Below are 288,358 nucleotides of genomic sequence, written 5' to 3'. Positions count from 1 at the left end.
AAAATAGCGTGAGTGTACATAAGCATGTGTATGTCAGCGAGGGATGGGAGGGGGAGCTTTGAAGTTTGACTTAATATCCCACACTGCCCATGTATTATTTCAATGCAAGACAGTTTGTTTTATTGTTGATACATCCTCCATTTGGAGGATACAAATTTATGTGTCAGAGTTTGTGCATGTGTGCTAAAGATGAAGAGATTGAAAAAAATAGCAGATGGGCAGCATGGTAAGTACCGTGCTGCTTACGAATCCCAAAGAAAAGGTTTTTATGTAAATGTATGTGAATGTGTACACATACTGTATTTTCTTACCTTAGCCTCAGTCTCTCCTCTGTGAAGTGTGTACAAATGATGAACCGCACTTTGGGAAGATGCCCATGGGTGAGTCACGATTTGAAAAACGTGGAAGTCATGGCCAAGTGTGTCTGCAGTCACCAACAACATACCTGTAGATCAGAGATAAACTTCCAATCATTTATCAATTCACCAAATGGGTTTTGATTGAAACTAAATAAAATAAAATAAAAAAGCAACTCTTCCCATATTTTTGTAACCCAGGAAGGAGCCTTATCCTTGCACAAGTAGACATAGCCAAACAAGTAACAGAACACAGGTGTCACAAGACAAATTTGTAAAAGTTGTAGTTCTTTTAAACAAAAAATGTGGCACTCATGCATGAGATTCTGAAAAAACAGCAAGACACGGCACAACGGTCAAGGATGTTTGTCTAGCACGTTTGTATAGAAAAACAATAGAAAATAGACAGTGTGAACAGAAAAATCCTGTTTGCTACAAAACAATGTTTCACATGCTTGATGAGAAAATATTCTGGGCTTAAACTTGACTGAGAAGAACATCTAAGTAAAAAAAGATGGCACCCAGGCTGCATTCAAGGACTGAACATTTCATGAAACACGTTTACATGGTTGTAAAGGGCAATCATGTTTCATAGGCCTTCCACTGCAATTTATGTTCTAGAATAAACTGCATGCCAAGATCTTCCCTCAGCTGGAAGGGCTGAGAGTATGTGGATCTGTTTTAAACAACCACAGAAGAACCCAAGTGGAACCTCTAATGACGGAGACTCTCATTTTCCCACTTTTATTTGAAGTTATTGAAACTACAGAAATTATAAGGTCTTACTGTAAACAACACACTTACTAAACCACGGCAGTATAAAACAAAATCTAACCTTCCAGAAAATGCAAATCCGCATACAACTCATTCTTAAAAGCAGTGTGACAGCTCTACAGGCTATTTTTGCACAGAGACATCAAAGTCAGGTCACCACAGCTTTGGAAACTTTCTCCAAGACTAAGATTTAAAGGGATAATTCACCCAAACATGAAAGTTCTGTCATCATTTTCTCACCATCTTGGAAGTTCCAAACTTGCAGGACTTGCGTTCTTTCTTTTATCTTCTGATAAGACGCAAGGCAGAATGTTAGCTTCAGTCACCGGTCATTTACTTGTATAGAACGTTTTTTAAAATGAACGGTGACTGAGACTAACGTGCCGAATATCTCCTCTTCCATTCCACAGATGAAATAAAGTAATTTGGATTTGGAACAACATGAGGTTAATAAAATGGATAAAAGGATTTCATTTTTGGGTTAACCATTCCTTTAAGAAGGATTTAGACTCTCTCAAACTGACTGCTGCTTTAACATGTCAATAACTAACAATTTTCCAATGCTGAATCTTTAATGCCAAGATCACAGAGGGGATTCATTTGTGGCAAGTTGGGTGGTCAGAAAAATAAAAAAAGAAGGTTATTGTTGGAAGTTTAGAAGAACTTGCATAAAAAAAAAGGGCAACAATGGAATCAAGGAAGTTGTAGATGAGCTCATCCACCCTATTTTTGCCCAAATGGTATTTTAGTTTTCACACTTAGAAATATCATCTGCTCGAGGTGTGGCTTTGCCATCTTATCCAGCAGTAAGACAGGAAGCAAAGGGGGAGCAAAAGGAAGGCAGAAAAAGGAAGGGTCACGCTGAGATTGCACCTATGAAAAGAAAAACAGCGAATCGGCCAGCAAATTAGACAGTGGTTAGCTATTTATGCAGTATCAGAAGACTAAACCAAGTTACAGCCTGGCCATAAACTAACCCACGCCCAAAATGAGGTGCCAAGCCACAAGATGCCTTTGTGTCAACTGGGAATACATGGAAAAGAGTGGCTTCTAATTATAGAGGCTACAAACGGAAGTGCAGAGTGATTAGGAATTTAGGCGCTGCGGTATGTTTATCTGGGAGCTTCCTCTCCCTCACCCTGCCACCCTGCAGCTCGCTCACGCTCACCCTGGCTTTGACAAATGATGCTCGCCAGCTTGTAGGGACACAAGTTTGCTGATGGTACAATCTGTTCTCCAAAAGCCAATGGAGACTGGAAACTCAGCGCTGGGGCTTTTGTGGCCTTGTTGAAATACAGAGCCTCATGGAGAGGCGTCAGTTGGTTAGCCTGTGGGAAACTAAATTAAAAAGGAGCACTTCTCCATGCTGGTAAGCTGCCATAAAATTTCAGCAACCTGAGATGTTTACGCAATCTCTGAAACATCCTATTTATATCACCCTAACCTCAAGGCAAAAGTGTGATTTATGACTTTTAGAGAGAAACATCAAGCGTAAGAACTACTCATTTGCTGTGTGTGTGCACGCAATATAAATCTGTCTCCCAGTGGGGTTGGGAATCGAGAACCAGTTCTTATTCGGAACAGGGTCAATTAAAAAAATATATTGAAATCGTATGACTTTAATGACCATCATGCATTTTTCTGATGATGCCAATGGAACATCGTACTAAAATACTGTTAAAATAAGTGCTATACAGCAGTAGTGATGTGCTTCTACCAAATCTACAGCACAAAACACAGTCATTCTATTAAACTGAATGGGAAAACGGATGGGTCAACAGATTAAGTCCCACCTTACAGGTAAAAGAGCCAATCAACTTTTAGATACAATGCATCTACTGTCAATCAACTTGAGAATGTCCATGAGCATTAGCTCTACAAGCTGTAAAAATTTAGTTTTTTAGTATATTAAGAGGTAAAAAGTACAATTTATGTCCTTTGTAATCTTGATTAACTTTTTGAGATTTTGGTCTTTCCCCATTCAAGCAGACAGGAGCTGCACTAGCATGACTGGAAATAGCCTCCCAAGAGCATTCCAAAGATGGCTAACAGTGGACTAACTTGCTAAAAAGACATTGACACAGCGCAACAAATATAATCCAATTCCCGAACCAATGACTCTAGTGAGCCGGTTCATTGGAATCAAGAGCACAAAACAAAGAGTGTGAACAGTGTAGTCTTAAACTGATGACTATTAAGAGCCGGTACTTTTGAATCTACAGTACGAGACACAAAACATGGCCAGTGAAGTGTGGTATCCTATTTAATTATTCAGTTTTTAAATTAAAAACTATATGAATCTCACTGAGCTGGAATAGAACTTCCGTCAGGTCCATCTTAAAATGAAGCAAGACTGTTACAGTGTTATGTTGTGATTTTTCTTGTAATTTCTTGTATGTCTTAAGGCTCTTGAGACATAAATCGGCAGTTACTGATTGGTGATTCATCTGACAATACGTAGTTACAGTTAGGCCTAATATATATATATATATATATATATATATATATATATATATATATATATATACATACACACACACACACACACACACACAGTATCTCACAAAAGTGTGAACCCCTCAAATTTTTGTAAATATTTGATTATATCTTTTCATGTGACAATACTGAAGAAATGACACTTTGCTACAAGGTAAAGTAGTGAGTGTACAGCTTGTATAACAGTGTAAATTTGCTGTCCCCTCAAAATAACTCAACACACAGCCATTAGTGTCTAAACTGCTGGCAACAAAAGTGAGTACACCCATAAGTGAAAATTTCCAAATTTGCAAGTCATTTTGTTAACAATTGTGTACAGATAGATTGTTTCACTTTTAATTGACTACATCACAATTCCAGTGGGTCAAAAGTTTACATACACTAAGTTAAATGTGCCTTCAAGCAGCTTGGAAAATTCCATAAAATTATGTAAAGGCTTTAGACAATTAGCTTTTGATAGGATGTGTACTCAATTGGAGGTGTACCTGTGGATGTATTTTAAGGCCTACCTTCAAACTCTGTGCCTCTTTGCTTGACATCAAGGGAAATCTAAATAAATCAGCCAAGACCACAGAAAACAATTGTGGACCTCCACAAGTCTGGTTCATTATTGGGAGCAATTTCCAAGCACCTGAAGATACCACATTCATCTATACATACAACAGTACGCAAGTATAAACACCATGGGTCCACGCCGCCATCATACTGCTCAGGAAGGAGACACATTCTGTCTCCTAGAGATGAACATAATTTGGTGCAAAACTTGTAAATCAGTCACAGGTAGGAAACAGGGAGACAAGAACCTATATCCACAGTAAAACGAGTCCTACATCGACATAACCTGAAAGGTTGCTCAGCAAGGAAGAAGTCAATGCTCCAAAACCACCATAAAAAGACAGAATACAAGTTTGCAAGTGCACATGGTGACAAAGATCTTAATTTTTGGAAAAAATTTCCTCTGGTCTGATTAATAAAAATGAAACTTTTTGGCCACAATGACGATCATTAAGTTTGGAAGATAAAGGGTGAGGCTTGCAAGCCGAAGAACACCATCCAAACTGTTAAGCAGCATCATGCTGTGGGGGTGCTTAGCTGCAAAAGGGACTGGTGCACTTCACAAAATAAATGGCATCATGAGGAAGGACAGTTATGTGGATACATTGAAGCAACATCTCAAGACATCAACCAGGAAGATCGGTCGCAAATGGGTCTCACAAATGGACAATGAGCTCAAGCATACCTCCAAAGTTGTGGCAAAATTGCTTAAGGACAACAAAGTCAAGGTATTGGAGTGGCAATCACAAAGCCCTGACCTCAATCTGATAGAACATATGTGGGCAGAACTGAAAAAGTGTGTACGAGCAAGAAGGCCTACAAACCTGACTCGGTTACACCAGTTCTGTCTGGAGGAATGGACCAAAATTCATTGTTAGAAGCTCATGGAAGGCTACCCAAAATGTCGGACCCAAGTTAAACACTTTAAAAGGCAATGCTACCAAATACTAAACAAGTGTATATAAAGTTCTGACCCACTGGGAATGTGATGAAAGAAATAAAAGCTAAAATAAATCATAAATCAATCACTATTATTACATTTCACATTCTTAAAATGAAGTAGTGATCCTAACTGAACTAAGTTAGGTCCAATTATTGGATAGCATTTATGGTTATACATATTATTTGACAAGTCATTAAAACATTTGTGCAAATATTATTTTTGCCATAATTGTAATAATTTTTTATCTCTGATTTGTTACATCTGCTTTGTTGAAATCTGAAATGATCTCATCATTTGGCAACAGACTGCAGAAGGCATTAAATGCCTTTTTTCCAAACATTTCTTCATCAAAAGTAAGAATTGATAAATGGAAATGTTAAGGTGTCATAATTGTTCAAATGGAAACATTAAGGAATCGGAATCGTTATGAGGAATCGGAATCATTAAATTACTTACGATTCCCATTTCTATTCATGAGCCTTAAAAAGTGGTGACCAAGGCTTCCCTTTTCATGCTCTCTTGCTGTGTTTTGTTTTTTTCAACTAAATAAGTCTTTAAAAATAAAACATCTGCTAAATCCCACCAAAGCAGCAATGTTTTATTTCAAAAGTGTCCGAGTCATTCTGCCTGACCAACTCCAATGATCTCAGCAGCCCAACAAGGGCTGAGGCCTCCAACCTGGCAAAATCGGATAACTGAAACAAAAGTATCCCATTCAAATTAACAACACCTTTGAAAAAAAGGAAATCTCAAATTATAAACATGTGGATAAACCTTAAAGGGTGAGCACTGGGAATCAATGCACTCCAATAGCAGAGGCACAAACTCTGCTCAATTTGCAAAGAAAAATGAACAAATAAACATATCAATCACTGAGCTTTGTCCTTGAGGTTGCCTGTATCAGTTGTAAAAGCACAACCCCACGAATGAGTGCCTGCATGTATGCTTGTGTTTGTGGTACTTTATGATTCCATTGGACACCCACTCTAGTCACAGGGCATTTTTGGATGTGTTTGTTAAAGCTATAACACACACACACAGGGTTACACATCTCACATCAAAGCCACCCACTCAACCCTAGAGCAAGCAACACTCACTTAGTCCAGAGGCCACCATCACTCCAGAAATCAGATAACAGTACTAGGGAGAGGAGGAGACTGGCATGGGTCAACATGCAGTCAATAACTTGTTAATCTTTTACAGACTAAGTGAGAACTTCAAAATGCTAGGCTGTTTGATCCCAACCTGGAGGCAGCTTTAGCGTGTACATGTGTGGAGCAGAGGATGGGGTGACGAATTGGGGCCTGGCACAGTGACTGCACAGTGTTTCGCGGTGAGCCAGGCAGATGTAATTCCGTCTCCAGTTTCCATTCCTCTGGGCTGCAAGGATGACTGCTATGGATTCCAGAAGGGGCTCGCGAGCACATAACGCAGTGTCGTGTGGCTACAGATACTGTTTATCTAGGCACGATGGTACCACGGATATGCGCTTTAAACATTGTACACTGCTCCTGTGGGCATGCTGGCTTTGAGACGCACTCAGCGCTCTTGACTATGAAACCACATCCACAATTCATTTGAGAGCTTTGTGGAAGGGAGGGGGAAAAAACAAAGTGGGAGGAGGAAAAAAGGTGCCCACGGTTCATTTGATCCACATTCAAGTGTAAAGAAGGAAAATGTTTATGTATTTGCTTTACAGCCAAACCACCTGTAAGCACTTGAATATTAATTGATCATAAAAGGCCTTTTTTCAGTAGGAGGCAATCATTAGTTTCATACAACACTTCAGCGAAATTTGGCATCTAGAGAATCAGAGGAACTAAGGTGACAATGAGGTCATGTTCATGAAGGATGGCAGGGTAGGTTATTGCTAGGTCCATTTAGAATTTTCATACTTTTTCAAATTTTCCTTGATTACTTGGGGGGTAAAATCTGCAGCATGAATTTAAATATAGTAAAATGTGTTGAACAGAAAAAATATTGTTGAACAGAGTACCTAAATCGCATTGATACTTGAATAGAATTGGAAATCTTCTGCAGATTCTGTACAAGTCTTGTTAGGGGTACTTGCAATCATCACAATTATTATTGCTCATACATAAAATTAAGGGGTTTTAAAAAAAATGTAAGCTATAAATCAAACAGCAAGTTGAGGAGGGGTGCGCCTTATCAGCATAGCAACCACCTAGCAACATCCTAGCAATGCACTAAAAACCCCTCAGAACCACCAACTCCCAATCTTGTTATCACCCACAGTTTTCTATGAAATTCTATACAGGCCCGAAATTATTCCAATACGTTCTCAATGTTGATTTGACTAAGTACACAAAATGCAACTGATGCTGGACAGCAGTACAAATCTGTTTCACGTTCAGTGGTGGAAAAGCGCAGTCTCTTTGAAAGCTTAGTCAGTCTAAACAGGCCTTTGTTGGATTTTTTTTAAAAGCATAAAATAAATGAGCTAAACCCCAATCTCTAGATAGGAGTCTGACTGTAGAAAATAGGAGTACAGAAAGAGAGTAATCCTTTCCCAGGAAACAGACATTCGCTATAATCTCTTTCCATTTCAGTGTTCACTTTTATTTTACTAAGTTCTGTTAGCTTATTAATTCTCTGAAACATTCACTACAGCAAAAAAGATTTCCCAATTTTTCATGCTGTGCTTCAGTGTTCATGATGTTGATTCGAGAGATGAGCTCACGATTTATTTAGGACAATGGATGATTCATCGTAGCTGAGGTGTTTGGAAACAAACGTTGGATGGAGGCTAGAGCCAACCGGCTAAGCAACCTAACACAACTGCTTAAAAGCCTAGGAGTGTTAAGGCATAAAACTGTCAGCAAAAATATAGTCCACATAAGCAAATTTCCTACAAAAACAAGCTAGAAACTTGTGGTGAACAAAAGAAGGAACTCTAGTCAGGTCAAGAGTCTGTGGAGAGGAATGGGATGGGGGGAGGGGGACGAGGGAGGATGTTTCCATTGAAGCCTTAAAACCAAAGTGTCTGACCAAGGTTTTACAGCTACAAACTGAGGTACTAACGTCCCAAGACACTGGTTTTATCACCTTTTGGAAACATAAAAAAAGGCCCAGAGCAGGCATTTTGTTTTCTTGCAATAACAGTTAATATGTCTGGAATTTTATATTTTCAACACACTCTGCAGATTCCTTGGTTGTTGAAACAAGGGCAAGTCATACATATTTATACAGATATACACATTTACGGACAAATGCATTCCTACAATAAATTATTGTCTGTTAGTTATCATGCTACTACCTACACTGTAGGTCTTGGTCACACCCTCTACTAAATGTCAACTCTTAATTTTAGCTCAAGGAAAATGTGACTGTTACGAGAGAAATCAATTACAAAAACAAATGTGCAAACACATACTTTTAAAAATAAATAAATACATACATAATTATACTGTACATGAACATCAAATTATTTTTTTTTTAAAAAGAATGACAAAATTTACTAGAGCAGGGATTTTAACAGCTTTTGTGTAATATTTCTCTAGCTGGAAAAAGGTACTGGGGGGGGGGGGGGGGGTATATGCACATTATCAGATTTCATAATGTCATTATAAAAGGGCTTATGCTCCAGGCAAATTCCACTATAATGTCCCGCTTTTCGCTTGCAATGTGCATTAGCAGGCGACATCTCAGCCCAGACCCTTAATCCCTGCTGATTGTCCAACTGTGCTCTCAGGCACGGTGCAGAATGGAATCTGATACACAGTCAAAGCCCCATTTAAAACACACACACCAAAAGTCTGAGAACACTAGTAAAAATGTGTGTTGTGCTTTTCTAATTTAATACAAAACATTTTATTACAAATGTACATATCGGTTATGTGACTTTGTCAGTTCGAACCAATCTGGCCATTCTCAGTTGACCTCTCTCATCAACTAGGTGTTTCCATCCACAGAACTGACGCTCACTGGATGTTTTTTTGTTTTTGGCACCATTCTGAGTACATTCTAGGGACGGTTGTGTGTGAAAATCCCAGGAGATCAGCAGTTACAGAAATACTGTAATGACTCCACAAGTTTATATAACCTGATGATCCATGTTATCCCAACATGGTTTGATTATGTTCCAAAGAGATTCTTGTGTAAAAATCTGACCTTTTCTAAAAAAAAAAAAAATATATATATATATATATAATTTCCGGACTATATAATAACTTTTTTCCCACGCTTTGAACCTCGCGGCTTATACAATGACGCGGCTAATATATGGATTTTTCCCGCTTTCAAATTTTATTAAAAAAAATATATATATAAAAAATAAAAAAAAAAACATTCTGTGACGTGCTCAGTTTTTTGGCGCCGTGAAGCTTTCATTAGACCAATGAAATTGCCGAACGGGTTAAGGTCAAAACAACTTTTTTTGTTTACTGTTTAGATTAAATCGATCGCGCTCAAACTTCCCATCATTCTGATTACGGTAGTAATTTTGTCACCCTCACCATGGCAAAGACATGGAGAAATGCATATGATGCCGCTTTCAAGTTGAAGGCGACTGATCTGGCTGTTGGAAAATAAGCTGCTGCACGGGAGCTTGGTCTTAATGAGTTGATGACAAGGCGCTGGAAACAGCAGCGTGAGGAATTGACTCAGTGCAAAAAGACAACTAAATCTGAGGCTATTCAACTCCGACACCGAAGGAGATGACTTCAGTGGTTTCAGTGCACAGGACGAGGAAGATAGTGACCAATGACTTTCTTGGTAGGCTACGGTTTACTGCAAATGTTTTATTACAAGCGTGTCAGCGGGAGCGTGGTCAAGCGCCTGTCCGGGAGAGAAAAGCTGTAAGGGCGCTTACACCTGCGCTAAATTATGTCTAACACCGGTGTCTAATTTCAAGTGCCCTGCTTCACGTGTCCTTCTTGGGAAAACTGTCACACGGGCACCAGTGTGACAGTTTTCAGCAGGGCACTTGACGTTCCAGGTAAGGCTTTTAATGGCCACAGCAATGTTTACAATCAATTTTATAAAGTTTCTCAATTCTTCTATGCGCCAACACTTCTATACGCTCTCCCCATGCTTTCTGAAATTAGACACCGGTGTTAGACATAATTTAGCTCAGGTGTAAGCGCCCTTACCGCTTTTCTCTCCCGGACGGTCGCTTGACTACGCCCCCGCTGCCACACCGTGTTTCGTTAAAGCCTGAGTAAAGTTAATTTGTTTCAATGTACCGGTAGGCACCTGCGGCTTATAGACAGGTGCGGCTTATTTATGTTCAAAATAATATTTTATTTAAAAATCAGTGGGTGCGGCTTATATTCAGGTGCCCTCAATAGTCCGGAAATTTAGATAGATAGATAGATAGTAGATATATATATATATATATATATATATATATAAATAAATAAAAAAGAGAGTTATCTGGTTTAGATCTTAGTAACTTGGTGTCTATTAAATATGAACAAAATCTATTTTTCAAAATCCTTATTTCAAAGTTCTATAACCTATTTTTTCATAGATCTTGTTCTTGCTATTCTAAATTATTTTTTCTTTTCTTTCAGTCTTTCTTAATAACAATAACTAATTGAATACACTCCAGATGCTGACTGTTTGTTTGTGAGTGACTCACAATAATCACAGGATTGGTTGTTGGTTCCAAATCCGCAACACACAGCCAGACTCTTCAGGTCAACCATCCCCTTAAGAAGCCCGCTAGCAAACACTAGCCAAAATTAACTGGAATAAACTAAGCTGCCTTACGAGATCAGATACCTTGATGCTTATCAGTTCCGTGATTGAGTGGAATTACAGTAATTCTCATGGGCCATAAATCCTGTCCACCCTCACACTGCAAGAAACTGTATCCTTACATCAATTTCTCACTCTGTTATCAAATTAGGTTTGGAAACAGTAAGTGTTTAAAAAGCTAAAGTGTGTACATTTTCAATGTAAAACACTTGCTCCTATCCAAGCTTAAAGGTAAAGCTCAGTTAACAGCATTTGTGGCATAGTATTAATTACCAGAACAAAATAATTTTGTTTTTCCTCCTCTTCTTTACAAAAATAAAAAAACCTGCATTTCACAGAGGCACTTGCAATGGAAATGAATGGGGGCAGTCTGGAATTGTTAAAGTAGTTAGTTTTACAACATATATTCAATTTTACAACATTGTTGCCATGACAACATAACACTGTAAAACCTTTAGCCAATGAACGACTGTAAAAATTACAATTTAAATAATTTCACAGCTCAAATAATCCAATAATACAAGTTAACGGAACAATTAAAGTACTTTTATTAAATTATAAGCTTCAAAACTTCTAAAATTGGACCAATTCACTTCATTGCAAGTGCCTCTGTGTAACTTGTATTGAACCCGTAATATTAATTTAATACACAGTGACAACTATAGTTAAACCAATCGAAGGCTGATTTCCCCAAGAAGTGTAAACATTGTGGCTCTGTGGCACTATCAAAACATTGTTCTGTTTGTTTAAGCATTCTGACCAAACACAGCAACACTGGCTCGACCAGTTGCATTAGTTTGGGGTGGGAATTTTTGTTTAATGTCACCTTTAATGTTTTACGGGAATGACAAGGAGACTGTGAGGGATAGACTTAAGGCCTGTTCACACCAAGAATGATAACTATAATCATAAAATGTAAAAAATAAGTCTAGCTGTAAGAGAATAGCAGTGTACACACCACAACTATAACGATAACGACACAGAGGAACGATATTGTTGGAATCATTTTCAGAACAATCTTTTTCCAGAAAACATTGACAGCAATATTTTTTCTGCAATTTTCTTCAGTATTAGCTGAGATGAATAAAAGACATTAAGGGCATAAATTTACCTCAGGTATTCAGTGCTAATGTCGATCAAAATTGTCTTGTCTCCTTTGAAGTTGTATGCATTTGTTGTTATTTTGGTTTCTTTGCAAAACGTAGAGCAGAAGCAGGTCATCTAAACCCATTTTTTATTTGACTCTGAACATAACTGCAGTGCGCAAAACAAAGTTATCATCTGTTGGGTGTGGACGCTAATATATTTATCTTTATAATTATCGTTATAGTTATCACTCTTGGTGTGAAAGGGCCTTTAACAGTCTCTTCAATGGGCTGTACTATAACTGAAAGTGTTTTGTATTGTTCCACTGATGAAACATTGAAAACAAATGTTCCCAAGACAACATCTTTCCAGTCAAAAATCTAATATAGCACTGCTTTGACTGGGAATAAGATCTATTCAGGAATTTTTCAATTCCGTTTTAGACGCTAGTAGCACAAAAATTACACACTTCAGCAGTAACATCCTCAGAGGAGAGGAAAGAGCAGAGCAGGACAGACAAAAACAGATACTCTGGATAAAGTGAGTACTGTACACCGCTTCTCAGAGCAGCATCCTTTAATTATGCGTCTATGAATAGAACCTCCAACACCACAGCACAAGCGCCAGCTACTAGACTGGCTGCCATTTTCCACTCACCCTTTAGTTGTCCATCCAACACACACTATTGAGATGTATTTCTTGCATAACTGCTTTATGATTTTTTTTGGTCTGTACATTCCAGTCAATGTTGAGTCGCCACATTGTTTCTTTTCAAGTCGGCCTTTACCCTCTATGAAATCAAAACACTCCAGATGGAGCTGTGGTTGGCCCTGTGGCTGGAGTGACACTTTCCACTGTGTCTTCAAATATTTCATTTCGGACAATTCCGGCAAAGCAGCAGAGGCTAAACATCTCACTAGTTAAAAATCACACCGCATTTCACACTGCTGAATGGGCATTTCTAGCAAATCTAAAAGAGCTGTTTTTGATCATGTGTCTAATGATGTCAGGAACGTAAATTACAGCATAGATGCAAACGCAGCTCTTGGGGAAGGCTCGGCTTGACCTCGTTAGTCAGCATCTAGGGGCTCTTTTCTGAATCAAGGACTAGGGGGATTTTTTTCCAGCCTTTTTGGTGCCAAACAATTTCAGAACTCAAAACAATTATTCGAGCCCTTTCGATTCATGACTGAGCAAATAAGGTGATAACAGACACATTCCATTATTTCTGAATAAAGCTGACAGGTGGAAGGTTAAACTGTTTGAAGTTTACAGCACCCCGCTGTTATCTAAATCAAGCCGTCCAGAGCACTCTCCACATGAGGGCAGAGGATGTCTGACAAAGGGCCGCGCTGGGGGTTAGCACTCTAGGGACCTAGGCTGGGGCCTCCCTGGGCTGGGACAACAATCTTCAGTGAAAGAGAATCCAAAAACCTTCAACCAATCCTCCAAATGAGAGAGCAACCACAATTTGTGATTCTCACACACACACACACATACACGTTGTATCACCATAATAAGGATTTCTTCTGTTGGCCAAGTTGGGATGGTAGTTCAGATTTGTATTTAACCTGACAATATTTTCACTAGCCCCACCTAAAAAAAAATGAAATATAGGATAGTTCACCCAAAAATGAAAAATCTCTCTTCATTTACTCACACTCATGCCATCCCAGATGTGTATGACTTTCTTTCTTCAGCAGAACACCAACTAAGACTTTTAGAAAAATATCTCAGCTCTGTAGGTCCATACAATGCAAGTAAAGGGTGATCAGACCTTTGTAGCTCCAAAAATCACAAAAGAAACTTAAAAGTAATCCATGAGACTCCAGTGTTTAAATCTATATTTTCAGATTCAATCCTTTTTTACTCTAGATTTCAACTTTAATTTTCACATTCAGATGTGAATGTGAAACTTAACAGGCAACAAATGTTAAGATGTAAAAGTGAAAGTGGAGATTTAGAGTAAAAAAGGACTTCAATATTTTTCTGTTCCTCACCCACACCTATTACATTGCATCTGAAGATATGGATTTAAACACTGGAGTCTCATGAATTACTTTTTTGATTCTTTAATGAGATTCTTGGAGCTACAAAAGGTCTAATCACCATTCACTTGCGATGAATGGACCAACAGAGCTGAGATATTCTTCTAAAAAGCTCTGTTTGTATACTGGCTAGGAAAGAAAGTCATACACATCTGGGATGGCATGAAAGTGAATAAATTAAGATAGAATATTTATTTTTGGGTGAATTATTCCTTTAATATTTTACATTTAGCAACATATTTTCATATTAGTCAGAAAGAAAGAAATTAATCATTTCTTCAACTTTGATTCTTTACCAAAATTCACAATCATTTATTAGGTTTTAAATCAATATTCAAAATTTTACAGCTATACAGCTATAAGGGTAGCTATAGATTTATAAATGCATGTTTGTTGGGAAATGATGGCATAGAATTATGAACAAATCATTCTATCACAAATCATTTTCGTAATTTCGACCGCATGTATCTAGAGCTAGAAAACTTTACTTTGGTGACAAAATTAAATGTTCAATCCATCACAGAAAACCAAATGTTTACAATTGCAAGGCATGAAAACACAATGGCCACTAGTCATTGGGCCATCATTTTTGTTGAGCCCTGCACGTGATTCTCTATTTGATCGATCGGATAGTTATTTGCTCAAATCTGTTGTTCTGGAAACCTTCAACTCTTTATTAGATCAAAGAAACGATTTTCACTAATATTTGTCAAAGTAATGTCCCTGAGCTCTTGTTAAGTGTTAGGCCTTGATTGCTCACAGTATGTTTGTCTTGTTCTACATTCCAAAGCAGATTTCTGTAACTGACATGTACAGATAAAATGACAGCAGGGTTGACAGTCACTGTGCGGTTAACCAACTGTTAGTCTGTGCCACACGCTAATGGGGCAAAAGTTGCTTGCAGCTCTGAGGTTTAAAGGTTAACCAATAGCACCACCTAGAGAAAAATATGTTCTGTCCAAAGCCAGGACAATTTAATTAGTCTAATTCAATGCCTTTTTTTGCAATTATCTCATACAGGATTTTGCAAGTGCTTTAATCAAAAGCACTGGAATGTAACAGTTTGCACAGAAATCTTGTAATCTAATGCTCATAAGCAATATAAGAGCATGCTACTTCCTAACTGAGAGGGATGGCTAAAGAGTGTTTAGTACATTAGCCCAAAAACAGTGATTTTCCCATAGGTATACTGTCATCACAACTACCTAACATAAAACCATTCATTTATTCAAGAATCACAATTCACAGCATTTTTGGCCCTTTCTTAAAGCAAGCAATCATCCACTAGAATTAATCACATTCAATTAAACAATTAAACACACTAACAACTAAACAGTCAATTCTGGATATGTGTCCTTTCTCTGAAGAAAGATCTAGCTGTAGCTTTCAGATATTTGTTTGATTTAGTTTTTTAAAACGATTCTTTGCATAAATCCTCTTTATAAATTACTACACCTCAGCTTCATCATGGCTCACAGGCATGAGTTTTGTTTCTTGTTGGCATCAGTTCAATACTATGTGGTTAAGGTAAAACATCCATTAGTAATGTTTTGATTTAGTAAGACATGCAACATTTCCTTATGTTTTAATAACAACATGCAAAAAACATCCAAACCTGGAGGTGCATGTATACAATAGTATATCCTCAAAGAAGTCTCCCATAGTGTGCCTTATGCCGAGTTTACACTACACGATTTTAGGGCCAATTTTTACTTGCTGACAGTTTTGTATGTGTATGTAGCAATGTATGAATTATCAAAGACGCGATCTGAGAGAAGCGCCGACGCATCGCCGATGTCAGAGAGATATCTAGCATGTTAAATATCTGGACCGGTCTCAGATTCCAAACTGCGCAATGTGAAATGTGTTTTGACTGAATACATCTGCAGCATTGACCTACAGCCAATGAGAGAGCAAGAAACGGGGCACGGGAATTTTCAGTGGGAGGAGACCTAATGTACCTGCAACAGAACATCAACTATCATGGCTGCGGAATCAAGAAAGTCTCATTGGACCGAAGAAATGGAGGAAAAATTTGTGGAACATTGTCAGGAGCACCAGTGCCTATTTGATGTTTCATCTGAACTGTACCACAACTGGGTGGAGAAAGAGAAGAGTTGGAGAGAAATAGCCAGTTCTCTTAGAAAGTCAGGTAAGCAAATATCATATGTCCATATCATATTCTGAAATGCATAACATATGATAATGTATTTGTTTTCATATCCCGTATCACTTTTCATGTGTACTCCGTTGTGAAACGTAATTTGGAGTACAAGCAGAGTTGTCGGGGGATTCATCAATAGTGAAACGTTTTGTAATTTGTTCACCCCTGTCGCTGATTCCTCGTGTCATTTGAAAAGCCTACTTCCATGACAAGACAGACAGTTGTGTAATACGAACAATCCGACGTCTATGAAAGTTGTGTAGTGTGTAAGAGACATTAGGTATTTGAAGGATTTCACTTAGGTCAATGGCTATCAGCTGCTTTCAGCACCATCTTATTATGAGGGCCCTCAATCTGCGACACACACCTCACAATGAGCTATTGTGACTGAACTGGATATCCGGAGAAACAAACATATCTATACATAAAATTGAAAAGTGATCAGATAATTGCTATCAAAATGAGCCAGGGCACTCGTTCAAGGTCAGGTTGAGGACATATTGGTTTTATTATATTCATCCATAAAATCAAATGGTCGGAACCATGGGCTAGCAGTTAGCACACATGTTCTAGACACACCAAGTCATTGTGCTCAAGCGAAAGATACACAGGTTCGAATCCAGCCCACGTCTCTATTAAAATAAAAAGTTATAAAAAGCCTAACTATAAAATTATGTCTCTGATGAGGACTAGAGCATGTTGTGACATGGCTGACAAAGTGATCGATTAAATACCAAGCGGTCTCACACTTTCTAAATGGAGCGAGCACTTCTCGGGTCTTCTCTTCTTTGTGGGTTGAAACTGTACCTGTTCAGTGCTTGGGGTATTTAATCTAATAGAGATGGAGGGCTTTGTTGAAGTCAATACATTTCAGGAGAGACTGACATGAACAAGATCTATGACCACTAAAGTTCCTTCAGAGTGTTAAGTCTTTAAAGAGGGAAGAAAGAAAGAAGGATGGGTAGAGAGGAAAATGACAGTGACTGATGACCAAGCATGTCAAAGGAGGACCAAACCCTTGTGCTTGAGGGCAGGTTCACCAGCTGATGACTTACCATGGCTGCTTCTCTGAACAACAGATCTCAACACAATCAAGGGCCAAGCAGACAGTGACTCTTGAGGAACAAAATAAGCTGACATGCAAAAGGGTGACATGACTGACACATTCACCTCATCCTTAAATTAGCCATATTTCTAAATTTCTGTAGCATTTATTGTCTAAAATCCACTTTTAATGTTACACCACTTGTAATTTTTTTCTTGTAACTAAAATAAAAATAAACTAATTGTTTTAAATGACCATTTTCCACCCTTTCCCTAGCCATTAGAATTAGTCAGCCTGTTTTTGCTACTTCACCTAGAACACTTGTTTATTGACACTACAATGTCAATCTGACCTCTAGGTGCCGGTATGTAAATGCCAGTGGACATATGATAATGTGCACATGGTTTAGACATTAATACTGTGAAGACTTCTAAATGACCAATTTTTGCAGCTTGGTTTACATAAAAAACTGGGTGGACTAGTGTGGAGCTTTGCACTGTGAATATTAGTGCATTTCTAAAAATACACCAAACTTTTTTTTATTTAAAAAGAGCATGAATTATCCATAATAGAGTGCAGTACAGTTTTTGAGAAAACTAGTGGAAAAGCTTTCATTTGCCTCAATTTCTTGCTTTAATGAAAGCATGCACTTGAACTGGCATGTACAACAGTTGATTTTTGTTATCCCAGCATGATCTGACAACATTCCAAAGAGCATCTTGTGTGCTTCAATGGAAGTGCCCAAGTGTCTGGGAGCTTTGTGCTTTGGTAGGATCCAGTGAGGCATTACAGTGAGGTGTTCACTTACCGCTTGGATTAAACGCCATACAGGATATAGGCTTATCATGTGCTGGAAAATGTGCAATCACTCCTTCTCCGTCTGAATCCTCGCTAACTAGAACCTGAAACATAAACACACACAAAAACATAGTACAACTACAGTAAGTTGATGGAGTCAAACAAATACAGACTGACTTCTTGTTTACCTCACGTCTCAGTGTTATAGACACATAGTTGGTGATTGGCGCTATAATGGCCTGTGCAATCTGATCTTCACAGTTATGTAAGATGCAATCACTTTAACAAAGATGTGGTTTGGCATTTTGTTTAAACAAAGTGTGTTCCAAGTTATGTTCCATTGTACTGACCAAAACTATGATGCACGTTTTTCATGTCATTTTCAGGATTGACATCTATTCGCCCTATTATATTATAAAGCCCTAAACATGTCGTCATCTTGGAAGTGCTTGACATATATTTTTAAGTTTTTATGAAATGTAATGTACAAAGGTAGATTTTAGCTTAATAGTTGTATATGAAATCCACACAAAAATTCTTTAAAAGATGTTTGAGAATATGTTAGTGGTTTATTAACACAGCTTCAACCCAAAACTCAAACCCAAATGACTATTCTGATCAATGTGTAAATTCTGCTAAATCCCACAGTGCAACAGCTCTGCATCTGAAAGAAAAAGTGATGTGTTCAAGGAGTTTAAACACACAGACACACACACACACAAAGCAGGAGGAAACAAATATAGTGTCACTACAAGATTTGATATCCAGAAGAGATTAATAGCTTCCAGCTAAAAGAGTTGGAACAATGACCAGTAAGTAATTCATCCATTTATGTTACAACAGGAAACTTCCATGAAGATACTGAGAAATTAATTTCTTCAGAATAAGCTTCATAGCTTTTTCTATGTTATTATTATTATTAATTATTATTATTATTATTATTATTATTATTATAAGAAAGAAAGAAGGAAAGAAAGAAAATTGCTCCACAAGGGGCTATTCTCTGGTCATTGGCCCTCTGTTAAGTTTGCTCATGAAAGAGATTATAACTAAGCCCATGAGACAGCCAGAGAGAAGAGTGATAAATCAAAGAAGTGTTGCATTAAGGAGCAAGGCAGCTTTTAATAAGATCCAGTCCAAACAGAAAACAGCCTTGCTCTAAAACCCAGACATTTATTTCAGACTGCAAAAAAAATGCCACCGTGACACAAACCAGATCACTTTTATTGGGGGCAAAAACAGACAATGTTGTTCTGTACAAGAATATACTATTGCTTTGGAAAAGTATTAATGTAAGGATAGCTCCAAAGAGCAAATAAACATCTTGCAGGAAATAAAGAGTTGTGAGGAGAGGATGATGATCATGAAGGGCATGGGGGGGGTGTAGAAAACACCAGAGATCATTTCTTGTGTCATGGGAGAATGGCATAGACAGTAAATTCAATAAAGCTGTTTTATATGAATGCCAAATACTGGAATAATCTGCTTTGGGAGGAGCCTAGCTTCTTGTGAGGTTGGCTCTGGTGTGATGGGCCATTGTCGATGGAGATCTAAATGCAGGAAACCTCTTTTAGAGAGGGATTTTAAAAAGTGTTGACTCTGGCGAATCAGAGCAGTAGAGGTGAATAAATAAGCAGAATAAATCACACCTCTGAATGAAGGTAACATGTAGGTCGGTCCAAAGTAGACTCTCTGGGGAATGCATAATTTAACTATCATATTTTTTAGAGCCCACAAAATGGAAGGATCTATTTACATGGGTCAGAATCAACAATGGAAAAAAGGATAGCGAAACCTGTTCCAACTTAACCTCTCTCTGTGAAAAAATCCTTGAACAGGAGAACTGCACATTTTAAAGCTAGCCTTTAACCCGACTACTCTATTAATGTGAGCATGTGCCAGAAGAACACCTAGAAGTGCAGGACAGCAGGAATAAAAAGCTCATCCGGTTTATAGGACTGTCAATTTAACACATTAATTTGGTTAATTATTAATTATTTGAATACATACATATATGCACACACTTGGACAGACCAACAATTAAAAAATAGTGCAGATGGAATGTGTATTGTGTGAACAGACCCTATGGGCCAGTAAGTCTACTGTTCAGTAATTTGAATATAAAACAAATATATTTGACTTGTAAAGACACTTTTTGTCTTCAATACATTACCCATCTGTAATAATAATGTAAGATCTTTGAATTACAAGCAATTATATCTGATTATTTGTAATTAAGATTTTATTCAAATTCAGGCCTTGGTAGGCATGAAAACAAAGAGTAGACCTTTCTGCTACTTCAATGACCTGCCTATGATCTCACACTAAAAGGATACGGTCATGCCAGCAAAGCGGGAAACAGCCACAGGAAGTGGCTAAATCATGAACTTAGGAGACCAAGGCACGTAACAGAGTCTGTGAACATACGGTGGAGCATGTGCTCTTACGACAAGGTGATGACAAACCTCTTTGGGCTATAAGTAGCTCTAATAGTGAATGAGTTATGAATGGAATTAATGGATTATTTATCTCAGAGAAAAGGGGAATGACTCTGGGTTTTTTGGGATCAAGATCAGATGGGTGAAGAGCGTACTGTAAACAGAGCAAACATAGGTGTTGTTGCCAATGATTCGCCAGGAATTGTGTCATTCACAGGCCTTTGTTAATAACATTCCTTGCCCTTATAATACTGAACAAACCCTGAACTATACAGAATATAATGTATAAGTGAGCGTTTTATACCTGCCCCTCTCCCACAGTGTGCATGTCTATGATAGTGACCACGCCAGGCTGGTGAGGGCTGCGGCGCGTGCTGCAACTGTGGGCAGTGCCCTCTTCGTCAGGCATCCCTGATGGTAGTGTTCCAGCGAGCTGGGTCACGACCTTACCCACCATGGTCAGGCCTGTCTTCAACGTCTGACAGAAAGCAAATGAAACAAAAATTAAACAACTTAAGAACCTTTGTACTTTGTTTTAATCCACTACAGCAATCAGATCTTTAAAAGCTAATTCAGGGTGTTTTTTTCAAAGGGTTGAAAGAAAAACTACTTTAATTCTCTGAAAAATAGATGCCAACCAATCCTAAGTATTATTGCAACACTAAAATCAATATTGCAAATAAAGATTCCCACATCCAGAGATTCTGTTGAGCAATTACCAGAAAACATGTGAAAGGTGTGTGAAAGCCGGTAAGTGTTTGTACGAGTGTGTTTCTGTTTGCTAAATGACACGAAATGAGAAGAGATGTGCCATGCCATGGCTCAGCAGCAGTCTGGAATCAGACTCATCTGGTACAGTGTCTGCCACAAGCCGGCCGCCCCTCCCCTCACCTCCCCTGATCAATGGGGACTGTTTGGATTAGCACTAAAAACTCTAACTGCAGTGATTAGAAAACACATTAGTGTTGATCAATTAGGAGGCAAACTGTTCTCTTAATAATTGATGGGGCAAGGCAATTTACACACAGTCAGTTAGTGGGCTTGTCAGAGCCTTCTCCAAAGGGCCCAACAAACACAGGCGCCACAAGGTATTGACGTTGCCGCTTGGCCTGAATACCTGATTATGCTCTCCGGGCCTTGGCAGACAGACACACACATACAGAACACATACAAACACTTACCCACACACACTTACACGGCACAGCTCACTCCATTAAGTGAGAACTAGAGGAGACTCTACTTAAGCTGTGCTATCCACTTTCCCTAAACACAGTTTACAACTGCATAGGTCCGAAAACAGAACCCTGAGGCACCCCGCTCACGCAGACTTGTCTCTTGATCTCTTTTTTTTGCCCACATCCCACTCATTTACACAATTTAAACCTTGCAAGAATTCAATTTTCCAAAAGCCCCCCCCCCCCCTCCCCTTTGTGATTGGGTTACAGGATTGATGGGAGATGGCCCCGCTGGCCCCCAGACGGCCGCACTCAGAGCCACTCAGCACAGCGACCATGTGTCAGAGCAGAGGAGATGGTTATAAATCACAGCCCCGTCTGCAGACGGCCTGTCTACGTATCAAGGCTTTTTTAACCTTGTTTTCCTCCCTGCTAACCTTTGCTGTGTTCTTTTTTATGTATACCATTAAGGCTAATGGCACTTCTCTCACGTAAGCCGTTAGCGCTCATTAGGCGGTGATCAGGCCGGCGGCCAGGGAATACAGATGTGGGCTTAATAAATCAATTAAGTAAGCAGGAGAAAAGACTGGAACCATATGAAAGGTTAAGCACCAAGGTTCTGGCACCACTAAATGAACTCTAGTGGGTCTTAGAAGCACTCCGGACAATGTTGAGGCTACTCTAGGACTCTGATGCTATATGCTGAATAAAATAGAAGACCCCACATTATGAGCTTCAATTCAAGCAGAGCAAACAGGATAGAAAGCATGGCAGAATGTACACAAATAAATGCACAAAGCCAGCAAACATTAGGTCCAACATCATTTCTTACACTTAACAGCACAAAGCTCTGTTAAGCTGCAGTTAAAGCTCTTGCCAACACAAAGGTTTTGAAAAGATACTATGCATAAATTAATGACAGAAGACTTGCAAGATTTATAGACCACTTGGCCAATAATTGCTGGATATAAAAATCTGAACATTCTGAATTTCCTTGAAGTTCTGTATTTTTAAAAAAAGTGCATTACAAAGTTTGGCTAGTGAAAACTTTAGAACACGTATGAGATGCTAAAATGAATCGATCATTTCATTGGCATGTAGAAAGTCAGCATTCACATGATGGTGTGTTATACAGTGGCCATAAAGGTATTTTAGATACTTAAGCTACATTTAAAATGTATGAATTTCATTGCATACAATAACAAAATATCAAAAGTAGTATCTGCAGTGGAGTCTGACATACATAAGTTGTCCAAAAACTTTGCCTTCATTTTGAGTTTTTATTCTGCAAAACTTACTTTTGCATTCTATCTTTAAAATAAATATAAATGTATTAATTTTTCATATTTAAAAATGTTAATACTTATAATATTTACTTATCTAATCCTACAACATTCCCACATTTGATTTATTTTTGTTCTCCATAGCCATATGACTTAACTTTCTTCCAAGAAACACCAAAGATGTTAGGTAGAATGATTCACTTTCATTGTATGGGAAACAGATGCAGTTAAATTGAATGGTGACTAACAAACTGCCTTTTTTCTCCACAGAACAACACAAGGGTAAGTACATTTTTTAGTAAATTATCCCGGAAAGTGTTCAAATAATCTTGGATCTACTGTACATGAGTTCATTGGTGATGTGGTGGCAGTGAGGAGAGTGTACTCACTTTAGCAGCACTGATGACAGTGGCAGTGTAGGACTGGGCATTATCTCCACAGGCCCCACCACGGGACTGATGACACCGGATCAGCTGCACACACAGACACACACACACACACACACACACACACACACACACACACACAGACACACACACACACACACAGAGAGAGAGCGAGAGAGACAAAACAGAGACACATTATCAACCAGAACCTTTCAGCTCCCCAGCACTCATTAACCCACAGAGGACTGTCACAGCCCGCGCCAGGACGTCTGCAGGCGGGCACGGTGAGTAAGAGGAGGAGGAGGTTGCCATTAGGACAGCAAATAGTTCTTAAAACCCATTCTACGATACACTCTCTCTAGGGTCTCCATCCCAGACCTATTCAACACTTCAGCTGCCATTGGCCAGAAACTCATTACCTTTGCCCAGACACACTGTCCCATCTGTCCATTATTAGGCAGCAACTGGTCTCTCGAAGGCAAACAAACTGCACCCATTACATGAATGACAATGAATCAAGGGTCTACTTAATAATAATATGTCACATTAGATTGTTAGTTCCTGTCCATTTGATGTAGATTGTCTAAATAATGATCTGCACAACAATTTGTGACAAATTTTTAAAAACATTTTGGAAACAACAACATTTCAGTTGTTTAAGTTTTTTCAGAAAACTCTGTTCAACTTGCCAGTGTGCATCTGGATCTGTTTAAAATGTTACCTTGTTCTCGGCATAGGCCAACCACCGACTTCCTAGAGCAATAGGGTTAAAGTTGGGCCCAGGACATGGGTAGCAGCCTATAACACAAAGGCAAATACACAAATGTAGCAAGAGATGAACTAAATGACAGCACAAAAGTAATCCATCATCATGTCAGCATCTTCCTATGGACAGTATGGATGTTGTTTCACAGTCTAGTGTTTTAGCAGAGCTTAGGGTTAAAGTAATACCAGAGGTTAAAAAAGGGTTATGGCATTTTGTGATGATAGGATCGCTCCTCAGCTTATTAACTGGCAGACAGATTGACCCATAAGAGCAATAAAGCCATAGTAACTATAGAATACACATGCCATCCTTATGTAACTATACATCACATGTGGAACACTTACAGGCAGGGCAAATATGCAAGCAAATGCTCATCAGATAAGGTCCTAATACACTAAAACGCATTTAATAAGCACTGAAATGCCAAACCTCTTTCTCTATCCTCACAGGCAAACACAGAAAGTTAACACAAGTGCATATCACTGTGTGAAGTGTGCTGACAGTAATTTATAGCATAGAGTTCACTTAAAATACAGGCAGACAGTAATTTAAGGTGTAGATTCAGGATCTGAAACTCGGGTGAATGGGGCTTGAGGTAAACCACAAGCACAAAAAAGAAAAAGCCTTTTGTGCCTTTCCAAGGCAGAGGGAGCCAATGTAGTGAGATAATGTATGTTTAGCACATCCTGTGTGCTGGGCTGGGGTATTTTCACCATTGCTCTGTGATTTCACATTAATGTCCAGTCAGAGAGAAGACCTCACTCAACACTTTCAAAATACATAAAATTGATCAGAAATAATAAACAAGCAGCTACTTAAAATCCCAGTGGAGTGCCAGGATTAATATAGTTTTTCATTTAGTTTTTATTTCAATCTCAACATTAATTTGTCTATTTAGTTTTGTTTAATTTCATTCGTTTTTCAATCTATGAATGTCCATTTTAGCTAAGCAATTGTTTTCAAGTTTTTGTTATTCATTATATTTATTTATTTCAGTTTTAGTATTTAAGGGCTGCATTAACTCATTACAAATAGTAGCGCAACATTTCTCACAGCCAAATAGTGTTATTGCAATCAAGTAGCATTTTCATGATTAACAAAAGGCAGGTTGTAAAGGTCTGAAATATTATTATATAATGTGGATCAAAAACAAAACAATATGTTAATTTTATTTAATTAAATAAAAAACTAAAATTAATGAACATTCATTAAAATATGTTAGTGTTTAATTTTATTTCAGTTAACGAAAATATTTCAAATGTATTCATTACCGCTGAAAGAAACTGGTGCATGCTGTATTTACTACCTCTTTGAAGACCAACTTCCTAGCTAATATTGTTAGATGCCTTCTGACTGTCACTTTAAAAAAATCAGTCTAGTCTTAGTCTTTTTATGTTGAGGATGCTTTAGGGATGCGATTAATGATGTAAGGGGTAATTGGCCGCGCCCGTTTCCTGTGCCACAGATATTGACGGGGAAGTCAAATAGACAATGAGAGCCATAAAAACTAAACTAATGGCAATTTGCAACAGACGATTGCTTAAGTAGACAGCAGATGCCTGGTTTCACATAGTGACATGGGCAGTTTATTCAACTAAAACTCACAGAAATTATCCATGGAGATCATTCGTGAAAAGGAGATCTGGGACAAAAGTCCCTTTAAGGCATGTAAGTCCAATTGATGGCCATATTGACAACACCCCCAAGCAGCTATTTTCTGTGATACAAGTACAGCTCCTGCAGTATATTGAATGGGGAAAGACCGAAATCTCCAAAATGGTTTGCCAAGGTTATGTTAAAAAAAAAAACATATTTAAAATCTGACAAAATTATATCTCAAATTGTGCTTACTTTGCTCAAATCATGCAAAAAATTGTATTGTATAGGTTAACTGTAAGGCAGGACTTCCAGTGCTTCAGTTGCCATATTGAGCATTGCAATTTATCCCATTTGTTTTATAACAAGTAGTAAACTTCAGCATCTCATAATGTCTCTGGCTTGGCACAAAAGAGACCTCTGGACTGAGGTACTGCTGAGAGACGTGGTCTGGCCTGGAGGAGAGGAAGTGATTCTTCTTTGTGTGCTAGAGCTGAGTGATATTATGCATGGGTTTGTAATTGTTTGGCCTGTTTGATGGAAGTTTGAAACAGAGGGTTTTGGGTAATGTGTAGTTTTGATGCATTGTAAAACAAAGGCCATTTGTATAAACAAGCAGGCCTGTGGACTTGCAGATGAGCTTTGATATCGATAGCCCTGCAGAGTGACGCAGGGAAAAACAGCTCCATTGGTGTGACAGCACGCATTGAGATAACTCGTACAAGGGTGTGCGGGTGAGCGGGGTTTTAATTAAGTCAGTGTGTGAAAGGGATTAATCGAGACTGAATTTCCTGTTTGCAAGGCTGCAGATCAAAGAGGCTGAGAAAAGTTGCATTGGAGACTAGAGAAGGTCAAGAAGGGTCAAGTTCAGCAGACACATCTATAATCTAAAGTACTTACTTGTGACAAAGAACTTCTTCATAAAGGTACAGCTGTCAAAGGCAGCAATCTTTTCTTGAAGACTAACAACAAGGATCCTGTGGTCATCCAGGGATGTAGATCGAGATGAGAATGGAAAAACGAGACAAAGAAACTCCTTATTACACACTGCCATTCACGTGTATTCTAATTTAAAACACATTTACAAGAGAACAAAAACGTAACGCTCTGTTTAATAACAAGGAGATAACATGTATAAATGCACCTTTTGTTGCAGTGTAGGTCATAGATGGGTGTTTTAAACTGAATGGACTTGACCATCTCTCCTGTTCTCAGGGAATAAAGGTCCACACAACAATAAGGTGGACTTGTCCTGCAAAACACACAAATTTGATTAGATCGACTACTAAACAGTAGTCTGTGCCATGTCTCGAACCCATTCACTCTTTGTACTATTTCTTTCAACAAAAAGTTGCAAAAAGCCCAAAACCCAATAAAAAAAAAAATAAAGATATGTTGAATGAGAGTGGAACCAAATGAAAATGACCAAAATGTTAAGAATTTCCACAGAGCCGCTGCAGCCATTCCTTCATTCCATTCCTCAACAATGCAATTCAAAGAGTTTTGGGGAGCATTATACTGAATTGCACAGGGAGATTGGAGCTAAGTGAAAGTGTTGGCAGCTGCTGGTAAGAAACACAGACATTAATTGTCATTAGATGTTCCTCATTCGGCTGGTACAGCCTGATCTGCCATATAAACCATCTTAATGGAATGTTTCTGGAAAGATGCTGTGCTGCTTTCCACAGGATATTACTCTGTACAGCTATATGTATGGCATCAATACTGTCCAGTTCAAGGAAGCAAGATCAGAATACCAATCTCAAGAGTCAAGCATTCTGTCTGAGCCATGGCTTAGAGTACTGTACATACTGTAATACTTTGATGCTAATGCGGATGAAGCATACTCAAGTTCAAGTCAAGTTTTCAACATATTAATAAAATGTGAGTGGTGCTTGCCAGTGCAAAACTTGCTGACCTGATGCCAGGGTGTTGCTATGTGATTGCTAAGGTGTTCCGAATGTTTTTTTACCATGTTGCTATTCAGTTCCTAGGATGTTCTGGGTGGTTGTGTACTGGCCCAAATTAAAACATCCCACCCAAGTCTACTCTGGTCCCTCATTGACTGAAAGTTGGTTATGTTGCCCGTTTTGGTCCACAAGCTAAAAATCGTCCAATAAGGTAAAATAATAGTAGCACAACTCTTAAGAAATGTTATGATGAATTACACTCCAAAGATTCATACTTGAGGTTAGGAGTTTATTCAAAGTGGTGGGTTTGCTTAGTGGTGCTTACTAGTCAGGTATCCTACAGAGAGGATGTTATGGGTCTAACTAAAGAGAAAGCTGGAACTGATAAGGCCAGGCTAAAGACACTGGCTCTGAGTTGATCGAGCACTCATTGTAATTGAAGATGATCAATAAACTGTGCTTTATTGACAAAACAATTGCCTTTGGAAGCACCCACTAATGATTTCACTCTGTCTGACTCTTAATTCGACCGACTGTCTGACGCTTCAAAAGGAGTGATTATATCGTGCATCATGGATTCTCATTATTATACAGTTTAGCAATAAAATTTGCAACATTATAGTGTTGTTGCAGTATTGGCTATGCAGCTAATGTATCCCAGCTCTAGAGAAAACAAGCGATTCAGTCTTCTGACTTATGTTCTGATGTCAAAATTGTCCATTATAAAATTGATAGTTCCGACTTTCTGACTGGTCAATTCAGCATTCCAGCCATACTAAAATACATGCTATAGAGACGCAAAACACTTGTTCACCTAGCTAGTTTGAATCACACTGCATAGCACACATATGGGCCAACTATTAACCCAAGTCTACATTTCAAGGACTACATCTTCAAGCAGAAGGATGACACTAACTGTACCTATAGAATTTGCTTAATGCAATAAAGTTTTAATGAAAAATTGTGTTCACTGACTTTGTTTTATTATGTACTAACTAACCATTTTATGAAAGCAATAAGGAGCCATTCACACAGAGACTCAAGAGAGTCAAGGCTTTCTTGTATAAAAAAAATAAATAAAAAAAAGCAGGTGTCTCAAGATGCATTTTTAAAAGCTGACGTTCTTTTTTGTACTTTTTTTTTAAACCTGTATTGGCAAATAAAACATATGGCGATACTGCATGAGTTGCAAGACATGGTGCAATTGTCAAAGACGTCTATCTAGCACATTTTTCATAGAAAAACAACTGAAAAAACAGTGTAGACAGATGAAAAACACATCAGGTGTGAACAGCCCCAAAGGCACTCAATTTCTCTCAACACTGTAAATAGCATTTCCTCTTGTATTGCTTGTTTCCTCTTATTGCTTAAAATTCTCCCTTTTCTTTCCTATCTTTTTGTTGATTTTGGAAAATATAATTCTATTCCTCATTCATAATTCACATGCATGCAAACACTAATGGTAAATGGTCTGCACTTATATAGCGCCTTTTTAACCTTAACGATATTCAAAGCGTTTTGCACTGACTCATTCACCCATTCACACACACATTCATACACCAATGGCAGCAGAGCTGCCATGCAAGGCGCTAGCTTGCCATTGGGTAAATAAATCAGTGTGAGCAGTGTGTTGAGGAAACAACTCTTTTAAAAACATGCACATATCATCCGAGACATCAAATCACAAAGTGTGGAACATTAAACCATATATGAAAAAATATGAGATCTGATTCTGAGTAATGAAGAGCTAGAGAGGTTTTAAATTTGTCATTACTTTCTCAGACAGTGATTGATCTCTGAGTGAAACCGTGACAATAGCGATTCCAGCCTGTACTTTGAGTTGGTTCCCAAACAGCTGCCATTTGAGCCACTTCTTCTCAGTGCTGAGGCTCAAAGTCAGGATGGACAGATTGAGCATAATGTTTTTAAGATAGCATGATAATGTCTTGGAGCAGGAGGCTTGCTGTGTGTGTGGTAGATGTCCCATGACCCTCACACAGCAGTAAATTTAAAGCATTCTTAATGTTTGGATGGAGGCCTGGGGTCAAGACTGCAGCTGCGGTTCAGTGCCTGAGATCAATCAGTGATGGAATCATCACACAAGTAAAAGTCCTGCTGTGGCCATTTGGCAGCCCGTATTGCCAAAGCAGAGGTAGCACTCTGTACCAAAGCTGACCCATGGTTCATAGTATTCTAGGGATGTACAAACCTATATCTTTCATAATTGACAAGGTGGTGGGTTGTCTAAACAAATAGTCAGCTAGCCTGTCTTAAAAGGTGTTCACACAAAAACAAAAACTGTCATCATTTAAATCACCCTCATGTCTTTCCAAACTTTTATAACCAATATTCTTTTTTCTATTTTTTTCTAACATTGTGCTTCATCTCCTTTAGTGTTCCAAGAAAGAAAGTCATAAAAGTTTGGGACAGCGTGAGGTTGAGTAAATGATGACAGAATTTTATTTTTTATGTGAACTATCCCTTTAAAATTGCCATTATCTTAAAAAAAAACAATGCTTGTGGGGAGAGATGTTGACATAAATTAATATTTAAAGAATAACGCAGACTGAATCAAAGATTGTGCAGTGCTTTAATAAAATAACAGATAATATTTTAAAAGCATAAATAAATACCGTATATAATCCTTTTCCAGCAAGAAAAATGTATATGTTAACCCTAACCCTAACACACACACACACACACACACACACACTCACCTAAAGGATTATTAGGAACACCTGTTCAATTTCTCATTAATGCAATTATCTAATCAACCAATCACATGGCAGTTGCTTCAATGCATTTAGGGGTGTGGTCCTGGTCAAGACAATCTCCTGAACTCCAAACTGAATGTCAGAATGGGAAAGAAAGGTGATTTAAGCAATTTTGAGCGTGGCATGGTTGCTGGTGCCAGACGGGCCAGTCTGAGTATTTCACAATCTGCTCAGTTACTGGGATTTTCACGCACAACCATTTCTAGGGTTTACAAAGAATGGTGTGAAAAGGGAAAAACATCCAGTATGTGGCAGTCCTGTGGGCTGAAAATGCCTTGTTGATGCTAGAGGTCAGAGGAGAATGGGCCGACTGATTCAAGCTGATAGAAGAGCAACTTTGCCTGAAATAACCACTCGTTACAACCGAGGTATGCAGCAAAGCATTAGTGAAGCCACAACACGCACAACCTTGAGGGGATGGGCTACAACAGCAGAAGACCCCACCGGGTACCACTCATCTCCACTACAAATAGGAAAAAGAGGCTACAATTTGCAAGAGCTCACCAAAATTGGACAGTTGAAGACTGGAAAAATGTTGCCTGGTCTGATGAGTCTCGATTTCTGTTGAGACATTCAGATGGTAGAGTCAGAATTTGGCGTAAACAGAATGAGAACATGGATCCATCATGCCTTGTTACCACTGTGCAGGCTGGTGGTGGTGGTGTAATGGTGTGGGGGATGTTTTCTTGGCACACTTTAGGCCCCTTAGTGCCAATTGGGCATCGCTTAAATGCCACGGCCTACCTGAGCATTGTTTCTGACCATGTCCATCCCTTTATGGCCACCATGTACCCATCCTCTGATGGCTACTTCCAGCAGGATAATGCACCATGTCACAAAGCTCGAATCATTTCAAATTGGTTTCTTGAACATGACAATGAGTTCACTGTACTAAAATGGCCCCCACAGTCACCAGATCTCAACCCAATAGAGCATCTTTGGGATGTGGTGGAACGGGAGCTTTGTGCCCTGGATGTGCATCCCACAAATCTCCATCAACTGCAAGATGCCATCCTATCAATATTGGCCAACATTTCTAAAGAATGCTTTCAGCGCCTTGTTGAATCAATGCCACGTAGAATTAAGGCAGTTCTGAAGGCGAAAGGGGTCAAACACAGTATTAGTATGGTGTTCCTAATAATCCTTTAGGTGAGAGTGTGTATATATATATATATATATATATATATATATATATATATATATATATACACACACACACACACACACACACACACACACACACACACACACATATATACACATATATATATACATATATATATATATATATATATATATATATATACACACATACAGGGCCAGACTGGGACACAATTTCAGGCCGGGAAATCCTACACCCATCCAGGCCATCCTATGCACCCAAATAAAATTTAGAAACACGGACAACCTTGTTTTTTTTTCCCCCTAAATTACATTTATTTCACAGTATGACCATAACATAAAAACATAAACAACCAACCTAGAAGTAAAGCAGTCCTAATATCAAATGGGTCTGCACATAACGTCCTGTGCACTGCAATTACAACTGCAATAGATAATGTTATGAGATTGATGTTTTAAATAAATGTTTGAATATAAAAAAATGCAATACTTAAACATTAAACTAAACCGCCAATAGGTGGCGGCAAGTGACCGTCTTAATTAGTGAGTCATTCATACAAAAGATTCGTTCAAAACGCTGAATCATTCAGTAACAAAACACCGCGCTGCTGTAGCTTTCCTTTGGAACTATTTTAGTCGGTGAAATAAAACAAAGAGTTAATATGGTTTGTGTCTAAAATGTAAGTAACTTAATAATAAATATGAACTACGCTACTTGTTTATTGAACAATAAATTCAATGTAACATTTTCAATCGTGATATTATTCAGCAAAACATCTCCCTTATCTGTGTTATGTTAAACTAAATCATATGTTATAAATAAAAAAACAACAATTAGAATTTTTACCTCAGTACATTTCTTCTGTGAGTTTTCTGTGTGCACTCATTTGTTTGGATTTCTCCACGAATGTAACGTTAGACGGGCGCTACCGCTTACATTTGCTAGCAGTTCAATACTAAGTTAACGAAGAAAAAAAGTACAGTATTTACAGATGAAACTGACCTGCACTTGAAGCCCTGAACAGGTCAGTAATTTTGCAACATTTTGCTGCTTCTTCTTGGAGTGCTTTCTTTTTTTTTTGTCCTTTCCCTCTCTGCTCCACCTGGCCGTTTTCTCTCCATCATTGGGTGCTGCTCGCATTTTCTGTTTAACCGTTTGTCTGAGGCGTAAAGTTGAATCGTAGCCTTGCCAGTCAAGACTAACAGATTCATTATTTTTTTTTATTGTTATTAATAATAATTTTATTGAATGACGAATTCAAAAATAATCACTGGTAAAGGTAGTAATATCAAATAATAATAATTAAAAAAATGACAAAAAATATATATTTTTTTTAAAAAAAAACGCTGGCTGGCAGCAGGCCAACTTAGTCGCCAGGCCAGTGAGAATTGTCCCGGTGCTCCCGATGGCCAGTCCGGGCCTGTATGTATGTATGTATGTACACACACACACACACACACACACACACACACACACACACACACACACACACACACACACACACACACACACACACACACACGCTATATATTTTTTATATATAAGATAATGGATTTCTTACAAAAGCAGTGCTTTGATGACTAAAGTAGTGCTGCTTTTAAGCAGATGAATTTAGAGAAACATCTCAGGGATAGTAAAATGTCATGATAGTCTAACCAAATTCTAAAGCACATCATGCTGACTAGGGATGTCCCGATACACTCAGAAACCAAAAACAACACCGTCTGACATACTTACTGTATGTCACTGTGTAAAAATTTAGCACATATATTTAAATCATGACATGAAATAATGTGATTTTTAAACATCAAAGGCTGTGATTTTAAGGAAATAAATATATAGTGTGCATGTGATACGCACTTGAATGAAAATGTGTGAAGCCTACTGCTTATACACTGAAAAAAATACATAATAAGAATCAAATGTGCTCTTTCGTGTAGAAGCTTACTAACAGCAGAGCATGCATTCACTGTGCACAGCGCATACAGAATACCCATTTATTTATTACTTTATTTTATGATTCTTCTATGAACATCCCAACCTTGTGGGAGATTGTGTCTGCAGTTTTAGCCAGAGCTGGATTACATTGTGCATGTAAACGACACAATCCAGTAAGCTGTTGCAGCCACCGCAGACATGAGCCTCTGCCCAGAGCTGCATCTCTAAATCAGCCAGCTGCCAGCAACAACCCTGTCTCAGAGCCACATCACGAAAACAAACACAAATACAGAATCGTAAGCCAGAATACTGGACAGTCCAATGCCTTGTGGCTTACATAGGAGAAGGAAATAAAACAGTGAGACTGTGTGTATGAAGCCCTTCAGTCACGGCCTGCAAGTGTATCAAAAGGAGTCTGCAAAAACTATTAGTCTGCATTTCTATTCTCCATTGTTGTCTCAGGAGAGACATGGCTATCTACAAAGAGATCATCATCACAGCTTAAAACCCCTCTGGATTCAAGAACTGAGATTAATAGGGGCATTTAACTTCTCAAACTTGTCCTAGAGGCACTATTCATTGATTTCAATATAATCTGGGTCAGATCAATCCAATTTAAAGTGTTTTAGAGCAAATGTGACACAAATGATATGCTTCCAGATTGATTAATGGGACAATGATAGTCTTGAAAAAAGAATCATCAAATTGGTCACTTCAATTGTTTGCCTTTTTGCATTGTAACTAATGGCTTGGTTCTAATGGACGCAGTGCACAGTCAACATAATAGAATTTCCTCTCACTGAGAATCGAGAGTTCAATTTGAAAGCGTCTGTAAATTTCAATTATCATTATGAAATCATATCAGAGTTTCAGTGCAGCACACTTTTAGGTGATATTGAGCACAGATATTATGACCTCTCACTCTCCCTACTTTATCTATGTCACTTTCATCCTGAACATTTCTTTAGCAAAGGGCAAGTTGGTACATATCAGATTTGATTAAGATAAGGTCATAAAAGTTATTGTGTTATCAGGATTTTAAGAACAAACTGCAGAGAATGGGAATGAGCAAAAAGAAACAAAGACAGAAAGAAAGAAAGAAAGAAAGAAAGAAACAAAGGATAAACAACCAGGTTTTCCCACCCATTTGTCTCAAAATCAACCATGATATTTCTAACTGAAACACACTCTTATTTGTAACTAACTTTTTTTTTAATTCGGCCCGTAAAGATAACGTGGAAAGAAGTCCATATTCTGAATTTGAAAGTCAAGCTACTATGCATAATGGAAGGGTTTGTGACCTACAAACACGAGCTCACGTCTGCTAAATCCAACACTCTTCATTTGGAGTGACATAACTTCACTATGCTTCAAACCATGAATATCCACAATCCCAATTATGCATCTAATAGCAGGGTACAATCTCACAAAATTTTCATAAGTCACACCTGCAAAATTCATCTCTACTCATCATGGTAAGACAATAAAAAAAACTGATATTTCTGAAATCAGCCTCTTCCATCCGACATGGTGACCAGATCGGAAAAGTCACTCCTGAGTAGAACATTACCAATTATTTTTGGTTAAGGTTTCATCTTAATTTTAGCAATGCACATGATTACAATTGTTATTACCCACTTTACGGCATTGTGTCACGAGCTGACCAACTCATCACTTTTATAATCTCATAAACTTTTTAATGTCTGTATTTCAGCATGACTCCAAACCCTGTTAAGTTCCCTATTTGGTGCTTTTTACATTGCAAGGCTTTAATCATTTCACCAAACTGAACGGAAACTGACAAGGGGAAGCAAATATAAAATAGGAAGTCTGGAATGATGTGCGAGGGAGTAAATCTATTTACAAGGCAACATCATAACATTTTGGCTGCAGCCACTTTATAAGTTTCTGAATATGAATTTAAAAATTACATGCTCTGGAAAAGCAAAACAAATACTGTGTTAACTTAAAATACCATCTGTCCTTCTGAGAACCCCAAAAGAAAACATAATGAGGAGCTTAACTCACCAACAAAACTCAATAAACGTACCATAAATAAAGTAACAGGACAATGTTTGAGTCTGCTCAAAAGTTTAAGCGCTTAAAACTGTGATAAACCCATCCTGTGAGACATTTGTTTTGAGACGAGGCAATATATGGACATTTTTATTTTCCTCTTAGGATTTTTTATATCATTTGAGATACATGGAAAACAGATGCTTTAAATGTGAGATGTTCCTTTTCAAAAGGTGTTGGAGGAAAATAAAGCAACAGACAACTCACAACTCTGATCTCTAAACCATGATAAGTCCCTTGAGCCAGCCCAGTATTGATTTATAACATCTATTTCCAAGTATGACAATGTAAAAACACAGATGAAAACAATTACTCTATTTGTATAGACAACAAGTGAGGTGGGTGGTAACAGGCATTTTCAAAAAGGAAAAAAAATGGTCACAATTTTGCACCCTCTCTCTCTCTGCCCCTGTCTTTCTCAAGCCGAGCTTCAACACACAACAAACGCTGGCCACATCACAGGCTTCTTGAGGCCTGAGGGGGCCCTTTGATTCCAGCACGTCGTGGGCATTAGCGGGAAAGTAATTAGGGTAAAAAGTTCAACCGCAGCTTCATGTCTGCAGCACTGCCAGAAATATATTTCCTCCCCTTTCACTGGGCTCTCCACAGATTCACATGCATATTGGAAACACATTGAAATGAGAAGCCTGTTGAAGGGGCCATGGTGCTCTTGCACTGGTGTTTACAATGTTTAATTACTGAAGGATAGAACAGACGCTGGGAAGCGAGATGGACAGCGCAGGTCGGATTAATTAACAAACAGCTTTTCTTAACTCACTTTTAAATTTCATTATATAGTAAAGCTCCGTCAGTGGGTTATGGATTTAATTGCGGTAAAATTAAAACAAAAGCATTTTTTTCTTAAATGAGAATATCCCTTTATCTACTGTGAGTTTAGAAAAGCAGTATTACAGATTTTAAAGGTAAAGTGTGCAATTTTTAAATGTAAAAATACTTTCTAAAATCCCAGTTCAGTATGCAGAAATAACTAAAAGAATGGCATTTTTGAGGTAGATTTCCCAGAAAAGTGGAAACTATGTAGTTCTGGCACTATTAAAAAATTGCTTGGAGCATACCAACCACCCCAAAACAACTACATTGGCTCGACCAAAGGCATGAGTGTGGGGGCCGGATAATCTCTTTGTCTTTCCAATGGTAGATGGGAGGAGTTTTCTGAAAACCTGTTTATTTTTTTTATTCTGTGGTAACGCTAGTTGTGCAGAAATTATTCATCTTCAATTAGTGGTTTAAAACATAAATGTGACGTACAACCTTTACAGCTCAAGAAACATTATAATATTCAGTTTTGGTATAAAGAAAACAATAAGAATTTTCAAAAACGTCATGTATTTAAAAGCATGAGAAACAAAGGCTTATAAATATCACTTAAAAAGTTGTTTCGCAACAAAGCAAAGACTGAGTCTTTCTTTCTAAGATAAGCAATAGGCCCATTAGTCCTAAATTTGCCCAATCATGAAAAAGATGATGTTACATGTCCATGTGCCTCCTCTGCAATTAATCGGAAAGATAAGGAGACGTACACTCATGGAAAACCGATCTGAGACAAGTGCCCTTGAAAAACAGGGAAAACTTCAAAGCCACAAGGTTCCCATCCTCAGAGAACTTGAGTTATGTGGCCATCGAGTCGGCATGAAAGAGCTTACTGGGATGATCTGAAACCAAACGATGCACCTGGCCTGAACTTTCCAAATAACTTGAAGGGTGGAGGATCCATCATGAGAAGGAAATACATTTATCTTTAACATGACTGTAAGAGTAAGGATTGTGTCTGTCAGATCTATCAGCAGATCATAACGCCTACCTCAAATTACACTGAAACATGAGGCAAAAGATAGATATGGTAAAAAGGGCAAATGTCTGTGAAGAAAGAGAATGAGGGAGTGAGTGAATGTGTGTGTGTGTGTGTGGTGGAGCGCTAACCTTTTAATATTGCATTTTCACCCCCCGAGCTTCCAGAATAAAGAACAGAACATCTCTGATGATACATGACCATAAAGAGGTTTTATTTCATCTAATCTTTTTTAATGTCTACATAAGAACCCAAAAGTAAACACTGGTTTTAAAGCAGACTCATGTATCAAATGCAACAGCAGAGGAAGGAGACAAATGGACCTTTATATCTTGTGTGTGGGCCAAAAAAACAGACAATTGAGTCAGAGGCATGAGAGATGGCAAATGCACTGCAAGATTATGAAATGTTACCAACACCCTGGGAGTGTACACACAAGTTAAAAATCTAGAAAAATGCAAACAAACATTTCAGCCACTAAATATTAAAACATCCCTCGTACCTTTTGTGAAAAGAACTGTTCACCCCAAAAAAAAAAAAAAAACCTGTTCATTCATTTACTCACCCTCATATGGTTCCAACCTAGCATTATTATATTTATTCCATGAAACACAAAAGGAGATGTTAGAGCTGATTTATTACATACAAAACAAGTAGGTCTTCTGAATGCAAAAGAGATATAAGAGCTACGGCAGGTGGGAAGAACATCACTGAATAATGAGCTTAATTTTGATTGGTTTTTAAAACAAAGCTAAACAACTTCAGAAGCTTTGGAACATAGTGCACAAGTTGTACTGATAAATGTATGCTTTTTAGTCCTACATAATAGAGCTTGGCTGTAAAAAAACAAATATATATATATATATATATATATATATATATATATATATATATATATATATATATATATACACACACACACACACACACACACACACACACACACACACACACACACACAAAACAAAACAATGACCATCCACGTTTGTTGTATGGAAAAGGGCAGCTGGAACATTATGCCTATCCTTTTGTGTTTTATGGAAGAAAATAACTTGATGGATATATTTATAACAGAGGAAAAAATATAATAATGGATATTAAAAGACATAAATAATGACAAAATGTAGATACTGAGATGTGCACCAAACCACCACTAGACGATATCAGTGCACCTCCTCTGATCACAACACAACTGCATTCATGAGCCAAGAGATCTCACAATTCAGGGTGTGATGGCAAGAGAGTAACAGCCTCATGGGCTCTAAAAGCATCTTTACCAATCCCCTTTAATCCAGAGTCTAATACAAACGTACAGAGATTTATCATTTAATACATTTAAGAGGGATCACTCACATCTCAATAAAAATGCAATGAAAAAGCTGAAACAGCTTAATAGCACAGTAGGCTTTAGGTAAGTTGCTTTTAAAAATAGTCAGTGGAGAACTCTGTTTCCGTCCCACCAAGCTATTGTGTAATTAATAAGCAGGCAGTGGGTGCCAGCAGGACTTTACAAGGATTCAGCTTTGGGTTTTGACAATTAGGGCCATGGTAACAGATCTAGGTGATAACACTTGGCTTTCTGTGGTGCTGAATGTGAACAGAGGGGGAGGTGTCCTGGGGCTCTTCAAATCAAAGCATACAGTGGAGCTCTTCCACTATCCTAGAGCCAGGCACTGGATGGCTGATGTGAAAAAATATGCTCTACACTTGTAAGACGTGGATCAGGAGGGACCTGGTGATCTGAGATTATATCAATATCCGAGTCATATGTTAATAATGCAATTCAGTATTTCTTTTTTTATTACTATTGGAAACGGTGATAAAATGCAATCTGAATCGATTGTTTCTCATTCTTCTTCATTTGCACAACAAGTGCCGGGCTTCTTAGATGCAATGTGGTAAGATTCCAGCGGCAAGCTATCTCTCTGTGCAAACTGAATGCAAAAGCGATGCATGATGCAGCAAAAAAATTACAGAACATATTTGAAATCACTGAGATCATATTTTTTCCCCATTCTGATGGTTGATGTGGCTGATTAGATAATCGCATGAATGAGTAAGTGTCCCTAATAAAGTGGTCACTGAGTATATAAGTGGTGCTGAATTTGTTTTTTATAATTTTTTTGTTTGTTGCAAAATTATTTAAAAAAAAAAATGTGTGTGTGTATATATATATATATATATATATATATATATATATATATATATATATATATATATATATATATATATATATATATATATATATATATATATATATATATATATATATACACAATTTTTTTTTTCTTGCCATTATAATATCAACACAGCATTATTGATTATCCCCCCACCTCTACGCCCAGGAGGACCAGACCATCATCCAAACCTCCACGTGCTCTTGCCCCTGTCAGCTGTCCAGCTCTAATCTCCACAATGACAGAGAATTGCAAAAACCAAAATACATCCACATCCTCTCCATGGTGATCTGGAAATTTGAGGGGAAGGGAGAGAAGGCACTGTTTTCTGCCTGTCCAATGACTTAATTTCTCCACAATCCAGAGAACAAAACAGGCCTGTGGAGGTCTGAACTTTTACCCTTAGAAAACATAATCTCTGAAGCAGCCACAAATGGTTAAATAACACACTTCGATATTTATTTGGTTAGAGAGAGAATAGGCACAGGAATCTAGTGGTTTTAATACTTGTAGCCTTGATTAAAAACAGAAACAGAAAATAATAAGATGGTGGATTGAATAGCACATGCATTCCTTGCTAATTTGCAATGCCTACCGGCACTGTAACAGCACAATTGGTGGCATATTTGCTTTGCTGTCAGGATATTCAGCAGATCCATACATTGTTTGGACTTAAGACATAAACCTTTCCATTGATAAAATGATGTCAAGTGTGTCTGGCTAGGAATCTGCAATGAAGGATTTAGCACACATGCCGTTTTCCTCTTTCTGGTTTTCCTTTAATTTGCAAATCTTGTAATCTAAACTTAAAGCTGAATGAACTGACTTCGAAACCAGCAGTGCCGTATCGGCCAAGACAGCAATCTGTTTTCCATTTGAGTGTCAAGACAGCATCCACACTAGCGGTTGACAAAAGCTATTATTTCAAAACGATTATATACTAAAAATCATGTGAGGACTTTGGTAAGTTTATGAACTATTTCAGTAAGTGGAAAGAACTGAGCATGGTACAGCCTTTCATAAAAAAAAAGATAAAGGAGAAAAAAAAATAGAAAGCTAGGCTTATTTACCAAACACTTCTACTGGAACACAGCAGCGGCAACACGATTCACCCGGAGGGAGAGGGTTATGGTTTTCAACACGAGGCATGTTTTCAGCATTATAACAACCATTGCTGGAGTACAAAGCCAAACCGTCAGAGCCTGTCTCCATGTCGGGACGGACACAGCGCGTTTGGCTGCATAAGCGCCGGCAGAGCAAAGAGCTCCAGTCTTGGAACGGCTGGGACAGTGGTCTCCATCAAAGTGTGCTGAAGACAGACTTGCTAACTCTTTTTCCTCTGGAGGAAATACTGAGTTAAGATTTTCAACAGCATAGAAGAGTTGGGGTTAAGAAGTGGCAAAAGCAGCTGAGGGGAGGAGAGGAGCCAATAACTGATGTGCCCTGTTCTTTCATTTTTCTCCCTAAGGGGGCACATTTCTGACAGAATGCAGTCAGTCTCTGTCAGGGGTTCAAGGTTGCAAGTCGCCCTGTGGAGCCAGCTGGGTCCCTTTCTAGGCCAGTCCCTGGCCCCATCACAAGGTGGCAAGAGGGCTTTGATGCAGGTTATAATGTATAACAAATTACAAGTTTTAAAATGTACTTAAGATTTGTACCTCATAAGGTCTAATTGTTACATACACACACTGAGGGCTATGGTTTGGGTTCAACCGCTCTTAAAAATGGGAAAATGTCATAAACCGGAAAATGAACGAAAAATTCCATTAGCACATGGACTTTACCTCATGAAGAGTTTTACATGTCTCCTCTCGTGTTGTGCATGCCAGGAAACGGATACAAGCTTGTTATAGCCATGAAACTATCACTTGTGGAAAAATGCAAAGATTTTAAAGCTTTTGAACTGTATACAACCTCAACTGGCCTTTCTCAAATGAAAGATACAAAAACCAGGCTGACCAATCGTTTTAACCCTATAAAGCTAAAGTTATACTGTAAATACTTTGTTGAAAAACCTGTATGCAATGTGCTAGATGTCTTCTGCAAGAAGACCTAATATAATTTCCAAAGTGTCACTGGGATGCAAGTATTTTTGCTGTAAAATCTTTGCTGATTTTGACCAAGTAAAATAAAAAATAATGTTTATATTATTACTGTTTATTTCAAAAGGAGTTTTTCTGAATCTAAGCAACATGCGCTTGGTTAAAAGTACATTATTTTATAGAATAATCTGGTTGAAATGCATCCATCAAATATGAAACAGGCTTTTAAGGTATCTCTCTCAACCATAATATCTTTCCATTCATGCCCACTACAATAAAAAACAGAGAGCTTTGTGTAAATACTGATATATTTTCAAAATATATTTAAGATATTTTTAAAGTGGGGACTGGAATGTATATGTATATTTATATATTCTGCTCTGTTGTTATAAAGATTGTTTTACATTGAAAAAAAATTATTACAAAAATCAACTACTTACAGAATGAATTAACCACTAAAGATGACTTCATGGACTTTAACACAAAACTTAGTTCATACAAAATAATTTTGTTTAACCACTGACCCATAACACTTAGTTTACATGTTTTAAACATTATAGTTCTAAACATATATAACTAATATTGGAATTGTATTAATTATTTTCTGTTATAGCATAATTTAATGTACAGCTGCTTTAAAACAATGCCTGTTATGAAAAGCGCTATACAAATAAATTTCACTTACATTACAAGCTATTATGAAGTCATCTCACTATAACCTCCAAAGACACAGAAAATAATAACTTTTTATAAGTCAATATAGGGTTTGGTGCATAAAATCATACAATAAATGTATTTTGAAACAAGAAAAATTATATTGATGTGCTGAACTGTAATGTCATACAGTTCTATAGACCAAGGAGAGAAGTTGACATAGCCAAACTCCCAAACATTTTGGTATCTCTGAAAAGCCCAGGGTGTCCTCTTAAGATAACCCAAGATTTACTACTGTGGGATGTATAGGCAAAGATCAAATTAAATAATAAAAAAGACCTTCAAATCCTGAGGTATAAAATATGGTTAAAAAAAATTATATCATATTGACTTTGTCTACAGGTTTAAAAAAAAAAAAAAAAAAAAGCTCTCCTTTATAAAAAAAAAAGAAGATATATATATATATATATATATATATAGATATATATATATACTGACTATTATCTCATGTCAGGCTTTATACATGAGTAAAAATTTTAAAATAGACAACACCTAAATACCTAACTTTACTTTTCCAAGAAAAAAGTGCACCTTCAAATCAGGTTTCAAGATGTACACAATTCTTTCACAGCTGATGACAGCTAATTACTCTTCAAACAAACTGTACAAACTGTCTATTGGGTTAAAAAGAAAAGAAACAAAAAAAAAAAAAAAAATCTGCTTTTGATTCATCTATTCTGTTAGTGTCATGAGCCCAGTCTTATGTTGAAACACGTGTGTAGCTTGAAAATAACCAGAAAAGAACATGACCCATGAAAATGAAAGCTAAAACACCATTTGAGGCACTAGGCCCAGAACAGTGGAAATGACGTTGTTGCTGTGCACTCACCCCGAAGAGCCTGTGCTCTTGCACACACCGAGGAGGGGCCGTTTCTCAGCAAAGCTGTCAGTATTGAGGGAACCTGCAGCCAGAGGGACAGAAAGGCGAACGTTAACCACTGACCCACATAAAAAGGGACATTCATTAGCCACCCGCAAGTGAGGCCTGTTGTCTCTCCACCAGAGCCACCCACCAAAAAAGCATCTACCGCAATAGGAAGCGTGTTGATTGCATTGCAACTGATGCTCTTTAATCAAATTATGCCTAGAAAATGTCCTCAAAAATTAAAACAATGCGGGAACTCCTTTCCTGTCAGCTTTGACATGCGCACACCCTCGCTGACCATAGAATAATGCTCTGGTCCACAAGGAGATTTGTGGCGATCAAATTAAATTAAAACACCAGCATGCAAGACATTAAATGGAGACAGAGAACAGAAACACCACCCAGTGCAATGTGTTAAAAACAAACCTTCTCCACTCTGACTCTAATGGAGAAAGCCTTCAAAGCTTTAGGAGGAGTCTTTTGTCTGAATGGCTTTAATTTCAGGCGTTCTGAGGAATTAGAGAATGGCAAAAGGCTGGTAGGCATATTTTGGGTGGAGAAAACATGCTGCATTAAGTTTACGGATCCCATATTTATCTAATTCTCTTGATTTTCAAGAGAAGGGGGAAACTTGCATTCATGCCCAGAGAGATGTTATTTGGGTGGCAATGCCATGACACTAATCAGCTCCAGGAACATACGGCCCCTGTGGCATGGCTTGTGAGTGCAAATGTGTCATTCTCAAACCCTTAACACTTTAAAAGGCCTCTTCTCAGTCTTCACTTCTCTGTCATCAGACATTGCGACTGGGCACGATATCCAGTCATAATGCAAATATGATGGGCCTCTAAAAGACAACAGATGCCTTCTATTTGAAACTACAGTTAAGACAAGAATCCCACCCCGCTATTCTCTGCCTGTAGTTGCGAGCGGCAGCTTCGAAAGCAACTGGACTTCGAGACGAGTGGTTTTCATTTGTATTTTGCTAAAGTTTGCCTGCTTTCAATTTATGCTGAGAAATATTGAGGGAATTGTTTTCTGGAAGACATAACTAATTTCCTATACTTCAGTAAACAGTACATTTATAGCAGGGTCATTTACGAGTATGCTTTCATCAGAGGGAGAAATTTAAGCGGAAAGGAAGGGATTGCAGATTTTAGTCAGCTCTAGATATAATCATCCGTAGTTGTCACCTGGAAATAAATCACTACGAAAACAGCGGCAGAAGTCAGAAACAGAACGGATACAAAAAAAACAACTTCCTACTTTATTCTGGGAAAGACCTTGCCTTATTAGAATTGACACCTATTTTCAGGACTTTCCAAATCCGCCCACCCAGCTAAAACAATTACTCTTTTTAAATCCCACTACAGTATGACACTGTTTGCGCCAAACAGATCTCAATCAGTTTCCCCACTGGTGCAACTCATTTGATTTAACAGAGAATCGTTCTCCTCATGTGTCGGCTGTCTGCTGCTTCTCATTAAGACAATTCTCTTTTATCCAAATCCAGCCCGCGTTCAATGACTTTATTGTGCAATGTTGAAATCTGCCGAAAGGACAGAACACAAATTCTGAACATAAATGTCACACAACAATACCACACAGTGCATTTCTTACTCGGTAGTATTTGTCCTTTTGTTTTTACATTTGAATATTACCATGCTACTTATTTAGTTAGGGATAAACAAAGTTGCTGCACTGAAGATTTGAATGATTCTGACTGAATTTCATTATTCTTTTAGAAATAATAAATCCTAATTGATTAAGTCAAAGAAACCATGCAATACCACAAAAACGGAAAATACAAATTAAAGGTAAAGCATGCAATTTGTTCAATGTTAAAACCCTTTTTCCATAGGTGTAGGTTCAGGCAACGTTCAGAAACTGGAAATGTCCCGATTAGGGATGGGGGAATATGGTCATCTCATGATTCGGCTTGATATACGATATGAGGTTTACGGTTCGATATCATCTCGATTCGATATAACACTTAAATGACAAAGTATGGCAGAAAATTGTGTTTATTTTTTTTTTTTATCTTTGGGCAAAAAACATATTATAATTTCTCATCAAAATAAAGTTCTTTATATCACAATATAAATCATACAAATTTAAGTAATAAGAGTTTCTCCTCCCTTTCACTATACGAAAAGATCACAAACAAGTAAGCCTTCAAAATAGTGGGCTTAATTCAGGCTGATCAGGTTCAGAACAAGCAATAGAAATGAACAGAACCTGTCCCCAAAAAGTATGTGAAAGTGTATATTTATTTATTTTATAATTTGTTGGTCTTGATTACTATAAAATCACATTGTATCTTTTAAAAAATATAAAGATTCTACTTTCTATGAATTAATATTATTTCTTGAAATTATACTGTATATACAATATAAATATTATATGAGCTGTCAACGTTTGAATAATGTGTACATTTACAAGTAATAACGTTCAGTTTACATTCATTTGTATGACAAAAGCTTTTTAAGTCATTTCAAGAGTTTAAAGACTCGCACAAGTGTTGCAGTTAATTTAATAATGAGAGAAAAGTAAAAAAATTTAAGCGCATCCATGCTTTCTGTGAACAAAATTAATATACATTTTTACTTTTTTATCTGACTGTAAAGAACAAAAAGGATGTTAAAAGACACATTATGACCTTTAAAAAATTGCTTGAATACAGGCATGCAATTGCCAATGAGTGAGAAGTGATAAAAGAGAAGGGAAATAAAACTCAGAGGTCTGCAGTTCCACTCTGCCAGAGTGCTGGTAAAAGTCCAGCCAGCCAGCTAACAGCTTACCAACATAATTGTGAAGGACTGATTTTAATATTAGGATGGGAAAACAGCAGGGATCTGGCAAGCTCTCATCACTATTAAGAAACAGAAGGTAGTCTTTAATTTAAATATGATATATGGAAAAGCCATAAAAGAAGAAAGACATGGAACTTTATATATTGTGCCACATCTTTGTCTAACGTAATCCGAAAAAGCATGAAACTGCAGAAAACTGATTTTACTTACAAATTTCTGGACAAATGGCAGTGCAAACTTGACATGTAAAATAATGTGCTGTGTATGTAACGTATGACAAGTGAAATAAATCTAAGCATAGCGGAAGCTCACGCTCTGTCAACACATATTTCAATTTGGGGGTGTACAGTTACTCTTGACAAGCTGAAAATTAAGATGTCACTGGAATCGTGAATTTGCAATAATAATTCAGAGCACCACAATTTTACTTACAGTACAGAACACTGACGTAGAAGACTATAAGGTACAAGTCAAAGTTTGGACAGTTGAATGTGAAATATTTGAAATTAGTTTTGTAGACAAATACAAGTAGTTTAGTAACATGGGATTTATTTATTCATGAGATTGGAAGGTCTGTGTGAATTGTACAGAGATGTAATCCAGTCAAAGGGTCCCTACTTTGAATAATTTAAAATATTCAGATTGTTTGATAGTTTTTATCAAATTGATGACTTCCATCTTTTAATATTTACTTTTCAGAAATGTGGAAAAAGTAATAACACAGATTGAGTAGAAGTGGGTGTGTCCAAAAGTTTGACTGGTACTTGTATATAATTTTTGGCTCTGACAGAGGAGGGAAACAGAGAGTGGGAAAGAGCTCTTCCTACTGGGTGACTGACACTCACTGATTTGAGGGGCAGGCAGAATCCTGGCCGTTCGCACGGGCCCGTGCCGCACAGAGAACAGCTCCTGCGCCTCCCCGTTCAGCTGTAGAGAGCAAAAACAAACAGGATCACTTAAGACAACTGAAAGTTATGTGGAGAGAGATGAATGCACTTCAAATAAAATTGACTGAGTGGTGTCACAGCAGTGACCCAGCCATGATGATTTATCTTTTATTTGTACATCGTCTAACACATTCAGTTTGAAAGTGTTCACATAGAGAGTCATATGAGTCAGATCAACAGCCATGACGAATGTCCTAAATACTGTGGCATCCCATTGAGCATTAACAGACATGAAAGTACTTGTGTGTGAATAACACAATGCACTATTTGGTCAGCAGTAGCTGTGATGTGGTTTGATAATGAGTCACCCAATAACTAAAAGATAAACACAGGCATCTGTGGGCAAACCAATGTGAGCCACTACAAAAAAAAACAAAAAAAAAAACACACAGCCGTGAAATTTTATCTGATCTTTGGATATAAACGTAAAAAGGACACAAGCCACACAACTCAATTCTGACACATTGACTAATGAGTTCTTAAATGACATTCAAGTCTCCAGAAATTACAATTCTGTCATTTACTCACCCTTATGTTGTTCCAAACCTGCATGACTTGAAAGTGTATGGTGACTGAGGCTGATCACTGTGCCTAATATCTGCTTTATCTAATATCCCACGGGGGTAAACTCTCCCTTTAAGCTTTTCTTAACACCAGTGCATATCCTGTTCCTGCCCAATGCTGTGATACTTGTGTAAAACAATGTAACTTTGCAAGAATAATCAGAATTGCTGATTAACTTGATGCCACTTGGGGGCAAAAACATGGTTGTGGGAAGTGAAAGAACAACAGGGACACAAAAAAGAGAGATATGTTCACACTGTATGACAACTAATCAATTCTAACTGTCTTCACATGAATGGGGTGGCTTCAACCAACAGCTATATAAAATTGCCAGCAGCCATATCACCCTGTAGCTCAAGAACGGTTGCCCACTGAAGCTAAGCAGGGTTGAGCCTGGTCAGTACCTGGATAGTAGACCTACTGGTGAAAACCAAGTTTGCTGCTGGAAGATGTATTAAGGAGGCCAACAGGGAGTGTTCACCCAGTGCTCTGTGTGGGTCCCAATGCCCCAGAACAGTGATGGGAATACTATACTGTAAAAAGGAACCATCCTTCAGATGAGACGTTAAACCGAGGTCCTGAATCTCTGCTGTCATTAAAAATCCCAGGGCACTTCTCTGGGTGTAACCCTGGTGTCATGGCCAAATTCCCACCATTGGCCCTTCTCAATCATGGCCTCCAAATAATCCCCATCCATTAATTGGCTCTATAACGGTACCCTCTCCTCTCCACCAATAGCTGGTGTGTGGTGAGCATATTGGCTGCTTCCCATAATCCAGGTAGGTGCTGCACACTGGTGGTGGTTACTGGGTAAAGCACATTGAGTGTAGTGTCAGAAAAGCACTATATAAATGTAACGTTCATTTATTAATTCATACCATGCACCCAATAAAATTGCCCCCCCAAAAAACACAGCTTGTTTATGGCTAACTGGTCAAGGCCAATATCCAGGACCAGTACTGACCAGCTACATTTTATTGAGCTGTAGCCCCAATACAAACACAAGTCAAATTAGCCTTAATAACGTAATTTCCATACCGATATTTTAATAAACATGTGAAAAGCATATTTTAATTAGCTCTTTATCCAAGCTATTGTTTTAAGAATTAAGCCCTGATTTTGAAGTGTCTGTATGTGTGTTAAAATACAGAAGACATCCTTTATCACATTACTGGACATAATCTATGTGTCTTAAGCAGATAAGCTCACAGAGGATGATCGCTCTTTTGCACATTTAGTAGTTTTTAAAAACTAAGAATCAAAGTCATGTTTTTATTAAAAGTGCTCAGTGTAGTCTTTGAAGCTGCCAAGTGGGAGATTAACATGGCATCTACAACAGTGTACATTTGAGGTGAGGGTGAGAGAGAGAGACAGAAGGATAGAAATGAGAGAGAGAGAGAGAGAGAGAGAGAGAGATGAAATGCACATGGGCCACCACGTACAAAGGCTACAAAGCAAAATCCCCAGCTGGCAAATGGTACAGAGGAATAATGGAATTTAGCGGATTGTGAGGTTTACATTAATGCAACTGTCATTGTGCATTACCAGACTGTTCATCCTCGCTTTACACAGCTTTAGTGATGGCATCCATCACCAGCCTCTGAGCTATTACATTACTATATATCACAGCAATATGCAAAAGTGAAGCTTCTTTTTTTTTCCCTGTTTGTTTGTTTGTTTGTGGTCTCTTTCTAATTTCATTCATATGGATACTGTGTAGATGCTAGAGAGAAAATGAGTTTTGTTAATCTCCAGACACTCGGTGGAATCTGATGGAATTCAACAGATCAGACTGAATCAACACCATCTGGACCGGAAAGAGAAGTGAGCACTGTTTGTAATTCTTAGTAAGCAGACAGCATCTGAAAGCACAATGTTTCATTAGCAGAGCAGACAAAGCACAAGGGCAATGACAAATCATTACATGAAATATAAAGCATTGTAAAAAGCGAAGGCATAAATTAAAATAAAACCAGTCCATAAATTATGCTATTTAGCTTTCAAAGATTCAGAATACTTAAATCACAGCTTTTATGGCACGAGACGATGAAACACGATGCAACCAAATTGAGACGCTCCAAGAGCATCCATCTGACGCATGTGTATACACTAGACAAACATTTTAAATGCCGCAGACAGAAATCAATCATCCTGTGAGAGATTGACAAAGTCAATTAAAAAAGTAATTGCTGAATCTAGTGATCTAGACAAGGCCAATGTTTTCTTCTGTTCAATTACATGGAAATAAAACAACAATATATTGACTTTTAAAGCCACTTTTTGTATTATTACTCATCTGACAAAATATAATAAATGTGAATTATCTGAACTAATACATATTTTATATGCTTCATCATTTTGTCACATAGATCCAAAAATATATGAAGTATAATCATTTAAATGGTTTCCTTTTTGCTTTAGTGTAGACAACGCAATGTGTTCCTAGGACAAAGTGAAAAATATAGCATATACACATACATACATTAAATTATTTATAATTTTATTTAAATTTCTCTTTATTTGGGGGCCTGTCTTAGCAAATACTTAAATGTCGGAGTGATTCTATTAATGAATCATCACACCACATAATAAATTATTAAAAACTCTTTGATTGACAACCCTAATAAAAAAGTAATGAGATCTATACAAAATTAAACTATTCTAAATCAAAAATATTAAATTAAAAATACTAATATATTTTACATAACATTAAGCCTACACAAAATACTCAATAATATTTGAAAACAGAATAGTTAACATTGAAGCTATCTTCTGTTATTTAGCCATATACCAGTGTGATAAATGTCTAAATATCAGCCAATTAATAGGGCTTCCACAGCTACTCATTTTTACAAGTTGACTCGTCATCCAGAAAAAGTCAACTATACAGCTATTTAATGTTTACCTTATTTAACGGCACACTGTGCCACATCAGCTGTCTAATGACCAACTGGACTGTGTGTCCCACGCAGCTAACTATCCAAATGAACGCAGACCATTGCAGAAGTCCACCAAGCGGTTAGTTTATAATATGATGTGAACGAAAATGTTTCCATTTTCACTTAATTTTCAAATTATCATAATTCCAAACACATTTGGTCATAAAAGGTCACCATACAAAGAAATAACAGGCAAATAATCCAGAGCTTAGTTTGTTGAGAGGTATTTACTTCCTGTTGTTGTCAAGTTAAGTTTTTTATTAGTCAGTACAACCCCTTTCGTTTAATCCACCAGGCCAATATATATGTCTATCACTGTTTGGTATGAAAAAACAAACCATTCAAAACACATCCACAGTAAACATAGGGGCTGTTTTATTAATAACAGGCAACAGAGACACCTCCAATGGACTACTTGTCATCCCTCTACTCCAACACCGCTTCAATTAGCCCCATCTAATCTGCTTGCTATCTCCCGCCAGCCAGCAACACCTCCATCAAAGATCTTGCTCTACTGAGGTGTTAATGCACAGGAACACACACATGTTCTATGGTAACACCTACTACATCTACTCTTCCTCCTCCCTCCAATGCCATTATGGAGGGTGTCAGCTTAACAACTGTCACAAACACTTTGGACGCAACTCATGGCCAAAAACTGTAATGCTTTGAACACATAACAAAAACAGTGGGAATGTTCCTCCGCAGAATATCAACCTCATGTCTGTGCTCATGCTCATGTGCATCTAAAGTTATGATGTCTTACATACATTTATTCTTTTAAAGTTACACAACTCAAGTGACCTGTCATGCCCCGACACATATCCCTCCTCTGAACTGTGTTAGGGCTTGAGATAACATTTTAAAATAAATCTTGAAAAATAGAATGTTACAACTTGCATATCTTAATTAATGTAGGATTAATACAGCCTTTAAAATCTAAATTCTACTCATTACAAGACATTAGGTCCAGGTTTTTTATTAGAAATAATAGGCCTTTGCAAATATATCATAATTTGTTACATTTTATTTGACATTACACAGAGCTTAACATTTGTATTCACACCATGTCACCAACATTTAAAAATATATTCTTGGACAATGTTTTTCCTTTGTCTGTGGTGACACCAAGTGGTAAAAGAAACTAAAGCAACCAAATGACAGAGCAAGTCAGCAACAAACCAATAGGGAGACAAGACACCTATGACAAAAAAAAATAAAAACGTGTCCCGACTGTAACTCTGTCGGAACGCCGGACACTGCTTGTAAATCTGGACTGTCCTGATTTTAATCGGGACGTCTGGTCACCCTACAAACCAATGGTAATTTTGTCAAGGAGTACAGAATGGGCAGTTCCAGCTAAATTCTCCTGTTTAGCTCCAGCTCTGAACCAACATATCTGAACCAACTAAAATCTTCAACTTGAAAATCAGAGCAGGACTTCAAGTGAAGTCTACAATAAGCCAGGTGGATCATCTTTAAAACTGACAGGCAGGATAGAAAACTGATGGACAACAACAGTTTTATGATTTGCCCTGTAAAGAAATAAACAGTCATTTAACTATTTTCAAGATTTGTTCAACACATCAAGTAAATTAAGAATGGCATACTACATAGGCTCAACTTGACCTTCCATTTCAAGGCTTATGAATGAACCACAACAGAGCCCAATAATGCAGATTCACTTTTTCAGCCTTCTCGGTTCCGGAAGTATATTTTGCATTCATTTATTTTCCATAGGCATTTCATAATCTCCTCCATAAAAGAGTTCTACGACAGGAACTAAACCAACAAGCTCTAAGGTGAATCACAACATTACAAACTTTGATTTGAAGCAGATAAGTATTTGAAAAATACACAAAAAGTCAAAAGGCACAAAATTGTTGTCTTGAAGTAACGCAGACTGATGGCTTTAACAGAAGCATATACCGGTACCATTGATTAACAAACATGAAGCTCACAGTAGGTCTGTCTTTAAAGGAATATTCCGGGTTCAATATAAGTTAAGCTCATTCGACAGCATTTGTAGCATAATGTTGATTACAACTAAAATAAATTGACTCGTCCATCCTTTTCTATATTAAAAAAAAAAAGCAACAATCAAGGTTAGAGTGAGGCACTTTCAATGCAAGTGAATGTGGCCAATTTTGGAGGACAGAAATGTGAAGCTTATCATTTTATAAATGCATGCACATTAATTCTTCTGTTCAAACTCATGCATTATTTGAGCTGTAAAGTTGTTTAAATCATAATTTTTAGTCATTTTAGGCTTTGTTGACATTATATCCCAGCAGTGAAGTTGCAAAATTGGCCAACTTTACACAGAAAAGATAGGTAGATTGTTGCGAATCGGTCATGTCAGTAATTTTTCTGGGCTTCTTCCAGACAGCATGTACTCCTGAGCCTTTTAAATATCACTATATCTCCAGTTCTCCAAGAGTCTGAAGTGGATGTTGTTCAATGGAAAAACACCAGAAAACGTAAGACTCACTTCAAAACTTCAGATAATGCTGGCTGTTGCATAGGAACTGATGCATGTTTTTCTCAAGCATTTCATGCTGTCGTGTGTTTATTGACCGTCTAAAAGAGAATCAAACAAACAAAAGGTACACAAACACTTAATTTTGTGATTTGAGCAGAGTGAAGAAATTGTGTCGAGCCCCGAGTTTCAGAACATATCTTCCTTCAATTCAAGAGTGTAATATTAAGAGTGTACTTAGCCATATATTCCAATCCACTGCTTCTAATAATCACAGATACAGTATATGAGCATGTTTAATATTTGGTGCATCATTAATCAGCATTATGCTAATCCCGTGCAAATCAATTAAAAATTGAAGAGCACATTTACTTACATGAGCCCATAATTATCCCGTTTGTTACCTAATATTACATATTTATACACATATTACACAGAAGGAAAGGTTCCTCATTACCATGGTTAGGTCAGTGTGCTAGTCTTAAATAATAGTAATAATAATAATAATAATAAATTAATGTATTTATGAAAAATAAATACTAGCTGAAACATCTTGAAACTTTAACTAAAACTGCCACTGTAGATATAAAATGAGGTCTAACAGATTCTACCTTTAGATTATTTCATATGAAACTATAACATTTTGTCAAAATATAACAGTTTCTTTTACTCATGTAAAATCCTAAAACAAATTTGTAAAGGTGATGTGTGTAATTATTAATATTTGTAACTATTTTGGTAAAGGGGCCACATCGGGCTGTAAGTAGTGCATAGGGGGCCAAATTGTATTCCTTTTGAGATACAATGTTCTGCATTGATTTGGTTTTTGTATCTTTTAAGCCCAGAAATAGTTGTGTACTCCATTTTCTGAAGTGTATCTGTGACTACTGTGACTAATCTGCAATTGCCTAAAGTATTATATTGCTCTACAAAGATAGATACTTTTCTATCAGGCATTAAAAAACTGAAAAGGCAGAGATTATAAATTTATTTTGCATCTCTACTTCCCTGTTAATTTCTTATTCAGTTTTAATAATAATTAAAACAACTTTTTTTTAAATTATAGAACTTTTAATGTTTGTCGCAAAGCGGGCGAGTTTACTTATTCTTTTTCTAAAACATTACATGCTAAGAGTCACGATGCAGGTCTCCATGATGGATTGACTTTCAGCACACAACTGAATAACACAACTGCATGAATATGATAAATTAATACTGTTAGAGTTAGATTAACATACAGGCGCGAAGGGACTTCAACGTTTCTAAATTGCACAAATAAAAAATACATTTACATATTTGTCTCTCGCTTGCTTTTGCTCGCATGTCAATGATTGCCCCTCCGTGTGTCAATGATGCAGAGATCTACTTTTATATTTAATTTAATCACTGAGAAGGTTTACCTGCAAAATTAGTAGCACCAAACATCACAAGCAGCCTCAAGAATGGACACAGAGTAGCTGTATAACACTTTTCCTTGAGCAGAATATTGCACTACAGATCGCTAAGTTTGTTCAAAGGAGAAAGCGAGACTTGCATGGTTTTACCATAAATGAGCCGCGGGCCCCATTAAACCATGTGGAGGGCCTGATCCAGCCCGAGGGCTGTAAATTGCCCATGTCTGCTTTAGCTTTTTGCGAGATTATCATTAAATCTGCCTCAGCAGTCTTAAATAGTAGATCACTTGACGGCCGCCGAAATATCTTCAATGGGAGAACCATGGCATTGCTCTTTCCCTGCTGTTGAGAAACACTGCTTTAACACACACACACACACACACACACACACACTCACGTCAGACCCCCTCGCTTCTCTCAGACATTTTCTCCGCTGCGCGCGCGTGCGTGTGTCGCAAGTTGACGAGTCTGACAGACAGACAATGAATAAAGGAGATGCGCACGCATTCTCTGTCCGGTTGCATTTCTTTCTCAATAGATAATCAGATAAGCAAATGTACATGGTATGATAACAGTCAATTTTCTAACCGTGGTATACCGTGAAACCAGTATACCGCTGCAACCCTAGTCAGCAGTATTAATTACTTTACAGACATATATCTGGAAAACTAATCCCAAACAAATAGGGCTATAGAGAGAGAGAGAGGCAGAGGGACAAACAGGGTGTGGTGCAGGCAGAGAGACTGATTAAAATGAACTCACTGATATGCTCCAAATCTGCATTCCATCAGTATAGCCAATCATCAGGCAGAGAGGTGGGTCAGTGCTGTTGCCGTGCATCTCTTGGAACTCAGGTAAACGGGCCACATCTAGACACATAGAAAGATAGGGTAAAGCAACAGGCATTGTCAAATTAACAGAAGTAGCACAATTTCATCACATGCAACACAATAACGGTCAACACTACCTGGCTCTTAACGAAAGCTCCAAAAAAACAATCAGAAAAACCCAATTTGGTGTGTGTAATGCAACCAAGCCTCGCTATTAGAGGTCGACCGATTAATCGGATGATTTTTTGCATTTTTTTACATCATCGGCAAATATCCAAGTATATCAAGCCGATTATTAGGCAGGCACATCTGTGGGCAGCCTAGTGTTGTTGTGGAACACGTGTTCGACGCACACTGCCCCTAGAGTCATTTTCCAGCAGAGTGAGCAGACCTCATCCAGTGCCTAAGGAAGGAGCTAAGTTCCTTGGCAGGGGCGGGTCTACGTGGTGGCCAGGGGGGGCACCCCCACCCCCTGAAATTCGATTGGCCACCCCAGGTGCCCCCCCATAAGACGTCTTGTGATTGGTTCATTTTACGGCCAATCAGTTTATAGACTCTACTGAAGTTTGTGATTCAAATAAGTTTTTTTTTTTTTTTTTAAAGCTTAATAAAGTCATCTTTATTGCCAAAAAAAAGGATACAAATCACAAGTGACTTATCAAAATACACATAACAATTTTCTCAAATAACTACTGTTATCCTTCAACAACACAAACAAACAAGGTACATCAACAAATCTCTGAATATAACCTCAATGGTTCGGCCATAGTTTGAGCATAGCTAGTACAAAGAACAGAAAACACACTATGAACAAACCAATAATTAAATAGAAAAAAAAAAATAAATAAATAAAATGAAAAAATAAATAAAAAGGGACTTTTTAAATTAATTTAAACGTATCCAAAAGAGAAATCAGTTTAAGGGCTTCCTGATTTTTAACAAATTTTAAAGATTTGCACAAGAGTTTAACCTCATTCATCCAGTGATTAAAGTTGGGTTTAGAATTAAACCATCTGCATTTATGAATGAAAAACCTTTCCAAAACATAACAAAAAATTAATAACAAAATCACAATCTTTGTTTTCCAGACAAACACCAAACCTAATTAACTTCCACGTGAGAGGTAGGAGTTCAACCCTCCTAGACCTTAACCAATTCTGCACCTCACTCCAAAAGGGTTGCACCAGATCACAATCAAAGAAGACATGTTCTAGATTTTCAATATTTGTTTCACAAAAAAACACAATTATTCACATCAAAATTAAACTTCAATCTTAAAAATTCTTTAGTAGGATAAATCTCATCTAAAATTTTGAAGTTCACCTCCTTAGCTTTAGGAGGGAGAGGAAAAGACAAATAAGTTTTCCTAATTTTTTTTATTTTTTATTTCAACCTTATCAAAATTTTTAAGCACGTATTCCCGTCTAATTGGGTTTGGGTAATAAGCCTATAAAAAATAAATTCTAATGACTCTATTTGTAAATTTTTTACCTTAAAAATCATAACCTTCTAAGGAGAGCTGTCTCAGTACTGGGGAGATTTTGGAGTACAACATGTCTTCTTTAACCATTAATCTTAAAGGAATTGGTATAGCTCTAATCATTCTATTAAACATATTAACGGTACACTGTACTTGGAATTTCTCACAAAACTCTCTATACAGTAACAAATTTCCATTATCATCCAAGAAATGGGCAATAGCCCAAATCCCTTTAGATATCCATTCCTCAAGATATACAGATTTTCTGCCAAACTTTATATATCTACTATTCCAAACTGGAGTGTTGTGAGGAGTGAAGTTATGTTTGAACAACAGTTTCCAATAGAGCACCACTTGCTGATGGAAGGCTGAATGTTTAACTGGTAACGAGGTGCACGCAAAGTCACAACATAACAGAAAGTGTATTCCCCCCAGTTTGTTAAAGATAGCATTGGGGACAATAAACCAAAAGGAGTGGCTATTTTGAATGAAGGATATTAACCATTTCAATTTCAAAACACCATTCATAATGTCAAAATCGATAGCATTCACCCCACCGTCTTCATATTTTTTTAATCATGTCCTCCTTTCTAATGTACTGACACTTATTTCTCCAAATAAATTTAAAATTCTCCTTATTTATTAATTTAATCATTCGTGTCGATATGGGCAAGGAGAAGGCTGGATAGATGAGTCTGGACAAACTATCCATTTTAGATAAAAGAACCCTTCCAAAAATTGTAAGATCCCTCTGCAGCCATCTATTCAATATGGACTTACATTTATCTATGTTATTCAACACATTTTTATTCTCCATAACATCTTTATCTTTAGAAATAATAATCCCCAAATATTTAACTTCCCTTTTAATTTGTATATTAGATAATGACTGCAAAGGAAACTCATGCAGTGTTAACATTACACATTTGTTTAGGTTTAAATGTGCCCCGAAGCTTTAGAAAACTGGTTAATAGAATGTAAAGCTAATGGAATTTGATATTCATTCTTTAGAAACAATGTTGTATCGTCAGCAAACTGACTTAAAAGTATATGTCTATCCAACACTGAAAGACCTTCAATACCATTATTTTTAATCAATATAGATAATAACTCTGCAACCATTATAAATAATAATGTTGAGCTTGCCAGTCACCACCGAAACAGAAGAATCCAGCTGTTTTAGTTGAGGTCTGCCTTCTTTATTTTTCGACTGTTTCCCTCTCTTTCTGCTACTGTTTTTATTGTTTCTAAACTAAAGACTGTTCTTTAATATATTAGCAGAGCACAATGTAATGGTTCCATATTTTATTTTTAAACTGTGGTGTTTTCATTTTAACTGTTACAGTGCTAAAACTTTAACTCTGTGTTACTCAGATTTTTTGTAAATTAATCTGAAAGAAATGTTGAATGAAACACTGTGATGTTTTGGCCAAACCATTTGAATTATTACGGGGGGGGGGGTAAATTATTATTATTTGAAAGAGATTGTGAATAAAACTACTGTATATTGTAATGGCCAAACTAATTAAAAGAAAATAGTTGACATCGTTTCTGCTTCTGGGTTTTTAAAATGGCTCATTATTAAAATTGCTTTTATTTTATAAACTTGTTAGTTTTATGAAAACACAAGAAATAATAAACACTGGCTCTCAAATTTAACTTAATGGATATATACAGGGATGACAAAAAACTAAATTAATCAAAAATGTGCTTTATTACTACATTTGTTTACAAGTAACTTTATGCAAGTTAAAAAAAACAATAAAATCAATAGGATTTGCGTAATATACTGTAGAATTTAGCTTCTTTTTTTTTGGTCACTGGCGGCCACCCCGTTTGGAGGCAGTGCCCCAGCATGGTCCCCCCACTGAAAATGCTCTAGACACGCCCCTGTTCCTTGGAGAAAACAGTAAGGATTAAATTTGTATAACTTCTTTATATTTAATTAAAAACTTTTGATATGTTACTGCCAACTTCGAGAAAAAACGCGACATGACATTCGGCTACTTTAGATATTGATAGCGTAGTTGAAGTTGCATTATCATAGCAGAAGGGTTGCTATCATGTCACAATAAGCAAGCAAGAATTTTGCAATTACAGACAGTGAATCTGAGACTTTTATTTGTTCTGTTTGTGTGTCTTATATTTGAGAGGGTTGTCACTCAATGCAGAGAAGTAAGTAATAAAAAAAGATACCAACGCGCTATAGGCTAGTGAAGGACTGGCTTTGGTAAGCTCGGACGTTATCGGTTCTGCCGTCGGTAGGCCTACTGGAGAAATTAAGAAAATACATTTATTATTGCTATAAAGAGAAAGTTATTTTATCTCGCCAGCCATTTCTATGTATAATAATATGAAACCATTTGTCTGTGATGCAATTTAGCTATTCGCAGTCAGAGAGAGAGATCTCGCGCACAGCGAGCACAAGAGCCCTGCTTAATGAGTGACAGAACGAATCATTCAAACGTAGCCTGGTTTAGATCTGTGATATTAGTCTGATTTTATTTTAGATTTTGCCTTCCAAAGATTATAAAAAGAATATTTATACATAAGCCACATTCTGTCTAGCACAACTTCCTTCCCTTTACAGCGGTGCACTGACATTTCTCCCTAAAACTCAAACTTAGCGTCAGAATCAGCACGATCTGTGTATCTTTGTTTAATAATATATATATATATATATATATATATATATATATATATATATATATAACAAAAAGAACCGTTAAGAATACCGTTGAAGTACCGGATCGATAAGCAGTATCGGTAAGATAGTAATACCATTAAAACCTTAACGATACCCATCCCTAGTTATGCCTGTGCTTCTCTTGGATGCTCTGAATATTGGATTACGTGTCTGGATTGCCCCTTAATTAAAGCTGCATTTGGATCTCAACCTTCGTGTCTCGGAGCAGTTCGTAACACCTGCTTTGTTTATTTAATATATTTGTTATACATTATTTATACAACATGTTTTTACATTATACATTTTTAATTTAAGTCTACAAGTGCAGATTGGGCAAGTGTTCAATAAATGTATTTGTTGAGAAATTTTGTCTATCTTAATTATTTGTGTTACATTTTATCTTTCAAATAAAAGGTTCAAATAAGATTGAGGTTAAAAACAAGCACATATCGGCCAAAATAAATCGGCAGCATTAATCGGCCATCGGCCGACCCGGATTTTAAAAAAATCGGCATCGGCATCAGCCTGAAAAAAACAAAATCGGTCGACCTCTACTCGCTATAGAGCCAAACTGAAGAAGTCAGATGGGAGTTTGATGTGTTAAATTGTGTATGTGTGTGGATGTTTGAATAAAGTGAATATAGACTTTGTTCACCCAATATGAGAAGATAAATATGTACAACAGCAGGATCTGCAAACTGATCAGTTTAGAATGCGTTACATCCCATCTCACTGCATGTTTCTACTTCTAATAGTGGGATCTTTTTTCATGTTTCCCTATGTATAATTGAATGAGAGAGCTATTTTTATAGCTAAAAGGAGCATCTCAATCACGTTGCTTTTTTTTCCACTTATAAACCACTTCAAAACACTGAGTATCAAGCCCTCAAAGGCATCTATGAAGACAATTACTTAGATTTCACACAAGTCACAAATAAGGTATGTACTGAACAATACTAAAGAATTACATGTAGTTGCTGTGTAAGTATTGTGTACAATTGCTTGTAATAATTACACAGTATTGTTATGATTGTTAATGGCATGTTTTACAACGCATCTCTTATCCCTTTGTGATGAGTATTAATCTACAACTTATCCAACATGTTATGCCCTTAAGCTGCAAAACTCAATATCAATCTTTGGTGGCTTGTCTTAAAATGATCACAAAATGGGCTGTGTGACAAAGCATATAGCCATGACGCCTGCATTAAGCCATTTAAAATAAAAGAATAATTATTTTCCAAATAAAATTAACCTACCATTGATGTCTGTTTTTTCAAAACGGACCCAAACGATCTTTTCTTTTTCATCATTTGGTGGTGTCCCAGTGTATGCCTGCAATTTCAGCAAAAGAGACAGATTTGCATTCAGACTAAACATTTAAGTGCTATATTTTCAGTTGTTCTTACTTTTACAGACAATCACTTATAAATCCAATGTATCTCAATTATGAGAAAAGAGCATGACCTGAAATAAGGTGTTGAGAAAGTTTGTTAACTGTAATCAATTTGTTGACAGGTGCTCAATAAACAAAAATACAAGTTTAATAAGAGTTTTTATTAGTATTATTATTGTGAATTTTCACAAAAGTGACAAATATAAACTCTGCTATATTAAAATAGTTTTAAAACAGCAATACATTAACATCATGCATTATCCAGAGGTCAACATTAAAATACATTTTATTTATGTTTAAACTAAAATCCAAGCTAACAATAACAGAAAATAATAACATATATTTACCTGAGGGACTACATCCTGTAAAAATGTAACTACACTTTCCATGTAAGACTGCTCTCTGCAAAATAGCAAGATTGGTTCTCATCAACAAAACCATAGAAAAGAAACATCCAGTTGTATCTAAATGTTTGCTCAGTACTTGTAGTGTTTCTGATGGTGATTGATATATATTTATTTAGTACAATACTGAACATGGGATTGGCTTTTTAAATGTGAAAACGTTAACATTTCATTCAACAAAACAAATAAGTAATTTTGCTCTTACGTCGCAGCCTGTGCTCGAACCACAACCCCACCAGCACAGCGGCTCGGTCTGCGCGGGGAGTCAGACGCCATTACAAACTACTCAGAATACTGTTCGGAAGAAAAAAAACATGAGCAGATACAGAGGTCATTTTTGTCTGATCATCAATAAACAGCACTGCAGAGATGCCTCACTATATGTGATTTTCTCATTACTCCAAATTTAACAAGTGACAGGTGTTTCAAGAAAAGGAGATGTTAGGCTGAATGTTAGGAGCTGGGAGCTTCAGTCAACATTCACTTTCATTCCATCTTTTTTTTAATACACAATTCAAGTGAAGAACAGTCACCCTAACATCTTTGGTGATGAGCAGCAGAAAGGTAGTAATGCTGGTTTGAAACAACATATGGGTGAGGGAATGATGACAGAATTGTCATTTCTTGGTGAACTATCCAATGTAAACAAATGATTGGTTACACGTGTGCGCACGTGTGCGCACATATGCGCGTGGTTCAGTTCAATCTGCATTATAGGCGCATTCCTATTAATTATTGATCCTGTAAACAATCTATACCACAGACATGATTTTGACAGCAGGAATGAGGAAAACAAAACATTTTGTGATTTTAAACCAACTCAAGCTAGATGGGCTAGTGAACTGAACTGTATGCTGCAAATACCATCACTCCCACCAAAACAATGCCAGTAGTTCTGGAGTCTGTTACATTTTAACATAAATTTAACCATATTTAATGTGAAGTACTGTCGAAAGATATGTCTAGAGTATCATAGAACAGACTGGCTCTTTTAGTCATCTTATAAACATAACTATCTCAACCGTATGTCTGTTAGCTTAGCCAATACTGCTATCTGCCATCATAACGCTTTAAAGGCAAATACCTAAGCAATGCCAATAACTTAAATTACTTTATGATAAAATAGGTAACATATGACAGAAATATACAGATAAATGTTTACTGAAGCAACATTTATACAAACCCAAGGCTTTTTGTTTTGAATTCGGATCAACAGAGGTCCTCACAAATCGTTACAGTACACAGTGCGGCTGACATACTGCTGAACAACAGATGCATTGACCAATCAGAGGTAAGCGACTGAAACGACTAGCCAATAAGATTACGATAAAGGTGGTTACTTTGAAAATTCTGGCCAATCGAAGTTGAAGAGCGTTGTTTGGGGTTTATTGCTCAATTAAACTAATTTCACGTGTCATCAAAATGGACATTCACATCATGGTGGAGTTTCATATGAAGCGAGATTTGTTTGTTTGGCGCTCATATTCGCATGTTTATATCCTAAAATGAGGGCTGTTAGAGACAGCAGTCTGGATAACCTGCATGTTACGTCACGTCACGCTGATGTGTTTATTTACATCGAAGCATCGCGTGATCACAAGCCGAGTTACTTCGCTTAATCTCGGCTTCATTCGGAAAAGCGAAGCGGACATTAATGGATAAGTGGATAGAGGGGTGGGATTCTTGGCAGATTGGAGTAATATTGAGAATAAACATGAGGGTAAGTTTTACAAAGTCATACGGCAACTGACTAAAAAGATCCCAAGTCCTATTTCAAGCGATTCAACCAAGTAGAGAAGCAATTTTCCACAGAACTGGGGGCCCCATACCCTCAGCAAACACAGGGACTACCCAGGGACTTAAAGCCAGATCATCATAAAAAGCCAGATCATCTTGTTAACACTATAATACATTTCAAAACAACTTTATCATTATTCATGTAAAAGGGTGAGTTCACCCAAAAATGAAAATTCCATCACTCTCATGCAGAACATAAATTAAGGTTTTTAGAAGAATGTCTCAGCTCTGTAGGTCCATACAGTGGACATGAATGCAAGTGAATGGTGACCAGGCTTTTGAAGCTCCATAAAGCAGATCAAGTGAGCATAAACATAATCCATCTCCAGTGGTAAAATGAATGTTACTCATTTATCTCGGTTTCATCTTGACAGCAGTCTCAAAGCACGATCATGATTTCAAGCTTTATTACACTTATAGCGCCATCTGTGCGCATGAGTCAGGCACTAGGAAGTGTAGTCGAGCTTGAAATCATACCTAGAAAGTGCATTGGCAATTTGTACAGTGAAAAATTAGTTTTTTTTTTTGGTCTCATCCAAACCACTGTCTTATGGGTTAACTTTATGCTGACTGTATTTTCTTTTTGGAGCTTAAAAGGCATGACCACCATCCACTTGCACTGAATTGACCTGCAGAGCTGAGATAGTCTTCTAAAAATCTTCATTTGTGCTGAGAACTTCCATTTTTGGGTGAACTATTAATTTAAAGTTCAAATAAATTAATGATCATTAAAGTAAATCAGTCTAAATTTCTCATTGTAAGAGTTATTTTATTGACCTTTTTAAGCATGGCAGCACCTTCAGTTTAGAATGATAATTTATTTTATTATGGAAAAAAGTAAAACATCAAAAACATTCAAATCCATGAAAACAGTCAAACAACTGTATGTTTAAAATCCAAAATGCATAACTCATAAAGATCATGCTTACATTTAACATTACACTTTATGACACAGGGTTTAGATTTGATAACAGTATCCACTATGATTAATTATTCTCTTTGTTAGGTAAAACAATGTACAAAAATACATATATCATTGCTCCCAGCCAAATCTCTTGAGTTTAACCATTTTTGAAACAGGTGACATGTAAAATGCATGGAATTATCTTCTCAGAAGAAACATTTTCTTTTTGGTATTTTTTCATTTTAATTATTAATTTTTTTTAAGTGCAAAAATACCTATTTGATCAATCATGTCTACCCGAATGAACTGACGCATAACAACATCGAAATACTTTTTTGAAACCAATTTGGAATAAGCAGTAAACACACATTAGAAGAAAACTAAAACCAATTTAAAGTTTCATTAAACAACACATTGTCTTTTCATTATTTTACCAAAATATAAAGTATAAAAGCTTAAAATAACATACACTTAAAACATGGGTGTTTTGAATGGAAGAGAGTATTTTTAACATGGTTACTTGCTTCAGGATTTGGTTTCTCAGTAGCTTATATGTACTATAATCAAGTCTGACTGTCCATTGTGAGTGTAAGATTGTACTGTAATAGGAACACAAATGTCAACAAACACATACAGTAGTTTTTCCGTGCTGCTGAAGAAGAGCTTGGACAGTTTCAGATTGTTTTTGACCCTTGCCGCTGCTCTTCGGTGAGGGCTGCTGGCTCTGTTTTTGTGGGGATATACATGAGGACTCTATATAAGTGGAATGGGACAAACTACAACGAAGCTTCTTCCCTACTGGTCTGGATGAATCCTCTAGCAACCGTTTGCCTGTAGGCACTCGGACACAACTGGCCTCATTATCCAAGGCGTTATTACTGAGGCCTTTGCAAGGCAGGTCATCAGAGTTTGTAAGGCTATCAGGAGGTGATTCGGATATTACACAACTGCTTGTCTCACAGCTGTTGTTTTGCTGCTCCACGGTTGACTGGAGTTCACTTGGAGGTGAAGGTGCATCTTGCAGTTGAATCTAAATCAAAAGAGGAAACTATATGAAGCTTGATGCAATGCAATACAATAGCCTTGTAAAATAAAGCAGGCTGGAATTATTTTGACCATTTTTGAATGGACATTGCCTTTATGCAGATCGTCCCTTTATCAGGAATTGTATTGTTAAAGACAAACAGCAAATTTTAAGCTGTCCTAACCTGAGTGGACACAGTGTTGGGGCAAGATATAGGAATGGAGTCACACTTTGGTCCCTGCTGATTATACACAACCTCATAAGGTGGCAAGCTCTCTGAAGATGTCCTGAATGACTCCAAACAGATAACTATGATGCTGGTATTATCAGCCCGGAGCATGCGTTGACGCCATCTCAGTAAGGCATGATTTACCAGCAGAACGGCATTAGAAACATGTTCTTTTTGGTTTATTGCCTGTGGGAAAATACATTTATATAAGAAAACTTTTTTCAAAAACATAATCACAACCTATCTTTAAATCTTAATATCAAACGTTCCAGACAAGTTGTGCTCACCTTGGCCTTGTCATTGTCCTGACAAATAGACACAGCCTCCTGTGCTGACACCATGTTCCATAACCCATCACTACCTATAATGACATACCGGTGCTTCTTCAAATCCAGCTTGATAACAGCAGTATCAGGCTCTGGAGAAACAACAAACTCTCCACTGTAGAAGTCGTAACTCCACAGATCCCCTAAACGCACATGGATTGAGGTTAAAGTGCATTAATACATCTGAAAACATAACAAAAATGTTTTTACATTGGTTACAACAGATCCGTGCATACATAATAGGACATTATTTCTCCATTAACTAACCAGCACACAACATATTAAACTGGACACTTTTGTTAGGTTTTGGAATGATATGGTCTATTAAACCTGGTGCTGCTATCACCTACAGGAATTGCCTGACATTCATCTTTATCTAAAACTTTGCTCAACTCTATTTTTAACCTTTAAAAAGCCTATGTTGCAATTTCATGTTTTGTTTGTTGTTGCTAAAGAACAGAGTTTATCATGGTGTCATGTTGCAATTTGCAACCCTGCAGACCTGGTTGCATTATCTGTCCATCAAGTGTAGCAAGACAATAGACAATCTCCGCTGATCTGTCTGATGATTTGAAACTAACACAACATGCTAACAATACGTTTTTATTTTTAGTTTAACCTGATTTGTATGATGACATTAAACTCAAACAACATCCCAAACACTGTTAAGTTAATAAACAAAGCTTTTATCCAAGTTCAAAAAATCTGTAGTGTCTGATGTTTTGAAACTCACTTTCTAAACTTCACTCCCTGTTGTTTATTTATACGCAATTATCCAGGTAAAAAAAAATCTGAATTGTCTGTTTTAAAACGCAACAATCAGTTTAAGTTTAAAAAACAAAGAATTAACAGGTTAAAATAATGTGATGCAGGTACATCTTAGCCATCTTTCACACCTTACCAAGAGCTCGGGCCACAGCAAGGAAAGGGATCTTATCAATAACAGTGCTCCTCCTCACTGGTCCATTGTGGGTGAGTCTGGGTCTCTTCCACACCACCCTATTGACTCCAGACTTTTTAATTACACTGGAGGAGAGATGTAAAAATGATCTGTAAAGTCTCAGCATAGTAACTGTTTTATATAAAAACCTACTGACCAAAGATACCTGTAAACTTGTATCCTTCACTAAAACTATAGGCCAAAGTATACTGCAGTTGTGCTCGTGTCTCCTGACCTCTTGGAATCACTATGCAATTTGTATGTTTTTAAAAGAAAATGAAACTCACCATTGATGCTAAAATAAGAAAAATAAGAAATACAGTAGACATTTATTATGCTACAAATGACTATTTATGTTTAAAGAAATGCTATTTTTCAAACTTTGTACATTAAATAATCGACTACTTAAGCAATGACACCTCAAGTATTCTTGCAGTCAGTTTCTCAATCTTTTGAGTTTGTTTGCCCATTCTACCCCTTTCTTCTTGCCAGTTTCAGATGTAGTTTTTTCCTTGAAAGCCATCTAAATGCCAACTTCAACTCACTGTTGAAGATGAAACTGGCATGCACTGGTCATTGAAGCTGCAGGTTCAGGACCTGTGAGGAGTCTGTTTCTCAAACTAGAGACTCTTATGGACTTGTTGTGTATCTGGGACGTCTGCCTCTTTCTTTGTCCTGGTTTGATCCAGTTTGTTTTTTCAATCAGCACTGTATGGAATAGCCTTCATCTCTCAAAATAACAATATTCTGTTGAGTTTCTTGTGAAATGTGTTTCAAACGAGCGATACTGAAAGCAATACAACACCACATTACTTGATGTTTTACCTTGATAATTTAATTATTTCTTTGAAAATATACACTCATTTCAATATCAGATGATTGCAACACATTACAAATAAGTTGAGACAAGGGCATTTTAGGGCTAATAACAAAATGATGAGCTGAAATAACAAGGTGATGTGAAACATGAGATGTTAAACGGGTGAAGCAATCGTATTGTAGTATATATGGAGCCTCTAAAAAAAACAAAAACTAGTCCTTCAAGACCAAGGAAGGTTCGAGACTCACCAAATTACCAACAGATGCGTCTGCACATAATCCAGCGCTTTGAGAACAAAGTTCCCCAAAGACAAATTAGAAGGATTTTGGGCATTTCCCCCTCTACAGTGCACAATATAGTTCAAGGATTCAAGGAATAGTCAAATCTCAATGTGTAAAGGGCAAGACGAAAACCACTTCTGAATGTGTGTGATTTCCAATCCCTCAGATGTCACCATCTTAAAAACCAACATAACATTGGCACGGGAATACTTAAGTAAACTGATCAGTCAACACCATTCACCATTTAAAATGTATTATTTCCTATGCAAAGCAGAAGCCATACATCAACACTGTCCAGAAGCGCCACAGAATTCTCTGGGCTCGGGTTAATTTGAGATGGAAAGTAGAACAGTGGAGTTGTGTTTTGTGGTCCTATGAGTCGACATTTCAAATAGTTCTTGTAAAAAACAGTCATCCAATTCCACTGCCATCCAGTCTTTTCCAGGGACATCCCTGCATTTTCCAGCAGGACAACACCAAACCACATACTGCCCGGATTACAAGTGCATGCTGCATAAGCAGAGAATGTGGGTGCTAGATTGTCTGCAGTCCTGACCTGTCTCCAATTGACGTACGTGGCATATTAAAATGCAAAAACATGAAACGTAGGCCCCGTACAATTTTGCAGACCTGCAAACCTGCATAATGGATGATTGGGGGGAATTTTTGCTTGCTAAACTTAACAAATTTGTGTCTTCGGTGCCCAAAGTGTTATCAGAAGAAGAATTGTAATGTTCCACAGTGGTAAACAAAGTATAACTCCCCCAACCTTTTTGGAGCATGCTGCAATCATCTGATTTGAAATGGGTATTTATTCTCAAAAAAACAACAACAATTCAATTCAAAAGGTAAAACATAAAATGATGTGTTGTAGTGCTTTCAATTTAGCACAGGGTGAATAGAATTTACAAGAACACTCCTTTTTATTTGAATGATTATTTTCAATACTGTCCCAATTTTTGGGGAATTAGGGTTGTAATTTGCAAAATTACAAATGTTTTTGGCAGAATTTCTGATCAACTGAATGTATCCTTGGTGAACAGAAGCATCAAAAATGTCTCTGTGATGTATAACTTTCAAATGGTAGTATATATACACTACTCATATCCTCAACATTACCCAAAACTATCATAAAACAAATCTATAGAGGAAAAACAGTGCAACAGGCACTTGCAGAGGGGGCCACGTTGTATTACTTTTGTGATACAATGTTCCGTGTTGATTTGGTTTTTGTATCTTTTGAGCCAGGAACTAGTTGTGTACTCAATTTTCTGAAGTGTATCTGTGACTAATGAGACTATTCTGCAATTGCCTAAAGTATTATATTGCTCTACAAAAGGTAGATACTTTTCTATCAGGCATTAAAAACTGAATAAAGGCTGAGCTTGTTATAAATTATTTATTTTACCATCTCTACTTCACTGTTAATTTATTATTCAATTTAATACTCTCTACATAAGGGTGTTTTAATAAAATAAAAAAAAATTATAGAACTTTTAAAGTTTGTTGCAAAAAGTAAATTGATTTATTTTATTCTCAAAGCATTATCCGTTTACACTCTAAAAGTGTCATGATGTGGGTCTAGCCAGTGGTTTGACTTTCAATTCAGCACACAACTGAGAACAGGCTGCATGACTATGATAAATGATTACTGCAAGAATTAGATTAACATACAGGTGTGAGGGGACTTCAACATTTCTAAATTGCACAAATACAAAATACATACACACTGGTGGCCAAAGGTTTGGAATAATGTACAGATTTTGCTCTTATGGAAAGAAATTGGTACTTTTATTCACCAAAGTGGCATTCAACTGATCACAGTGTATAATCAGGACATTAGTAACGTGAAAAAGGACTATTACAATTTGAAAAAAATTATTAGAACTTCTTAAACTACATCAAAGATTTCTCATCAAAAAAATCCTCCATGAGCAGCAATGACAGCTTTGCAGATCCAAAACATAGCTGTCAGTTTTTCCATATACTCAGGTGACATTTCACCCCACGCTTCCTGTAGCACTTGCCATAGACGTGGCTCGTCTTGTTGGGCACTTCTCACGCACCTTACAGTCTACCTGATCCCACAAAAGCTCAATGGGTTTAAGATCATAACACTCTTTTCCAATTATCTGTTGGCCAATGTATATCTTTGACCAATCTAACCTTTTCTTTTAGCTTTCAAAAGTGGCTTTTTCTTTACATTTAATCCAATAAGTCCTGCACCACTGAGTCTTCTCTTAACTGTTGTACATGAAACAGCTGTTGAGTGGGAAGAATTCAATGAAGCTGTCAGCTGAGGACATGTAAGGCGTCTATTTCTCAAACTAGAGACTGATGTACTTACCCTCTTGTTTAGTTTAAAACTGGCCTTCCACATCTCTTTCTGTCCTTGTTAGAGCCAGTTATGCGTTGTCTTTGAAGACTGTAGTGTACACCTTTGTATGAAATCTCAGTTTTTTTAGCCATTTTAAGGATTGTATAGCCTTCATTCTTCAAATTTTTGACCTAATATTGACCTTAAAACATGCCAGTCTATTGCATACTGTGGCAACTCAAAAACAAACACAAAGACAATGTTAAGCTTCATTTAACAAACCAAATAGCTTTCAACTGTGTTTGATATAATGGTAAGTGATCTCCTAGTACCAAATTTGCAATTTAGGATGATTACTCAAGGATAATGTGTTGGAGTGATGGCTGCTAGAAATGGGGCCTGTCTAGATTTGATCAAAAATTACTTTTTTCAAATAGTGATGGTGCTGTTTTTTACATAAGTAATAATGTCCCAACTATACTTTGTGATCAGTTGAATGCCACTTTGGTGAATTAAAGTACCAATTTCCTTTCGAAACAGCATAATCTGAACAAATGTGTACATATTCATCTCTCGCTTGCTTTTGCTCACGTCAGTGATTACCCCATGTCAATGATGCCAAGATCTACTTTTATATTTCATTTCATCACTGAGAGGGTTCACCTGCAAACTTAGTAGCACCAAACATCACATGCAGCCTTAAGAATGGACACAGAGTGGCCGTATGCTTACTATGTGCAAGCACACTTGGCAATAAAGCTGATTCTGATAACACTTCTCCTTGAGCGGAATATTGCACTAGAGATCACTACGTTTTTTCAAAAGGGAAAGCGAGATCTAGAAAGAGCACACAATATACAAGTGCATGGTTGCCAGATTGAACAAAATAAGTATAATAACTTTAGGCAGAATATTTCCAATTTGCACAAGTATCAATCTGAAACTGGTGTTGCGTCTCTTATCTGGCAACACAGAGCATGTTAAACGCTTGTGGAGGCGCGATAGGTCCCAATGCAAGATAACTGAAATATCCAATGAAAATTAGGATAAATGAGCCGTGGGCCACTTTAGTATTAATTATTTAATAATAGTATTTAGGGATGTAAAAATGAGTATACATATTATTCTGAAATTTTGATGCATTGATTATGGAATTTAATAATCAATTACAATGACTATAATAATACCCAATGTAATAAAGAGGCCGCCTCAGATTACATGTGCACTCTCACAACAGACGAGAAGCACGTGACTGAGGAAACTAATGCACATTTTAAATTAAGAAAGTTTAGTTCAGATTTCTGTTGCATTGTTCATAACTGCGTCTACATAAGCAAATATAAACAAGTTCATTGTTGTTCCTTTCATCCCCAATTGTGATACATTATGCATATTGTAGAATATTTAAAGAATACACTTGGAAAGGTAGGCAATACTGTACTGCACCTTTACTCACTATTTTTTCCTTAATTTTTTACTCATTATTTGTCCTTAAAAGTGCACAACTTAAAATGTTTAATTCTGTGAGCCTGCTTGATTTAAAGATCTGATTTATTTGCCTGTATAGGCCTAAAGACATTTGATTTATGTTTGAATTACTGGTTCAGTATGTGTTCCTGTGATTATATGCAAAACTATTATGAATAATCAGCAGTCTTACCGTCTGTTTGTGTTAGTTTGCATAAAGTCAGACATAATAGGCTATTAACCTTTTTTATATTGGCTCAATTAATATAACTATTTTAATTTTTTTATTATTACGAACCAAACCTCCCTGTTGTCCATAAAAACAAAGAATGTTCTGAATAGATTTTGAATCTTCTTACAGTTGTGCATTCTTGTTCAACACAATGCATTGCAAATTTATGTTCTTAAATTTTTGAAACCCAGGTATTTATTTACTTTTTGTCAATTTTACTGACTAGTGCAAATTATCCCACAATTTACATATTTGTCTTTAGCATATTTTGGAAAACCGAATTATTAAGCACAATATTTTCATTAACAGACCTACCTACTCCATTGATAAAAGTGTCATTAATTTGTTTAGTAAAATTTTGAAGTAACACCAGGTTAAAAAATGATTATGGTGAAAAGGAAATTGTCAGGTGGAGATTGTATTCCCCTAACACCCTCCACCGTACAATTTTGAAGTGACTGCCCCTCAAAAAAATTGAGCCCCTGCCCCTCAAAATGTCTGTGCATGTCCCTGGTGATAGGTCAATGAATGGTGCCTTAAGATATATCATCACGTTGGCATGCTTGTTATGCTCTCTTTTTTAGGCTAAAAGACAAAGAAACACCCTAGCTAGAGATTAGATTATGTAAATGAGGACAAATGTTTCTGCTTATGCTGTCCCACTTTCAAGGCTCTGTGTGCATAAACAAAAACCAGTCAGACCATGGTGAATACTGTTGGTGTTATATGTAACTATAATGACTGTGATGTGTATTATGATTATGAACTATTAATCCAAAAAAATCCAGAGAGCTACGTGAAAGTCTACCATCAAATTGCAGAATAATTTCTTCCAGCTATGTAGCAAGCAAATAACATTCATGTCTTGCACAGATTCAAAACAGACTCCCGCACAGTGTACACATTATTTATTCAGACTAGTTGTGTTTTAAACAACTCACCTGCCACCAAGTCCCTCTATTCTCTCCCTTTCTTTGGGGAGTTCAGGTTTATGATCCTGTGTAATTTCCACTGCTCGGATGAACCCATCAGAGGGATCATCCTGCACCCCCAACACCACAGCTGAGTCCCCAACATGGGCCACATACATACGGTCATGTCGGATCACAACAATACTGGCAGTTGTGCCTGATGTGCTGGGAAGTCCTGTAACGGTCTTAGGCCATTCCGCTGCATTCACAAAACATAAGTCAGACACGAAAGATTAAGGTAAACATCAAAACATCTATTTGAGTTTGAACCCAAAAGAATAAATTGGTCAGTTTTGCCCAGTGTTACTTAAAACTTTACAGCTTTCAGGAGGAGGGGCTGAGATTTCTATTTGTACAGTCTCATTCAGTTATCCTTCCTGAGCAGTATGATGGCCGCATGGCCCCATGGTGTTTATACTTGCATAATATTGTTTGTATAGATGAACTTGGTACATTCAGGTGTTTGGAGATTGCTCCCAAGTATGAACCAGACTTGTGGAGGTCCACAATTTATTTTTTTCTGATATCTTGGCTGATTTATTTTGATTTTCCCATGATGTCAAGCATAGAGGCACTGAGTTTGAAAGTAGGCCTTAAAATACATCCACAGGTACACCTCCAATTCAGTACACCTCCTATCAGAAGCTAATTGGCCAATTGTCTCAAGGCTTGACATAATTTTCTGGAATTTTCCAAGCTGCTTAAAGGCACAGTTATCTTGGTGTCTGTAAACTTAAGACCCACTGGAATTGTGGTATAGTAAATTAAAAGTTATACAATCTGTCTGTAAACGATTGTTGGAAAAAATTACTCAAGTCATGCACAACGTAGATGTGCAAAACGACTTGCCAAAACTAGTTTTCTAATATGAAATCTGTGTAGTGGTTTAAGTTTTTTAATGACTTCAACCAAAGTGTATGTTAATTTCTGACTTCAACTGTATGTTGCAACCATACATACATCAGCTAGTAGAATTATCTGCCTTGCACCTTCTTTACATGATTCCATTCCTGGTCTAACCTGTGACATGAGGCTGCACAATGCAGTTTGTCAATTACATAACTTACGTAATTTCTTCCACATGGCATGGTGACAAGAGATGAAACCCTTTCGCAAAGCCGCACAAACCTCGTCGTCGTCCTTTAACCAAAAGCCTCTTTGTTTTTTGATGTGATCCCACAGATGGTCGCGGGCGAAGCGCGCCGCGTCCGGACCCCCGTGGCCGTCGAACACCGCAAACAGAGCCATATCCCGCGGCCGACGGATGTTTTTGGACGGGCGTGCCGAGCGCATGGATGCTTGCTGAAGACCTGAGCCAGCATTATCGTCCTGAACATAAGTAACAGTTATGGATCCAGGGATAGAGTCTTGGATCGAAGCGTCAGGGTTTTTCCCCGCGCGAATGTCTTCTGATGGTGACGCGACCTCGTCACGTTCGGCGGCGTTCAGTTCATCCTCACTCGGCTCATCCTCCTGCTTCATCGTCACCATGTCCTCCATGTATTTCCTACCGCCTTGGTCATAATAAATACTTGCTCGGCATGAAAATATTCCATCCATTGTTTGTTTGGACAGAAAGACCGGTTGAGAAGCAGAAGTGTTTAGGCAAAAGCACGACTCAGGCCGGGTGCGGGTTTCCCTCTTTGTTTACCTTCGATGTTGTGGGCATGCAATCCCATGACGAATTCACATAACTTTCAGTTATTTGACCCTTTGATGGAGAAGAGCAAAAACATTTTGAGAATGTCCTAACACTATAGAAACGTACATCAGAAACATAAATAAATGCATCTTGGTTGTAAATGCATTTGAGTTTCAGAATGTTTTGAAGTTTTAATTTTTAACTTGTACAAGCATAACACACATGCTGAATGAGATGATTCACCCAAAATGAAAACTCCCACTTACACCATCCCAGATGTGTATGACTTTATTTCTTCTGCTGAACACAAAGGAAGATTTTTGGAAGAATATCTAAGCTCTGTAGGTCCATACAATGCAAGTCAACAGGGTTCAAAACTTTGAAGCTCAAAAAACACATAAAGGCAGGAGAAAAGTAATCCAGACGACTCCAGTGATTAAACCCATGTCTTAAGCAACAATATGATAGGTATGGATGGGAAACAGATCAATATTTAATTCCTTTTTAACTTTAAATTCTCCTCTCTGCCCAGCAGGTTGCGATATGCATGAAGAATGGGAATCGTCAAAAACAAAAGAACTCTTTGGAGAGAAGAGTTGTCCCTCAAAACAAGCCCAGAATGTATGTATGTACAATTTAAAGAATTATTCCAAGTTCAATACAAGTTAAGTTTAATCGAAAGCATTCATAGCAAGGATCAGTGTTGATTACCACAAATATATATGTATATTACAATTAAATCGAGGTTACAGAGAGGTTCGTACCATGGAAGTGAATGGTGCCAATTTTTGGAGAATTCAAAGGCATAAATGTGTTGCTCAGTTTTATAAAAACACTTGCATTAATTCTCCTGTTTAAACTCGTGTATTATTTGAGCTGCAAAATAGTTAACATTGTTTTATAGTCATTTTTGTGTTTTATGGTTTACATTGTTACACTGTAAAAAATTGCTGTAAATTATGGCCAAATTCTTACAGCAATCTACTGTGATTCTTAAATACAATAGTTTGCTGTTAAAGATTTTACATTCTGGGAGATCAAGAGCAGGCTCACTGTTAAATAAACATAAGACTTCTTATGAGAAGTCAAATAAAAAAATAAAAAATAAACCTTTGAAACAATGTACATATTAAATGTACAATGTTGCCAGGATTGAACAGTGTATTTTTTATGAAAAACAACAACCTGTTCACATTAAAATAACACCCCTAAGATAAATATCCATAAGCCTTTGTGCTTGAAAAAGTAGCCTATGTATGCTTTGGCAATGTATTGGGGCTACAAAATTGTTAAAAATAAAATAAAGAAATAAAAAACAAACCAAACTTGTACAAAAGTTTTTATTCAGACTTAATAGAAGTCTTAGTTTAATTAGTGTTGTTGTTTTGTTTTCAATATTGTTTGAAGTCACCGTCATGTTGATTAGTGTTCTCTTGAGCTGGCACATTAGACCTTTTATATTACGATATGTGTTTTACCAACAAGTCAATTTAAATGTTCAATAAAACTTAAGTTGTGCTCTGTGATACAAGGAAGACAAGTCTAAAATCAGCCTGAATTTCTGATCCTATCTTATAAATGGAACTATACGGGTCAACAGTGATGCATTTTACATAACAACATAGAAGCAAAAACAGTAAAGGTTAACTAGGGATGGGCGGATCCATCCTAAAAGTATCGATACATCTGATTCTGATTCTGACGTTGTATCAAAAATATCGATTCTAAATAATGTATTTATTTTTTAACCAGGGATATAATTCTTTGGTTACTACGAACAATAATCTTAAAATTCAAAGTGAAATAAAATGGAGAACTTTTTCAATCTAATAAAGCGATGCCGCAGCACCGTTGAGTGAATTGTGTTTTATTATTTTTATTATTTAAAAAAAAATGTACAGAGATTCTCTCTAAACGTGCACGGAGATGCACTGAGGAGCACTGGCAAGACAGACAGTCGGACTATGCTGTCCACCAATCAGAACGTTCGTTTCAGATGAGATTGAATATTTGTTAACCAATCATATTTTCCGTTTCAGTAAGAGGCAGGACATTTCCGGCGTCTGACACACGTTTTTTTTATTTATTTTTTTTATTGCTTGAACAACAGTTACAAAACTTGAACAAATAAAATTAAATAAATAATAATAATAATGAAATAAAAATAAAAAGGCCAGGGTCAAGTATACAAAAATATATAAGATACAAAAAACGGTATAATAAACCAAACAGACGTTAAAAGGCTTTGACAATTCACAAAATCATAAATGTATTCAATAAATAAATGGTTTTAACAGCTTTTTTGTTTGTACTGTCCTTAATAGAAACCATATAATGTTCTAATTCTTTCAATACCACAGAAAAAAGAGGTTTCTGATTGCTAAATTTACACCGAATATGGAACTTAACAAATATAATCACCAAATTAATAATATATGCTACATTTTCCATACTTTTTTCATATTTGACAAAACCAATTATTACATGTTCATATAACAAAAGGAAGTTGCAATCCAATTTGTCATTAATAAATTTAGAAACTTCCCACCATAACCTCTTTGTATACTGACAATGCCAAAAAATATGAGGTACAGTTTCTGGTTGCAAAAAACAAAATGAACAATTTACATCTATATCTTTGTTAAATTTGGATAGAAAATGTTTAGTGGGGTAAAATTTGTGCAATATCTTAAATGAAATTTCCTTGACCATAAATGATATATTTATTAGGCAACAGCCATATCTTACTCCAATTCCTAGTTCCAATAAACCTTGACCAATAGGAAATGGCATGTGGTTTACTAACTAGTTCTTTCTGAAAAAGTGAACGTATAACCTTATTGTTTTTGCTTGTCGAAAAACAAACTTTACCACAAAACGTATCAGCTAGATGCAGTACAGGCACACTTTTAGAGTATGTAATACCTCTACATAAAGAGACAACACCTGGAGAAATAGCACCAATTACAGAGGCAAATTCTTTAGGTGAAACAGGGAAATTGAAGTATGAAATGAATTCATCATAAGTCATCAAATACCCTTGACAATTCAACAACTGTCCCACCAAAAGGATACCCCTGTCAAACCAAGTTTTCAAAAATATGCTCTTATGTTTGTACAAAATATTACAATTATTCCATATGTAATAATGATGTGGTGAAAAATTATGCTTGTAAATTAACTTCCAAGCCAAAAGTGCTTGCCTGTGAAAAGCTGACAGCTTAACTGGGAGTTTTTCAGTTTTATAATCACACATAAGCAAAAACGGAAGGCCACCAAGTTTGTCAAAAACCGAATTAGAAATCATATTCCACATAGAATTAGTGTTTTTTAGAAAATATTTCAACCAGTTAATTTTAAAGGTGTTATTTAAGATAGAAAAATCCAAATTAACAATTACAGATTTTCTAATATAATGTATACGGTTTTTCCACAAAAAGTTCAGCATAATTTGATCAATTATCTTAGTTAAATTATTATCCGTATGTATCGAGGTAGCTACATAAGTAAGCCTAGAAATACCTTCCGCTTTAGCCAAAAAACACGACCTTTGAGTGACAAGTCTCTCTGTAACCAAATATTAAATCTGTTCTGTACTTTTTTAATCACTTGATCAAAATTTTGTGAGATTCTCTCCTTCTCATTTTTAATAATAACCATACCCAAATAAGTTGGAGCATCCTTAACAGGAATATTACAAGTTGTTCTGTCTTGGCAGCTTTTTAAGGCAAACAGTTCACATTTATGTAGATTAAGGCATAGACCTGAGGCACTGGAAAAAATTCCAATGAGCTCGACAGCTGACTGGATTTGATCAACATTTTTCAGGAAAAGAGCTGTGTCATCAGCCAACTGACTTATCAGGACACTTCTCTCTTCAACTTGAATTCCCTTTGCGTCTGACACACGAGCGTCCCTGGAGAAACTATAATTTGCACTGCATATTTATTTCCCTGCTAAACATAAATATATGTATATCAATTTAAATGTAACTTATGCAAGTAAACTTTGTGAAAATACTTAATGTTATTGCGCCCCTGATTTTTATGCTCTTTTGTTCTTCTTTTTTATGCCCTTTACTGCTGTCCGTGGTGACTTTCTCGTGATATCAAATGTTACATTTATTTTTCTAAGTAGGAAAAAAATTCACTATACACAGAAAAGCACATAATAGTACTGAACCCATTGTTTTACAACAGTTATATTGTAGTAGTAACCATGGTTAATTGTGTGGTAACTATGGTTTAACTAAATATCATGGTTAAACTACAGTTACGGTAGTTAAATTGTTAATTTTTGTAAAGTTAAACAAAACAGAAATTTTTGATATAGAATCAAAGAGAAAAATAAGTGGTATCGCTCATCCCTATAAAACATGTTGTCAAGACACACACAGATATCAACACTCATCATACAAAATGCAACAATTGTAACAATTAACAAACTTAGACTTCAACAAAAACAACGTCAAAATAAACCAGTAAATAGTCAAAAAAAATCTAAGTAATGCTGCAGTGCATGCTGGGAACATAGCTGTTAATTTCAACAACAGTAGATATTATGTAATTTGACAGCTACATACAGCTAAATTACAGTTGTATGCTAAAGCTGTAAAAACAGTATCTAGCTGTTAATTTGTTTTCTTTACTGTTGACGAGAACATTTTTAACAGTGTACTTAGTCCATGCAAGGAGGTTGTAAAACTGGATATAAGTTTACACAGAAAAGGTTAGTAAGGGATTTTCACAGTAAAATATTGTTGAAATGCATATTGTTTACATTTTGTAATGTACAAATCTTTTATCTTTCACGGATTGGCACCCATTCATTCTTCTTTTTTTTTTTTTTTTTTTAAAAAGAGGGACAAGTCAAAATGACCTTTTGTGGTAATCAACATTGTGCCACAGACCCTGTCAATTGAACTAAACTTGGAATATTCCTTTGAGCTTTGTTTTAATGCGTTTATTTGAAAGCACGTGGAAATTATTTGAAACTTACATTTTATGACAGTTTAGTAGCAAATTTTATGATGTCTACAAAGCTGTATTATTCCACATTAAATGACCTGTATTTTGAAATGACGCCCAATTTGAAGCTCAAACCCCAAGCGGAAGTGAATGCTAGAGGTAACGAAAGTCGTTGATTGTCGGCAACTCACAAGCCACTTTCAGAGGCGCCGGGCTGCCCAGAGGTAAAACAACGTAAAGTTGTAATGCCTTGAAGCATTTATATTTATATATGCATGTTTTTGATTGTATTTCCAATTGCCTATTGTATTAATCTGTTTCACTTTACATCAAATCAATCTGAGCTCGACAGCTGAATTGGATAGATTGACACTTGGCAGCTCCTTTGATACCGATACGTTGTGTATAACCATAGCATGTCACACTCCCGCTGTTGAGACGTTATTCACACACTGTTAATGTTTTCAGATATCTTCTCTGGCTTATTCATAGTGCTGTGGTCTAATTATTAAGTTGATACAGAGCTTTGTACTGTCTCATAAGAGGGCTTATGATGATGGGCTTATGATGGCAATGCCAACCACTCTCCTATTATTTTTTTATTTGCCCTGTTAAGGTCATAATTAGTAAGGTGAATAATTAGTTTAAACATTTGCCCAATAGAGTTTAAGTTTTTATTTTTTGTTTTATTTTGATATATATAATACTTGGGTATTATCGTACTCTAATATAAATTACAAGTCTTTAGTAATGTCATGTCATTGGTTGATTTGTCTCCTTATCGTTTACATTTGACTCTTCTCGTTTAGGTTACGGGGCAGAGTTTCTTCAACTCTCCACTGCTTCTATTTTAAAACAGGCTTCCAGCTATGGTGAGGCTTACTATTATTGTATCTGTATTGTAGACAGGATAAAGAGGTCCTATAAAGTTATTGTTATTTGAGATATAATACAATAGCCAAAAGTATGTGGGGACTTTTCTAATGAACAGATTTGGCTATTTCAGCTACACCTCGTACTAGCAAGTGCATAACATCAAGCATACAATCATGTGCCTCCTTTGGCAAACATTTTCAATAGAGTGGGGCATGTGTTTTCTTTTCCATCATGACATTGCCCCTATGCACAAAGCAAGGTCCATAAAGAAAAGTTTTTTTCTATTAATGGTTTTAACCTTAAAGGAGTCATGACATGCCTTTTCAATTATTTTAATTTATTCCTTGAGGTTCACTAATTAGTCATATTTCTTCACATAACTAAAAAAAAAAAAAAAACAGTTAAATATTTTATTTCCACCCTCATTGTCCCTCTGTCAGAAATGATCGGTTTTGGTGCTGCTTCTCCTTTGAGACTTGACAGTAAACGGCCAATTTAGTGATCGGCTCTTTGTTCTTGACTGACTTTCACTCTCATTGCCATCTCACTGCTCACCACTACTGGGCAGGGCTACGGAAGTGATAAGGTAAAGTAGGCATTGATGTGTTATTGTGGAGGTGGTTAAATGCAAATGTTTACCACAGTGTGACATCACAATGTGGAGGAAGTAGAGAAAAGTAGTTTAGGCAGCTTGGTTTCAATAAATGCTCTTTTTGCAGTGAGTAGGAAGTTTTGAGTTCCGAAACTTACAGCACGTTTTTATTGTACAAAGACCTCTTATACGTTAAAAGATAAAGGAAAATTCGATTCATGTCATGACCCCTTTAATGAGTCCTGCACACCAGTTAGATCATTAATGTTTTTTCCCTTGTCTCTGATTAGTGTTCTGGAATTTTTTACCCATGTGTCATCTCTCTCTCTCTCTGTTAGTCTGCTGTGGTGGATCTAAAGACGAAAGAGGAGAAGGATGCTGAGTTGGACAGAAGGATCGAAGCTTTACGGAAGAAGAATGAGGCTTTGGTCAAGAGATATCAGGTGAATTTGAGTGCTGATATTTGATACACTGCCACAACCTTGCACGTTTGTTTATTTTCATATGTTTGCTTTGATGTGACATGCATTCTTTGTTAAATCAGGCCGTGAGATGATCCGATTCAAGGCTTTTAACTCAATCTGATTTTATTAATTTAGCTTGATTGTCTTTCCCTTGTGTCACCAGGAAATACAGGAAGATAAGATAAAGGCAGAGCAAGAGGGCATCGCCGTGACAACGACTCGCAAACCCCGCCCTCATGAGCCTGATTCAGAACGGAGAAAGGTGGAGAAAGAGAACTTCACTGTGACCGTCGACATTTCCAAACCGACTGGGGTGAGACAGATTATATCAGTATATTTTCACAGCATGGCCATTTAACATTATGCCCTGTCGTACAATTAAATTATTTGCTTTTTAAGGATGCTGCCAATTAAACATCCAATTCCTCTTAAATCTTTTCTGCCATTTCCATTCAAGTCAGGAAAATAAAGAGCTCTGCTTGACTGACCATTCGCTAAGCCCCGCCTTCAGGTCTTTCTGGACAATCCTGTCTTAGTGACTGTTGCCCCGCTGCCATTTCTCTGACAAGCGTTTGCCTTTTTAAAATGAGAGCCTATGGGAGTAATGTGTGTTTGAGTAGTTGTGAGCTGGATTTTATCGTAATGATTAAAACAATTTTAAAACGTGTTTGCTGGGTCACTTCTAAAGTTCGAACCAGTCTGACCATTCTCTGTTGACCTCTCTCATCGACATGGCATTTCCGTCCACAGAACTGCCGCTCACTGGATATTTTTTGTTTTTGGCACCATTCTGAGTAAATTCTAGAGACTGTTGTTTGTGAAAATCCCAGGAGATCAGCCGTTACAGAAATACTCAAAACCAGTCCGTCTGGCACCAACAAACATGCCACGGTCCAAATCATTGGGATCACATTTTTACCCCATTCTGATGGTGGATGTGAACATTAACTGAAGCTCCTGACCCTTATCTGCATTATTTATGCACTGCACTGCTGAGATTTGTCCTCCGCCAACCGGATTGAGATGAGTCACTACGCGACCACAAGGATTTATAACAACATTGGGAATTGGGCATTCCAACTTGGGTGAAAAAAGAAAAAAACATTTTTTTATAATAATTGATGTGGCTTATTTAGATGACCTGCTCCTTTATTAATTGTACAGCGTTAAATGCACACATCAAGTTTGCTATTGAATAACCTCAGATCCCCAATGATTAGCGTCAGCTCAAATATAGAGAGCAAGAGCCTGTAGAACTCCTATCCTAATTGCCACTGCCATTCCTCACAGCTCTGAGGATTTTAATTTCCCACCTGCGGAAGGCTGAGATGAGCTGTAGGGTATTTTAATCAATACCTGTAGAGATTCTGTGGTTGACAGATGGGCAATGCAGCTGTTATTGGGCCTCCTATCGTAGTCTGTGAAGGTCATACTTTCAATGTCTGGAAAGTGAGATCTTAGTGATTTTCCCAGAAATTAAGTTGTTGAACCAGACTTGAAGACAGACAGCCATGAGGGTTGTCCCCTTTTAAAGAGGCTGGTTTCCAATTATTAAATGGTTCTGTGTCTCATGACGTGAACTGAATGGAAATGTGTTCGTTTCAGTTCCCATGCAGGTGTCCAGAATGCCAGGTAGAGACATTCAGTAGAGATTTTCAGATTTCAAGTTGTCATATTCAGTATATATTACATTTAGATTCCGAGCACATGTTCATAAGGCAACAAGTTTCAGTTTTTAAATGAGTTCAAATGAGACATCAAGTGGCCATCAATAGACAAGTTCTAGTTTGTCATTTAGAGCAGTGGTTCTCAACTGGTTTTGCTTCAGAATACAGATTTGTAAGTGGTGAGCTGACTCTAGAATTGTTTATCAATTAAAAGTAAAAAAAAAATAAAACAATTGGACCTCGATTCAAATTTGCTGAATTAATTTTAATTTAATTTAAAGCTGTTCTAATGTAAGTTCTCGGATTCATAAAATTTTCCATATTTTAAAAATTTGACTGAGTACGAACAAAATTTACAGCTTCTTCCGAGTCTGGACTATGCATAAATCGCTTGTAAGACATCCGAAGGTTTTGTGTTCTTTCAGACAAACTGTCTTGACTACATTTTGACTACACCGAAGTGAAATGAAATAAGTAATAGAAAATGAACCTTAATAAATAACAAATTATGTTAACTGAAAGTTTTTACACTAGTTTCATGTCAAACGTTTTATTGACCTCTTGGACTGTTTGGTTCATAAAAGAGCCTCCAATGACAGCAAAAACATGCATGATAGTAAGTTCTTCACTTTCTTTGAGATGCTATTGTGTTTTCTAAATCTAAATTTACATTGTGAATGCACTTCATTCATAAAAAGTATTTAATTACTGTTCCATAAAGATGTGAAAAGCATACTAGAGAGGCTAATTCTTATTTTTTTGGCATTCTCATGGGCGAAGAATGTGATAATTGTGAACAAAACTCCCTTATTTAAGAGTGTTTGGAATTCACTCTCATACACACATTTAACAACCAAATCTGGGGTGTACACGTTTGTGAATACAGATGAAGATTTTCTGTAATGTCCATTTTATGCATAAATTACTACCAATTTACTCATATTTATGAAAGTTTCATGAATGAGGCCCAGTGTCCTTTAAATCAAACTTTGAAAATTTTTAACATATATATTGAGCTGCATAGGCCAAACAATATGCAAAAATTATAGCAAAACGTACAGTTTAAAAAAAATAAATGCGTAAACAACAGCAAAAATGTGATTAACCAGACTGATACAAGGAACAAACACTAGGCAAGATATTGTAGTTTTAGTAAATATTGTAGAATATACATTAGAATTTGATTGGATGTGCAGCCCTTGACATTAGCCACAAGTGTTACTTTTTTTCTTGTAAACATTGTCAAACCTATTTATTTTACTAACTATGCATGATTTTGTGGTCAGGTGCATTTTATTATTTGCATGTAGTATTGTTTCTCCTGCTGACCCTACCCCATCAGATCTTGGACCCACCAGTTGAGAACCACTGTTCTAGAGATCCTTTTAGGCATGTAGATAACACCACTAAACCAGACCTCACTCTTTCTCTCTAGGAAAAGCATGTGGTGAATGACGGAAAACCAGCTGCTCATTATGGTGATAATGGCCTAGAAGAAGAGGAATCTGGTCGGCCTCTCGGCGAGGGCCCCTCCTATAGAACAGGGTCAGGCCGGATGAGCAGAGGTGGCCAACGCGGCGGAAGAAGAGAACCTAGGCCAAACAAAGGTGAACCACGGGTGGACAGGCCACCTCAGGATGGAGAAGGTGAAGAAGGCCCTGCTCATACTGAACGGCCCTGTAGAGGAGGACGCAGAGGAGGGAGAGGTGGAGGAGGAACACAAGGAGGATCTGGCTCTGATAGGAAATCAAAGGTGATTTTCAGTTACCACTGAACCACTGGGTTTGTACAATACATTAACGCAGAGCGATTTGCAGTGACAAAGCAATTTTGAAGTTTATTTTCAGTGATGGTTGCCGTTTTGTGGACGTTGGTGATGCAACAGTTAATGAGTGATGTGATGCAGCGACTACCACTAGGAGTGAAGATAGTGGACCTTTTAGAGTTCCAAATTGATAACTGTATTATTGAAGGACAGCCTACAGTACAACCACTTGGTGACCTCCAATGACGTTTTTCATCACTATCAGTGTGAATATTCCATTATTATAAATCTATTGTGGTTTAATTTTTCAAAAGATGAGGCTATTATTATAATATATTGGATATATACAGTATGTAACTATATATTAATCCAATAAATATAAAGGCTGAAAAAGTTTAATTTGTTAAATACTTACATATAGGCTTAGTGCATTGTAACAGAGCCAAGTCTGTCTTTTCAAAATAAAAGTACCTGGTGTATGTCCCCTTGTTAATAGTTAAAAGTCCCGTGTTATGCACCAAATTAAAATTATTCTCTTTATTATTATTGGGATTTTGGTGCACAAAAATGTTATACATTTTGGACTGTTGTAGCCTCAATGTCTGTGCCAGTCATACTAAGGAAAGACTAATATATATATATATATATATATATATATTTTATTTTTTTATTTTTTTTGCATTCTAAAAATTTATTTTAAAAGAGATATCAGACGATTAATCAGTTATCTGCCTTTTCCACCACCTTAGTTGTAGGTATCTACAAAATTCTATTTTCAGTCAACCTCTAGTTTTCACATACATTAACTGTATCTTAAAATATACTATAGCCTACCTTGACAATATGTCATACAAAGTAAAAATGTATCTTAGGATGCCATAAACATCGAAGGTGTTTTTGTGACCATCTGCATGTAGCTCAGGAGCAGCACGATTTTTAGAGGCTGTGTCAAGTTAAAAGAACATTAACTTTTAAAAACGATTCTTTGGACTCCTGCCTTGTGTTCTATTTGTTGTGCTGTGTCTAATGTTTTGCGCACATGCGTTTGGTCTAACAGCCTTTTTAACCTGCTGTCCATTTTCTTTAGGAGTGGGAAGAGAAGAGAAGGCAGAACATAGAGAAGATGAATGAAGAGATGGAACAGATTGCTGAATATGAGAGAGGTCAAAAGGTAAGTTGGTTTGACTCTCTATTTGTTTGGGGGAGTGTTCATGAAATCTGTTTGGAAAAAAATACAATTGTTTTTGCAGTTCCATTTGGTGAGTCTAGTTGTGCAGAAATTACACACTTCAGCTGTTAACATTTCATGTGCAGGCTGAAAGAGAGAAGAACCCCACACGGCACTTCCTGGATGATCCACGGCGCAGTGGACCGATACCAGACACTGACCGCAAGGAGGGCAGCAGACGACATGTGCGCAACTGGGGTGGTGTCGACTTTGACAATGTGAAGACTGGGCCTGAGGTTGAGAAAGAATGGACGGTACAGATTTTGTGTTGTCACTGCTAAAACCAAATACCTTCAAACGATTATTTAAGTATACTTTATATAAACTTATATTGGATTATATGTTATGTTGAATTACTGCCTTATTCCTTTTTTACACTCACTCTCCCTCATTTCATCTCATAAAAGAATCGTAGGCCAAGTAGTAAAGGATCAGTAGATATGACACTGTCCATGACGGGTCGAGAGAGAGCCGAGTATCTCCGCTGGAAGAAGGAACGTGAGCAGATTGATGAGGAACGATTGGCTCGACATCGTAATGCCACCGGCCAATGGAGACGAGAGTGGGATGCCCAGAAAACAGACACAATGTTAGTGTCAAAGACATAATTGCTCACTATAAAAATTATAAATATGCTGCTATAGAGCTACTATATGCTGTAGACGATACTAGAGAGGATCTTGAATAATTAATGAACGATTGTCATTAATAATTTCTTTGATTTAACTTTGTCGATTTGTCATTGCCGATTTGTCAATTTCAGCAGAAATGCGTTCTGTTATTATTCGAACAGAAGGCAAAAACAGTCCTTCTCATGTTAATGTTATTGACAGTCGATTATGAAAATTCCCAAGTAGTTACCAATCAATGTATTGCACAGTGTAAATGGGCTGTTTTCGATTATAATTAGATCAAAACCTGGCAGAACTTGAAATGTGAAAGATGTAGAATAGGACCCCATAAAATCAGGTCTTATGGCTTTATATCTGTTAAAAGTGTTAATGAAATGGAAAAAGATTGAGAGGCTTGGTGGATAAATATAGGAGTATTGCATGCTGACACGGTGAGAATGAGACAACCAGTGACCCTGTGGTGTTTTCACAGGTTTAAGGAGGGCTCAGCTGTGGCCGGAGAGGGCACACCAGATCAAAGTATTAAGAGAGGTATATAAAAAACACCTACGACCACCTAAGCTGACATACATGCTTCTACACTGTGGTTTTCACACTGAGCACGTTTGCTTCGGTCCGAATCCGGCGCCCCCCGCAGCGTTGGTTTTGAACTTGTGAATGATTCTGTCAACACCTCATCAACTTGCATCATCACAAACGCGCACATGATGGAATGCACACCACAGGTCGCTATATTTGTGTGTTTATTAATTTTGTGACATTATGCACACCATTGCGAACGACACTTGCGCCTCTGTGCTTCACATGCTGTAATTCAGCAGTTGTACATGTCCAGGTGAAGGATACTAAATCTGATGCTCACAAACAATCTTTTTTAAGGACACAGTTGGTTGCACACTCACATATATAAAAGGCACCTCACCTTTTCTGTGTCCTGCAACATTTATTTTCCACTCATGGTCCCCATGTTTGTTTTTGTGCAACGGCAGAAATGCACGTACAAGTCATTTTACTTCGGACCTGATTACAGGTTTCTTTCTCATTCATGCAAACCGCCCCACAGTCCCAGTGCAACCGAACTCAGACCACCTCCTACAGGTAGTCTCTGGTTTGGCACCATGGTGTGCTTTCCGGTCCGCATGACGGCTTTCACATTACCAACTTTTCATGCAAGTTAGTTTCGGACTAAACTGCCAGTGTGAAAGCACAATAAGTGTCTCAAATTTTATAAAGCCATTAATTGGTTTTGTCAGACTCCATATACCAAAACTAGTCAGCAGAGAACATTCATAAATATTTCTTATTACAGTCCTGCCTCTTTTTTTTTGACTATTTTGGTGATGTTCTGTGCTGTGGTCTCTCAGCAGCTAGAGGGTGCAATGCCCATGTAAAGCAACGCAGTGGATCTTCAGGTCAGCTTATGTCATGGGACTGTGTATGTGTGTGGCGAGTGCGTCTTTACACTGCTTCTCATTAGCCCTTGCATGAGTTTAAAGCAACAGCTGTTCATGCACTAATAGTTTCCAATTGCTTTCCACTTCTTCATTGTAAATGACAGTGGGTTTGCATTTGGCTGATTGGATTATCTATTGTCTGATGCAGTTCCCTGGATAGCTGAGAGAATATTTTCCTGTAATATTCCCTCATCATAGCTTCCAGTCATCAATTGAGAGTTGATTCTCAGTCATTTCGCTGAGCAGAAAACATGAACCCAGCCACTCCCTCTGTTCTCCTTAATTGACCCTTGTCTTTAAAAAAATGAATAATGAATGAATCTCACAGTAATAGATGGGGCTGTTCTGTCAATAATAATTATTTCTGCTTCAAAAATGTATGTGCCATTAGCAGAGCTGCAAAAATGTAATAATAAAATAATTTGTCTTTTTTTTTTTTTATGTAATGTGACGTCTTTAGTCTGACTGAACTCGTATCTGAACAGTTTTTGTGAAGTTGGACTGACAGACCTAGATAATGTGATTGTAGATTGTCTTCGCCCAGCATGTATATACAGGTGAAACTCGAAAAATTAGAATATCGTGCAAAAGTAATTTCAGTAATTCAACTTAAAAGGTGAAACTAATATATTATATAGACTCATTACAAGCAAAGTAAGATATTTCAAGCCTTTATTTGATATAATTTTGATGATTATGGCTTACAGCTTATGAAAACCCCAAATTCAGAATCTCAGAAAATTAGAATATTGTGAAAAGGTTCAGTATTGTAGGCTCAAAGTGTCACACTCTAATCAGCTAAACACCTGCAAAGGGTTCCTGAGCCTTTAAATGGTCTCTCAGTCTGGTTCAGTTGAATTCACAATCATGGGGAAGACTGCTGACCTGACAGTTGTGCAGAAAACCATCATTGACACCCTCCACAAGGAGAGAAAGCCTCAAAGGGTAATTGCAAAAGAAGTTGGATGTTCTCAAAGTGCTGTATCAAAGCACATTAATATAAAGTTAAGTGGAAGGGAAAAGTGTGGAAGAAAAAGGTGCACAAGCAGCAGGGATGACCGTAGCCTGGAGAGGATTGTCAGGAAAAGGCCATTCAAATGTGTGGGGAGCTTCACAAGGAATGGACTGAGGCTGGAGTTACTGCATCAAGAGCCACCACACACAGACGGGTCCTGGACATGGGCTTCAAATGTCAAACGTCTTACCTGGGCTAAAGAAAAAAAGAACTGGTCTGTTGCTCAGTGGTCCAAAATCCTCTTTTCTGATGAGAGCAAATTTTGCATCTCATTTGGAAACCAAGGTCCCAGAGTCTGGAGGAAGAATGGAGAGGCACACAATCCAAGATGCTTGAAGTCCAGTGTGAAGTTTCCACAGTCTGTGTTGGTTTGGGGAGCCATGTCATCAGCTGGTGTTGGTCCACTGTGCTTTATTAAGTCCAGAGTCAACGCAACCGTCTACCGGGACATTTTAGAGCACTTCATGCTTCCTTCAGCAGACAAGCTTTATGGAGATGCTGACTTCATTTTCCAGCAGGACTTGGCACCTGCCCACACTGCCAAAAGTACCAAAACCTGGTTCAGTGACCATGGTATTACTGTGCTTGATTGGCCAGCAAACTCGCCTGACCTGAACCCCATAGAGAATCTATGGGGCATTGCCAAGAGAAAGATGAGACATGAGACCAAACAATGCAGAAGAGCTGAAGGCCGCTATTGAAGCATCTTGGTCTTCCATAACACCTCAGCAGTGCCACAGGCTGATAGCATCCATGCCACGCCGCATTGAGGCAGTAATTAATGCAAAAGGGGCCCAAACCAAGTACTGAGTACATATGCATGATTATACTTTTCAGAGGGCTGACATTTCTGTATTTAAAATCCTTTTTTTAATTGATTTCATGTAATATTCTAATTTTCTGAGATTCTGAATTTGGGGTTTTCATAAGCTGTAAGCCATAATCATCAAAATTATATAAAATAAAGGCTTGAAATATCTTACTTTGCTTGTAATGAGTCTATATAATATATTAGTTTCACCTTTTAAGTTGAATTACTGAAATTAATGAACTTTTGCACGATATTCTAATTTTTCGAGTTTCACCTGTACAATAATCGGACCAGAATTGGTCTTGGCAGTGTGTGCATGCTCTTAAAGGCATGTATTTAAAGCTGCACTTTGGTCTCTCTAGCGACATTTGTGTTTAAAACCTAAAATGGCAAGCAACTTGCAGAGAAACATTTATGCCAGTTGTGATTCAGCACTGCTCTTCTGGCAATTGAGTCTGATTGTTTTTGGTTACCAGCTTTGCCTGTGATCAGGCAGAGATTCTGCAGAGCAGGAGTCATGACATCCTTTTTTCACGTTGATATGTTCTATTTTTGAAACATTTGTACAGAGATATGAATTACTCTTAATTACATATTATATTTTATTACACAAATAAATGTAAGAGGTGAAATAGCTGATATGAGTTCAATTGAAGACAATACATTTATACATTACAATCTTCAGCTTCATTGGACAATGCAAGTGACCTGTAAAACTGCAATAGTAGGTCTATGCAATGCAAACAATAAGACTAGTATAAAATGAAAAACAAGGATTCAGTAATGATGTGGATGAAATTTACTTTATTGAACATAAAATAATATGCAGAAATATGCAATATAACAATTAAAATAATACAAGTTTAATTGTTTCTTTGGAAGTAAATTTATAATAGAGAGATGGTTGCATGCTTAAATTCATATGTACATTACTGTGCTATGAAATTGGTACATTATAAACAACTTGAGATGAGTATATTCAATGGGATCTACCTGTAGTGGCTTTTAGATGCAAATTTAAATAGTCTTTTGTGTTTAAACAGACTATCTGCTGAGAGAGAGCAATGGAAAGTGACAAAGAATACACACTTAGAGACACACTAAGGGAATCTAAAAATTGCAGCAATGTTAATAAATACTCAGAAGTCATGAATATTAGTAAACATGTTACAATAACTTCACCGGAAAAAAACGAAACTTATAAACCCATCGCTATCGGTAAACACATGAGTAATGTTCAATTAATTAAATCATGACAACCAATATAAGCTTCAGCAACCCTACAAGAAAACATATTCAAGGATTATAGCAGGTAAACAACTTTGCCAAACACTTCAAAATGGTTAAAGCATTCTAGCAGGTAAAGTGTGAAACGAGTGCAATAGCAGCGGCATTAAATCACTCTCTTAATGTGATTTACCACCACTGCTATCACACTCGCTTCTCCGACACTCACGCAACATAACTGGACCTTCTTTTTTGAGCTTACTGATATGACGTAAACGTGCAAGGATGAAAGAGTATGCCTGCGATTCTGCGCTAAATCCGACTGTAATTCTGTAGTGAATCGGGGTATGACATGGACAGGGTTTTGAACGTGAATTTGCATGTGAGTGTTGGGACTGTTAACAGGTTGTATTGCCATTCAGTTTTATGTCCCGCATCCTATGGAATTCTTTCAAATAATAACATCAGTACAACACCTAAAATAATATCCAGAACTAATGCAGCATTTTGTGCATTATGCACACTTTTCAATTTTTTTTTTCTATTCAAAAGCTTTGTGGAAATATGTGGAAGCCCATAGACTTTAGCTGTTGTAAGTAGCCAAGTTTGAATCGGGTTACAAATACAGATTAATAGTGTAAAACTGTAAAATACTGCCAAATTGGCTAATACTGAAGCTGCCCTAAGATTGTCATTCTTCACCATTTTGTCACCAGAATCTTGACATTTTGAGGATCTCTCAAACCAATTTATCTCTGTAGCATTAAAGAGACGGTTGCCTCTTCTGACACATTAGCTCATGTCTTACACATTTGCTAATCTCTTGGCTGTGAGTGTTTAAAAAAACCCATCTTCCTCACAACCTTCAAGTTAAGTCTCATCACAGTGCTGTCCTATCAAGAGCACATTTGCATGCTTTTTCTCATCTGTTTCCCTCCTCCCATCCTGAAGGGTGATACATTGAGGAGCAATCCATCATAAAAACAGAGGGCCATCTGTTATTGTGAGCCCAGGGTCATCATTCTCCTCTACAGATTTCATACACAGAATTGTTTTCCAAGATCTTGCTCAGCCCCATGACACTGTTCAAGGATAAATATTGCTCTAATCTCTTTTATGCAGAAGACGGTAAGAGGCCGCCTAAAGCCCAAACCTTCGGGGACTTCTTGGGGCAGAGCAAACCCAGACAAGGAGGCCGTGAGAGAGGGAAGGGTCGGGGGCAAGGCAAGAACTACAGGTATGAAATAATTCACCTGGCAGCTGAAAATTATCCATCTTTCTTGACTGCACTAGCATTGGTCATGCGATATCTGACATCATTGCAGAATATGAAAAGAGATAATCAAACTTTTTCATATATCTTCCAAGGGTGGGCAGTATTTCAAATATTATATCTGTGTAGGGTAATTACATATATTACATATATATATATATATATATATATATATATATATACAGTGAGGAAAATAAGTATTTGAACACCCTGCTATTTTGCAAGTTCTCCCACTTGGAAATCATGGAGGGGTCTGAAATTGTCATCGTAGGTGCATGTCCACTGTGAGAGACATAATCTAAAAAAAAATCCAGAAATCACAATATATGATTTTTTTAACTATTTATTTGTATGATACAGCTGCAAATAAGTATTTGAACACCTGTCTATCAGCTAGAATTCTGACCCTCAAAGACCTGTTAGTCTGCCTTTAAAATGTCCACCTCCACTCCATTTATTATCCTAAATTAGATGCACCTGTTTGAGGTCGTTAGCTGCATAAAGACACCTGTCCACCCCATACAATCAGTAAGAATCTAACTACTAACATGGCCAAGACCAAAGAGCTGTCCAAAGACACTAGAGACAAAATTGTACACCTCCACAAGGCTGGAAAGGGCTACGGGGAAATTGCCAAGCAGCTTGGTGAAAAAAGGTCCACTGTTGGAGCAATCATTAGAAAATGTAAGAAGCTAAACATGACTGTCAATCTCCCTCGGACTGGGGCTCCATGCAAGATCTCACCTCGTGGGGTCTCAATGATCCTAAGAAAGGTGAGAAATCAGCCCAGAACTACACGGGAGGAGCTGGTCAATGACCTGAAAAGAGCTGGGACCACCGTTTCCAAGGTTACTGTTGGTAATACACTAAGGCGTCATGGTTTGAAATCATGCATGGCGGAAGGTTCCCTGCTTAAACCAGCACATGTCAAGGCCCGTCTTAAGTTTGCCAATGACCATTTGGATGATCCAGAGGAGTCATGGGAGAAAGTCATGTGGTCAGATGAGACCAAAATAGAACTTTTTGGTCATAATTCCACTAACCGTGTTTGGAGGAAGAAGAATGATGAGTACCATCCCAAGAACACCATCCCTACTGTGAAGCATGGGGGTGGTAGCATCATGCTTTGGGGGTGTTTTCCTGCACATGGGACAGGGCGACTGCACTGTATTAAGGAGAGGATGACCGGGGCCATGTATTGCGAGATTTTGGGGAACAACCTCCTTCCCTCAGTTAGAGCATTGAAGATGGGTCGAGGCTGGGTCTTCCAACATGACAATGACCCAAAGCACACAGCCAGGATAACCAAGGAGTGGCTCTGTAAGAACCATATCAAGGTTCTGGCGTGGCCTAGCCAGTCTCCAGACCTAAACCCAATAGAGAATCTTTGGAGGGAGCTCAAACTCCGTGTTTCTCAGCGACAGCCCAGAAACCTGACTGATCTAGAGAAGATCTGTGTGGAGGAGTGGGCCAAAATCCCACCTGCAGTGTGTGCAATCCTGGTGAAAAACTACAGGAAACGTTTGACCTCTGTAATTGCAAACAAAGGCTACTGTACCAAATATTAACATTGATCTTCTCAGGTGTTCAAATACTTATTTGCAGCTGTATCATACAAATAAATAGTTAAAAAATCATACATTGTGATTTCTGGATTTTTTTTTAGATTATGTCTCTCACAGTGGACATGCACCTCACGATGACAATTTCAGACCCCTCCATGATTTCTAAGTGGGAGAACTTGCAAAATAGCAGGGTGTTCAAATACTTATTTTCCTCACTGTATATATATATATATATATATATATATATGACAAAATTCCACTCACTTTTGGCGCCCCCCGCTGGACGTTAATCCGGGAAACTGCAGGAAAATGTGTTAAGCACATACTTGTAATTCTGTTTTGCAAAAATGTTGCCATGGTCACATAATGTTCATGAGATCAGGCTGTTAAAATCTAAAATGGTAAAAGTAATTTTATGCCATGGTGATGATCACAGTGTAGTTTTTTTTGCTAGAAATTCTATTAAAACTTTTTATATTACATGTCATAATAATATAAGCCATGTTATTACATAATAATAATGTGATAATTCCTATTTTTTTAAGAGATTAACTTAGGGGTCTCCAGGGGTTGGCTGTAGTACTGCACGATTAATCATATCGCAATCGCGATTTCAGCCTGTGCGATTATATGGCGGCAAAATGCTGCGATTTATATTAAATAAATAAGTGCATGTGTGAACGTGACAGCCCATTCTCTCTGAGAGTTGTTTGCCCATATTCTACACCGCTAATAAAAAGATGACCTACCGGTATATAAAAATATATAAAACCTATATATATATATATATATATATATATATATATATATATATATATATATATATATATATATATATATATATACACTCACCTAAAGGATTATTAGGAACACCTGTTCAATTTCTCATTAATGCAATTATCTAATCAACCAATCACATGGCAGTTGCTTCAATGCATTTAGGGGTGTGGTCCTGGTCAAGACAATCTCCTGAACTCCAAACTGAATGTCAGAATGGGAAAGAAAGGTGATTTAAGCAATTTTGAGCGTGGCATGATTGTTGGTGCCAGACGGGCCGGTCTGAGTATTTCACAATCTGCTCAGTTACTGGGATTTTCATGCACAACCATTTCTAGGGTTTACAAAGAATGGTGTGAAAAGGGAAAAACATCCAGTATGTGGCAGTCCTGTGGGCGAAAAGGATGCTAGAGGTCAGAGGAGAATGGGCCAACTGATTCAAGCTGATAGAAGAGCAACTTTGCCTGAAATAACCACTCGTTACAACCGAGGTATGCAGCAAAGCATTTGTGAAGCCACAACATGCACAACCTTGAGGCGGATGGGCTACAACAGCAGAAGACCCCACCGGGTACCACTCATCTCCACTACAAATAGGACAAAGAGGCTACAATTTGCAAGAGCTCACCAAAATTGGACAGTTGAAGACTGGAAAAATGTTGCCTGGTCTGATGAGTCTCGATTTCTGTTGAGACATTCAGATGGTAGAGTCAGAATTTGGCGTAAACAGAATGAGAACATGCATCCATCATGCCTTGTTACCACTGTGCAGGCTGGTGGTGGTGGTGTAATGGTGTGGGGGATGTTTTCTTGGCACACTTTAGGCCCCTTAGTGCCAATTGGGCATCGTTTAAATGCCACGGCCTACCTGAGCATTGTTTCTGACCATGTCCATCCCATGGCCACCATGTACCCATCCTCTGATGGCTACTTCCAGCAGGATAATGCACCATGTCACAAAGCTCGAATCATTTCAAATTGGTTGACAATGAGTTCACTGTACTAAAATGGCCCCCACAGTCACCAGATCTCAACCCAATAGAGCATCTTTGGGATGTGGTGGAACGGGAGCTTCGTGCCCTGGATGTGCATCCCACAAATCTCCATCAACTGCAAGATGCTATCCTATCAATATGGGCCAACATTTCTAAAGAATGCTTTCAGCACCTTGTTGAATCAATGCCACGTAGAATTAAGGCAGTTCTGAAGGCGAAAGGGGGTCAAACACAGTATTAGTATGGTGTTCCTAATAATCCTTTAGGTGTGTATATGTGTGTATGTATATGTATATATATATATATGTTTTGGATAGACAAGATTGACAAATGCTTATCAATAATACTCTTATGGCTAAAATGTTTACAGTGTTCAGTGGCTAAAATATCAATATGACTAAATGTTACTAAAATATGACTAAAATGTCAACAGTTTTCATTGACTAAAACTACATTAAAAAGCCCAGTAAGCCAAACAAATCACAATTACAGATGTGTTTGCGAGTGTCACACCATATGACAAGTCCTCACAGAGATATAAAGAGACATGATGCACCGTTAGCAAAGAGGGATTTCAGAAAATGATCCACACACTGGACAAGAGGTACCAGCGATAAGTAGAACTTTTTAGAAAGAGGATTTGGAAATACCAGTTGGTCATTTTAAAAAAAAAACAACAACAGTTTTAGTGGTTTTTTACATCCTGCTTAAATGTCCCGGTTTGTTTGGACAATCTTATTTTCATGAAAATTTGTTCTTATTTATTGTTCCATTTTATTTAGGTGTAATATTGAGAAAATAACAAGTTTGCAGTAATGCAAAGATATTGAATTTTGTAAAAATATTTTAATTTGAAAACACTGCATTTATAGTTGTTGCTAGTTTGTATGTTTGAGTTGAGAAATACACATTTCAGCATTATCAGTTATCTATTTGTGTCATTTTCCTTGATAACCAAGCAAGTTGACTCATGTTACCATTTGTTTATTATATCGCAATATTAGCCTCAATAATCGCAACATGGCATTTTCCCAAATCGTGCAGCCCTAGTTGGCAATATTGCCAAAACCTTATATCACAGTTTCAGTAATTCTATATCACAATAACGGTATACATCACAATATTGTTATGTTTGCTTAAATTTCAATAAGAATTTTTTTGTATTAAACATCCATTTGGTAGTGCATTTTCAGTGAATAAAATACTAAACTTTATTTCATTTAGACAATTTTCTCTTTCATTTGGAACTTGATGGACAAAAACCAAATAGCAAAGCAATCCTACTTATAGCTGTGCAAATATATGTCTACCATGGTATAAACAGTATAGCAAAATCTCTATCAGTTGTTGCATGATAAATACAGTCATACAGCCCAGCCCTACTAGTTTTTCCTGCTATTTTGGCAGTATACAGTGTTGCTTTGACACCTGTTACAACAGATGATTCGTAGTTCATTAAATAATATTTTTTGTTCTCAGTCCACTTCATTAAGCAAAACAATACTTTTGTCCTTGAAGCATGCATGATAACCGGTGGGAAGGAGAAAATGAAGAGGAGAAAGGGAGAAAGGAGGAGCAAGAGACAGAAAAGGAAAAGGACACGGAGCAGGACAATGAGAAAGAAGATCAGCCCAAAGCTCCATTATCAGAGAAGGTAAGAAGCCAGCTAGTTATGGAGTACTTCTTTTTAAGATCCATGTTAATGAGAATTGATTTAATTAGTGTATGCATTTTTTTTCTTCTGCTTTGGAGAAGACAGTTGATGGAGGACTTACTGCAGAAGAAGACGATGAGTGGGAGGATGCCAGTGATGGAGAGGAAGGCTATGAGGAAGAGGATGAAAAAGCAGAGCATGGAGCAGACAAAGAATCCCTAAAAGATGTTAAAACAACAAAAAAGACCCCTACCTCTTCTGCACCCTCTACTCCAAGCCCGAGAGAGCAGCGAACTCCCAGACCCAAAGTCCCCTCACCAAAGGAAACGCTTAGTATGCCTGAAGGGCCCAAGCCCCTCAGCCCCTTCTCCCAACTGGAGGGCCACCAGCCAGTGTCAGACTGGGGTGAGGAAATGGAGACACTTTCTCCTAGGAGTAGCCTGGGTGAGAGCCCTCTGAGGCCCAGCAGCAATGAAAGCAGCCCCGCCCAGCTGAAGAGCAACGAGGCTGATCGTGACACTACTACCACCCCTAACCAGCCAGAAGAACCAGATAAAAAGGAAAGCACGTCTACAGGTAGGGTAATGGTGGGCTTTATTCTGTACATCATTGTTTCATAGATTTCTGGTATTAATGTGATTTATGGCTTTAAATTGTTTTAAGGTGAAGTATGTATTTTCCATGTTAAAATACTGTCTCATATACTAATTCCATGTGCAGAGACAACTGTAAGTTATGTTGAGTTCCAGAAGATTGAAAATTAGGACTGTCACGATAATTAAATTTGGCTGACATTATATTGTCTAACAAATAATTGTGATTATGACGATTTTAGGGCTCTTTTAGGGCTTTCTCGATTTATTGTTACATAAGTTGACATTTCTTAGGTGTATTTGTGTTTCATACACCTTAAGAAGTATTTTTTACATATTTAAAGGAATATTTGAGGTTCAATACAAGTTAAGATCAATCGACAGCATTTTTTGCATAATGCAGATAACCACAAAAATGTATTTGAGCTGTTGTGTAAATTGTCATTTTTACAGTCATTAGGGTTTTTTAGTGTTGGTTGAAATTACATCGTCATGGCAACAAGGTTGCAAAATTGGCTTTAACTTTACATAGAAAAGGTTAGTAAGTGATTTTATCACACTAATATCATGCTAACACATTGTTTGTCTTGTGGCTATACTTTTGAAAAAGTGAGTTTCTTAATGTCAAAAAAATTGGACCCATTCACTTCCATTGTAAGTGCCTCACTGTTACCTCAATTTTTGCTTTTTTTAAAGAAAAGGATGGACGAGTCAAAATTAGTTTTTATGGTAATCAATATTATGCCACATATGCTGTTGACTTAAGCTTAACTGGTCTTGAACCCATAATATTCATATATATATATATATATATATATATATTTCGTCACTTTCACATGTTATTTTTATGCTCTTTGATTAAGCCCTTATTTCTCATGAAGCAAAATCTTTGAGATTTCCTTGGATTATTTTATCACCCCATAGAAATAGTAAATAGAGTAAGTATTATGTGGATGAACCCGATATGACCAGGAAAATTTTCCACCATACGATCGTTAAATTTAAGTGAAATCGGAGCACTTTGCATTCACTATCAAAGTTTATATTTTCGCAGGAGTTTGGCACATGCTTCTGCTTACTATGCACACATTCTGGACAGGAGCTGCTCTGGTTGACAACTGTTGTGCAGCTCAGTGATGCTTGGAGTTCAACTGAATGACACAAATGCGCAGTTCATAGCATTTATATTGTATATTTGCTTAAAATTACCTTATTTGGGCATTCAAATGTGATTGGACTTCAAAGTGCACAAGAATCACGGTTGGATAAAATAACTGCTATCAGACGGTTATTTAATAATCGCAACAGGCCTAGTGAAATTACTGTGGCTCTGTATCGCTTTTAAAACATTGATCTTTTTTTTCAGCAGTCTAAGTGGCTGTACACGTGATATGCATTGTATCCATCTGTGCTGTTTTTTTTTTTTTATGAAAAACATGCGCCAGACTGACATAATTGTCCGTTTTACTGCGTCTCACTGTTTTTCAGTGTCAGGAGATTTTTATAGACTGCGTCTCAAGTTAAAAAGTCAGTATATTGCCTTTGGGTTTAGCTTTGTCAGAATGGCTTTAATATCTCTGATATAAAACAATAGCATTCTTTCACATTCAGTGGTGGAGTCTGATATCTGTGAAACCCCAAAAGAGGCTGTACCAGCTGAATCTAATAACACTGCCTCAAGCAGCCAAGATACAGCTGATCCCGTAGTGCCGCCCACCCCAGACCACACCAGACAGAGTGGTAAGTTGAAAATGTCTATTAATTTATGCATTCCCTCAGAAAAGTACAAAAATAAAACAAAATAATATCTGATATTCTCAAAATGAAGTGTTGTTTGCATTTCATATCCTAATTAACCTCTGATACAGAGGACAGCGAAGCCCTCACTGTACAGTCAGATGAGAGTCAGCCTGAAGCAAAGGCTGTGGAGGACACAGCAGTGGATTCATCAGAACAACCATCCTCAGGTGCTGTTCTTATTACCAGCTTTGAGACTGTGGCTTTTCGAAAGAATCCCTTACTTCAGCTGACTTCTAACAACTAACTAACACCCTCCCCCTTTTTATACACACTTACATTTTTCATGTGATCGCTCTCTCTTTCTCTGACCCCTGCACCACCTGTTTACACTGGGTCCGAAACATTTTGTAATGTACTTTATTAGGTACACCTTATTTGTGTGATTTATCTAATCAGTTATTTGTGTGGCAGCAGTGTAATGTATAAAATCATTCAGATATGGGTCAGGAGCTTCAGTTAATGTTCACATCAACCATCAGAATGGGGACAAATTTGATCTCAGTGATTTGGACCATGGCATTATTGATGATGCCAGGCAGGCTGGTTTGAGTATTTCTGTAACCGCTGATATCCTGGGATTTTTACACACAACAGTTTCTAGAGTGTATAGAGAATGATTGAAAAACAAAAAAAACAACCAGTGAGCAGCAGTTCTGTGGACGAAAACGTCTTGTTGATGAGAGAGGTCAACGGAGAATCGGCAGACTGGTTCGAGCTGACACAAATTCTGTGGTAACTCTGATAACCCCTCTGTACAATTGTCGTGAGTAGAATAGCATCTCAGAATGCACAACGTGGCAGATTTGCTACAACAGCAGAAGACCATGTTGGGTTCCTCTTCTGTCAACCAAGAACGGAAAACTGAGGCTGCAGTGGGTCTACCATTTGTGTACCTTAGCAGAAATCCAGATTTGGTCAGACCATGCGTGTTTTTTTTTTTTTTTTCCTCAATTGTCTACTGTCCAGTTTTGGTGAGCCTGGATGTTTTTTATTTTTCACACCATTCTCTTTACAGTCTAGAGCCTTTTGTGTGTGAAAATCCAAGGAGATCAGCAGTTACAGAAATATTCAAACCAGCCCATCTGGCACCAACAATTATTCCACGGTTCAAATCACTGAAATCAAATTTTTTTCCCCATCCTGATGGTTAATGTGTGGCATTGCATATCTGCAAGATTTTCTACATTACACTGCTGCCACACGATTGGCTGATTAGATAATTGGATGAATAAGTAGATGTACAGGTGTACATAAAAAAGTGGCCGGTGAGTGTATATCACGATATTAAAAATGTTAACACACAAAAATCAATGAAAATAGGTTTATATATGAAATAACCATATTGTAATGCCTATTTTTTGAATAATCCAGTCAGTGAATTAAATACTTTATAAATGAAAACTACTTCCTCTTATATAGTTTTCTCTTTATTCGGACTTGACAAACATAGTGTGAAAGTAAAACAATAAATGGTTTTAAATAAACTTTACCCTTGTGCTAAATTTCACATTATGCAACATTTCAGTCTGAAGTTGTGAACTAGTATTATTGTTATTATAAATCTTCCTCAAGAAACTTAACATCTTCTGAAAGCAATGCAGCAAAGAAAAAAATACATAGAAAAATATATATATATATTAAAAAAAGTTAATTAGTCTCTTAATGATTTAAGAGGGCAGTGGTGGCTCAGCAGTTAAGGCTCTGGGTTACTGACCAGAAGGTCAGGGGTTCAAGCCCCAACACCACCAATACACCACTGTTGGGCCCTTGAGCAAGGCCCATGAACCTATCTGCTCCAGGGGCACCGTATCATGGCTGACCCTGCACTCTGACCCCAGCTTAGCTGGGATATGTGAAAAATAAATAATTTCACCATGTATATGCAGAAATGTATGTAAAATGTGTGACAATTGATCAATTTATTATTTTTATTTTAATCCCTATAGAGAATATTTGAATACATGAAGGCAAACATGGCCAGTGTGTTGCCTAATAGCTAACATCATTCGAACTGAATTATATCAAGGGTGATGTCTGGTTTAAAAATCCTGCATTACATAATTGTTGGTGCAAGACCCATTAAATGAGCATGTTTACATGCTCAACAATATGCTGATTACTTTCTAAAATCAGCTTATTTAAACAAATATGACATGGAAAGAAATTCACTGTTACTTGACATTTTAAATAATTGCTTTATTCTCTGCTTTTGATGGTAAACCATAAAGAGGCATGCGCTCAACACGTGCGCACATTGGATGAGCCAGTAAGAACTCTGGTTAAGGTGCTTACATGCAACGCGAAATCGGCGTAATGGGTAATAATCGTTTTTTTCTTACGCTTGGTATGATCTTGAAGGCGCCCCGCCTTTTTCCTCCATTTCTCCTACAGAATGTGTACCGCGGATGTGTAATATTACTAGAATGAGGAGCACATTTCTTGCCACATGGTGGCGATTTTGTATAAACGTGATGCGATAATCCAAAATGTATACCGGTTGGCGAATTTCTACCGGTATTTTGTGTCTACCGATATATCGCCCACCTCTATGGAGTAACCACGTCGCATTTGAAGTGCTTATGCTGATCTGTCTCTGGACCACAGTGAAGGACCGCCTACTCACCTGTTAGTCATCCATTGCAATATAACAACAGTTTTAAATTTGGAAAAGCATATACATGCACAAGATGTCCATTTGATCTGGAAAATTTGGAAAAGCACATGCAAAAGATTTCATAGAACTTTTTCAGTGTGTCTGATTTCAACATATTTCAACACAAATCGTGTAAATCACATCCTGAAAAAGACTCCACTAAAAGACCTTTTTTGTTTGCGCTTATACAACATTGCAAGTGACACGCTTTTTGTAGTCACAAAATCAGAGACCTTCCACTCTGATTGCTATGCTCACAGAAGACTCATTTGAGACACGGTACTACCAGGTGTAAACAGGGCTTCTCACTCTCCCTCTCTCTCTCTCCACTATGTTCCCTGCACTCATGTCTCCTTTATGTCCCTGTGTCTATCTGTCTCACGGCATGAGATGGCATCTGCTTATGGCCTTGTCTCTATCGTCTTTAACAAATGGGAATGCAGCACTTCAACTCCTCAAGCTGTGACTTTCCTCCCCTCCTCTGGGACTGACTGCTCCTGTCTGCAGCTTCACACTGGCTGTCAATCTCCACTGTGAATCCTGCACAAATAAATCCCTCACTTGCTGTGTTCCTGGATCCCTTTCTTTGTTGTCCATGTACCTTTTTGATTTTGCACCTCTCCCTGACACATTTGGATATGGGTTCTTTTTTCCCCTTTCATGCATGTTTCAAACTGCTTGAGCAAATAAATGTGTCCTCTCTTGATTTTATTCCATGTTTGCAATGGCACATGTGATGTGTATAAAAAGACTGTGAAAGAGAATAAAGTCATCATTTACTCACAACTTTAGTCACCATTCACATTGTATGGAATAAAGTTGCAATGAAAGTGAATGGTGACTGAAGGCCCCTGCACACTTCAAACAAAATCGAAGAATGAATGGGTGTGATGTTATATAGAACCAAATCCCACAAATGACACTAAAGTTAATCACATTCTGAATTGCTGAGCATGACTTTTTGTCAAGCTATACAAAAATGACAACAATACTAGCCTAAAAAATAATAATGAGTTTCAGTAACATATGTATGTCATTGTAATGTGTGAATCACTCACTCATTGTAATGTGTGAATCACTCAATTCTATTCCCAATTAATCCGGCCCCTTTTCTTGTTGAACGAGATGCAGCTCCTCCTCTCATTCAGCCGGTCAGCCAAATATTCATGAATGAGATTGATTTATTCAATTCATTTGCGAACGAGTTTACCAGTACATTAAGTTAATTAATGAACTACATGACTGACTGGTTCAGTCGCGTAGGCGTTTAGTGGTTCAAACCAATTGGATGGTCCTTCACAGCCCGCTATTGGCTAGTCATTATTTAAATGCTTGACAAATTTACACAAATTAAATTGGCATGTCTACAAATGTACAAAGACACTTTAAAAGGAGTTTAAACACAATGACCTTTTCACCACAAATGGCAGGTCTTATTTTCCCTAGATTTTACCAAATGCTTGGCTTCATTTTTACCCAGACAGAGAAAATGTTCTTTAGTTAGTCTACTAAAGGAATCAAATCTACTTAAATAATCTTAAATGCCCATTCATGCTATTGTTTGATATGCTTTTTCACTCATGTGCTGTCTGCAGCTGAAAGCCATTCACATCTGCCCAAACTAAGTTATGCCTATCATCATTCTTTTGTCTGTATTTTGCCTATAATATTTTGTAAACCCATCTTTGCAGTAGTGTTGGCGTCACCATAAATTACAGTAAGAGTGTAATTGGCTCATATTATGACTTTGTTTAGCATGTTAGCACCATTATTGCAAAATGTAAACATGACAAATTACACATTAACTTCTGCATATAAATTACTTTAAATCATCATTGAATGGTTAAAACTGCCTCTTTTACTGATCTTTTGTGAATTCTTCTCATAGAATGAGGCATGAAATCCTTGAAAGCACATTTTAATGTCATAGTAGTTGATGTTGTACCTGTAGTGTTGAGTGTTTTCATATTTAGATGTTCCTCTACGCCTCCCCCAGCGGTGTGGTCGGTGTCTGAATGTTCACAAACAGCATGTCATTGCTCAGCTGTTTCAAACCTCTTTGGCTCTGAGCAAAGAATTACGCACTTTTGCGTTAGTGTACCAGGGCCTTGAGGCTAACATGCTACCTAATATCCCCTTTTGAGTTCCACAGAATAAAAGTTATATGGATTTGGAACAACATGATTATGAGTAAATGAGGACATTATTTTCATTTTTGGGTGAACTATCATTTAATTAGCATCCACCCAACAGGATCCCATTTGATTGCTACTTAGCATCATTATCATAGAGGAAAAACTGCTTGGCTTTCCTCCAGTAGCAGTTTGCAGGGTAGATACTGTGTAGCAGATAGTTGTATTACACAGGGTAAACCAAATTTGGTTCCAGAATCCAGATACTGTATGGTGTCTAATTAGATTTTCATTTTAATGTTCTTTTATATTCCTGACATTGTGTCTAGATGTCCACCAAGCCATGCAAAATGAATGTACTGACTAAGTTAACCAAGGTGCAATTAGAGTAAAAAAAAAAAAAATCCAGAAATATTGTATTCCTTATTATTACACTGTAAATGAATCAGCAATTTTTGGGAACTTGTGAGATATCCCTAATCAAATAATCCTAAAAGAATGTTTCCTATTGGAATAATTTAGAACCAATTCTCAAGGATCCTAATAGGAATTTTAAAACCTGAACTCTTTAGAAAAGAAAATGCCACTGTAGTACATTAAAAATAATTTTAAAAAGAGCTGGTTCTCTTTTACTGTCTAGTAGCAATTCTGATTAAGATTATACAATATCCACAAAGAAACATTTTCATATTTAAATAAGAATCAAAATCCTTTAGGAATTGCAGTTTGAGTCGGATCTTGGAGGATTATTATTTGATCTAATTAGGATGTGTCAGGATCGGTTCCAAATTATGATAGAAATTCCATTTGGAATATTATTGCCTACTCATTTTGAAAGGTTTTTTTTAAGTTTGTTTTATTTTTTTTATTGCTGGTAATAATTATCCATGATGATTCATGTGGTCCATTTTTCTGTTCTAAAATTTGTGCTACACATGAATATAATCATGCTTGGGCTAAAACCATTATTAACAATTGTGGTGGCATTAACCACAATCATCAGTTTCATTCATTTGAAGTTTGAAATTTTAATTATCTCCCCTTTTACTGCCCCTTTAACCTGTAACCTGTACCCAGTGTTTGTAGGAGTGTTTACACATGTCTGCGATATGGCAAGTGATGAAATTGTAGTTTTACTTCTCATTTGGCAAGATGCTCAAATGACGAATAAACGCTGTGCTGCTTGTGATTGTACGTGTCCCTTTCGCTTAAAAGCATTTTGAGTTGAGGAACCACATGCTCAACCTTGATAATCATTTGGGATCACTGTCCTTTTCCACCCACCTGCTACAGATTTTTATTATTGCATCATACCAGTAATTTATTATGTGAATTATTCCTCATTTGCAACTAATGGGTGGATTTGATTTAAATTGAGTTTCCTAGCCATTTTCCTGATTTTAATTTCAAGAAAGTATCTCATTGAAACTACCGTCCACATGCCCCTTAGAAATCAACACAGAGGCTAATGGCTTGGCAGTATGCCGGCCTCAGTAACAAGATTCTTGTATTCCTTTAAATTTGATTACTGTGCTGCATTAAGCCTGTTTAGCAGCAGGAAATCTTCAGGAATTATTTTTTCATAATTTTCTTTTTTTTTTTTTCTAAAAGCTTTTCTGAGGAAAGTGGCAGTGGACATGCAGATCATAGAGTGCTAATGAAACCCCCTTGGAAATTGAATGTACTCATTGTCTGATGGGTTCCACATTAGGAACACATTGATTCCCATTTAAAGAGGCATTATAATGAAACATTACAGCGTACACTTTTGGGCTTTTATTGTTAACCCAGGGGCATTCCAAACCCTGGGTTAATGCTATATTGTTCCATGTTTCTTCATATTTTACACTGAGTTAGTAATAATTTGCAGTATCTACATTTCAAGATTACACTCTGTATGTATGTAACCCTGGGTTAACTTATTTGCATATTGCTGTTAAGTTTCTTATCAGTTTTCTGTTGCAACAACTGGCCGTTACATTCCAGGGGGCTGTTCAGACAGAATTCGTTCTAGGGGAAAAAATAAGCTAGATGCAGAACAATTTATGGAACAGAATGCTGGTGTTTTGATGGATTTTTTAAATGGTGAAGTTCTTTTAAATTTACAATGCATCTTAAAAAATGTGGCCTATTGAAAAACAATGCATAATTGGTGCAGAAACTGATATAAAAACACATATCCCCTAACAATACATTGTTTTATGTATGCCTTTGGAAACACAGTTTAGTGTTAGCCCCACAAAAGCCTCTAGAGCAGGGTTTCAGAATGTTGGAGTAAATTTGGAGTCAACCCCCTTTTATATTTACAAGTGTGAAACAAGGCCTTAACCCAGGTTATTTTCAGTTGCAAAAGTCCTTTATTTGTGGTACTGCTTTGGCAACCGAACCAACCAGTCATGGTTTATCAGTCATTTATTTGTAAGGTATAATGCAACGCAAAAATTATCAAGCAGCCAATAATATTGCTTTACTCTCCTTCCCTTGCTTTATATTTATGTTAACAGGATGAGGACTAAATGCAGTAAATGAAAATTTCAGTGGTCCACAGACCAGGACAGGAGGTAAGCTGAGGCAAGAGAAGACATCAGGTGTAAAGGACGACTGTTGACTAAATTAAAGAGACTATTGGGGACACATTTGGAGCCCTGCCTCAAATTCATTCAAACAGCCTGCTATATTGTTCAATTATTCCTCATTGGTTGGGACTATCTGCTGTTGTCAAGCTGTGCTGATGCTGCTTTTATTAGATCAGTATCCAGAACATATATTTTACCTGGGATTAATCAGTAAAGCATGCTATGCTCAAACCATGAGATAAAAGTTTTTAAGACCGAGGGAGAAGTGCCTGTTCCCTATTAGCCTCATTATAAATGTGTTTTTATCCAACCTACCTATAGACCACAATAATACTATCCCCTTGTAAGTGACATTTGTCACAACTGCATGCAGATACATGATATCTGAGGACAAGGTTTGTGTTTTAGATTCTCTAATGTTCATAAGCCTAAGCATGGATTGAACTGGAGCCTATTTGCTGCTGAGAAAGTCGGAGAACAGGCATGCTTCACAACATTTGTAAACTAAGGCATTACACTTTTTTCAGGGCTATGTCTTGAAGCAATTATGTGATCAACAGTCTGATATTACCTACATGAAGACAAGCAACATAAATGATTATTGCCCTATACATTATGGTCGGATAGACCAATGAAAATCATGGTAAAAATTCCAGGAATTTTAATAAGGAAGATTGAACAACCGAAAAAAAAGAATTGTGTATCTCAAAACAAATATAAAGCTGGTTTATGTACTTTGTTTTTTTTTTTTAAATAGTTTGTTCGTGCATCAGATATGTTTAGTATTTTTATGCAGCAGGGTATTGGTATATTTGTTAAAGTGTATCCCTGAGTTTGAATGAATTGAGCTGGAGCTTGAAAACTTGCAATATCTGTAAATGGTTAAAAATGACAGACATTCCAATGCTTTGTATGAGTGCGTATTACTCTCTTCACAATGTGCATTGTGTATCCTTGTTATTTATTCAGCTTGTGGAGTAGAAAGAATCATGACATTTGTGATTGTATTGTCCCTACTGTATTTCCCTGCAGATGAAATGGCTTCCTGTTTGTTTGGGGTAGAAAATGTAAATGTAGGGCTTTTAATTTGGTTTGCCTCTTGTAGGAGGTTTGGTTTTTTCAGCTGTGCACGTTGCATGATACCGAAGTGTTTTTCATCTTCGACTACTTGCTGTCAAGTCTTTCTAAGGTTACTAAAGATATTTTGGTTGCTATTATCTACTTATAATTATGTGTGACCAGTAAGCAAGTGCAACTATTTCTGTACTTTGTAATCTGTCATATCAAATATATGACATATTTACCTTATGTCTTAGGTATTTATAATTTATAAGTATAAACCAGCCTATTGTATAAACTCAAAATGTCCAGTGTTTTCTTTGAGATGATTCATGCATGTCTCACTTCAAGCAATAACTCAAGACAAGTGATTTTTTTGTGTTATTTAAATGATTTCAACTTGTTTAAAAAGGTTGCTTTTTATATATCCCATAAGAATTAAGGCCTAACAGACTAATGTTAAAAATGTCCTTTTGTTAAAATGAATGCTGTATCATGAACAAACAATGAATTAATCTTTGTTAATGTTAGTTAATAGAAATACAATTGTTTATTGTTAGTATAAAGGGCATTAACTACACTGTAAACCCGGATAAGTTCTACTAACTCAAAAATTGAGGCAACTGATTGCCTCTTCTTTTGTAAGTTTGAAAACTTAAGTCTTAAGTTTTCATAACTTGTTTTTCTGATTAACTATGAATTTAAAAAAAAATTATATTCAACTTAAAATAAGTATTTACTAATTAACCACAACTCAAAGTTTAAAGTCATACAAACTTAATATATTTATACAACATGAAAAATATTAGCTTTTTAAACCATGAATGTGCTTTAAATTAACTTAATTTTTTTAAGTTGTAAGAATTGCACTATTTAATTTTTTGTGACTTAAAAGTTGGTAGTAATGTTACTTAATGTTTTTATGGCAACTGATTGCCTTGTTTTTTCTAAGTTTTCTTAACTTAAAAATTAAGATTTTACAACTTAAAGGTTTCTACAACAAATATAATAAAGAACCAAACTACATGAAGTAATGTAGTTTAAACAAAGTCTATTTAATATAAAGACCAAATGACAAGAGTTACATCATTACAGATGAGGGACAAAAAATAAAAAAATGTCATAAAGACCTGGGGAGATAAGAGAATTCATAAAAAAAAACTTGGCACCAGAAAAGCTACCAATCAAGGTAAAATGTGTACCACTGTTGCATCTCCTTCAATTTCAAATTCTTTGAAAAACATTTGTCTTTACAATGTCTGAACAAGATTTCGGCCTTTGAGACTATTGCGAGTCTATAACATTTTACAATGGTCCTCACAACAGCAACTGTTCAAAAGAAAACTCAGAAATAACTTTCACATGTCTGTGTGCTTTAACATAGTAAGCTGCCAGTAGTTATGCCTCAAATCAAAACATGAACAGAACAATTGGCATTTTTTTTTACCATTTAACGCAGCAAATCATTCTTCAGAGCAAGCACTCTTGGCTTGAGTTTCCCATCATCAAGGCCCAAAAGGACCTTCTGAATGAATTCAAAAGTGTTGGACATCTCTTTTGGATAACTAAGATTCAATGCATAGATTAGTCCAAAAGTAAAAATAAATGCATCGGAAAGCCTGGGCAGGTGGGTGATGACTTCATTTTCAAGAACAACAGAAACTCTGACCAGATTGTAGTGCATTACAGCATCTGGGAGTTCTCTGACTGCTGTCAAGATGGCAACTGGTGAATCACCAACATCAGGCTCTTCAGAATCTTCAGCCTGAAATGCAAAAATGGCAACACAGAGTAATAAATATTGTGCCAATAATCATAGATTTGCAATCCACATAGTCTTTTTTTTATTGATGTCAGTTTGTAAAATTGTTTTTATTATGAAATAGCCGACATAATAAAAGGTAGTTTTAATCAACCAGTGAAGAGTGCATTGTGACCAGTTTCTTAAAGATTTAAAATTGTGTGGAATAAGTCATTTACCCTGCATGTTTTGAAAAATCCTGAGGTATCTTCTCTCAGCAATACAGGAAGTCCATGCAGCACAATGGTTCGCTTTGTATGGACATCATGCTGATCCAATACAGATTCAATCTTATGTTAAAGACTGAACATATTGAAAATGAAAACATGAATTCTAAATTCAGTTACCCAAATTCATAATTTTTACAACCTTCATAATGGTCAGAAAATAGGAGTGCTTGCATGTAACAATCTATAGCACACTATTCTTTGGTGTCAACGTGTTAAGTAGGGCTAAGACATGACATGGTGTTGCATGTAATAAGAACATGTCCATAAAAAATATTTGCTGAATGCAGAAATCTTAAAAAGACACTGAAAAAGCTAGTTTCTATGCTGCGGACAGAGAGATACTGTGATTTATCTCTACAATAAGACATTAGATTAAGCACCAATCAGAAGGGAAAAATATTAAATTATTCTATATAAAGTCAAGCCATGTTCTGTTAAACACAGAACAACACTGAACTACCAAGACCAAAATACCTTTATGTCATGAATCCGGAGAATCTCATTAAGTGCATCTGACACTTTTCCTGTCTTTGATGCCTTCTGACGAAATAAAGTCATCAGATGAAGACTGTGGCGGTCAAGTTCTGCATAGAAGGTGTTTGGTAGATTCTGGTTTGTAATGCGTTGAAATTCAGCATACACCTGAAACAGAGGCAAAAACTAATTATAATTCACAATGGATTAAAATGACAATTCAAAATTTAAAGACTACAGTTTTATACATATATTAATATATACCTGTGATTCCATACGAAGAGCTGGCCAGCGCCCAAGGATCTCTTTCACGGGTGCCTCAGTGGTAATGACTGCTTGCCTCCTTAATGCAAATGTCATTTGCATCTTCTTGTCAATAAGTGGTAGATTTTTTTCTGTTTTCTGAACTTCTTCAATGATTTCAAGGCTCTGCTGTTCAAGACTTACTGCATCATGTCCTTGGGGAAAGTCTGGTAAAAAATTTACCTCGGCACGTCTTGGTCTTTTTATGTTTGAATGTGATGGTACATTTTCAGGATTGTTTTTGCTTCGTTTTCCAGCATTGACAGCAACTTCCATGCAACCTGCCCTTCTCAATTTGTTTCGGTAGTTTCCCATCTTAAATTTGATACTGGTTTTCCATCCATACCATCCATTGTCTGAGCCAAGCTCTCTCAGACATGGGTGTTTAGTGACAAGAGCTTCTGCTGCTTTGGACATGTCTTTATCGCTTGGGTAGGCTTTGAAATTGTAAATCGCAGCCGCAAGTTTTTCAAGTATGTCATGTTTCTGATCTCTGGTTAGCTGCAGCACTTTCCCAGTTTTTTCAAATGCAGAATTTCCTTCTTTAAGCTTATGCTCTACTTCATAGGCAAATATGGGCACTGGAAAGTTACCTTGAGGCCACCTTGAAAGGCGTTCAGGTGAGGAAATGTCTGATAATAACTCTGTGTCTGTGGTTGAAGTTGAACTCGTTCCTCCCTCAAAAAAAGTTTAAGGGTAGCTTTTGGGGCAACTCTTCAATGTGCACTAAAGATACGAGTTGCCCATCAAAATCAGGGTCTTCATACTGTATGCTGAAGTTCCCATCCAAATCCAGCTTTTCTTTCAAAACCCCTTTAAGGTCTTCTATGGATTCAGGACGAGTAGTGAGAGTGACCTTCCGTGTAGTTGTGGCATCAACAATGACACGAAGTATAATCATCACTGATGAGGAAGAGGCTGCCATGTTTCTATGGAATGAAATGGTGATAAAATACTGAAGTTTAGTTACATCGTGTACTACATGTATTAAAAAATAGTTTGGTTTTTTTCCCATATAAAAACAAAACAAAAACAATTTAATTTCACTTAAGTACTCACGTTCAGAAAACTCAGCACTGCTTCAGCAGAATGTATCTCTTGGGGGTCAGCAGTAATTGGCCATCAATGAGGTAACCAACAAACGTAATGGTGTCATTCAAATCCGAAAGCTGAAAAACAGCAAGTCTCTCTGATGTTGGTGAAAGTTCATAAGAACGTAGATGTTCAACATACCATGATTCATATGAACTACAGAGTAATGAAACCATGTCATTCACAAGATAGATTTGTGCAATCCTCCAGAACTGAGGCAGTCCAACACAAGCTCCTGCAGATACAAACATTCCAGGGACATAGTCAGTGCCATCTACAGTGACCCTAGATGTAGTATAGATCATGCTACTAGTTGTCTGTCTTTGAATTAATGCTTTTGCACTCTCCGGAAGTGTTGAGACAAACACTGATGTGACACTTGATGCTTGTGTGTGTGGCTTGAAATATGATGGTGCACTGAGATGATATGCCATCATGTGCTGGTGTCTATTAGCGAGTGTAAGTGTAATGTTCTTGAAGTTCTGGGTGTCATGTACTACTCTTTTGAAGAATCTATGTTTACCCTCAAACCGCATTGTCCAGAGATGCACTAAGGGCCCAAAACACCTTATAAGGTTTGGGTAGTGCTCAACATAATGATGTTTAGGCCGGAAACGCAATTCAGGGAAAACCTCGGATAAAACCTGTCTGTGGTCACCAATCTTACACTGTAAATGCTGTATTGTTTCATCTGTAAATGCAGGGGATATTGACAACTCAACAATCTCTTTTAAATCCATTAAGACAGCCCATGTCTTATCTCCTTCTGGAACTTTGTTGCCCACCATCAAAGGAAGCAGTCTAAGCAAAGTAGCATTCTCATGCCCATTTCCTCCAACAGTTCCTTTTGTGGCAAAATTTTTGGGTATAGGGTGTGGTTTGTCAGTTTTGTCTGTGCGTTCGTATGGAAATGATTCAATCTTGCAGTTTAAGAACTGTAAAGTGAAATACTTCAGACGAACCAACTCTTGAAGGCAAATGCACAACTCAAGTGGTACAATACCTTCCAAAAGGTCGTGGAGGATATCTGGAGGGAAGCCTGTGATGGGGTGGAAATTTTGTAGTGATTCACGCAGAACACAGTCGCCTTTCACACCAAACTCACTGCTTGTTGAACTCTGTAATACATCATGCACATGAATGTCATGACTTTCCTTTGTCCTCAAGGGAAAATCCCCCTCCATTACACTTTTAAGCTGCATCTCATTTCTAGTGGCTAAACAGAACCTGCAAACATACTCTGCTCTGAAAGACTCTGTCAATCCAGCTAAACCATGTGCTGCAAGATTGTCAGCAGACACACAAAATACAGTGCCTCGGACATTCTGTCCTAATGACTCAATGAAAACACCATCTTCCTCAAGAATTTGTAGGTCTTTTAACAGTGGCGAAAAGATGGCCTTAAAGCCATGCTTCCTAAGGTCCACCACTTTGCACAACAGAGCTAACTGAATTGTGTGCAAGGCTGAGCGATACTTACTAGGAAGGTTGGCAAGGACCCAGTAAACAGCGCAAAGTTTGTGAATTTTTTTTGATGTTCCAAGTGGGTTTGCTATTTCTAGATCATCAATATATAGTTGGAGTGGCAGTCTAAACTCTCCCGATGAAAGCAATGTATTGTTTTGGAAATATGAACCATCAGCACAGGAGCTGTATTGAGCAGGCACACTAACAGACTCCTGTAGTTTGCAAAGAATGTCTGTGTTTTTGAAAAGCTCTTGAATCATTTTAAGAACAGGCACATACACCATTGTTTTTCCTGAGAGTCTTAAGTCATACTGTATAGGCATTACCAAAGGATAATTTTTCTCAATGAAGGTCTTTCTGCGCTTTGCAGTGGACAAATCAGAGCCTGAAGATGTGGCATTAACTAGAACATTGCAGTCCATAACAGCCTCCGCTAGTTCATCAAGAACAGAACTAGAAACAACTATGTCATGTTTCTGAAGAGTGCCTTGTAGTGTCTCTTTTACAATTGGTTTTGATAAAGAAAATATCTGAATCATTTGTTCAATGATTTCCTGTGAAGCGGAGTCTGAGACATGAAGGATGCTTTGCATCTTCAAAAATAAAGAGGACAAATTCCATTTTAACTGACCTCTTAACTGGTCAACATCACACTCAGACTCTCGAACTTCAGGGCTGTCATTACACAGACTAGACTCCTCTTCAGGGGTGTCAGGTCCTACAGCTAAAGATTATTGCAGTAAATCTGATTCTCTAATGTAAACTAGTCATCTTTATAATCTGAGAAAGTGTCAAATTTGTGGGTCTTACACTTATGGGCATTGAATGAGGAATACACATTTGTTCTAAAAGGGCAATCCATGAAAGGACATTCAACCACCTCATGTTTTTTTAAATGTCCCCTCAAGTGTCTGAAGAGAGCAGTGTCTGAGAATGGCTGCTTCAAAGAACAAATGGGACAGGTGAAAACTTTATGCTCACAAGGCTGAACCTGGTGTGTAGAATTACTAGTGTATTCTGTATGTAACGAGACAAATGGGTTTTCAGGCCATTAAATTAATTAAATGAACACACACAGTCTTTGTATAAACATGGCAACGGACTAATTTTTGAATAATGACTATGTTGCAAACGACAGTGTGTTAGTAACTGTGTTCTGGATGGAAATGAAGCTGTACACAGTTTACAGTCCCATGCCATCTCATTAAATAATCAAGCTTGTCATGCACATGACAGTATAGTTACCATGCACTTGTGAAATTTGTATTTCTTTTCAACATGCTCTGCAGTCAAACAACGTTTAAGTCCTAAAAACAAAGAGGGAAACCAATTAATTCCAATGCTGACCATATTTTAGCATGTATACAATAAATGGCTTTATTACATTAAAATGTGTTACATTTATAATTGTTTCTTACCTCGATAACAGTTCAAACAACAAACGACATTCACCTCGTGTGAAACAAGTCTCCAAACAAGTCCTATACGCATTCAATGAGTAAATAAAAGCACAAGGTCAGCAGCTCAATAACATATCTGCTTAAAATGACAGAATTTAAAGACTAACGTGCTTACTATACTAAAAAAAGTAATACTAAAAATTATAACAAAAAGAAATTTAGAAATTGTACAGTATGACCGTCAACCCAAAAACGACCTGCTTAATTAAGCCCGCGCTGCGTAATTTTAAATATCCTGACAAGACACAAATATGCTCCTAAGATAATTTTTGCTATACATTTGGTACTATCAACATGCTAATGACAGTTTCATTTATAATCGTTTCTTACCTCGGTAACTGTGCAAACAACAAATGGCATCCACCTCGTTCAAATCTGAGCGGGAAACAAGCCCAGACACGAGTCACGACATATAAGCATTCAATGTACTGGGAGAAAAGAGAGACAAAGAAAAAAATCTAGCATAAATTCAGCACTTCAGTAACACAACAATTGCTTAAAATTCTGTAATTCAAAGATTCACATAATTGCTACACTTAAACAAGCATTCATGGTAAAAACAAGGGAAAATTAATTAATGATAAAACGAAATCTAGAAATTTTACATTATGACGGTCAGGCCACTAACGACCCGCTTAATTAAAACCGCGCTGCATAATTCGAAATATCCTGGTGAGACACAAACATGCTCTTCAGATCATTTTAGATATTCGTTTCGTGCTATAAATATGCTAAATGCAGTTACAACTATAATAATTGCTTACTTCTGTAACTGTGCAAACAACAAACGACATCCATCTCGTTCAAATCTAAGCGGGAAACTCTTTTACAGACATAAAAGCAATAGCATTTAATGTAGGCCTACTGCAAATGACTACCCTGTGACTGTCAATCCACCAATGACCTGCTTAATTAAGCCCGCGCTTCATTTTAAATATCATGAAGAGACACAAAAATTGCTCTTAAGATAATTTTGTATATTCGTTTCGTACTATAAATACGAATTAAATGCAAGTAAATGATAATTCACTTGTTTAAATACAAAGATTAAAACATTTAATATAATACAAAGATTATTTTGATAACCTAAACTATGAACGTGTGTAGACTTTTAAGTACATGAAAGTACTTATATGTATTATATGGTTATTCATGTGGCATTAACAATAATATACATGGGTGTTTTCTGTAATAGCTTACATTTTAATCCAGTTGGTTCGAAGTGAAGCGACCATGTTGATCTCAAGAACGTTCGGTGATGACGTCACATTGGCAAAAACCGCCAGAAGGGGGCGTTCGTTCAAATTGAAATTTTGATTATTAGTAAATCAATTATCTAAAGTTAACTAAACTCGAAACCTGTCTTTTAGTTGAAACAACTTAGAAATACAATTTGTGCTAACTTAAATATATATTAGATGTTAAACTAACTAAAAAAAATAAGTTAGTATAACCTTTTAACACGTTTTGAGTAACAGGTACTTTTTTTTATTAATAAGTGGTACTGTTGAGGTTTACAGTGTAATGTTAACAATTACATTGTTTATTTTAAATATGTATTAGTATATGTTGAAATTAACTTTAAGATTAATGAAAGCTGTAAAATATTGTTCATTGTTTGTTCATGTTAATGTTGTTGACTAATGTTAACAAACAGAACCTTAAGGTATTATTGATAACATTTACAAAAAGGTTGTATTCATTAACATTAGTTAACTTAATAGTTAACATGAATCTACTGTAAACAATAAAAAATACTTTAACAGTACTTAACTGTCTTGTTAAAGGGATTTCTCATCATATACTCACCTTCATGCTAGTATGACTTTCATCTGCTAAGCACAAAATAATATTTTTTGCAGAATATCTCCGCTCTGTCCATATAATGTTCCATATAATGCAAGAATGCGTGAATGGGTGCCAAAAATATGAAGTTTCATAATCCATATCAGGGTGACAAAAGTACTCCAGAAAATTCTGGTGGTTAAATCCATGTCTTCCATGTCATGGGTGATAAACAGATCAATATTTTTCCTACTGTTTTGTGGGGCTTTTCCACTGCACAGTATAACTCGACTCAACTCTGCTCACTTTTTTGTGGTTTTCCACTGTGGATAGTACCTGATACATTATCAGTACCACCTCGGTTGAGGTTCCAAGCGAGCCGAGCCGATACTAAATGTGACTTCAAAATCCTGCAGATCACTGTTTGGTCAGGGAGAATCATCACTACCAGCGTCACTGGATTTCCGACACGCGACATCAACCCGCTAGTTTTAAAGTTATAGTAACAGCAATAACAGTATAATTTGTTCACGCGACTTTCGACTACGCCGTGGTCAATAAACGAGGTTCAGATGGTCCACTCGTTAGCGATGAGCGAAACAAAAAAGTCTCTCAGGAAGTGTCTCAGCTGTTGGCCGCACATGGCTACCACCTGACCTACCAACAGTGTAGGAAAAAGTTAAATAAATAAAAGTGACTACAGAACCATCAAGGAAAAGTGGAAGTGGTTCGACCATATGTATGCTATTTAAACCGGCGAGCAATGGGAGTGAGAGTGCCCTGGACTCAGCCACTATGGAGGATGGTACGTTTTGTTATGTTAACTCTTCTCTGCTTGAAAGCTTCACTTTTATTTAGTTGACCAGCTGCTGGAAGCTTACTTCTAAAACAACCAGGACAATTTAACTGTTACACTTGTGTAAAATCTCCATGCAACAACTGCTTTATGTAGCAAAATGAGCTAGTAGCTAACAGCTAGTGGTTGTGTTATTTTTTTTGGTCTGTTTGTGTCGTGTTTAAAATTATGTCACGTCAGGAGAGGCAGCGCAAATATGATGGTCAGCCTATAATCCCACCCATGCTGAGGAGGCACTAAAGTGCAATGGAAATGCAAGCTCAGAAAAGCGAGTAGAGTTGAGGCGAGTCATAACATAACGTGCAGTGGAAATGTGCCATTACTTTCGCTTTCTGCTGTTTTTGGTGATTCACATTCTTTGTGTATATCGCCCTCTACTGGGCAGGGAGGAGAATTTATGATGAAAAATTACTTAAATATTGGTCTGTTTCTCACCCACATCTATCATATTGTGTCTGAACACATGGATTTAACCACTGGAGTCGTATGGATTACTTTTATTCTCCCTTTATGTAGATTGTGGAGCTTCATAATTTTGGCACCCATTCACTTGTATTATATGAACCTACAGAGCTGAGATATTCTTCTAAAAATCTTAATTTGTACTCTGCCAAAAAAAGAAAGTCATATATATCTGGGATGACTGGAGGGTGAGTAAATCATGAGAGAATTTTAATTTTTGGGTGAACTATCCCTTTAGATGTAATTTTCTGCATATACTAATGCATTTTTACATTAATAGTTGTCTATTAACATTAGTTAAAATATTATGAACAAACAATGAACAAAATAATTTTTTTAAGTCATAAAATCTGTTTACTAATGGCACTTTATCTCAAAAATAAGATATTTCCTATCTCTATTTCACAAGGGGGAAAAAATAAGCCTTTTAAGAAGATTATTCTCCATTAGGGATAAACGTCTTTCAGAAGTCCTTGTAATAACGGCAGTGATCAGAGAAGCCCACCAATGATGGAGAAGATTAAACTCCGCCCAGTGGTTCATTTAAAACTCCTCTTGTGCATCCAGGATGCATGAGTATCCTTCTGATGGTGCAGCAGGATCAGCCCTCCGAGAAGAGCAGGAATTAACGCACCTGAATAGGAGGATTCACAACAGACCTCTTTCAGAGTCTCATTAGAACGAACATTGACAGCTGACGCTATCATTGGAATATCAGTCATCTCAAAATGAGAGGAGACAAACCAGTCACCTCTGGCAGGACAAACGGGGGAGCGGAGAGGAGACTGAATTACCCCGGTGACCACAGGGTGAAACAGGCGAACAGAGCCACTAAGATATGGGTGAAAGTCGCGATGGGTATCACTTACTTTCTGTGTGTTTCAGTCGCGGCGTTCTTTTTAGCGATCTACTATGTGCTCTTCTGGACCCCAGATGCGGCCAGCTACAACGCCACGAAGACAGCGAACCGCTCATGCCCTCGGGGATAGCGGGCACGGACATGCATCGTTGGAAATTCACTCTGAACTGAATGTCTGACTGTACAGCAGCTGTGTCACAGCACTGGAATGCACTATGCATAGTGACCCAATTTAAACTCTAAACGCGGTATAAATCTAAAAAAAAAAAAAACACTAAACGCCGCGCATTTATTAGTGTGGATCTCCTCCACGATATGGACTTTGCTTATTTAAGGGATTGGCAGCATAATCAATATAGTAAACCAATATAGTAAATATTATATTATATTATATTATATAAATGGCAATAATGAGTCTAGCCTACATGATAGAGTGCTATGGTGTTTTTTTTTTTTTTTTGCATAATTTTCAAAAACATAGTGCTTGTATTGTATGGTAAAAAAAAAAAAAATGAATATCTCAGCTCTGTTTGTCCTCGCAATGCAAGTGAATGGTGACCAGAAATCTGATTGTCCAAAAATGGCATAAAGGCAGCAGAAAAGTAATACATATCTTCAGAAGCAAAATGATATATGTGTGGGTGAAAAACAGATGAATATTTAAGTCCTTTTTACTGTGGATCTACACTTTCACTAACATTCTGTGCAATACACAGTTAAGTCTATTTATATTATCCAACATATCCACTTCTGCCATTACATACATTGCACTGTACATAATATACTGTATTTTTGTTCTTTATATAATGGATTTGTATTAGATTTGCACTACGTGTGTGTATGTAGTGCAAATCTTTTTTAATGATCTATGTCTTGCTGCTGTTTTTGTATTGTTTGTGCACTGGAAGCTCCTTTCACCAAGACACATTTCTTGTATGTGTAAGCATACTTGGCAATAAAGCTGATTCTGATTCTGCTGTGGAAGTGACTTTCACGTTCAGCTACCTACTGGTGGAGCCTACCAAAAAGATTTATATCACATGGATTACTTTTATGCAGCCTTTTTGGACAATCTGATTTCTGGTCACCATTCACTTGCATTGTGAGGACCAACAGAGCTGAGATATTCTCCTAAAAATCTTGGTTTGTATTCTGCAGAAGAAAGAAGGTCATCCAATCTGGGATGGCATGAGTGTGAGTAATTGATGAGATAATTTTCATATTTGGGTGAAGTGCCCCTTTAATCTTTGCTTCCTTTCCTTTTTGTAATGCAAATGTCATCCTGTTTCCCATTAGGTGAATTACTCTGACTTCTGTTTCTCCTAATAGGATATTAATGAGACCAGCAATCTATTGTTTACTACATACAGTATATTGTAAGACTGAATGAGTAATAGATTTACCTTTATTTGTAATCCCACCTTTACTATCTGTGACTTTGAGTGTCTTAGGTCTGTGTGTACTTGCTTGGGTCAAAGGAAGATGAGGGAATCTACTGTACAGGAGACATTGTGCCTCTTCACTTGATCAATTAAACTGAACTGAAAGTTGTCTGGACACATTTGATCTCTCTCACTGTTCATGCCTTCAGAAGGAATAATGTGAAGTTACAGGGTTCTCCAGTGAGGTGGAGATAAATAAAGTCTTTGCTAAAATGGGAGAGACATCATACAGACAACTCAAAATTCCTCACTGCTAAAAGAGCATTTGTTTTAATCAATTTGCGAAAATGCCTCGTCCTGTAATTCCTCCACATTGTGATGTCACACTGTGGTAGACATTTGCATCTGAACGACAACACATCAATGCATAATATACTGACTTACTTCCGTAGCCCTGTCCAGTAGTGGTGAGCAGTCAGATGGCAATGAAAGAGCAGGTCAGTCAAGAACAAAGAGCCAATCACAACAGTGGGTGTTTACGGACAAGTCTTAAAGGAGAAGCAGCACAAAAAAACGAGCGTTTCTGACAGAGGGTCAGAATGAGGGTGGAAAATGATCATGTTTTACAAATATATGACTGTTTTTTGTGCATATAAACTTTACTAATTTTGTAAGTGAACCTCGAGGAACATATTAAAATAATTTTAAAAAGGCACGTCATGACCCCTTTAAGATTAGTAAGATAATGGTACTAACATTGTGAATGTACCAGAACTACAACCTTATGTTTTTCTCTAACTTACTAAACTTAGGTAAAACATTTCAAACCATTAAATCAGCTAAAGAAATGCTTATTTCACAGAGCCATAAACACTACCATTTCCACATAGGTTTTTGATCTGGTCGACCACATTTTGCCCCATGAGCTCATTTAGAAAGAATTGGCATTCATTAATTGTCACAAGAACATCACAACCTGAACACTATCAACGCATCATTCTCAAGATGCATACTCTAATTAGGCATAATTGTTTATGTGCTAATCGGAAAAGGATGCCGTACTGTATAAAAAGGGCAGTTGAGTTCATTTATAGCCAAATTTTGGAGAAAATGCTGAAATAAAACTGAGAAGATGTGCAATGAGAAAGATCTCTGATGAGATCTTTGCCCATGCCCTTACACATACAGTAGAATAGCAGGGAACACTGTACTTTAAATGACCTCTAATTGTATTCAGATTGTTTTTTTAATTGAAACCTGTTCTGTTTTTGCAGAACTGAGAAATGGCAGGCAAGAGGAAGAAGTCCACCTTTGATATCTGAAAAGGAATAATTTCAGACCTGCACAGAGAAAAATTTGTATACATTTTAAAGAGTCAAATTACTGTTCAACCATTGCATCCTTTGACATTGTGTACTTTTTAAGTCTGCAGAATAATTCCTATCAACGAAAGCTGTGGCAGACAGATCAGTCATGCTTTGTGACCGCTTCCACTGCACTATCCTGTAGGGAGATCACGTTGGAGTCTTGCCAGGGATGGATAAGGCAGGGATGGCAATTTCCCTGGTGCCTGGACAGGGCAGGTTTAATATTTAGTTAGATGACATATAAGTTATTGCAAAGCCCTTGGTACTCAAAATGACAAATGATTCCAGACATCGGTCTTGATTTGCCACTTAAGAGTAATGAGTTTTCTGCAGTTTCTGTTTTTAGCTTTTAGAGCTGCAGGACAGGAGCTCATGATAATCTAATGCCTTCTAGAATCCAGAGGGCAATGCAATGCCATTGTGCCTGTGCTATGCTAAATGAGTTTCAAGGATTTGTATTGTTCTGGCTTGATTTGTTTTTACATCAATTTAATTTACATAAGAGAAAATATCATAGTATTTTAACAAGGTCTGGAAAACATATGATGCTGCTCTATGGAGTTAAAACAAAAATCATGTATTTAGTTTTGTATCGGTAGTACATTAGTTTAAGAAATCAGCAAAATTGTATTTATGATTTATTAATAATATTTTAAGACTTGTAGGTGCAAATTCAGAACTTGACTCAACTGGAGACTTGTCCATTGAAAAGTACAAAAGTCTTGACATTACTATGATGATTTTTTGCTATTACTTTAGGGTTGAAACATACAAAATAAGCTATTTTGTGCTTTATGATTACCAAACATTACTGAACACATTGATGAATGAATGAACAAACAAATAACAGTCAAATTAAATCTCTGCTATACTTCACAAGATCTCACAAAATTAATTTGGACTATTTCTGAAAACTATTTAGATATTCTAAGAGGATACAAACAGAACTGTCCTTGAAGAAAAAACAACAAAAACACTTCTATGTTTGAGTTTTTATGATTATTGTTATTTTTACTACTATTATTAAGGGTGGTCTTCATATACCAAAGCCTGCAGATCTGTCTCTGAGTCTCCGAGAAAAGTTTCAGCTCTGGGAATGTGTGTTGCCGCTGTATCCCAAATCTATTTGATGTGGTGTGAACATTATGATATCTGACATTGAGCGGACAGATGAAAAGCATCTTTATCTGATTTAGGAAAATACATCTGGCCAGACAGTCTTCTTTAACTTAAAAAGGTTGAGATAGCGCCTTTCCATTCTTTCAAAATTCGTATTGTCTTAATAATGCAATGCCTTGGTAGATGCCAACCATTGAGAGCCCTTCTCAAAGAAGCAATGGATTTGCAGAACTGTGTCTGTAAATGTGCCAGGATTTTCTTCTGCTGTTGAGTAAGGAATTGTAGTGTTGTCCACAAAGCATCTTCATCTGGAACCAGAAGATCTGTCTGGGACTCTTTGTCTGACCAAGTGGAGTTTAAGAACATCTTGGGTGTCATCCATCTCCAGAAGCTGCCTGAAGGTTTGTTGAGAGTACTATTTGTATACAGCATTGAATCAATATGACAAGATGGTCATTTCCTCAACCATCCAGTGAGAAACCCTCTCTTATAACTTGCTTTTGAAGGAAAAGTAATCAGATGAGACCTCAAATTGTGAGGTTGTTCCTCTCCAGAGTTGTAAAAAGATGGATTTTTAACAACCTGGTTTGGAAGAGGCAGCTGGGCAAATAATGGAAAGATGCCATTGGTGCGATTAATGCATTCTTTGTGACCACATTCAATGAGATGTTTCTCATCTGCATGTTCCATAGCATAAGGATTGCAAATAACATGATCATTTATGAACAGATCACACTCGCTTTGTTTGCACAGGAATCGATTAAGGCCTCTGGGAAAAGAACCACACAAAGTGTAGGCGTGTTTTCAAGTTGCCAACTAGCTAATTGTCGATGTAGTCATTAGTAGAGCTTAAAGGTGCAACTGCTTCTGCTAGCTTGATTTGATTAATATATTCAGAGACATTCTCCTCTTATTGTTTTATCTTTTAAACTTTTTGAATAAGAATTTAACCACAGCATCATGGTCAAGTGGTAGTCTTCCTTCATGGTCAGGAATGCCTGTGTGAGCGACATTAAGCACCAGATGTTGAACAGCATCCAGGTATCCAAAAAGCTGGACCTTCCCATCCCTCATAGCCTGCAGAAACATCCCAGCAGTTCAAGGTGGAAATCCTGCACATCTGTATGCATCATTCTTTAAAAACCTAGTCTGTGCAATATGTGATCTGTCTTTATGGGCTGTTCAATTGTCTACGTGCTTCATAACAAATTGATTTGTGAGACAGGCCCTTGGGCATCCTTTCTCTCACCCCTCCCTGTCCTGATCTCCCCTTTTCATAAACAGCTCAGTATTGTGTGTTGTCCTGTCATCTGTCCTCATTGTTTTGTCATGTGTGTTTGTCCTACATTTCATGTTCTCTGGTTCACATCTTAGATGAGGTCAGGTGCATTCCCTTTTTTCAGTGGCAGAGGTTCACTGTTTGAGTGAAATTGTCCATGTTTCCATGGCAACATGCTTTTTGACAAGCTTCTTGAATGGTATAAATGGGGGCAGAGTGCAGCTGCATCCTTGTCCAGTTGTCATGTTTCATAATTGTTTTACTGGTTAAAGACATTTAAATAGCCTCAATACAGATTTGTTGTGGAAAATATTTTTTAGTATAGTAGACAGTATTATATCTGAAATTAGTTTTCAGTCTTACAGCTACACAACATTTTAAATATTTAAAACCTATGTCTGATTTCAAAGATTATGTTTCTAAACTAGTTGTTACATTTATTTTAGTCATAGTATGTGAAAGTGAACATTTTCAATAAAATAGTTAAAAAAAAAATAATAATGTTAAACTTAGTGTGTTCTTATGATTCTAATTTTTCAGTCTCTGATAAGTCTTTTTTTACATTACAGGAGGGTTAAACGAGATAAAAAACATATTAGGCTGGTTTAAGGTTATTCTTAATTTTGTATTTATTTTTCTGTCAGTTTACTGTTTTTTGTTTTAGTGTCTGCTGGGCGGTCTACACGAAATTCGCATAAATCCTATGCTTTTATGCTAATGTGCAGTTTTACTATGATTTAGCCATAAGGCTTTGTGATATGACACAGTTATGTAGAGTAATCTTTTAAGAAGAACAAAGTTTCAGTTTATACAATTCGCAAAAATCTATAAAAAAAATAAATAAATAAATGAACTAACGTTTCAAGAAAACTATACGCTAATTTTAAGAAGTCTGTAGCGCGAGCAATATTCTACTCGAACAGACCTCTAGGGGGCGACTAGATGCCCGAGTTCGAGATGTAACAACTAACAGACAATCCAGAAGAAGTGTTTTGTTGTCATGGCGGTGTTTTAAACTGGTTGACACTTCCGATTAACAAAACGTACTTTTAGTTTCTGTTAAACAGCACCGGCTGGCATGTTAAGATTAAGTTCTGCTTTTAATCGTTGGTTTTTTGTTTACTGTATTTTTTCAATGATGAATTAGTCGCTAAAGCTGTTCGTATCAGTCAGTAACAAAGTAGCTTAGAGAAGATTAGTCAACTGCTAGGATTAGGTGAATGTATCGTTTCCATCAGTACTTCTCACTCAAGGGCATAAACACGACTCTATCAGAATGATATCTGAGTTTCTAAAGGGATCTCCAATGACAGTCGGTGAATTGGGCTCTGTGAACGGTCAGTGGATTACAAAAGGCTCTTCTGTGTCTCAAACACATGGTGGTCTGCAAACTCAGGTACTGATGCACGTTTTTGGTTTTGTTTTGGCGAATATAAGATTTTTGTGGGTGATTCTCTCGAAACCTGTCAAGAAAATGTCCTGGACCTATTTTATGTTTTTTTTTTTTTTTGTTGTTGTTGAGAATCACCCAGATTCATCTTACTTAATTCCATAGAGCATGGTATTGTGTGCTTTTAAAGGGATAGATCACCCAAAAATGAAAATTCTCTCATTATTTACTGAACTTCCTCATGCCACCCAAGATGTGTATGACCTTCTTTCTTCAATATATCTCAGCTCTGTTGGTCCATTCAATGCAAGTGAATGGTGTCCAGAACGCTAAAGGTACAAAAAGCATATAAAGGCAGCATAAAAGTAACTTGTACAACTCCAGTGGTTTAATGCATGTCTTCTGAAGCAATCTGATAGTTGTGTGTGAGAAACAGATCTATATTGAATTTGTTTTTTTACTCTAAATCTCCACCTTTGACCAGCTCCAACCAGTAGGTGGCAATATGCACAAAGATTGTGAATCGCTAAAAACAAACAAAGAAGAATGTGAAAGTGGAGATTTATAGTTAAAAAGGACTTAAATATTCATCGGTTTCTATCTATCATATAGCTTCTGAAGAAGTGGATTTAACCACTGGATTCATATGGATTTTTTCATGCTGCCTTTATGTGCTTTTCGCAGCTTTAAAGTTCTGGCCCCATTCACTTGCGTTTTATGGACCAGCAGAGATGATATTTGTTTGATTTTTGTTTTCTGCAGAAGACAGAAAGTCATACACCTCTGGGATGGGCAAGAAAATGAGAGATTAAGATTTTTGGTTAAACTATCCCTTTAAAGTTTGGCACCCTTAACTAATGTATTGTTATTATTAGGCATGCGTGGAGTAAGCAATAGCGCTGTTGCAAGCTATTTCTGCTGCATGCTGGATTGTAGTACATTTGAAAAATAAATGTAGCTCCTCCTTTATTGCCATTGGTTCTAATATTTTATCGCTCCTCACAGCTTCAGTTCAATGAAACTGTGGCACCTACTGTCCTGAACCGAGCCACCCGTGTGGGACCGCCTTCTCCCATCGTGATAGAGAAACTTGTACTCCGGGCAGAGAGGCAAGATGATGTGGAGAGCTGCACCAGCTCGCTACGTCTCTCAGTCCTCTCAGAAGAGCGACTGGAGGCTGCCGTCAGGATGGCTAAGAGAGATCTGCACAGAAAAAGGCAGGAATCCATCAGCCATACATCACTGGAACCATTGCAGAGATCCCAAATCACCAGCCCTCAGAGAAGCAACATAGCTCACAGTCCTCAGGTAATGAATTATGAATTTGTTAATAAGACATGTTTTGTGTGTTTTTGTGTGCTGTGAATTTTTTTTAAAGAATGACAATGGCTTAAACAGTTCATTAAAAAATTAGTACTCTGTCGTCATTTACTCACCCTTTGTTTTGATTTTATTTTATTTTCTTATTTTCCTGGAGCACAAAAAGAGTTGTTCGGTAGAAAGTTAGGGACTGAGTCACCATTCACTTTTATTATATTGAAAAAAGATTAAGTGATACAGGTTTAAATTCATACAGGTTTGCAACAACATGAGAGTGAGTGAATTATGACATAATTTTCATTTTTGAATAAACTATCTATTTAATCTCTCTCTGTCTTCTGACAAATTAGGTCTTTCCAAAAGGAATGTCAAAAACCGCTGCTCCAATGAAGCAAGTAAAATCTGGTCCTCAGGTGCTGGTGTATACCCCTCAAAAGCCCAACAGCCATCCAGAACAGGGTCAGTCACCACCCACCAAAGACATTGGCCAGAAAGTTAAAAGCAATGAGCCACGGCTCAGCCAGGAGATCTGCAAATTACAGAAGGAACTGAGCACATATGTTCAAAGGATAGAGCAGCTGGCAAATAAAGGTATGGACAGTTCATAATGCTGTTAGTAACTTTTAGTGTGTAGTTTCACCTGTCTTACAAAAGAGATCTGTCTTTGCTGTTTTAAAGCTAAATGTGGGATATTTGCAGGGCGAGTGGTGGAGGTTCTGGAGCCAGAAGAAAAGCGCAGGATGGAGATCCGTCGGCAGGAGCAAGAGGCTCGCTCTGCACGCATCATTTATGTGTTACAACAGCAGGTCTGAATGGAGCACTGCATTCTGCATACATATTCAGTACAGACACAGTAATAAAAGGAAGTATTTAAAGTGATAGTTAAACCAAAAATGAAAATTCTCTCATCATTTACTCACCCTCATGCCATCATGCCATCCCAGAGCTGAAAAATTAGAATAATTTCTCAGTTCTGTAGGTCTATACAATGCATGTGAATGGTGATCAGACCTTTGTAGCTCCAAAAATCACATAAACAAAACATAGAAGTAATCCATAAGATTCCAGTGATTAAGTTTATATCTTCAGATGCGATATAGTAGGTGTGGGTGAGAAACAGCTAAAAATGTCAATACTTTTTACTCTAAATCTTGAAATTCACATGTGGTGCCTGTTTCATTTAATTTCACATCTGAAAGTGAAAGTTAAAGTGCAGATTAGATAAAAAAAAAAGTACTTAAATATTATTCTGTTTCTCACCCACAACTATTATATTGCTTCTGAAGATATTGATTTTTAACACTGAAGTCATATGGATTACTTTTAAGTTTCCTTTATATGATTGTTGGTGCTACAAATGTCTGATCACATTCACTTGTATGGACATACAGAGCTGAGATATTTTTCATAAATCTTGGTTGTGTTCTGCTGAAGAAAGAAAGTCATACTTATCTGGGATTGCATGAGGGTGAGTAAATGAAGAGAGAATTTTCATTTTTGGGTGAACTATCCATTTATATATCGGGGTGGACAAAGTAATCTTTTGTTATGGATTTGGTAATGTGCCATAAGGATTGTGGAAAGTTGACATTTTGCAGTGTGACATGCTATATCTTTTTTAACAACATTTTGCTAATTCTTTTGTAATTGTTATGAATGCAGCCTTTATGACCTAGTATTTATTGCGTGACACGGGACAATTAAAAATTAACTAGTGAAGGCTAACCGGTATCGGTAATTAAAATAGAAAATGAAACGGTGACAAGTCACAGCACCCAAAACATACACATTACCTTATACGTTCAAATAGATTTTATAAAAAGTCCATGGACGTGTTGTGCGTGCATACACTACTCATCCATAAGAGGACTGTTTGTGTCTTTGTTCAGGTGAAAGAAATTCAGGAGGATCTAGACAAGTTGCGTTCCCAGAATATCAAACACACCAAAAAGGTAGCAAGATTTGTAGCTTAATTTTGATATGCAATGTGATAAGGTTTGCAATGATTTTAAATATTTCTGTGGATGTCTTCTCAGTCCAGGGCGATGGACAGACTGGCTGCTGCTCATAGAGGGGCTGTCAGAGCCATGCAAGTCTTTATCAGCCAGCTGTCGGACCCTGCAGAGAGCAGAGTGCCCATCCACTGCAAAGAGCTTGGTCATCTGATTCGCCAGCTCTCTCTCTGCTCAGCTAAAGTAGAGGTGGGGCAGGGATCTGCAGTGCCAGAAACAGCCCTTGACATCCTGCAGAAATTAGAGGTGATGTTTGATCATTTTAAATATGAAGATACTTCAAGGTAATTCAGTGAATCCCCCAGCTCTATGCTGTTATGTTTAGAGTTGTTTATTTTGCTGCTGTTTTGTTTGTGTGTTCTCAGACCCTTGACTCAGCACTAAGTAAGCAGGAAGCCCAGAGGAAGAGAGACTCTGTCTTACAGAATGCCAACCCAGTGGAAAAGAGTTCTTCAAGATTGACGGGCCGCAGTATGTCCCCTCCTCGTCCAGCAAGAGGCCCTATTGAGAGGGGCCATCGAAGACCCCGTAAGCCTGCTGCTGCAAAAAAGACTGGTGAGTTATGAGTGCAGAGATGGAGATTATTTCCTTCACAGTTCTCTGTCATTACAGTATCAGTATACTGTACGTGTACTGTGCAATACCTGTCAAAATGTATAACACAACTACATATTTGTTAATATTACTATCCATCTGGGATGCTTATTAAACAGTATTGAAAAATGTCAGTACTGGGCACTTTTTGGCTACTTGTCCTTATCACTATCCAGTCTAATTCATCCATTTAAAAAAAAAAAAAATACAACCACAGTTCCAAAAAGTTGGGACAGTATGGAAAATTATAATAAAAACAAAAAGGAGTGATTTATAATAAGGCATGCTAATCTAGCACCCCACTGTCTGCTTATGCAGCCATATGCTTGTAATCCAGGCAGTATGTGGCATGCGTTGTCCTGCTGGAAAATGCAGGGATGTCCCTTGAAAAGACGGCATCTGGATGGCAGTATATGTTGCTCTACAATTTGTACATATCTTACTACATTAAAGGTTCCCTCACAGATGTGCAAGTTACCTATTCCATGAGCACTGACGCACACCCATACCATGACAGACACTGGATTTGGACCTGACGCTGATAATTTGGATGGTCCTTTTCCTCTTTGGCCCAGAGAACACAATGGCTGGTTTTTCCCAAAGCTATTTGAATTGTGGACTCATTTGGCCACAAAACACGATTCCACTATTCTACTGTACTTTGCCCAGAAATGTCGATGGCGCTTCTGGACAGTATTGATGTATGGCTTCTGCTTTGCATAGTAAATCCTTAACTTGCATCTGTGGATGCAGCATTGGATGGTGTTGACTGACAAAGGTTTGCCGAAGTATTCCTGAGCCCATGTCATAATATCCATTACTGACGAATGATATATATAGATATAAAACAATTAACTTCAAAAGCTAAAACATTAAATTGTGTTGTTGTGGTGCTTTCAATATTGCACAGGGTAAATAGAAGTTACAAATCACTCCTCTTTGATTTTACTAGCAGTTTTCATACTGTCCCAACTTTTTCAGAATTAGGGTTGTATGTTGTTTTTTTTTAATTAAAATGTTAGTTTTGTAGACATTTATGTTAGGTTAATTTAGATAAAATCAATTTTGATCAAAGGGTTTAAGGGTCATGAGAAAAAGAAACTCAATCAAACTTTTGATTGGTAATATTTTTACATATATATATATATATATATATATGTATGTACAGAAATTGTAGCTATTTATTTGTTGTGAATGTGATTTAGTATTCAGAAGATGTTTTTTTTTATTTTGATGTATGCATATGTGTAGGCAGTAGGCCGGCAGGGAAGGCCCGCAGTACCTCACATGCATTGGTGCGACAGCGCAGTGAAGTTTTGAAGGCAGGGCTGGAAAGTCTCATACATAATCAAAAACAGAGAGAAGCAGAACCACAAAAACCCAACAAAACTACTGGTGCCATCAACCTAGACCACAATAGGGTGAGTGTGGGGCCTATTTAGGAAATCTGAAAAGTTTTATAGTAGTATAGACATTTTGAATGATATGACATTTTTGTAGATATCTTAGTTTTGATGATTTAAGATGACAAATTGCAAGGATTGAAGTGATGTAAGGTATCTCTCTGCATTTAGCAAGCTGGTCATGTTCGTGATGCCAGCTTCCAGCAACCCACCGTTTCATCCCGGCTGAGGGAGAATCAGTTACCCCAAAAAGAGACAACTGTGCCTTGGATACCAACATCCCCTCACTCTCCTCCTCGCCCACGGTCTGTACACACAAGCCAAATATGTTACAAAATATGTTACACCTTCTCTTGTGCACAAGGCCTCCACGTTTTGACTTGCTTCTAACTTTGTGTGTGTAGTGTTGTGTCTAGCAGGCCAGAGCCCAAATGTCTGTTCTTCCCTGTAAAAAGCCCTGAAAAGCAGAACCCACAGATCAGACCCATGAGCAGCACACAGCTTAGCCCTTCATCACATGGCAGGAAACAAGCCCAAAATGAAGCCCTCAGGTTTGTCATTAACCCTCTCCCCCATCACTGGTCACACTTTACAACAAGATTCTATTTGTTAACAATAGTTAGTGCATTAGGTGTCTAACAGTGAATTCGCAGTACTGCAATTAAAAACTACCCAAGATTAATAAATGCAGTAAAAAGTATTTTAATGTTAATTTATTAATAAACTATTGTTTGTGATTAGTTCATTTTAGTTAATTAATATTAAAGGTAAAATAACTTCTATCCCTGCTTAATATGCAGAGACAACAATTAGCAAACCATATAAACACGGTCTCTTTGTGTCACTATAAAATTGCTGACCCACCCCATTAATGTTACATAACCAATGCCGTGAGTTGGGGTGTGACTATTTAATGGTTTGAACAACAGCAGACGGGGGGCGTATTCTGAAAGCTGTTTTGAAAACATGGCTTATCTTTGTTTAATTCCGTTCAGTGGTGCTATTGCTGCAGACATGACATAATTCAGCTTTAAAGGATACAACTTCTAATGTTAAAGGTGCTGTAAGCGATTTTAATGTTCTGAATCTTTCACGTAACTGAGGTGTTGAATTATCCACTCCCCCTCATTCCAAAACCCAGCGCTCCAAAGATATTTCTGAGACCAAAACAGAGCTAAAGAGCAGCGTTTTTTGTTCCTGTAGCTTTTAAATTCAACAGTGGCACAATAGCACCATCAACTGACAAACATTATGAATCATAGCCTCAATGATCCACTTCAAATACAACACTATGAGAATGAGCAAAATGATGGACAGGACACATTTTTGTTTAACAAGTCTACTGCTGTCACAGAGACCGGTGAGGTTTCTCAGGACACTTATTTCATTAATATCTTTAAGGGAGCAGGAACATTTTTTCAAACATTTCCATGGAAAAAAAATAGCTTACAGCACCTTTAAAAATGCATTAGTATATGAAGTATAATTTAAGTATTATATGTAGAAATTAACATTACATTTATACAATTACACAATATACACAATTAACATATACAACCTCATTGGGAAATATATTGTTCTGTAGTGCTCTTACTACTGTCATGCATAAAAATTATTATAAAAAGTGCAGATGAGGAATGTGCACTTAAGACACTTAAGGCCTCGACCCACTTCCAGAGAAGTTCCTTTTCATTCATTTTTCAAGTCTGCCGATAGTACTAAGGTAGTGGGAAAGACCAATAACCGATTAATCGGAGGATAGTTTTAAAAACTGATTTATAGAATGTAAAAAAAATATTATTCTTTCCTTACTATGATGGGAACAGTCTAAACAAAATCACAGATGCATTTTATTGTTCAACCAGAATCCCCAAAATAACCAGAAAAAAATGAAGATATGGTGCATAACATGGGACTTTTAAACAAGCCCGAAACACACCGGGGACTCTTATTTTGAAACGAAGAAAAAACTTTTGGGAACTAGCGTCAATCCGATATATCGGTCTTTCTCTATATATGTTTGTGCAATAGGCAAGCCTGGCTGGACCAGGTCACTGCAGAGAGACTGAGAGAACTGAATCGTCTTAGTAAAGAGGAGGCAGATCGCATTAACAAACTCCGGTAAGACAACAACACCCACCCTTATTATCATGTTTTACCAATTGTTTATGAACTTTGTGTTTGCATAGATGTTTATTTGCATTTGTATGATAGCACCACAGTGGGCTCTCCGACACTATGGGCTGAGAAAGCAGAACGGGCTGCTAGAGAGAGAATTCAACCTTTGTTGGATCAGGCACAGGTAACAAGTAAATCAGATATTGTTTTTCCCCCACTGAACATGTACTAAAATAATGCCTTTTTAATCTTGATACTAGCTAGCACTTTCAACACTATCAACATCAGCTGGAGGTAAAATTGATTACAGTAGGTCCAGGAAGGGCACTATTAGAATGTTTATCATATTTAAATAGCCCTTTGGCCATGCTGTGAACAGTGTGTGAATGTTAGAATGGATGTGAATAGACATTCTATTTCTTTCTGTTTCTTTCTGTGTGTCTCTTGTACAGCAGGTGTTTGGAGCAGGCAGTGACAATCTCAGACAACTACTGCAGGTTACAGATAATGTAAGAAACTCACACTTTCTCTCACTTTCTCTATTTTTTTTACATTTTGTCATTTCTCTAAGCAATGACTTCAAAGCATATATATGACAGTACTGTGTTGTGTGCAGCCTGGGGCCAATGTGGACGTTCTGAGCGAGGCTTTTCTGGAAGATCTTCTGGAAGACACAGCTCGCACTCTGTGGACAGCTGAGCGGCAGCAGGTGGCTGAGACTGATGCTGAGCGGCTGCTGCAGGGCCCCACACTAGAGAGCATGCTGCTGAGGATGGAGGAGATGGAGGTCAGTTTGTGGGGGTCAAAGGCATAGTTTATAATATTTGTGGGTTTTTGATATGGTGTCAGTATAATAACAAGGATTCTTTACTTGCATCGCTACAGTAATGGTATTGCATCACCTCCAATCTTTGCTAATTATAATTTTTTTGCACCATTAGTCATAATTTACATTTACATTTACATTTATGCATTTGGCAGATGCTTTTATCCAAAGCGACTTACAGTGCACTTATTACAGGGACAATCCCCCAGAGCAACCTGGAGTTAAGTGCCTTGCTCAAGGACACAATGGTGGTGTCTGCGGGGATCGAACCAGCGACCTACTGATTAACAGTTATGTGCTTTAACCCACTACGCCACCATAACTCCATTTTAGTAATAATAATTTAGTAACATAATTCAAGCTATCTGGCCCTTTAAAACCTTAATGTAAACGCCCACTGTTATGATTGGCTATCATTGTGCAGCCCCTCTAATACAGGCATATTTGAAATGCAGGCCGAAGAAAATGAACAAACTCCACAAGACCACTACATTTATAAAACAACATTTCAGTTTTAACATATACTGCACATCTAACACATTTCATCTGATTGTATTAAACGGTTCACGCAGCATCATGAACTTTCATACAGTCATGACATATTAAATATTCACGAATGAAATGGTTTACCTAGGTTTTTTTAACTGCCGCATCTTTCAATAACAGTTCCTTTGCCATGCTTGAATCATATTGTGACTGTTCACAAGCATTCCATGCAAAAATGTTCTGAATACTCAAATGCAATACAATTCACAGTGATATTGGGTGCTTCAACAGGCCAAAGCAGAGACATCTCACATCTTCTCTGTTTTTTCACACACAGAATTACATGTTTTTCTCCCATTCTGTGGCAGCAGCAGAATGAGACATGCTTTTAAAAGTTGCCCTTGTACTGCTCTTAAAATGTGCCGCACGTCACCGGAAATGCATCAGAGACGTCCATAAATGTACATGTTTACAAAAGACTAACAATTAAAAATAGCACAGATAGTTGCAAAAATGGTTCAGCACACCTTCAAAATAACAAGAAACAGCACAGCTGAATGAAACTGAATGGAGGTCTCATTTTAAGAGTCTTTTAAAAGTGGTGCGAGATGAATGGTAATGGTCCAAGCCTTTCATCTAGTTTAGAAAAACATTAAATCCAGATAGGTATATGAAGGTGTCCTGTGTAAGTCTCCTTTGGATGAATCTCCCATGTTTCTCCTCTTCACCTCTGTAACTGAGCAGTGAGCACCAGTGGGTGGGGCTAAGGTTGCAATGATGAAAAATAGGTGATGTCTTTCTGAAGAGGCAGTCATATACAGTTGTATTTGATCCTTGTGATGAAACAAGTTCCACAAATTCCAAACGGCTCATTTGTAGGGCCTGGTTTAAATAAATGCTCTTTTTCTATTAAGGAGGAAGTTTTCAGTTCTGAAGCTTACAATAAGTTTTTATAGTTCAATGACCTCTTTTGTCAAAACATCAAGGAAAATTGGATTCCTCATGACCCCTTTAACAAATACACACAAACACAAAAATTATGGTTTGGGACAAAAAAAGGAAAAAATATCTTTTGATGTTATAAATATTAAGTCACAAATCACAAAGCTTTTTTTGTTATATAGAGAGATCAGGAGGAAGTGCGCCGGCGCTTTGCCATGATCTCATACTCTGACCCTCTCATCTGGGAAAAAGCCACAGGTGAGTCACAGGACCCAGACAGACCATTCACATTTGGTGCCAATTTATAGAACACAGGAAGCCTGACAAAGTAGTTATCAGTTGTCCTTTCAGTGTGTCTGGTGGTCAGTTTTGCCATCTCTCAAAAAAAGGTGTGCTCTGCATTACATGTCACTGCCATGACAAAGATGTCCAACAGATGGTAGCAGTGTAAAACTTGTTGTCTGATGCAGATGCTCAGAGGAATATCGCTAGCTCTAGACCAGCCTCTCCACAGCCGATCAGACTGACAAAGCTGGTCTTGAATGCTCCCAGCAAGGCTGACATCCTCCTGCAAAAGCCAGTGGAGACGGGGTAAGTAACTCAGATTTTATAGTGTTGTGACTGCATATACACTGATCAGCCACAACATTAAAACCACTGACAGGTGAAGTGAAAAACATGTATCTCATTACAATGGTCTGTCAAGGGGTGGGATATATTAGGCACCATGGGAAGAAGGCAGGCTGGCGGAGGCATTGTGATGATCTGGGCAATGTTCTGCTAAGAAATCTTGTGACCTGGTTGTCATGTGGACGTTAGTCTGACACGTAACCTACCTAAAGATTGTTGCAGACCACGTACACCCCTTCATAGCGACGGTATTCCCTGATGGCAGTGGCCTCCTTCAGCAGGATAATGTGCCCTGCTACACTGCAAAAATTGGTGTTCAAGGTGTTGATTTGGCCTCCAAATTCCCCAGATCTCAATCTGATTGAGCATCTATGGGATGTGCTGGACCAACAAGTCTGATCCATGGAGGCCCTACCTCACAACTTAAAGGACTTAAAAGATCTGCTGCTAATGTCTTGGTGCCAGATACCACAGTACATCTTCAGAGGTCTTGTGGAGTCCATACCTCGACAGGTCAGAGCTGTTTTGGCGGCACAAAGGGGAACTACACAATATATTAGGCAGGATGTTTTAATGTTGTGGCTGATTGGTGTATGCCAGACATTTCAGAGTTTAATCAGTTTCCGGTTGACTTGCCGGGAAACAACACACTGTTATATTTGTCTGTTTATGGATTAATCAATAACAGCAAGAAAATCAAATCATTCGAAAATATCTGTACAGAAACGGTCTCTATCCCCCACAACATCCTGCTCTTCCTCCTTGTTTAGTTCTGCCAAGAGAGAGCAGGAGACTGGCCAAAAGTTTGGATACTTCCAACTTTTCAGCCTGTGTAACTGTGTAAACTTGCTGCCTCCGCTTTCTCTCTTTATCTCTCCCTCTCAATGCAAGAGCACATTGTCTACAGAAACTTGAAAGCACATCTCATGTCTAATCTCAGGGATTTATACTGATTCTACAACAGTATTAACAACCCTTTCTCGTGTGCATTGTAGGAAATTAGTGACTTTGTGGCAGGGTATTTTTATAACTGCCAGCATTCATCACCAATAAAATGTAAGAATTGCATTATGGAATTGTTTAGGGATCTTGGCCACATTTGACAAACCATTATATGAAGTATTAATGACAAATGATCAGAGTAGAACTTTGACAAAAAATTCCCCACCATTAAATATGTAATACAACAGCCTTGTTGTATCGGCTTACAATTTTTATATGTAAGGGATTTTAGCTCAAGAGGGGAATTATGATTAATTCGGGGAACATTGAAAGAATTAAAGTGTATGTCTGATCATTCGGCAACTCTGATTTGATATGATGCATCGGTTAACTCTTTAGAGTAATACTATTCTCATGGCCATCGAAAATAACATCACATATGCTGAAATATTGTTCGAGCCTGGAGCATAGACCTTTAAGAATCAGTTGATGAGATTATTTATCAAAACATACCTGTCAAATTCTATTTGAATACAAAAAGACTTTATTTCTAATCTACAACATAAAAACTAAACTAACACACATAGAAAAACATAAACAGGTTGGTGAGTGAGCTGTAACAGAATGTGAAAGAATAGTTTGCAACAGAAAAATGTTTACTTTATGGAGTCTATTGGCCATGCCCCGGACCATCGATACTTAATTTAGTATACCTCGATTTGCAATTGGGTTACCTGAAGTATTTAAATAAAACCCCAGAACTTTCTATTAAAAGTCTGGAGAAGTACTTGCATTTCATTATGTTTCCTTGCATTGCTTTGGTTCTTTGGCTGGGTCAGTAGAAACTTCTGGTTGTTCCTTCAATGTTTTGGACCTCTGTTAAGATCGTGGACAGTGGGAGTTCAGTGGTGGAATGATCAGGCGGGGCTTAGAAGCGAGGCCCCCTGCAAGGGAGACTCGCAACTCCCCGTCACATGTGAATCATAGGGCATAGAGAAGAGAACTCTTTTCTGAACTTTTTCTGCTAAGAAATATTTGAAAATACACTTCATTAGCATTTGAGACATGCAAGGTAACTCAACGAGAGTAAATATGACATACCTTCATGAATACTCAACGTGCAAGTTACAAAACATGAAAAGACCTGATTAAATAATGGTTATTTCATTGGTTTTACATGGATAATACATTACACGTTATGAGAAAAATCACCGTCAGGGTTATTATCAGGTTAAACCTTGAATGAGTGTTCTAGGCACTTTAGCAGATCATGTGCAGGTAGGGTTTGGCGATAAAACGATATCGATATATATCACGATAAAGAAAATCCATGATAAGCTTTTGAGGAATTTTCTATATTTACTGCGTGTCGCTAAAACACAAGCAGTTCGGATTTCTCTGGGGCGAATGAAATCCGCTCACTTGCAGCACTAGGAGAGAGCTTGCTCCGCACTGCTGCCAATCCTACGATCCACCTTGCAAGCATGACCCTTGACACTCTCAGCTTCGCTCACACGATCCACCTTGCAAGCATGACCCTTGACACTCTCAGCTTCGCTCACAATGCGCCAGTGGTAACGTAGGGTCAGACTGGATGAACTTGCTAATGCTAGCTGCCTTGCTAATGATTAGGCAGCGTTGGACACCGGATAGATTCATCCGCACCGCAAGACTCCATGTCAACTGTTGCGCTCTCTCATCGTCTCTAGTGAAGAGCGCGACAGAACAACAGTGATGTGGACAATAGCTCTGGTCTTTCTGTGCTGTAATCTTGAATATTGTTCTCTAGCAACAAACATGCATCATTTCTGCCCTGTCCCGCTCCGCATGTGTTGCCTCTTTTTCCTGCAGGTGTGTAGACATGAAGCGCCGTATATATATCTTTATTAATCAGCATGTTATGAGCCTTTAATAATAAACAAATTGATTTCTGTTCTAATTTTGTGAAAATGAATTAGATGTCTGGAATGGATAAGGAAAGACTAAAATTACTAGTTGGTTGACTAGTCTCTCACTTTAATGAAAATATACAAATGTTTTTTTACATTTTTTAAAAAACATTTTCAAAATGTTCTCTCGGGACACCCCTGAACCCACATTCAGCATCATTCCACAGTCACAAGGGCTTCTTTGCCCCATACTTGGGTATCTGAATCTAAAGAAATATAAAAAATATTTCATTTTAATATAAAAATATTCCAAAAAATACTGGACTGCTGTCACTATGCTTCAGAACAAACAGATGATCTTTTAACATTAATTTTCAATTGATAAACTGTAAAAGACGGTAAAATTGGTGAACGATCCCGCAGACCCCACTGCTTTGGCCGTCTCTGGACCCTCTGTGCAGTTTTGTAGAGACTATTTTGACCATTTATTTTTTCTTCTTCCGTCAAATTTGAAATAAAAAAAGAAAGTGCAATGTGCAAATGTATATTGTGATAAATATCGAACAATATGAAAAAGGTTATCATGATAACAATTTTGGCCATATCGCCCAGCCCTATTTGCAGGATAAAATTACAGTAATGTAAGTTTTGTGATTGTGTCAAAGTTCCTGGATTAAGATAAAATGATATGTGATCCATTTCTGATATGTGTATACACTTGAAAAGTTCATTTTGTACATTTGAAGTTATGAGCAGAGCATTAGTTTTATGTCCTGCTAAAAAGATAATACAAAGGTATCACTCAACAGATCAGCTTTTATTGATTCTATTCAGGCATCTTTAAACGCTTACACCCAGTTTTGGTAGAATTTTTGGCATCAACAGTCAGAGTCTTTAATTTATGACGTTAAGGAATTTCGGGGAGGTTTTTAGAAGCGTGTTCAGACAGATCTGCCCTTTTGTATTTCAGACAGTTACATTGGCCAGGTACAGGTCAGCTCAGACTCCTTGGCACCAGTCCGAATTTCTAGCTTCTTAATGCTTCTGCCTAGCTGCTTAAATCCTACAGCATTCTGTCTGCTATATTGTGCCAAACTAAAAATGGTCACATATTTATACACTGTATATTTGCCTTTAGACAATAAGCAGATGCCTTATACTGTAAGTGACATCACAAGCAATTCCTTATTAGTATACAATAACATGAGAAGATGCAGAATAATGTTCCAAAATTCGCTATAAAACTAAATGTCAGTACACAGATGGGACACAGTGAAACACTAATTAGTAGGTTTTAGTTCTTGATAAAGAGCTTTAAAGGGAGTATAGTAAGTGTGTTTATAGATGCAGAAGCATGTGTACTAGTAGCAAGTGCTGTAGCATATATAGTTATATATGATGCATATTCATATATATATATATATATATATATATATATATATATATATATATATATATATGTATATGTGTCTCAACCTTAGGCTCACATACTGGTCTAATGCATATTGTACAAACAAATGCAAGAACTGGCTAAAATTGGCTTCCAAAGTGGCTTCCAGTGGGTGGATCTGGGTTTGAATAAGTAGAGGTAGACCGATATATCAGTTCTGGCTAAAATTGGTAATAATAGCTTAATATTTGTAAATATTTAAAATATAGAGCATTGTAACATAGCCAAGTCTCCATTTCAAAATAACAGTCCCTGGGCCAAATCTTTATATTTTTTTTTTCAGGTTGATATTGATATTTAGCTTAAGCAATATATTGTGTCTGTGATCATTTTGGGCTCTTGGGTCTGTTCCTATCATAGCAAGAAAAGACTAAGTTTATTATAATTTTTTTTTAACATTTTATACATTGATTTTAAGAACTATTTGCCAATCAATCATTTATCAGCCTTTTCCACCACCTTAGTTACCGGAATCGTCAAAATCCACTATCGGTTGACCTCTAATAATTTATGCTGATAGCCCTGCGAGTTTAGTGGATATATGTCTGTGCAATCATCTACAGTCCCAATGCTGAGTTAGAGGTATCAGGCACAGCAATGACAAGATGTTTATTGCAATGCTTAGTCACCGTTAGAGAGTCTTTTTTTGTTCTTCAGTGGATGCTAGTAGGCTGTCTGGAGCTGCTGCCTGCTGTGTTATTGTACATTGCAGCGTGGTTGGGCATTTGGGCATTTTTCCATTGGACTTATGTCAGTGGTTATCATACATCACTGACTCTGCCTTTATACTGTCTGGCAGCTTCATGCAGTATGTAAAAAATAAGGAAATGGCTATGTCTTCAATCTGGAACCTTTGCAGATATAAGATACAAGATACTGTAATGATTTTATAGTTATATTTCTCCACATCTTGGCACATAAACAGAGTCAATCAACAATGCTGGTGTGACAGTTTGCCATCCCAAAAAGAAGACCACAATAATGATTGTTAATGCCTCACTGAGGAACTGGTTCATGACTGTTTCAGAATTAGGTCAGTTTTCAATTATTATTATTTTTTTTTAAATTTGACTAATTTCCCCCCTGTCCTCCTCTTATTTGACTTTGATTTCTTTCTGTCCTTTTTTCATAGTCAGTCTCTCTCTCTCTCTCTCTCTCTCTCTCTCTCTCTCTCTCTCTCTCTTTTATCACTTGAGTGCCCAGGTCAATACTATTTTTTAAATACTGAGTACTGTTCTGACAGAACTGTTCTGTTCCTGTCTGTCCGTCCGTCCGTAATGCATATGTATTCTTTTTTAAAATGATTTAAATTGTTCTTATATATTGATGTTTTACAGTGTATTGTAATCATATCAGTTAACTAAAAACTGCTATAATCTCTGATAACTAAAACATTTTTAGTAATTTGTATTTATAATAATGCATTGGGTAAAGGCTTCTGTTAATTTTGCTTGCTCTTTTTGACATTCTTTCAATGGCACCGCGCATCCTGGAAATTACTTTCCTGTAAAGATTTTGGGGATTATTCTTTATTTTTCAGTAAAACCTTTACAGTTACTGTTCTGTCATGGGCTGCTGAGAATTGAGACTGCGTAGGCTACTGTTGCTTTCGACTGCCTTTGCTCTCAACCTTTGTTTGGATTTATTTTCCTCAGCCAGTCACTTAATGCTGACAGAAAACATTGGCTTTCAAATGTCACTGCACCAGGAGCCTATTCTTCAGTCTCTTTTACTGAGCCTGTGTTGGAACATGAGCAGTGACCCCTCTGGAGAAATCCTGTAAGATGCTCTGTGTGACTGACTGATAGGGATGCATGGATGGTGGGAATGTCAGCTAGACTGGCAGTCAGCCAAGAAAACATCTCAATGGAAGATTTCTCTAACAAGTCCCACTATTTGCATAGAAGCTGTTGTGATAGAAACAGCTAAAAGTATTGTAAAGTGCTACTCAGCTGGTGATTGTGACCTAAAAATGGGTTGCAGGTCTGTTCTGATAGGGCCACGAACAGCATATTAAAAAAATTCAACTAAGCACATAATTGTGCAGAGGTAGTATAGCAAAATAAATCAGGAAAAACGCTTTCCATTTCTTGTGTTTTGACATTAAATGCTATAATATTAAGTATTAACTGAATTACACTGTGCATGGCCCATATACTGTATTCATTAGATGAAGGGTTTTGTATATTTTGCCAAATGAGGTTTAATGATGAATAAGGTTTATTGTTATTCACAAGATATATGTTTGGAGAGACCATGTTTTGATGACGAGGCACATTTCCATACAGTCACATTTGTCTTTGCATGCTCTTGCTTCAATTTAAAACACTTGATTGATTAATACAAATATCAAAATATGCATTGAAGTGAGGATAAGCAAACTTGGATTAAGCAGAGACTATTTGGCCGTAAATTGAGAGCTTGTATTAAAATGGATGGGAGACATTGGAACTGCCAATATGGCGGATGGAAAAATGGAAGTTCCACCTTTCTGGTAAATAGCAATTCACCTTTTATCACCTGTCAGTCAACCCGAGTATGTGCACGCGCATAAACTGGACCAGCTAATAATGTTTTTATTTTTATTTTATCTGCGCTTAAGAAGCACAATTTATGATACCACTGTTGTCAGATTTACTGCTAATTTGAAATGTTATTTGATAATAATCTTATTCTTGACCCACTGTTCTGGAGATTTTGGTGTTTCCACATTCAAGTAGAGAGGAGCTGTACTTTCATGCCACTTGTACCCATAGAAAAAAGCTGCCTGAGAGCATTCCCAAGATGGCCTCTGAGTGGACTGGCAGGACTTGGTTTAAATGCTCGAGGCCACAATAGTAAGAGTCCATTTTCTAGTCTCAAACCTCCAACCATTTCCAGTTACCAGCTCACATCTGATTTCACTTAATCTTTATCCACTACACCATACCACCCCATTAGTAGTTAAATCAAAGTCATGTAGCTTACATGATATTAGTTCAGTGAGTAGAGGATTTATTTTGAAGAAAATTATCATGACTTCACTTCAGAATTGTCATCTCCTTGAGAAATGTTGCCAGCTGGCCAACTAATGTGATTTTCTTGGTACATGGCTATCAAGTAATTCTTGACTAATCCAACCAAAGGCAGTATTTGAAGCATAGCTGCATTTACTACACTCACTGAGAACAGTGACAGCTTAGTGATTGCTGGATATTTAAAAGCCTGAATGGATATTGCACTCTTGATCAGAAAGTTATAGTCTATCCACTCGTCAACTCTCTCTTAATGAGACACTGCCTTTCATTATCTCCATCATTAATTCTGTCTTTATGTTACATTTTCTATATTGAACTGCTAGTTTTGAGCATCCTAATGGCTCAATGAAACTCTCAGTGAGCATTTTACGTCCATTTCTGCAGCTTATTTACATCATAATGAATGATTATTTAGCGGATGTGGCCGAGAAAGATAAAACTCATGGGAAATGAATTATTCAAATAATTATGGTAATGAACTTTTAGTACAGCCATTAAAGGCCAAGGCCGAACAGAGGATGTATGATGGGAAGTCGGTAAAATGTTATTTGTAAAAATATGCCACTAGAGGGGGCAATGTCTGGGGGCTTTGTGTCAGTGTAGCGCATGCTCTGGCAAGGTGATTTGAGGAGCGGATATTGGGCCCTGATGTTGATTAGCACACCAAGCTTATTATTTGTTGTCTGATCTCTGATTACCTGCATAGACTACAAACTGTTCAGCTCAGCTTGTAAACAACACATAAACATACAAAGCCACACAAATAGAGCAAGGACTAATACAGCATAATAGTGGGCTGTCACTGGAGCTTTGCTTTTAGGCTTTTTTTCTTGAGGTAATTTTGGCATGAGAAAGCAAAAGTTAGGGGGCCAGTACGAGGAATTAAAAAGCACTTCTGGAGCATTTTTCCTGATTTATAATGCAATTCAATAAATGTGTTTGCTTCTTGCTCTTTAACTTTGTGATTTGTTTAGATTTTTCTGTGAGTGGGTTGTGGTGTCCAGTGTCATTTGATGTGTGGTAAAAGCACTAGACAGAAAAATATGAGCTGTGAAATCACCAGCCACTTCCATTCCAGTCCATTTTAGTATTCCTCTTTAACACATCAATATTTAAAATAATACACAAAGAGAGGAAGGCTTGATTTCCGATATGGATTCTGTAAAATACCTTTATTTGATGCCTATTTAGTGGTGGTAAGCCTATTTTGTCACTATTCTATTACTTTTGCTCATACTTTGTGTTAGGGGTTTATTTTCAGTGTCAGTGTGTAACTCGAATCTTCAAATCGTGCATCTTGTTAAGGTTATTAATTTTCATAGCAATCGGACATAAGATTTTTGCCTGGTTGTTGATGATAAAACAAGTGAAAAAGAAATCTCATAGACTTCCACTGGAGGAGGGGCCCTAGCGATATTTAGAGATCAGAATATCACGGAAACATGTGTGTGGAATCTTTTGATCTAGCAACCACATAACAATGCCCTGGCAACCACTTACAACATTCTAGTATTATGGTGCCGAGTTTTGGAGGGGTAAGCACAACTCAGATTTAAAAAATGTAGTTTACTTGTGAATGGCACCTTTATGATAGCACCTTTTTAAAAATCTCAGAATGTCTACAAAAAAGAGAAATCAAATGTCTCCATTACATATTACACATTTCACCTTAAAGAATATTCCGGGTCAATACAATTTAAGATCAATCGACAGGATTTGTGGCATAATATTATTTTAAAATTAATTTTGACACACTGCTTTAAAAAAATTAATTAATAAAAAAATCAGGGTTCCAGTGAAGAATTTACATGGGGCCAATACGTAATGGTTTAAATTCAAAAGTATAGCCATAAGACATAATATGCAAGATAACGTGATTTCAGTGTGATTAATTGCTTACTAACCTTATAATAAGTTGTAACCAATTTTACAACTATGTTGCCATGACAATGTAATATCATCAAACCCTGAAACAACTGTAAAAATGACAATATAAACAAATTTACAGCTCAGATAATACATGAGTTTTAACAGAAGAATTAATGTAAGTGCTATTATAAAATAATAAGCTTCAGATTTATGCCCTTAAACCCTCCAAAAATGGCCCTAATTCACATCCATTGTATGTTCCTCACTGTAACCTTGATTTTTGCTTTAAAAAAAAAAAAAAGACAAGGAGGGACGAGTCGAAATTCATTTTTGTGGTAATCAACATTATGCCAGAAATGCTGTCAATTGATCTTAACTTGAATTGAGCCTGGAATATTCCTGTGTTTTGTATGATCATGTCATAAATATACAGCACCGTTGAATCTTACACTGTTTGAAAAAATCCCACAAACCAGCACAGGAGTTTTCTGAAGTGGGAGAATCAGAAACACAAACGTGTAACCCTATGGAGGAGTGATGGCTGATAAGTGGGCTGATCTGTGACTGCAGAGAGAGGTTATGTGTGTGAGAAGTCTCTGTAGAATTAGTGGACATCACATCTGAGAAAGTGTCTGATCCCCACTGCTCATTCAAAGCTTAAAGAGATCAATGAGAGAGCCCGTGGTTAGGCTGTGTCTTTTGGTTTGATCTTCACTCTCTGTTCTCTTTATTTTCTCTCTCTTTTTTATTTCATATGGCAATCTCTTTCTTGCTATCTGGCTCTTTCTCCTTCTCCCTCTAACCTTGTCCAGTTAATCTCCCTGCCCACGTGTTTAGTTGAATAAAGCTCCTTGGCAGTAACCTTGAAGCTGGTGATGGCCTCTTACCAGATGAAGTGAAGCCATCTTTATTATTTTTTATCTCTGTCCACCTGAGTTTTGAGCAGTGGAACGCCAGGCTGGATTTTACCTCATCTCTGTTTGCACAACATTATTACAGCTGTCTTTCTCCATTTATCAGGGAATTAAAAATTTTTAATTCCCTGATAAATGCTGTAAAGCTGTAATTTTAAGGCCAAGAATGAATACAATCCTAAAAGTCATGGAAGTTTCTATTATGATTGTTGTATTGTTCTTGTCATGCTTTTGTCAAAAATATTTCTCAATGTAGATATTCTGCCAAACGACAAAATGCAGTAGCTAGGCTACTCATTTTGTCCAAACTGGTAAAACAGAAATGGTCTCTTAGGGGCCATTTACACTGATCACGCTTTAAAAATGCTGGACTCAGTGTAACAAATGGAACAGAATGCCGGTGTCTTGAGAAACGTTTTTTTAAGTTTAAGTTATTTGAACGCTATATGGCATCTTAAAAACACTGTGTTAAAAAACATATGGGCCAGTGGTGGCTCAGCGGTTAAGGCTCTGGGTTACTGACCGAAAGGATACCACTGTTGGTCCCTTGAGCAAGGCCCTTGACCCTATCTGCTCCAGGGGCGCTGTTTCATGGCTGACCCTGCGCTCTGACCCCAGCTTAGTTGGGATATGCGAAAACAACTGCATTTCATTGGCTCTGTACCTGTACTATGCACAATGACAATAAAGTTGAATCTTAATCTTAATTCGGAAGACGCTAAAAAAAACATTGATACGCATCACAGTTGTCAAAGATGTCCAGCTAATGTACATTTACATAGAAAACAATTATAAAACAGTGCAGTATAAACAGCCCCTTGATCGACTATATATTTCCTATAACAGACTGGGTTGGCTCATCAGTGATACTATATTATTATCCACGTTTTGCTGGACAATCAAACATTTGAAGCCATTTTTCTTAGTTTCTGCTATGGCATAGTTACCGCTTTTTGGCAGTTTTGCCCTTTGGGATTGCTCCTGTATAGCAAAACTACTCTAAAAAAACAACTTTTTTTTGTGACATTTGTACAATAATAAGAATAACTGTTTGACTCTGTTAAGAATTCATAACCAAGGATTCTGCTTCAGAAATCTCTTTAAAATTATTTGATATATTTGTTTGCAGTAATCACAAACAACTGTAGAGCTCATGAAAATGCGTTGGTCAAAAGTTTCCTGATGTATTCAAGTCACATGCAATTCTTGTATCCTGTGGTCTCCTGCTATTCTGGCTCGTCCCGTGTTTCTGCCTCTCCCCCTGCATTCTCCCAAACACACTGGAGTGTGAGCACATAAGTCAGCCTTAGCACAGCGCTGTGTCTTCTCATATAAATCACATATGGGGCGGCAACATTGTGTTCCTGATTTCCTGGTGTTGAAAGCAGGAGGGGGGAAATTTGCTCATTATTTTTGGCTTTGCACTGCGCCTTGCCGAGGAAATGAATGTGTATTTGTCTTCAGCTGATCTTGTTTTGACAGAAAAGGGCTGGAAAGCCTTTGCCCATTTCACTATGTATACGTGCCTACTCAACATTATATATAACAGATCTTAACTACTTCTGCACACAACTGTTTCTTGTAGAACCAGTTTCTTTTAGCACTTCATATGACCTTTCTTGCTTCACCTAAATTAGTAAAAAGGGCCTGCCTCTTTGTTGTTCCCTAGATTTAACCACTTACTTTGACCACTTCCTTTCCACCTGTTCTTGCCTTCTTAATTTCATTTTGTTCACATTGTGCAGCCACTTGAAAAATGTGGCCACAGTGAATTCCACACTCCAGAGTGCCACAGCATGGCTGAAAACGCTTGATGTAGCTGTTAGCTGGAGCTGTTTTCTATTAACGGGACAAAGAGGGTGCCTTGCGGGAATGGTAAAGGGGAAGTGAATGCACAATAGTGGTGCCGGCCCACATAATGCTCCATTAAAGAATAAATGTCCCTTGTGCGCTGTTGGTGGCCTTGTGCATTAAGTGTCTAGGCTGAGTTTGCATTCAATACTGTGTATTAGAGGCGACCCGGTTCGGGAATGGGGTCAGGTCTTCCTTCTCTGGTGCGTCCACTGGGGTTCTCGTGTTAAATATGAGCGTGGAGAGTGCTGATACTTTTGTGGAGCTGATTAACTCAGAGCTTTGAGTATTTACCTATGCATGGTCTAAATCAGCCTCTGAGGACACTTGGAACCGTGTGAGGGACGGGCCAAGTTGTTTACACAAGTACTTTTGAGTCCAGATTTAGCACCACTTAAGAGGCGGCAGTCTAACAAATTGGCATCTTAATTCAGAGTATTTATTGTTGCGATGATTTGTAAATTCCGTTCACCCTGTACTACAGTATATTACAAGTACTAAAACAACACATTATTTGATGTTTTAATTTTAATTGCTTTTTTGATGATATACACGTATTTCAATTGATTTGATTGCAAAATATTTGGTCTCATTGGACCACAAAACAAGGCGCCACTGTTCTACTCGCCATCTAAGTTGAGACAGAGCCCAGAGAAGTCCGTGGCACTTCTGGACAGTGTTGATGTATGGCTTCTGCTTTGCGTAGTAAAGCCCTAAATTTGATTGGTGAATGGTGTTGACTGACAGTTTACAGAAGTATTCCCAAGCCCATGTTATGATATCCATTAGTGACGTCATGAAATCATGCACATTCAGATGTGGTTTTCGGCCTTTCCCTTTATGCACAGAGACCGGATTTGGCCAGATTCCTTGAAACTTTTGACTCTATTGTAGACTCTAGAGGGTTAAATGCCCTAATCCTTACAATTTGTCTTTAGGGAACATTGTTCTCAGGAGCACTGGGTTATTTGCTGATAGATCAGTTGGCAAATAACACAATTGCCTTTCCTGTTTAACATCTCCTGTTTCACATCACCTTGTTATTTCAACTCATCAGACTGTTTTTAGTCCTAAAATGCTTCAACTTTTTTGGAGCATGTTGCAATTATCTGATTCAAATGGAGTGTATATGTTCAAAAAACAATTAAAGTCACAAGGTAAAGCATAAAATAATATGTTGTTGAAGTGCTTTTGATATAGCACAGAGTGAATAGAATTTACAAATTACTGCTTTTTGTTATTATTAGCGTTTTCAATGCTGTCCCAACTTTTCCGGCGTTGTAAAATAAATTCTGTTTCTATCATATTTCATCAGCATTGTTTTTAATTAATCAGTAGATTCTGAATATTGCAGTAACATCTAAGTTATACAGCTATGTTCTGTATTGTAAGCTGTTGTAATCAGATTATATACAGTGTAACTATTAAAAATAAATTGTTTTATACATACTATAACAATTATGGTTTAAATGGCGGCGCCATTGTGCCACATTTTGATATTATGTATTATTGAAATTATGTAAACTTTTGGGGACAAGGGAAAAAAGACAAGGAAAAAAGTTCATATAATGTAATAAAAACATACTTTTATTTGATTTGAACTATTATGACTGCATTTACAGGGTTGTGTCTGACACCTCAGTGCTGGATGATGAGTCTTTAACTCTAAATGACCCCAGTCATCCAGTCCCAGTTGGATTGGAGAGGACAGGAGGTGTTTACCTGAGTGTGCCGCCCAGTATGCAGAGGAGCATACATAAATACAGGGAGGACCATGATGCCTTTCTGCGGCTGGTTTCACACGAAGCTGTGGGGAGCTTCAATCCCTGGGCTATAGCAGACAGGTCAGAGTCTGATGGTTTCTTAATTCTTTAAAAGACATCTGTGATCACTGAACTATGTCAGTACTTATCTAAAAGACACGGAGGCATCATCAGTTTGCGTTTTCTGTTAACTGCTGTGCTTTCTCATTCTGAGACCAGATTGACATGACATCTAACCTAAATTATACAACAGTTATTATTAATATGAACTTGTTGCAATGCTCACAACTGTGCTGTTGCACTGAATATTAGCATGGCTGTGCTTAGCGTGTTGCTGCTTAATTACCTGTTACTTAATCAGCACTGAAATCTATAATTTCCTGACATATTTTCATTATGATTCTATTTGTACTGGTTACAACACATCCCTGGATGTTTAAAAACTAAACCCACTTCTGTTCTGTTTGCTTCCAGAGCAACAGCAGATTAGTCATGAACCCCACAGTAACACAGCAAGTGGGAGTTGCTATTGTTTACAGCCTTAGGGCTATAATGCTCCTCACACAAGATGTCATTTTAAATGTAAATATTAGCTCATTTTTTTTATGTGTGCTCATGTTAAAAATGCTCTGTGCAATGAGCGTCTTTCTTGTTCGGCTAGCACTCCTGTTGCACGCCCACTCTGCCATTAGCATCCTTAACCGAATTTTGAAGTTGGTGCAATGCAGTGGATATTTATCAACCTCTGAGTCCAAAGAGAGCTCACTTTTAACAGTGGGAAGAGGAACAAATCAGATATTGGAGTTAAGGTTTCATTTGTCACAGAAGAATTGTCATAGAAATGAAAAGGTGAGGAATCAAAAGTTTAACATAAGTAAAAAGATTTTCTTTTGCTGTACACAAATAAAGAAACTGTGAACCTTATGAGTTATTGCACAAGAATGTTATTTTTATTTTTGATGAGGTCAGTGTAGCACCACAGAGACTATATATTCTAACTAGAAACAATATTCTTTCTTCTAGAGAAATGGAGAAGATGGGAAATGTCACAGCAATTAGTGCTGCTGCCTGGAACGGGGAGGGCACCTGCCACTCAGCGGCACATTGTGGGAAATTAGTGCATTAGAGGCAATAAAGGCCTTGAGTGAGCATGAGCTGACTGGGCTCACTGGGTGTGCTCTTTACACAGAGGGAATGTAATATTGTTTGAAAAGAGGGCTTTAGAGCTACTATGAAATTATATGAGATGAGCAAAGAATCTTGGATATGCTCATCTCATCCCTGTCCTTAAGACAAACAAAACCCTTCATTAAATGGCACCAAATTATAAGTAATATTTATTTTTTACCACTTATCATGAGACCACAAAAATACACCATATGTATTTCAGCTCATTCTAATGACTTTTCATTAGGGATGTACAGGTATGAAATAAAAAACAAACTATAGGCTGATATTGATATGTTGCTACTCACCTTTTTTAGTCATCAGATTACTGTTTTACTTAAGAATTATACTTAAATTTACAAAAAGTTACAAAAGCTTTTTACTGATTTTTTTATTTTAACTAACATGAAATAATTTCTATTGAAAATTAATGGGATCTTTTGAACATATGACAGGCCAAATTTTTAAAGAGAGCCACAATTTCTTAAAGTTTTAATAAAAGCATTCTAAGCCATGAATCAAACCATCCAGCTCAGAGGCAAATCACAACTTTACAAACTATAATTTGAAGGAAAATATTTAAATATTTAATATTTGTTAAAGAACAAAGGTACAGGACTGTGTACTTCAACGTCTTTCACAAGGTTATGAACTATAGTCCCATGAAGCATTGCAAATTACATTGTAAAAGGATTAATGGAAAGGAGGCGGCAAGAACCGGCTTGACAATATAAATAATAGTTTAATGTAAAACTGAAACAAAAAGACAAACATACAAATGTGTCGGACAGCTGTCCGTAAATCTCTCTCTCTGTCGCACTGCAGCTTCCAGTTGGCCCTTATCCCTCTCTGAGGCTTGATTAGCCTGATTAGGGGCCGGGTGTAAAAAAACATGGAAAAATACTGTGTATAACTATAAACTATACTATAAAAATGTATTTCCCTACATTTTTTATTTAATTTACGCTCTATAGAGCGACTCTCCCCTTTTTTAAACAGCCAATAGTATTTAGTTACATTACAGCAATGAACCCAGAAGAGATATTTTTTGTCAACTTTTAGGAGTACACAACAATATAGATGATTAAAAGAAAATAGGTATGGACTTTGATTCACAGGGTCTAAGTAAGTGCTGTATTATTGTAATTTATATTTCCCTTATTTCTTTCAGTCTGGCTGACGAGTTGATTGCTGAGGCTCTGGCTGACGTGGCGGCAGAGTTCCAGGATGTTTGTGAAGAGTATGCAGAGGCTGTTTTCACTTCAGAGTTCCTCCAGCCTGTCCAGTCCCCAACCACATCAGTGGTTCATACTAAATCATAGACTCCTCCCAAAAGATTTACAAAAGTTTTTTCAATTGAATGTTGGAAAATACAGATTTATATTTTTGTATGTTTGCTTTGGGATTTGTTTTTGGGCTTGAAATAGGAAACTTTCAGTCATTGGGGAAAAACTGCTTGTCAGATATTATCTTTGTCCAATTTTGATACTTGGATTTAACTAACGTTTCTCTTGTAAAACAAGTCCTTTGTTGGAGGTCCGACTCTGAAACATAAACAGCATTACTGGATGTCTGGTGTTGCTGTGGAGCACTGACATCACTCCTAAATTAACTTTTAAATTATTAATGTACAGTACCTTTTCCATAAATACTTTACACTAGAGGATTGCGCATTCCCTCCATTCTGAATGAACATTAATAGATGCATTAGTGCCGTCTACATCAGAATGCAATGTTTGCAGCTCTACGGACCGATCTCAAATACTCCAAAACATATGCTTTGTTTCTCTGAGCTAATTGTCTTTTAAGCTTAATGTTTTTTAATCTCTCGACATGTTGCTCAGGATCCCCAGTGTGATTGGACAGGTGAGGAATTTAGAGTGTATGTGTTTAGTTTATGTGTTGGGCCTGAAGGGAAACAGTCCTCTTGGTGAGTCCAAATGTTGGGCTGGCATGCTGCGAACGTGCTCTGACAGGACACACAGGCCCTGAGTGCGCTAGTCTACTTTCCATCGGGACTGTGTGTAGAAATGTGCTCGCCTACAATTCTTACATAACTAAGTAAGGCTATAATCATCAGAAAGTGGTAGAGTTATGTATTTATGCATATAAAATTAGGATCTGTGTCCTTTGAGAGCTCAAAATTGTACAACTGTTTTAGAGCAGAACTGTGCCTTAATTCAATAATTCTGTTGGCCTGAATAAAATAAGCATTACCTTAAACGGATAGTTCACCCCAAAATGAAAAATCTCTCGTCATTTACTCACCCTCAAGTGGTTCCAAAATTGTATACATGTCTTCCATGAACACAAAATGAGATGTTTGGGTAGAATATTAGGAACTGACAGCCTCAGCATTAGCTTTCATTGTTTGGATAAAAAGATACAATGAAAGTGAAAGGCAGAATGACAGCCTCAGTCACTAAACATACAGTATTTTGTGTTCCACTGAAGAAAGTCATACAGGTTTGGAACAACATGAGGATGAATAAGTTATGAATTTTCATTATGGGGTGGACCATCAGACTTTAACCATCAGCACCTCTAGCTGCAGTTGTGTAGTTAAATTCCCAGATGTGAGTAACCGGTTTCTCATAAGTGTTCAACAACCTACTTATTTGTGAAATATGCCAAAAGCCATGCAGAATTAACGGCTTTTGCCAGCAAATTCCAGTCCATGAGATATTATGAAAGCTATGATTCCAGTTTGGCAATAACTTGTTTTTATTTGTGATGTGATTTTATTTCTGTTGAAAGAAAGCTATTAAACCTGTACTGTATTTATTACACCTTATAATCATGACCTAATTTATAATAAATGTTTTAAAATGACACCCAAAAGTGTCTCCCGGGACTTGGCAAAATGTCCTCCTTACTGTCATGGATGAAATTACTTTTCCTTAAAAGTTCAAATGAATTGAATTAGCCATTTACTTTCTGCGACCAGGCGGCGGCATAATCAATGTTATCTATCTTTCTTTGTCAGGCCTGCAGGCTGTTTCCCCATTCCTGCTCTTACCAGAATCTCAATGCAATGCTCGGAGTCAGAAGTGTTTTGTCATTGGGTTTCTGACTGGTACAAATAGGCCAAGTCCCTAAAGGAGTAGACTAATGCAACCTAGGCAGTTCCCTTGAATTGAAGAACTGTGTTTCCAGACTTCAGCTCTATCAATATTAATTTAGAGAAACCTAATGTGCAACTCCAATGTTTAATTACAATGTCTAAAAAAGGATGAAAATAGGTGGGAGGCATATTTTTATACATTGCAGCATAGGTAAACACTTATCACACAGACAATGAGCTGTAATCATTATGGATTACATATTTGTGTTAAATGTTTAGGGAAAATTCATGTATGGGAATATGTTAACCTCTAGAGCACTTGGCCTTGATTTTGTGATTTTCTCTTCCAATTACTGTGACAGCTAGCACCAGGCTCATACTTTATGGTGATTACAACCTTACATTAATCATCTGAACTGCTGATGGATGTACTGTGATGGAGTCAGTTATTTAAAAGCTTGAGGAATGATTGCAAAATCATGATTTATGAACAAGAGCACAGTTTGCACAGTCATCTTACCACACAAATACAGAGATCTACTGCCATTGGCAGATTGAAGATATTTACAGTATAATTTTGGTTTCAACTACAAACCATTTTGTCATCACAAAATGGGTATTCAATTTGCCATAGGGCAAGGACAGCACCTGTGGTCCCTCTACTTTGCTTCTGCTTTTTGTATTATGAAGGCATATGAATGAAGGCTATAAAAAGCTCTCCTTGAGAGCATTTCTGTGGCTTCTTTATGAGAGAGGTTCAACTAAGATCATTACAGAGATGGATGAAAAACACATTTACTGTGTTGCCAGAGGACTACTAGACACTTAAACTTGCAATTTATATATAAACTACTGAGTATATCTAGATACAAGGTTGGGGAGTAGTGGAATAAGTGTAACTGGACTAATTTAAAATACTAAATATAAGTAAATGTATTCCACTACAGTTACAATTTAAATCAATGGTAATTAGAATACAGTTACATTCAAAAAGTATTTTGATTACTGTAGAGATTACTTTGCATTTCATTGTCATATGTTTATTTTAATATTTAGTCCTTAATATTGATAATAATAAATAAATAAATGACAATAAATGATGCGATCCAAAGTGCATTTGAAAAGCAGTGAAACACTTTCTTATGATGTGTTACATTCATACGAGCAGACAGAGAAGTAAATCTGAAGCAAGTTTGGAGCAGAAGAAATAGAAATAAACCTTGTGTAAATTGTCAGTTTTACGCAAAGCTAAAATGTTATTTCTAGCCGTTTTACATGCACATGTTACCAGGCACGATCATATTTTTGTTTTAAGAAAATTCAAGTTGGATCCTAAATTCTTTTTGTTCTAGTGAGATCTTTGATATTGGGCAAAAATTGTATTCTTGATAAAAACTATTTTTTATTGTTTTCCAGTAAAAATATAAAAAAATCCTTAAAACAAGATCAATCTCGTTTTAAAAACAACACTGCATAAGTTATTTCGGTTTTCCAGAGAATATATTTTTAACATGTGTATTTTGTCTTTCTGTAGTTTTTATTGTCAAAACAAGTGAAAAAATCTAAAAGTGCTGAAGAAGTAATCCAAAGTATTTAGAATATGTTACTGACCTTGAGTAATTTAACGGAACACGCTACAAATGACATTTTACAGCATGTATTCTGTAATCTGTAGTGGAATACATTTCAAAAGTAACCCTCCCAACCCTGTATGTGTGTGTGTGTGTATATATATATATATATATACACACACACACACACAAACACACACATATCTATCACATATTTGGATATCTATAATTTTGCAATTTTACAGCTCAAAACATTTAAAACAAACTTTATTCAAACTGTTTTGTAGATAATTCAGGCTTAGGTGTGCTATACATTTTTTATATTTATACTTTAAGAAAATTAAGATTCAACTTTGAAAAGCTCCCTTTGACTTAAATGGTTAGTGGTCATTTAGACCTAATGCATTTTTGTGTTATAAAAGAAAAGCTACATGCAGAGCAACCAATATGCTATAACAAAACACAGGTGTCTAATAAGACACTAATTAATTAAAGCTGAAGTCTGTAACATTTTCTCTGTAAAATACTTTCTCCTATCTCTGCTTAATATGCAGAGACAACTTTAAGGATGACATTGTTGGTTACAATTCTCAAAAATTGTAAACGGTCTCTAAACTGTAGCACTATAAAATTTATTCTGTTTGTTTGAGTGGACTGTCAAGCCCGACCCAACAACATTGGTTCAATGGGAGTTGGGGGTGAGACTATGTTTGTTCAATCTACAGCAGACTGAGTGTATTTGCATAGCTGATTGATGTTTATTTTTGCAATTCGGTTAGGTGGCACAGAACTTACACACTTAAACTTTAAAGAGATAGTTCACACAAAATGTTTTATTCTGTCATCATTTACTCACCCTCATGCCATCCCAGATATGTATGACTTTCTTCTGTTGAACACAAAGAAAGATTTTAAAAATATCTCAGCTCTGTAGGTCCATACAACGCAAGTGAATGGTGATTAGACCTTTGTAGCTCCAAAAATCACATAAAGGAAACATAAAATGAATCCATATGACCCCAGTGTTTAAATTCATATTATCAGAAGCAATATAATAGTTGTGGGTGAACAGAAAATTTTTAAGCCCTATTTTACTCGAAATCTCCAATTTACCGTTCACTTTCAGATGTAAAAGTGAAGCTAAACAGGCACCACATGTGACTTTCAGATGTAAAAGTGAAAGTGGAGATTAAGAGTAAAAAAAGGACTTACATTTTGATTGATTTCATGGCCACACCTATTTCTGAAAATATAGATTTAACCATTGGAGTCATATGGATTAATTCTATGTTTCTAATGCCTGATCAGCCTTCACTTGTGGCACTTTTCCACTGCACATTACGGTTCTACTCGCTTTACTTTTCTGAGCTTGCATTTCCATTGCAGTTTAGTGCCACCTAAGCGTGGGTGGGATTATAGGTTGATCGTCATAGTAGCACTGCCTCTGCTGCCTTGACATCTTGACATCTTAAACACGACACAAACTGACCAAAAACAATGACAACCGCTAGCTGTTAGCTACTAGCTCATTGTGCTGCATAAAGCAGTTGTTGCATGGGGATTTTACACAAGTGTAACCGTTAAATTGGCCTGGTTATTTTAGAAGTAAGCTTAAAGTAGCTGGTCAACTAAATAAAGTGAAGCTTTCAGGCAGAGAAGAGTTAACATAACAAAACATACCATCCTCCATCGTGGCTGAGTCCAGGGCACTCTCCCTCCCATTGCTCACTGGTTTAAATAGCGTCCATTTGGTCAAACCACTTTCACTTTTCCTTGATGGTTCTGTAGTCACTTTTAAGGTTTTTTTTGTACTTTTCCCTACACTGTTGGTAGGTCCGGTGGTAGCCATGTGCGGCCAACAGCTGAGGCACTTCCTGAGAGACTTTTTCGTTTTGCTCATTGCTAACGAGTGGACCATCTGCACCTTGTTTATTGACCACGACGTGGTTTTGCGCACAGCCATTTATTTTTTCACAATTCGAAAGTTGTATGAACAAATGATACTGTTATCGCTGTTGCTAACTTTAAAACTAGCGGGTTGATGTCGCGTGTCGGAAATCCGGTGATGCAGGTAGAGATGATTCTCCCTGACCAATCAAGTGATCTGCAGGATTTTGACATCACATTTAGTATTGGCTCGGCTCGCTTGGAACCTCAACCGAGGTGGTACTAAAAAAGTATCAGGTACCAGGTACTATCCACAGTGGAAAACCCCAAAAAAGTAAGCTGAGTCGAGTCCAATGGTACCTTGCAGTGGAAAAGCCCCATTGCATTGTACAGGTCCTTCTCAAAAAATTAGCATATTGTGATAAAGGTCATTATTTTCCATAATGTAATGATCAAAATTAAACTTTCATATATTTTAGATTCATTGCACACCAACTGAAATATTTCAGGTCTTTTATTGTTTTAATACTGATGATTTTGGCATACAGCTCATGAAAACCCAAAATTCCTATCTCAAAAAATTAGCATATTTCATCCGACCAATAAAAGAAGTGTTTTTAATACAAAAAAAAAAAAAAAACCTTCAAATAATTATGTTCAGTTATGCACTCAATACTTGGTCGGGAATCCTTTTGCAGAAATGACTGCTTCAATGCGGCGTGGCATGGAGGCAATCAGCCTGTGGCACTGCTGAGGTGTTATGGAGGCCCAGGATGCTTCGATAGCGACCTTAAGCTCATCCAGAGTGTTGGGTCTTATGTCTCTCAACTTTCTCTTCACAATATCCCACAGATTCTCTATGGGGTTCAGGTCAGGAGAGTTGGCAGGCCAATTGAGCACAGTAATACCATGGTCAGTAAACCATTTACCAGTGGTTTTGGCACTGTGAGCAGGTACCAGGTCGTGCTGAAAAATGAAATCTTCATCTCCATAAAGCTTTTCAGCAGATGGAAGCATGAAGTGCTCCAAAATCTCCTGATAGCTAACTGCATTGACCCTGCCCTTGATAAAACACAGTGGACCAACACCAGCAGCTGACATGGCACCCCAGACCATCACTGACTGTGGGTACTTGACACTGGACTTCAGGCATTGTCATTTCCTTCTCCCCAGGCTTCCTCCAGACTCTGGCACCTTGATTTCCGAATGACATGCAAAATTTGCTTTCATCCGAAAAAAGTACTTTGGACCACTGAGCAACAGTCCAGTGCTGCTTCTCTGTAGCCACTGGTTCAAAAGTGGCTTGACCTGGTGAATGCGGCACCTGTAGCCCATTTCCTGCACAGGCCTGTGCACGGTGGCTCTGGATGTTTCTACTCCAAACTCAGTCCACTGCTTCCGCAGGTCCCCAAGGTCTGGAATCGGTCCTTCTCCACAATCTTCCTCAGGGTCCGGTCACCTCTTCTCGTTGTGCAGCGTTTTTGCCACACTTTTTCCTTCCCACAGACTTCCCACTGAGGTGCCTTGATACAGCACTCTGGGAACAGCCTATTTGTTCAGAAATTTCTTTCTGTGTCTTACCCTCTTGCTTGAGGGTGTCAATGATGGCCTTCTGGACAGCAGTCAGGTCGGCAGTCTTACCCATGATTGCGGTTTTGAGTAATGAAACAGGCTGGGAGTTTTTAAAAGCCTCAGGAATCTTTTGCAGGTGTTTAGAGTTAATTAGTTGATTCAGATGATTAGGTTAATAGCTCGTTTAGAGACCCTTTTCATGATATGCTAATTTTTTGAGATAGGAATTTTGGGTTTTCATGAGCTGTATGCCAAAATCATCAATATTAAAACAATAAAAGACCTGAAATATTTCAGTTGGTGTGCAATGAATCTAAAATATATGAAAGTTTAATTTTTATCATTACATTATGGAAAATAATGAACTTTATCACAATATGCTAATTTTTTGAGAAGGACCTGTATGGACCTACAGAGCTGAGAAATTCTTCAAAAAATCTGTTTGTGTTCTGCTGAAGAAAGAAAGTCATACACATCTGGGACGGAATGGGGGTGAGTAAATGATGAAAGAATTTTCATTTTTTGGGTGAACTATCCTTTTAAGGCGGCTCTTGTTGTCAGTTACACAGAAACCAAAACCAAAACATAAACTTAACTAAAACTTTGCCATGTTTTGCTGTCTTTGCTAGTCTATTATCTTCTGAAACACCAATGTAGTTAATACTACATGGCAAACATTAATAAATAACTATCTAATATGTTAACGCGGGGAGGTCTAAAACCCTGCATTTACGCGCTTGGCGTTTTCTATGTTCGTTGTGCACTATCACACACGGCTCGCGCAGAGCCACTGGAGGCAGTCGAGCATCAGACCTTGAGCACAACAGGAGGAGGAGAGGACGACAGCGAAGTCCGCACACACGCAAACAGCTCCAAGTCCGTGCTTGCTTCAACACAAGGATCTGTCTCGGCGTTCATGGATACTCCCACCTTCGCGTGTCTTTACCACGGCATCTTCAAGCATGAAACACGCATAGGCTTTAAATCGCTTCTCCCGCGTCCAGCCTCCCCGTGCACAGACAAGGACAGAGAGACACGAGACGTGTGTACTCTCCAAACTAATTGAAAACACGTACCGGACGAAGCACTTTTGACAGGACAGGATGGCGAAAGAGACCAGAGGGAAAGGTGAGAGATAAATGCGTGATTTATGTGACCTGTCCAGAATGGACGTGCAGCTGCAATATTACAGGTAGAGAGAGTGGACACTCAGTTTGCTCTTCACTTTTCGCGTCAATCTGCTGGAATGCGTGTGATGGTCCAGGGCTGTGTTTCCAAAATCTAGTGTGGTGCCTACCTAGACCGCTTTCTTTGGCCGATGTGAAGCCCAAAATGCTGTTTAGATAGGCAGGTCACTTAATTATGCGAGACAGACTAAGTGTTTGCTTCATCATGTCATGCTGTTTTGAAATGTGAAATGCTTTATGGATCCAGGGAAGTGTAGATTTAGAGTTGTGAATATTGTCATATATAGTGTTAAAAGGATAGTTCACCCAAAAATCTCTTATGTAGCCTACTCACCCTCATGCCATCCCAGATGTGTATGACTTGCTTTCTTTAGCAGAACACAAATTAAGATTTTTAGAAAAATGTCTCAGCTCTGTATGGCCATACAATGCAAGTGAATGGGTGTCAACATTTTGAACCTCCAAAAATCACACAAGTCTGAATAAAAGTAATCCTTACAGCCCAAGTGGTTAAATCAATGTCTCCAGGAGCGATCTGATAGGTGTGGGTGAGAAACAGATCAGTATTTAAGTCCTATTTTTTTACTAAAAATTCTCCTCCCTGCTCAGTCAGTCTCTACATTAAAATTCACATTCTTCTCCTTGTGTTTTTGGTGATACACATTCTTCATGCATATGGACAGGGAGAGGAATTTCTATCAAAAATGCACTTAAATATTGATCTTTTACTTCTGGAGACATTGATTTAACAACTGGAGTGATGTGGATTACTTTTACGCTGCCTTCATGTGATTTTTTGGCATGTAAAAAATTTGGCACCCATTCACTTGTATTGTATGGCCATACAGAGCTGAAATATTCTCCGAAAAATCTTAATTTGTGTTCTGCAGAAGAAAGTCATACACAAATTTTATTTGTTATTATCGATGGAGGCTATGTTTTGTTTATCATGTGAGGGTTTCATACAGATATTTGTATGTCAGAAAGATTGTCCCCTGGTCAAAAAGCACTTATATTAGATATAGAATATATGGATATTACGTTATTTTATACATGCGTACAAACAAAATAATTTACATTTAATGGTAAAATAGATGTATGCACTGCATATAACAGAGTGGGATGTTTGACTGTTTTCTGTGTGACTCCTATTTGTTCTGCAATAAATATTCAAAACCTAAAACAATAGTTCATCCCAAAATGGAAATTCTGTCATCAGTTATTCATATTCATGTTCTTCCATAATTCTATTGACATTCTTTTCTTTTATGGAAACCCAAGATGTTAGGCGAAGTCTAGCCTCGTCATCGTTTACTTTTATTAAATGGAAAAAGCAATGAAAGTGAAGGATGTCTGAATAACATATTACATATTTTGAGTTCCATAGCAAAGTCATATGGATTTGGAACAACATGGTTATTTAGGTTAGTCCAACACTTCAAGACATGCATACATCCAAATTAATCTGTTTATGGCAGGGCACTTATTCTGACATGTCAAAGCAAGTATTGATCCAGAAGGAAACGTACCCTTTGCATCTTACAATTCTTCTGAATGATGGTTGTCAGTTAATGTGGTGCTTTGCAGTATTTCAATAAGTTTATTGATTATGTAATACACATTGGCTCTGCTGTGGTTGATGGTGTTTTTGCTGGCTCTCTGTCTAAAACACATTACTGGAAAAAAGAAAAGTCATTCACTAGAGGTCTGGACACTGCTGGTATAAAGAATATAAGATCAAGCTTATTGGACTGTATCCTGGTGTGTTCAAAGCTTACAATCATATAGTAAGCTTTTTCTCATGTTCACAGTTTTTAAGTGGTTCGTTTAGATCTGAAGCTCACAGCACGAGTTCATACATACTAAATGTCTTGACACTGAAACTCCCTGTAATCATTGCTGACAACGTTGCCATGTTGTATACCTTAGAAGTAGAGCAATTTCAATATGTTGGTTGTGGGTAACTGGAGAGTGCTAATAAGCTGCCTTATGCAAGACTTTGATTCCTCTTCCTGTATATATATCCAAATTAACCAATACGTTAATGGGGGAAATGGTGGAGTAGTGTTTTGTAGAGGGGAATCTTGATATCTCTTTGTTTTAGTTAGCTTACTTACTGAGCGCTAATAAGATCCTCAGATACGGAATCAGTGTTTTTGGTGTTTTGCCAATTATGAATGATTGCTTCAGCAATGGTCCGGTTGAGTATGTCATATCAGCATCACATCAAAGAACTCAGATATTTAGACAAGCAGAAATTGGACAGATCCACATCAGCATTGGATTGTTATTGGTTCATCAGAAGTGGTAGAGTAGCTGTTTGGGTTAATTTATGTTATAAAGCAAATAATGGAATTTCAGGATTTTATAGATTTCTCAAGATCTTCATATTTTTTGTAATGTGCATTAGCTAAATTCAAATCAAAATGATGTAATCATTTTAATGGGTGTTAATCATCCATAGATTAAGTAGGCTAGGACATATCAGGACACCAGTGAGCAGAACATCTAATCAAGGTTTGGATTTATCCTGTCATTTGGAATTACCCAGGTGCAGGAGCCACAGATAATTTCATTCAAAGTGCATTCCCCTCAGCAGAAGAGCCCTGAAGTGCTTCACATCTTCCTAACCTGAATTCTAAGCAGTTCTCGCCAGTCAAACCATCACATGCCATGTTTGTCTTTAAGTCTAGCTTTGCCTGTTCTTAAAGCTTCAAAGGGATATGAACTCACAACATTCATATTATTGTGTGCTTAACCCATCTGCTTTGCCTTTCTCAAAAAATGCTCTTCTGGTGCTACAAATAGTGTGTTTTATTCACTTTCCCTCAAATCATGACTTTAATGGCTGATAATGACTTTACTCAGACCCTGCTATTTTATGATATTGACACACTTTTACTCTAATGCATCTTTTGAAAAATAATACATTGTAATACTTGTATTACAGACCCACCTACATATACAGGTGAAACTCGAAAAATTAGAATATCGTGCAAAAGTTCATTAATTTCAGTAATTCAACTTAAAAGGTGAAACTAATATATTATATAGACTCATTACAAGCAAAGTAAGATATTTCAAGCCTTTATTTGATATAATTTTGATGATTATGGCTTATGAAAACCCCAAATTCAGAATCTCAGAAAATTAGAATATTACATGAAATCAATAAAAAAAGGATTTTAAATACAGAAATGTCGGGCCTCTGAAAAGTATAATCATGCATATGTACTCAGTACTTGGTTTGGGCCCCTTTTGCATTAATTACTGCCTCAATGCGGCGTGGCATGGATGCTATCAGCCTGTGGCACTGCTGAGGTGTTATGGAAGACCAAGATGCTTCAATAGCGGCCTTCAGCTCTTCTGCATTGTTTGGTCTCATGTCTCTCATCTTTCTCTTGGCAATGCCCCATAGATTCTCTATGGGGTTCAGGTCAGGCGAGTTTGCTGGCCAATCAAGCACAGTAATACCATGGTCATTGAACCAGGTTTTGGTACTTTTGGCAGTGTGGGCAGGTGCCAAGTCCTGCTGGAAAATGAAGTCAGCATCTCCATAAAGCTTGTCTGCTGAAGGAAGCATGAAGTGCTCTAAAATGTCCCGGTAGACGGCTGCGTTGACTCTGGACTTAATAAAGCACAGTGGACCAACACCAGCCGATGACATGGCTCCCCAAACAACACAGACTGTGGAAACTTCACACTGGACTTCAAGCATCTTGGATTGTGTGCCTCTCCATTCTTCCTCCAGACTCTGGGACCTTGGTTTCCAAATGAGATGCAAAATTTGCTCTCATCAGAAAAGAGGATTTTGGACCACTGAGCAACAGACCAGTTCTTTTTTTCTTTAGCCCAGGTAAGACGTTTGACATTTGAAGCCCATGTCCAGGACCCGTCTGTGTGTGGTGGCTCTTGATGCAGTAACTCCAGCCTCAGTCCACTCCTTGTGAAGCTCCCCACACATTTGAATGGCCTTTTCCTGACAATCCTCTCCAGGCTACGGTCATTCCTGCTGCTTGTGCACCTTTTTCTTCCACACTTTTCCCTTCCACTTAACTTTCTATTAATGTGCTTTGATACAGCACTTTGAGAACATCCAACTTCTTTTGCAATTACCTTTTGAGGCTTTCCCTCCTTGTGGAGGGTGTCAATGATGGTTTTCTGCACAACTGTCAGGTCAGCAGTCTTCCCCATGATTGTGAATTCAACTGAACCAGACTGAGAGACCATTTAAAGGCTCAGGAACCCTTTGCAGGTGTTTAGCTGATTAGAGTGTGACACTTTGAGCCTACAATACTGAACCTTTTCACAATATTCTAATTTTCTGAGATTCTGAATTTGGGGTTTTCATAAGCTGTAAGCCATAATCATCAAAATTATATCAAATAAAGGCTTGAAATATCTTACTTTGCTTGTAATGAGTCTATATAATATATTAGTTTCATCTTTTAAGTTGAATTACTGAAATACATTTTTCGAGTTTCACCTGTATACACTTATTCCATAATGAATAGCTTGCACCGTAACTCACCTGATAGAGCATTGGTCTTAGAATTGGAGGACCACTGTTCAAGTCCTGCCATGATCTCAAGCTGACACAAGACAAAACAGAGTCATAGATTTGGCAAGACATGAGGTGGTTGCTTCATGAATGAAAAATGTGTTTTTTTTTCATTTCGCTTCTGCATTTTAAAACACTAATTTGTTTAGGTGTTGATTTGGTAAGGATATCTTTTTTTCTCCCCTTTTCTCCCCAATTTGGAATGCCAAATTCCCAATGCACTCTTAAGTCCTCATGGTAGCATAGTGACTCGCCTCAATCGGGGTGGCAGAGGACGAATCTCAGTTGCTTCCTTGTCTGAGAACTTCAATCCAAGCATCTTATCACATGGCTTGTTGAGCATGTTACCTCGGTGACGTAGAGCATGTGGAGGCTTCACGCACAACTCACCACATGCCCCACCGACAGCGAGAACAACATTAAATTGAACACGAGGAGGTTAACCCAACCTGACTCTAGCCATCTTAGTAACCAGGCCAATTGGTTGCTTTGGAAGCCTGACTGGAGTCACTCAGCGCGCCCTGGATTTGAACTTGTGACTCCAGGTGTGGTAGTCAGTGTCATTACATGCTGAGATACCCAGGCCCCCAAGTATGGTTTTTTTAACATGTCATTTATATTTGAAAATGCTAATGGTTAGGTTTAGGCTTTGATTTGGTAAGAATGTATTTTTTAAATGTCTCATTTATATTTTAAAACACTATTGGTTAGGTTCAGGTAAAAGCTTTATGTTAGGGAGGAATGTTTTAAAAACATCCATCTAAAATTCACCTTAAAACCTCATCTGAATACAACACCATTTTAATCGCTTTTGGTGCACCCAGCTGGACATTTCACTTGAAAACTGCAGGAAAACGTGTTATGCAATATGTAAATTTTACTTTACGTAAAACATAAAACATTTTTTTGTCATGTTCATGTAAATGTAAATTTCATGAGATCAGGCTGCAGGTATGCAAAGTCTGCCAAAGGTCTCTCTTGAAACAGTTCTAAATGTTGGGAATGGGTTTTATGTGACATCCTCATTAATTGTAATAGAGTAGGTCTAGTTAGTTACTGTGCAATGTTTCATGTGTAAATGCAAAAGTAATGTATTCAATGGTTTATATTTAGTCTCGGCCACTCAGGAAACTCGTTTTTTAACCACTCCACAGATTTCATATTAGCAAACTATAGTTTTGGCAAGTCGTTTATGACATCTACTTTGTGCATGACATGAGTAATTTTTACAACAATTGTTTACAGACAGATTGTTTTACTTTTAATTGACTACATCACAAGTCCAGTGGGTCAGAAGTTTGCATGCACTAAGTTAATTGTGCCTTTAAGCTGCTTGGAAAATTCCAGATAATTATGTCAAGCCTAATTTAGCTTCTGATACGCTTATTGTAGTCAATTGGAGGTGTACATGTGGATGCATTTAATGTCTACCTTCAAACTCAGTGCCTCTTTGCTTCACATCATGGGAAAATCAAAAGAAATCAGACAAGACCTCAGAAAAAAATTGTGGACCTCCCCAAGTCTGGTTCATCCTTGGGAGCAATTTCCAAAAGGTACCACGTTCATCTGTACAAACAATAGTACGCATACATAAACACCATTAGACCACGCAGCCATCATACCATTCAGGAAGGAGACACATTCTGTCTCCTAGAGATTAATATAATTTGGTGCGAAAAGTGCAAATCAATCCCGGAACAACAGCAAATTACCTTGTGAAGATGCTGGAGTAAACAGGTAGACAAGTATCTATATCCACAGTAAAACAAGTCCTATATTGACATAACCTTAAAGGCTGCACAGCAAGGAAGAATTAATTGCTCCAAAACTGCCATAAAAAGCCAGTGCACATGGGGACAAAGATCTTAATTTATGGAGAAATGTCCTCTGGTCTGATGAAACAAAAATTAAACTGTTTGTCCATAATGACCATTGTTATGTTTGAAGGAAAAATGGTGAGGCTTGCAAACCGAAGAACACCATCCCAACCGTGAAGCATGGGGTGACTGTGCACTTCACAAAATATATGGCATCATGAGGAAGGAAAATTATGTGAATATATTGAAGCAACATCTCAAGACATCAGCCAGGATGTTAAAGCTCATTCACAAATGGGTCTTCCAAATGGACAATGATCCCAAGCATACCTCCAATGTTGTGGCAAAATGGCTTAAGGACAAGGTGTGGGAGTGGACATTCAAAGCCCTGTCCTCAACTGGAAAAAGCTTGTGCAAGCAAGGAGGCCTAAAAACCTGACTCAGTTACACCAATTCTGTCTGGAGGAATGGGCCAAAATTGGGCCTTGTGGAAGGCTTCCCAAAATGTTTGACCCAAGTTAAAACATTTTTAAGGAAATGCTACCAAATACTAACAAAGTGTATGTAAACTTCTGACCCACTGGGAATGTGATGAAAGACATAAAAGCTGAAATAAATAATTATCTCTACTATTATTCTGACATTTCACATTCTTAAAATAAAGTAGTGATCCTAACTGACCTAAGACAGGGAATGTTTTATATCATTAAGTGTCAAAACTGAGTTTAAATGTATTTGGCTAAAGTGCATGTAAACTTCTGACTTCAGCTTTAAGTGAACAGTATTTGTGTTTCAGTTCTCAAGAAACTAATTTAGCATGGTTTGCAAGAGCTGAGAATAAAAACAGGGAATACTAATTGTGTTGTTCACAAAAGCAAGATTGAATCTTAAGTTAGCTTGTTTTGCCAAACCAATTAGGCTAACGTGTACCTCAGCCAAGTTGTTTTTATGTTTTTTTCTTGGTGGAGCGACTGTGATGTAAATTCAAATGAGATTTTTTTGTCTTGTTTGTTTATTCCTTTTTATTTCGCACTCGTCTATTTTTATGGGAGTTTGAGGAGATCTACATCTGTGTAAAGGCATTTCAGTCAATGGCATGCTGCTGTATATCAGTGGCTGTCAGACTGAGAGACTCGGATCATCAAACATTAGCTAACTGCAAACAGCATATTGTGTTTACCTCAGATTTCACATTTGCTTTGTTTTGTGGTTTGATTTTGTCACTGAGAAATTTCTTGTCACTTCTATTTTTAACTACAGGTCTAATAATTCAGCTTTTTCTACACCCACATTGTACAGTGAGAAATGACTGTTATTTCTGTTAAAAGCATCAAGGACATTTCTACTTGATGAAAACTCAGAAATGTATGAAACTAACCCGAGCATAGTAGATCATTAAACATCATCTTGATCAGTGGCGCAGGTTTTGAAATCCCCAATAGTGTTATTTTTAGCCTAGATTGTCTAAAGGTAAGTATTTGGTAATAATATTATTGAGACATGAGGTCAAATCTAATAAAAGCAAATGTTTCTAACTAAGTTGTGCTGATGCATTTAATTGCATTTATTATTACTGACTAGGTACATTTGATCTTTAAAGTTGGCAAAGACCTTTACTTAAAAAAAAATTGACATTTAATTATTTTGCAGTTGAGCTCAATGATTTATTTATCACTGTGTTGTCGTTTTAGATTGAAATAAAACAAACCTCTATTATTGTGTTTTGCAGAACATGATATAATATTAAGATTTCAGTGAATCTTGGACTGTAAAAAATCCTTTTAAATTAAACAAGTGGGTAAGGAGAGAAAAATCTGTTATATGAATTTTATTAATAAAGAATTGTAAAATGACAATGAAAGTGAAATTTTTTTTATGGTTACGACACACTGTGCATGTTCATTTCACTGTCAGTTTGGAATGCAAAACTATGGCAGGTGTTGGCAGGTTTCTCTTGGGTAGGTCAATCACTTTCTTAAAAACGAAAGCATTTTAAACGTATACATTATATCAACAGGTGGAAACCTTAAACTTGACAGATATCAGTGAAAAAGTGTTACCTCTGTATTAAAACAAAGTACAGATGTTCCCAGTCTTACCAGCTCCAACTCTTCTGAGAGAAAAAAATAAAGCATAGCCTACATGTCTCAGTCATGTTGTCCTTGTGTTTCTAGCCTTAGGTGTGAATAACATGGTTTCATCCTACCTGACATCCTATTACAAATGGAACAATTCAAGGCAGATTTCAGTTTCTCTTCTTAATGATTTGGATAGAGCGCTGTGCTAAAAATAGCCTTGCACGCAAGACAGTGACAGACTCGCTGCTACCCTGCCATCCTTAGAGAGAAATAGAGAATGACAGCCTTTTATGAACATCTGTACTACTGCAGATTGGCTTTTGCCTGTGTTTAAAGCAATTCAGCTCTCTGTGTTTTTATTGTTATTTTGATGCAATGACTATAGGAAATGTGAGATTACAACGTGACTTCATTAACCAGCAGCATTAGTTGGTCTTCTTGTAAAAGACAGATGGTTCTTTTCAAACATCTGCCTTTAATGAATCTTTTACAAATTTAACACTGTCTTGAACAGTGTTACTTTTCATGGCATATAATTATAGTGTTTGTTTTGGAGTACATGAGAATATTATGCAAATGTAGTAATACAAATAATTTTAGGTTGAAGTGTGTGACTACTTTGCCCCTAGTTTCACCAAATGTAATGATTGTTTTCTAACAGGTTTCTTGAAATCTCTCCCAATCTGTCATTGGTCGCAAAAAAAGTCCCATCTGAAACTCATGACATTGGTTGTGCCAGTGAGAGCACCTTAAATATGGTGCCCTGTCACAGAGATACTGTGTGCAGATGTGCTTGGTTGAACAGCCTGGCCTCAACAAAGGATGAGATGCCAAGTGATCATGACTTGCAAGCGAGATGACAAAAATGTCTTGTTAGCAGAACATCTACGATTTTATGTTTGCATTTCCTCTATTATGTACAGGCACAATTAATGTCCCTCTGAATTAGAGCTGTTGGAAAAAAATTGTTTAGCGATGCATCGCTATTCATACTCAAACGATTCTGAATCGATTCTGAAAAGAATCAGAATTGATTCTGAGTTAAGTTTAAATCACGGCATAGCAGTTGTGCATGCCAAAGACAGATGTAGAAACAAAGATGTGAGTTAAGTGCATACTCTAAAGTCAAGTGCACAAACACGACTGTTTGCAGACCAGCTGTATCAAACACATGACCATTTGTACCTGAATGAAACTACAATCCCGACATTCATTCACAAACCCACGCACATAGCATTGAGAGAGTTTTTTTGTGATAATAAGCAACAAACAACATGAAAGACAAGCTCACACCGATAATTGTACTGATCTGCACACAACTGGGGAAAACACAGAAGACAATAATGATGAGGTAGTGGTTCGGGAGATGTTGGTGATGTTTTAATTTAATTATTTTTTTCCTCTCCACCTTTTAAGAGATTTTTTTTATAAGGTTCTAAAGAATGAAACTGGAAAAACTGAGATACTCTTTTAAACTATAGAACCATTTATTTAATCTTGTGGATGTTCCATGTTTTGTTCACAGCTCATACTGAATGTAAAAGGCCAGTTTATGTAATGTGACTAATGTGATTTTTAAAACAGCTGCTAAATAAAAAGCTGAAAGGGAAAACATTTTGTAAAAAATAAATATTGAAGAAACTGAAAAAAGAAAGCTATTGAAGGACAAGATGCATCGTGATGCATAGAGAATCGTTTTATAATCGAATCGTTACCCTTTGAATCGCAATCGAATAGAACCGTGAGGACAGTGAAGAGTCACACCTCTACTCTGAATAAGCTTTTTGTACTCACCACACTCATTTTGCAGCATCGCATCCTATCAGTCTTCAGCTGCGCTTTGACAAAAGCGTGGAGTTGGCTCTCAAGTAACCCAGTCAAGTGGCTCTGTTTCAATGCCGCAGTTTACTGTCAATCCCCTCTTGATGCTGTGACCCTGCATGAAATTTGCCCACTGTATTTTTATGCACGCCAATGATTTGAGAATCCCCTTTGCTTCTTGCTGTTGCATTATATGCAACTCTATCCTTTTTACTCAACACAGTCTTAAGATTTCAACCTACCTCCTATGCCTGTACTTAGCTGGAAATATACACGGAAATAAAAATGACTTGTAAGATTTACTTAAAATGCCTTCAAGTTTTTGCACAGTTTTCTTAGTAAATTTTATTGGTTTGAAATTAAATCAAATCAACTTAACTTCATGGTATTTTAAATTTTTTTTTGCAATGAAAATGTTTTATTAATTCAAAGAAAATACCAAAAAAGAGAAAAAAACACAACACATACACACCAAATCAAAATGTAACTTTTAACCCTCACTAATATCCCACCCCAATCACCAACCTCAAAGAACACCCCTGTGGTCACATAAAATTATATATAAAAAAAAGATTAAAATAAAATATATAATAAACATACATAATTAAACTAAACTTTGAGTCCCCCAAAACCGCCAGTTACCTGAAAAACAAGTCCCCCAACCCCAGCCTTTTTTCTATCTGTCATCTCCTCAAAAGCCACCACCCTCCCTATCTCTGCACACCACTCCGGAAATGGTGGCACTCCGTCTGACTTCCAACCCCATAAAATAATTTGTCTGCCAATCATCATACTAGTCAGAGCCCATTGTTTTATATATTTGTCCCCCAAATATAAAACTGCCCCATCGCCCAAAATACAAAGTCTAGGGCAAAGTAAAATTTGCCCAAAACATCACACAAATAATTCTGAACCTTTAACCAAAAATCTTGTATCTTAACACATCCCCAAAATACATGGGTTGTGTCTTCAACTTCTGATTGGAATCGCCAGCAGATGTGTGTGTCTTTAAGATCAAGCCTATATAATCTAGAGGGGATCCAATAAAATCTATGTAAAATCTTAAATTGCATAAAGCGAACCCTTGAACCTCTAAATGCAGACTTGACATTTTTTAGAATCCTAGTCTACACTCCTTCCTCCAGTACCAAGTTCAAATCTTCCTCCCATAATCTCTTGATAGATATTAAAGCTCCATCCCCAGACTCTGAGATAGCAGTAAGTAATACACTAATGCAGCTTGACCTTTTCCAAAAGCAGTAATCCCCTCTCCCAAAGGATCTGCCACGTTAGGGGTGTGTGTGCTACTCCCAAAAACAGTACATAGCATGTAGCGCAGCTATACCTATAAAACTGAGATCTGGGAATCCCAAAATGATGACCCAAATTCTCAAAAGATCTCAACGCTCCACTTTCATACTCTCCAACAGAAAGGGGACTTGTTGATACATAATTTTGGGTTCATCCATATGCTTGAGGCAACATTTAAATAAATGTCTGAATTAAAAACTCTGGCCACTCTTGTCCAAATCATGTGCAAATATGAGATAACGGGGTGTGACTTAACTTCTCCGGTTAGTATGATAGAAAGGTTTTGCAATGGCGAAATAGAGGCAAGGACTTCCTGTACAATAGCAAACAGGTGGAAGCGACCAGTGAGCCGAATGCCTGAGACCGAACGCATAATAATAAAACAACATTTGTTGAAATGTAGTCTGGGACGTTTACCATTCCAAATGAAGGAATTCGCTATTGTATCAGATTGCTTGAAATAATAGAGGGGGACATCTGTAAGGAGTTACTGTTGTAGGTAGTTGAATTTTGGAATACAGTTCATTTGAATAATATTAACCTTCCAAATCATTGATAAATGTAATGAAGCCCACCTGTCCACATCACTCGAAAAACTCAATATTAACTGTAACTAAATCAAGCAAATTTGCTAGGAATAAAATACCCAAATAGTTAATGCCCTGTTTGGGCCACTGGAAGGTGCCCAGCTGGAAGGAAGTTACTGGACGCTGTAAGAGCCAAAGGTTCGGATTTAGACCATTTTAATTTGTATCCTTAGAACTTGGAAAAGGAATTAATAATTCTGTGGAGGCAAGTCATAGATCTAGTAGGGTCAGAAACGAATAATAAAATATAATCTGCGTAAAGGAGAAGCTTATGCGCCACACCTCCCGCCATCACCCCTGGAAAATCATCCTCCTTTCTTAGCGCAGCCGCTGCTACAGGGTGTCTATAAAGTAACTTAATCCATCCAATAAATGTACTCCTGAACCCATACATTTCCAAAATCTTAAAAAAATAATCCCATTCTACCATATCAAATGCATTTTCTGTGCCAAGTGAGATGGCAGCAATCCGAGACTGATCATTCGCTACCAACCACGTGATATTGATAAAATGCATAATGTTATCAGAAGAGCTAAGGCCCGAATAAACCCCACCTGATCTATATGTAAAAGAGATGTCATAACTGAACCGGTTAGCCAAAATTATTTTCAAAATTTTTACATCTAGCTGGATCAAGGAAATTGGAAGGTAACTTTAACACTCGCTTGGATCTTTGTCCTTTTTAAGAATCAGACTGATCCGGACTTGTGTCATGGTTGGCGGAAGCTTTCCATTCTTTATTGATTCCGCATAAACTTCTAACAAGAGTGGAGCCAAAATTGTAGCATAAGATTAAAAAAATTCAACAGCAAAACTATCTGGCCCCGGAGCCTTGCCTGTAGGTAAGGCCTTAATTACCTCGTAAATATCCTCCAAGGAATCAAGAGAATATTTTTGCTCAGTCGTCAATTTAGGGAGTTCTAATGGTGCCACACGTTTTCTAATATCTTCATCAGTAGATGAAGATGTCTAACTATAGCGATCAAGATGAACTCTTTAAAGGCATTATTAATATCAATGGCCGAGGTAAAAGTTTAACCACCAGCAGATTTCACTGTGGGAATTATAGAAAAAGACTCTTTATTTATCTAGCCAAAAGGTTCCCTGCTTTGTCCCCCGACTCAAAGTATGTCTGTCTTGCCCTGAATAACCAAAACTACACCTTCTGTGACAAAATAGTATTATATCTGTATTTCAATCTAGTAAATTCTCTGAGGCTATCAGATAACATTCGGTGCTTCAGCTCTGCCTCGGCACTTTTAACCCTCTGGGGTTGACGGACGCGCCGACGTGTCCTGCTGGATATTTTCGTCATTACAGCAGAAACAACTTAAAATACTCTGTCATTTTTGGGTATACAGATAAGTGTAAGACATCATTAGAGACTATAAAGGGTCTACTTTTATTTGTGTACACTCACACTAACAACAAAATCTTGTGCTTTTGTAAAATAAAGAAAATAAAAAGGGTGAGCTTTCAGCAGTCTAAGTAGTTTAAGTTTTTCAACTTAAACTCCTCGAATACTTTTACACAAACAATGAACATATGTCTAAAGAAAGCTTAAAATGGCTACTTTTAAATAAAACAATTCAAATTTAAAACAAATATTCTCCTGCAATGTAATCTGTATGAAACAAAGCGATGTACGGTTTTCCTGGCTCAGCTAATTATCTCTAACATGATCACACTCACCAGCAGAGCGCGCCATACGCTAATGTGCTGAGATGATCAAGGGAAATGGTAAACGCCCCCGACTGTGAGATTTTATGTAAACACAACACAACTTTTCTGTGTGTTTGTAAACTCCTGGATGTAAGGATGAGTTAACATTTTCCTCAGAAGTAGAGCGGGACTGAGATGAACATTTGTATTTTGAAGAGAGACTTGATCCAACCAAGGATATAATTTCAGACGAGTAAGTCCTTTAGTTTTCAATAGCTGACATGCTATTTTATATAAACGTACATATTTTACTAGTGGGACTGTTTCCAGACTTGCCAGCCAGGATTCAGAGTATTGATATTTGAAATATGACCTAATAAGCATGTTTTATTTACATTTAAATGCTGTTACGGCTAAAGCAGACATTTACATTGTATGCTGTATGATATAAATATGATATGTAATATGATATAAAAATAATATGAATGTTTAGATTATATTTTAATGTGATGTGATATTTTATGATGCCTTGTTATCATCATCAAAGCTTGTGCTTGCAAATATGTGTTCAGGTTAAATGAGTAAAATGCACTTTAAATATACTCATATTAGAAAATCAGCATATTATAATGATTTCTGAAGTATCATGTGACACTGAAGACTGCAGTAATGATACTGAATATTCAGCTTGGATCACAAATTGCATTTTACAATATATTCAAATAGAAAACTGTTCTTTTAAATTGTAAAAAGAGTTCACACAATGTTTTTACTGTATTTTGGATCAAATATATGCAGTCTTGGTGAGCAGAAGAGACTTCTTTTAATGGTAGTGTAGGTCTAAAATTAAGTAAAGTCTTTATGTAAAGAAAATGTATAGTCAGATTAATTATTTTAACTTAAAACTTGATTTTGATCATTAAGTCTCCTCACATTCATTCTCTTTGTCACATTCCTCATTGATGGGCCCAGAGGAGTGGTCTTTTTATCCTCAGGTGTGAATCACATAAATATTTGTGATAGTTCACGCCTCCTTGCATATTACCTATCAACACTAAAAGTGTCTTACAAAAGTTAAATTAGTATATTGTTTTGTATGAATGAGTGATCAGGATCAGGATTTCACATCATTTTGTAGCAAAAACTCTAGGCTACAAGATCCAGTTCTCAAAAGGCTTGTGGACAAATGTTTAGTAAGTGTTATATTAAAATTTGAGTTTTTTCAAAACCATGCATAAACATTATTTTCTCAAAAATACAAACATGTACATACATGTTGCTCACATATTATTGTAGCCCAGTTTGTGCTGAATACAGTGTTATCAGACTTTAGCCATTAATGTGTTTTTAAGCAACTGAAAAAAGCACAAATGTCAAGGCATGTCAAAACTTCTCCAGGGCCCAAAACACCCTCAGACCCCAGAGGGTTAATATTTCCTTCCAACTCAATGAGTACTCGTGCTTTGTATTTTTTGGTAAATGAGGTATACTGTATGATCCGACCCCTAAGAACCACCTTAAGTGCCTCCGAAGCCATGCCCACAAAAGATAATGAGGACCAGTTGGTCTCCATATAAACATTGATTTCAGTCTTTAACATTTGTTGGAAATCAGGATTTTACAACATGGATACATTAAAGTGCCAACTATATGCCATCTCTAAATTCACCAGGGCATGATCTGAGACTAAGATGTTTCCAATTGAGTAATCAACAAAGAAATCTAAGGGACTTAGATTTAAAAACAAAATCTATTCTAGAATAAATCTTATAGACTGATGAAAAAAATGTATAGTCCCTACCAGATGGGTTCAAAAGTCACCAAATATCTGCAAGACCAAGAATTTTATACATCATGTGAAGCGTCAATGTTGCTCTAGGTGGATAACACACATTTGCTTCACTGTGATCAATGACTGAGTTCATCAAAAGATTAAAGTCTCCTCCCAATATGATCCCTTCAAGATCAATAAAAAAGCCCTGATCATCAACGTTAGGCATGTAAATATTAGCTAAAACCAACCTTTGCCCCTGAATTTCTGCTAAAACAATAATGATTCTCCCTAATTTATCTTTAATCTGTTTGAGAGATTTGAATTGTAGATGTTTACTTATCTATGTAATGACTCCAATACTCTTACTTGACCAAGCACTAAAGGAAACATGCCCACCCCATATCGTCCCAATTTTTTCAGCTTCCTGCAGGGAATGATGCGTTTTTTGAAGAAACACTATATCACATTTCTTATGCTTAAGAAAATAAATAACCTTCCTTCTTTTTATGGGTGCCCGAAACCATTCACATTCCGTGAGTAGAAATATAACCCACTCATAATAACATTTGACATTTTAATATAATAGACATTAGTGCAATAATCAAACCCTGAACTCCCATCCAAACCAAATAAACAGAAAAAAGAAAAATGTGTGCATTAACCCTGCGCACGACAGTGCCAACCTGCGTCGATCCCTCTAAACTCAAACAGTCCATGTACGCCTACGAGAGTCCCAGCGACAAATTTGCCATCGGATGGCTTCTGCACAAATTTTGTAAGGCAAAATTACATAACAGAAAATACTTTGAACCCCCCCCCCCCAGCCAATAGGCAGAATAAACACAAGGAACATGTAGATTCATTCACAGAATTGTCTCAAAGGTTTGATCCATCTCCATTATCTATAAACGTATTACAGCGAGATCCTCCAAGTCAGCAACAGTCTTCGTCAGCATCACAGATATGTTGGACAGTTGCCGTTGAATCTCTCCTGCTGCGCCATCCAAAACGAGTCCCCGGTCTGCAGGCCCATCAGAGGTTTCAGCTTGAGCACGTAAGTGTCTTTTAATGTCTCCAGAGCCTGAGGCTTTTGACTTCTTTGCTATGTTTACGTCAAAGAAAAAATATGTAACTAGGTGTATCGAATCTCACCGGATTATAACATGAAAATAATAGCCGGATTAAAACATGAAAATGCTAGCAAAGTGCGCAGAGCTCACCGTTTACATGTGACCAACTTCATGGTATTAAAGTGAGTGAGTAAATCTAACTGAAACATTTCGGTTATAGAGTAAGATGTGATGGTACTTTAAATAGCTAAGCAGGGGCGAAAATTTCATCAAAATGTTGGGGGGGACAATAAACATAACAATTCTCAAGAGCAATTTTTGAAGGGGACACCAAGGGTTTTTTTGTTGTTGCCCTGTTTGCATTTGTATTATTTTATTTCTTAAACAATTATTTTAAGAATATATCATTATATTATTTACAATACACATATTTTAATGATATTTTGGGGGGGGGGCTGACCCCCCCGCGATTTCCGCCTATGTAGCTAAAAAACATTTAAACTTTTTTTAAATGGGTCGTTAAGAATGGATTCTTTATGACACGCACAGGTGCATGCAATTTTGTTTATGATCAAGCATGGAAAACATTGTTTAAACCCTTTACAATAAAGATCTGTAATGTTTTTGGGAATTTTACAAACTTATCTTTAAAATACAGTATCCTGAAAAAGGGACGTTTCTTTTTTGCTGAGTTTATATACTGTAGAAATATATGTCAAAGTTAAGTGATTTTGTTTGAGAAATATAGGCAGTGCATGTGGTCTGATGCATAATGTTCAAGTGCTCGGCCCAGTCCTTCTCATTTTCTTTGCATCTAGTTAGCATAACTAAATACATTTAAGTTAATACAAGACTAGAACTAATTTGTTTAAAAAAAAAATTTGTTGAAAGGCATAATTTGTGTGGAAATATTTACCATAATTTACATTTTAATTTTATATTTTTGGGTGTAGTCATTTTCAGCAATTGCATTTTCTTGCAGCATCAGCTTTTGGATTTGTGTTCTTTTAGGCTAGCCGTATCTCAGTTTTGCATCATAATGCTAAGTTATTTATCACACCAGTAATTTTTGTGGCATATGTGCTGTTTCACAGCGTCTGCAGCACACTGCGTTGAGCTGCCAAATGGAGGTGTTTACTAGCCGCACGGCACATATGCTGCGGGAATACAAGCACCCACATTCCCTGGCAACACACACTAAAGGAAGGGAGTATTCCTTAGAGTGAGCAGAAGAATTTTGTGAAAACTGTAACTGATTGAGAGATGATCGCGCTTTTTCTCTAGAAAGACAAACTTCGGTCCAAGTTTTAAAGTGTGTGATGGAAAGGGATTTGTCAACTGTGAGAATATAAGTTTCAGACAAGAATGCTATAACTTACCATTACCATTTTCATAGAGAGCAGGAAGATATATCCTACATGTCTGAAAATGTGGACACTCCATTGTAATTAACAGGTTTGGCTAGGTCCCTTAAGACAAATCTTAATGCTACGGCAGGCAATGATATTGCCTCAAGTCTGTTGAATGCTTGATTCTGATTGGTTGATGGACGTTCTAAGGTGTGCAATTATTTTCCAGTAAAAACACGCTATGAAGTAGTTCCAGGTCTTGACCACGTAACATTTCCATATCACTATGCCAAATTATTTCAGTTATTTCATAGAGCTATACAGGCTACCACAGCAAAATAACCAATTAAAACAAAGACATTTGCTAAGTACATTGGATAAGAATTGGATAAAAACAATATCTATATATCCTAAATGTATTTCAGTTTTGTTTGAAAAGCACCCTTACGCTCCCTCTTTCTCTCTTCTCACCCACACGTACACACACTGACCAACATACATTTGCACACATACACATTTGCACACATACACACACACACACACACAAAGATTCAAGTTGCGACCAACAAACAGAGCCGCACCCTTGTGACTTGATCAATACAACAGTTTCTATATTATCCTAAATAACTTTTAATATGAGCAACTTTGATTGTTTTAATGTTTTAATGTGAGGTCAATGTACTTCACCCTAATCAGCCTCCCAAAGCTATAATGGAAAGCACCATCATGCTCCCCCTCCCTTTTATCTCACACAAATCTCGGGAGCAAAGTCAGCACACCCCCGTGACTAAGTGGGATTGTAAACAGTTGTTTAGCAATGGAAAAGCTATATACAAGAATGGTGATACTCACTGCTGATACTTAAACTTACACTTTGGTAATTTGAAGCTATGTTATTCCTGACGAGAGCCGCTTTAAACACAGGTAATTCAACTCATAATCCCTATCAGTTTCTCTCTTTCTTATGCACACACACACACACACACACACACACACACACACACACACACACACACACACACACACACACACATTCACTTGCACTACCTTGTTACTTCAATGCCAAAAAGAAGTGCATCCTCTATTGCTAGTTTTTGAACTAGCAACGAAGCCTTGAGCTGTATCAAAGCTAGATAATTTGATCAATACAACATTTTCTATATTATCTGAAATATCTGTTGCAAGCACCCTCATGCTCCCCCCTCCACCTCCTCTCTTTTGCTCTCACAGACATTTGGACACATATACATATATGCATTTCATACACACTAGTGAGTGAGTCATGTTTATGCACACCTGTATCTCAGTGAGAATGAAAACCGTTGTTAAGATTTACACCGGATCTCGAGACTAATTGTGGTCTGCTTGCGCCACTCCCGTTCAACCTGTATATGCTCCCAATGAGCCAAATAATGAAAAAAACCCCAAATTGCTTACCACAGCTATGCAGACGACACACAGATGTACTTAGCCCTATCACCTAACGATTACAGCCCTATTGACTCCCTGTGCCAATGCATTGATGAATTAAACAGTTGGATGTGCCAAAAATGTCTTCAGTTAAACAAAGACTTGTCATCTTTGTTTGGAAACAAAGATGAAGTTCTCAAGGTGAATGCATAACTTGACGCTAGGGGTCAAACAACTAAAAATCAAGTCAGGAATCTTGGTGTGTCTCTAGAGTCAGACCTCAGTTTCAGTAGTCATGTCAAAGCAACAACTAAATCAGCATACTATCATCTGAAAAATATTGCAAGAATTAGATGCTTTGTTTCCAGTCAAGACCTAGAGAAACTTGTGCATGCTTTCATCACCAGCAGGGTGGATTATTGTAATGGACTCCTCACTGGCCTTCCCAAAAAGACCATAAGACAGTTGCAGCTCATACAGAACGCTGCTGTCAGGATTCTGAGCAGGACCAGAAAATATGAACATATCACACCAGTCCTCAGGTCTTTACACTGGCTCCCAGTTACATTTAGGATTGATTTTAAAGTATTATTACTGGTATATAAATCACTCAATGGGCTAGGACCTCAATGTATTGCAGATATGCTCACTGAATATAAACCCAACAGATCACTCAAATCATTAGGATCACATCAGCTAGAAATACCAAGGGTTCATTCTAAGCAAGGAGAGTCTGCTTTTAGCTGCAGCTGGAACCAGCTTCCAGAAGAGATCAGATGTGCTTCTACAGTAGTCACATTCAAATCCAGACTCAAAACACATCTGTTTAGCTGTGCATTTACTGAATGAGCTCTGTGCCACTGTGTGTCCGACTGTTTGTACTGTATTTTGTTTTATTTTATTTTATATTCTAAACTGTTTCAATTAGTCTTATTTTTTTATTCTTATTTTAATCTCTTCTATGTAAAGCACTTTGAATTACCATTGTGTATGAAATGTGCTATATAAATAAACTTGCCTTGCTTGAGTGAGAAAAAAACCTATACTAGGGTCCTCACTTGTTCAGGAAATAAAATAACTAGCACATGCGTTTTGCCAATTTAAACATGACAGTCAGTCATTATCATTTACACACACACACACACACACACACACACACACACACACACACAACACACACACACACACACACACACACACACATGCTCATGATTCCAGCCAATGTGGATTCCAGCCTCCTTATGCCATAATGGCCTTTACTTCAGCACTTTCTTCTAGAGGCTGATGAGCAGATGAGTAAAATGGCCGAGAAGCTTCTTGAGTGTGTGGATAGCAGGATAAGGAAAAGGAAGGAATTGAGAGTTAGGAAAGAAAGAGGGAGAAAGTGCAAGAGGCAAAGAGAGGGAGGGTGAGATATAGAGATTATAATAACTCCTATCAAAAAGAGATTATGTTTTTGATTAAGAGGCAGTCTTTCAGTGAGTCGTGTCATGAGTGCTGAGGTGAAAATGCATTTTTTGTACTGTGCTGCATCCTTGGAGAGGAGACATTTTCCACATCGATATCGACCCTAATCACAATCCCTAACCAACCACTCATAACTCTAAAATCTCATTCACTACAATTGAATTTAAAAATGTACTTCGATTTTGTAAAGGTACTTATTTTTTTTTTTACAGGATTTTAAAGTAGGCCTAATTAAACTGTTAAAATTAGTTAAACATGAAATGCTTCAACAGTAGCTAGCTACTTGAATGATAACACACCATGCACAGATATTTGTATGCATTTGTGTACATGTGTAAAGTATTTTTCTGGCCTATAATTCAGAGCTGTTACCCCCATAGTTAATAAGGGGGTTACGTTATTACCATAATTCCAAATCATTGATCAATATTGTTTTTTCAGTGACTGATTGTTAAAATGTTACCTATGCCCCCAGTCTTGAATAGTTGGAAACTTCTCTCTCTTTTTTAGTTGAATTTAGTTTTTAGTCAAACCTCAAGAGCTCAATTTGAGAGAGCATGTAGGGTTTTTAAATTAAGACTTTCCTTTTAGCATGCATTCAATTTCATTTAATCCCACTTTAGTTGATGAAGCAATTAAATAGAAAAGAAGTACTCATGTTCTCCTGACTTTGAGGAAGCCGGCCAAGCCATTTGTTCTTTGGCTATTAAGGAACCAGAAGAAATATGTTGGCTTTTCAAAAATGTATCATTCATGAGGCGGGCAACAATTTCATGGCTCAAGTACATCCTCTAGACAGATTTATTGTGTTGCTGTTTTAAGTGCAAAAGCATCACCTGCATGAGTTACCAGGCTGCAGCCAGCCAAACAATGCCATTTGTAAAAAAATCAGTCTCAGTTCAGCTATTCAATGGTTGATAATAATACTTTGATTATAGCTTGCATCACCGTGACCACCTCTGTTGCTGCTTGATGACATTCATGTTTCCTAATATGTTCTTCCTTAGCCAAAATGTAAGCCTTTCCCTTTTCTTAGCCTTTATTCCAGGGTGAATTATTAAAGAATTTGATTTGAAATGTGGCAGCCGGGACACTGAATAGACTCAATTAGAGATGCTTTAGTGCAGGAGCCATGGCTATATTCATCCCCACTGAAGACAGGCCTCAATGGACTCCCTCAATCAACCTAATCTGCACCTCTTTATCTCCTTTGTAAATCTATTTACCCAAAGCTTTAAAAGCCATTCCTCAACATTTAGATTGCATTAATCAAATAGTCCCCCTGTGCACTCCTCGATCCCTAAGGAAAAAGCATTTCATCTCCATCAAATTATTTAAAATAAAATTCTATATGTTGCTTTGCCCTCTCTGCATTTGATTACCATCACTTATGTACGATAATTAATTGTGAGAGAGTTATTTAATTTTTTAAATAATATTAGCAGTTCTTAGGATCAGTTATCATATTTTTAGTGTCATTCATGATGCATCATACATCAATCACTTTGTCAACGTGTTACTGCATTACATTAAAGCACAACATAAAGTCAGAAAAGACAAAAAAGAAACGGCACACTATTTCTCCCAGATGAAGTTTACATTTAATCTAAGCACAAAAGCAACATTTCGAGCAGAATTGTCCATTATTTTAGTGGATTACCTGTATTAACCTGAGCTGCAGATGTTTGTGCTTCTCATAAGTGTCCCTGCATGTTGATATCAGACACACTGAAGAACATTCATGAAGTTTTCATACTTGTGTATACTTTACATCCGCTTTTAAAAATGTTCCAATCAGGTGGTTATTTCCTTATAATCCGCTCGTAATCAGCAAAGTTTAAACTCTTGTTTTAGCGCATTGGTTGATTGACAGGTGAGGGGATGTGCTTCGCTGCTGCCGGGATGCATACAGGACGAATTAACATTCACACCTCAAATGTGATGCGGTCATATGTGTTTTTGACTGCATTCATATTTAGTTTTTGTAATCCGGTCTCATAACGTTTTAGACCCCGTTTAGTGCTGACCACATGTAATCAAATCACCAAAAATGCATCTTAATACCAGGTGTAAACGGGATCTGAGGCATGATTTTAATTGCACCCCCCCCAAAAAAAAAAAATGTTTTAGTTTCAGTAACACACTTATAATGGAAGTAAACCGGATCAGCATTCCGAAGAGTTTAAAAACAGAAATGTGACTTTTGTTAAAGCACAACCATGAATGATTCAATAAAAAAAAGGTAAGTATTTGAGTTGTAAAGTTGTCTAAATCGTCCTTTATGATGTGGCAATACTTTTCTTGGTGAATTAATATCTAGGTTATGCATTACCATGATGAAATTCCTGTGGAGTGGAGTTTTCTCCATGTATACAGTCCCTTTCTTTTATCCTTGCACATACAGTATAATATGAAAATTACTGACTTCACCATTGTTTTGTAAACGCCTTTCCTAGAAGGGGTGTTGTCAACTTGTCACAATGCAAAGTATGGTAAAATCACTGTACGCACAGCCTCTCATAGCTTATTGCTTCATTGTCTGGCCCTGTGTTTGTCTTTTTTATGTATTGGTTTATTTCTTTCTGGTAATCAACATTATGCCATAAATTCTGTCGAAAGACTTTAACTTGTATTGAAATTAGAACATTACATTAATGTTATCATGAAGTTTGGTGATGGCTTGTAGTTGAGTCTTTTTGGTGACTTATCTCTAGCCATTGTATGGCAGTGCTTGGAAGGTGCCACAGTCTAGGTAAGATGCAGGCGAAGGGAATGATAGTGAATTGTTGTTGATGCAGCTGTCAAATGTGTTGCGATATTAATGGAAAACTCAGAAAGTTGAGATACTCCATGGGGGACATTAATAGTGTCAGCTTTTGACTGCTAGATTCGTGGGGGACATGAAAAGCTCATTAAATCCTGCATGGTGATGTAAAGTTCAGCAGCCAAATAGCCAGAGGGTGAATGAAAACAGTGGAGCCGAACTGAGCCCCAGTAATGGAAGGTGAAACCTCATTGTTTTAATGGGCTGAGCAGATAGTTTGGAGGTCCAGAAACTGGACAGCAGGGGGGAAGAGATTGTTATAGCTTAGGTGACACTTTTCTGTCCACAGTCACATGGTCACAGCGATTCTTGAGTTATTAGCACACTGAAGGAGGAGGTTATCAGTAAATTAATAATTGTTTACATTTTTATCTGTTCATCACACAAAGCTATTATATGGCATCAGCAGACCTGGAATGTAAGTGATTATGGATAACTTTTATTGTGATATTTATTTATTTCATTTTTAATGCTTAATCGATTTTGTCACTATAAACTAAATTTGTAAAAAGTGTAAATACTCTATAGGCCTAAAAAAATAAATAATGTGTTGGGGTTCTATATTTCTACATTTGTAAGTCTTCTAAATCTGGTAAATGAATATTTATTACATTTTCTAAAAGATTACAGTTGGATTTCTTTGTTGTGCTTCAAAATTTGCTTAGTTTAGTGTGCTTGTTTAATGTTTAAGCCATATGAATTCAGCAGTGAGCTTGCTAAGCCTGGCTGGGTGAATCACTAGCTTTTCATTACTTTAAAGTGATTTAGCCTAATGCTTTGAGTAAAGTGGCAGTTGGCTGAGCTCTAAGTGTCAAAAATCCCCCTCGCTATATGTTCACTCACAATGCCGCTGATCCATAATTATTAAATCATGAAACACTTAATATAATTGGGAGCATATAATTATGTTTGACTTACACTGATTTGTAATTTTCGTTATTGCCGCTATCTGTCATTAGATTAGAAAGTTATTAACTTCAGATTTAAACAGCTCAGGGCCCCTGATTATTGGAACGTATTGTTCTAAAAGTCCTCAAAACGCAGTCACAGATTATTGTGACTACGCTTTGTGAGCATGTCATTGGTTGGCAATAATTTTGTGATTTTATGCCTTCCACACTAATGAGTTGTGCAAAGTTGGGTAATATATAGTCGCTGTCATATTCCGCTGCTGGGAGAGTCAGATTGTGTGCAGACAGAAAACTATTAATTGAGCCTAGATCTTCCCTGTTTGCTCCTTACTGTCTTGAAACTGTCAGCTTAAAAGCCACAAAAACATGTCACACCATCTGCCTCACTAACAAAAAACATTTGACAGGTATCTCTAAATCTCTCAAGAATTTGTGTTGGTTGAGTGTCCTAGAAAGGATTTTTGCATAGATCAAGCTTGATAGACAATTGTTTTTCAACACCATCATGCTGGTACATATTAAATTACAGGGTTCATTCATTGCAAACCTGGGAATATCAGGTAATTTTAACCTTGTGCGACCCCACGTGGATGTTGGATTGTGGCTTCGATATATGCAATGCATATTTTAAATGAATTTAAACCATATCATTTAGAAGACTTTGTGATGTCAGTAAAGTGTTACATTTTCGACAGACGAAGTCATGTGACAAACATGTCACCGATCACAGTGGATGATGTCTTTGGGAGAAACGCCAACAAAACTACATCTGAAAAGAAATCGAATTAAGTTTTTACATTGAAACGTGTTCGAGTTAAGGTCTCTAGTTTCATATGATATATTTAAAATGTGAGCGATTTATCGTAAAACGCCATGCTGCTAAACACATTGTACTATATTATCTACAAACCCTAAATTGACTGTGCATTTTCACATTGTGAATCAATGGGTTCATCCAAAAGCTGAAAAATTTTGCTTTCAGAGGCTTTATATGGAATTAGGTGTTACTGTTCTGAGACCAGTGCAGATAAACAGCACACTGGAGGTTAAGTCATTCACTAACTGGGGAGCAAGGTAGTATCCTATAGCTTTCCTATGCAGCTAAGTGCATTCACTCCTAAAATCTGACCAAAAGTTTTTGAATGCAGATGATTTTTGGACCACTCAACATGGTTGGCAGACATTGGACGATAATCAGTACATAGATTCAGAATTTGTAATGTATAATCATTTTATTTTAACGTGGTTGGCAGTGATTAGATGATGCTGGGCATTACTTTGAATCATTAAATATTTATGCAAATTTCTGATTGGTAAAATGCTACAGAACTGGCTATAATTTGTTTGTTTGACAGTGCAGAGAGAGAACATTGAGATTTTGTTGCCAAAGTAAAAAAAGCAATTGTAAGAAAGTCAAATTAAGTCAATAATTGTATTTGTATAGTTTTTTTTATTTGTGCTTTTCCCAATAAATATTGTTCCAAAGCAGCTTGTCAGAAAATCAGCTGTAATGTCTGTAACGTCTAAAAACATGAATAACCAACTGGAAACATAAACAACTTTATGAAAAAAATCTTTCTATGTCTTGGTATTATTTAAAATTTCACAACTTGTGAATATATAGGAAAACTATTTGCTCTAGAATATTTTTTTGTTTTCTTTTCCATGTTTATTAGGTGCTACTATTTACAACTCAAAAAGGGAAATGGAAAATGCCCTCAGCAATCACACTCGGCCTAATTTTCTATTCTTTCTCGTATCCCAGCTTAATATGCAGTCAACTATAAGTACGTAATTTATAGGATTATTTCACTAAAAGTGTAACATTGTGGTTCCTTGGCAGTATCGTAACATTCCTGTGTTTTTTTGAGTGGCCCGTCCAGTCTGACACATTATTGGTTCAAAAAATGGCATGAGGTTGGGGTTGTCTTGAATATGTTGGGAAACAGTGATTATTCGTTTGGTGATGGCATGGAAATGACACACTTCAGCTTTAAAATGTGGATTTCCAAACTTATGGAAACTGATGAAATCTCAAAAATACTTTTTTTTGAAGTCAAACTTTATACTGAATATAATTTTATTCTAGCTGTGATCAGCTCAAAAATATTGCATCAGCTACACATTACACTTCATGATTGCAGTCACATAAGATGTGTTTAAAAATCATTATCCAATAATCTCAAATGAATTGACAAGTCATGGAAATTCATTGGTGAAAAGGTAAGGGAACCCTGTACACTACGAATGTCTTTACCTTTACATTACCCAAGTATGAAGTGTACTCTCATTTAAATTCCCTGGCCATCAATTTCCACACTTTGATTTCCATGTTAGCTGGTCTTAATTAAAAAAACATGCTTTCAATTAATTCCTGAATTATCCATTCCATTGGATGTTTTCAGTTACATAATAATGAATAATGCTGTTACCCTGCATGTCTAATGAATTAGTCACACAATGCTCAGTAATAGCACACGGCACTTCTGACCTTTGGTTTGATCATATCTTTTCATGTTCTCCCCATAGCGACCCTTCGCAAGCTCAGCGCTTCTCACTGGCGCATGCAGAACATCGCCCAGGAATCTGTTGACAGCTCAGACGATGAGTTTTTTGATGCCCGCGGTAAGTGGAACTTATTTCCTACCCTTTAAAATAACCTGATGGCTTCAGCTCTTCAGCTTCTGTGCCTTACTCTCTTCATCCCTTTCTTTCTCTCTTTTTTATGTCCATCATCTGCTGTCTATTACAGGTGGCATACGCTATTATGGATGTTTGTTTCTGAGGAATGCAGTGAAACTTGCATGGAATAAATCTGAAGGCCTTTTTTTATTAAATCAAAAGCAAATGCAAAATTGTGGCTTTCTTTTATTGTAGACTGTTGTGATGTGGCATGATTGCTGTTATGATTGAACTGTGTAGCACAACTGTTCTTCTAACCACTAGGAAGTGCCAAGCTTTGATTGCAAATGTTAGACCATTGATGTGCTTTTGTCTGTTGAGTGGGGACCAAATAACAAGTCTTTCCAATCAGTATGATGAAAACTTGCAGCCGTATGTGCCTGTCAGCTAGTAAGATTCCCTGCATCAGCAGGCCAAGTAAAATAGCTTTAGCAAAATGCCATCCTTACATAAAATCCACAGTCAAAATGGTTTGAGCTTTACTAGGGCTGCCCCTTAATAGTCGACCAAATGTTAGTCGATGAGAAGAGTCTTGGTCGACCAAGTTTTGATTGGTCGGTTGGTCGCAGAAAAAAAACTCCACTTCGAGGGGGTAAAGGATGACCCAATCATCCTTTACAGAACAGACAAAGAGTGTGTGAAAGCGGTGTGTCCTTGATTAGCCACAATATTGGTGAAGTAAAATCTTGTGTGTGAAAAACACTTTGGTGTAACGTCACTTCATAGACTTCAATGTATTCTGCAGCACTGACACGAGTCATGTGAAAGACCCTTTATGCTTATAAATATCACTCACATTTGCACATTAATCATTGCTCTTCACAATCACAAAAGTGACCAATTATGGTTTCAAAATGGCAAATTTCTCCATAAGATGAGGAGTATGTATCCCTGAAATTGTAATTTATATTTTATAATTTTCCACGGCACACATGACAATCTGCACAGTGGTTGGGAAACACTGACTTAAACAAGTCGGAAAGTAACATGCAAGTGTGCAGAAGAACAGATCAAAATCCTGTAGGTATATTGTGCAATGTTGTATTTTGTATGCTTTTCAAACCATCATTCTGTAGCAGCTGAGTTTAGTCCCAGCATAGCTTGCCACTAACATTTGGTCAGTTAATAGAGTTTTGGTTAAAATAGGTGATTCTGCATTAGAGGTATGAACAAGATTCATGAGTCTTGCAGCATTCAGTTAAATCTGTCATTTAGGTGCTAAGCCATGCTTTGAATCACAAAAGTGACTTTTTTAATTCCCATATGAAATTAATTTTGTATAGTCAGATATACAGGGGTTTTTAGCATTTCCAAATTAGGTACTGTGAGTGTTTTGGTGTTTTACAAAGGGGAATTAGCTGTGAAATGAGCCTAAAGTATTCTGTGCTTGTCCAAAGTTTTATCATATACAAACTTTGTAGATTCAGATTAGATTGGTAGCAATGTATAATGTAATAAGTTATGTGCATGTTTCCACATCTATCTTTCATGAGACACATTTCTCATTCATTTTTAACGAGCCAACCCCCACCCCACCCGCTTTGCCACACAGTGCAGAACCTCGATTAAAGTTCAGATGTTACTGCAGAATGAAATTGGGAACATGCCAGATAGTTCCCTTGTGTTTTTTTATTTATTTATTATTATATTCTTGCAGCCTTGATTAGGATTAGTTAGGATTTACACTATTGATTATGCACATTCCATTTATACGTCTCTATAGAACCAATGTAAATCTGATTTTATATTCTCATGCTATATGCAAATAAAGCAAGTTCACTTCTGTGATGATGCTGATGTGAATGATTTCTATTGAAGGTTTGAGAGAGTTTCTGCAGAATGCCCCATCTTTCAATGCAATGCAATAATAGTTTTTTTTTCTGCGCACAATTTAAGTGCGACTGTCACAGTACTATACTGAAGTTTGAGAGAGTTAGGGAGTTAGAGAAAGGTATTGGAATGGAAGAGAGATACTTTTAGAAGAAGCATGAATAATACTTTGTATTATTTCTTTGGGCGCATCTTGATGAACCTCCAGGATGCTTTTATGTGTATTTATACATCTGTGATTTAATGGCATTCCTTAGGCTATAGAGCATCCCATGCTATAATGCTGTAGAAAATGTATTACACTGTCACAGTAAGTTACAAGGAATATGCTACTAAGAAGATAACCGATGCAAAAGTACAGAGGGAACAAGTTCAGGTTGTTTATAATGGACTATATCAGTGGTTCTCAAACTTTAAGAACCTGCACCCCCGTTTTCTCAAGAAATTCTCTAAAAAGCAATTCCTAAGCACCCCCATTACCCTATCTCACCTAAACATGGTAATAGCCAGAGACACAATAAAATGTAAATATAATCAAATGCAAAAAGAAAATCTCACTATGTGTAACAATTTTTTTTTACTCACATTTCAGCTATGAATTCGAATGATTATTGCTTGGTACCTTGTCTGTAGATTTGCCTGAATTTTGCATGTTAATGGTATCTAGGCTGCTGTTGTTTAATTAACTGCCAGTTCATGCCGAATATGAAAACAGGCACAGGCATTTGATGACAGAAGTATCTGTTGTTAGATGAAAGGGACAATAATGAAATGTTATTAGTAATGCTTGTAATATAAAATGTGTAAAAGTTATGTGACAGTAGCTGGGTTTCCATCCATATCATTTTATGAGCTTCTTGGGATATCACATAAAAACTGCTGGATTGAAAAACCAAGATGCAAATCTGAACCGGTACCATCTGCTGAGGAAGGGGAGGAGCGGTTCCGTCTGCCAGGGCCAGGAGGTCTCCCTGTCATCCGCTGGGGGAGGAGGGAGCTGGCGTACGCCAGAGGGCGGAGGAGTGGTTAAGGACCGGGAGATGATGCACGGCCGGCACTGAATCAGCTGATCACGTGGAGAGCGAGATAAAGGGGAGCCGGAGGCACCAGTTCGAGAGAGAGACCCACACGGCCGTGTTGCATGTGTGTATGTGTTTGTTTATGTTTGTTTTATGTTGAGTTTTACATTAAACTTTATGTTGACTGTTCAGCCATTTCCCGCTGCGTCCTTGCCCATCCTTGAACTCATAGTCTGTTATTGTTTTACTTATACTGAATGGGACTTTGGGCAACAATATTTCTATGTCTAGTTAGACACCTACACTTAGATGTAGTCTGAAAGCTATGGACCCTTTACACAGATGGTTTCTGTCTTATACAGTGGTTTAAATCTAGCAAACTTTTTAATATTTGCAATTTTTAAATAATTTAGTGTAAATTTATCACATTATACTTTGCATTATATTACCATGTAATACATTTGATAAGAATAATAAACAAGTTACCACAGCTGCAAAAAGGTTTCTAAAACAGCTGCTGAAGGATTGACAGAAAATGTGGCCTCTTTCTCTCCTCTGACTGCTGTAATCCACCACTTTCTATTAAAAAAAAAATAATTGTAAAGCTGTGAAAGTGTAATAGTGTATTTTTCCTTTTGCTGTTGGAGTAAACAGGTAAGCAAAATTTGAGCTATATTTGCTGTGCTGTCCCTTGCACTGCTTAATAAGTTCTCCTGCTATAGGTTCTGCATTACAGACCTCGATATGTGAAAGGGTGTCCATTGACAGAACAAAATGGTCTTTCTTAAATGCTCTTAAAAAAATGCAGTGTTCTTTTAAAAATAAATTAGTGAGTTTGGTTTCAAAGCTTTAAATTTAAAGTGTCATTTTCATCATAGTTGTTTCTGACCTGTGTGAAGTCTTACAAATAACAAAATAAATTATGTGCATACTTAAATGTTGTTTTCTAGCAGCTAAGTGACTTAGCCTTTACATTACCCAAATCACTTTTTTCAGGAGAGCCATTGTGAAGTGTTTTTGGCTTAGGCTCAAAGTGTGAACATAATGGATTTCTGTGTGAGTGACACTGCAAAGGTGTGCTTGTGAAATCACAGAGGTTTGCGTCAGGGTCACGGCTGAGGTGTGTGTGTGTGTGAATATATATTTCAATGAGGTTGTGTGGATCTGTGTGGCTAGCTATTGTTGACCCATCTTCAGTGACCTGTGAGAATGACCCCCTGTCAGTCAGTGTGAAGTACAGATGATCAGAATGGCTGGGAAACTAGCTTTGTGAGCCTGCCTTGATCTCTGTGACACATGAGGCTCTTTCATGGGTATCACACTGTCACTGTCCATAGCCAGCACTCTGCTTTAAGCCACTGATACCCGCTGGATGAATCTCCTTTGAACTGCATCATGGAGTGCCATGTGAATTAGCCTTTGAGGACTGTGCAAATATCAAATATGACATATAAAGAATAAATAAATAAGATTAAATATGCTGCTTTAGATGATAGTGTCTAAATGAAGTGTAAATAAATGTCCAAAATATCAATGATTTAAAAAAAATTTGACTCTGCACTTACAAAGAAGTACCATTTCATCCCCAAAGTTTTTTTTATTACATACCATAGTAATATCAGGTATTATTTAAAGAGCATTGGAAAGCTATGTCAAGATAAATACCATCATACTGTATATGATGAAGATTCATTACTATGGTACAGAAATGTCAAATTACTGTTCGGGGTGCACCAGTATAAAATGTGTATGCCAATACCATATCCGATTGTTTAGAACAACCTCTGATACATCAGTGCATCCGTAATTACCATGATATTACCATCTCATTCCATATTCATGATTCAATTACAATTCAAAGGGTAATGATTCGATTACAAAAATGATTCTCAATGCATCACAATGCATCTTCTCCTCAAATTTTATCTATAAATTTTATCAATAAACACACTCAGTATTTAAATAGTATTCAATTTATAATTTAGAAAGAATCGATCCTAAGCCTATAACAAGGGCTGTTTTTTCTTCTCCCCATCTATCCCCAATTTGAAATGCCCAATTCCCAATGTGTTCTAATTCCTCGTGGTGGCGTAGTGACTTGCCTCAATCCGGGTGGTGGAGAACGAATTTCAGTTGCCTACAAGTCTGAGAGGTCAATCCGAGCATCTTATCACATGGCTTTTTGAGCACGTTACCACGGAGACGTAGCGCGTGTGGAGGCCCACGCTATTCCACATGGGATCCATGCTTAACTCACCACGCACCCCACAGAGATTGAGAAAGACTCCAGGGGTGGTAGTTGGCATCAATACTCGCTGAGCTACCACTTGGGCTGTTTTTAAGCATAGGCAAACTAGTTGGTTACCTAGGGTGCCACCAGTGCTGGTATTAACTGATTATATGTAATCTGGATTTTATAATCAGATTTTAAAAATCAAATACTTGTAATTGGATTAAATTACATTTTAAAAATACTCGTAATTGGAATGCGGTTACTTTCTTATGGATTACATGAATACTTGTTAATTAGGCAATGACAGTAAATTGTTCATTATATGGAATTGTTTCTCTTTTTTTAAATCTTTTACATTTTATACATGTAAAAAAAGTAAAAGATTCACTCTCTTTGAGTGTGTTCAGAAGAGAGAGAGAGAGGGAAAGTTGTCAAATTGCACACAGACCAGATACTATTAGCCAGGTGAAGATGGAATGGTTTAAATCAGCGTTGGACCACTGGATGTACGGGGATTATTTCACTTTTAAGGTGACAAGTGAAGAAAAAAAACATTACTGTGCAATGTAAAATCTGCCTTCCAAACATTCATATCCTGTCAACTGCAAAGGATTCAGCTTCAAATTTAAAGAAGCATTTGAAGATATGTTTGCATGTTTTCTTAGCTTTCTTTACTCCTGACGAAACACATTTTAAGTATTATTTAAATTATCACTCTGTGTGTAATATACACTGTAACCATGTGTCACTATGTGTTTGGAAGGGTCCATTAAACACATCATAATTCCCAATTACACAACATTTCAAATGCACATATACAATTGCATTAGTGGCACAATAATAGTTTTAGTTTCGTGAATTGATTTTGTACTCTGTTTCAAAATGCACTTTTGCGGTAACTTTGAGGCTGTTTTTGTGACACTGGTTCCCAAATATAACTGGTCTAATCACTTACCACACAAGCATGGCGTTTGTAAAATGGCGAAATGGCATGACCACGTTTGTGTCCCTGGAAGCTGTCCATGTTTCTAGAAACTTCCATAAGAAATGCAAATGACATCAAATAAAAAAGTTAGGTTGGAAGTAATTGTCATGGAATCCAGTTCCATAATCCACCCCACTTCTTCCAGTTCCCACACTCGCTCTCAATCTCCTGAATATTAGTTTCACCTGTGCTGTTTTGTACTCTATTTATACCCTGCCAGTTCACTTTTATTTCGTTGGTTATTGTATGTAGTTATCCTGCTTTGCTAACTCCTTTAGAAACACTTCTAGTTGTCTCTAGCGTTCTGTCTCGTGTTTATTTCCCGCCTGCCCTGCTCCATCTGTTTGTTTATTGGATCTCTTGGCTCTGACTTTGGACTCTGTTTTGACATCGCTATCTGGATTTGCCCTCTGAGTTTTGTTGAATTCTATTATTAAACCTTTTCCTGCATATGAATCCATCTCATCCTGTTCCTGTCACAGTAATCCAAAAGTAACTGAATTAGATTACCCCAAAATGTAATCAGAAAGATTACATTACCGATTGCAATTTTTGTCATGTAATTTTTAATCAGCACCTAAGAGGAGGTTGCCGCCACACACGGCAAACGCCCCCACCTCAAAAGGGCTTAGGGCACCAGAATGGTCGGATATGGCCCTGCTTATAACTATAATAACAAATATTGATTGCTGGTCCAGGATGGCTACATGAGATATCTGCTTCTGTGAGAATGCAGATGTCAGTGATCTCTTTCCACACCACAGGTGATAGTTCAGTTGAGCGAGAGACCGGCAATGAGCAACAGCCAAAGAAATAGAGAGCACAAGAAAGGCATGAGGGAAGCAGGAGACAAAAAAATAATTGGAAAATAAAAACATCCCCCACGTCTCCAGAACCTCTGTCTCATCATTATTTTCAACAGTGTTTTCCCCTTTCTATGCAAATCAGTGCAATTACAGGTGCAAGCTCATCTTTCATGTGGTTTGTTGACATGCCATCACGAATAAACTCTCCAGTTTCTATGCACTTGAGTTTGTAAATTAATTTTGGAATCATAGATTTAGTTGGGGGCAATGGTTGTGTGTTTGATTCATCCAGTCTGTAATCATCTCAGTAGTGCGCTTGGCTTTAGTATATTTGTGTCTGACCATTTGTTTCTAGCATCTCACTCTGTCTCTGGCATCACATCAGCACAACTTCACTGCAACGATTTAAATTGAACTCATTCAATTCAGAATTTTTGAGAATCGATTCAGAATCATTGGAAAAAAAATTGTGATGCATCAGAGAATCTGACCACCCCCCCAACCATCCCTAATAATGATACAATTTTATAAGAAGGCATGTGAAGAAATCTTAATTTAACTGCATTATAATATAACTCCGACATAAATAGAAATATAAACCTTCTTTTTGAGGAGCTGTGCTCAGAGCACACAGCCATACATCTAATTGCATAAGTTTTAATTTGTCTTAATTGCTTGATTTAACATGCAAGTACATAATTAGATGCTCCGCACCTTTTTGAGCATAAGAACAGCAGTGTTCGTTTTATGAATGAGTGCATTCAAGTTCTTTCCCCTGACTGTCAGATTGTTTTGCACTGACATGGATACATTTCTTAAGCCGTTAATTCAGATCTGTTATTGGAGCGTGTACGTTTGAGTTATGAGATTTGTCAGAGTGTGCCTAAACAGAACACATTTGTACAGGCTGAAATATGATCAGACCCTCATTTCAAACTGTGATACATTTTTGCTTGAGACAGATTGTAAAATGTATTTACAGTCATTGATTGTGATTGCTACACAGAGGCTTTGCTTTAAATGTTTTTGTGTTGCATTGATTGTTCTAACAGCCTCTAAGGTTGAGTAGGCAAAAGATCCATTTTAGACAATTCAAGCAAGAAATTAGGCATTTATATCAGATCAAAGAGCAATGACTGTTTGTCTCCTTGCCTCATTTTTAACATAAATTCCCTGTTTGGTATCAGGGGTGAGTTGCTTGGTTTGCATGAGGCAGCTTGTAATTATGAATATATGCGGCATCTGAAAGCTGCTCTCTTGACAGATTTCCAAAACTGGAGTTGTACACGGAAGTGGATATTTGAGTGTATGCTTCAGAAATATTTATTTGCCTTCCATTTTCATATATTAAAATTCTTATATGATTCTATGTAAATTAATTGTGACACAGGGACAAATGTTGAAGTCAAATTCCTTGCCAGTGCAACTGACTTAAAGGACACGTTCTCCCAAAAATGTACATTCTGTTATTTTACTCACCTTTCTGTTGTTTCAAACCAGTTTGACTTTCTTGCTTCTCAGGAACTCTAAAGGAGGAATTTTGAAGAATGTACTGGTTACTTTTTCCATGTATGGTTTTATTAATTAGATTTTTTTCAGTGAATCTGTTGATCACCACAAAACTGGTCTGAATGATGATTCATTCACGAACTGAACTAAAATAACTTATTTTAGTCTGATCGTCACACAAAGCAATCAAATGTCTTCAGAAGACTGGGAATAAAGCACATATGGAGTTGTAGGGACCACTTTTATTGTATAACTCAACTTTTAATAGTATAAGTCAATGTTACATGGTTAAAATGGGAAAGGAGGAGGCAGGAACCGGCTGAACTCAAAATAATTTTTAATGAAACAAGACACACAACACAAACGCACACACGGCAGCTGCTTGTGACTTTTTCTCGCTCAAACTGCCACATCCCACTGCACTTATTCCTCTCCTTGGCTGATTAGCCTGATTCGCCCTCCTCCTTGTCACAATACATTCTCACCATTTGCATTAAAAATGGCTGTTTAAAATTGACAAAATACATTGAAAATGTTAACAGATAAAATCCTGAGAGAACCTTGCCGCTAAATCAGTTATGATGTATATTGAAAACAGATACAGTATGTATAATAAAGTGTTATGTATACCCTGTCTTGTTCCACTGTTGCCCTTTTGTTTACCATTTTTGTCACTTTTGTACTCCTTAGTTTTCACTTTTGTCCCTTTTGTAGCTCCACAGTCTTGTTTTCCCTCGTGTTCACTGTTCATTGTTTTCACCTGCCCTTGTTAATTTGCCTTTGGTTTCTGTTAATCACCTTGTCATCTAGTTTGTGTTCTGTTTGTTCATTGGCCCCTTTGTCCCAGATTCTTGTATTTAAACCCTGTCTGTTTGTTCAGTCTCTGTCAGTCGTTGTTTGATTGTTTGAATGTGGTTGGATGTTCCTCCCAAGCCTGTGTTCCGTGTTCCGTGTTCCCGTGTTTCTAGTTCCTGTGTTTTCTAGTTTTATGTTTGTTTCCCCATCGTGGGTGTTCCTTTGTGTTTGTTTAATAAATAAAGATAACTGCATTTGGATCCTCAACCTTCGTCTGCCTTCTCCTACTTCCACAACCGTTACATAAAGATAGATAATATATTTTACTTATGTATTTTTTATGTTATAGTATTAATGTAATTCTAATAATATTTATGTATATTGGTACACTTATTAAAACTGACTGATTCACACAGAGAAAATACCTCACATGCATACATCAGATGGAGCTTTAGAGAGATGAGAGGTGTAACAGACCTTCGGGATAGGTCTGATTTAAATTAATCTTTTCACTCTACAGATGGTAGCACAATGCGATTTTGCAGTTTTTGCCTTTTTTGCTGTTTTATAAGGGAGCGCCATAATGTAACGAGACAAAATTATCGCTCCAACATTGCGCGTGTGCGATGAAGACATCTTTGTTTGTTTATAAACAGGAGCGTTATTTGCTGAACGCTACACGAGTGAAGGCGAGAGGGAGAGAGGGCAACGTGATAGAGGGAATTCCCCGAATTTTGAAAATGAAATGTGGGAATTATAAAAATTATGCTCAATCCCTGCAATCCTGTGCTATTGAGCTAACATTCATTATTGAGATTTTAATCAGGCTACTTAAAAAATTTCTCCTTAACTTGTCCCGGACAAGCGGGCAAGTGTTAATGTCGAGCCCTGGATCAGTACATTCTTCAATATGTTTTTCTTTTGTATTCCATAAAGGAAAGTCATACATACAGGGTTGAAATGACATGAGTCAGTAATGACAGAAACTAAGTATTTGGATGAACTGTTCCTTTAAACCAGAATCAAATTCTGTATTATGCTTATGCTAAAAGAGTGTCAACAGTGAACGCAAATGACATTCAATGTTGCTGTTGATGATTAATGTTTGTGCTGGAGTTCTGAATCCCAATGTCCTTTTAATTTGATCAATAACTATACATAGATAACTCCAGAGGGTGAAGCCATGTGATTGTTATAAATATGGTCCTTGTTCATTAAGAAGAATTTCCTTGAAAAGCATGTTTTCTGAAACTTTGTGGGGCATACAACGTAGTCAAGTGTTCTTTTTCTCTAGCCACAGGCATGTTCAGTCATGCTCTGGTCATTGAAAATGTTCTTAAATGAAATCTATGCACAAATACCGGTTGTGTGATTGGTTTTTAATCATTTGCAGTAATGTGTACTATTATATAGCTTGCCACACTTTAATACTGGTGATGATTTTGGTAACATGAAGCCTTGCATGTGTTGGCTTCGCAGATGTTGGCTTCTCATAATGGTGGTGTATTGGAGAGACCTGACTTCCATCCCCTTAAAATAACCTGCCTACCAATCATCACACTGGTCAGAACCACATTTTTTATGTGTTTATCCCCCATATTGATGACCGCCCCATCACCCAAAATACAGAGTCTTGGGAAAAAAAAAATTTTAGTGCCCAAAACGTCACAAATAAAACGCTGAACATTTAACCAAAATTCTTGGATCTTAACACACCACCAAAAACATGGGTTGTGTTCCAACTTCTGATTGGCATTGCCAGCAGGTGGGTGCGTCTTTAAGACCAAGCCTAAACAATCTAGAGGGGGTCCAACAGAATTGATGTAAAATCTTGAATTGCATAAGGTGCACTCTTGCATCTCTAGATGCAGCCTTGATGTTTTTAGAATCATAGTCCACTCTCCATCCTCCAGTACCAAGTTTAAATCTTTCTCCACTAATCTCTTTATTGAATTTAAAGCTACATCCCCCAGACTCTGAATTAGTAGGGAGTAATACACTGATGCCTCATGACCATTTCCAAAAGCAGTAATCCCCTCTTCCAGAGTATGTGCCGCTTTATGGGGGTGTAAACTACTCTCGAAAACAGTACAGAGCAGATGGCGCAGCTGTAAATACCCTATCCAGAGTAAAAAATATTATCTGTCTGATGTTAATACATTTTTATAAAGTAACTTAAAGCATGAGTTTAGAAAAAATAATCCCATTCTACAATAACAAATGCCTTTTCGGCGTCAAGTGAGATGGCCAGAGTCTGATCATTTGCCACTGACCAAATAATATTAATGAAACGCCTAATGTTATCAGAAGAGGTGTGACCCTGAAAAACACCACCTGATCTATATGCATAAGAGATGTCTTAATCGGTTTGCCAGAATTTTTTACAATAATCTTACGTCGCCAAAAAACATTGCTACTACAATATTTCAACATAGTAGTATTAAAGGAAATATTAAGAGTGAAGATAGGAAACAGGATGGAAAAAGTGGGCAAAAGGTGGATTCGAACCCAGGTCGTCTCATGGAAAAAGCACATCCACTCCGTCTTTACATATCACGCCATTGCAGTGACTCTAGGGGCACAGTTTTTCTTAAATTTCTGTGTTTCCACCAGACTATTGGAGTGCAAGTAGCTGCTCTGTGTGGCAGGTGCTATTTAGTCCTAGTGCAAATAGTCAGTCCGTATATTACATGACTTCCCACATTAGCCTAGTTTCCATCCACTTTTCAAGCTATTGTGTTATCGACAAAGTGAAAATGCTTTGCCTGTTTCCATTCAAATGGCCTTTAATCGATAAATATTTTGTGTGATGACGTCATGCCTAAAAAACATCGCAAAATAAATCTGCCCTTTATTGAAATGTGTGTATATCACTAATTGTGTAGCCTACCTTTTGCCTCCCTGATGTCCCTAATTTTTTGTCCCCCAAAATTTTGGTAAAATGGTGAGTGTATTGAGACAATTCATAGAAATTAGACCGCTTACTGTCATTTCACAAATAAATGCAATCAGAAGAGGAGAGTTGCCCTTCTGATAGGACTGTAATATTGGTCCTGATGTTGCTCCTATCGCAGGTTGCCACCGGGTCCGCCACGAAAGCGAATTGTCATGGCCCTGTTCAAGCTGGCAACCTGCACCAAATAGTAGGGGAAACTTTTGAACTAAGTATAAGGACTATCCATATATGTGTGTATGCTGTGTGCACAGCTATTAAAGAAAAATTGATAGGCTATTTTGAACAATCATCTAATCTAAAGCATCACCATCACAACTGCATTATGTCCCGCATATTTGTCCAGCAACTTTTTAACGACCAACTGAACTTGATTGTCATCACAATCTAAATTAATTTAATTATCATAATGCAATTTACATATTCTGAGAAAGCTCAGCAAATGTGATCTGAGGTAAAGAGGGTTAGATTTAAAATATTTAAAAGTTTTAAAATGTTCAAAATCTTGTTTTTTGAAAGTGAACTCCACATTGGAAAACAGTTCTGATAGTTTATAGTCTTGAAGGCTAATTTAAGTTTGTGTATAGAAAAGGCATATATAGGTCTAAACGTTTTTTTTTTTTCATTTGGTAATTAATTATTTTATTTAATGCTTTATTCATTTGGTAATTTATTTAATTTGCTACAGGGAATTTTGACAGCATTTTTTCAAAAGTAACTAAACAATCATTTTTATAGAATTGGGCTATATGTTAGTGTTCCAAAAAAAAGCACTGTTGCTTGTCTCCTAGTATTGTGTATTTATTTTTAAATTAAAATATCTTTGTGCACAGAAATGATATGTTTTTTATTATGGGCTATTCCATGACTGCTGTCTATTATTTTGAACTGTGTGAAAAAGCACCTTTAATAAATAAACAGATGGCTACCGTGATTAAATTAATCGCAAACAGCGGCCATTAATTTGTTCTCCGTGCACTTGCCGATGTACATGATATGAGATATTTGTGTCGACACTCCTAGAAGTGTCATGATTACAGCATCGGATCTGTGATATGCCGTTAAGATCAATCCATTATCACGTACAATAAATTGGCTTTCAATGATGTATACCTTGTTGTCATGATTAACACATGCTAATGATTGGGGTAAATTCTGTCATGAGACACTACATTTTTTTCACAAAAAATTATTGAATGGAAACGTAGTTATTGATATCTAAAATGACAGAAAATATGAATTTATTGTGAAAGTTACTTTACTCTGGCACATAGTATCCAGATTAAAGTCGTTTTATGTAGATTTCCTGAAAGTTCTTCACAAATGGTACTGATTAGCGATAGACTGATAATTGGTCTTATACGAGTGGTATTATTTAACGATATTCACATTTCTGTATTTAATGTAATTGGTTGTCTGAATGTAGGGTTTACTAATCAATTGCATGCCCTAACTGATAATAAATCATAAAGTTTGTAATGTTTTTATTTCTGTAGTCTAAACAGACACTTAAAATAACAGAAATAATCAGTAAAATAAAATCTGTAAAAACAAAGCAAACACTATTCTTAGATCTCTAGAACAGATTTGACTAAATATTTGGGAATGACAACTTTTGATTTGCTCATCTGCTCAAGCTGTTCTATAAGCATGTTACCACATTTTACATGGTTCTGTTTTCCTTTTGGGTTTTCTCTTTACTCTGCTTTTGATCTGAAAGCACTTTGCAGTCATCCGTTTGCATTGCCAGCTGAATCCTTCCTAGCTGGCATGCTCTCATGTGTTTCCAGTTTATGTGTTTTATTTACTGAAATGGGTGGTTGTCTCTCCTTCAGGCACCAGGCTGCTGTTGTTTCTCTTCTTTGTGCTAAGCATATTTCACACTTCACAAGATCTATGTTCCTTCTGCGCTCTCCAAACGCTGTTCTATTTGACATGACTCAGTAACTCTCAGTATTTGGATTATGATTTATACCCATTCTCTCCAAACTCAAAGGCATCATAGCTCCCTTACAACTGTTACTTGCATTGTTTCTGTGAGTGTGCATATGTTTGTTTGTGTACCCTTGTTTGAATGAACTCATAAAACGTTAAAGTGACAGTCTAGCAAATAGCACGAGACAGACAGTGGCCAAATGGTTTTAGCGGGTGATGCAAATAAACAACCCTGAGAAAGCCTGCCATATTTAGTCTGTATTCCACACTGAATGTTCAGCTCAGGGAGATCCGATACGGCACTGGACTTGCAACATGCTGTCACTCACTTTGATCCATACAGCCAAGGACTGACGGAGTGGCTGATTGCTCACTCTGCTGATTATTCAGACATCAGTTTATAGCGGTAGCTGTATTTAAAGATAATTTGATGATTGTTAATGGCTTTTGATGTAATGCAGAATTTACTGTGACTGTATTGAGCTTAAATGTGCATTGTGCAGAATTGGATGACATTCTCTGGACTATCCTCATGATTAACTGAACGATTGACTGCCAAGCTCTTCCTGATAACTTACCACTCTCATTGAGTGTGTTTGTATGTGTTTGTTGTGTTTCAGAGGTGCTGGAGGGTAAGACGGCCATGCTCTTAGGAATGAGTCAATGGAACTCTAATGATCTTGTTGAACAGATAGAAACCTTGGGCCACATCGACCAGACTCAGGGTAAGAATTCACATCATTGAGATGCTACATAGTGTTTTTTAAGAGTCTACTTGGGTAAATGCTTCTATTTTGCAGTCATCTCATTTACAACAGATTTTCAATTACAAATGATTTATCAGAGTATGAATTTGAGTGACAAGTTGAATTGAAAAACTTGTCTGTATTCCAGATTTTCTTAGTGTTTTGGTTTGCACTCGAGCTTGCATGGACTCTATAAGTTTGTGTGAAATCAGGTCATCTGTGTTATCCCAGCATGATTTTAAGAATGATACAAAGAGCATCTTGTGTGCTTCAATGGGCGCAAGAAATCTGACCTTTTGACCAAAGAAGTTTATATGATCAAATTAGTCTCAAATTAGTTTGTTTCAAAAGAAATAGTGCTGAATCTAAAATATAACTTATATATTTTGCACCAAAATGTTTCCTTGTTTTACACCTAAAACTTTGAATTTGAGTGAAAAAAATGTTGAATCCCATATCGTCAATGTGGACTTTTGAACCCAACTGTACAGCTTCCAATCACAATACTTCACTCCCCCACAGAAATATTAAATATGCATTGTTTATGTAAATTGTACATGAAGTAACTGAGAATATTCTGCAATGGACAGCTCACATTAGAGATGGTCATGAGTAATTGGGAACTTAAAAATTATTAATGATTTTTTAAATGTATGACTTGACCATCAAAACATAATTTTTTTTATTGTTCCCAATGGTATTTTGGTCACTGCCTTGTAGCCGAATTGGTAAGTGTAAGTATAAATTGGTAAGTGAGTGGTGTGTTGCATCAAAAACCCCATTATAATCAATGATGCTGTCTACACTGAAAACATCAGTTGCGGCGTGGCCATTGCGCCATCAATAAACTGGTGTCACGTTCCATTTTGAGCTGCATGCGCTGGTGCAGCTCCTACACAAATTAAACAGTTTAGAACGTTTGTGTCGACGTGTCCAGTGTAGATAGCCTTAAAGCCGTTGCGGCAAGTCACGTCAACGGACACGCCTGGTGTAGACAGGCTGTTAGTTGTACAAGTTGACTTTCTGTCCAGTCTAGCCAAAGCATTCAGACTTTGTTTTGAGCGATTCAAGGGGAGTAAACAGTATGCATTATTGCTTGTAAAAACAGCTAGAATGGAACAGAATGCAAGGGTCTTGAGACACATTTTAAAATAACAGAATTTAAACAAAATTTAAAATTGAGATGCGATGCAATGCCCAAAGACACAATTCTGACCTAAAGTCTGATGCATACACTACATAGACCAACTGTTTGAAATAGTGCAAAACTGCTTAATTTCCCCTTTGCCCCACACTGAGTAGAAGGCTGATTTATTTGTGGAGTACTTCAGCTGTCAGAATTACTAAAATGCACTTTCTTAGCTCATTTTCTCAAGATCACAGGAGACTCTAATGTGAAAGGACATTTTATAGTGCTTCTTATTATGTTTTACATTAACCACCCGTGTCACAAAAATTGCTCAAGAACCTGCTTTCTAAACAAACCTCAAGTTTTTCATTTCACCGTTAAAATAGAGGAAACAGACTTCAAATCACATTAAACAACATTACTCAGCTGTCTCTATTGATTTTTTTTCTCTTTGTTCTTATGCAATCTATGCTTGCAAAAGTAAGGGTTAGCAAGCATGAGTCATTAGCGAAAGTGAACATTGGGACTCTTCACTTTCTTGTTGCTTGGAGCCACTGAAATCTCTGCTGGGAGTTGCTTTCAGGCTTTTCTTTTCATAATGTAGCCATATTTATTAATATCCAATGTGCTCTGTGTAAAGGTCCATGCATACTGTATGTGAAACTTAAAGAGAGGTTTATATTAATGCTGCAGTGAGTGTTTATAGTCTGAAAGTCAAACGAACACATTTATAAACTCTAATCCAAGCTACATCCATATAAGGTTTGAAATACAATTAAAATCAGATTTTTGGAAATGTGTTTCAGTCTGAATTATCAGCTCTGCGTTCAAGTGTTTTTTGTGTGTGTGTGTGTGTGTGTGTGTGTGTGTCATTTGTTTGCATAGCATCACTGCCATGTCATAAAGCGCAGTATTGTCTACAGCTGCGTCTGAATTCACATGTGCCATTCTCTGTTTATGGGGATGATGTCACGATTCGTCAAGATGGACATTTCCAGATTTCCATCCTCTCTTTCAACACTGACAGCTACTCTTCTGTCTCTTGATTACTATGGCAACCAATGTAGATATACCAGATATTTACTGAACTGTCTAAAAAAACAATGCTTGCAAAATGATGGTGTGGACAGTGTGTCCGAAATCAGATCTAAAAAACGAATCGGAATTGGGTGTGGTATGAATCTCTTTTCCATGCTTGCTAGCTACTTTTATCTGTAGTGTCTTAAAGTTCTCTGCCCCAGCTGAACACAGCCTTGTGCTTGCGCCGTTCATCTGTGAGTGGTGCAGGTCGTAGTGGTTTGTTTTATGACTCCAGCAGGGACCTTTTTTTTGGACATTTTATTTGTCTACTTGCCCTCATTCTGTTCAGACTGTCAAGTGGATTACTGTACATTCCTCTTTATCAACCCCATACCATCATTCTGGACTATACTGTGGACTTGGGCTCCATTGTAAGTATATTGTGTTTTATTTTAGTTTTTTTGTTTGCTTGCTTTGTTTGCATGTACTTTTATGTTTGAGCCTTGGCTGAAAGTGCTAAATAAAGTAAACATGGTATTATTATTAGTTAATATTAGGGATGCACTGATACCACTTTTTCTCTTCCGATACCGATATCGGAAACCTCAGTATCAGCCGAGCCCGATACGATACCAGTGTTGTTTTTTTTTTTTTTTTGCATAATCAGTTTAGAATATCTTTACATAATTGTGTGGAACTAATTGGGAGTACTCTTTAATGTGTAAAGAAACACAAACCTCTAACAAACACATTATATCAATATAAGTGTATAGCTTATTGTTAACTAGTATACTGGATAATGTAGCAGTAAAATTAACATTAATTCCAGTATAAGTCATCAGTAGAAAAGAAGCCATTTTTAAGCAGCTTTTGTTATGTTTCTGATATGACTGCAGTCTTCATCTATAGTGAGTGTACATCATTTTCAGCATATTTAAAAAAAATAATAATATTCATGTCTTTGTGTAAAACCTTTTTAAAAACCAATAACTATATTGGTAGCTTGTGTCTTTGTTCAGAGCTATTTTGTACAAATCTTGATTACAACATGAAAGGAGGATGGTGTAAATCAAATTTACGTACAAAATATTTCTCTCCTGTGATTTATAGCCTGTTACATATCAATTGCATATTGATTTATTTTTCCATATTGAGTGATACCAGTTATGCAAAGTCAGCATATAATAAGCCTCACAGCCACAACAGATTCCAATTTCCATAAAAACATGATATTCACATATATTAAAAACTACTTCTCTGAGCTATTTTTTGTCATGTACTGCACATATTTTTTTGATACTCTAATTTACAGTCATGGAAATGGTTATTTTCCCTCAGACTGTGCATGCTAGTATTGTTCAAGATAACTCACCCTTCCCCTCAATTATTCATGTGGCCTTTTCTCATGTTTTTGTTTTGCTCCCCTGTGAAATATGATTAGTCTGTTGGAGGCACTCATGGGGAAGGAGACTTAAGCTAATGCGACAGAGCGATAAATGTGCTAAGTGAGAGGCAGGCATTGACCCTGCCAAGCCCCTATCAGTTTGTTTTCAAGTGCCTTGTACTAAAATGCTCTTCTTGGCTTCTTCCTGCAAGATGAAAGTGATGTTAGCTTTTGGCTAAAATGCTTTGTGACTCTTTCAAGACCGGTGCTGTGATTAATACCATGACTCAGTCTAAAATAATTGCTTTCATAATACAAAAAATTTAGTTTTAACACTAAATCCAGATCAATGCTAGTAGGAGTAGGGCTGGCAAAAGCGTTTATATTCCACTTCGTGCTGCTCTTTAAATGGTGTGTGTATATATGTATGTGTGATATATATATATACAGTGAGGAAAATAAGTATTTGAACACCCTGCTATTTTGCAAGTTCTCCCACTTAGAAATCATGGAGGGGTCTGAAATTGTCATCGTAGGTGCATGTCCACTGTGAGAGACATAATCTAAAAAAAAAAATCCAGAAATCACAATGTATGATTTTTTAACTATTTATTTGTATGATACAGCTGCAAATAAGTAGTTGAACACCTGAGAAAATCAATGTTAATATTTGGTACAGTAGCCTTTGTTTGCAATTACAGAGGTCAAACGTTTCCTGTACTTTTTCACCAGGTTTGCACACACTGCAGGAGGGATTTTGGCCCACTCCTCCACACAGATCTTCTCTAGATCAGTCAGGTTTCTGGGCTGTCGCTGAGAAACACGGAGTTTGAGCTCCCTCCAAAGATTCTCTATTGGGTATAGGTCTGGAGACTGGCTAGGCCACGCCAGAACCTTGATATGCTTCTTACAGAGCCACTCCTTGGTTATCCTGGCTGTGTGCTTCGGGTCATTGTCATGTTGGAAAACCCAGCCTCGACCCATCTTCAATGCTCTAACTGAGGGAAGGAGGTTGTTCCCCAAAATCTCGCAATACATGGCCCCGGTCATCCTCTCCTTAATACAGTGCAGTCGCCCTGTCCCATGTGCAGAAAAACACCCCCAAAGCATGATGCCTCCACCCCCATGCTTCACAGTAGGGATGGTGTTCTTGGGATGGTACTCATCATTCTTCTTCCTCCAAACACGGTTAGTGGAATTATGACCAAAAAGTTCTATTTTGGTCTCATCTGACCACATGACTTTCTCCCATGACTCCTCTGGATCATCCAAATGGTCATTGGCAAACTTAAGACGGGCCTTGACATGTGCTGGTTTAAGCAGGGGAACCTTCCGTGCCATGCATGATTTCAAACCATGACGTCTTAGTGTATTACCAACAGTAACCTTGGAAACGGTGGTCCCAGCTTTTTCAGGTCATTGACCAGCTCCTCCCCTGTAGTTCTGGGCTGATTTCTCACCTTTCTTAGGATGATTGAGACCACACGAGGTGAGATCTTGCATGGAGCCCCAGTCCGAGGGAGATTGACAGTCATGTTTAGCTTCTTCCATTTTCTAATGATTGCTCCAACAGTGGACCTTTTTTCACCAAGCTGCTTGGCAATTTCCCCGTAGCCCTTTCCAGCCTTGTGGAGGTGTACAATTTTGTCTCTAGTGTCTTTGGACAGCTCTTTGGTCTTGGTCATGTTAGTAGTTGGATTCTTACTGATTGTATGGGGTGGACAGGTGTCTTTATGCACCTAATGACCTCAAATAGGTGCATCTAATTTAGGATAATAAATGGAGTGGAGGTGGACATTTTAAAGGCAGACTAACAGGTCTTTGAGGGTCAGAATTCTAGCTGATAGACAGGTGTTCAAATACTTATTTGCAGCTGTATCATACAAATAAATAGTTAAAAAATCATACATTGTGATTTCTGGATTTTTTTTTTAGATTATGTCTCTCACAGTGGACATGCACCTACGATGACAATGTTAGACCCCTCCATGTTTTCTAAGTGGGAGAACTTGCAAAATAGCAGGGTGTTCAAATACTTATTTTCCTCACTGTATATATATATATATATATATATATATATATATATATATATATATATATATATATATATATATTTATCCTATAAGCCAATTATGTGAATTTGTGCTACTTGAAGATGGTGTTGACCATCGTTTCTACTGACTGAATTCTGTGCATGTTCTAAGTAAACTTAAATTCAGTGACCCCATATAGCATTTAAAATGCATTAATGTCATATATCAAAACCAAGGAGCATAAACAAAATAAAAATGTCCTTATCATTTTTGCAATTACTTGATATTTTGATATCTAATATTGTGTCCCAATAAGGCATAATATAATTCCAGTGACAAGCGATTTTTTTTATCTAAACTGAATGTGAAAATGTTACCACAACATAAAACAATTACAGCAAAACAGAGCATACACTGTCATCCCTGATGTTTTTAACCTAAATAAATTACATACAATAAACATAAATCCTAAAATATAACCTCCATTACATAAGAGTTTTGAGTTTAGGTGGATGATTTTAATGATTTCTCTCATTCTGATGGAATTTTTTAGTTCAACAATTCATCTTAACTTGTTTTAGTCTATTCTCATTGAATTAGTTTGTATGCTTAAGGTGAATTAACAAGCGTATTTGCCAAATCAACTCATATGTTGAATCAACTAACATGCAAAAACATTTATCATAACATTTTTGATACTAAGAAATGTAGGCCTTTATTACTTAATCTAAACACATAGTGTAGACTCAATGTAATATAGTAAAAAATATGTAGGAAAAACACCTCTGCTTAAATCTCAGCACTCTTAAAGGCATCTCTGCGCTCTTATAGGCACATCCGCTTAAAAGCGCCCCATTCTGTGCAGGTCAGTGGGCTAATAAGAGTGACAGAGTTACCCGCCCCGGACGATTTTTTCCCTGCATTTGACAGGGTTTGGTGGGTGATAATTTCAAACCCTGTTTATATTCCTTCCTCACTGATTATCACGCTGTTTTCTTTGCCATATGCTAGTGCCTTAAGAGGCAAAGAATTTCATACTTTGCATAAAGTATGCAGATAAAGTGCAGGAGTGTTTAAAAAACAAGTTAAATTAATTATATTTATGTTATTTGACAAAAGAGGTCAAGTCTACATTACTTAAATTAAATGGTTTTTCAATTGTTTTGCCTGTTGTCTCAAGACTTCAGTTAAATTCTTTAATATATATTCATATTAGTATAACTTGTGTCAAAGCAAAGATAACACAACAAAAATTTAGAAGTTGAGAGAACCCAACTTTTTTTGACCTCTGAAAAATTTACTTCGAGTTTGAGTTTCCATAAAGTTTTTAAGTTAAATGAACTTTTCCAGGGTATACAATTATGTTTAATGTACTTTAATGTGGAGGTGGATTTTGGATCAATGAGCTTTCACTGTAGGCAGGGCTACCTGAAATAGAAAGCAAGAGATCGACAAAAAGAAGATATAACTTTTATCACTTGTTATCGATCACACACTTTACAAAGACACTTTGTAAAACAGTGACATTTGTATATTTTGTCTGGCTTACAAACAGGCTTGCAGACCTCTAAATCTGCCTAATAAACCATATATCTAGGGGGTTCCGGGGGCATGCTCCCCCCGTGAGATTTTTTGTTGCAAAAAACAACACCAAAGCGTTCAATTCTGGTGACTAAGATAAGCATTTATTTATTTTCTCGAGTATGAGTAGCTTTCATGTAACTATTGGCTAAAGCAGTTCTTCCAGTAACATTCAGACAGACGTATATTAGTGCTGAAAAAGCAAAACGCACCACAACGAATAGAGCAGAAAGCTGGTGTCTCGAGATGCATTTTTATCAGTTGAATACGTTTTTTTTAATTTGACACGGCATTTAAAAATTCAGCACTCCCGTGAGAGATGCTAAAAACACAGTAAAACATGACGCAGTTGTTCAAAAGCATCCATCTAGTGAATGTTTACATGGATAACGACTGAAAAACAGTGCGAGCGGATGCAAAAACACATTCAGTTTGAACAGCACCTTGTTCACGGCACTAGCTGAAGTTTCTCTAATTTACCTCTCAAAAATGCTGCCTTTTGCTACAGTTGACTGTAGGTAAATGTACACTGTATCCAGCGCTGTATTCGCAAATATCCCATGTGAGAAACCGTAGAGTGACTTCCGGCAGAAGTCCCACCCATAATCGTTTCCCCAGTAAGACTCCCAGGAAAAAGGAGGATACAGTTTTACTCTTGTTTTTGAGGACATATTTAAACATATGGATTACTGCAATCCATCGTTGCTCAACAAGATTGTCAAATACACTAAAGATGACAGGTTTTACTTGTTAAGTTCCTGTTACAGTGGAATCATTATTAACATTGATTTAGCAGATGGTTGTATTTGGATTTTTGCCATAGCATATAATATTATTGATTTAGAATCCCACTGACAGATTTTACTTGACAGATAGCTGTGATCTTCCAAACTTAGTAAGTAACTTACAGAACAAAACGGTGCACAAAATAAAGCCCTATTTGGATGGCAATTATTTTACATGGGAACATGAGGTATTTCCAGCATTTACAGGAGGTAGTCAGTGATTTTATTGCCGTCCGATTCTGAAATGTCTGTTTTTCTCACATTTCCCTCGAGAAAATTCCCAGCCAAATGACCTAATGTTTTTGACAAACACCAAGTTTGTGCTGTAATATAATAAACAGAGTTTATAACCCAAACATTTTGTAACTCCTTTTCAATCACCGCTAAGTGCCATACTTTTGCAATGCACTTGGTAACAGCTCTGTAGGGACAGTAATGGACAGTTGTGAAAGTTGGAGGATTGTGTAACAGAAATTTTGTGGGGACTCTTAAGTAGAAGGAAAAGAAATACGAGAGCCAGAACATGTTAACTTTTAAAATGGTCCATTATTATGGCAGCAATGTAATAAAATTGTAATATATCACATTTGAATCATTTTGATAGATAAAACATAAGAAAACCATTTTTACCGTAGCTCCTTAAATTTCATTTGAACTATCTTTACTGTCCTTGATATGTCTCTTCTATATCTCCTTGCGTGCACTTAGGAGAGAGCACACAAGTGATATAACTGAGGTCAGTCGGGTGACGAAACATGCGTACCCCAATTGACAGATTTTATTTGGCTGCGTTGATAAACATTCTCGTCCCTACAGTTTCTTGATTTGTTCAATCTCAAGAATTTTGGCTTGCTCCATATGTGAAAATGTACTCTGTAAATGCCCGCAGTGCTTTGCAGCATGGTTCCCTCTTGTTTTAAAATTTATATTTTCACTTTAGCGTAATTCCAAACATATTTAAACGCAAATAAAGAGGACAAGAGCAACTGCAGTCATGCTATTGACAAAAAGTCTTGCTCATCCCCCATGATTTAATTGTCATCCGAACGCATGAGTTTTATCACAGAGGAGCCATGAAAATGTACTTTTACAGAGATCACCCTGAGAAACAGTTGCCCTCCGAATAGGGTTTTAGATGACAATAGTGAAAGAAAAGCTAACAAAAGTTGGCAAATATAACTTACGGAGATCAGCTGCAGAGGACACTGGCGATTCACTGTTTATCATGAGCATTACTGGCTGAATTCAATGCCCCATTAGATAGCAGGCTGGTAGGTGTCCGAGTCCAAAACATTGTTGCTCCGTCCATTGTCGCTTTTTCTTATGTCCTTCTTGTGGTCCCTGTACTCCCTTAAATGTTTTTCAAATTCTCTCATGATTTACTCACCCTCATGACAGGTTTTTGGAAGAATATTCAGCTTTGTATGTCCATAAAATGCAAGTGAATGTGTACCAGATATTTGAAGATCTCATAAGTCTCCAGTGGATTAATTAATGTCTTCTGAAGTGAAACGCTAGGTGTGTGCAAGAAATAAATCAATATTTAAAACTTTGTTTACTAAAAATGTTTGTTTCCGGCCAGCTCGTTGACGAGGGTGGAGTTCAAGCTGCCACTCTCATGACGTAAGCACGAAAGCCTCCTTTGCATGGACATTCCTATATAGAAACCTTATTAGCAGCTGTTCCAATGGACCGTGATTCTGTTTCCACACGAAAGCAGCAAGGAGCTTGGTCTGAGGCATCTCCTCCATTCACTTGCCTTTAAACCAATTCAAACATCTCTCCTTGTTGACCATTCCAAGATGGTGCCACAGTTGACGTATCCAAACCAGCTGAACGAGGCATCTATGTCTGAATACTATGCTCCTCTATTTCATCATATTTCACATGTCAGTTCTTGCGTGAACTTGCCAACACGCTTACGTCACGCGAGAGGCAATGTGTATGACCCTCATACATTTTTGGTAAAAAGTTTTGAATATTGATTTATTCGTTACACACACCTGGTGTTTTGCTTCAGAAGACATTAATTAATCCACTGGAGTTGTATGTAATTCTATTATGATGGCTACATGTGCTTTTTACAGCTTCAAACATTGGCACCCATTTACTTGCATTTTATGGACCTACAGAGCTGAGATATTCTTCAAGTATTCTGTGTTCTGCTGAAAAAAGACAGTCATGCACATCTGAAATGGCATGAGAGTGAGTAAATGATCAGAGAATTTTAATTTTTGGGTGAACTAATCCTTTAAGCTGATAATCTTTTATGATTTGGTCAGTTGCCCGTGTGAGAGTGGCGTGCATCATTTCGTGCTATATCTTCATTCTAGTAGAGTATTTTTTTCCTTTGCGATCTGTCTAGATTATCTCGGATCTTCGTAAATACCATATTGCAAGTAGAGTATTTGTTTTTTCGTATTACCTGAATGCATTTGATGTCTGATAACTTTGTGGGCTTTTGTATTGTTGTTATAGAACGAAGAAGTACTCCTTGCTGCAGACGGAAGCTACTGTTGTTATTTGGGAAAACGTCATAAAATTTTCCTGCCCTCCATCCCCTGACGTAATCGGTTCCTGCTTAGAGACCAACAACCTTTTGGAGTCAGTGCAGAACCAGGTTTTCGGCCCCGGAATGACCTTTTCTGTGGTAGAAATGCGTGGAATAGTTCGAGAATTCGCAGCAGCCAGGAACCCACACAGGATCCATGTGTGTAGAAAAGGGCTAACAGTGCCAATGAGTCCAGATTGTTACAGAACGGCATGGTTCAGCAATGGTAACATTTTGGCCTGATGATGGAATAGTGCTTTAAGTAAACTTGAATCTTTTCAGTGCTCAGTGTTAAATTCAGTTTCCAAACATTGTGTTAATTAAGTTGGTCTGTGATTCACAGTGCTGATTCCCCATAGTCCATTACAGTTGAGACATTTTATTGACAGGATTAAGTGCTGGAGGTGCACTGAAGTCATCTGAGGGCACTGAAGGCTTCCAGATAAATTAGCCTGTCAAATATGTGTCTTTCTTCCTGGTGTGTGATAGACTTATGTTAATTAGAAAACACTGGCATGGCTACTCTCAAACACGTCTAGCAGGGGTTTCTCTTGACCAGTTTCCAGCCAGCGTGAGTTCAGCAATGCCATCTGGATGCTGTCTGATCCTGTCTTGGACTATAATATCTGGTTCGTGGATTGATCTGTGAACGGTACTTACACTTGAGTGACAACAGTAGCTTCCTGTCCAATGCTGACATCCTGTAGTGCCCATCCCTTTTACATGGCCATTTAGCTGGAAGAGCAGTTACACATTTGACATTGTGAACTGAAGGATGAGTTTTTAAATACCACAAATTGCTTGATGAGTGCAGTTTTTGTCCTGTATTTCATGTTCTAACAGGAAACTCGTCCCTTAAATAACCAATTGGCTTAAACAGCCAATAGACTTTCATAATGTCATAGCTGTTAACCTAGTTTTTAAGTCTATTGCAGCAAGTCCTATTTGGGGGAAGTTCATTATCGTTGAACACAAATCTGTGGTACCGTCATCATTATTTTTTATCCATTTTCTCAGAAGAGAAAGACTTGCAATTTAAAATGCATAATATAACTGCTAAAAGTTTATTTTGTCAACTTTAAGGAGTACACTAGTATAAAATTGGTTTCAAAGCTAATAGTCACTGACTAAAAGCCATTTTTGTTCATAATTGGTCACCTTTTTAAAAGCTAATTAACAATATCTTTCATCGAAAATGATGAACACTTCTTTGAAATGTTCTTTCTTTACATTAAAGATAAGCTAGTGCTTTTTTATTTCCCTCTTACATCAAGTCCTGGAGTCCTTTGATGTCTAATCTTGTAGAATCAGTGAAGAGGCATGTTAGATAAGGTAATTTTTACTCTGAAGGACCTGAGGCTTTAACTGTGTTGCTAGATGCTGTCTGGCTTTTCATTAGTCAAACATCTTCTTTGTGTCCTGCTGTACCTGTCTGACTTCGAAATTCGTAGAGGATCAGGGATTGCTTTTATTTCATCTACTCTCCTTGATGTGAAAGCAGCAGGTGCTTTTATATTCTGAATAATATATTGTCTGCGGTACCATTTTTACTTTTCATACCAAGATTATCATGAATCTATAAATCAATTTAATGAGGGATCATTAGGACACTCCAGTTAATTGCAGTTCATTACGGGTAAAAAAACCTCATCAATCTCTTCTTTAGAGGATCTGGGAACCCTTCCTTAAGGACTGCCTGATTGACACTGTTCGACAACCTAATTGACGACCTGACTTTTTAAGGAATCATATTCGGGACTTACAGCTGGATCCTCATCAGACATTTTAGGAATTTTTCGACTTTTCAGTCTCATCCATATTTATGCACTGTTTCTAGACACAGTTTTGTCCCAGTCAAGATTAAAGGAGTAGTTCACCCAAAAATGAAAAATTCTCTCATGATTTACTCACCCTCATGACAGGTTTTTGGAAGAATATTCAGCTTTGTATGTCCATAAAATGCAAGTGAATATGTGCCAGATATTTGAAGATCCCAAAAAGCACATATAGCCATCATAAGTCTCCAGTGGATTACTTAATGTCTTCTGAAGTGAGACGCTAGATGTGTGCAAGAAATAGATCAATATTTAAAACTTTTTATGCAAAACATTTTTGCTTCTGAAATGCTTCTGGCCAGCTTGTTGACGAGAGTGAAGTTCAAGCTGCCACTCCATGACGTAAGCACAAATGCCTCCTCTGCATGGACATTCCTATGTAGAAACTTTATTAGCAGCTGTTCCAATGGACCGTGATTCTGTTTCCACACGAAAGCAGCAAGGAGCTTGGTCTGAGGCATCTCCTCCATTCACTTGCCTTTAAACCAATTCAAACATCTCTCCTTGTTGACCATTCCAAGATGGTGCCACAGTTGACGTATCCAAACCAGCTGAACGAGGCATCTATGTCTGAATACTATGCTCCTCTATTTCATCATATTTCACATGTCAGTTCTTGCGTGAACTTGCCAACATGCTTATGTGTATGACCCTCATTCATTTTTTGTAAAAAGTTTTGAATATTGATCTATTCGTTACACACACACCTGGTGTTTTGCTTCAGAAGACATTAATTAATCCACTGGAGTTGTATGTAATACTATTATGATGGCGACATGTGCTTTTTACAGCTTCAAACATTGGCACCCATTTACTTGCATTTTATGGACCTACAGAGCTGAGATATTCTTCAAGTATTCTGTGTTCTGCTGAAAAAAGACAGTCATGCAAGATGAAGATGAAATTAGGGTGAGTAAATGATCAGAGAATTTTTATTTTTGGGTGAACTAATCCTTTAATCTACATTCATACCTATTAGTGTGCAAAATTCTGGCACCCAACGGAATTGTAGAAATAGTGGTTTGAATTGTCATTAGACATGTTTGCATAAGAAAATAACTAAACTTAAATGGAAAATCAAGATGCTAAATTAATTAAAAATAAAGACAAGTGAATTAAAAAAAAAAAAAAAAAAAAAAACTGTTATTGCCCAATTAACTTGATTACATGTGTATTAGCTGGGTGAAGGCATTATTTGGGCAGTGAATGGTTATGTGAATCCCTGTGAAACCAAAGAGTGTGGGTGCCCATTGGCTTTGCCAATGTGTGAAGATTCAAGAGACCATTAAAATGCCCTGATGCTGTTGGCATTCAATGAGAATCAGCAGACAGTGCCATCCACCTTGCTTATCTCTTTCTCTCCCTCCGGCTATCTGTCTTACTTTCCCAAATTCCCTCTCTACCTCCCTCATTGCTCTGTCCTTGTCAGCTCTGTTAGTAAAGCCAGGAAAATATTGTCACTGCCCCAGAACTGCCTCTGGACAGCTTGAAGCATCTCTTGGCAAAATCACTTTCCCCAAAATCTGCCTTAGTACTAGCACTTTCTGAAACAGTGTGATGGGCTATATAAGCCAAAACAGCAATTCTTCCGCCAGGACCACTCTTCTTTCAAAATCTTGGGCAAATAACTGTTACCCGTTTACATATTTATGCTTTTAATAAGTGAGTTCTAACAAATTTAATCTGCTTTATTGCAAGCTTAGGGTTTGGCCAGGATCTCTTTTATTCACTACAGGAATTATTCAAATCAGGTAACATGCAAGTGTGCCCAGAAAATTAGCGCTGAATGCAGTTTTCATGGCGAAGCGTCCCCCACAGGCTGGTTCTAATTGCTTGTGGCAATGATCACACGAGATGTCGACGTGTTGCTACTTAATTTTTCAGATCCTTTACAATGACCCCATTCTGCCAAGTTACTGACCAGTGCCATCTCTCATCAGACATTTTTGTGATATACCTTTTCCTGTGGTGTTACTGCCACATTGCGGCAGCAACCTTAGAGACACTGGTTTGGGTGACCACGATTTTGAGGTTACATTTAAGATTACATTTTTAATCCACTAATGTTTATATTCAGGGTTGGTGTTTGGATCAGGGCATTCCTCTTCACTTTAGAACATTATTTACAACCAGAAACACCTCCCTTTAAAACTTAGCTTTGCTGCCCCTCTGTGGACATTTCACCCAGAAACTGGAGCTTTCAACAACAACACTTCCAGCTTCGGCCACTAGGGTTAGTGTTTCAGTAGACTAGAGGCATCTGAATCAGCTCTTTAAAATCTTGAAGGTGCGTTTGTCTTAACTGCTGTGTATGGATACATGGTCAGATATGCTTTCCACAGGTGGCAATAGTGCAGTGTTAATTTGCCCAAGTAAATATCACTAACATTTATTTAATAATCTTTCTAAGACTACAGTTAGAAAGGAGGCTCTTTTCATAATCCATTTTCTGTTCCTCTCCCCTTTAAGTCAAGTCAAGGTTTTTATTGTCGTTCAACCATATACAGTTAGTACAGTACACAGTGAAACGAGAAAACGTTCCTCCAGGACCATGGTGCTACATAAAACAACATGAGACATACACCGAACCACATGAGACTACACAGACTAATTAACATACCTATATAAAGTGCACGTGCAAACGTGTGCAAAAAGTACGGGATAGTGCAATTAATTACAAAAAATTAACAGGACAATAGGCACAGTGAGAGACAGTGCAGCGCCGACCAGTACACAGTAGTGCAAAAAGATGACAGTTTCTAAAAATGCTAAATGTACACATAACATACTATGAGATACTATGAGTGTTCTATGGACATAGCAGTTATTGAGGTAGCAGCCAGGTATAAAGTGACAATAATTAAAGTTTTTAATAGAGCTTTAAAATTTTTACTCAAATTTTCAAATGTTATTTACCTATTCAGTAGCATTATGACGAAAGCAAACGCTTTTCAATGTGCATTCAAGGTTCTGATTAGATCTCACACTCTGTGTGAATAAATTAGAATGGAAGACTAATTAATGCAGAAAGTAAGAGCCCCAGTCTCCAGCGGTTGATCGATTCATGTACGTTATCTGCTCAGTTTATCTGAGGGGCCATGGCTGACAGTCTCGCATCGCTGTCGGTTCCTCACAGACACAGACACAGACCACAGCCAGGCACTCAGACGCATCTCATCTGTATTCTCCCCCACATGAGCTCCCGTCAAGGCCTTTTTTTAACATATGCCTCTAGTAGGCACAATCTCCCTCACACGCTAACTCTCATTTAATTACTCTTTCTCCATTTAAAGACAGAATGCCCCAAGCAGGGAAAACTGGAGAGACACAAAGCTAGGAACAATAGGATGACTCCACAGAGAGAAATAAATGATAGAAATGGATGAAAACCATAATAAGCTAGTGATGGAGCATATTGTCACGGGAGGAGGGCAGATTACATTATATATTGACTTGCATGTATTTGCCAGTGCCGAAGGACACTGATACTGTTCTGTGCTACACATTCTGCTGTGCAGAGAACATTGATGGAACAGAGAGTGAATGATCTCTGATAAGAGACAAGACTGGTAGTCGCTTCAGAAAAGGAAGGGTTGTTATTTGTCAGTGGGAGCTAGATGCTGTTGAATTGCAGTATTGCATCTTGGGTTGTCATGATGCCAACATTTCAGAGGTCAAGACTGATGCCAGTGTAATTTTACGATTCTCAATGCCAGTTTTGATTCCACAGGATAACTTTTTTAAAAGTTAAGCAAGGATGATGTACTTGCCAAATAAATTAAAGACAAAATTAGCATAAATTGAACTAATTTCATTAGCTTACTTGTAGAGACCATGGAGAGATGAAACATGTATTGTTGATTGATTGATTGACTTAACAGACAGCAGCAGGTCTGCTGAATTTACTCTGGAAGGTCTACATTCACCTAACAAAAATGTGATAATTTTACATTTTAAAATTAGGTTAAAATTGAATTCATTTATTTTTAGTATTGACTTGGCATCGAAGTAATGTAACGTTTTAGTATAGAACTTATGTTTGGGCTTTTTGCCTTTTATATATAGCAGAGTAAAGTGTTGACCAGAAATCACAAGTTCCAGTATTTTTGACATCCCTTACTGCATATGTATCCAGAATAATTGAACTTGTTCAGCTGTAACACTACAAGCAGATCCTGTTGTGTTGTGTCCTCCCTATTTGATGTGTTTGGTAGTGTGTGAATGTGAAGGCAGAGAGACAGTGACTGCGGTGGACAGGTGTTACACCTGGATCAGTCAGTCAGTGAGTATGCCCGGACTTGTCTACACACAGCATGCCAACATACACACAGCAGAGATCACAGGTGCTCTGTGACACTCACACCAATCACACACTCACAGACACAGTTGTGTGTGCTTTTTACTTCCATGTATACCATTACATTTTATAATTGATACAATTTCCATGAATAATTCCTCCCTACTCTACATCGTAGACTCTCTCAGGGTTAACACGGTCATGGAAAACCTAGAATATTTTAAGTTTGTGATGTCCATGTTTGGGAGAAGTCATGGAAATTAATACTATCTTTAAAATATCATGAACATTTCTTTAAAATTTTGATTTCTGCAGTAAAAAATATGCAGTATAATGCCATTACATGTTATGCTCTGTTCTAAACATTTTATTTAAAATGTTTTAATTTTATGATAGCATTCATTTATTTTATAGAAAATTTAATTATGGGGAAAAATTTATAAATGTGTGTTTATCCTGATTATGTGCTTTTTGGAGTGAATGTATGGGAATATTTATTGGTATGTGCATGCGTGCAAGGGATTGTCTGTATTTTTTCTTCACAGTCCATTATCTGAGATGGCGAGTGCTGAGGCCAGAATTTTGAATGTATTTCAATAGAGCATATTGCTGTCCATGGCAAATTTGATGAAAATTAGAAAATATATATTTATTCTGCACCTGAGACTTGGTATAGCCAGGTGTGATCCTTGGCAAGCAGATGGTCAAAAATATCTGCTCTGCTCTTCCTGTAATTGCACACATTTCCCATGTCACAGTGAGACCAAACTCATAGTGACATGTCTCACAGAAAATTATGTGTTATTGAGAGCCTCTAATTGTTCAATAAATGCCAATCACAGTTTCTGTCATCCGCTTTTTTGAACATGGGGTTTAACTGATTCAGTACGTTATTAACTCTTCCGTTATGTTATGACACCTGTGATGTTCGGGTCAAGAATTACCCATATAGAGTTCAATAGATTTTCAATTAATTTACAGCACACTATATATAAATTAGAAACATAAAAATTTGCACAGGCTTACCTACATTGTTATATGCACTGAATGAAGACTTTTATAGTAGCATTTTAACTTGAAAGAGCTCCACCTATTTGTGAGTTGTGGTACTACACTGCACGTGAATGTGTATGTGTTTGTGTGTGCGTGTGTGTGTGTGTGTGTGTGTGTGCCCGCGCACTACACACAGTTTTGGCAGTATGAGGTCTGTGTATAATATCGCCAAACATTAACCCTATAAAGCTGTGTGTATCATAATTCATAAACAATTTTTAAAAAACTGAAACCCTGTTGTATGAAATGTATTTGATGTGCACTTCACTTCTGTACATCTGGAAGTAGAAAACCTTGAAAAATGTTAGACTAAAATGATCACCGTCAAATTTATTTTTCATATGTCTTTTTTAAAACAACAAAACAACAACTTGCGATATGATTAATCGTGCAGCACTAGTTGGGTTTAACAAACTAAAAGCAGCAACACTACTAATTTATCTACAATTTCAGTAGTGTGGCAGTAGGTAGTAATAATAACTGATAGTAGTTAATCATATCGTTTGGATTGTTCATCTAAATCAAGGAGTTCAATAGATTCACTGATTCGATTGAGTCATTATACAGATGTCCCTGTAAGGTATTTTACATTCTTCTACTCACATATATGAATTACAGTAGTTTTTTTTTTGTTTCATTAGTTATATTTAGTGTTCATTTATTTTGTTCCATCTAATTTGATAATTTAATTGAGATCCTCATTGAATTTGTGTCAGCTAAATACTCTTATTGCAATACAAGTGAAGCTGACTTCTTTTAGAGTAGCTTGACTGTAGATTAACTACCGGTACTCTAAATCATGATTTGCTTGGGAAGCCACAGTATCAAAGTAGCTTCCCCAACACTACAGAAGATGTGATGTTGCACGGAGTGGTCCAAATTCTTTTCTCTCCATTGATCTCTTGTGTCTGTCTGTCTTTCTCGGTCGCATTCTTCACATGCTCTCTCCCTCAATCCCTCCGTCTCTCTCTCTCTCTCTCTCTCTCTCTCTCTCTCTCTCTCTCTAATTGCTCGGTCTGTCTCTGTTTCTCTCCCTATTGCTTGTGTTTCTTTCTGCAGGATGCTATAAATCTGCAGGGGGTAGACTGGGTGACTGAGCTGTGGGAAATATAGGACATGAGCTAAAGCAAGAGAGACAGGCAACTCCTAAGCAGAGTGAATAAGAACAAAATGTTCTCATTGAATTTATGGAGGAGTGACAATCTGGAGCAGAGGCTGTGATCAATACTTTGCCTTTCATTTTTCTCTGCACCCACCTTATCATTTCATTGTCCTGTGGTTATTGCTTTTTATCCCTTTCTCTCCATCTCTTTGCCATCACTTTCTCACCTTTTGAGCCAAATTGAAAGTAAACGGCACAACCATCGCTGCGTTAGTATTAAGCCCCTTCTGCAGAATCTCTACATTTCCACATGAAGTATGATAAAGTACAGATCCATACTAAGAAAAACCATCAATGTACTTCTTTTAAAATGTCTGTATCGATCTATCTGTCTGTCTGTCTGTCTGTCTCTCTCTCTCTCTATCTCTCTCTGCTTGTCTGTCTCTCATCTACTTTGTATGTATGTCTGTCATCTACTTCATGTGTCTGTCTGTCATCTACATCTGTGTATGTCTGTCTATCTATCTATGTGTCTCTGTCTGTCTGTCATCTACTTCATGTGCCTGTCTGTCATCCATCCATCCATCCATCCATCCATCCATCCATCCATCCATCCATCCATCCATCCATCATCCATCTGTGTGTCTGTCTGTCTGTTATCTACTGCATGTGTCCATCTGTCATCTACATCTGTGTCTGTCTGTCTGTCTATCTATCTATGTGTCTCTGTCTGTCTGTCATCTACTTCATGTGCCTGTCTGTCTGTCTGTCATCCATCCATCCATCCATCCATCCATCCATCCATCCATCCATTAATCTGTGTGTCTGTCTGTCTGTTATCTACTGCATGTGTCCGTTTGTCCGTTCGTCCGTCCAGCCATCTGTCTCACCATATACATGGTTAAGTATGCAGTCTGAATTAGAATATATTAGAATATTTTGAATTGTGTTTTATGAATATTTTGAGAGGCAGGCAAAAGCAGGAACGTGGCACTGAGCCTGATAATGAAGCAACTGATTGGCAGTGTGTGCTGTGTTAAGCACTGGAGAGAACAGATCTGCGCCCTGCCTGTTTTCCTTGCTGGAGTGGCTGTGAATGAAAGCCTTGCAGCTGGGATGAGCAGAGGCTCTCATTGTAGAGGGGTTTCTGCAGTTGGGTGCAGCTTTTCAATGAATACAATTGCTCCTTGTAGACCCAGTAATTTGGAAGTGAATAAATATGCCATTAAGAGAGGCAGTCTGGTCTGTCATCAGCTCAGTCTGTTTGAAGTCATAGTGGCTCAGGGTTGTCATGACATCATCCCGGTGGTTCACATAGAGTACGTGCGGGTTCCCACGTGCATCTGGGGAAAGTGGTTCCATGGATGGATTAAGAATCAATGCTTTGTTTGTACAATCTCTTAACTGGCTCTGGTTTTCAAATTATGTTTTTTCATTACATAATGGTGGGATCAGATTCTGGAACTGTTCTTTAAACTGAAGTGTTGCAGAGTAGCGTAATTGAAAAAATATCTGTGATGTGATGCAATAATAAGAGGGGATTTAGTGCTCTTTTCACAGCGGTGAGTGTGTGAGAGGGCTTTTATTATCCATAATTTTGACAGTGTTATATATTTGTGGAGTTTGTCATTATTCCAATGGAAAGTTTCAAAGCTAAATCGCTATAACTTTTACCAATTTGAAACCATACTTGGCAACTCTTCACAGTTTCTTCCCATTTAACATGTTCATGTTCAACCAATTCTATTTTTTATAGTGAAGTCCATTATTACTGCATTATCCTCCTCTCTAAATGGTCCTCCCCCGTAGATCAGCTGCTTTTAATGACCACTTCATTCCATTAGACTTGCACACTGAGGGCAAGACCTGCATCGACTTTTCACCTTGTTGTGCGGGTGTCCAAAATTTCTTCTCTAAAGCAGAGAGACTGGTGAAAGCTGGTGAGAGGTCCATGCTGATAGTGTGGCAGGAGTGCTAGAACATGAAAGTGTGAGAATGAGATTGAAGAACAGTGTGGGAAACCTACAAATGGAATATATATATATATATATATATATATATAGAACATGGAATGATGAAGTGGAATGATTTAGCCTGGAGGCCAATGTCCTTATTCAGACATTCGGAGACACTCAAAGGCTGCATGTGAGAAAAACCCTGTCTGTTTTTCTTTTTCACTTCCTCTCTTGTGTTACTGAAGTTAGTTTTTTGGTTTTGTTATCAGGTCTCAACAATAAGAGTTTTCTTTTCTGCCCTGCCAACATTTTCATTGCCCTCACAACAAAAAATTATATATTTTCTTTTCTTTATCAAATTTCAATACATACTATATATATATATATATATATATATATATATATATATATATATATATATATATATATATATATATATATATATATATACTGTATATGTATATATATACTGTATATGTGTAAATATACTGTATATGTGTAAATATATATATATATAAAATAATGTTTTATAAAAATTTTACTACAAATAATGTTTTTAATTTGACAGAAATGCTTGAAATGTTAAAACTGTAAAGTAACTTTTTAACATCTATAAACTTTATATACTTTTGCTGGAAACAATGCCAAATGGTGCAAAACCCTTTCCAGTGTTTGGTATATTCTTTTTACAGAGTAATTAGTTATTTTAATACAATTAATTTTAGTGAAAGTTGGTGTTACGCATTACGTTTTTAATATGTGTAATCAGATTACAGTTGCTGGCTTTCGATTAAGTTATTTATTTTTAAGTGCTTTACTTGGGTTATACTAAAATAATCTTTTTTATGTATAATACATTTAAAACATAAATTAATTTCTAATAATTATTCTAATTCTATATGTATGTGTGCATTTCTGTGACAGCTGAAGGGTCTGCGCCCCATAACAAGTAATTGAAAGGGAGAAATGCGACAATGAAGTAGGAAATACAGATAGTATTTTGAACTCGTTGAGCAGAAATTATTTTTAGAAAGTAACTTAAATGCTTTAGAAAAGTAATTAGTAATGTGATAAATTTTCTTATAAAGTAATTAGAAAGTAATCAGGTTTGTTGAGCGCATTACCGCTGAGACATAGTGAGTGTGGAGGCCCGAGCTATTCTCCATGGCATCCATGGACAACTCACCACACGCCCCACCGAGAGCGAGAACCACATTATAGTGACCACAGGGAGGTTACCCCATGTGACTCTACCCTCCCTAGCAACTGGGCCAATATGGTTTCTTAGGAGACCTGGCTGGATTCACTCAGCACACCTTGGGATTCGAACTCGTGACTCCAGATGTGGTAGTCAGCGTTTTAACTCACTGAGCTACCCAGGCCCCCTGTAACAGTTTTTAAACATCATGGAGAAACAAAATGCAACAAATGAAAAAAATCATTGGAATATATAAAGATTGTAAGGACTGTTCCATCAACTGGCCTGAAACTCTTTCACACAGCCATCCTTATCATTTAGACCTTCTTTTTTTTTACACCAGCTGACATAAAAATAGAGGGTCTGCTTTCTTATTGACTTGTTTTGAAATATGAAAGCACCAGTGTAGTTTTTGTAATAACAGCACTACATTTTCTGTGTCATCTTATGAGGAGAATAAATGGAAGTTATAATCACTATTGAAAGGGGGATGAGCTCGCTTCGTAGGATCAATAATCATTTGTGGTTAATTTTGCTGTGCAATTTAGCTATAGTCTCTCTCTCTATCTCTCCCTCTCTCTTTATCTCTATACATATCCTCCTCTCTATCTACATTATGCTTTCATCTGAATAGGGTCAGAGAGACTGTACCATGTAAGGAGGCAGAAATGTGTCCCCCAGACAAGCATTGATGGTCTAGAAGAAGCTGAGGTAAGATATTCTTTTTAAATATTCAGTATAAAGCATAATTCGTATTGAATACAGGGCTGTACCTGCATTTAATGATTTTTTTTTTTTGGAGGCACCCTACGCAAAATTATTTGTAGCTGAAGCAAATGTAATTATATTTATTTTACGTTCAGTACATAATATGGCCAGTTATTTTATCTATTTTTGCTCATCTTACAAAAATAGTTCCAAATAAATGCAATGCATACCAACCGTTGCACATCGCTGAGCAGAGCACAGACTTACCGCCAATGCCATGAACACAGACAATCAGAGTGATACAAACAGTAAAGCATTGTTTTACTAAATATCAGTATACTTGAAACTGCACTGCTCGGCCAATTAAATTGGTGGGCCGGAACTAACTATTGCATAAAGTGCTTATAACCCATGAGTTTCATCTCTTATTATCTCTATTACAATCCTGTACATTCCTGTTCTTTCTTTTGTATACTATTTTGCTGTGACCTTTCTGTGTTCCTTCCGGAAGAAATGTCAAACCCATGTGCTGGTGTTGGTGGTGCATGGGGGGAACATACTGGATACGGTGGGTGGTGAGACGGGCGCAAAGGCTGCAGATGTGAAGACCCTGTCTTCTGTGCTGGAGAAAGTGTCCCAAGCTCACTTTCAAGCCGCAGCCCAACATGTCGTCATTAAGTTGGTGCCGTGCCCAGCCGTATGTGCGGAGGCCTTCTCCCTTGTGTCCAAGTGAGTGACTATTACTTTGAAAGGACAATAACATGGTCTTTTGCATTCACTAACAAAAAAGTACCATGGATTACCATGATTTTGGACATGTGCCATGGTACTTTTTAACTACCTTGAAGTACAGTAATCATTGAGTGATACTGTACCATGGTATTACATCTGTTACCATCATTATTCCATGATTCTGACACAGTATTTATGTAAGGGTTGGATTGGCTAAGTTTCCATAATTCAATATTTTGATCCGAGGTCATGTGAACACCCTCAGGCAAAGCTACCTGAATAATGCATGAAACCCATTTCATAAGGAAGTGCTGACAGATTCAGTTGTTCTTGAGAGTTGATTATCTAATCAAGTTTAAGAACATTTAACAGATGTACTGTGCAAAAGTCTTAGGCACATTGGATGTTTCACAAAAACGTTCATCTAAAGATAGTTATTTTACATCTTTTGATTCAGTGTGTCAATAGGAAATAAAGATTTCAGGTTTACAAACACTCCTTTTGCAAATAGAAATAGAGCAAGGAGTCCTACAACAGATGGTATGGTCCCGACAGAGCCCGGAACTCGGCATCATTCAGTCAGTCTGGGATTACATGAAGAGACAGAAGCAATTGAGACAGCCTAAATACATAGAAGAACTGTGGCAAGTTCTCTGCCAACAACCTTGAAAAACTGTTTGCAAGTGTACCAATGAGAATTGGTGCTAATTTAAAGGGATAGTTCACCCACAAAGGAAAATTCTCTCATCATTTACTCACCCTCATGCCATCTAAATAACTTTATTTCTTCTGCTGAACACAAATGAAGACACTTGAATATATTAGCTATATTGGTCCATTAACTTTGAATAGTGGCCAGAACTTTGAAGCTTCAAAATGGACATAAAGGCAGCATAAAAGCAATCATACGACTCCAGTTGTTTAATCCATCTCTTGTGAAGTGATTTGATAAGTGTGGGTGAGAAACGGATCAATATTTAAGTCCTTTTTTACTATAAATACTCCTCCCTGCCCAATAGGTGGCAATATGCATGAAGAATGTGATCGCCACAAACAAAAAAGAATGTGAAAGTGGATTTTTATAGTAAACAATGACTAAAAAATTTCTCACCCAGAGAATTTTCTCTGAGAGAATTTAAATTTTTGGGTGAACTGTCCCTTTAAAGGCAAATGGTGGCCACACCAAATTGATGTTACTGATATATAATGATATTTAACATTCCACATGCAATACACAATGACTGAATCATTACGGAAAGAGATGCCCTTGAAATTATCACTAAATGATGCATAACTCAGTATTCATATTCATAGAATACAAAATTCATAACCTTTACGGCCACTGCCCTTTTTAATTGCTGATTTCACACTGAAAAGTCATAAAGACAAGGAACCAGTAGGATAAGATTAACTAGAATTAATAAGTAACCTATTAATTGCATTTCCTTTCACATAGCATCTCTTTGACTTATAGAGATAGAAGAGGAGACAGAGCAGAAAAGACAGAAAGCAAAGGCTTAGTGTGATTTGTTTGCTTAATGAAACATAATGAGTTTTTTCGGTTCTCTCTGCTGTTATTAGTTTATGAGGGATGAAATGAATAAGAGGTAAGAAGACAGCCCCAAGTAACCATGTAACGCTAATGCTTTCTGCGAGAATCAGCCTTCGTTAGGAAAAGAGTCCCTTTAAGCTGTGAAAGTGGATCCATCACTTCGAGGGCTCAGGGGACTTTACAGGATTTCTTCTAAAGCTTTAGGCCTTTTTCGTATTCTTTTCCTACCTTTTTAATCAGCTCAGTGAAGCAATGAAGACGAAAGAGCGTCGAAGAGTCACAGAGCAGAGCAGAACCAACACAGAAAGAGCTTCTTTGAACACATGATCACAATCTATGCCTTTTCCCATGAAACACAGGGTCTAATAAAAAATGTCAAACACTCGAGTACCGCGGAGATCAACATGATAAACTCTTTTCGTGAGTGACATACAAATGACATTTCCTCTTTTGCAGTGGGTTTTATGGTTCAGTGCTCCTCTTCAGAGTGGCTGTACTAGCAATGCGTATGAGCTATATTGAGCAAAGAATGAAGGAAAAGATAAATGCAGAAACCACGATAGTTGTATGTCTATCTGTCTGCATTTGTCCAATTCTGAAAAGGTAGATCTAAAAAAAAGGGATATAAAATGGACTTTCTCCTTTTGTGCTCTATGAAATAAAGAGTCATACAGAGTTAGGGGTAAATAATGTCAGAATATTAATTTTGGGGTGAACCTTTTAAGCTTTGTTTTTTATATATATATATATATATATATATATATATATATATATATATACAGTGTATATATTTGATTGCATTTTTATATATAACAGTAAAGAAAATATAATGAGAATTTACTTCATGGATGAATTTCTTGATTTTTTTTTTCCGGTTTGAAATGTGACCTGGACATGTTTTTGTGAGATTCACTTTAACATACTCTTAGTAAACATCCTGACATTCACACACCTGCCCACCTTCAAAATCACACAATGTTGTTTTCCCTTCATCCATTCTTCCATTCTATTTTCTTCCCAAACACTTTAATGATGGCATATACGGTCAGATAAATACTTACATCAGCTTCAGCAAAAACATCATCAGGAGGCAGGACACTGTGATGTTCTAGGAAGACAGCAGTGTGCTCTGTGACTGATCTAATCTCTTGCTGGGCTCCGTCAGCCTGTCTGAAAGTGAGGGCTAAATAGTCAGGCTCATTGCAGACAGCCCTCAATGGGTAAATCTCAGGAAAACATGTCCAAGTCACAATTCAACCCAAAATCGAAATAAAATGCATTAAGGAAATGATTTTTTTTTTTAGAACCGTTATAATTCATGATATTATTTTCATGACAATTATGTACTTTTTTTCCATAAATTCTAATGTGACTGTACATTTAATTTTTATGTTGTGATTCTGCTATTCTCAATATGAATTATCATTAGATACTCAGTGCTGTATTATTATAATTTTATTTTACATATTTCTTATTGTTAATTAAAATTGTATTTATTTATTTATGCCATTAGACTAATGTTTTTTGGGCTGAAATATATCCGGACATGTTATTCATAGGTTTTGTCTCATACAAACAGCTTACTTTTAGTGGATGTTCACCAGTCTGTACCATTTTGGAATAATTTTCCCATGTAAACATGCACTACATCCACTTCTTTGAACATTGTGATGCATCGCATTGTTTATTCTCTGTTTGTGCCATGACCGCAGGGATTTTAAGAAGCAGTGATGAATGTGTCTAGTTAAAAGAACTTTGAAACTTGCCTCAAAGCACCTCAATTCTATTCTATTCGTTGCACTGCTTCTAGGCTTTTTAACACTTAAACCCATACCTCGGGTATTTTAGTGATGTGGAACCTCGTTCCACCACCTGTACCTCATCGATTTTTGGGAGTTGTGCCCACAACTCTTAAGCATTCCTCAATCTGTCTCTCTTGAAAATTGTAACTAAAAATTCCAACAAAAATAAATAAATACATTTAATGTATAGAATAAAATGGCTAAAGTACCAAAAGTCATTAAAGACCCTTAGTATGTAATAGTGTCGTTTTTGTTTTTGTTTTGCACTTCCATAAATTATATTTTTGTGATTATTTCATATCTGTGTAAGTTTACTATCACAGCATATCTATTTCTATGTTCATTACATGACAAATTAGTACTATATTCATATACAAATGACTACTACATCAAATTGATTTTCAATGCAACAATGGCAAATTATCGCATGTACATGTAAACATACATGCAATTTTTTATTCAAGGTGGCACTGTTGTTTCAACGATTGACTTGATTTGCATTTGACATTGCCGTTTGATGAAGAAACAGCATTGAAGTAAACTATAGCAAGTACAACACTTGAACAGTATGATATGGCTATTGTCATTTGGGTGTACTACTGAAATTCTGTAAGTTTTACATCTGTTTAGACTCAATAAGTGCCTGAGGAAATACTTACGTGTAGCTTATGTGTAGCTTAATATGTGTTTGACAGCCAGTTGCGTCTCTTGAAATTTCAGTGTAAAAGTAATGAATTCTGTAGATTTGTCCTGATTTGTTGAAATATATTTTATTCTATTTTGTTCTAGTTGTCTTGAAAATATTTTGAAAGTTTTACACACTTTGGGCATCTTGTAGATCCAGTTGTGACCTGAATGTGTAAGAGTGTTTGGTGAAATTCTAGTGCCGTTTTTTTTTTGCCAGTAGAGCTGCCATGCATGTACAGTATGTTTTCATTTCCTCTGTTTAAGAGCTTTGGGATTTGCCTTTGAAACCTGTGGCCATCCTGCCAAGCTTTCACAACGGGTAATGAGTTTCCTCGCCTAATGAGGTGTGCCTACAGATGTGTCTTTAGAGAGTGTGGGTGTGTGTGTGTGGGGTGGAGGGCATTTGTGTATTCTTGTGGTCTAAATCAAGGGCTCACACACAAACACTCACACTTATACATGCATTAGTGTTTGCTGTTAGAAAGCACACAAAAGTAAAGGTGGAGAGGAATGGTATAGGCCTTTGTTTGCCGCCTCCACACGGCATTTCCAATTAGCAACTCTGACAAAATGCTTCCACATTGATTTTCTCTCACCGAAGCACGGTGTGCAAGTCAATTCAATACGTGACTCCTGGAGTAAAACAATTTGGGGCTCTGTCTCAACTTTGATAGGGAGGAGGTGGATGCTGATTTGTCTCTAGAGGACAATACCAGCTGTGAGTGTCGGTGGTCCAAATCTGCTCAGTATTCCTCCTCTGTGCTTGGGGACCAGACCACCTGTAGGTCTTCGTCAGTCTTCACACACGGTTTCATAACCCCTTTGCTTACTTTATACATGTTCCTGGTCTGTGCCATGAAGCCATTTTTTTGTTTTGTTTCAGTGTTGGTATAGTTACTGCATTTTTGCTTTGTGGGGCAGTATAATTCTCTGCACATTAAACTGGAATAGAGCTCTTATAGTTGGAAACTGATGAACTTTGTTCCCAAGACCATTTCCAAGGTTATGACATTGATTGAGTGATTGAAAGACATAGCTCACGGAGGCTTTTCAGATAAATATCTTTTATCCGATTCCTATTGGACCTAATGATCGGAAGGGATAACATCAGTGAAAGCTAATTCTTTATAAACATAAACAAGATTTATTATATGCTTCCCCCACAAATTAGATCTTCAAAAAGATGGCTTGTCTACACACAGCAGTGGTTGGGAATGGGTTTGATTTCAGCTCCTTCTTGTGTTTGTGCAAGAGCTTTTTGGTAGTCTAAAGATATATTATTGATCAGAAGTCCTTCCTTTCACCCTCCTCAGCTGGAGTAGGGTTATTTTTGAGACCTCACAGCCATCACCTGTGGAGAAGGCTAGCAGGAAATGCAGGGGTCTTTATTTGTTCTGAGAGGGAGCTTGGAAGGTTTTGTTGTTGAAAGAACTGGGGTCGCATAAAAACAGCTAATAAGGGTGGGAGGATTATTTTGACTTTAGGGGGTGTTTAGGGGTAAGATGGATGTTTCTGTGTGAGTGTGTGTTAGTGGGTTACTAATTTAACCTTGATGTTTGGTATAGAGGACTTTATACTTTCCATGGCTACACATACACTGTGATATTAGATGTATGTGTTTAACTAAAAAAAATATAGATATTTTCTAGACATATACAATTGTAATGTACTGAATAGTAATCATTCAGTACTGAGATATGTATCACATTATTATGTTAATACAATCTGATACCATTGCTGTAGTATGTTTTTTCAAGTTCTGTTCAAGCCTATGCTTGATTAAATTCATGATTGTAAGCCCTAACACCATTGCTTGTATAAAATGTGCCTGCTTGTTGAAGCTTAGTATTCACAGCTTTAAGGTGGAAAACAAGCAGAACATCAAAATCAATATTTTATGACATACAGGAAAGTTCAGGGCTCGTTTTCTTTCTTGTTCACTTGGAATATATTTGTGACTTCCTTTCTTGGTAGTCTCTTTTCTGGTGAGGATTTTTTACTTCTCTCCAGCCATGTAAAGAGTGTAGGCAGTGTATAGATAAAGACATTTTTGCACAAATAAAATGCAGTCCTCAAGATACTTCAGCTATTTGAAAAAAACATGTTACATTGTTTTTCATCCTATTAGTGTGTTCCCTTGTATTGAGGCCTAGTGAGAATGGTTTCCGTCTGTCAAACTGTTAATGTTATTTACAGTAATGTTAGCAATACGATACAAGAGGCTTTGCTGTATTGTTAACAGATACAGTTAAGTGTCACCCGCTAGAAGATAGTCCCTGACATGAAAAGGTAATTAGTGCTAAGATTAAAGGGATAGTTCTGCCAAAAATTTAAATTCTGTAATTTTCTCACTCTCATGTCGTTACAAACCTGTATAAATTACCTTGATGGCACACGTACATCATCCAGACTTCTATCTGATGTGTGTGTTTACATCTGGAAGACATATATTTTACATAATGTAGTTTTCTCATCTGCAAAACATAAGACGTTTTCTCTTGGATGTCAATAAGACATTCAGCAGATGTGTTTGAGATGTTTATGAATTAGAATGTTTGTAAATATGATCTTTTAAAAATGTAAAACATATGTTTTTAGATTGTGATGCTTTACAGATGAAAAGATCTGAAACAGATATTTCTGAGATGTACATGTGTTATATGGGAACTTTCTAGCATAAAAACACAAGAGAAATTTTTAAGAATGTTGATACTGCTCTTTCCCATACAATAAAAGTCAGTAGTGACTGAGGCTAAAATTCTTCCACATCTCCTTTTGTGTTCCACGAAATAAAGTCATACAGTTTTGGGACAACTTGAGGCTGAGTGAATAATGACAGCCTTTTTATTTTTGGGTGAACTATTCCTTTAATAGTTTGCATGTGTGACATTTTAATGTTGTTTTTGCACAGTGTGTTGTTGTTCAGATTTATTCTCTCTTACTGCAGCCATTTGAATTTGTGAAGAAGAAACTTCACAAATTGAATTAGAAATATTAATCCTAAAATATGACAGTTTGCCATTCAAAATCACCTTGTTTTCACCTCCCCCAGCCAGGCACATCAGTCCAGATCTTCTCGGGAGGTAAAACGGCTCCTCAGCAACACCACCAGCTGCTAGCATGGCCAAAATTAATTACACTACTGTGTTAATAAATAATGACTCTAGGGTGTTGAGGTGATGGGGCATACTGAGCAGTTTAGAGGTGCTCTTTTGAACCCTCTCCTGCTGTGGAGCGTGTCTAATTGTGCTGGCCCCTGGTCTGCTGGCTTGTTACTATAATGGCTGTGTCATTCTCCAGCCAGTAGAGTTCATGTAAACATGACAGGGACTATTGTTCCTGCAGGGTCATAGCGCATTAGCCTTGACCTTGCCAGGAGTCAGGGTACAGAGTAGCACTCGAGATATAATTTAGAAGAAATGTTTTGGATTGGTTTAGATTATTTTGTCATAAATAGCGCTTCTCACACAAAACATAATGAAGACTTGGCTCATAATTGATGTCAATAATGTATGGCATTAACGAATGGCATAAAATGCACAGCATACACAAATATATAGCAAGATTAATTTTTAATCTGATCAAAATGTTTTTTTATTAATGTTATGAAATGTAGCGAATTACATTTGCTATCAACATTATGTTTGTCTTGTCAGCCAACTTGGATGGATTTTTTGGATGCTTCCCATTCAGAAGTGATCATCCCTGTGCCCTATTAATCCCCTCGGAGGGCTGAAGTGTGAAGGGGTCAAAATTTCATGTACGCTTTTAAGGTCATTTTTTTTAAGGAACCTCTTATTGAAATTATAATAAAAATAATAAAAAAATATAATTTATTATTATTGTAGTAATTACAATATTTGATATAATATACAGTATGTTATTACTATGCATAAATAAGCATTGTTATTCTGGCTTCCTTTTGGAGCAGCCTCCACATTGGGAGCACTTGTGACACCTAAAAATACTGCCTATGGAGGCTGTTCACTAGATTTTGGACAGAGACAAAGTGAGAGAGCGAGAGGTAGCCTCTGGTGACGGTGACGCAAATAGGACCTACTCTTTATGTAGCGGTGGGCGATGTTACTGAAGACTGATTAGCATGAGCTTATGGGTTGTCATTATAATTAGAGAAGTGACTCCATACACTCTCCTCTGTGACTTCCTTCACAACATTCACAGCGCTGTGTCGTTCCTCCAGACAACAGGCTGTAAAAGGAGCTTCATTCTAGGTCTCCACCAAACAGATCCATTTGGGACTTGTTCATTTACACTTTGTGGTGTCACCTCCAACACTTATTTATCGAGGGAAAATGGATGCCATGCAAGGTTCAGACGTGTGAACGGAGGGCTCTGCGCACTTTGCTAGTTTTAATACGATTAATATCATAAACAGGTGAGATTCGATACACTCTGTTCTATAACTGTTCTAGGTGGACAATATGTTAAAGAATTCAAAATGCTTGAGCTCTGGAGACATTAAAGACACTTACGTGCTCAAGCTGACACCCCCGAGCTGCAGGCCGCGAGCCAGGGAGCCGATTTGGTCAGGGGAGTGCGGGAAATTCAGTGAGAAATCTTTAACATGTCGGCAATGCTGACGAAGGTCCTTGCTGACTTGTAGGATCTTTCTGTAATATGTCAATCGATCACTGCCATGGAGATTAAATTCACTGAGATGGTTACAAGGGTGGGGGATGTTGAGAAACAGATCCATTATCTGGAGTCATTGGAGAGGGAGTTATCTGGTAATTCGCTAGTGATTAATGGGGATTTGGAGCGTGTCTGGGAGAAGTTGGAGGACTTGAAGAACCATAGCCAGCGGAATAACATCCGTATTGTTGGAACTCTTTAGGCCGAAGAAGGTCAGGATGTGGCAAAATTCATGGACGGGCTCTTTCCGAGTCTTCTCGACTCGGACCATAAGCTGGAAATTGAGCTAGCTCACAGGGTTCTGGCTCAGCGATCCGCTGAGGGAAACAGGCCTGATCAATTCTGAAAAAGATCTGGTGTCATGCGAGGCGAGGAGTAAAGGAAGGCTTTCTTGGAAGAACCATAGCATTTTCTTTTTCCTAGACTTTGCAAATTCGACAAGAGAGAAACGTGATCGATTCAAGGAATGCAAGAAACTCTTACATCAACGGAAGGTCGCTTTTGCACTGATGTTCCCGGACAAATTGAGAATAGATGCTAAGGTTGGCAGCAAAATATTCACATGTCCCCAGCAAGTGATGTCCTTCATTAAGTCAATGGAGTGTTATTTTGTGGTACTCACATTGCAGCCAAGTGGACCTACTCTTTTCCAATGAGTTTGTTTTGTGAAGAAACACTCCTTCGGGACGGTGTTGTGGATAAATCTGCCTGTTCTTTGCACATATGCCTGCTATCGGCTATCTCACAAGACATTGGAGTAATTCGATAATTTGTTGCACTCATGTATTTGTATAGAAACACCGGACTTGAGCAATCCGATGGCAAAGTTGTCACGGGGGCTCTCGTAGGAGTACATAGACGGTTTGAGTTCAGAGGGATGGATGCCAGTTGGCGTTTTTCTTTTTTCTGTTTGTTTGGTTTTGATCATAGTGAATCAAAAGTGTGCAAGCCCCCTAGAGCAACATTGACACTTCACAGGATGTGTAGAATTCTTGGTCTTACTGATATTTGGTGACTTTTGAACCCTATCTGGTAGAGACTATACATTCTTTTCATCAGTCCATAAGATTTAATCTAGAATAGATTTTTTATATCTAAGTCCATCATTTCATCTGTTGTGGATTGCCCAATTGGAAACATCTTAGTCTCAGATCACACCCTGGTGAGTTTAGAAGTGTTGCCACATATGGAGAAAAATAAATCATACAGCTGGCGATTTAATGTATCCCTTTTGCAAAATCCTGATTTCCAACAAATGTTAAAGACTGAAATCAATGTCTATATGGAGACCAACTGGTCCTCAATATCTTCTGTGGGCATGGCTTAAGTGAGCCACTTAAGGTGGTTCTTAGGGGTCGGATCATAGAGTATGCCTTATTCATAAAAAAATCAGGGGAACAGGGACAGGCCGAAGGAGAGGACCTTGTATTGGTACGCCCGGCCCTCGAACCATAGAAAGGGTCAGTGTCAGGACAAAATGGAGACGTGGAAGTACCCTTCTTTCAGGTCTACTGCTGCAAACCAATCTTGATTCCGAACGCATGTTAGAATATGTTTTTGCATGAGCATCTTGAACGGGAGTTTGTGCAAAACCCTGTTGATAACTCGTGGGCCCAAGATTGGCCTCAACCCTCCTCCTTTTTTGGATACGATGAAGTAAGGGCTGTAGAAACCTTCTCCATCTCGGCTGGAGGGACAGGCTCTATCTCATTCTTTTGTAAAAGGGTAGCGATTTCCGCATGCTGGGTGCTGGTATTTTTGGCGTGCACTGAAGTGGGGCGGATGCCGCTGAAACGGGGTGGGCTCCTGGTGAACTGAATCACGTAGCTGAGTCGAATGGTCCTGGCCAGCCAGCCTGACGGATTAGAAAGCGTAAGCCACGTGTCCCAGCTCTGTGCGAGGGGCACTAAGGGGACGATCACTTTTGACGTACCTGGTGGGGCTTTGCAGCGGTGGGGAGCTGGTAGTGTTGCATCGGGAGGCAAAGTTGCATCCTGAGACATGTGTGCTGAGAAAAGACTCAAAGCACTTACCTTGCTCCGCGTACCCAGCAGGGGGCGGGTTAGTGACAGAGGAGGAGGTCCTAGTGAGGCATCCTCTGGACCCATCAGAACCGACCGGCTGGGGTTGTGTATGTTGTACAGCTGTGCCACTTTGACTGTAAGAGTTTAATGCTGGGGCGCCGTGAGAACGGTGTTTGTGAGCACCGGCTAGGTGACCCAAGGAATGAGGAAATCACTCTCTTATTAACAGTGTGGGTACCGCAGCCCAAAGGGGGTGTGGCAAATGAAAATAAGGAAAACAAGGATTTTCCTCCCAGCCTTTCACCGTGGGAAGTCTCCCGCATCTCGACCAAGTTCAGCCACAGATGTCGTTCCTGGACCACAAGGGTGGCCATCGCCTGTCCGAGTGCCCATGCTGTGACCTTTGTAGCCCGGAGGGTGAGGTCAGCAGCTGAGCGCAGTACATCAGGATCAGGACTACCCACGTGCAGATGTTTTAGTGCCTTAGCCTGGTGGACTTTCAGGAAGGGCCATGGCATGCAGGGCAGAGGCAACCTTCCAGAGGCCTTGTAGGCTTTCGCCATCAGCGACGACGTGATCCTACAGGCCTTGGAGGGGAGTGCACCACAACCGCTTTGTCCACCTGGGGGACCTCCTTGTACCCAATGACCACCCCGTCATCGAGGGTAGTGAGAGTGAATGAGTAAGGAAGTCGGTCCCGGGCAGTAAAAGGTGCCCTCCACGACCTCGTCAGCTTGTCGTGCACTTCTGGGAAGGAAGAAAGGAGGGGAGGCTTTGAGCGGCGCCCCTTGCTCACAGCGAGCATATGGGACATTTGTACATCAGTTTCAAATGGGGCGGGCAGACCCGAAGGTAGCAGCCCAGTTGAGTCCTCTGCGTCATACGCTGCAACGCTCTCCGATGCAGCAGCAATGTCATCATCTTGCTCCATGGCGCCAGCTGAGACATCAGATTGGCCATGAGGCGAGCTGGTCTCACGTCAAGCCTGGATGGAAGCAATTGAGCGTGCTGGGGGGTTGTGGAAGGAAAGCTTCGACCGCAGCGATGCCATGCTCAAGTTCTCGCAATGAGTACATAAACCATCCAAAAACGCTGCCTCGTTGTGATCGCCACCCAGACACATGAGGCAACACCTATGGCCGTCAGAAGCAGATAGATATCTGCTGGATCCAGGAACAACACAAAGGCAGAAAGGCATCTTGAAAAAGACGCGTCTTTAAAAAGACATTCAATGCCAATGTGTTTTCTCTTTTAGAGCAAATAGTACACTTTTAGGAACGCTGTCGAAGCACCCATGGGGGCGTGGATTGCACTGGCGTTCAGAGAAGGGAAATAGCCACTGGTAATACATTGTGTTCGAGGTGAGTGGAACAGTAGTGAATTTCTCAGCTCACTGATCAAACAACCGCTTGGATCCGAAGAAAGAATCTGACTGAATAGATGCACGATCCCCGCCTTTATACCCATATGTCCAGGGGCAGGACATGCAAATTCTGTTCACCAATTTTTCATTGGCCTTTTCTCATATTCAGAGGTAACCGAGGCTCTCGAAAGAAGCCCCTAGTGTCACTACAGTTGACACAACGTGACAGACGGGGAACTAAAAATCCTTAAAACAAGATCAATTTGATTAATCTTGTTTTAGAAACAACACTGCATAAGATATTTAGGTTTTTCAGAGAATGTATGTACGGATAGTACATACAGAGCCTATGGATATTATTTTGCATAGGCTGACTGAAAAAGGTGGGCTAGGCCTGCCCAAGATTTTGTTTTATTATTATGCATTTCGTCTCAAACATTTGGCTCATTGGTTGCTTCCACCTGAGAGAGCCCCTCCCTGGTTTTGTATTGAACAGAAAGTTCTATTTCACCATTGAAAAGCCTTTCTATCAAACTAATCTGAGAAGTTAAGTTACACCCCGTTATCTTGCATTTGCACTAGATATGGACAAAAGTGTCCAAAGAGTTTAATTCAGACATTTATTTAAATGTTGCCTCGAGCATATGGCTGAACCTAAATTTATGTATTTACAAGTCCCCATTCTGCTTGTCAGAGTGGATTGTGAGGAAGGTTAATTCACTCTGTGACCTAGTGTATATAAGAGTGGAGTGTTGAGGTTCAACATTTTACACCCCCCTAAAGTGGCAGATACTCTGGGAGTGAGTATTACTGCTTTTGGATAAGGTCATGAAGCACCAGTGTATTACTCCCTGCTAATTCTGAGTCTGGGGACGGAGCTTTAACATCTGTCAAGAGATTATGGAAGAAAGATTAAACTTGGTATTTGAGAAGGGAGTGTGGGCTAGGATGTTTTTGAGGGTCAGGGTGGGGTTGGGGATTGGGAGGGGTAATGGGGGTAAATGTTAATTCTGTGTATATTTGTTTTGCTAGCATCCCATGTTGGTTACAGCATCCAAGACTGGTGTTTTTAGCAGGTTGTGCTGTAAGGAGGAAATACCCCCCTCCATTATCTCCAGCTCCGCTGTCTTCCTGTCAGAGCCCTTGGGTTGCTAATCGCCTTGTTTGATCGATGGTTCTGGGGTTTGCACAGCTGTTCCAAGAGACACCTTGGGGGCATGGCAATATTTTGTGCTGTAGACTTACATACTCATGCACACTCATGCTGTGCAGCATGATGAAGCACCTCTGCCTTTTCAGTGGTACTTGGGCAAACTCCACATTTTGCATCATCGCTAATTTGCTGACCTGAGTCACACTTTTAATCATAGCTGCCATTTGCCTTAACAAGTCCCCGCTTACGCAGAGAAAATGAGGGATTTATTACTTTGAGTAAATGCCATCAGCAATTACATAAGTAAGTAGTGGAGCCTCTGCCAACTTGCACCTTTTATCATGCAGAAAAACTTGCTGATTAAGTATTTTGTAAACTTGCACTGCTAACATTTTTTTTTCCAATAAATATCCTTAAAGGTATAGTTTACACAAAAATTGAAATTATGTCATGTTGTTCCAAACTCGTATAATGGAACTTCCATAGATGGAACACAAAAGGAGATGTTAGGCTCTTTTAAGAAGCCAAATGGAAGACTGCTACCTTGGGTTTAAAAAGATACCCAAAAGGAATCCAAGAAGGAGAGGTGCTCATTGCCAAGTGGCGTTGGTATCAACATCAAATTGAAGTAGAAAACGAGCAAGGCACTCAATCACCAAAGATAAATATTTTTTTTGGGAGACAAACATAAAACAAAATAATTGTTAAAGCATATTGGCAGTTCAGCTGCCTTCATTAATGCCTTCAGCTAGTCTGCTAATATGTGCTGGCTTTTTTATTGTATGTTGTCCAATAATATAATATCTCATTGAAGATTTAAGTGCCTTGCTCTTAAAATATTTTGTGATTTTACTTCTCAAGTAGTTACAGATTGCTTTGATGTATGGTCACCTGTATGGATGCCAACATGGTTGTTGTCTTCTTCACAGTCTGAATCCTTACAGCTATGATGAGAGTTGTGTATCCAGCAGCGTAGATCATCTTCCACTGGCTGCTTTACCGCTGCTCGCCATAGCTTCTCCACACTACCAAGATGCCGTGGCAGCCATTATCGCTCGGGCCAACCAGGTGTACCACAGTTTTTTGCAGTCGCCTGACGGACAGGGCTTCACAGGGCAGGTGAGTCAAGGGAAACCCCACTTACCAACTATTTAACAGTATTCAGGCCTGTGCACTTCCTGCTAATAGTAGCGTATACCAGCCTAAGATGGCTTGCTGCTCTTTCAACTGTGTCAGGATTGTTATATGTTTTGTTTTTAGTTTTTGGTCACTTTTAAGCTGGTCAGGCTGGGAGACCAACTGACTGACCAGCAAAACAAGCTGAGCACCAACTTGCCAAGGCTGGAATACCAGCTAGACCAGTTAAGGTCCAGATTGTTTAGGCTTGGAGACAATCTTAAACCAGCTTAAACTTAAGACTAGCAAAGCTATTTTTATTTTAGCATGGGCTGGTCTGAAATCATTGTTGATGTTTCTTATTTAATGAAGAACATTTTACCACACAAGCAGATGAGGCTGGTCCCAGATGACTTTTGAAAATTCAGATACTACACGGAGCAGGAGTGGAAAGTGTATGTGGGTCTTTGGCAGGGCTAGTGACTCATCAATGATGAGTCATTTTAAACAGAGGGAAGGGAGGTTCTCTCTCCACTTGTTTTAGTTTATAATCTCACATGATTATTCCAATAACACACTCCTGTTAATTTAGAACACACAATGATTTCCTGAAGTGGTGACCATGGTTCATGAGCTGTGTGTTGTATTAACTCTCTAGGGAGCTGTACAAATCAAATAGCATCTGAATAACATATTAGCCCTCTGATTTTCGAGAAAAATCTAGGCTTTTTTTGACAAGGCATAGCCATCTTTACATTTGGGAACACTCAAAAAGAAAAGAAAAAATATATTTTAGTCTTGTTTTCTAGTTCAAATATCTAAACATCCTTAAAGAAATGTTCTGGGTTCAATACAAGTTAAACTCAATTGACAGCACTTGTGGAATAATGCTGATAACCACAAAAATTCATTTAGACTCATCCCTCCTTTTCTTTAAAAAAAAAAAGCAAAAATCAAAGTTACAGTGAGACACTTACAATGGAAGTGAATTGGGGCCAATTTTTGGAGGGTTTAAACACAGAAATTCTCAGGGAGAATATCTTCTGGGCTTTGCTTTGCACCACACCAGCTTCAATGGACTCTCTTCGGATTGCTCTTGACTGCCACAATGCACACACCCATCCTAAGAACACACTCTTCCCTTAGCCCATTGAGGGTCTCACATTTGACTTTGACTCCGCTCTCTTCAGCCGGCACCGGGTGCGTCTGATCTCATTCTTTGAGAAACTTTAATAAATCCTTTTGAACTGTCACCTCTGTGTTTGGGTCCCTTGTTTCCCCTCACCCTCTAACAGCTAATCAATATTATGCCACAAATGCTGTCAATTGAGCTTAACTTGTACTGAACCCAGAGAATTATTTTAAGATACATTTACTTGAGAAGCAAAGCTACATACAATCGCAAGACTTGTATTCAGAGAATATATCTTTTAATAATTATTTTTCTTGCAGTACCCCTTTGGCAAAACATTTTTTCTTCTTTTATGCATTCATCTTATGCATAAAAACTTAAAATAAGACAAAGGTCTTATTATCTTAGACAATTTTGCTTCTTAAATAAATGTAGCTTGTTTTGAGAATGTTTGTTTATTTTTACTGGAAAACAAGGCAATTTTTGCAGTAAAGCAAATGTGAAAAGGCCTCATCTGTTGTTGAAAGATAATAAGCCCTGTGGATTTGTTTGTTTGTGGAGCATCAGTACACTATCTGTACTCACTGTTGAGATGCTCATCAACATCAACTAGAAAAGTGGAAGAGTTGCAGCTGTGTTGTTTCTGTTCCATTAATTAAAAGTGTTTACAGTCAGGGTGTGCTGTAGATTGAGCTGTCATTAAGAAATCTTGAGATTTGCCTGACAGTGCTGATTGAATGCAGCAACAAAGCACTGATTCTGTCTGACTTTTTTAATGTGTGGATGTGTGTGTTTTGGCCAGGTGTGTTTGTTGGGTGACTGTGTGGGAGGTGTGCTGTGTTTCGATGCTCTCTGTTTCAGCAACAGCCCACGACATGGTAGCCCCATCCACAAAAGCAGATATAACAGCACAGAAAGCTTAAAGGTATGTATTTAAACACTTAATCATTATTTGGGTCTATTTCACCCTTTTTTTCTCTTGCCTAGTTTTGAAGATGCATGGTTGACAACATTCACTTTTCTTGTTTTTAATACTCTTTGTTCCCTTACGACTCTACACTTGACATTGCGTTTGCTAACGCATATGGGGAGTGTCCTTCCACACGACCTAGTTTAAACCTCTCTACAATAACGCCAATATTTTAATACTGGCTATGATGTTTGAGCCCTGCCTTTTTAGGCGTGAAGCTGTCCGCTATAAAAGCAAGTTTGAAAACACCATTCCTCAGAATTTTCTTCCTTCAAGACAGCAATTCATCTCCCATCTATAAGCCCTCTACTACTTTGCCATCAACTACACAGGTCAGCAGGTGGGATCTTCATGGCAATGAGAAGACACTCCGGCGAGGCGAACATCACTCACTTCACATATATATATACAGTGTATATATATGACACCCGACTTTTGACACCTGGAAACAGGTACGAAACGGCCGTGATATGTCAACTGCCTAGAGCTACTGACTGTCTTTATAGCTTTGAGAGCTTTTCATTGTGAATCACCACATCCTGATTCGTTTGGACAACACAACAGTAGTGGCATATATACTGGATGTCGCCATGATGCACTGGCCCACATATGGCCGGCGAAACACAAGTATGCGCTTCCCCCAGTGCATCTCCTTCATTCTGTCATCAGTAATGTCTGAGTGGAAATGGAAACAGTTTTGTTAATTGTGCCGAAATGGCCCAATCAGTTTTGTTTTCTGGAGAAGGTAAAAATACTGGACCAGACTCCATGAGATATACCACTTAGGAGGGATCTCCTCTATCAGGAGCAATCCACAATCTGGCCTCCCCAGCCCAATCTGTGGAATCTGCATGTGTGGCCCCTGAACGGAGCGCACTAAACGTGCCAGAATTAACGCATTCAGTCGTGAACACCATTTTACAGGCCAGAGCAATGTGCTCGAGACGCCTCTACGCGTTAAAATGGAATGTGTTCACTGATTGGTGTCTATCACATGGCAAAGACCCAGTAAACTGTCTCATACATTAATTTCTCATATTTCTTCAAGAGCGATTAGACGCAGGACTTACAGAGTCAATGCTCAAAGTTTACTGTATGTGGTGACTATGTCTGCATATCACGCACCTGGCGCCAGCTTCATAAAGGTTGTTAGAGCAAGAAGATTAAATCCACCTCGGCCTGCTACAGTCCTGACTTGAGACCTATCTTTGGTCCTAAAAGTGCTCACAAGGCCCCCCCTTTGATTTACGCACACTCTCCATTAAGACCGCACTACTGCTGGCTCTGCCCTCAGTAAAAGTGTTTGTTGAATTACATGCACTATCAAGTGGCAATTCATGTCTGGAGTTTGGCCCCAGTCTTCCAAAAGCCACTGTCAAACCCAGAAAAGGGTCTTACCACACCCTTCAGAGCGCAGGTGGTTCACCTTCAAGCCTTCCTCCATCCTCCATTTAATTTGGATGAGGAACAATCCTTGCATTTTTTATGCCCTGTGTGGGCACTACACGCTTCTGTTGAACGCACTTGCCAGATCAGACTGTCTGATAAGTTCTTTGTGTGCTGTGGAGGATACACGAAAGGAATGTCCATCTCCAAGCAAAGACTTTATCACTGGATCGTTGATGCGCTTGCCCTGGCTTAAGAGTCGCAGGGTACGATTTACTCAATTGGTGTTAAAGCACACTCAAGTAGAGACATGGCCTCCTCATGGGCATGGACGAATGGTGTGTCTTCAAGGCCTTGTTCAGACTGCCACTAAAAATCGGATCTTTTTGCATATCCAGATTGTATCCAGATGAGTTTTTGATAGTTTGGCCGTTCTGGCTGATCAATTCGGATTTCAAATGGTCTTTTGCGTCACTCTTAACAAGACACACAACGATGACGTCAAAAATCGGTGACTGCAATACAGAACACCAGTCTCTTCCATCGTTGAGATTTTCTTGTGCGACAAAGGAGTTCTTCACCACAACTGGACAGGACTCTTATCTGGAGAGCGAGATAATGCACCTAAATTTTTCCTGCATCTGTTTTGAAAGCATCGTCACGTGGGTACGCCTACATCGTTACCAAAGCAACCCATGCAGATTGGCAGCAACCCATGCATTGCAGGTTGGTTCTGTCTGAACACGCAAATCTGATTTGATCACTTGCAATTAATAGTGTGGACAGTCTGCCTGAAAAGATCCAATTTGCCTGCAGTCTGAACATAGCCTAAAAGACATGTTTTGCTGCCGGATGGTCTCCTCAAAACACATTCAAAAGGTTTTACAACCGAGACGTAATGTAACCTTGGTTCCCTGAGATGAAGGGAAAGAGACATTGCGAATGCTGGCCGCATTACAAACTCTGTCTTTTTAGGTGCGAGCGATACGCTCCTTGTCCTTCAATCAGAAAACTCTGAGGAATGGTGTTTGCACACCTGCTTATATAGCGAATAGCTTCTCACCTAAAACGGTACGTTTGGAGAGGTTTCAACTAGGTCGTGTAGGGCACTCCCCATATACATTAGTAAACGCTGTGTCTTGTTCCATTTGTCTCAGGGAACTGAGATTAAGTACATAACTGTGACGTTTTTGTTTTGCGTGATCTTTTCATAAGAAAGAAAAGTAAAAAATGGGATATCTTTGATATCTAAATTGTTTATCCTTGACAAAGCAAATGAAGACTTTTGCTTAAAGGGATAGTTCACCCAAAAATAAATTTTCTTTCTTCATTTACTTGACACCATGTCTCTAAATCCTTATGACTTCCTTTTGTGGAATGCAAAAGCAGATGTTTGGCAGAATGATAGGAATTTACAGGCTCAAGGTGCGGTCACACATACCTTTGCATGGGGAAATTCCGCAAGCGAAATACAGTCATCACAATAGGGATCCACGTAATGGTGAATTTCACGCAGTGCTGATTTTGCATAAAGTTCAATTTTGGTGAACTTTGACAGGCTTCTTGGTTTGGCGTAACCTCTGTGTGGGCGGTGCTTCATAAACTGCTACACTGAATATTCACAATGTGCAAGGATGTCGTTTTAGCGGTGAGTTTCTTTTTAACTTAAGTCTCACTGACAATAAAGTGCAGCATTAAAGAGATAGTTCACTCAAAAATTTAAATTCTCTCATCATTTACTCACCTAAATGCCATGCCAGATGTGTATGACTTTCTTTCTTCAGCAGAACACAAACAAAGAATTTTAGAATAATATCTCAGCCCTGTAGTAGGTCCATTGCATTGCATTGTATGGAACTACAGAGGTGAGATATTCTTCTAAAAATCTTTGTTTGTGTTCTGCTGAAGAAAGAAAGTCATACATATCTGAGATGGCATGATGGTGAGTAAATGATGAGAGAATTTTCATTTTGGGTGAACTATCCTTAAAAGTATCCAACCTAAAAAGGTTGTTTGACAATTATATTTTTGCTGGAATCACACACGCCCACGCCATCATCGCCTGCAGAATTTTACTGTGAGAAGGTATGTGTAACCTTGCCTTCAGTCATCATTCACTTTCTCTTTAAGTAGCCTGGTTTCCACTTGAGGAGTTTCAAAAGGCTCAACAACGCCACACACTGTGATTAGATTTATATACATATTATCTATATATTTTTGTCTTCTATACTGTATGTCTACAATTGTTTCATTTATTTCTATTTTTATTTCTTCATAGACATTTTAAGAGAATCATCTGTCTCAGATACTTGACACTTAATGAAACATTACATAACCAAAAAAAAAAAAAACGTTTTTCCTCAAATTACAGTAATTCTGTGTCTTTGACATTTTGGTCCAATCCTCTCCAAACACCTGTAATGTAACGCTGTTGTGTAAAAGCAAAAGGCATAGTTGCACTATTATGCAAATGAAGAATAATTTCCTCTCACTTTCCCCACCCACTCAGGATAACCCTGAGGTCAGCCCCAGCCTGAGCTCCAGCAAGCGCCTTAGCAGGAGCAACATTGACCTGTCTGCCCCCAGTGACTCCCGCTGCAGGAAAACCCAGCTCAGCCGTAAACAGAGCGACTCATACGATGGAGACTCCTCCTGCAGCCAGCACCACCCTTTCCTTAGCAGGTACTGCAGACCTGTTGATGTTGTTTAAACCAAAGCAATAGATAGAGGTTGGCATCCTTAGTCAGTGTCTATTTTTATTGTTGTGTATGAATATAATTCTGTTTCTTTTTTAATAAGAAATCAGAACAAGATTAGCCAGATGTGTCCCCCTGGCCAAGCTACCTGTAAATGTGTCATTCTTCCTCCTGTTTCTGTTTATCAGTATTGGCTGCATGATGGCATGTTGTATCTTCCTGCCTGTCTGCAGTGCTATTAATAGTCTGGGCCACAGTCAGTGTGCATATACAGGATGAGGCACAGACAGATATATACCTTTTCTGATCTGTTTTAAAAGTTGCTTAGTGCTTCTGCAGCAAAAAAAAGGTAAAAAGTCTGTTTATCTTATAAATGATCCTTTTTTTTAGGGTATTAATGTGGAGATTTCTTGCTCTACTTTCATCACAGGCCTCCGACAGAGTTCATCTATCATAATTGTTCTTAGACGTCCTATTTACGATAATAGCATTCCACTTCTTTGCCATAAATTAGAGCAATTGGTTATGTCATTATAAAATAAAAATAAGGCATTCATTACCAAATCAACCAGCTCAGAGGTAAATCACAACATCACAAACTTTGATTTGAAGCAAAAAGTATTTGAAAATCGGACAAAAAAAACTAAGGTACAAGACTGTGTACTTTAATGAGGGAATAAACAACAATCATGTTAAGCATTGTGAATGGTGTAATCTAATTAAAAATTTTACAAATATATAAAACTACTGATTTAAAGTTGTTGATTACAAATATAGAAACAATATATTTTAATTGAATTACAGAATGAATATACAAACATATAAGTAGTTTGAGAGTGTAGTTGGAGACAGACTCGATCATGCACAGTGCATAATGGGATTGAGCGATCACTGCTGGGCTCTTTTGCCACTGTTTGTAGATCTTTCTCTGTTATATCATGTATAGTATTGCTCTTCAAAAGAAATTCCACTATTAAACACAGTTTTTAACTAATTAAATTAAATTAACATGGACTGATGGTTCTAACATGAGGATATACCATCAATTAACAACTTCAGAGCCCACTTAGGTCTATCTTTATCAGTTCCCCTATATAAGTATATAATTATAAAACAATTCCTCTATGGAAAATATTTATACAGTTTTTTTATTTTATTTTTATTGCCCCAATTAAAAAATATCTAAGAGGATTTAGCTACAACACAGCCATGAACAATGATGAACAATGAACAACTTCCTAGTCAGTTGCAGATTGTATTAGGAGAAGAAACATTCTCATTCTTGAGAGCATTCGATTGAACAAAAATCTGCGCAATACATAATGAGATGTACACTAGCATATGCATGACTTCAAAGCTAATAGACATGAAGTGGAAGCTATAAAATTCCCATTTTGATTACATGAGGTCAGTTTAAGTGCATTTATGTGGTGATGACTCATGGCTACTCCTTGTGGGAACTGACCCAGCAACCTTCCCGTAACCATCAGCCTTGAGATTTAACCACTCCACTACACCACCCATGCAATGCAAGTCATTTTGCCCTAGATACTTGCTATATCTTTGGCCTTTGTGCAGTCACTAAATGGCCACTGTGAGAATGCTTGGCAAAAGCAAAAGATTACCACAAAGGACTGATAGCGCTGGTCCTGAGGGAAACTTATCATTCAGCTCATCCACATCCCTCTGCTCTCCTACATCTTTCTCCCAATCATCTCTCCCCTGGGCCCTATACACCCCATCCTTTTCACACTCAGTCTGAGGTGAGATAGCCGGCCAGAGTCTTTGGCAGCCTAAGAGCTTTTCTGTCATCGCTCATAGTGTGATGTAACAAAGAAAAGAAATGTGCAAAAAAGGGGCGGAGATTTGAAAGGCAGCGAAAGAACAGCGTAAGTTGTTGACAGTCTACCTAAATGATTCTTGTTGTAATCCATTTGGGTAGGTTTGGATTTTAGAGTTGCTAAGGGAGGGTAGCCGTAGAATGAGAGGGAATGCGCCTTTGTTTAGTAAAGCACTAGAAAGCCTAAGGAACTACAAAGCAGGAGGAGAGACACTGAAAACAGCTCGTCAGGCTGAGCCTTCATCTTGAAGAATTAATACATGTCACCAAAATCAAATAAAAAAAATCTAAATCAAATCACTTTATTGTCACACTACTATGTACACAAGTGCAACAGTATACCAAAATAAAACCAAAATAAATAAAAAAATGTAACTGGATGGTTTTCTTATAGCTGGGGGAGAGGTATGTTTCTTTAACTCATGGGGTAGAGCATGGCAACAGCAATGGCAAGTTCATTGGTTTGATTCCCAGAAAACACACCTAGCCCTATTATTAAAATAAATACAGTGTTGGGTAGTATTTGACTGCTTGTAACATGGATTACAAAATCAGAATACAAAATCAAGTACTTAAGATTACATTTTTAAATGTGTGTACTCAGATTACAGTTACTTTTTATGGATCACCTATCAGTCTTGACGTTCATAGAATTGCCGAAGTAGGAGTGGATGAGGGGGTGGGACTGACAAATAGCAAATTGTTGTGTGATTTCATGTTTACTGATCATAAATAGGTATGCAATACACTTAAAATTACATTTTCAACAAAACTTGCAGTAAGTAATCCAAAAGTGAGCAGATTAGATTATCTAAAAAGTATCATATAAAAGATTATGTTACTGATAACAATTTTAGTTGTGTAATTACATTCATAATTACATTTTAGCAGTAATCTTCCCAACACTGAATATATGTATGAAGTGCACTGCACAGTGAGTTGTTTTGGGTAAAGAGAATGTGCTAAATGAATGTAAATCTAATATATCACAATTACTCTGCTGAAAAGACTAATGTGAACTTCCATGGTGGTATAGATGGATCCACATAGCCATGCTGTTCAACTGTTAAATTTAGCTGGTTGACCAGCATGGTCTTTCTATCAAAGCTTATATGAAGTTAACAAAGGAATAGTTCACTGCAAAATTAAAATTCTATCATCATTTACTCACCCTCATACCATACCAGATGTATATGACTTTCTTTCATCTGCAGAACACGAACACAAAAAGAACAAAAGTCAGTATAAAATTAATCAATAAGACTCCAGTGGTTAAATCCATCTTCTGAAGTGGTCTAATCGGTTTTGTGTGCTAGCAGGCCAAAATGTAACTCCTTTTTCACTGTACATCTTGCCATTGCAGCCTCTAGATATGATCATGGTTTCAGGCTTGATTACACATTCTAGTGCTCAACGGATGAGCAGAGCACTAGATGGCACAAGGAAGTGTAATTGAGCTTGAAGTCATGATTGTCTAGGAGACTGCTGATGTCAAGATTTATAGTGTAAAAGGAGTTGTATTTTATTCTCATCCAAAATTGATTGGATCACTTCAAAAGATATGGATTAAATCACTGGAGTCATATCGATTGCTTTTATGCTGCCTTTATGTGATTTTTTTAGTTTCAAAGTTTGGTTACTTTTTACTTGATGATGATAAGAGAATTTAAATTTTTGGGTGAACTATCCCTATAACATGGTTGATAAAGATTAGGGTTGCAAAGTTAATCCTGCAGGTTAAGCCTAATGAGGACACACAGAACACCAGCATCTCATTCCGGGGACCATTATCTAAAGCACAGCATTATGATGTGAGTAGTTATTTTGGTCTTTTCAGCAGGGTAATTATGGTCAGTGTGAAAAACCACTTTATCAGTAAATGTTATCCTTGTGTGTTTGTAGTCTGATTCAGGACGAAGTGGACCAGAGACCAGGGAGCAACACCAGTCTTGTGCTGAATCCAGGTCGCTTTGACTTTGAGGTTTCGGATTGTTTTCTGCTGGGCTGTCCTCTTGGACTGGTGCTAGCCATGAGACGCACTGTGCTTCCTGCTGTCCAGGGTTAGTGTCATGCACACTCCACAATTCATGACCCTGCACACATTGTCCTCTGGATACACTGCTTGCACAATGGCAGGCATTGACGCCACCTCAAAATTCTCTATAATGCAATAAACACTAGGGTGATGCAAAACTACATATTTTTTTAAACTGACAAGTCGGTGGGCATTTTGTTTGGCTAGTAGATGAATTGGTCATAAAGAAGCCATGTATAATTAGGTTGGCTTTGGGTTCACCTGACCCCGATCAAATGTGTTTCTAAGGGGTGTTTAAAGAAGACTTGTTCTTGCGTTCAAAAACAGCTAAGAGGTGTGCAGAACAAAATGCAATGGTCTCAGGATGTACTTTTAAAAGTTTACCTATTTGTAACTTGACATGTCATCTTAATTTTTTTATTTTATTTACCTTTATTTTACCAGGAAATAGTCCCATTGAGATTCAGAATCTCTTTTTCAAGGGAGTCCTGGCCAAGACAGCAGAATAATAGTTCCATAATAAAAAGTACATATACAAACAAAAAAAAAACAAACAAAAAAAAAAAGAATACATTTTGGCAATTTAACATACTCTGAACACAATCACCAGCCGCTCTCAGTAACAGCACATGTGCATCTAGTACTCAAACAGTCCTTTATCCTCAGTTTAAATTGTGTCATTGTCGGTAAACGGTCAAATTTTAGCTGATTTTGCAATTTATACCAGGAAAACGGTGCAAAAACTTTAAAGGCACTTTCACCGAAGACAGTTTGCATTCGTGGGATTTCATACATGATTTGCCCATATGATCTAAGATTACATTTCCTGGTAGTGACTTTAATAGTCAAAAGAGAGCATAAGTAAGAAGGCAGTTTACAAAGGATGGCCTTAAAAAGAAAAATATACCTGTGCTCCAGCCTGCGATTGTGCAGAGATGGCCAACCAACACTCTCATACAAGCTACAATGATGAGTACGTAAACTGGAATTAGTTACAAATCTTAGTGCTGCGTGATATACTGATTCCAGCATTTTCAAAGAAGATTTATTTGCATGCATGTATAAAATATCACCATAATCCAGCATTGACATAAATGTTGTTTGTATAAGTGTTTTTCTCGTACTAAAAGAGAAACAACCTTTGTTTCTATAATAGAAACCCAACTTTACTCTTAGTTTTTTTGTTAGACCCTCTATATGCTGTTTGAAGGACAAATTTTCTTCTAAAAGGAAACCAAGATATTTATAGGCTGATACTCGTTCAATTACTTTCTCATCTAGTGTAGCAATTGGACAAGCATCTTCTGTTTTCCTTGATTTAGAAAAGCACATAATTTTAGTTTTATCTGAGTTTAGTACAAGTCTCAATTTCTGCAGATTCATCTGAATAATTTTAAAAGCAGATTGCAGGTCCTCAATAGCAATTGTCAATGCTGGTGCAGAACAATACAAAACAGTATCGTCCGCATAAAAATGACACTTTGCATTTGTTACATTTTGACTCAAGTCATTTATATAAATAGTAAATAAAATAGGACCCAAAATGGACCCCTGGGGACACCATTTTGTATAAGTAATGAGTTTGAGGACACACCATCAACACGAACACTTTGTGTTCTGCCACTCAAATAATTATCAAACCATTTGACTGCTTTTGGAGACATTCCAATATCCACCAATCTCTGAGACAGGACATAGTGGTCAACTTTGTCAAACGCCTTTGAAAGATCTAAAAACAGTGCAGCACAATATTCTTTAGAATCAATAGCACTTATAAAATCATTTAACACTTTCATAGTGGCAGTGACAGTGCTATGTTTTTTACGAAAACCCGACTGTGAATCATTTAAAATCTTTTTTTAATAATTTAATATTTAATAATGTGGCTCTTGTGGAGGGAAGATCAAATGCCAACCCAAATGTGACGCAATGGACAGAAATATATATCTTATTGTGTGTGGCTGTATCAGAGGTGTTTTATATGGGATGCATCTGAAGACGTAACTTTTATGAGAGGGTTTTACAAACTTTTAGTGAAAGCTAAGCATGCATATTAAAGCAGTGCCACTAAAAGTATAAATTCATATACTGCATATATAGATAGACAGACAGACAGTCAGACAGACTAGTCAACCTCACTATGACCTTGTTCATGAATAACTAGTCAACCATCAAAAGCCATCCCTAGGCAAGACACAATTGCAGGGCTTTTCTATCATCCTCCACATCAGTCATATGTACAGTACAGTGAATTTTGCAATTGCTGTAGGTAAATCATTTTCACAGACACTTTATATATAATCCATCCACACTAACATCATCTGTCCTTTATCCTGTAGTGTCTCAGCTCCGGCCTGCATGTTCTCAAATCTTCAACCTGTTCTACCCCTCTGACCCGTCGGCCTCTAGATTGGAGCCCCTTCTACATTCCCAGTTCCACAAACTGCCTCCTTTCCCTGTTTCCCGCTACCAGCGATACCCGCTGGGAGACGGTCGTTCCACCCTTATTGGTGAGTAAATGTCTCATATTGGAAGCATGTAAGATGAATCTGTGCCAGAGCATGTCAGGGGAGGCACGGAGAATGATGATTAATTCACCAAGTAGAATAAAAGGAAACATTAATACAATAAAAATTTATTAATCCAGCTTAATAGACCATTGCTCTGTAGCATTATAATACTGTTAAATATCACATCCGTATCTATGTTAGAGCGCATCCGTGTACTGGTTGCACAGGCACGAATCTCTTCATTCACATGTGAACGTCATTGGCATTCACACAAACTGGTCACACGTTCTCAAGCTGCTCTATGAAATCTTCCTGCTCTCGCTCAGAGAGTGCGTGTGTCTTTAAATGTGTACTGTGCACTTGCAAATCGATTATAAAGCCATAAAGCTCTGCCTCTGTTCATTTGAAGCCTACAAATACAGTATTCTGCCTGTGTTGTATCGAGAGAGAAAGGATAACCGAGTTTGAGTAATCAACTCGCCATTTGACAATAACTTTTTTGGAAATGCAGCATAATTTGCTTAAATTCATATTGTAAGAATTATATTCTGATGATCGCTGATGATGTAAGAGACGTGAGCAAATCAAATGACATAAACCATCAAATAAGAACATCTGTTTTGACCTGTGTCTTCTGTCACCTCAGTGAAAAACAACTGCACAAGTTTATTTAGGATGCAAAAAAGTGGAAAATATGTGAAAAAAATCACGACATGTCCATTATAACGAGTTCAACATGATGTTATGTTAACGTTTCTTCATGTGTTTGTGACAAGTGCAGTTTCACATAGAGTTTATCGTTTATAGGCTAAAAACATTTGAGTACAGGGTTCCCACACATCCTGGAAAACCTGGAATTTTGCAATGCAGTTTTCCAGTCATTTAGTTCCTAAATGTTCTGGAAAATAGCTATTTGTCCTGGGAAATATTTTTGCGAACGAATACATTTTCTACTCATCTGCTATTATCTCTGCTTCGCTGTGACGAAGTATTGATATAGTACAAAATATGATTTTTTTTTTCCTTTCCAACATTGCTGTTAACCAAAAAACAGTTGAGTTATAAACTTTAGACAACGATGACGACAGTCCCATTGTCATGAGGGCAAACAGGTATTTTTAAAAAATAAAAATTATGCAAAAAAACTATTTAATATTATTAATAGAAAGCCATTAATCATGCACAATTGTATGAAACATTGCTGAAAGAGTCTGTTAGACTGAATTTTAGGTTATTGATAATTATTGGTGAATTTCTCCAACACCTGAAATATGATTAATTTTGATAATATAACACTAGAGGATAATACCTGATAAAACTTCCAATAAGTGGCCAGAATGTACTATTCTACTATTTTTTAGTTTTTTGCCATTTAGCAAACAAAGGGGGCTTGTTTACAGATACCCTGAAGCTCTTATTGCAAGCATCCTCTGTTTATCCATACAAAAACTTAAATTGTGCCACATACCAAAGAGTGTTACCAACATGTGGAGGCTGGTGTCTCACACCGTAACGAGTTTCTGATTTATTTAGAGCAGATTTTATCCTTCTTTGCAGACATATTTGACTTATATGACAGCCATTTTAGGCTCATTCTACATTTTAAAATAATCCTAGATAACAACTAGGTCAAATCTGTACATCTGAAAAGTTTTGACCAAAAAATGATAGCCAGGATTAGGCGGGATTATTATATAATAAATGACATAAATGCTAAGTATATACTGTATATTATATACACTTAAACATTTAACAAGATAGCAAATTTAGACAAAAATTACTCACTTCTCTTTTAACTGGGACACATTTATGTAAATGGATGGATTATAACCTTCATCACAACAGTGCAGAAGAGAGAAACAACAGCTATTGAGATGATAGAGTGTCTGTCTCACAGGAAAAATGACACTGACTTTTAATTATATCAAGTCTCACTCTGCTGATCATAGGAAAATAGTGTCACAATATTTGTTAGATACTGAGGCGTGGATGTATCTGCATGCACACACACCCTGCGCACACATACACACAGTGTCTTAATGCTGTAGTTAATTATTGCCATTCTAAAGGAGGATCTCTGGAGCAGCCTTCCATATGTAAGGTTTTTCCATTATGAATCATTACAGATTTACTCTACAAACATTTACTTTACAAATGTATCTGATATCCATCTGTTTTCTTGTTCTTTTTTCTGCGTGTCTGGATTGATTAATTTCATTTTGCCAACTGCTTGAAAACTCTGAGTCATTCATTTGAAATGTCTTAAAAAGGGCTGGAAAATGGGGACTGTGTTCCCAAAGCCATGCAAGGACCGAAATCATGGAGTTGTTTTATTTCATTAGGCTGAAGAACAGCCTGTTTCTTGAACCACTGTGTTAGCAGCACTGTGTACTAAATGCTATACCCTGCTATACCTTGGTCTTCAATCCTCACTGGGTCACCCAATCATCTTCGAGTCATGCTAACCTTGTATTTTGTAAATTATCAATTAACCTCCCTTATTGCATTCTAGTGTGTGTGTGTGTATGTGTGTGTTTTTTGACTACCTTTTCTAGTGCGTAAGAGTAGAGCGCTGTGACCTGCTGCTCCATGTCCTTGACTGGCAGTCTCAATTTGTATTTCCTATAGACCAGCATTGCTGGTCAAGAGCATGTGTTGTGATTTAGATGCTGGTCACCAGCATGGGATTCTGTTGTGCTGGTTGATTAGCATTTTTTGATGGTGAACAGCATGGTCATTTCAGCAGGGTAGACTGGGAACTGGATGATTTTCATAACATATAGTATGAGTGGTTCTTTTTAATTAATCAGCCCAAAACTCTCAAAAATCAGTCTTAAAATCTGGTTTTGTTTCGATCTAATGACTTACTTAATTGGTCAGATCGATGCGTAACTTATTCACTGAACCGCAAGTTATTATTTTCATTATGTCAAACTCTAAGGGTGTGTTCACACTTGTAGTTCGGTTCTCTTGGTCTGGACCAAAAAAGAAAATGATACATTTAGTGCTGGTTCGCTTATTGTTCACACTGGCATTTTTACACCGACCCTAAAGATACAAAACATAAGGATAAGGATAAGGTCTCAACCTGATTGGAGAGCTGAATAACATATATTTTGCAACAGAACTCGCTGAACATCCAAAACAATGCTGGCTGCTGGGCTAAATGTGCTCATTGGACCCACTTTCCCTTAACCTATCACTGAACATTTTGAACACTTGAGCATTTTTCTGCATTTTCTCCAGTATACTGGAAATATGCTCATCGGACCAAATGTTAATAAGGAACTTTACCTCCTCATTGGTCCATGCTTGCCCTCTGCTCATTTTGTTTTGCAGAACCCACTCTTACCACTCTTTCTATGTTATTAAATCATGTGATTTTTAGGGTCACATCTTGTGACATCATAACCTGTTATTGGTCCTTTTAGACATCTTTTGTCCATGCTGCGTTCATATATCAGTCGAACCGCAACAGAGTCATTTGGAAGCGGACCGAGACCCTCTATTCAGGAGGTCTCGGTCCTCTTGTTTGAGTGTTTATCGCTGCTACAGCTGGCTGATCAAATCACAGACACAGAACAACAATACCCAGACTCACTTATTATTATTCTTGGGGATTTTTAACAAGGCAAACCTCACGCGTGAACTGCCCAAATATAACTCAGATTATATGCCCCAACAATAAAGGATGCATATCACTCTGTCCCTAGAGCAACTTTGGGACTCTCTGATCACTGTCTGTTTCATCTTCTTCCAACCTACAGACAGAAACTAAAATCTGCTAAACCTGTAGTAAGGACTATAGTGAGTTGGCCCAATAAAGCAGAGCTGGAACTACAAATCTGCTTTGACTGCACTGGTTGGTGTGTTTTTGAGGCTGCAGCCACTGACCTGGATGAGCTCACAGATATTGTGACATCATGTTTCAGTTTCTGTGAAGATATATGCATTCCTACACTGTATTCTGAAAACAAAAGACAAGGAAAGCACAGGGCCTACATGGGTTTCATCCATGTGTCTTAGATCCTGTGCTGGCCCCCATCTTCGTACTGATTTTCAATAGATCACTGGAGCAGTGTGAATTCCCATGTTGCTTCAAATGCTCAATCATCATTGCTGTCACAAAGAAACCAAAAATCACAGGACTTAATGACTACAGACCTGTCACCCTGATGTCTGTGACCATAAAATAATTTGAGAAACTGGTGTTGGCCCACCTGAAGGACATCACTGGACACTTTCTAGATCCCCTTAAATTTGCTTCTCGAGCAAACAGGTCTGTGGAGGAGGCATTCAACTGGGGATTTCATCATATCTTGCCAAATCTGGACAGACCAGGGACATTTGCAAGGATAGTTTTTGTGGACTTCAGTTTGGCTTTCAACACCATCATCCCAGCTATACTCAGACTAAACTACACCAGCTCTCTTTTCCCTTGTCTATCTGTCAGTGGATTACAAGCTTTCTGACGGACAGGCAACAGCTTGTGAGACAGGGGAACTTCACGTCCTGCACCTGTACAATAAGCACTGGTGCCCCCCAGGGATGTGTGCTCTCTCCCCACTACTCCCCTCTCTCTACACCAATGACTGCATCGCCAAGGACCGCTCTGCCAAGTTCCTGAAGTTTGCAGATGACACCACTGTCATCAGCCTCATCCGAGATGATGATGACGAGTCTGCATATAGAAAGGAGGTTAAACAGCTGTCTGTCTGGTGCAGTCAAAACAACCTGGAGCTGAACATGCTCAAAACAGTGGAGATGATTGTGGACTTCAGGAGGAACACCCCAACATTGGCCCCCCTCACTATTCTAAACAGCACTGTGGCAGCAGTGGAGTCATTCAGGTTCCTGGGCACTACCATCTCACAGGACCTGAAGTGGGAGACCCACATTGACTTCACTGTGAAAAAGGCCCAGCAGAGGTTGTGCTTCCTTCGCCAGTTGAGGAAGATCAACCTGCCATAGACGCTGCTGATAGAGTTCTACTCAGCAGTCTCTGAGTCTGTCCTCTGCACTTCAGTAACTGTCTGGTTTGGTTCAGCTATGAAATCGGATATCAGAAGACTACAAAGGACAGTTCGGACTGCTGAGAGGATTATTGGTTGCCCCCTGCCTTCCCTTCAAGAACTATACACTTCCAGAGTGAGAAAAAATGCTGGAAATATCACTCTGGACTCCACTCACCCTGTCCACTACCTTTTTGAACTGTTGCCTTCTGGCTAGCGCTACAGAGCACTGAGCACCAGAACCTTAAGGCACAGGAATAGTTTTTTCCCCTCAGGCTATCTATCTCATGAACAGTTAAAACTGCCCCATTGAGCAATAATTATGTGCAATTCACAGTCTAGTTTTTTTATTTTTATCCAACACATCTAGCCTCATCAAAAACAGACTGGGATTATGTTTGCAGTACAAAGGATTCAAGTTCATCATTTTCGGGGGTACCAGGTGCACCTACATCTGTGAGTCATTGTTTTCTATAATGAACATCATCAAGAACCAGTGAACATCTTGATTTGTGTCTCAACATAGTATATAGCCCCATCATCAAAGGTATTCCTTCAGCCCATCACTGTCAATTCTTTCATCGAATGGGGAGTAGATGTCAATTAATACAGGAGCAGTTTGACTCACATAAAATCTAAGTAAGAACAGTAACAGTATTAATGCTAATAGTTTAGGTTTATTAATTGAAGTTGCTGTTATGGAAAGTGCAGGGAGGAGATTCCGTTTGGAGATAAGCTGTAACAGTTGACTCGCATGGAGGACATGGAGATACAGATTATTCATTAAAGTGTTTTTTCCCCAATTTTATTTAATTTTCTACAAGCAAAGTTGTGTAGTTTTTTGTATCTGTATACAAACAACATCTTCACAATTGTTTTGAATAAATGAAACCGGCTATTAATGCTGATAAAAATAAATAATATAAAAATCAGAATATTTATGTTGTGGCTCTTTTAACAATAAAAACAACAATAGTAATAATATTACCAATAATAATAGCACTGGCACAAACACTTTTGACATATCATCAAGGGGCGGTGGCCCTTGGCTTTGTATTGTAGACAGAATTTGGCCTTTGGTGAAAACTATTTGGAGAACCCTGATCTACAGTAAGTTTTTGTTTTTTCCATCACACTGATCTCTCTTACAAATATATCTGTTAGCGTCTTGATCACAACCAAAAATGTTTGGAAGCATTTATCTACACATTTCAGAACAAGCAGGACTGTTCTAAAAAAGCACATTGCTCACATTAATAGATGTGGCTTTGGTAATGCTAATGAACTCTGTATCGAAAGTGTGATCATTCTCCACGTTTGTGTGCAGTCTTCTGTTCTGTGTTCAACCAGGGTTGATGTAATAGCAGTGCCAGATTCCAGACTACGCTATCTGATGAGAGAGCTGCTGAATTTGTATTCTGTAGCTGGCTCCGGGGCCTTTTGTGTCATGATAAATTAAGCACCATAGCCTTCTGTCCTGCAGCAGGTAAAAACTCTTTCGAAAAGGTCAAGCTGAGAGACTGCGAGGGTTAACTTTGCATAACTGAACCCAGATAGAACCATAGAATGCTCGGCTCTCTGGAGCTTTGCTGATTCAGGCTATCATTTGTGTGGTCCTTAGCAGATTCAGAAAACACCTGAACCTGGATCTCAGAGATGTCAGTGTGACTGAAAAGCAATAAATCGTAGGGGCCCTTTCTCTGATAACCAGCACTGATAAGGCTGTCTGGCTGTCTGTCTATCTGTCTGTCTGTATATCTGTATATCGTATGTATTTATATACAGTACTGTGCAGAATTCTTATGGCACATTAGATGTTTCAAAACTAGGATAACCCTGCTCCCAGCTCATTTCCACCATTCCCAATTCCAACATTAGTGACTGTCATAATAAATAAAGCCCTGGCCATTTGTAAATCCATGGAGCTGGCAAAGAAGAGAAGCCAAATTCTGGAATGGCATAAGATGAGAAGGGTGCACTTTGCCACCTGTATTTGCCCATGCCACACAGCTTCCAAGTTCACGCTCACATACTCCTTCTCACACCTGTGGCTGGGGCCATAATGTGGCCCTGCCTAGTGGGATGTTTTCTGCCCTGGCTGTCGGACTAATGAAAACTGATTAAATTTGCCCCTGACAGAATTAACAGGCTATGTATGTACGAGGAAGCAGGTGTATAAAGGGACAGATTAGCTGGAGCGAGCGCTTGAAGAATTCCCGCCTGCATGTCATTCTTTATTCTCAAAGAGGGAGAAAAAGAGAGTGCTTGATCCCTGTCTAGAAGAATTTAGGGGCTGTTGCACTAACATGGTTTGACATTGTGGTGAGTTATATTAAGAGTGAAAGAGAGGACTTTGTTTTCTTGGGTGTGCAATGGCTGAGGGTTTTCTACATTTTATTTAAACAGGGATCTTTGAGGACATGAAGTGAAGACTATGACCTAACAATTTATCACTCTCTTTTTCCTACAATGCTAGATAAGTTGTTATTTAAGAGGGGACATTTTTTTGAGAGTCACTTGACGCCATGCAAGGTTTAGACGTGTGAATGGAGAGCTCTGTGCACTTTGCTAGTTTTGATATTTTAATGATATAAACTGGTGAGATTTGATACACCATGAACCATAAATGTTCTAGGAAGGCAGCATGGCAAAGAATTAAAAATTCTTGGGCTCTGGAGACATTAAAAGACACTTATGTGCTCAAGCTGACGCTCCTCCGGAGGCCTCGGACCAGGGAGTCAGTTTGGCTGGAGCGGTGAAAGAGATTCGGCGTGAATTTTTGATCGTGTCAGCAATGCTGACGAAGTTGGTTGCTGACTTGTAGGATCTTGCTGCAATACGTTGATCGATCACTGCCATGGAGACGAAATTCACTGAGATGGCTATGAGAGTGGCGGAGGTCGAGAAATGGATTGATTATCTGGAGTCATCGGAATTAGCTGCTAATCTGCTAGCGATCAATGCAGACTTGGAGCATGTCTGGAAAAAGTTGGAGGATATGGAAAATCATTCAAAATCACTTGACTGTCTGAGGAAACTGGGCACCTTTTTTTGTTTCTTTTTGTGCTGTTCCACTTAGCAGTAGGTGTTTGTTTTGTGTAGTATTACTCCTTCAAGAAACTCTTACATCAATGGAAGGTCCCTTTTACACTGATGTTCTCGGAACAAATTGAGAATAGATGCTAAGGATGGCTGCAAAGTAGTTCTCCAACAAGCGACTTCCTTTATAAAGTCAATGTAGGGAGTAAGTCATTGTGTGATATGTTGCAGCCGAGTTGGCCTGACTCAATGAACATTCACTTGACCGTCCGAGGAAACAGGGCAACTTTTTTGTTTGTTTTATTTGTGCCGTTCTGCCCAGCGGTTGGAGTTTGTTTTGTGTAGTAACATTCCTTCGGGACAGTGTTGTGGATTGATCTGCTTGTTCCTCATATTGGTTGGAGTTTGTTTTGTGGAGTATTTCTTGCAGGACATTGGAGTGATTGGGTCATCTGTTGCACTCAGGGAACAGTCGAATGGGCCTCACAATTTATTTTTTTTGCTGGTTCTGTTAGCTTCTGAATCTTGCTTTGTGGAGGAACACACCTTTTGGACAGTTGTATGGATGAATCAACATGCTCTTTGTGTTTATCCTGCCTATTGGCTGTAGTTTGTTTAATAGATTTTCTTCTGTTATGTATTTCTGTCTCACAAAATTTGTATAGAAACTTGAGCAATGAATGGCAGTTGCCGCTGTCGTGCTCGGGATTAATGCGCTTATTTTTCTTTTTTTCTGTGTGTTTGGTTCTGGGAGAAGTTCGGGGTTTGACTGTAGCACTAATGTTGGAATGTGGTCTTTATAATTTTGTTTTTGACACACAAGATATTTTTTCTAATGATATATAAAAAGAATTCTGGCTAACCGATTAATTTATGACATCTCTTATGCATATGGATCAGGTGGGGTTTATTTGGGGCTGCAGCTCTTCTGATAACATTAGATGTCTCATCAATATCATGTGGTCAGTGGTGAATGATCATATTGTCCCATCTCACTTGATGGAGAAAAGGCATTTGATATGATAAAATGGGATCTTTTTAAGATTTTGGAAATATACAGGTTCAGGAATACTTTTATTGGATGGGTTAAGTTACTTTATAGACACCCGGTATCGGCAGTACAAACAAATGGATTTGTTTCAAATTATTTTACTCTGGATAGGGGGACCTGGCAGGGTTGCCCTCTTTCCCCATTATTGTTCTGTCTTGCCCTGGAACCATTAGAAGATGATTTTCCAAGGGTGGTGGCAGAGGTGTGGGTTGCTTTACGCTGATGATATTTTATTATTCGTCTCAGACCTTGTTATATCTATGCCTTGCCTCCAATTCCTTTTATAAGTTCTCAGTGTACAGAGTCAATTCTGAAGCTTTAGCTCTGACAGCATACTACCCAGTAACGGCTTTTCAGCCAGATACCTTCCAATGGCCCAAACAGGGCATTAAGTATTTGGACATTTTATTCCCAGCAAATTTGTTTGCTTTAGTTAATTTTGACCCCTTAATAAAAAGGTTCTTGAGCAATGTGGGCAGGTGGGCTTAATTATATTTATCTATGATTGGGAAGGTTAATGTTATTAAAATGAATTGTATTCCAAAATTTAACTACCTGCTACAATCTCTCCCTGTAGATGTCCCTTTCTCTTATTTCAAGCAATTTGGTAGCATAGCGAATAGCGAATATTCATTGGTTGCTTTCACCTGAGAGAGCCCCTCCTTGGTTTTGTATTGAACAGGAAGTTCTTGCCCCTATTTCGCCATTGCAAAGCCTTTCTATCAAACTATTCGGATAAGTTAAGTTACACCCCGATATTTCTAATTTGCACTCGGTATGGACAAAAGTGTCCAGAGTGTTTAATTCGGACATTTATTTATATGTTGCCTCGAGCATATGGCTTAACCCCAAATTGTGTATTAATAAGTCCCCTTTCTGCTGGTCAAAGTGGATTGTGAGAGCAGTTACTACACTCAGTGACCTAAATGAGAGTGGAATGTTGAGATCTTTTGAAAATTTGGTTCAACATTTTGGGATTCCCAGATCCCAGTTTTAGAGGTGTTTACAGCTGCGCCACCTGCTCTGTACTATTTTTGGGAGTAGCATACACACCCCTAAAGCAGCAGATACTCTGGTAATGGAGATTACTGCTTTTGGAAAAGGTCATGAGGAACCAGTGTATTACTCCCTGCTAATTCTAAGTCTGGGGGACGGAGCTTTGACTTTTATCAAGAGATTATGGGAGAAAGATTTTTACTTGGTATTTGAGGAGAGAGTGTGGGCTAAGATAAAAAAAAAAATCTAGGGATGCAAGGGTGTGCTTATGCAATTCAAGATTTTACATAGATTTTATTGGACCCCCTCTAGATTGTATAGGCTTGGTCTTAAAGACACACCCACCTGCTGGCGATGCCAATCGGAGGATGGAGACATGGCCCATATTTTTTAGTGGTGTGTTGAGATCCAGGAATTTTGGTTGAAGTTTCAAAGTTTTGTGTATGATGTGTTGGGCACTCCGGTTTCGTTTTGCCCCAGACTCTGTGTTTTGGGTGATGGGATGGTCATCGGTGTAGGGATTAAACACATAAAAAATTGGGTTCTGGCCAGTATAATGATTGTCAGGCAAATTATTTTAAGGGGATGGAGGTCAGCTGGGGCGCCCCATTTCAGAAGTTGTGCACGGAGATGAGGAGGGTGGCGGCTTTTGAGGAAGTGTCATTTTGAAGACAGGTTAACTTTGATTTGTTTGTTGGTAAATGGGACAACTATTTGGAGTTTTTGAAGGGCTCTCAGTTATGGGCAGTGGAGAGAGAGGTAGAGGTATGTATGTGTGTGATTATTATATATATATATTTTTTGTTTGTTTGTTTGTTTGCTTTTTTTAGTGTAAATACTCATGTGTGACCATATACTCATGGTGGGGTTGGGGCAGGGAGGGGTAATTGTGGGGTTTAAATGTTGATTCTTTTTATATATGTTTTGCTTTTCTTTACTGTAGGAATCAATAAAAAATTTGAATTACTAAAAGCAGAACTTTTCTGTGCCATATTTTATTTTGTTTTTTATTGCCTTTTCTCCCAATTTGGAATTCCCAATTCCCATTACTTAGTATGTCCTCGTCGTGGCGTGGTTACTCACCTCAATCCGGGTGGTGGAGTACAAGTCTTTGTTGCCTCCGCTTCTGAGACCGCCAATCTGCGTATCTTATCACGTGGCTCGTTGTGCATGAGGAGGCTCATGCTACCCTTTCTGATCCATTTACAACTTACCAAATGTCTCACCAAGAGCAAGAACCACTAATCGCAACCACGAGGAGGTTACCCCATGTGACTCTACCCTCCCTAGCAACCGGGACAATTTGGTTGCTTAGGAGACCTGGCTGGAGTCACTCAGCACACCTTGGATTCGAACTTGTGACTCCAGGGGTGGTAGTCAGTGTCAGTACTCGCTGAGCTACCCAGGCCCCCACATTGCTAGTTTTTTAAACAGCCAACAGAAATAAGGGTTACACTTTATGATTGATGATATATTCTGAGAGTGAATATAAAATACTGTAGATTGGACTTCCCTAGAGGCCAGTAGGGGGTCACTCTATCAATTTTGAACTTTAGTTTTGAGTCCTTGTCTGTGTTCCTGGTTCCCTCCCTTGTTTGTTTCCAACTGTACAAGATGGCACTTTCCTATCGGCCTGTCTGTTCTTATCCTTTGTAGGCTGTTGTGTTCCGATTTTATGTATTCACAGTTTTTTGGATACTTTAATAGAGCTGTACCTAGATCCGATGACCTCTGTCTCAGAACATTACAGTTTGTTTCATATTTCATCTGAAGTATGCTTTTTGCTGTCAGTTTTGTAGATGTGGTAAACAAGTACATTGACCTTTGAAAAAAACACTATTTGTGGCTAAATTGTTTGCAGTGGTGGAAATTGAAATAGTTTTTTTTATTTCTCTTTATTTAGATTATCATAGTTTTAAACTTAATAATTTTCATTTTTATAATGGATTTTCATAGTTAAATGTTGAAAGGTGGTTTGGGACAAGGCTAAAACAATAAAGTCTTTAAATAAGTACCAAAAATAAACTATGAAGCCCTCCGAAATATTTTACTGTGACATTCACATAAAACATTTTTATAAAAATCAACCCCCTGGGACATGAAATTTCCCAAAATTAATTGAACACCCATATATCCATTTGTATTCACACTCTTTCCATTAAATAAAAGGGAATCAATGTGACCATTTAACCACCAGATGAATCATTCAGCCTGTTTAAGGTCTCAAACACTAATTAAATCAGTTGATTCTTCTTCAACATTAATATAAAATGAGCCCTGCATATTTGTCTGAACATATCCACCACCTCTCATCATCATGCTTTCTTTGTTCCCTCCAGTCGATGACATCCACAGCTACCCTGACGTGTTCCTGCACGGTAGTACTGTTCCGGTAGACGCCCTGCACTCCACATCTCCCCAGATAGAGCGCAGCGCAGGTGGGCGGATGGCCATTGAGGTCCGCAGGTCCAGTTTGACCAGCATCGACAGCCAGTTGTCTGGCTGCTGGGAGAGCAGGCTGAGCAGCACCATCGCCAACAGTGAGTGGGCAGCGGGTGGGCGAGCCTCAAGACACACCATGAAACTCCCCGGCTCCCACGTTTTACCTAATAAGTTTGTCTAAAGCTCTTTAAACTCTGTTGAGGTCTGCCTTCTTCACCGTACTGCACAAACCTACTTGGTGATGTTTTTGCTCTCTAGCCAAGCAATGTAATGTTAAGGTCTCTCTGTGCTGTCAAAAGACATGCCGCAGTGCTTTAACACTGGCAGAGTAGATCAAATATTTGCTACAGAGCCATGATGGTAGTTTTTACAGTTGAAAGTGTGGCAGTTTGATTGAATCGTCGGTCTCTAACTTGAATTATGTAACGGTACAATGGAAGCAAGTGTAAAATTATGTTTATCATTATTCTCTATTATACATTGTGATTCAAAAGTCTCGAGTCCACTTGTGAAAATTGTTCTCGTTTAATGCAGTTTTCTGTTGTTTTTTCTTAGTACTTGCCCCCCTTTTAATTTAATGACAGCTTGCACTTGAGCTGGCATGAACTCCACTAGTTTGTATAAAACCCAAGGATCCATATTATCTAGAAGTATTTAAGGATGTTCCAATGACCATCTTGTGTGCTTCAGTTAAGGCAATGACATCTGACATACAAATAGTTAACATGGCCAATGTTACCAATGTGCTTATTTGAAAATAATAATAATTAAATATTTCTTATTCATATCTCTTCAGCTCCAGGTTTAAATTAGATATTTAGTCCCAACTTTTTAATGTGGATGCAGACTTTTGAAGCCCACTTTATGTCTTACATATAAAACGTCAGTGTGTGTTTGTGTGTGTGATAGTCTCCAGCAGCTGGTGGGGCTCTAAGCGGTTAGATTATGCCCTGTACTGTCCAGACGTCTTGACGGCATTCCCCACTGTGGCTCTGCCTCACCTGTTCCACGCTTCCTATTGGGAATCTACTGATGTTGTTGCTTTCCTTCTGCGTCAGGTACGTTAAGAGCCTTGGCACAGTCTGTTTTAATGCGTCTCCCCTGACAAAGGTTTACCATTTACATAATATACTATTGCAAAACTACTGTATAACAAATAAATTTTGGTTCTCCAATTGATCATTGTGGTGTCTAATACCAGTTTACCATAGTAACAAACTGATTTGGACAAATACTACAGGCAATGTTCACATTTGAGATTTTAACCTTCACTGCCATATTGGTTACCATTCAACAGTTATATAGAAACGTGAAGACAAACATTAGACAAAACACAAAATGGAGTATTTTGGCTTTAGCTTTTTCAAAACCCTTAACCTTAAGTATTATAATTTGTCATGTAAATTTGCTGCTACAGACATGAATGATACCTTTTGTTGTGTGGCTTGTGGTTTAAAAAATTATGTTAATCATGTGGCTTTTTGAGGAGAGGTGTATTACTTTTCTAAGAAATCAGACATATGATTTTTGCTTGACAGACAATAACAAAATGCCAGAAAACTCCTATAGACTTTAAATGTAAGAGTGACCCAAGACAAATGGGACAAGAATATCATAGAGACTTTTTGCAGGTAAAAACCACCTAGCAACCACCCAGAACATCCATAACCACTCTAAACACCCTAGCAACATGTTACAATTACCTAGAGAACCTTATCAACCACATAGCGATGCTGTGGCAACCCCTAGCCCTAGGGTCCTAGCACCATGGTTGCACCAATGTGTCTTCCAAAAATGTCAAAATCTAGTTAAGCAAATAAAATCACTTTAATGACTATTACTCTTCACAGGCCAGAGAAATCAAATTAGTATTAAGTGACTGTAGCAGGACTTGCCTTTTAACTCCGAGAGACTGGATGCTCTATTTCTCTCAACCTCTATTTGTCCTCTATCAAAATATGTCTCTATGTCTCTTTCTGTTGCCCACTACTCTTGATGTATTCCTATCTCTTCCCCTTCTTTCCAGCTGGAAATATAGGTTAATGCAAAGGAGTATATCATATTCTACTATGCCTTTTCATTCAAATCATCCTTCTCTTCCTCTGGCTTCCTCTGGCTGGGAGACAATAAATGTGGCATATCCATTAAAAAGCACCTCAGTTTCACCCTCCAATACTTTTTTAGATCAATTTATTGATGTAGTTCTCAACGCAGATATACACAGACTTCACTTGTCAAATTCAAATGGCACCTCTTATTAAATCCATCCTTGAGAAGCTGCCTCTGCACAGGTGGAAAGTAAGCAGTCAATTTTGACCAATCTATCTGTCTGAATGCATATCCTTACTGTTATATTCTCTGGTTATATGCAGGAGAAGATGGAACCAACAACAGTTTCAGTTACAGCAGGTGGAACACAAGATACAGTGTTGTTATCTATGTGGAAACAGAATGATTTCACAGTAAAATCAACTTTTACTTGGCAAAATTATTTGGTGCTTACTGAAATTTGAAACACTGCCCCCAGTGGCTAAAGCATTAAGTGTTGTTGGGTGTTTGGGCATGCGTGAGCTCCATTTTCTGGGTGAAATGTCCAGAGAGTGTTGTAAAGAATCAGTTGTACGGGATGTAATACCATGAAGAGGAGTGCATATTTTATAAATTGTACCCCCAACCCAAACCCAAAGCTAAAACTAACCATCATGGAGTAGGTGGGAAAATGCAACCTCACACCACTAGGGAAGGTAAACATGATTGAGGCGATGCAAAAATATCTGAAGGGACATGCTTTTCAGTGAGTCAGCATAATGTGGCCAGTCCTAGGGCACTGGAACTTTTGGAAACAACATACCGACCTCCCTTGTGATCATGTTTGTGGAAATGGAGTGCAGTTTTTCATGTTTTGTGTATTTTTTCTAAGTCTGCTTTAGTGCATTAACTGTTCCTCAGGGCCTGCTGAATGGTTAAACTATAACTGGAAAGGCCATTATAAAATCATCAAGCCATTACACACCACTTATACATTTTGAAATGTTGTCCAAAAGGATGAAACCTTCCCAAAGTGTTTACAATCACTCAAGAGATATTAACATGGGTCATTTAGTGATAAAGTGACAAGTGCTAAAAGCTTGTTTTTGTCTCAATCAGACTCGTTGCAGGACATTTTGTTGATCGCTTGTTCTTTTTGTATCTGCATTGTTGCGCTTCATACATTGGTATACACTGGCTAATTGGTTATGTCGCTCAGCTGTTACGTGTTCAGTGTAGACTGTGGACAGATAAATTGCTTGTCATATGTGCTTGGTTATGACAGGGTGTGAGAGTGAAATTCAGTTTGTGCCTCTATGGACAATCTGCACAATACAAACACCTTTATCTAGTCAAAGATTGACATAATTTTGCAAAGATCTCAATTGCAGCTATCATGTTATACTAAGAGAATCCTCAAGCCTTTCAAGTAATATAAAAGACTGGTAAACACAATCCCCTTGATCCAGCTCCAATGTTACGGCAACAAAGAAGGTCCATCTACACCTTAATCCACTGAGATATTTATTTCTGAAATACCATAGGCAATAAAACCCTTTTTTTATCACTGAAATATTTCCCATAGTGAAAGTTAAATGGCAGTATGAAAAAAAATAAAAATAAAACAAATGTAATTTTAATTAAAATGTCCCCACTAAATAAGTGTTATATTCAAAAGGACATCACTGCAGACACACATTTGGGTGTATTTTGTTTTAAACACCATAAAGGACACAGTGTGATATTCTTATTTTCCATCATGTTCAGATGTACTGTAGACCAGTTAATGGTGAAGTGTATAATTTCTTTTTTGCAAATTTACATTCTTCAAACTGTTAATGTGCAGAGACAACTATGAGTAAACCTTTTGCAAGTTTGTACTCTAAACACTGTGACTATGGTGGTTTAAAAAAACTGTGCTGTTTGTTTGCATCATCCCACATGTCAACTTGTGGCTCAACCACTGACTTGAGTTTGGGGGAGGGTTTACCTGTTTGCCCGATTAGTGGCGGAAGGGGCAATAGGAACTTTTGGGTAACCTGTTTGCAAAGTTTTATAGCCTTATGAGAGAGTTGTGATTGTCTGCTAATATCAGTGCTAAAGGGATAGCTCACCCAAAAATGAAAATTCTCCCATCATTTACACACCCTCATACCATACCAGATATGTATGACTTTCTTTTTCTGCAGAAGTCAAATTATGATTTTTAGAATAATATTTCAGCTCTGTAGGTCCTCACAATGCAAGTGAATGTGTGCCAAAAATGTGACACTCCAAAAAGCACATAAAGACATAATAAAAGTAATCCATATGACTCCAGTGTTTTAATCCATACCTTCAGAAGTTTGATAACTATCCCTTTAATATTTCACAGGTGATGCGCTGTGACTATGTGAAAACCCAAGAGGCGGACAACTCTGACTCCGCCCCCTTCTCCCCTTCCAGTCCGAGAGAGAAGTGGCTACGCAGGCGCACACACGTCAAGCTTAGGGTAAGCACGATACAAACATGCCCACAAAACATGTTTTCAAAAATTGGTGTACACACTCTCACAAACAGTAAATTGGATGACCTCTAATCATCCTTGAACTTGAACTAGCGATGCATAGACATGCTGCAAGTTTAATATCTATTGTGATTTGTCACACTTATTAAGGTATAATACACTTCTCATAGTTTGAAATTGCCATGTGAAAAGAGACCAGCTGTGGCGGGGAGGAGAAAAAAAATCGAACTCTGCTTCAGACAGAGCAATCGAACAAAATGCGAAAACAACCTAATTGTATCCCTCTGTGCATAAAACTTGCTGAGCAATGTTAGCATCCATTAGATCTCAGTGTGAGACGAGTACCTGTCTGCAGTTTCAGACAGCCAGAAACACACTATTTCAAGTAATACTGTGGAGTGCAGCAGAGTCCTGACATTGTAAAAGAACTAAAAATATCCCCCCTCTGCCAGGGCTTTGAGTTTCTCAAATGCGCCATAAAACCTCTGCGTATGTGGGCAGAAATCTGCACTTTACGAAAATAAGCATCACTTCTGACCTTGATTCACTGCTCAGAGGCACATCAACACAATTACCGAACAGTGCCTCTGGAAAAACCATTGTGCAGGTTAACTTGGGATTTTCAGTGCTCAAAAACACCATCATGAAGATTTCTTTCCAGCCCTTCATTGAGGTTATGTATAGCTCGCTAACACTTCTGTGTCGGCAGCAATAACTATTATTTTCAGAAGGAATGGTATTGTAATCACTCAGGAACAGAAGTGGGTAGTAATAAGTTACATTTACTTGAGTAACTTTTTTGGGGGAAATTACTTTTAGAGTAGATTTAAAAGTGGATACTTTTTACTCTCACTCTTTACAATGGGCGGCATTCCTGTCCTTACATTACTGGGTTTCATTTTAGTTCATGTGTAATTTATTGAGAGATTATTGAATGGAAATTTTACGACAACTGCGTGCGCTTTCACAGACTGTCACTCCAGCAGAGTCTATCACTGCTACAGCATCAAGCTCTTCAAAGTGAAACAATTTGTTCGCTCCGCACAGTGAAAAAATAATAGTTTCGTCATGCAATGCCTTCATTTAACACTAAGACAGGCTTAAATTTCAAGATTAAAATCTCAGCTTCAATTTAAGGCTGCATGTCGAGGTCAGTTGTGGCTCTAATGCTAACACTGGCTTTTCTGTGTAATGAGATGGTAATTTTCAGGGTGATTCTGTAACTGGACTCTTAAGACATCTGTTTTTAAGTGTACATTTTGAAATCAGTGTAGCAATATATCAGTGCACTATGTCCTGCATGTCGTGAGCATTATTTACGCATTTACTGGCAACTATCGCAGCTACTTCGTACAGATTAACTGTATAAATTCAGAATGAAATAAAACACTGCAGGAGTGAAGGAAGCAGTAATCTCCCAGCTCATAAATCTTCCCCACGGTGGATTATGGGCAATTAACCGTCATCGAGTGTACATCAAATGTACACTTGTAATTACAGTGCATTGTGGGTAAGAATGAGTGAACAAAAGTAGGAAACGAGTGGCTCACTCAGAATTCCGACACTCTGACGTCGGACACCCGGAATAGTGCACTATATAGTGGATAGGGGGCGGTTTCAGACACAGCGAGTGTTCCATGACCGGGGTTGGTGCCCTACGCAGGCAGCGTTTAGAGAGCAGTGGTACTGCTGTAGAGAACTAATTATCTAAATTCTTTCGACACTGAAAACTATAACTTCACTGAAATAAAAACCATGCAGGATTTTAAAAGCTATGAAAAAGCGAAAGTAGGCATTAATAAAATGTGATCTTGCTTTGGTTTTATATTTCAGCATTATATATAATCATTATATTTTTCACCGTAAAAATTTCTAGAAAGGTTTCCAAACCTCTCTTCTTTTTGAAAAATTCATCCAGATCTGATAAGAGCCCTTAAAGTGATAGTTCACCCAGAAATGAGAATTCTCTCATCATTTACTCACCATCATACCATCACAGATGTGTATGACTTTCTTTCATCTATTGAACATAAATTAAGATTTTTTTGGCACCCATTCACTTACATTGTATGGACCTAAAGAGCTGAGATATTTTTCTAAAAATCTTAATTTTGCATGAAGAAAATCTTAATTAATTTGTGTTAATACACATCTGGGATGGCATGAGGGTGAGTAAATGGTAAAATCATTTCTGGGTGAACTATACCTTTAAAGTGATAGCTCAGCCATAATTTATTATTCTGACATCATATCCCAACCCTCATGTTGTTCTAAACATGTGTGATAGAACTGGCCTGCGTTTCATCTGACTCCAGAGCCGAATGATAATGTTACTGACTATGTTACTTTAAGGGGTTATTCACCAGGCACCCTACTGGTGGAAATGTGGTATTTTAGGCAGAGATTTTAGGCCCATATTTCCTAGTAACTCTGCAGTTTATTCTACCTTGCAGCAGATTGGATCCATTCCACGAACATCCATGCTTTTCTTACACCGCAAAATGTTTGGAGCAGTCTTGTGGAATGCCACAGTGCATGCCCGCATGAGTGACACTTCACTACACCTGTCAGCTGTTACTGTCCAGTGGCTGTGACCTGTCACAGCCAATGTGTGTCAGAAGATCCTCTCTGTTGTGCAAATGTGGGTTTTCATTGCACCAACACATTTGGTAGGATGCTACGGGTTGCTTTTGTGTGCATACTGCACCCATTATGTGTGTTTGTTTGGAAGCTCATCATATGCAAGCATGTATGGGACCATGCCAACATGAATTATTGACTTACTTAATCAATATGCAAATAGATGCAAGCTGGGAAATGTTTAACTGGTTCATTAAATTACAAATCTGTGCAATCAGGCTCATTAGTTTGTATGAGCTGATGATTTACAGGGCTGTACATCTCTCTGAGGGCTCATGTAGTGATGCCATGATAACAAAACGTTAACATTGTAAAAAAAAGTACTTATCATGGTGACACAGAGCGTGGAGCATGGCCTGGCGAGACAGGGCGTGGAGCAGGAGACCAGGGTGGAGCCAGTGGCCAGAGAAGTGGCTCCAGAAAGGGAGCAGGGTCAAGAGGCCTGGGAGGCAGCCACAGGGCAGATAGGACAGAGTTCTGATGGACAGGCGTGAACGCTGGCTGGCGGTCCACAGCAGGCGTGGACGCTGGCTCGTGGGCCGTTGCAGGCGTGGACGCTGGCTCATGGACTGTGGCAGGCATGGACGCTTGCTCATGTACTGTGGCAGGCGTGGATGCTGGTTCGTGGACCGTGGATGCTGGTTCATGGACCATGGTAGACGACTCGGATGTGGCAGCCATTGCGGAAGTGCTGAGTCAAACTGAGGTGTTGAGGAGTGCTGAGGCAAACAAGACTTGATAGGCTCTTCTAGTCCAAAGAAAGATGTCTTTCAAAACAACATCATTAAAGTTTACCTTGTTGGCCAAATCGCAAAAGTCCACCATAAACTCCTCAAGGGAGCGATTCCCCTGGCGGAGATGCAGGAGTGCAACTGCTGGGTTCATTCTGGCGGTCGAGTATTCTGTAACGTTACAGAGCAGGCAGGACAGGCTGAAGACAGGAATGGATGAGGACGATGATGATGTGAGAACCCTAGGGCAGTTTATTTTATTTTTTAAGAAATAGAAATAAACCTTGTGTAAATTGTCAGCTTTACGCTAAGCTAAAATGCTATTTCAAGCCAGTTACATGCACATGTTTCCAGGCACGATCATATTTTTGTATCAAGAAAATTCACGTTAGATCATAATTTCTTTTTTTGAATAAGACCTTTGATATTAGGGCAAAAATCGTATTCTTGATAATATTTTTTTTTATTGTTTTCCGGTAAAAATATCTAAAAATCCTTAAAACAACATCAATTTGATTTATCTTGTTTTAGAAACAACACTGTATAAGATATTTCGTTTTTTCAGAGAATGTATTTTTAACAAGTGTATTTTGTCTTACTGTACTGACAGAGTTTTTATTGTCAAAACAAGCTAAACAATCTACCAGTGCTGAAGAAGTAATCCAAAGTATTTAGAGTACGTTATTGACCTTGAGTAATCTAATGGAATACTTTACAAATGACATTTTACAGCATGTATTCTGTAATCTGTAGTGGAAAACATTTCAAATGTAACCCTCCCAACCCTGATAACAAGACATGGAACCAGATACTCACAAGGACAGGAGCAAATGAGGGGAACAGGAAATGACAAGGACACTTAGCCATAAACAGGGACAGGAAGTAAACTAATTTCAAAATAAAAGGCATGAAAACAGAACATAAACAAAAATGCATTTTAATGTGACAAGAGCAATTATCTGGTTCTCCCTTAGGGAATGTATTTTTAACAGTAAATTATAAGCCTTTAAATACAGACTTTCCGTGTACGAAGAGGTTGTTAATCAATTGTATATGCTTTTGTTGAAGCCATTATTCTGCATTATTTCATCTTAATTAAAAAATAATAATTCTGGTTAAGAGCTACACTACTTGTGTTCCTGAAGGGAAATGATCCACCAATAATAGAATCACAGCAAACAAATTGTGACAAAAATAGCCCATTAGTGGCCACACACACACACCAATGACACACTGTGTATCGCGCAATTGACACACTCAAACTACTTATATATTTTCATACAGTATATTTGAATATTTTGAAATGTATTGTTTATATACTTATAATCAACGTCTTTATATCAATAGTTTTATGTTTCTATAGTTTTTAATTTGATTACAACATTGGCAATGCTTCATTGAAGTTCATTCCCTCATAAATGAAGTTAAAGGAATATCCCGGGTTCAGTCTCAATCAACAGCGTTTGTGACATAATGTTGATCATCACAAAAATGTATCTTGACTTGTCCCTCCTTGTCTTTAAAAAATGAAGCAACAATCGCGGTTACAGTGATGCACTTATAATGAAAGTGAATGGGGGCTTATAAAATTATAAGCTTCACATTACTGCTTTTAAACCCTCCAAAATTGGCCACATTCATTTTTCAACAAGTTAAAACTATTAAGCAGAATTACATGTATAGCAATTAAACACTTGTGTTATGAAAAAGTGCAGTGTGTCATAGCTGTCCGAATGTGATCTGCCAGGTCCAGTTTACCTCTGTGGGTGCTTCAAAAAACATTATGAGTGACAGAAAAAACACCTCATGGGCATTTTCACATATTAAAGGAGTGATGTAGACCAATTCTTGGTGAAAAATTATTTCTGCGCTCCCAAACGTAATCCATTTTGATCGATTCTTCTCAGTTCTTCAATACAAACAGGGAGTTAGATGACAAAATTCACAAGACTGGAGCGTGGAAAAGGGGTGAGGCCCTAGCAACCACATGGAAATACACTAAAACCACTCAGAACACCATAGCAACCTCCCACAGGGGAGGTGCAAAATTTGCACCACTAAGTCCAGCTTTTCTAGTTCTTTTCAACAGAAACTGCCACAATTCAACTTTATAACTGAAATTGTATAGCTTTTTCTTTTCTTTTTTATCGTTCTAAGCCCCAGTAGATTTCTTACTAGAGATGCTGATATGTGAGCAGGACTTCTTAAAGTCTGGTTTACGGGAGAAGCATTTGAACATTTCAAAGCCTATCCTTTGCTCTGTAAAGCAGCAGAGTTAAAGCTTCTTGCATTTATCTTCCTCTCTCTGTTTCTCTGCTGGCAGGAAGATGACTGTGGCCAGTTATTTTCAGAATTTGCATTGCTCTATGTTTTGGTTGCTTTAATTTCCCATTTAAGTGCCACTGCCTCAGCAGGGACTGTGGGATTTATCTTCACTGGGCTCTGTGTAAAACAGCTTTTTTACTGAAAATGAAATCTATTGAAGAAGGATTAGAGTGCAACATTTAAATTTTTTTATTTTTTTGGAAGGACTTTGTACTGCATACTTATTTAACTGCCCCTTCTTATTTCACATTTCAGAACATTGTATTATAATATTGCTATAATATATAATATATTATACTATAATATAGTGTTTTTGCTCACATCCCATGCATTTTCTTCACTATTTTTCATGCCATACTCTCCTGTGGTGAAAGAATGATTGAAAAGGAGAAATAATCATATACTACCTCAATTTGTCTACAGAATGTCACCGCCAACCACAGAGTTAATGATGTCATTGCAACAGAGGATGGGCCACAGACCTTGGTTGGTCGCTTCATGTATGGACCACTGGATATGGTAACCCTGACCGGGGAAAAAGTGAGAGAACAGTATACACACATAAGAGTGACTTGAAATCTTTGAGATTTGCCAATTTTCGGCAACATGAGCGACAGGATGTAGGTGTGCCCAGCTATCTAACTATATTCAGCAAAGTTTAACTTTGTTAATGGGCAGCAATGCAATGTGGTGACTCCCAATAGGCGTGATGACACTGGAACTCATATGATCTGTCTCCTGTGTGATACTGTAGTTGAGTGTCTGTAAAATGGACAATGTAATGTTACTGTGTGCGATTTTACTCTTCTATATGATTTGTCTTTGCACACATACATGGATGCAATAATAATGATGCACTGGAAAACTGTATCCAAAATTGGTTTATTCTTTCTTTTATAATCAGTCATCTTGTTCATGATATGATGTACAGTAGGTAATGTACTTACTATGAAATATATATAAACACTTTCTCAAACAGAAAGTGAGTGGTGACTGAGGCTAACATTCTACCTAACATCTTCTTTTGTGTTTTATAGAAGAGAAAAAGTCATATATGTTTGAAACCACACGGGTTTGAATAAATAATGAAAGAATTTTCATTTTTTGATAAACTATTGCTTTAATTTTAAGGCTGTTATTGCTGTTGTTGTGTACAGAGAGCATTACTGAATATACATTTAAATGGCTATTTGTATGCAACCAAACAGTCAGCATAAATTTTGAGGGTTTTTCAAATACAGTGCAAAAGTTTAAGGAGTATGTCTCGATCTTTCTCAATTTTACTCTGTCCCTCTCAGTGTCTGTTTCTTATTTAACTGTCTGTTATTTTGTATCTCAGGTCGATGTGTACGTGATGACCCAACCCCAGTCAGGTCGCTGGGTGCACTTAGACACAGAGTTGACTGGTAGTAGTGGCAGAGTGACCTACACCATCCCTAAAACCAAAAAGCTGGCAGTGGGAGTCTACCCCATCAAAATGGTTGTGAAGTAAGTCAACACCAAGGGCCTTTCTTTCAGTGGGCCTCTGAATATTACTTGTAAAGTATCCAAAATGGTTGTGATCTCAAGGTTGTCTCAGCTGGGATAATTTGCGGGGAAACCAAAGACAGGGTTCCCACGTGTCCTAGAAAACCTGGAATTTTGCAATGCAATTTTCCAGTCATGGAAAAGTCAAGGAAATTATAAAAATACCTAAATGTTCTGGAAAATATTTGTTTGTCATGGAAAATATTTTAGAACTATAAAACGGTTTGTCGGTGTTGCTAGCAAGGTTTTTGTTACATGTACAAAAACATTATTTTTGTCTGGACTCGGAATTCATATACTTTTGTCAATGCTGCCGGCTGTGCATTGTGAAACAACATTTCTGTTAAGGGTGTTTACACCCTCATGATTGATTACAGCTGCGGCCAATCATGTGCTTGGCTACGGCAGCACGTGCGCGGTAAGAAGTGGCTCTCGTGAAACTTCCCATTCATAAACAAACTGAATGACCTGGTACATGTACCGATAGACTGAATGAGAGGAGCATGTTGTTCGTTCACTTCAGAATCTGCATGCGAGTCTACCTTGTTCATCATGGAGAGAAAAGTGCGGAAGAGCTATTAATGCATAAAAGCGACTGATGTTTATACACTTGTGTATGTTTATACACAAGTGTTTGACGATATATTGAATGTCTCCTAATTAATTTTAATGAATTATTACCTTATCGTTTCCGTGTATCCAGAGACCCCAGTTATTGAACTACAGTAATTACATTCACCAAACAAACATACAAACAAAACGCTAATAGAACTCAACATAAATTGTCATCTTTTTACTTTCTGCAATTAAAGCGATTTCCAGGTTTTTTCTCTAACAAATACATGTTTTTACTGTTTATTCTCCACTTCTCCTGCTCTCTTGTGTGGCAAGCTCATAAATGTCCCCTCCATGACGCTTTCTGCAGCGCTTGTCATGTGGAGGGCAAAACACCGCTTTACGCCAAGTACTCCAGAGTGCGTTCTGGATGATGGGGCGTGGCAACACATTGGGGCAGGGCGGCACATGTAGCTCCCACCACATCTGATTCCATTGGTTTATTTAGCAGAGCTTATTTGGTGCATGGTGTTGAGAAGTTTGATGCTTTAAGCTAAAGCGTACACAAGGGGAGACTAGTCTCACAGTTTCTCTTAATTATAAGCAAACGTGACTTTCAGAGCACAATTCTGAGTTATCTTAGTGTAGTACCTGTAACACAAGAACTTCACTAAAATAATCAGTGTGTCTGATATCAACATAAGGGACACAAATATGAGAAGCATGTCATGCACGCACATTAGATCTCATGTGAGATTCTAATGTGCGTGCATGACATGCTTCTCATATTTGTGTCCCTTATGTTGATATCAGACACACTGAATATTTTAGTGAAGTTCTTATGCTTGTTCCTGCATTCACTTTTTAAAATGTTCAGATCATGTGGTTATTTCCCTCTTAAATCCTCTTGTAACTGGCAAATTGTAAACTCTTGTTTTATTATGCAGCGCTCCGCTACTGTGGCACAACGAGCCCAGTGTCTGAATGTGTTTGAAGTGGACAAATCTCAAAATAGTTTGGACCCCGTTACAGCTGTCTTTAGCGTCGTCCCTTTTCAAACGGATCGCCCAAATCACATCTTAAAATTACAATAAGTTTTTTAAAGATGTGTTATGATAAAGGATATAAAAATTTTAAAAAACTGTGGAAAATAATATGTCTTGGGTAGGGAGATTTGGGTGATGTTTTGTTTTGTTTTATTTTATTATTATTATTATCTCCTGCTACCCAATACATTGCTCTCCCTTTTTGCATGGAAATGGACGCTGAACTATTTTCACTTTTATAAATACTGCACACAGAATTTTCACAGCTCCAGTTGACCATTATTATGCAGATAAAATACTTTAATTGGATTTTTAATGCTTATGGTCACATATCTGCATAGCAAATAAGTGTCATAATGTTATTTAACGTCAAAAGCTTAAGAATAAAATTTCAGCTTTAAAAAGTTAAAAGAACCAACATACTGGCCCACATACATATTTTATTTAAAGGTAAATGAGGGACACATGGGATGAGTTTGCTATAACTTTTTTTTAGCACTTATTCTGCAATGCAAGTGAACTTCATTTTATTTTGTTTGCAATATAGTGGACAACTTCTAATGTGCCTCTTGCTGCTGCAGGACAAAGAAAAATACGTATTGGTCTCTCTCCTTCTGCCCCTGTGAACGAGTTCCCTGTGAACCATCTTACAAAATGCATCTTGCTGCTTAAGTTCTGTCTCTGTTTTTTCTGATAAAAGTCATGCTCAGCAGTTTAAATACTGTAGGAAATGATAGAGCACATCTGATTTGTTCTTATGATGCTTAAACATTCTACTGAAGTCAGTAAATTTGACATGCAAAGTTTAATAAGGGATTAAGGGGTAAGGACGTTATTGATACTCATTATTATTAAACTATTATTGTTGTCTTTTTGGATTAAAAGTCTTAGCAGTTCACAAACTTAACGGAAATTACAGCTCTATAATGCTAAAATACTATAAAGTCTCTTTGCAGATTTCAGGCATGAACTTCTCAAAATGATTCAATGACTCACTCATAGCACATATGACGCTCATTTGTGCCACCTAGTGGCATCTCCAGGAGTCACTCAACTAATCAATAATGAAACTGAACAAATTAGTGAAACAGAAGCAAGCCACACCAAAATAACCTTTATTTTTTGCAATTAACTGTGCAGATAATTTCTATACTTTAATAATTAAAATAGCTTAAGTTGGTGCTTTTAGCTTATTCTTTAAAAAAAATAACCCCAGAAAATATGATTGTGGATCAGTGGGTGTCTCTACTTTTTCAACCCTCATGAGTTTGCATCCCTGTGAGTTATAAAATATAGACAATGATTACAGTTGTACCACTGATTTTTAACAAAAAAATTCACACTCGGTTGGTAGCTTGATGAGTCTGCCTTAATACCTTGGGATGTGGATTCATTTTCAATAATTCAATGATTGTAGTCATCTTACACCGCAGTTACCACATGCAGTGTGTGGAAACACGGAATCTAGTCATAAAAATGTCATTAGCAATAAAATGCAGAATGTCATGGAATATGACATATTTGGATGAAAATGATTGTTTGAATGTACAATTAATCAAATGAAAATTGTGATATGTCTTAGTGTGTTAAATAAACTTAAAAAGTCTCTGATTTAATTGAATAAATAAATCAGTTGCAAATAATGCGTGCTTCAACATGAAAGTGTAGATCGCCCGCTCATTCAATGAAAACACCTTATCATGATTATCACACACGCTCTTTTGTGTGTTAGATGACAGAGACAGAGAGCACTCTGAAGTGTACAGCACCATACAACTATGTGTTTATTTAACTGAATCACAGCTTTACAGGGATTAATAATCCCGCTGGCCATGGAGAATACTGCTTATCTGGAGGTGAGTAACTTCCTTCAAATAAACACAGAAACGGCAAAATAAAAGCTCTGTTTAAATGGACGCATGTGTTTTTGCTTAAATATTATGCTTGATGGGCACGTAAAATGTCCTGGAAAATTGTGCCTTGAAAGAGTGGGAACCCTGCAAAGAGTGTTCAATTGGCACTCATAAAACTCTTGAGAACAACTCCTCACTGTTAAATTGATCTCAGGATATGTGCTGCATCTTGAACATGGCTGTCACTACGGGAGGGCTGGGGTGGGCTTTGGCCTCCCAGATTTTCACTCTAGTGTAGGCCAAGTGATACATTTGAATGCAATATTTTACTCTTCCCCGCATGATTCCCTTGCGTAAACAATATTGAAATTTAAATTTCACTGTACAATATTAGGCTATTTGTAGTTATTGGATTGCAGTTATGCCTCAAAAAGTCTGTGTAAACACACCTATTTATGATTTGTTATACCTGCTCTGTCGAACTCTTATATGATCTCATCATTTGGCTACAGACTGCAGAGGGCTGTAATTGTATTTCTTACTGCTAAATAAATTCAGTACCAGAATCGTTTAATACTTTACGATTCATATCACTACCCACCACACGCCCTTCACTGTGTCCAACCATTTTATTTAGCTGTCTCCCTATTCTAAACAGCCAAGAACCATGGCTATTCCTGTCTTTATTTCCTCACAGGGGAGACCAGACGTGTGCAGAGGCCTTCCTGACGGTGTTGCCGCGGGGGATGGAGTGTGTCGTCTTTAGCATTGACGGTTCATTTGCCGCTAGCGTCTCCATCATGGGCAGCGACCCTAAAGTACGGCCTGGAGCTGTGGATGTGGTCAGGTAACAATTTGCCTGTGTGGCTTTGTGTGTAAATTTTTGCGTGTGTGGAGAGAGAGAGAGAGAGAGAGAGAGAGAGAGAGAGAGAGAGAGAATCAATGCTTTCATTTGATGGCATAGCAATATTGAAAAGAACCAGTCTGCTGGTGAGCACAATTGGATTTCATTTAATAGAGAGATAGCAAAGTGCAGATATTAGATATCAGATTGGGTTTGATATTCACAAATGGACAATCTTGGGTTGTTTCCCAGAGTGTCCTTGGGCAAATTTACTGCTTTGTCAAATGCAATCTGTTGTTGGAGGACCAGGCATTGCCAGAATCCGATAATCAGTCCCCAAATGTCTTTTGTCGAGCATCATAGGATTGAGGGTAAATCACAGTGTTTTGTGTGCAGACACTGGCAGGACCTGGGTTACCTGATCATTTACATCACTGGCCGTCCAGACATGCAGAAACAGAGAGTTGTATCATGGCTCTCTCAACACAACTTCCCTCAGGGAATGATCTTCTTTTCGGAGGGGTTGGTCCATGACCCACTTCGCCAGAAAACCATCTTCCTCAGGAACTTGGTGCAAGAGGTAAATCTGCTTTCTTTTGTGTCCATACAGATGTAAATGGTAGCTGTGTTCCAAAACCGAGCAAGCTAATTTGCTGTTTAATGGAATCTCATAAGCGACTGATTTGGAACAGTCTACCATTGCAGCCACACAAATAGTGTCGACACAAACAGAAGTGTCGACTCGCAATTAATTATAATAGATTGTGCCGTTAGAATGTTGCTAGTCTAACACCGCTATTAAATGGATCTTTTTCACAAACTATGATACATTTCCACCTTATTACGGTAGATTGCCTCTTTTGATTTCAGAAATCCATTTCTCTCTTCAGTTTTTCCTCTTTTGGAAAGTTTATTTTCCTGTTGGAGCAAATGGGAACGCAAAAATAATATTTATTTTATTAAATATTTATACTATTACTATTACTACTATTTTCAATGTTCCTTTACAAGTTTACCAAAAGAAGGTATATTTAAGAGGCTGCATAATTAAGTTGCCTACCTTTCTCAACAGTCATTGTGTCCAAAGTGCGCCTATAATGCCTTAAAATGCAGTCTATGTAGGCATCTCACTAAGCTTTTGAAACAGAGCTAATATATGTGTAAAACATATACTCTCATTTCATTGTCCCTCCTTTAATGTTTTCCTCATATCTTGGTCCATCTCTCTCATGTTCACTCCCTCTGTCTCGCACTTGAGTTCCTCACACATGAACTGATGTGTTCTCAGAGCATAACCTAAGGCTGTCTGAAACACTTTGCCCTTTTCTCATGTTGGCAGTGTCACATTAAAATCAACTGCGCCTATGGCTCCATGAAGGACATTTCTGTCTACAGCATACTGGGCCTCAGCCCCAACCAGATATATATAGTGGGACGGCCCTCGAAGAAGTACCAGAACCAGTGCCAGGTGAACTTACTTTGATTCGTCTTTGCCTTTCATAAAATTTCCACCTTGAAGGATAACTGCTCATAAATATATGTTGTTATTACAAATTTGTAAAAAAAAATATATATATATGTATATATAAATTCTCTAACAATTCTGAATTGATCAATTCTGTATTGTAGTATTTTCTCTCATATATTGTCTATCTATTCTTCACCATCTCTGTGATCCACCACAGTTTCTGAGTGAGGGCTACGCGGTACACCTCTCGTCCCTGCAGTTTAGTCACAGGGCCCGGCCCAAGAAGAGCTCCTCGGTACGCATGGTGCTGCGGAAAGGCTCTTTTGGTCTGTCGGCCAAACCTGACTTCCTGTGCAAGCGTACGCACCTCCGCCGCACCATGTCAGTTCAGCAACCCGACCCCCCCATCACGGCCAACCCTAAACCAGAGCGAGCTCAGAGCCAGCCTGAGACAGACAAAGACCACGGGGGTGGAGGAGGAGCAGGCCATGCCATGTGGGCAAGGGGGTCCATGTACCGTGGCGACACCACTCCTTGACCAAAGTGACAGAAAGAGAAGAGATGGAAATTATCTCTCGGTGAACAGAGCCCAGGTGAGCTTTACGTTTCAGGGGTGAAAAACTTTTAATTATATTTTGTATTTGTTACTTATGCAGAATGAAAGAAACAGAATTTTTTTCCCCTGAACGAACTGCAGCCCCTTAGGCGAACAAAGCTTAAATGTATACTACATAACTGCACAAGAAATAAATATAAAAATATATCAAAAGAAGTGGTTTTCAAACCCCATTGACAGATTGTTTTTTTTTTCCTCGTGCATAAAACTTGCAAAATGTAATTTATTTAATTAGGTTTATGCTAAAAAAAATATCATAAATAAATAAAAAACTGGTTTGCCAATGGGGTAAGAAAAATTAAATGATATTAAGAAAAAGTCCTTATGATCTAATAAAATAAAAAATAAAATGTCCTTCTCATTTAACGCTTCTTGCTTTAAGGATGTATAGAGATCTGGTAGACAGACAAATAGTAGTTGTAAAAACAATTGTGGTGCAGGTCTGGATTTGAATTCAATTGAAATATTAAATAAAGGGCGCTCAAATTATTAGCGATTTTGACTTGTCACATATAAAAAACTGATTAGAGACAGTAACAGTGGCTAAGCATCCTTTTAAACCAGCCCGCTGAATCAGGGTACCCCCTACCCTCATTCATAACCAGGACTGTAGATAAGGCTCAAGGTTTATTAATAGACTTTGGACCTCCTGCTGCCTCATCTCCCTTCACGCTGCAGAAATCTGAATGCAAATGTTGCATTTGAGGGGCTCTTGTGCTGGTCCTAGTGATCTGCAAATTGAGTGCCCAGACATACCCCAACTCCAGGTCTTCCCCATTGCTAAATAATGTTTGCCTAATGAGATAGATGCTGGCCACATCCCCTGGGCCTCTTTAAAAAATTTATTATAATTTGCTCTGATTTCATAATGAAAAAATATTTATATGGGTGTTCATTTGAGTGTGACTGCTGTGTGAATCATTCCTTAAAGTAATATTCTGGGTTCAATTAAATTATCAACAGCATTTGTGGCATAATGTTGATTACGACAAAAATAAATGTTGACGTGTCCCTCAAATTCTTAAAAAAAATATAAGCAAAAAATCTCAAGACAATTATTCACTTATAATGGAAGTGAATGGGGCCAATCCATAAATGTTAAAATACTCACCGTTTCAAAAGTATAGCCACAAGACGTAAATAATATGCATGATCTATCGCTTACTAACATTTTCTATATAAAGTTATATCCAATTTTACAACTTAATTTCCATGATGACGTAACATTGTAAACCATAAAACCTTCAAAATGACTATAATATGTCAATGTAAACAATTTAATTTATAACAAAATAATTAATGCATATGATTTTATTAAATAATAAGCTTCATGTTTCTGCCTTTAAACTCTCCAAAAATTGGCCCCATTCACTTCCATTGTAAGTGCCTCACTTTCACCTTGTTGTTGCTTTTTTTTTTAAGAAAAAGGGGGACAAGTCAAAATTATTTTGTGGTTATTTTTTATTTTGGTTATCAAAATTATGTCACAAATGCTGTAGATTGAGCTTAACTGGATCTGGAATATTCCTTTAATTCACAATCTCTCCTACTTTTTTCTGTTCCCCAACCCCACTTTATCTTTTGGGTGAACAATCCCTTTAATTCAACATACAGTATATACTCTGTAAACCATTTAAATGTAAATGTATCTTGTGTAAGGATTTTTTGACTTTTTTTTTTATTGGAAAGCAAGATGAAAAATGCAGATTAAAGATACCCCCCCACCCTCTTCCCCCTAAAATTAAAATGTCATCATTTACTCACCCTCATGTGTTCCAAAGTTGTTGTACACAAAAAGATGGTTTTAGGCTGAATTTTAGACTGTCACCATTCACTTTCATTGCATATTTTTACCATGTAATGAAAGTGAATGGTGACTGGACTGTCAGGTCCTAACATTATGCCTAAAGTCTCCTTTTGTGTTCCACGGAAGTAATACGGGTTTGCAGAAACATGAGGGTGAGTAAATGATTACAGAATTGTAATGTTTGGTTGAACTATTCCTTTAATTCACAAATTCCTCCCTTCTTTTCCTACTTCCTCAACCCCTAACTCCTCTCGGCCCTCTACTTATGTTGCACTACATAGTAAGATGCATCTTGCCTGAGCTGATAAAAACTCCTCAGTAAACGGCCCTTTGCTCCACATGGATCTGACACAGCATATAAACTTTGACTCCTGATGCGTGAAATCTGTTTGTTGAACAGCAGGAACAGAACAGAATTTACAATCTTGTTTCCAAATTCAATTTCATCAAGCATTTTTTAACCAACTGTGATGCTCTTTAATATAAGCATCCCGTTGGCTGGGAGCTTCTTACTGGTTTATTTTGCATTGTATATGCCTTTTGCCTCTAAAGATTTATGACACAATGGGGCGTGATTCTAAGGATATAACCTACCATCATGAGGAAGAGAATATCGGATAAGATCCTTGGACAAAACATCAAATTTCCTCAAGTATCTAAGCGATATGCACAGTTGAGACAAAAGGTTGAGTAACCTGCTGCTTGGACAGGTGGCAATGCTGACTTCTGCAATAATCCCTCTGTTTTAATATTGCAGGCATTTGTCTGCTCTGTGGGCGGTTGCCTGCAGGCCGCTTGTGGTCAGACGGACTTGCAAACTGTACATTAACCTTTTGTGCCGGTGTTTTGACCTGGCCTGAACTCTGTCACCACTGTCTCTGTTCAGCCATTCAGCCAGAACAGAATCTTGACAGCGAAGGCCCTGTGCTGCACTTCACACACTTGTCTGCTGGGTCACACTACAATTCATTGTCTCTAGTACACTGCAGAAGAGCAGCCATGGGAATAACTGCAAAAGCATATTTACAACACTCAATGGTTTTTCTTGTGCACTTATGTTGCGGTATGTTGTAAATATAAATGGCACTGTGATGAATTGAGTATATTTTGATGTATCTGCGTGTGGCAATAACTTATTACAGCAGTGCACATTTTTAAAGGCCAAACTACCATTTAAAATTTGTAATGTTATGGTTTTAAGTGACTGTGGTTGTCATAATGTTAAGTTAATCAATTTATCAGTATGACACCTTAAAGGAATTGTTCACCCAAAATGAAAATTCTCCCATCATTTACTCACCCTCATCCCATCTCAAACTCATATGACTTTCTCTCTCCTCTTGAACTCAAAGAAAGATATTTTGAAAAATGACAACAGTATGGGTTTGGTCCAACACTTTCAAGCTCCAAAAAGATAGGTAGCATCAAAGTAATCCACACTCGAGTGGTTTAATCCATGTCCTCTGAAGCGATATGATAGCTTTGGATGAGAAACAAAGAAAAAGCTCTTCTGCCCAGCGAGAACATGCAAACGTCCATGTGTCAAGTGCGAGGACATGTGAACGAGCTTCTCTCATGAATGTGCCTAGGAGAGCTGGTGCGGAACTGAAGATTTTTGGTGAATAAGGACTGAATTTTTGCTTTGTTTTCCTCCAAAAGCTATCATAACGCTTCAGTTGAAATGGATTAAACCACTCGAGTCGCATTAATTACTTTTATGCTGCCTTTTTGGAGATTTAAAGTTTTGCACCCCATTGACCTATATTGTATGGAAGAAAACATAATTTCAGAAAGAAAGTCATGTGAGTTTTAAATGACATGAAGGGGTAAATGATTAGAGAATAATAATTTTTGGGTGAATTACCCTTTTAAGGGGCGTTCACACTGACATTGGTGTGCAGTGATAGAAGTAATGCATTTTCAGTGGGAGTTGGACTTTTTTTCACAACATTGTCAGGATACTGTCTGAGGAACAAAATTGGAGTTCAATTGCAATTAAATTTTGCAATCATTACATTTGCATGCTCAGTTATAATTGAGCTATGGCAGGTTTTTGCATGATCACGCTGCAGTTTCCATCTAAGTATACATCACACAATGTGTAATCAATTACTTAAAGGACGGACTGCAAATATGGTGGGTTAAATACATGGCACACGCTGAGGCCAGTTTTACGAAGTCGAGCTGCAATCACGTTATCTTGGACTGTTAGTCCAACTTAACAAAAATTAGATATTGTAGTATTGATTTAGTCAGACAGAAATCGAACTTTTGAAGTTCATGTAAATACTGAGTGAGGCAATGTGGCAACTACCTATGAGAATGCAGACAGTGAAGCTCATGCGATCAGCCTCATGGTACAGTCTGATACAGTGTGAATGCACCTTTATGCAAACTGGCATTGATATTGTTTACATGTCAATTCATCTCACACTGAGGATGATGGTCTTGTTGAAGAACATACTGTACTATATTAGTATCTTATTCTATACTCGAGGAAAACCTAGTGTTACAAAAAATGTACAACTACTGTGTTTGAATAAAGAACATATATCAGGCCACTATATGACTGGCCTTTTACTGTCTTACAATGCTGGCATCTGAAATTACAATGACTCAACCTGAATGTGTCTATATTCCATAGTTCTTGTAAAATCATGCTTTCCTATTCCTGGTAGTTACTGATTTTTGGTATTTTGTATGGGGCTGTCTATTACAATTATTATTTTTTCTTGTATATTTACAGTAAATGTTTATAGTACCCTAAGAGTGTGTGAAAGAGAGCATGAGTGTTTTGGTCTGTGTGAGTCTGTTTTTATGTGTGTGTGTGTGCGTGTGTGTGTGTGTGTGTGTGCGCGTGCGCATGTATTTATGCAAGTCTGTGCATATTTCCAAAGGTGAGAGTTTGTTTGGAGATTTTTGTATTTACTGTACATATTTGCAATTCAGAGATCATGGTTTCCTGATAAGGATTATCAGATATTTAAACTTATAAAATGAGCCTGTTATTTGTGTCAGTGGAGCTACGAACTTGGAAATTTTATAGACACACATTATTTTTTATTTTTGTTTGTGTTATTACACAATGTGAAGCAGTGCTGCTTTTCAATATACTGTATATTATGAAAATGTTTTCAGCTGTATCAAAATGTATATTTACTTGTCTAAAATCTATATTCTCAGATGGTGTGTGATTAAAGTATATTTGTATTTTAAAAAGGTGTTCCACATGTAAGGTTAATATTCAGTGTTTCACAATGGACAAGTGTACAAATGAAAAAAGAAAAAAAAAAAAAATGCGTCTTGGTAAAATGTGTAATTGTGGTATTTGGTCCAGTTGCTCTATTTCAGTGGATGTACTTCTGTAGGACCTGTACCAAACTGTATGAACAAATATGCTTCATTCTCAATCCTTCAATAAACCCGTCAGCATTATAATATTTGTCTGATATATCTGCATAAACTTTAAATCTGTCAGTAGTGTGAAGCCTATGCAAATCTTTGTATGCAGGATGTGTGAGGTTATGTCCTTTTCACTGACCTGGATGAAAGGTAGGTCCAGCTCTATTAATTCTTATTCACACACACACACACACACACACACACACACAATTAATAATTACTGTGTCAAGCTCATTGTCATGAGCCTTTAGTTGGCTGTTCTCATTCTTTAATATATATGCAAATCCAAAGCGACACTTTGTGGTCACATTTCTGCTAGTGTAAATGATCCTTTTAGCAAAGAAACATTGTAAACCACACGCATTCTCTCTTATACAACAGTTCAGGTCCTCGAAATATATTGGCCAAAAGTGCCGATGTTTAGGATAACAGCACTAGGACACTTCACTCTTTGTATCAGTGACCCCATTTACATGGACACCGGAAAACAGTTTTTTCGCTGTTGCTTGGCTTTATTTTTAGTTATTCCAGAGTTGTTG

General features: G+C 37.6%; 5 protein-coding genes across 11 annotated transcripts in view; 3 read left to right on the top strand and 2 right to left on the bottom strand.

Moving 5' to 3' along the window:
• bcas3 (BCAS3 microtubule associated cell migration factor) overlaps window positions 1-62,252 on the bottom strand; it is a 286,192-nt gene extending 223,940 nt beyond the window's left edge. For all 5 annotated transcript variants that reach the window (XM_052109835.1, XM_052109836.1, XM_052109837.1 and 2 more), the window contains exons 1-14: window positions 62,172-62,252; window positions 61,194-61,282; window positions 60,932-60,986; window positions 60,448-60,523; window positions 54,955-55,061; window positions 46,715-46,796; window positions 43,021-43,093; window positions 26,775-26,882; window positions 26,531-26,607; window positions 23,990-24,066; window positions 23,272-23,355; window positions 20,729-20,902; window positions 17,997-18,090; window positions 312-445 (exon numbers count right to left, since the gene is read on the bottom strand). In XM_052109835.1, the coding sequence (XP_051965795.1) occupies window positions 312-445; window positions 17,997-18,090; window positions 20,729-20,902; window positions 23,272-23,355; window positions 23,990-24,066; window positions 26,531-26,607; window positions 26,775-26,882; window positions 43,021-43,093; window positions 46,715-46,796; window positions 54,955-55,061; window positions 60,448-60,523; window positions 60,932-60,986; window positions 61,194-61,264 (1,212 nt within the window). In that variant the 5' untranslated portion in view covers window positions 61,265-61,282; window positions 62,172-62,252. The remainder of the gene's footprint in view (window positions 1-311; window positions 446-17,996; window positions 18,091-20,728; window positions 20,903-23,271; window positions 23,356-23,989; window positions 24,067-26,530; window positions 26,608-26,774; window positions 26,883-43,020; window positions 43,094-46,714; window positions 46,797-54,954; window positions 55,062-60,447; window positions 60,524-60,931; window positions 60,987-61,193; window positions 61,283-62,171) is intronic.
• A 1,315-nt stretch (window positions 62,253-63,567) lies between these two features.
• On the bottom strand, window positions 63,568-74,145 carry ppm1da (protein phosphatase, Mg2+/Mn2+ dependent, 1Da). Its single transcript, XM_052109852.1, has 6 exons — window positions 73,364-74,145; window positions 72,267-72,495; window positions 66,170-66,294; window positions 65,230-65,411; window positions 64,898-65,128; window positions 63,568-64,719 (listed from the first exon to the last, which is right to left on the bottom strand). The coding sequence occupies exons 1-6, from the start codon at window positions 73,854-73,856 to the stop codon at window positions 64,309-64,311; spliced, it is 1,671 nt and encodes a 556-aa protein (XP_051965812.1). The 5' UTR covers window positions 73,857-74,145; the 3' UTR covers window positions 63,568-64,308.
• A 207-nt stretch (window positions 74,146-74,352) lies between these two features.
• ccdc9 (coiled-coil domain containing 9) lies at window positions 74,353-107,994 on the top strand. Of its 3 annotated transcripts, none has more exons than XM_052109845.1 (16): window positions 74,353-74,406; window positions 79,715-79,777; window positions 80,712-80,816; window positions 81,001-81,150; window positions 83,940-84,257; window positions 85,357-85,440; window positions 85,584-85,751; window positions 85,905-86,086; window positions 86,602-86,660; window positions 87,494-87,541; window positions 91,759-91,873; window positions 96,765-96,900; window positions 97,002-97,476; window positions 99,105-99,233; window positions 99,362-99,460; window positions 106,583-107,994. In XM_052109845.1, the coding sequence occupies exons 2-16, from the start codon at window positions 79,775-79,777 to the stop codon at window positions 106,585-106,587; spliced, it is 2,076 nt and encodes a 691-aa protein (XP_051965805.1). In that variant the 5' UTR covers window positions 74,353-74,406; window positions 79,715-79,774; the 3' UTR covers window positions 106,588-107,994. The 3 variants fall into 3 exon arrangements, with proteins under 3 accessions (XP_051965805.1, XP_051965804.1, XP_051965806.1); XM_052109844.1 differs by lacking the exon at window positions 74,353-74,406 and adding an exon at window positions 79,048-79,129; XM_052109846.1 differs by lacking the exons at window positions 74,353-74,406; window positions 87,494-87,541 and adding an exon at window positions 79,048-79,129.
• Window positions 107,995-124,719: 16,725 nt separating this feature from the next.
• Window positions 124,720-153,073, top strand: kiaa0753 (KIAA0753 ortholog). Its single transcript, XM_052109841.1, has 18 exons — window positions 124,720-125,045; window positions 126,045-126,347; window positions 126,710-126,950; window positions 127,059-127,165; window positions 128,249-128,311; window positions 128,396-128,617; window positions 128,737-128,926; window positions 130,217-130,386; window positions 130,540-130,673; window positions 130,773-130,919; window positions 132,400-132,489; window positions 132,583-132,670; window positions 132,939-132,995; window positions 133,103-133,273; window positions 134,923-134,998; window positions 135,211-135,331; window positions 148,925-149,146; window positions 151,404-153,073. The coding sequence occupies exons 1-18, from the start codon at window positions 124,926-124,928 to the stop codon at window positions 151,552-151,554; spliced, it is 2,673 nt and encodes an 890-aa protein (XP_051965801.1). The 5' UTR covers window positions 124,720-124,925; the 3' UTR covers window positions 151,555-153,073.
• A 6,071-nt stretch (window positions 153,074-159,144) lies between these two features.
• On the top strand, window positions 159,145-287,855 carry LOC127631592 (membrane-associated phosphatidylinositol transfer protein 3-like). Its single transcript, XM_052109834.1, has 20 exons — window positions 159,145-159,454; window positions 186,686-186,781; window positions 201,524-201,628; window positions 224,207-224,283; window positions 224,792-225,009; window positions 239,176-239,365; window positions 241,297-241,419; window positions 245,360-245,532; window positions 249,289-249,446; window positions 251,761-251,931; window positions 264,369-264,569; window positions 265,381-265,529; window positions 268,874-268,990; window positions 275,125-275,241; window positions 276,041-276,189; window positions 280,380-280,529; window positions 280,923-281,106; window positions 281,866-281,994; window positions 282,212-282,587; window positions 285,175-287,855. The coding sequence occupies exons 1-19, from the start codon at window positions 159,430-159,432 to the stop codon at window positions 282,530-282,532; spliced, it is 2,853 nt and encodes a 950-aa protein (XP_051965794.1). The 5' UTR covers window positions 159,145-159,429; the 3' UTR covers window positions 282,533-282,587; window positions 285,175-287,855.
• Window positions 287,856-288,358: the final 503 nt, after the last annotated feature.

This window comes from Xyrauchen texanus, chromosome 38 (genome assembly GCF_025860055.1).
Source record: "Xyrauchen texanus isolate HMW12.3.18 chromosome 38, RBS_HiC_50CHRs, whole genome shotgun sequence".
Lineage (NCBI taxonomy): Eukaryota > Metazoa > Chordata > Actinopteri > Cypriniformes > Catostomidae > Xyrauchen > Xyrauchen texanus.
The sequence above is the reverse complement of the archived record's forward strand: the minus strand, read 5'-3'. Positions and strand labels throughout refer to the sequence as shown.

Excerpts from the sequence above, each read along its gene's own strand:
- ppm1da (XM_052109852.1), bottom strand. The coding sequence starts at position 73,856 with ATGGATGGAATATTTTCATGCCGAGCAAGTATTTATTATGACCAAGGC. Across the intron at positions 66,295-72,266 it reads ATAGAGGGACTTGGTGGCAG|TGTAATTAAAAAGTCTGGAG; the intron begins GTGAGTTGTTTA and ends TCTCTCCTCCAG. Across the intron at positions 65,129-65,229 it reads AGGACAATGACAAGGCCAAG|GCAATAAACCAAAAAGAACA; the intron begins GTGAGCACAACT and ends ATTTTCCCACAG.
- ccdc9 (XM_052109845.1), top strand. Across the intron at positions 91,874-96,764 it reads GGGCAAGGCAAGAACTACAG|CATGCATGATAACCGGTGGG; the intron begins GTATGAAATAAT and ends TTGTCCTTGAAG. Across the intron at positions 99,234-99,361 it reads AGACCACACCAGACAGAGTG|AGGACAGCGAAGCCCTCACT; the intron begins GTAAGTTGAAAA and ends CCTCTGATACAG.
- kiaa0753 (XM_052109841.1), top strand. The coding sequence starts at position 124,926 with ATGATATCTGAGTTTCTAAAGGGATCTCCAATGACAGTCGGTGAATTG. Across the intron at positions 130,674-130,772 it reads CACTCTCCTCCTCGCCCACG|TGTTGTGTCTAGCAGGCCAG; the intron begins GTCTGTACACAC and ends TTGTGTGTGTAG. Across the intron at positions 132,671-132,938 it reads CTTTGTTGGATCAGGCACAG|CAGGTGTTTGGAGCAGGCAG; the intron begins GTAACAAGTAAA and ends TCTCTTGTACAG.
- LOC127631592 (XM_052109834.1), top strand. The coding sequence starts at position 159,430 with ATGGCGAAAGAGACCAGAGGGAAAG. Across the intron at positions 159,455-186,685 it reads GAAAGAGACCAGAGGGAAAG|CGACCCTTCGCAAGCTCAGC; the intron begins GTGAGAGATAAA and ends TTCTCCCCATAG. Across the intron at positions 280,530-280,922 it reads GGAGCTGTGGATGTGGTCAG|ACACTGGCAGGACCTGGGTT; the intron begins GTAACAATTTGC and ends TTTTGTGTGCAG.